Here is a 288,358-nt window from a genome sequence, read left to right on the forward strand (position 1 = left end):
TGGCAGAGATTGTAGGCATCGAAGAATGGTAAGTGTTGTGCATGGTCTGTCATCCACAGTGTATTTTCATCATTTCCTGTTTGGTATAGGTATCATTCTGGCATGTCATTTTGTATTTTTTTATGAGTAAACTAAGCCTTTAACTTTATTTATTGTATGCATTTCCCTGTGTGAAGGTGATACACTTGCTCTTTGCCAACACAAATGTTTGCTTTTGTCAGCAAAGCACTTGGAATCGGTGTGGCTTTCAGCAAAATGTGCCTCGGTGGTCTGGCACAGAAAGGGCCAACACTGACCTAGAAATTCCAACGTCCCTTAAAGGAGTAAAGCACCGCAATAGTGAAAGAGCAGTGGAACGACCAGCAGCAAAAAAACAATTTGCTGCAGAAACACAGTGGTTCGGGGAGCATCTGTTTATAAAGCGTGGGGCGGGGGGCAGCAAAAAGATTGTCAAGGCTTTGGGACAAGACATTATATCAGGAGGGGGAAGATAGCTGGCATGAAGAGGAGAGGAGAAGAAGTGAGACAGGGGTTGGTGACTGATATATGTGGAACAGAGGACCAAGGGATGATGGGACAGCTGTCATTTGGTCAAAAAACATCTGAGATGACAATAAAAAGCCTTGATGGTAAATCACTGGTTTCATGTTGGGTGCAGGAGCCGCTCAGAGAAGAGTCTAAGCTTCCTCACAACATGCTGGAGGAACACAACAGGTCGGGCAGCATCCGTGGAAACGATCAGTCAACATTTCGGGCTGGAACCCTTCGTCAGGACTGAAGAGGGAAGGGGCAGAGGCCCTATAAAGAAGGTGGGAGGAGGGTGGGAGGAGAAGTCTGGTAGGTTCCAGGTGAAAAACCAGTACGGGGAAAGATAAAGGGGTGGGGGAGTGGAAGCAGGGAGGTGATAGGCAGAAAAGGTGAAGAAGGAATAGGGGAAAACACAATGGGTAGCAGAGTATTTTGAGTCTAAGCTTCCTGTCATGTGCTTCAAACATCACATAGAGTTCATAATGGAAAATCATGAAAGAAAGGAAGGGCCTTGTTAAATTTTAGGACTGGTATGATTTATCATTGAAAATAAAACTTGGGAATTTACAACTCTCAGATCAAATGAAGTTTAACCATCATTCAACCATACATTGGCTACAGCTGAACAAAACAGTATTCCTCTGGGGCCAAGGTGCAAAACATACACAGCACATACATAATCGTGAGCAAAAAATCATTGTTGCACAAGTTGGTCAACAAGGTGTGAATACATGCAGTTCATGCTAATATGTTGATGTGGCTGACAACTGAATAAAGCAAAATGTGATGAAAAGAAATTGAGCTTTCTCAGACCTGCATGCTGTGACCAGTGGGATATGTAGTATGATTTTATACAGAGCAATTTCACTGGGCTGGTTTCAGTTTGTAGCAAAATGTGAGTCTGCGTCTTCTCAGCCTGTCTTCCATAGAATTTAGAAGAATGGACGGTGATCTCACTGAAACTCACGAAGTTCTTACAGTGCTTCACAGTGCAGATAGACAGCTGATCATTTCCACCAAATAAGGAAATTTAGAACCAGGTCACAGTCACACAATAAGGAACATGCCATTAAGTACTGAGATAAGGAATCTGTGGGATCTCAATCCACAAGTTCAGTTACAAGAAAAGTTTAATTGATTTCTGTGTATTCAAATTAATCACTGGATATGGGAAGATTGCAGTAAAAAGTAGATAATTAGCAAAAATTATGTTGAATATCAGAGAAGGATTGAGGAGCTTACTTTTATTTCTATTTCTTTGTACAAAACAATTGAAGACTGCTTTGATTTTAGCATGATGACTGAAAAAAATTGTCACTTGGGCTGAAACCATTGATATATTCTTTCCTGTAATGCAGTTTTAAAATTCAGTTCCATTTGCCTCATTCAGTGTCTTTTGTGGCAGTTTACATGAGGGATGTGAATCCTGGCCAACTTTTTCCCTCCAAAATTGGAGAACTGCAAAGACATTTAAAACACTCCCATCGGAAAGAAGTAAGGTGCAATATCTTCTTTCTCTAAACACATCACTAGGTTACAGTGTAACTTAGTGAATGAGTATGATATGCACTCAAGCTGAATAGCCAATTTTGAGGTCTCATTAAACAGGCAAATGCTTGTATTAATAGTATAGGCTACACCCCTGGACCACAAGCCTGTTTTGGTGTTCAGTAAAATAGGGAATAATCTAAGTGTAACTTCAACTCTTATGTTCTTGTTTACCAAACAAACTTCCATCCTCTTGCTCATCAAGAATTGAGCTACCTTTGCCTTAAAAATTGTCTAAAATGATTTAATAAATGGAGTTCCAAAGGCCTAAAGAAAAGAATAACCTTATCTTTGACTGAAGTATCTGACTACTCATTACTTTGAAACAACTGTCACAAATATAGCAAATAGAGATTAGGCAACTTTAGTAATGTTGTTTGAATAATTGCTCTCGACCAGAAGGGATTCCAATCATTTCCATTGAAATACTGTGATTAGCAATCTTATCAGATAGGGATCAGGCACCTATTTAACATCTATAACAGTATAAGAGTTACACAAATTCAGGGGACACTCAGCAGGTAAAACAGTGTTGGATTAGGGTTTAAGTTGCTAGTGTTATTTTTCCTTTCACTCAACTTTCTTTATGTTTACTTACGTGTTTCTTTAATCACCTGTTTGCAAACTTACAGGGGATTTTCAGTAATTTTCATTTTGTTGGCTCTGTACTTACATTATTCCTATATCTGCAAGCCTGAGATGTCACGCCAAATGCAAATGAAGCCTACCTATCATTGGAGACTCCCCTACCTAATCATGTTAAAACTAGTTTTCAGTATAAAGAGGGACTGTAACAGAGTTTTAACATTGTAAACCAGTGAGTTGTTTGTTATGTCTCCCTGCTCACTGGGAAAACGGGGACACCTCTTTCTCCCTTATTAGGGAGAGAGAGAGAGAGTCTGTGGTATGTTGTACACCGGGTGAAACGCGAAGTCTTTGGGGCAACTGCAAGTCTGTGTCTTTGCTATTGCTTTGCTCATGCTTGAGTGCTCGGTGGTGGGTGCCGATGCTTTTTCTTCTGGTGGGGGCAGGGGTTATTGTTGCTTGCTGCTGCTTAAGCTCGGGAGAGAGGGGAGCTGCAGGGGAGGTTCTTTGAGGTTCTAACATGTAACTGTCGTTCATTCTTTGGGACATTCCTCTGCTTTCGTGGATGGTTGCGAAGAAAAAGCATTTCAGGATATATATTGTATACATTTCTCTGACATTAAATTAGACCTTCGACCCTTGACTTTGAAATATCTTTCCCAAAAGCATTTAAAGTGAGGGTTCCAAAGCTTGTGATGAAAGAGTTGAGAACACAACCTCTGGTGATTAAAATCTGGAGTCTGCTGCAAGCCCAGAAAAAAAGAGAACCATAAAGACCAAAAGTGATAGAATTCTACAGGATAGAAATGTGCCGTTTGGCCTATCTGTTTGTCCCATTGCTGTGCACTTCGACCAGAACCCTCCACGCCCCTCCCATCCACGGACCTCTCCAAATTTCTCTTGAATGTTGAAAATGAACTAGCATCTATCATTTCTGCTGGTAACCCATTCTACACTCTCATTACCACCGACTGAAGAAATACTCCCTTATGCTCCTCTTGAACATTTCAACTTTCACTCTTAACCAATAACCTCTTGTTCCAGTATCTCCTCCCACTCTCAATGGAAAAAAATTTGTTTACATTTACCCCAAGTACACCCCACATGATTTTGTAACCTTTATCAAATCCCCCCCCGCCTCATTCTTTAACACTGTATGTAATAAAGTTCTAATCTATTCAAACCTACCATTTAACTCAGGCGCTCAATTCCTGGGAGCATCCTTGTAAATTTTCACTGCACTCTCCCATTTTATTGACACCTTTCCTGTTGGTAGGGGATCGAAACTGCACACAATACTCCAAATTATGCCTCACCAACGTCTGATCCATTTGCATCATAAAATCCCAACTTTTGTACTACCCAGGTTGATCCTCCTCAAGTGCGCACCTCACACCTGTCTGCATTAAATTCTATTTCCCCTCTTTCAGCCCATTTTTCCAGCTGGTCCAGATCCTGCAACAAGTTCTGATGGCATTCCACATTGTCCAATACACCCACAATCTTGGCATGATCCGCAGATTTGCTGATTGTTTTCCTCATTATGATCCTGATTGTTGATATAGATGGCAAATAGCAATGGATCCATCACCGATCAATGCGCCACACCACTAGCCACAGGCCTCCAGTAAGAGAGGCAAGCTTCTACTACCACTCTCTGGCTTCTGCCATAATGCCAATTTACCACCTCATCTTGAATGCCATCATCCCATGATGGAATTGCCAAAGGCATTGCTAAAGTCCACGTCGAAACAGCCACTGCCTTGCCTTCATCAACTATCCTGGTAACTTCCTCAAAAAGCTCAATAATGCAGGTTAGACATGACTCACCACACACAAAGCCATGTTCACTGTCCCTAATCAGTCCGTGTCTATCCAAATACTGATATATCCAGCCCTTTAGTATACCTTCCAATAATTCTTATAGCCCTTCTTAAACAATGGAACATTAGCTATCCTCCAATCCTCCAGTACCTCACCTGTGGCTAAGGATATTTTAACTATCTTTGCTAGGGCCCCAGCAATTTATGCTACTAGGTGGATCATAGAACCAGAAATATTTATGAAGATAGGTGATTTGAACAGGGTTCCACAGGGGAGATGCTGAGAGGTTATTTCCATTCATAAAGGTATCCAGAACTTCACCGGGAGTTTGAGATTAGGTAAATCACCAAAGACAAATTGGTGTAAACGTATGACAGAAAGCATTTTAGCCAGTTGTATGCCGTCCTGCATGGAGCTTCCATTATCAGGATCACAAGAAGCCTTAGAAGGTTGTAGATTCAGCCAGCTTCATCACAGCACAACCCTCCCATCAAGGACGTCTTAAGGAGGCTTTGCCTCAAGAAGGCAACAACTATCAGTAATGATCCTCACCATCTGGAACACGTTCTCTTCCTGTTACTAGCATCAGGGAAGAGGTGCAGGAACCTGAAGCCTTCGAGCCTGCACCGCCATTCAGTACGATCATGGCTGATCATCCAACTCAGAACCCTGTACCTGCCTCTCCTCCAAACCCACTGATCCCTTTAGCCACAAGGGCCATATCTAACTCCCTCTTAAATATAGCCAATGAACTGGCCTCAACTGTTTCCTGTGGCAGAGAATTCTACAGATTCACCACTCTTTGTGTGAAGAAGTTTTTCCTCATCTCGGTCCTAAAAGGCTTCCCCTTTATCCTCAAACTGTGTCCTCTCGTTCTGGACTTCCCCAACACCAGGAACAATCTTCCTGCATCTAGCCTGTCCAATCCCTTTAGGATTTTATACGTTTCAATAAGATCCCCCCTCAATCTTCTAAATTCCAATGAGTATAAGCCTAGTCGATCCAGTCTTTCATCATATGAAAGTCCTGCCATCCCAGGAATCAATCTGGTGAACCTTCTTTGTACTCCCTCTATGGCAAGGATGTCTTTCCTCAGATTAGCGGACCAAAACTGCACACAATACTCCAGGTGTGGTCTCACCAAGGCCTTGTACAATTGCAGTAGTACCTCCCTGCTCCTGTACTCGAATCCTCTTGCTATGAATGCCAGCATACCATTCGCCTCCTTCACCGCCTGCTGTACCTGCATGCCCACTTTCAATGACTGGTGTATAATGACACCCAGGTCTCATTGCACCTCCCATTTTCCTAATCGGCCACCATTCAGATAATAATCTGTTTTCCTGGTTTTGCCACCAAAGTGGATAACCTCACATTTATCCACATTAAATTGCATCTGCCATGAATTTGCCCACTCACCTAACCTATCCAAGTCACCCTGCATCCTCTTAGCATCCTCCTCACAGCTAACACTGCCGCCCAGCTTTGTGTCATCCGTAAACTTGGAGATGCTGCATTTAATTCCCTCATCTAAGTCATTAATATATATTGTAAACAACTGGGGTCCCAGCACTGAGCCTTGCAGTACCCCACTAGTCACTGCCTGCCATTTTGAAAAGGTCCCGTTTATTCCCACAAGACATGGATTCACAATAAAACAATGGTTTAAAAATCCATGCCTTGCTGGAATGGGTGCAAAGACTACTTAGCTGAGGAGCAAGGCTACTTTATTAGGTACACCTGCTTTATAATGCATATAACAGATCAGCCAAATATGTGGCAGCATGACAATGCATAAATGTATGTAAACATAGTCAAGAGGTTGGTTTGTTGATCAGATGCGATATCAGAATGAGGAGGAAATGTGATCTAAGTGACTTTGACGGTGGAAGGGTTGTTGTTTAAAGTTTAAATATCTCAGAAGCTGCCGATCCCTTTGGAATTTCATGTACAACAGGCTCTAACATTTACAGGGGATTGGTTGAGAAGCAAATAAACACCTCATGAATGTCAGTTGATGGGTAAAAATGTCTTGTTAATGAGAGAGATCAGAGGAAAATAGCCAGACTGGTTCAAGCTGACAGGAAGATGACAGCAGCTCAAGTATTACACAGTGGTGTGCAAAAGACCATCTCTGAATGCACAACACATCAAACCTTGAACTGGCTGGGCTATCATAGCAGAGGACTACAGACTCAGTGGCCACTTTAATTAGACCACTAAATGTGAAAATGCAATGACTGTTTTGGAACTCTGGATGATTTAATATTGTAATAAAACAAATATTACTATTGTTCTGAAATACATTTCATCAATCACATCTAGGGGAGCAAAAAGCAGACCAGAGTATCATATAACAATGATTTGGGCCCTTTGGCCCGACTGCCAACAGCAACCAAGATACATGAGAAAGATCACAGTAATGAAAGGGTTAATATATGCGGAGCATTTAAGATGGCTCAGGGCCTGTACTCACTCGAATTCAGAAGAATGAGGTGGTGAGGGGATCTCTTTGAAACCTAACAAATATTGAAATGACTAGATAGATTTGATGTGGAGATGGTCCACTTGACCATCTCCATAGTGAGAGAATCTAGGACCAGAGGGCATAGATCCAAAATATAATGAAGTCCCTCAGAATGGAGATGGGAAGGAATTTCTTTAGCCAGACAGTAGTGGTGAATCTCTGGAATTCATTGCCATAGAAGGCTGTGGAGATCAGGTCATTGGGTATGTATTGTATAAAGCATAGATTGATAGGCTCTGGATAAGTAAGGACATCAAAAGTTATGGGGAGAAGGCAGTTAAATGGGTTTGAGGGGGGAATAATAAATCAGCCATGATGGAATGGCGGAGCAATCACAATGGGCCTAATTCTGCTCCTTTGCCTTATTGTCTATGCTCTAAATCTGCTGCCATGTCTTATGCCCCATTTAAGGTCGTTCCAGTTTTCAAAGCTTGGCCCATAATCTTTTAAACTTTTCCAATCCATGCACCTGTCCAAACTCTCTTAAAAGTTATTATTGTACGTGTCTCAACCATTTCCTCTCACAGCTTATTTTACATGCACAGCACTTTTTCTGTAAAAAAATTGCATATCAAGTTTCTATCTAATCGTTCCTCTCTCACCTTAAGTATATGCCCTCCAGTTCTTGACTCCCCAGCCTTGGGAAAGAGACTGACAGCATTCACCCTATCAAAGACCCACTTGATTTTAAGCGTCTCTATATGATCACCTCACAGTGTCCTGTACTCCAAGGAATAAAATCCTAGAATGCCAAAACTCTCTCCAAAGTCAACTAATCCTTTATTAGACTGTGGGCACACAACTGCTCACAATACTCCAAGTAAAGACCCATCAGTCCCTTATAAAGCCTTATCATCGCATCCTTGTTCTTATTTGCATAAGGACTCCCAAGTCCTCTTGCATCTCTGATTTTTCAATTTAGAAAATAATCTTTGGTTTTATTCCATCTGCCAAAGTGCATGACCAGGTATTTCCTGGCACTACTTCTTTGCCCATTCTCCAAATCTGTCTATGTCCTTGTGCAGCCTCAATGCTTTCTGAACACTAAATGTTCCTCCACCTATCTTCGTAACATCTGCAAACTTGGCCAGAAAACCTCCAATTTCACCATCCAAATAAATCATTGAAATAATAATAATCCTAATCATCGACATAATAATAATAATGTAGGTTGCATCCGGAATTTTTCCGGGTAGAGGACAACTTCCTCCCACGCCATTATGATGCAGTTGGAATTCACGTACGAGGCAAGTTCCAACAGTGGTTTGCCATTGCCTTCTGCCAAAGCAACGTAAAAAAAAAGCTATCCCAATACCAACTCCTACCATTCTTGATAAATCAGTACATGAAAGGTTACTGCAAGAAAGCAGGAGAATGGGGTTAAGAGAGAAATGCCACAGCCAGGATCAGATGGTGGTGCATACTGCAGCGTTTTCTTATGATCTCATGCTATGGAGCATGTCTAGTCAGAAATCAAGGAATACTGGAAACACACTGCATACTATTCCATGACTGGGTAAATGAAATATTTATGATGTTTGTCATTAGATTCATAAAAAGCTATTAAAATGGGAAAAAATGCCATTTTTATAACATTGTTTCATTTATATTTGATCTACTGCTAACGAGAGATGCATCCTCCCATGCACCATTATACAGTACCAGCATTCGCAGCAAATAACTGATTTGATTAAATGTCACAAAAGTCCTTTGTGCCTTAACTACAAAATTTTTAAGTGAATTCTATGTACTGGAATTATCTTGATAAATTTGATACAATTCTTATGGGTGAAATTCAACTCAACATGAAGTTTGCACCAGAATGGCACTTGGAGTGAGAGCTCAAGGGCAGGGAAATTGATCCTTTGTCATGCACAAGGCACATGAACTTATTTAAATAAAGAGCCTCAAACTGTTTACATCCATGGGTCAATATATTCAGCAGTGTTACCATAGTATTTTAAACATCAAACCATTGCTACTCATGTGGCCCCCTGATACAACATTTCAGTGTTGTACTCAGCCCCTCCATGTACAGCAGTGGAAGCACCCTGTACTGTGGTCCGTACCCCTGCAGCATTTGCATTGGCATTGGCAGCACCGAGCTTCAGTGCATCCCTCATCACATACTTCTGCATCCTGAAGATTGCCAGCCTGTAGCGTTCCCTTACAGAGATCTTGCTTTGCTGGAAGACCAACAATTTTTGGGCAGGCAAAGGTCTTCTTTCTCCAAGTTGAAGAGCTTTTAGCAGCACTTTATATCCATCTTTCCAACACAATGCTAAGACACTGAATGAGAGTCCCTTTTAAGTAATCATAGAATGTGGGAAATATGTGCCAGGCACAATTATCTGGACAAGGTTAAACCAAAAGCACAAGGGCTCAATGGCTCTACTTATGACTATGGTTGGTTACTACAGGCGCTCAAGAATCCTTGAAGCTCAACGCTCTACAGCGAACCATGGGTCTCAGGGCAATACCACGCACTCCCCAACCCCCCCCCCAAACACACACACACACACACACACACCGCACCAAACGGCCCAGGCTACTTTCCAGGCAGGCCTGAAAAGTACAAGGTAGACCTGGAGCTTAAGGTAGTGCTGCAAAATTTCAAACAGCTTTGATGCTCCTGAGGCAGGTCTGAAAGAAAAACCAGAAAGCACACCTACTTGAGGCAGCACTGGGACCCGGGAGCGCAGCATGACATGAGAGACCATACAAACCTTGTTGACCCCTCGAGGTTTGGAAAAAAAAATCTTAAACATCGACTCCAGAAACTAGGAGTCTCCGCTGGGTCGACAGTTAGAGGAGTCTTTCTGTCACGATGGTATACTTAGCAAATTGCCACCGCGTAATCTGTAAACGCGGGTGAGCTAGACCTTTTTTCACATGTCCGAAGTTCTGTCCTTGACAAGACAAAATGACATGTTCACATACTGCCGACATGGTCAAATATCGGGCTAGGCCCAGTAGGCCGACTACCATGCTTCATCGTTTTGAAATCTTTATTTGTTATTTACTGTCAATGCTTAGTGACTCACGTTTCTTCTTCTTAATCGTTGCGCCTTTTTCAGGCGCAGCCGGCGCTGCAGAAGGCAATCCGAGTTTGCCACGTGTTCCATGAATCCACTCCACTTTCAACGCCGTTCTAGTGGTCAGTAGAACTTGATATGGACCTTTCCATATGGGAGATAGAGAGTTTTTATCTAGTGATTTAATAAGCACAAAATCTCCTGGTTTTAAGGGGTGAGTATTGCTTTCCCCGAGCCTGAGCAATTCCTGCGCAACCTGCGCATGTTTTGTTTTACAGCTCCACAGAGAGTTTAGGCATATTGTAAACTATTTTCATCCATCCAGATAAGGTCGGCCTGTGCAGCAGGTCAGTGGAGGCCGTGCTCCTGTTGGCATGTGCGACCCCTTAGTACTTCAAAAGGGGTTATGCCAGTGGTTCGGTTTACCTGATTTCGCAGCGTATACAATGTCAACACCTCGGACCACTTTATTCCTGCTTCTTGGCAAACCTTTTGCAGATGTGTTTTAAAATATCCTATTCATGCGTTTTTACCAATCCAGGTGTCTGGGGCTGATACGGAATATTCAGTTGCCAGTTAAATCCCAACGCCTTGCTAAACTCCTTAGTGATTTGACTGTGAAATGAGTTCCCCTATCACTATTAATATTAGTGGTAAACCTTGGGATTATATCTCTAATGAGACACTTTACCACAGTGCGAGCGTCATCCGTTTTTGCAGCAAACGCTTCGATCCATTTGGAAAACATGTTTACAATCACCGGCATATACTTGTATCCATTTTGTGCAGACATATGCACATAATCTATTTGTAAGCAATTGAAGAGTTCTCTGGGTATTGATAAAGGATCGAACTTTGCTGTTGTTTTACCTCTATTGTTTTGCAAACAAATCACGCAGGTTTCATATACTCTCGGGGGTGAAGGGGGGGGGGGGGTGTTGATATTCCCGTGTAAAACATTGTTGTGTGATCGTATGTGTGTTCCTTCCTTTTCCTGCATGACATTGCCCAGTCGCTAGCTTAGCGAGGGCACGCAGGAATCCCTTGGGACATACTACGGGCCCGTCTGGGTGTGCGCATAAACCAGACTCTGTGTGTCGCCAGGAGAACTCCATCGAGCCTGTACCGCTGCGTCGACCCGCGCTTGTGCTGTTCGGATGTCGTCAGGCGGAAGGCTGAGTGAATACTGATGGTGACGGAACATAACTTTAACCTTTCTCCGGTGCAGAAACGACCGTGAAAATGAGCTCACCTTTCCTGGATAATTCTTTGGCTTAAAGCTCGTCCCTCTCCTGCTCGTCGGCTTTGGTTGCCGAGCATTATAAATCGGGGTCAGGCTCTTTGATTCTGTCGTCTAGCTTCTGTTAACATTAAAACGTCGTACAGAAGATTTAATGTTAAGAGAATCCGGGATAGGCTTGGGCTGTTTTAGACTACCCAACGGGGCTAACCCTTGAGACACCTCCCTTTTCTTTTGTTTGGAAGTCGTTTGGTCTTTTTTTTGTTTCGGAGATTGATGTCGCTTGGCTACCTCCAGCCACATATTCGTATCAAGTCCACTGTCATTCAACTACACACATGCGCACTGCCAAACGAAACAACTCCTCCCCGAACCAAGGTGCAAAACACAGAGGCATACTCAACACTCACAACATGCAACAGCATATTAAAGTAAGAATAAAATCTACCAATGAATTGCGCACAAGTAAACAAAGCAAAGTGCATAAATTAAAACACGTCATCGTATAATCATACTCTCAGGTAGTATCTCCGTCACAATCAGCAGTTTCTTGTTTAAAATGTTAAATTTTCCTTCAATCAAAAGAGCACCAATAGGCCACCGTCCTTGTGTCCAACCATAAAAGTCACTAGTAAAAGGAATCACATGCCTGGTATGTCCTGTTTCCAGCCACAACTTATCTCCAGCGAGCTTCGTGGCACTAAGATCTCTCCCAGCGATTTCTTCACGCGTTCAACATGGTGTTCTTTCTCGTTCTCTTCTTTATCTTTACAGGGAAACTCTTTCACCGCATTCCTCTATCAATATTACCAGACATCCCACCTCTCCCGAAAGTTTCTTCCGGGAGTCTCCTGCATATTAATAGCAGCTCCCTGACGCCCGCAAATTATATACAATATCCCGGCAATGAGAGGGAGAGGGAGAGCGGGAGCGGGAGCGGGAGCGGGAGCGAGAGCGAGCATCCTGATTGGTCTCTCTTTATGCTAAGTAGACCTATCAGTTTTCTCTGTGGGCGGGCTTTACAGTCGACCTGTGTCTCTCCATCAGTTCAGTCTCGTGTCGCGCAAAAAAAAGAAAATATAAAACGCACTTCAGCCCAGACTACACTAAAGTGCACCCCTGCCTAATAGGGGTCAAAAATAATGACAGTGTTGCTCGCTGCACTGTTTGCAACAGTGACTTTTCTATTGCCCATGGTGGGTTAGGACTGTAAAAGACATGTTGAGGTGAGTTTAACAGGTGTCATTCGTTCATTAGCATAGCTAACGTTATTTAAACCAGCTGGGTAGCTGCTAAGGAGCTACTCTATTGATATCCTACGAGATGAGGCCAAACTTCCTGTAGACGTGCTTAAAGTTGTAATAGAATTAAAAAGCGACTCCATGATAATATTTTAATGTCACAGTTTCTCCATATACCCGGTTTACAGATTACAGATTGGTTTACAGATTAGGTAAAATCGCTAAACAAAGTATTACATAAGACAATATAATAAGGATACACATGCTTTTATTTCTTTTAGGGACCACAACATATTAGGGAGGCTAATCGCAGGGAAGGCTGCTCAAGTATTTCACAGTTCTTTTCAGCAGAACCACATCACAGTACAAGGAAAGTTTGCAAAAGAACTAGAAAAGCTATTTGCATTCGCATTGAGATTGCCAACAAAATGCTCAACAAGGAATATATATACAATATATATACTCATATTGTGTGTGTGTAAATACTTTCAATATGCGTCAAATAAATTGTTGTGTTCTTTCATAGTTAAATGTCTCGTATACATGCACCCTTGGAAGTCGACGGGGGGGGCGGTTGGATATGGGGTTGCGGGGGGCGGGGGTGCTACCTCCCTGAAATGGTGGTGCTATCTCCCTGAAATGAGTTTTTGCAGGGTGGGATGTCTGTATTACTACTTCAAATCTACTTACCTGCTCTCGCAAAAATAAGTCATTCGCAAGTGCAAGCGCGAACGAAATTTCATTCAGTTTGCTCCTTGAAGTCTTATTTATATAATTCTTTGAATGTATTAAATGCGGGGGCCAGGATCAGAGGAACTCAAAGCGGATCAGGCAATGAAAGTGCTAACTCGAAATTGCCTTTCAGAAGTTGTCCACAAGGTTACAAAACTCTGTCAAAGAAGGAAACATAAGAAACTCAGCAATTAACCAAGCACGATTAAGAAGCAAATCACAGATCCATAAACATTTATTATTCTGTCGCTGGTGTCCTTGAAGTTATTTCGATTTTATTGTACCATTTTAATTGTTTTTGATTATTTTTATGGACTCCAAATGCATTTTGACTGGTGTGTCCGCGTTTGTGAATCGTTGCTTTAAACCAAGAGATGAAATGGATCATTGCAAGCGATTGGGAAACTGCCGCTCTTTGGAAAGTTCAGAAAGCCCGGGTTTGTTAACCTGGTTCGTCCACAGACCGGACGAATGGGAAGGCGAGAATCCTAACGAAAAAATACAGTTTTTTAAATTTCAAAATATACATTATTCAAAAATAAAATTGTATACAGTAAACCATTCAATAACTTTCCATCCTTTACATACGTTTCCATTATGGTCTGTATATATCCATACTTTTGGCCACCCACGTGGCACTCCAGTTGTTCACCCTACCACAACACTGTTGAGGGGTATACTCCCTGCCACCCGACCCCTCCCACTCCCGCGGGTGATGAACCCTACACCGTGGTCCTTTCCCACCGGGCCCTTGCGGTGGCTGCACCGAGTTTCAGTGCGTCCCTCAGCACGTACTCCTGCAGCCGAGAGTGTGCCAGTCGGCAGCGTTCTCCCACGGACATCTCCATGTGCTGGTAGATCATCAAGTTTCGGGCCGACCAAAGAGCGTCTTTCACCGAGTTGATGATCTGCCAGCAGCACCGGATGTTGGTCTCCGTGTGCGTCCCCGGGAACAGCCCGTAGATCAGAGAGTCCTCTTTTACGCAGCTGCTGGGGATAAAACGTGACACTAGCCCGTCCATCCTCCTCCACACCCTCTCTGCGAACTGACAGTGTGCAAGGAGGTGGGTCACAGACTCCTCCTCACTGCAGTCCTCCCGTGGGCAGCGGGGTGTGGCGGCGACATTCCGGGCGTACAGGAGGGATCTGACTGGGAGGGCCCCTCTCACCGCCAGCCAGGCGAGGTCCTAGTGCCTGTTGGTGAGATTTGGCAATGAGGCAGTTTGCCAGATGTACTGGACGGTCTGCTCAGGGAACCACCCCACTGTGCCCATCACGTCCTTCTCCTGCAGTGCCTGGAGGGCATTATGTGCCGACCATTGCCTGATGGCCCTGTGGTCAAAGGCGTTCTCCTGGAAGAACTTTTCTACGAAGGACAGATATGGTGGCAACGACCAGCTGACTGGGGCGTTGCGCGGGAGTGGGGCCAGACCCATCCTTCGTAGCCAGGGCGACAGGTAGAACCTGGGCACATAGTGGTACTTGGTGCCTACATGCCTGAGTTCTACACACAACCTGATACAGCCACACACGAAGCTGGCCATTAGAGTGAGGGCGACGTTGGGGACGTTCTTGCCCCCATTGTCCAGGGACTTGTGCATGACGGTCCGTCTGACCCGCTCCATCAGTTCAGGCGACAGACCAAACGCTGAAGGAAATCAGTGGGTCAGGAAACATTTGTGAACAGAAATGGATATTCGATGTTTCAGGTACACTTTCCATTTATCGTGAACTGCTGAGTTCCTCCAGCGATTTGTCTGTCGATTCACATTCCAGCATTTGTAGTCTCATTACAAAGGCTGGGCACTGATAGATGAGGAAAGGCGTGAGCTGTTCCACGTAAATGTTGGCATGGATATTGATGAGCTGGGCCATGTGTTACAGCCTGTCAAACATTTTCTGGGCATACTAGTTACAGATGAATCACAAGCTGAGCTGTAAGAGTGTGGGCTGATCCGTTGGTAAAATTAATGCACAAAAAGTTATGCAAGTGAGGGAGGTACGGCGCGGTGTTCAGGCTGGAGTCAGTGCTGCCCCCCAGTGTTCGCTCGGCAGAAGACAAAGGGTTTTGTGTGACTGCAGATTTCTGTAGATCAGGGTGGCTCGAGTTTGGACTTTTTTATTGCGTGGCTGTATCTTATTGACACTTTTATGTACTTGCTATCTTATACGTGCTATGTGTGTTTTGTGCTGTGTGTGACTGTTAGTATTGTGTTTTGCACCTTGGCACCCGAGTAACGCTGTCTCGTTTGGCTGTATTCACGAGTACTCAGATATGGTTGAATTGTATTGAACTGAATTGAAAAAAGTAGTTTAACTTTATTAACAGCGGATACTTACTTACTTATTTACCGAACCCATCGCCGCTACTGGGACAGAGGCCGCGGACAGCAGTTCGCCAGAGTCCTCTGTCCTGTGCCTGGTTTTCAGGTTATCCCTTGGCGTAATCCATCTTCGAAAATTCTTCTTATCCCAGGGATGAGATCTTTGGGGCATCATTCACGTTTCAGTAGCTCTGGGCATTTACAGGATGGGATTGCTAGCCACATTCCCAACTCTCCTCCTTTCACAACCGGTCTTGGGACCATCCATGCTGGAGTTAAACAGTGTATAAATGCTATGAAATCTGGCTTTTTGTAGCTGCAGGACAGCTCTTTACAAAACATCAGTTAACATAAACGCAAATTAATATAAATTATGCACGAACCACGAAAGACTACATTATTTTACTTCAATTTACTCCTTATAATCGAATGTTTCTTTTTGTGTCACACTAACACACACCACTGGTGCCTGTTGGTGAGATTTGGCGATGAGGCATTTTGCCAGATGTACTGGACGGTCTGCTCAGGGAACCACCCGACTGTGCCCATCACGTCCTTCTCCTGCAGTGCCTGGAGGGCATTATGTGCCGACCATTGCCTGATGGCCCTGTGGTCAAAGGCGTTCTCCTGGAAGAACTTTTCTACGAAGGACAGGTATGGCGGCAACTACCAGCTAACTGGGGCGTTGCGCGGGAGTGGGGCCAGACCCATCCTTCGTAGCCAGGGCGACAGGTAGAACCTGGGCACATAGTGGTACTTGGTGCCTACATACCTGGGTTCTACACACAGCCTGATACAGCCACACACGATGTTGTGATGGATCACACGATGGATCAGTTGATTCTTGATCGTTCGTCCTTGATAAACATAGCAGCTACTGCAAGAATGAGAGAGAGGGAAAAAAACATGCTAATTTTATTACAATTCCTGCATGTATGTCATGTAAAATCTGTTTTTGATTAGTGGGCCAATTATAAAATATATTTAAAGATATGCTTTATATTATATGTATTGAATGTACAGGGGAAATGGAAACCGTCATGAACTTGACAAAGGGAAGTGTCGTGTTTAGTAGTTGAAACCCTCAAAAGATTGCAGAGTGAAATATTGGTCAAGGAATATTAATCTGTTTTCAGGCGTATGTGCGTTCGTTCGTGGTCTTGAATTCCACCTTCTTCTTAGTTTCGCTAATAAACCACTAAAAGTAAAGCGAAAGAAACGTCTGACTGCTGCTTAATTGTAACTTAAATCCATTGTTCATCATTTGCATCTTTGAATGCAGTCTTATATCGCCGATACAGTGCGACCTCTGGTGAAGCGCAATACTGTAACTCAACCTAACTTCTGAATGGAATAGAAAATGCCCGATTTCACTGTAATCTGTTATTTTGCAATCTGAATTCATTATTCATATTCGAAACTTGTAAATGAAAATCTCAAGTCTCTGATCGGAGTCTGATCCCGTTTAATTACAATGTAAAATAGTAAGTTTCAATTTGAACTCCTTTATTGCGGTGCAATGTTATCGGTTAAATGCAACCCAGAATAATTGATGATGAATTAATCCCTGTCGCGTGCACTTTATAATTATTTTATCTTGCAAATACGTCATCTTTTTTTTGTATACCTCTGTTATTTCAACCAGACTTAGTAAGTTATAGGAGCAGAATTAGACCATTCAGGCCATCGAGCCTCTTTGCCATTCAATCATGGCTGATGCCGGATCCCAATCAACCCCATACACCTGCCTTCTCGCCATAGCCTTTAATGCCTTGACCAATCAGGAAACAATCAGCTTCCACCTTAAATACACCCACGGACGTGGCCTCCGCCACAATCTGTGGCAGAGCATTCCACAGATTCATTACTCTCGTGCTAAAAAAAATCTTTCTTACCCAGTCCTATAAATTCGCCCATCAATTTTGAGGTTGTGCCCTCTAGTTTTGGATACCCCCACATCCACCTTATCTAGTCCTTTCAACATTCGGTAGGTTTCAATGAAATCCCCACGCATTCTTCTAAATTCTAGTACATTCAGGCCCAAAGTTGCCAAACACTCCTCGTATGTTAACCCCTAATTCCCGGAATCATCTTCGTGATCGTCCTCTGAAATCTCTCCAACGACAACACATCTTTTCTTAGATATAGGGCCCAAAACTGTTGACAATACTCCAAGTCGTTGGAAAAGGTTTGTAGCAAGGGTTGAGGATGCCGCACCTTAGACTGGCTCCTTAATGAACCAATCGCGGATTACACAATCAGTAACGAATAGAAATGGCGGGCGCGCGCGCGCGCGCGCACACACACACACACACACACACACACACACACACACACACACACACACACTAATCACAGGACCCATAAAGGACGTACAATGTAGATCACCTACATTGCATTCGAGGTAGCACTGATGATGTTGCCTAGCTGGGTAACGAAACGTCTGCAAGCTAACAAGCCTGCTCAGCGAGCTACTCAATAACAAATACTCCAAGTGCAGCCTGACTTGTGTCTTATAAAGCCTCAACCCTTGCTTTTATATTCTATTCCCCTTGAAATAAATGGTAACATTGCATTTGTCCTGTTTACCACAGACTCAACCTGTAAATTAACACTCTGAGAGTCTTACACAGGGACTCTGAAGTCCTTCTGTACCTCTGATGTTCGAATTTTCTCCCAATTTAGACAATAATCTGCACTACTGTTCCTTTTACCAAAATGCATTATCATACCCATCACTCCATTCTATCTGCCACTTTTTTGCCCATTTTTTCAATTTATCTAAGTCCAGCTGTAATTGTATTGCTTCCTCAGTACCACCTACCCCTCTGCCTATCTTAGTGTCATCCACAAACCTTGCCACAAAGCCATCAATTCCATTAGCTAAATCATTGCAAAACAATGTAAAAAGTAGCGGTCTCAATACTGACCTCCGGGGAACACCACGAGTCACTGGCAGCCACTCACTGCCTTCTGCCTGTCTGCCATTATTCTGTCATTGCCAGTATCTTTCCTGTAATGCCACAGGAGTTTATTTTGCTGAGCAGACTCATGTGTGGCACCTTATCAAATGCCTTCTGAAAATCTAAGGAACTGACATCACTGACTCTCCTTTGTCCACTCTGCTTGTTACCTCCTCGATAAACTATAGCAGATTTGTCAGGCAAGAATTCCCACCACAGAAACCATACAGACTTCCACTTATTTTATCATTAGTCTCCAAGTACCCTGAAAACTCATCCTTAATAATATACTCCAACACTTTCCCAACCACTGAGGTTATTTCTTTTGCCTTCCTCCCTTCTTAAAGAGTGGAGTAACATTTGCAATTTTCCAGTACTACATGACCCCACCAGAATCAAGTAATTCTTGAAAGATCATGACCAATGCATCCGTTATCTCTTCAGCAACCTCTCTCAGGTCTCTGGTGTGTAGTCCACCTGATCGAGCTGACATCGACCTTTAGACCTTTAAGTTTGCCTTGCACATATTCCTTTGTAATCGCAATGGCACACACTCCCGCTCCCTGACACTCATGACCTCTGGCACACTGCTAGTGTCTTCCACAATGAAGACTGATGCAAAGTACTCAATAAGTTCATCTGTCATTTCTTTGTCCACCTTTACTACCTCATCAGCATCATTTTCCAGTGGATCAATATCAACTCTCACCTCCCTTTTAACTGAAAAACCTTCATATTATTGGCCCTCATATTTCACCTTTTCCCTTTTTATAGCTTTTTAAGGTGCCTTTTGTTGGATTCTAAAAACTTCCCAATTATCCAACTTCCCACTCACTTTTGCTACCTTATTTGCTGTTTCTTTCACTTTTATGCAGTCCTTAACTTCCCTTGCCAGCTACGGTTGCCTACTTCTGCCATTTGAGAACTTCTTCCTCGGTGGGACATATCTATCCTGCATCTTGTGAAATATTTCCAGAAACGTCAGCCATCTCTACTCTGCCCTGATTCCCACCAGTATCCTGCTCCAATCCGCCTTAGCAAGCTTCTCTCTCATGGCTCTGTAACTTCCTTTATTCCATTGTGATACTGATACATGAGACTTATGCTTCTTCCTTTCGAATTGTACTGTAGTGTGATTTCAATCATATTATCATCACTGCTCCTTAGGCTTCCTTCACGTTAGGCTCCCAAATAAGATCTGGGTTATTATACAGCACCCAATCTTAAATAGCCTTTACCCGAGTAGGCTTATAGAATAGTACAGCACAATACAGGCCCTTCGGCCCACAATGTTGTGCCAACCCTCAAACCCAGCCTCCCATAGAAGACCCCACCTTAGATTCCTCCATATACCTGTCTAATAGTCTCTTAAACTTCACTAGTGTATCTGCCTCCACCACTGACTCAGGCAGTGCATTCCACGCACCAACCACTCTCTGAGTAAAAAACCTTCCTCTAATATCCCCCTTGAACTTCCCACCCCTTACCTTAAAGCCATGTCCTCTTGTATTGAGCAGTGGTGCCCTGGGGAAGAGGCGCTGGCTATCCACTCTATCTATTCCTCTTATTATCTTGTACACCTCTATCATGTCTCCTCTCATCCTCCTTCTCTCCAAAGAATAAAGCCCTAGCTCCCTTAATCTCTGATCATAATGCATACTCCCTAAACCAGGCAGCATCCTGGTAAATCTCCTCTGTATCCTTTCCAATGCTTCCACATCCTTCCTATAGTGAGGTGATCAGAACTGGACACAGTACTCCAAGTGTGGCCTAACCAGAGTTTTATAGAGCTGCATCATTACATCACGACTCTTAAACTCTATCCCTCGACTTATGAAAGCTAACACCCCATAAGCTTTCTTAACTACCCTATCCACCTGTGAGGCAACTTTCAGGGATCTGTGGACATATACCCCAAGATCCCTCTGCTCCTCCACATTACCAAGTATCAGCCATTTACTTTGTACTCTGCCTTGGAGTTTGTCTTTCCAAAGTGTACCACCTCACACTTCTCCGGGTTGAACTCCATCTGCCACTTCTCAGCCCACTTCTGCATCCTATCAATGTCTTTATGCAATCTTTGACAATCCTCTACACTATCTACAACACCACCAACCTTTGTGTCATCTGCAAACTTGCCAACCCACCCTTCTACCCGCACATCCAGTTCGTTAATAAAAATCACGAAAAGTAGAGGTCCCAGAACAGATCCTTGTGGGACACCACTAGTCACAATCCTCCAATCTGAATGTACTCCCTCCACCACGACCCTCTGCCTTCTGCAGGCGAGCCAATTCTGAATCCACCTGGCCAAACTTCCCTGGATCCCATGCCTTCTAACTTTCTGAATAAGCCTACCGTGTGGAATCTTGTCAAATGCCTTACTAAAATCAATATAGATCACATCCACTGCACTACCCTCATCTATATGCCTGGTCACCTCCTCAAAGAAATCTATCAGGCTTGTTAGACACGATCTGCCCTTCACAAAGCCATGCTGACTGTCCCTGATCAGACCATGATTCTCTAAATGCCTATAGATCCTATCTCTAAGAATCTTTTCCAACAGCTTTCCCACCACAGATGTAAGGCTCACTGGTCTATAATTACCCGACCTATCCCTACTACCTTTTTTGAATAAGGGAACAACATTCGCCTCCCTCCAATCCTCCGGTACCATTCCTGTGGACAACGAGGACATAAAGATCCTAGCCAGAGGCTCAGAAGTCTCTTCTCTCGCCTCGTGGAGCAGCCTGGGGAATATTCCATCAGGCCCTGGGGACTTATCTGTCCTAATGTATTTTAACAACTCCAACACCTCCTCTCCCTTAATATCAACATGCTCCAGAACATCAGCCTCACTCATATTGTCCTCACCATCATCAAGTTCCCTCTCATTGGTGAATACCAAAGAGAAGTATTCATTGAGGACCTCGTTCACTTCCACAGCCTCCAGGCACATCTTCCAACCTTTATCTCTAATCGGTCCTACCTTCACTCCTGTCATCCTTTTTTGCTTCACATAACTGAAGAATGCCTTGGGGTTTTCCTTTACCCTACTCGCCAAGGCCTTCTCATGCCCCCTTCTTGCTCTTCTCAGCCCCTTCTTAAGCTCCTTTTTTGCTTCCCTATATTCCTCAATAGACCCATCTGATCCTTGCTTCCTAAACCTCATGTATGCTGCCTTCTTCCACCTGACTAGATTTTCCACCTCACTTGTCACCGATGGTTCCTTCACCCTACCATTCTTTATCTTCCTCACCGGGACAAATTTTTCCCTTACATCCCGCAAGAGATCTCTAAACATCGACCACATGTCCATAGTACATTTCCCTGCAAAAACATCATCCCAATTCACACCCGCAAGTTCTAGCCTTATAGCCTCATAATTTGCCCTTCCCCTATTAAAAATTTTCCTGTCTACTTTGATTCTATCCTTTTCCATGATAGTTATAAAGGCCAGGGAGCGGTGGTCACTGTCCCCCAGATGCTCACCCACTGAGAGATCTGTGACCTGCCCCAGTTCATTACCTAGTACTAGATCTAGTATGGCATTCCTCCTGGTCGGCCTGTCCACATACTGTGACAGGAATCCATCCTGGACACACTTAACAAATTCTGCCCCATCTAAACCCTTGGAACTAATCAGGTGCCAATCAATATTAGGGAAGTTAAAGTCACCCATGATAACAACCCTGTTATTTTTGCACCTTTCCAAAATCTGCCTCCCAATCTTCTCCTCTGTATCTCTGCTGCTACCAGGGGGCCTATAGAATACCTCAGTAGAGTAACTGCTCCCTTCCTGTTCCTAACTTCCACCCATATTGACTCAAAAGAGGATCCTGCTACATTACCCACCCTTTCTGTAGCTGTAATAGTATCCCTGACCAGTAATGCCACCCCTCCTCCCCTTTTTCTGCCCTCTCTATCCCTTTTAAAGCACTGAAATCCAGGGATATTGAGAATCCATTCCTGCCCTGGTGCCAGCCAAGTCTCTGTAATGGCCACTACATCATAATTCTATGTATGTATCCAAGCTCTCAGTTCATCACCTTTATTTCTGATGCTTCTTGCATTGAGGTACACACATTTCAGCCCTTCTACCTTACTGTCTTTACACCGTTTATTCTGCTTCTCTTTCCTCAAAGCCTCTCTGTATGTTAGATCTGGCTTTACTCCATGGACTTCTTTCACTGCTGTATCACTCTTTATCCCATCCCCCTCGCAAATTAGTTTAAACCCTCCCGAACCATGCTAGCAAACTTACCTGCAAGGATATTGCTCCCCCTCGAGTTCAGGTGTAACCCATCCAATCTGTACAGTTCCCACCTTCCCCAGAAGAGATCCCAATGATCTAAAAATCTAAAACCCTGCTCCCTGCACCAACTCCTCAGCCACGCATTCAACTGCCATCTCCTCCAACTCTTACCATCTCTGTCATGTAGCACTGGCAGCAATCCTGAGAACGTCACCCTTGAGGTCCTGTTCTTCAGCCTTCTGCCTAATTCCCGAAACTCACACTTCAGGACCTCATCCCTCTTGCTGCCTATGTCGTTGGTCCCAACATGTATCACGACTTCTGGTTGCCTTCCCTCTCATACCAGGATGTCGTGCACCCAGTCAGAGACATCCCCGACCCTGGCACCCGAGAGGCAACAAACCATGCGGGTGTCCTTCTCACGTCCACAAAATCTCCTGTCTGCTCCCCTGACTATAGATTCTCCAATGACGACAGCTCTCCTCTTCTCATGTCCCACCCCTCTGCACCACAGGGTCAGAATCAGTGCCGGAGGCCCTGCCACCGTGGCTCACACCTGGTTGGTCGTCCCCGCCAACAGTATCCAGGATGGTAAACTTATTATTCAGGGGAATGGCTACAGGGGTGCTCTGCACTACCTGTCTGCTCACCTTCGCTTTCCCCACTCTGACACAAGCTGCTCTTAAGCACAAACTGCTCTAAAAAGCCATCTCACAGGCATTCAACAAATTCCCTCTCTTATCATCTGACACCAACCCAATTTTCCCAATCCCCTGGCATATTGAAGTTCCCCATTATCATTGTGACATTACCCTTATTACATGCCTTTTCCAGCTTCCTTTGCAATCTCAGCCCCACAGTTGGAGGACCACATATGTTTCCCATAATGTTTTTTTAACCCTTGAATTTTGTAACCCCATCCATGAAGATTCAACATTCTCCGACCGTATGTTACCTCTTTCTAAAGATGTAATTCCATCTCTTACCAACAGAACGACACCACCGCCTCTGCCTTCCTGCCTGTCCTTTTGATACAAATATATCCTTTGATGTTAATCTCCCAACTATGATCTATGCACAGCCCTCCGATGAAAAATGATATCGTATCTGTTAAATAGGGGCCGTGGACAATTCTGATTTGATGGAGAATGGACATTAAAGCACAGAGGAACATCTGGAGGAAACGACCATTTGCTGCTGTCGTTACTCTGTGGTCAGGAATCTTTCAGAGGGTAGGCCTCAAAATCCCTGGCCTTGCCTGCTTTTGGCGACCGAGAAAGAGTTCGAATCGTTCAGACAGAGATGGCGCTCAGTACTCGGTGTCGGAGAGCTCGAAGTTTTCGGATGACTCAGAGTCGGATTGTGGTCGGCATGGCAGGGAGAGTTTTTCTTCCTTCTCCCGTCTGCATGAGATGTGGGGCATTTGAGAAACTTTGAACTTTACTGTGCTCACGGGCTTCTTCATCAAGTTATGGTATTGTTACACTGTTTGTAACTATATGTTATAATTATGTGGTTTTGTCAGTTTTTTCAGTCATGGTCTGTCTTGTGTTTTGTGATATCACACCGGAGGAAATAATGTATCATTTCTTAATGCATGCATTACTAACTGACAATAAAAGAGGACTACGTGTCTTCATAATCATAATCATAATCTTTCAGCCATGACACAGTGACTTACACCATTTGAACTGTGCTCTGTCACTTGGGTCTATATTGATAGATTATCATAGTCTATAATTATCAACTCGAAGCCGTTTTGTGAAATATATTTTGCAGTTGAATACTTATTCACAAATGCTTTGTATTTAACATGAATAAGGTTAATGAGTCCGCATGTGTGGTACATCTCAATGCCATTTTGACTTTCCATTTTCAGGCGCCTGTAGGGATTTTATCTGCATTGTTGGGATTCCTGAGTTTACTCCTCCACAGATCATCAAGGTAAATTCTCGTTTTCCTGATGCAGGCTGGTCTGAGCTGAATCTACTGGAAAGAAACGTGACTCAGTACCAAACTAAAACTATTGACATTACTGCATCACATTGGAATGTCCCCTTCTTTCTGAAGCATGTTGACTACATGGGTCAGCAAATGATGAGCGGGTCTATGAACGAACCCTGTGCAACAGTGTGGAGGCGAAGACATAAAGGTTCACATCAGCTTTGAAAACAGCAGAAATTATATGCGGCTTATATTTCTTAAAGGTTGTGGGTTGTAAAGTGTTCAGTCAATGAATGAAGGTGGTGCCAACAGTTGTGCAGATAATTATAACTAACATTTGTTGATCCTAACCCTATTCTTTAATGGTAACACGAGGAGCCTGCGTAGGAGTGAGTGAAAAGATCTGTCAATGGATGGGCATGTGAAATTTCAATCTTGTGGTCAACCCACGTTGCCTAAAATTTCTCAAACTTATAGAACTGGCTTGTTATGTGAAAGCTTAGGGTTGAAACCTGCTGTGTCCAAAACACTGTGATGAGAATATTGAGGATTAAATATTTATTCGTGGTGTCAAAGGGGTTCTGTTCGAACAATGGCGACACAAGAGACTGCAGATCTTGGAATCTGGAGGAACAGTTAATTTACTGGTAAAATTCAAACAGTGAACAGCAGCTATGCAGGTAAGAGAAATGCAAATAGTTCAGACAGAAATCTTGCATCAGAACATCGTAACAACTACTGTTCATCGTTTGCTGATTCATTTCATCAACGTGCTTCATACTTTGTAGGCTAGTACCCAAGATGGAGCCGACTAAATTTACAACCCTCTGCAGCTTCATTCTGTCCTCTGCAGTAGCCCCACTATACCAGACAGTGATGAAGCCAATCAGAATGGTCTCCACGGTACATCTATAGAAGTTTTTGAGTGTATTTGTTAACATACCAAATCTCTTCAAACTCCTAATGAAGTATAGTCATTGTCTTGCCTTCTTTATAACTGCATCGGTATGTTGGGACCAGGTTAGGTCCACAGAGATCTTGAAACCCAGGAACTTGAAACTGCTCACTCTCTCCACTTCTTATCCCTCTATGAGGATTGGTATGTGTTCCCTCATCTTACTCTTCCTGAGATTCACAATCAGCTCTTTCATCTTACTGACATTTTGAATGCAAGGTTGTTGCTGCGACACCACTCCACTAGTTGGCATATCTCGTTCCAGTACACCCTCTCGTCACCACCTGAGATTCTTCCAACAATGGACGAATGATCAGTAAATTTATTGACAGTATTTGAGCTGTGCCTAGCCACACAGTCATGGGTGTAGAGAGAGTAGAGCATGGGCTAGGCACACACCCCTGAGGTGCACCAGTGTAAATTGTGAGCGAGGAGGAGATGTTATCACCAATCCGCGCAGATTGTGACCTTCCAGTTAGGAATCTGAGGATCCAATTGCAGAGGGAGGTAAAGAGGCCCAGGTTCTGTAACTTCTCAATGAGGATTGTGGGAATGATGGTATTAAATGTTGAGTTATATTCGATGAACAGCATCATGACATAGATGTTTGTGTTGTCCAGGTGGTCTAAGGCCATGTGAAGAGCCATTGAGATTGCATCTGCCATTGACCTATTGTGGCGATAGGCAAATTACAATGGGTCCAGGTCCTTGCTGAGGCAGGAGTTCAGTCTGGTCATGATCAACCACTCAAAGCGCTTCATCACTATAGATATGAGTGCTACCAAGTAATAGTCTTTAAGGCAGTTCACATCATTTTTCTTAGGCACTGGTATAATTGTTGCCTTTTTGAGGCAAGTGGGAACTTTTGCCCACAGCAGTGAGAGGTTGAAAATGTCTTTGAGTACTCCCACTAGTTACTTCTGTTCTTTGGCATTACTTATTATATTAACTGTTTCTGGTTAATATATATTTTCAGTTTTTTTCCTATATTATCAGGTATTGCATTCTACTGCTTCTACAAAGTTAACAAGTTTCAAGATGTATGTTGGTAATATTAAACATAATTCTGATTCTTATTCTGTTCTAATGAAGGGCGGCCTTGTATTGTTGTAGGCTTTCAACCGACAATTTCTTCCTACACACACACACACACACACACACACACACACACAGACACACACACACACACACACACACACACACACACACACACACACACACACACACACACACTGATCCTTTTCCACCCATTGCAGACACATAAACGGGCAGAGGACAAAGAGTTTCAGAACAAGTATGGGTGGATGGGATTGGTTTAATTTAACATCAAGATTGGTACAGAGGTGTGTGTCAAAGGGATAGTTTCAGTGGGTTTCTGATGAAGGGTCTCGGCCCGAAACATCAACTGTTTACTCATTTCCATTGATGCTGCCTGGCCTTCTGAGTTCCTCCAGCTTTTCATGTGTTGCTTTAGCTGCCCAGAATCTGCAGATATTTCCATATTTGTTTCTGTGGGGTACTATTGTATGTTCTATATTCAGTCTTACGAGTTTTACAACCACTCCCCATTTGGAAATTATACTACATTAAGGCCTCATTAAGGAGCTGCTGCTGGAGTTGGATCATCTGGGAGGCAGAGAAATTGATAGAGAAGACTTTTGAGCAAGTGGTTACACCCAGAGTGCAGAATTCAGGGAGTAGATGGGTGAACACCTTGAAAGGTAAAGGGAGAAAAAAGTCAGTGCATGGTCCCACTATGGCCATTCCCCTCAGCAACAGGTTACCCCTTCAGATACTAATGAGGGGGATGACCTACCTGGACAAGGCAGCAGCAGCCAAACCAATAGGACTGTAGTCGGATGTGAATCTCAGAAGGGTAGGGTGAAGTCAAGCGGAGCAATAGTCACAGGGGTCTCAATAGTTAGGGGGACAGACAGGCGATTCTGCGGCAGCAAAAGAGATGCCAGGGTAATGTGTTGCCTCCCTGGTGCTAGGTTCCAGGATGTCTCTTAGAGGCTGCAGAATATTCTTGAAGGAGAGGGTGAGCAGCAAAAGGTCATGGTACATATTCGTACCAATGACATAGGCAGGAGAGGGGTAGAGTTCCTGTGCAGTAAGTTTAGGGAGTTAAGAAGGAGACTGAAGAGCAGGACCTCCAAGGTGGTAACCTCCGGATTACTCCCAGTGCCACGAGCTGGGAAAGGTCAGAACAGGAAGATAGTGCAGATGAATGATTGACAGAGGAGATGGCGCAGGGGCAGGGTTTCGTGTTCTTGGATCAGTGGAAACTTTCCTGGGGAAGGGGTGACCTGTACAAGTGGGACAGGTTGCACCTGAACTGGAGAGGAATCAATATCCTGGGAGGGAGGATTGCTAATGCTATTGGGGTGGGTGTTTAAACTAGATGGTGGTCGGAACCAAATTGGAGGCAGAGAATGGGGTATTCAGGCACAAGTAAAGACTGCTTGTAGGGAATTTATGAGGAAGTATAGGCAGATGATAGAGCAAAGATGCACTCAGCCAGATGCTTTGAGATATGTCTATTTTAATGCAAGGGGTATCATAAACAAAGCAGATGAACTTATTGTGTGGATCAATACGTGCAACTATGACATTGTGGCTTGGATGTCTCAGGGGCAGGAACGGCTGCTGAGTGTGCCAGGCTTAAGGTGTTTCAAAAAAGATGGAGGGAGTTAAAAGAGGGGACAAGACATTGCTAATCAGGGATAGTATCATGGCTGCAGAAAATGAGCATGTCACGGAGGAATTCTCGACTAAGTCAGTGTGGGTGGAAGTCAGAAACAGGAAGGGGGCCATAACTACTGGGTGCTATTATAGACCCCACAATAGTAACAGAGACATTGAGGAGCAAATAAGGAGGCAGGTTCAGGAATTGTGCAATAATAATAGGGTTGTAGTGATGGGTGATAACAGAAGTTGGGAGACAGAGGAAGGGGCGATTTGCTCAGAAAGCTTGGAGACAGTGTGAGAGGGAGGATAGGCAGGTGATACAGAAGGGATACACTCAGAACAATGGTTTGAGATGTGTCTGTTTTAATGTAAGAAGCATCATGAGCAAAGTGGATGAGCTTAGAGCATGGATCAGTACTTGGAGATATGATGTGGCCATTGCAGAGACTTGGATGGCTCAGGGGCAGGAGTGGTTACTTGGAGTGCCAGGCTTTCGATGTTTCAGAAAGGACAGGGAGGGAGTCAAGAAAGGTGAGGGCAGAGCACTGCTGATCAGAGATAGTGTCACGGCTACAGAAAAGGAGGAAGCTGTGCCGAACGTGTCCTTACCTTAGAAATTACCTAGGGTTACCCATAGCCCTCTGTTTTTCTGAGCTCCATGTACCTGGCTAGGAGTCTCTTAAAAACCCTACCGTATCCGCCTTCACCACCGCCGCTGGCAGCCCATTCCACGCACTCACCACTCTCTGCGCAAAAAAACTTACCCCTGACATCTCCTCTGTACCTGCTTCCAAGCACCTTCAAACTGTGCCCTCTCGTGTTAGCCATTTCAGCCCTGGAAAAAAGCCTCTGACTATCCACATGATCAAGGCCTCTCATCATCTTATACACCTTTCACTCCCTTAGGGAAATCCAGAATAACACACACAAGATGCCAGAGGAACTCAGCAGTTTCAGGCAGAATCTATGGTCGACATTTCCGGCCGTGATTCTTCATCAGTCATTTACCCCTTTCCAGAGATGTTTCCTTACCTACCAAGTTCCTTCCATATCTTGCGTGTGTACATCTGGTTTGTGAAGGCCTACGCTCTTAAATTTTGCGCACGGTGAATTATGATCAGCACAAGTTATTCGTGTGATGAAGTGAATCCCAAAGTGTGCAAAGGGACTCCCAGACATCTGGGCAAAGATTTTCAGTAGGGGTGGACTTCACCGGCTCAAATTCTACTTTATTGCAGAAGCCTGATGAAGGAAGTTTCGACATGTGCCTGAATCTGGAGCCAGAGCAGATACACAGAGAGTCCCTGGAAAGCTAGTGCAGACAGCTAGGGAGTTCCCGGGAGACCCTGTAGAAGCACGTGAGGTCACTGGAGACCTGGCATTGCTGCAAGGTATTATGCAAACCCACCCAGAGCTCTCAGATGAGACTCTTCTGATGTACATTTCCACCAGATGGTGATGAGTGCATCCCAAATTCCATCTGGCAATGAGTAGCTTTGAGAAAGTGGGTGTGATTGCCAGGATGGTTTTGAGTTTGGGTTACTTCCAGGATTCAGTTCCATGTTTGGTATGGCAGTTTTATCCTGTGTATCGACTCCAACAGAAGTGTCATTGTCGTGTTCTGGTCGACCTCCTGCTCGCTTCCACAGGGGACGATTTGTTTGTTTTTGTGCTACAAGCTGGAATTTTATAATTAATTTGCAATGCATTTAAAGGATGTTCCTGATTTCCAAAATTCACTTCAACAAATGTTCAACTCATACTTTCCCACCCAATTTTGGCCCTTCCCCTGCAAACCTGGGAGGTTTAACATTTGCCCATACACCTCCTCCATCATCATCTAGGCACCTGAACAGCACTTCGACGTAAGGAAGAGCTTCACTTCCACATCCTCCATCATGGTAAATTAAATTTGGTGCTTGCAATCTGGCCTCCTCTGCACTGGTGAAACCAAGCATTGACAAGGACGCCCTTTTGCAGAGCAACTGCACACTTTCCGTTACTATCATCTTGAGATTTCGCATGCACAGCACTTTATAACCTTCCTGTTCAGTCCCACGCCGAACTCTCATCTCCATCCTTCTTCCCTACCACCCTGCCAAACACAAAACTAGAAGAATGACTCCACATATTCAGCTTTTATCCAATGGGATGAACGTTGAATTTTCAAATTTTAAGTAACCCACTTCCCCTGTATTCCTTTCCCACTTCCTTGGTCCGCTGGGATTATCTCTCTCCTGTTCTTCTGATTTTCTACCTCTCTCCTCCTCATCATCCCTCCACTCTGTCCCATCAACCTATCGCCTACGTACAGATCTACCCGTATTTAGTTATCCTTGCTTCACCTTTCCGCTACTCTGCTTACCTACTTTCTCATTCCCATCATCCCTCCTTCACCTAGCTCCACCTATCACCTTCCCAGCCTTTGTCTCCACCAATCCACTCCTCTCCACCTCCTTCCCCCAGCTGTCTTGTTCATGCCTTCACCTATTATTTTCCAGTCTTCGTCCTAAAATTCCTTTCGCTATTCCCTCCTTGCTTCGTCCGTCCATTATCAGGCTTCCATCTCCCTGCCTTCACCCGGCTTCATCTATCTACAACAGAACTCGGTCTGATCCCTCGCTCTCATGTCTATCTTCTGTCGACTTTAAGGATGCTGCTCGACATGCTAAATTCTTGCAGCAGTTGTTTTTTGTCCAGACACCAGCATGAGCCGTCGTTGTCTCTGTAAATTATTCGTTTGCCTGCTGTTCTCAAAGAGGCAGCGCCAAATGACGTTTCTAACAGGGCATTCTGGACAAGTTTTCAAACTCTTCTCATCCTGTTAACTCATTAACTGGAATCGACAAGACTTCACAACCCTCGTTCAGCCGGCACCAACATCATTTGTGTTTCTCAGTCTTTTTCATGTGTACAATCGCAAGTAATTCCTTTGTTCTTTCCACGCGACTCTCTCTGCAACTTAATTGAAGTTTTTACTCTCCGGAAGTTTGCTAGAACATAGAACTCTGGTTTGTGTGCTCTGAGGGGACCGATGATGCCATTGTGGGAAATGCATTTTCGTCCGCTGGCGGAACAGGAACTGACCGATGGGGCTGATAGTATTTCGTGAAGTAGTGCGCGCTCTTTTGCACGAAAGCTCGTTCTTAAGTTTCGTAATATCACCTTGAATGCCCGTTCACACTATATGATCACGGGCCAGAGACTACCAGGAATCACTAGGGGTATCTTCGACGTCACCCTATAATATGTTTCTTAATCTGCTTGTTAATATCCTTCTATGTAAGAGTTTGTAACATTGTATTGTCGGGCTCTGGCCTCAGACAGCTGAATGATGCAATCAGTCTGCCATGGTTAACTGAAAGTAACCGGGACAAATACAGGGATGTCGGTCTCATCTTATCCACAGAGCAGTACGGCAGGCGATCAGGCCATTTGCCGACACATGAGGTCAAGTTAAATTAATTCCAGCTCCTGCACATGATCCATATCATCTATTCCCTGCCCAATTATTTCTTCTCTAAATGCCTCTTAAACATTACTATCACATCGGCTTCCATGACCGACCTGAACAGTATTTTCCGAGCACCTATAATTCATGTGCAAGAAAATGAAATATGCTTTATGCAACGCCTTTAATTTCTAACCCCTCCCACCTTGAAGCTACCTCCAAAATTATTGGACTCTGGCATGGTACCAGAGGACTGAAAAATTGCAGATGTAACTCAATTCTTTAAGAAAGGAGGAGGGCAGCAGAAAGGAAATTATAGACCATTTAGCCTGACCTCAGTGGTTGGAAAGATGTTTGAGTCAATTGCTAAGGATGAGGTGATGGAGTGCTTGGTGACACAGGACAAGATAGGACAAAGTCAACATGGTTTCCTTCAGGGAAAATTCTGCCTGAAGAACATATTGGAATTCTTTGAGGGCATTACAAGTAGGATAGATAAAGGGGATGCAGTGGATGTTGTATATTTGGACTTTCAGAAAGTGTCATAAGGTGGGTGTTGATGGCGGACCCAAATGCAAGACACAGACACTGAAGTACTAGGGACAGGACTAGGACGAGAGTAGGGTTGTGACTGGATGCAGACCAGGAGCTGGGACAAGAACACAGACTTGGGCTAGGACATTGGCGAGGCAAGCGGGACCAGGACAAGGAACTGGGAATTAGGAGCCTGGGCTTGGACTCCGAGTCAGAGACTGGACAAGGACCCAGAATCTGGGTCTTGACTTGGGCTCAGACCTCCGAACTAGGCGAGGACATGGCGTGGCTACAGGACTGGACATGGCTTGTGTTCCTCAAGGCTTGGGTTCTTCATGGCTTGGGTTCCTCGAGGCTTGGGTTCCTCGAGGCTTGGGTTCCTTGAGGCTTGTGTTCGGACTCTGGAACTAGGCAAAGACATGACGTGCTCTTGGGAGACAGGAATAGGCGAGGCTACAGGGCAGAACGAGAGACTCCAGGACAGGATGAAGGAACTCCAGGACAGGGCAAGGGAACTCCAGGACCGGACGAGGGACATGGACAGGATGAGGCTCATGGACAGGACAAGAACAGGAAGCCTTGACTTCGTACTCAGGAACAGCCAAGCCTTGGACTTGGGATGACAGGAACCTTGGAACTTTGGACTTGGGATGACAGGAACCTTGAAACTTTGGACTTGGAATGACGGGAACGCAGAACACAGAGCTTTGGTCTTGGGGAGGACGAGAGCACTGAGCCTTGCTCTAGAGCATGGGAACATGGAGCCTTGGGCTTGAGAGACAGGAACACAGAGACAGGACCCCTCCTTGGGAACAGGACTTAGGGCCGGGACTTGTACATGGAACACATAGCCAGGACCCCTCCTTGGGAACAGGACTTCGGGCCGGGGCTCTACGCAGATTGCTGAGCACGACGAGACGGTTCTCAACACTAGGTAGCAGCAAACAGCCAGACCTACCTAGCGAGGGCGTGGACACAGAGACAGTTCCCAACACTAGGTAGCGGGAAAGGGCCGGACCTACCTAGCGAAGGCGTGGACACAGAGACAGTTCCCAACACTAGGTAGTGGCAAACAGCCAGACCTACCTTGCAAAGGTGTGGAAACAGGGACAGTTCCAACTCAACGATAGACAGTTCCTTATCTTGATACAGTAAGGCTCCGGTCTAACTCTGGTGGTTGAACTTGACAAGGCTGCAGGCAAGGCTCCAGAAGGAAGGGGAAGGGAAGGGAACAGTCCAGCCTCAGGGTAATGGCAAAGATGGCCTGGCTTACCCAACAGAGGCAAGGACAGGATACTGATGAGACAACCAGTAACCACACGCGAACCCAGGGCCACTTATATTCCCAGCCCCAAGATGTTCATTAGGTGCCTATGATTAAGCCCAACTGAAACAAGGGACAGCCGGAAGACCTGGAGTCCGGACTCCACAGACCAGACCGTGAACCAGAACACGGACTTCACGGACTGGACCATGACAGAAAGTCTTTGACAAAGCGCCACACAGGAAGCTGCTTACCAAGTTAAGAGCCCATGGTATTACAGGAAGGTTACTAACATGGTTAGAGCATTAACAGTTTGGAAGAAGGCAGAGAATGGGAATAAAAGGATCCTTGTCTGGTTGGCTGCCAGTGATTAGTGGTGTTCTGCAGGGGTCAGTGTTCAGACTAATTCTTTTAATGCTGTACATAAATGATTTAGATGATGAAATAGATGGCTTTGTTGCCATGTTTGCAGATGATACGAAGATTGGTGGAGGGGCAGGTAGTGTTGAGGAAACAGGTAGGATGCAGAATGTCTTAGACAGATTAGGAGAATGGACAAGAAAATGGCAAATGAAATATAATGTTGGAAAATGCATGGTCATGCATTTTGGTGGTAGAAATAAATGTGCGGACTATTTTCTAAATGTGGAGAAAATCCAAAAATCAGAGATGCAAAGGGACTTGAGAGTCTTTGTGCAGAATACTCTAAAGGTTAACTTATAGGTTGAGTCGGTGGTGAGGAAGGCAAATGCCATGTTAGCGTTCATTTTAAGAGGTCTGAAATACAAGAGCAAGGTTGTGATGCTGAGGCTTTATAAGGGAATGGTGAGGCTTCACCTTCAGTATTGTGAACAGTTTTGGGCCCCTCATCTTAGAAGAAATGTGTTGGCATTGGAAGGGGGCCAGAGGAGGTTCACAAGATTCCAGGAATGAAAGGGTTATCATATGAAGAATGTTTGATGGCTTTGGGTCTATACGCGCTGGAATTTAGAAGGATTGGGGTGGGGGGGGAGAGGATATTGAAAGGCCTAGACAGAGCAGATGTGGAACGGATGTTTCCCATCGTGGAAGAGTCTCGGACAAGATAGCACAGCCTCAGGATGGAGGGATGTCCATTCAAAACAGGGATGCAGAGAAATTTCTTTAGCCAGAGTGTAGTGAATTTGTGGAATTTGTTTCCACATGTAACTGTGGAGGCCAGGTCATTGAGTGTACTTAAAACAGAGATTGATAGGTTCTTGGTTGGACATGGCATCAAAGGTTATGGGGAGAAGGCCGGGAAATTGGGATGAGGAAGAGAGAGAAAAAGGATCAGCCATGATTGAATGGTGGAGCAGACTTGATGGGCCAAATGGCCTAATTCTGCTCCTGTGCCTTATGGTCTTATGGTTTAACTCAACAAAGTTTTAGGGTTCCACATGAGTGGGTGTAGCAGAGGTTTGAGATCAGAGTTTTCCTGCTCCTCGATAAGATGCCAGCAAAGGCTGACGAAACCCATCGGCCCAAAGCGACTGGTTTTAAGTTGCCAGCAACCCACCTGCCCCTTCTCCTGTCAGTAGATCTGGTTCTGCTGGGCTTAGTAGCTAAGCCACACATGAAGGTCAGGAGTTAGACATGGTTGTCAGAGGCTGTTTGAGGTGCACGTCATTGGGAACATTTAATAGTGGGAGCTTATGCCCGCTACCTCCTCCAGCTATGACAATGTTAAGGAATCAAACAACAAGGTAGGAAACAGTACACACAAAAGATGCAGCAAATGCTCACATATAAGAAGTACCTGTGCAGTGAGGAACATTGTTAATGATTCTGGTAAAATTACTTTCCACCTAATCTGACCATGATTGCCAAATTCACCTTCCAATTTCAGCCTCACTATGCCCCCGCAGATCTATGGGATATAAAGAGATGAAGTGGTCTTGGCTGAGGTTCATCCCAATCCATCACCTAACAAGGAACTTGTTTTATAGGCTGTCCCTACGGACACATACTGAAACAGAGATGGATGTTTCTCACTAGCCTCCCCACCATCAAGAACATCTTGATGCCTCAAGAAGGCAGCTTTAACGACCCCCATCACCCAGGACACGCCCTCTTCTCATCTCTACCAACAAGGAAGAGGTACAAGGGCAACACATACAAAATGCTGGAGGAACTCTGCCAGTCAGGCAGCATCAGTGGGCTGACACACTTCTCCAGGACTGGAAAGGAATGGGGAATGCACTAGAATAAAAAGATGGGGGAGAAATTAAGGAGGACTATCTAGAAGGTGATATGCGAAGGTAGATGGCAAAGGTAAAGGACTGGAGAAGAAGGAATCTGATAGGAAAAGACAGTGGACCATAGGAAAAAGAGAAGAAGAGGGGGTACCAGGGTGGGTGCAGTGAAGAAAAGAGTTGAGAGATGAGAGTGGGGAATAGAAGAAGAGGGAAGGGGGAGGGAAAATTTTACTGGAAACAGAAATTGATCTTCATGCCGTTGGAAGCTTCCTGGATGGAATATGAGGTGTTGTTCCTCCACCCTAAAAGTGGCCTCATCGTGGCAAAAGATTAGGCCATGCACCAACATGTCAGAATGGGAATGGGGATAAAAATCAAATGGTTGGCAATCAGGAAATCCTGCTTTTGGCAGATGGAGTGCAGGTGTTCAACAAATCTGTCCCCCAATTTACATTGGGTCTTACCAGCGTAGGGGACACCACATTTGGAGCACCAGATACAATAGATGAACCCAACGTATTCACAAATGAGGTGTCGCCTCACCAGAAGGACTGTTCGTGGCCCTGAATGGAGGTAAGGGAGGAGGTGAATGGACAGATGTAGTATTTCTTTCTCTTGCATAGAGATGCAGCATTTATGGAAATGAATATAGAGTCAATATTTCAGGATGAGATCCTTCTTCGGGACTGGAAAGCAAGGGAGGAGACATCAGAATGAAAGATGGTCAAGGTAAAGGAGGACCAGCTAGAAGGTGATGGGTGGTCAAGTGGGTGGGAAAGGAAGATGGTTGGAGAAAAAGGATTCTGGTAGGAAAAGAGAGAGAGCCATGGGAGAAAGGGAAGAAGGAGGCACACCAGGAGAGATGATAGGCAGAGTAGGAGAAGTGATAAGAGGCCAGAGTGAGGAATATAAGAAGAAAAAAGGGGAAGGAAAAATACTGAAAGGAGAAATCAATATTTACAAGAAGAGGGAAGAGGAAGGGGAAAGTTACCAGACGGAGATACAAGAAGAGAACGGAGACACAAACTCAATGTTTCAGAACAGCTTCTTCTCCTCCAACATGGACAATAAACCCTTGTACACTACCTCACTTTTTTTCTTTCTTGACTTTACTCTCTTTTGCACTACTTATTTATTTGTTTATAGTTTTTATTGAAATATATCACTTTAAGTGATTATGTATTGCAATGTACTGCTGCCACAAACCAACAAATTTTATGACATATTCCAGTGATATTAAAGCTGATTCTACTTATGATTACACTCTTATTTCCTGTTGTTGCTGTCCTCAGCCAAGCCACAGGATGGAGTACCACCCAGATAAGGGGAAACCCGCAGAAGTTTATAAAATTGAAACACAAATAAACAATCGACAATGTCTGTTCCAAACTGGAGGGTTTAAACTAGATTACTGCATTGTATTGCATTGTCTGTAGTCAGTTCTGTGATTTCTTGAGCCAATCTGTAACAAGTTTTCCTTTACAAACAGTTGTCTGCAACGAATTTCAGTTCAACCTCTTAATTTCTGCTCTTACTTTAGTTACAGTATATTGTGTGTCAGAAAAGCTGACTCCCCCTTCTGAAGTACAGCAGTGCTCTGATCCACTGGAACACTCCTGAACTTGTCTAATTAAACACAAGGTTAACCTTAACCATGCAATACACTGCTCTACTGTCAAATTAAAATTTTCCCTCCAGCTGTTCTGTTTTGAATCTAACATCAGTTCCTGTCCAGGTAAAATCAGACTTATCCTAAAGTTTGAACTTTGAATTATATGTCTTCATTGTTTTTCTCATTGTTATGATAACCTCAAAAGAATTAAGATTGCAGCTTCCACAATGCTCCCCACTTCTACCCTTTTCACCTAGTCAAGATAACTTGCAGACTGTGCAGGCATTTTGAGGCAATATCGGGTACCTCCCCATTCTCTCCACCCATCTCCAGTTGTCTGGCTTTGATTTGTGCACGTAACCCATTGGACACCCAGTCTCAGCATCTGGTGCCTGACACAGCGGAGAAGCAGGGTCGGGGCCACACCCACATCAAGTAGCAATATAGAGCACCTCACATATGATCACCAGAATTGTGTCCACCACAGAAAAGGAGTCCCAGTTTTTCTCACACCTTACTTAATTTGACATAATTCTTGCTCCTTCAAGTAGGCTTGCAACTTACTTAGAAACGATTTCCATGATTTCCTGCGAGGAATTTCTCTCCCCATATAACTACTCTGTTATGGTGAGATCCTCTGTAATTACTGCTCTTCTTTCAGGATCTTGCATTTTCCTAATGTATTTGTGGGTGTCTGGACTTTGTATTTTGAGACAGGAGACTGCAGATGCTTGAATATGGATGAACACATAAAGTGCTTGAGGAATTCAGTGTGCAAGGCAGCATATATGGAGGAGAATGGACAGGTGAGGCGCCTCGACCTGGAACGTCAACTGTGCATTTCCCTCCATAAATGTTGCTGAGTCGTTAAGCTGTTCCAGCATTTTGTCTGAGGCTACGTCCTCACTCCGCCGGATAATTTTGAAAACGCCGGTTTCGATAAAAAAAAAAAGATAGGCGTACACACTGAGTGTTTTTCAAAATATCTCTGCCTACATTAGAACGGATATTTCGGCGAATCTCCTCCTACTGGGCATGCGCAGGACACAGGAAAAACAAGCGAAGAGGAAACGATATACTTGGTGCGCGTTTGTCCAGTTACAGAGTAGAAAAACATAAAAGGAATTGCTCTTGGCTCTCGCGCAGGAGGACTTAAAACTAAAAGAAACAAATACTGGAGCGTATGGAGGCAACCGACAGGGAGTTCACGGACAGTACGACCCGGCTGACGACGACCATTGAAAAACTGACTAACTCTGTTGCATTAATAAAGCACCTTGTTAAATGTACGAAACATGTCTGCATCAGTGTTATCTTGTATTTCCATACAACGTTACATTAGGCTGTTACACATCTATTGTCAGAGAAGTACTTGCATAAATAGGTAAACCACCTTCATACAAGCAAGGACAGAAAACAGGGCAAAGTGAGTATACATTTATTCAGTAAGCTATGGGTCAAAGTACTTGGTGAGTATATTTCGAACTCTTCTGGCTTCAGTCTCGTTGCCGTCTGTTCTGAAATTGTTAGGTTCTGCCAAGCGCAGAATCAAGTATCGCTGTGATTATTGTACGCTCTAGTATCAATTCTTTGGCAGCAATAAAGTAGTAATAAGAAGGAGAAAACAATGAAATGCCGCGCTGTCCCTGTCTGTTTCGGCACGTCATGACAGCGGTTTCAAGGAGCTCCGGTTACCCCGTATACACTGCAACGGATATTACGCGTTTTCAGATTTATTCACTCTGGAGACCGTTTCTGAAAATCTCCGTTTTCGGGGGCTGAAAGCGCCGTTTCAGTGTGGGCGGAAGGTCGAAACGAAGAGAAAAAGCTTCGTTTTCAAAAGTATCCGGCGTAGTGTGGATGTAGCTTGAGAGTCACAGAACACAAAGGCACAGAAGCAGGCTGTTCGGCCCATCTAGTCCATGCCGAACTGCCTAGTCCCATTGATCCGTATTTGGTCCATCGACCTTAATATGCCACCCATCAAAGTACTTATCCGATCTTCTCCTAAATAATGCAATCGAACCCCCATCAACCACTTCCACTTCCATGTTTTTCCTAGTTTCTTCCTAATTTGAGGAGCATTTGTTGAACATTGTCTCCCCCCGCCCAACTAATTTTGCTGTAGCCAGTCGTAGCCTGTCCGCAACTTCTGAGGGTGGCCTCACAGCTCTGGGAACTCGGGTTCGATCCCGAACTCCTGTCTGTCTGTCTGGTGTTTGGACGTTGTACCAGTGACTGCGTGGGTTTCCTCCGGGAACTCCGGTTTCCTCCCAGCTCCCAGAGGCGCGGTAGGTTAACTTGCCGTGAGAAAGGTGAGGAAAATTAAGTTGTAGAGGTAGAGGTATAAGGGGAGACGATAGATCAGTGAAGAGCTGACTTCGTCGTACCTCGGTTTTTCCGTTTCCCCGCCTCTCGACGTGTTCATCCGCCCACCAAAGCGAGTTAACAGTACTGTACCACATTTAAATGTCAGTCCTAGTTTCACAGAAGACATGTTGAAGAAAAGTTCCTGGATCGTCTCCGGCATCGCGATTATTTGCCTGCTGTTGAGCAATTCGGGAGGTGGGTTCACGCCTTAAACTGGTGGTGGGAGTGGTGGGGGTGGCGGGAGGTAGTGGAGGGACTACACGCTGGGGTGAACGCAGGAAGCTGAAGCAAGTGTTTTTGTTTTCTGGCTTTGTCTTTGCTTCGAATTTATTCTCGATTACTTTGCGCAGCCTTTTTCTGTCCAGTTCTTTTAAACTAGTCTATATCTTGTGAAGGTGAGTTTCTTTATGCCTTTCCCTGAGCCACGTTTGCCGTTGCAGATCGGGGGTGGTGGGGAGGCTTTCTGTAAAGACTCTCGGATCTGCCTCTCAGGCGATCGCGACCACGTAGCGGTACTCGGAATAAAGCGAGAACCCCGTTTTAAAATCGAAATGCGTAAAAAAAACAAATTCGAGGTTGTGTTATACATTAAAGTTGCTGGTGAACACAGCAGGCCAGGCAGCATCTCTAGGAAGAGGTACAGTCGACGTTTCAGGCCGAGACCCTTCGTCATGACTGATGTGTGTTGCTTGAATTTCCAGCATCTGCAGAATTCCTGTTGTTTGTCGAGGTTGTGTTATGACGTGTTAGAAATGACCAGGTTTATATTTGGTCTGGGATTTGTGGAAATAACTGTCCAGAATGGAGTAGCAAACTAGACATTTAAAGAGTTATACCTTATACTTTAAACTTTATACTTTATTGTTACCAAACAATTGATACTAGAATGTACAATCATCATAGCGATATTTGATTTTGCACTCCCCGCTCCCTGGATTACAAATCAATAGTAAATATTTAAAATTTAAATTATAAATCATAAATAGAAAAATAGAAAAATGGAAAGTAGGGTAGTGCAAAAAAACCACATCCAGGTCCTGATATTTTGAGGGCACAGCCCAGATCCGGGTCAGGATCCATTGAACAGTCTTATCACAGTTGGAAAGAAGCTGTTCCCTAATCTGGCCGTACGAGTCTTCAAGCTCCTGAGCCTTCTCCCGGAGGGAAGAGGAACAAAAAGTGTGTTGGCTGGGTGGGTCAAGTCCTTGATTATCCTGGCAGCACTGCTCCGACAGCGTGCGGTGTAAAGTGAGTCTAAGGACTGAAGATTGGTTTGTGTGATGTGCTGCGCCGTGTTCACAATCTTCTGCAGCTTCCTTCGGTCTTGGACAGGACAACTTCCATACCAGGTTGTGATGCACCCTAGAGGAATGCTTTCTACAGTGCATCTATAAAAATTAGTGAGGATTTTAGGGGACAGGTCAAATTTCTTTAGTTTTTTCAGGAAGTAAAGGTGCTGGTGGGCCTTCTTGGCAGTGGACTCTGCTTGATTGTACAAAGTCAGGTCATTTGTGATATTGACCCCGAGGAACTTAAAGCTTTTGACCTGTTCCACTTGCGCACCACCGATGTAAATTGGGTCGTGCGGTCCGCTACTCCTTCTGAAGTCAACAACCAATTCCTTCGTCTTGCTGATGTTGAGAGTTAGGTTATTGTCTTTGCACCATGCCACCAGATTCTTAATTTCCTCTCTGTACTCAAACCCATGATACGGCCTACAATTGTTGTGTCATCAGCAAACTTATATATTGAGTTCAATTGAAACTTGGCTACACAATCACGGGTGTACAGTGAGTACAGCAGGGGGCTGAGTACACAGCCTTGTGGGTCACCAGTGCTCACAGTGATTGTAGAGGAGAGCTTGTCCCCTATTTTTACAGCCTGGGTCCTGTCTGTGAGGAAGTTGAAGATCCAGCTGCAGATCTGAGTGCTAAGGCCCAGGTTCCAGAGCTTAGGAATCAGTTTATTTGGAATGATGGTATTAAAGGCAGAGCTGTAGTCAATGAAAAGGAGCCTTACGTATGCATCTTTATTCTCCAGGTGTTCTAAGGAGGAATGTAGGGCCAGAGATGTGGCATCTGCCATTGACCTGTTGCTCCAGTAGGCAAATTGTGAAACGTCGAGGTTGACGGGTAGGCTGTGGTTGATGTGTGCCATAACCAATCGCTCGAAGCACTTCATAGTAATTGATGTCAGAGCCACAGGTCAATAGTCATTCAGGCATGCCACCTTGCTCTTCTTCGGTACTGGGATTATCATTGCCTTCTTAAAACATGAGGGGGTCTTAGACTGAAGCAAGGAGCAGTTGAAGATGTCAGCAAACACTCCAGCTAGCTCGCTTGCACAGGCCCGGAGAACCCATCCCGGGATGCCATCTGGGCCCATCGCCTTCCTTGGATTTATCTTCAGGAAGGCCCTTCTAACATCCTCCTCGGTGATGATGAATCTCAATGCCACCAGGTCCGGTTCATCCAGAGGGAGCGGGACGCTCCTCTTCTGTTCGAATCTTGTGTAGAATATGTTAAGTTCGTCAGGAAGAGAAGCGCCACAGTTATTGATATTTCCAGCCTTTTCTTTGTGCCCAGTGATCTCACTTAGACCCTGCCATAGTCTACCAGCATCCCTCTGGTTAGCCTGGGCTTCCAACTTGGTTTGATATTGCCTCTTGGTGCCCTTAATGGCTTTCCGGAGTTCACGCCTGGATTCCGTGTAGTGACTGGTATCCCCGGACCCAAAAGCTGCAGCTTTTACCTCACAGGAATAAATTTAACTTTTACATTATTCATTTACAACTTGTATTGCAACCGGTCTCTGGAGCTTCAGGGCAGATGTCAATCTATTTATGTGCCTGACCATTAGTGCTGGTGCAGGTTGCAGATCAAGAAGATTTATTTCATGTTATTAATGGTTACCTAGCTGCAGCAGGTGTTTGGAAATTGCCCATGTCTAATACACCTGCATCTCTTCCCAAACCTGTCGAACATTCACCAAGGATATTGACAATTGCCATAGTCATAGTCATACTTTATTGATCCCAGGGGAAATTGGTTTTCGTTACAGTTGCACCATAAATAATAAATAGTAACAGAACCATAAATAGTTAAATAGTAATATGTAATTTATGCCAGTAAATTATGAAATGTCCAGGACCAGCTTATTGGCTCAGGGTGTCTGACCCTCCAAGGGAGGAGTTGTAAAGTTTGATGGCCACAGGCAGGGACCAGCATGTTGTCTGAAGGGGGTTCTCTCCCTACAAGCCAAACAAAGTAACATATAACATCCCCTTTTACTGCATGTTATAATGGGAAAACCCAGGGTAATCTTACACTGACATTAGGTACGGCAACAGCTTACACTCCTTGATACAATGGCAAATTTACTTGTTGGGGTGGGGCGGTGTGGTGGCATGTTAAACAGTAAGAACATAATGCATGTCCTGTTGCTATTATTGCTGTGGAAATGAGATGGAAATAAGCAGTGGTGGTTTGGATCTGAGTTTAGATAATAATTAAAATACAGAGGGATGTGTCATAGAACAGGAAAGCATACAAACAAGCCCTTAGGCCCATCTAGTCCATGCCAAAGTATTAATTGACCCTGACCTGATCCACAGCCCAGCATACCCCTCTCATCCACATATTTATTCAAATTTCTCTTCACTGTTGAAACTGAACCTACATGAACAATGTCCCCAGGCTCTTTCCACAATCTTACCATCCTCTGAGTAAAGAAGGTTCCTCCTCATGTTCCCCTTAAATATTTCACCTTTCATCCTTAACCTAAGACTTCTAGTTCTAGTCTCAGCAACATGTGGAAAATACCTGCTTCTATTTACCCTATCTATAACTCTCATAATTTTGTGTTTGCTTATTGGTTCATATTTTATAAGTTGATTTTGGATAGAGTATTTACCTGTAACTTGGAAGTCCAATGTGGGGGCTCTTTGTTGAGAAGCTCCAGAGAATAGTTTGAAGATGAACCTCTGTTCTCCTGCATGCAATGTTTTCATTATACCTCTACCTCACTGTACTTGAGCACATGGCAAAAAACCTGACTGACAAACTCCAAAGCAGAGCAGTCAACAGTTAAAGCCTCAAGAATGACCCCAGCACCACTAGAGCATTAACACAGACATGAACTGTCGGAGGAGCACCTCACTCCCTGACACAGCTGGTAGTGCTGCTGCCTCACAGTTCCCGTGAGCCAGGTTCAAAAAAAAGTTCAAAGGTTTATTTATCAAAGAATACAACTCTGGAATTATTCTTCTCCAGGTAGTCATGAAACCGAGTAAGAAAAGAAAGGCAGCACCATCATCAACCCCCAGACCCCACCTTCCTGCTCAAAGAAAACAAACAAAATGGAACATCGACCCCCAAATCCCCTTTCCCCACACAAAAAAAATGAGAAAGATCAGGCGAAAAATGCAGTATATAAAAAATTATGAGATGGAAAATAAGTCTGCAGTCCAAGTCCATATCCAAAACACAGAAAACCTGGGTGTCATTCTCCGAGCACAGCAGCAGGCTCTCCCTTCTCTGGTAGAAGAGCGATCAAAAGGCAGGCAGGTGGCCCTCACCTTCCACATTCACCTTGATGTTTCAATCTCCCTTGTTGCTTCAATCGGTGCACAATGGTATCTTTAATCAGCTTCAATCATGACTGCCGGTGCTGTCTGTGTGGAATCCTTCCTGTGACATAGGTTTCCTCCCACATTCTAGAGGTGTGTGTTGGTGGATTAACCGGCGACTGTGAATCACCCTCCCTCTTGTGTGATTGAGTGACAGAACTAAAATGGGGTTGGTGTTGCATTAGTGCCAATGTCTGGGACAAACCTGATGGGCTGAAGGGTCTTTTCCTACTAGATGAATTCTCCTTCGTGTGGAATATAGAGTCATTATCAGTGACCTTTTGTCATTTTGCCTTCCCATCTCCTTTGATCCTCTGTCAAGGATCCGCAGTGCAAGAGTGTGCAAGAGAGCAGAAGTTGTGTTAGCTAAACAACCCATAGGCATCGATTGATAGCAGAGAGGAAGGGGTGGGATGGCTGTACTGCAGGAAGAAGATCTTATCCAAATAGTACCCACCTACACACTTTGGTTGTCATGATCACATCTGTTCTCGGCTTTACTTAGTCACACAGAGCCCCTAACATCAAGATCACTTCATAGAACTGTGGATTCCAATTAATTGGAACATGTCAGGACCAGTACATTTTGGACCAATCAAGTGGATACTCCAATTAGCTGAAATTTCATGGAAATAGTTAAAAAGGTATAAAGTAAGACATTTACCACTTAAACAAACTATGCATTGAAATGAATAACAGAGCAAAGCAGAACACTATCAATACTTCCGGTAAGACAGCAGCATGTTCGGAGGGGGGCAACCAAAGGTACTTTTTCAGAAACAAGAGAAAATCTGCAGATGCTGGAAATCAAAGTAACACATGCAAAATGCTGAAGGAACTCAGCAGGCCAGGCAGCATCTGTGGAAAAGAGTAAGCAGTCGACGTTTTGTGCTGAGACTCTTCATCAGGACTGGAAAAAATGAGATTAAGAAGGGTAGAGGGAGGAGAAGGAGAAGTACAGAGTAGTAGGCGATAGGTGAAACTGGGAGAGGGGGAGGGATGAAGTAAAGAGCAGGGAAGTTGATTGATGAAAGAGATATAGGGCTAGAGAAGGGGAAGTCCGATAGAAGGGAACAGAAGGCCATGGAAGAAAGGGAAGGGGGTGGAGCACCAGGAGGAAATAATGGGCAGGTAATGAGATAATATGAGAGAGGGAATTGGGAATGGAGAATGGTGAAGGAGGAGTGGGGCAGAGCACAATTACTGGAAACTGGAGAAATTGTTCATGCCATCAGATTGGAGGCTAACTGAACAGAATATAAGGTGTTGCTCCTCAAACCTGAGTGTGACCTCATCGCGGCAGTAGAGGAGCCCATAGACTGATATATCAGAATGGGAATGGAAAGTGGAATTGAAATGAGTGGCACCAGAAGATCCCACATTTTCTGGTGGAATTGATGGTCAGTGAAGTGGTCTCCCAACCGACACCAAGTCCTGCACATGATTCTCTGTACCTCCGTGTCCAACACAGAATTCTTTGCACCTCTGCATGTAGCACATAATTCTCTCTACCTTCTGCCATCTCCAATGGGATCCCACCACCAGGCACATCTTTCCCTTCCCCCTACCTTTCACTTTCCACAGGGATTGCTCCCTACGCGACTCCCTTGTCGATTCATCCCTCCCAGCTGATCTCCCTCCTGGCACTTATCTTTCCAAACAGAAGAAGTGCGACACCTGCCCTACTCCTCCTCCTTCAAGGCCCAGGTTCTTCCAGGTGAGGTGACACTTCACCTCTGAGTCTGTCAGGGTCATCTATTGTATCTAGTGCTCCTGGTGTGGCCGCTTGTGTATCAGTGAGACCCAATATGTTTCTCTCTATCACCTTATCTCCTTACCTGCCCATCACCTCCCTCTGGTGCTCCTCCTCCTTCCCTTTATTCCATGGCCATCTGTCCTCTCCTATTAGATTCCCCCTTTGCCAACCCTTTCACCAATCAACTTCCCAGCTCTTTATTTCACATGCTCTCCCTCTCTCAGTTTCACCTATTACCCACGACCTTGTAATTCTTCCTCTCCTCCCCTCACCCTTCTTACTCTAACTTCTCATCTTTTTTGCTCAGTCCAGACGAAGGGTCTGGGCCCAAAAGCATCGACTGTTTACTTTTTTCCTTCGATGCTGCCTGACCTGCTAAGTTCCTTCAGCAATTTCTGTAAAATACTAAGGTGCTTTTTCCATGGTTAGATACCTTTTTTATGATCACAAGATAATGCAGGACTGCAAGAACTTTGGGTCCTGCAGGTCTACCCCATCAGCAAGCTGCTCATTGGTGAAGGTGCTGGACTAGGTGCAGACTGTGTTGCTGCCTGCTGCCGGAAAGCATCAGAGGCATCGGAATTGGTACACGAAGGCAGCATGCAGCGTTGCCGCGGGTGATTGCCTTGCACGTTTCTCTTGCAATCGCAAGACCCTGTTGGACATTGATACTGTAAGATCCCACAGGCCTAATTCCCTTGTTTGGTGGTGGCAGCAGATGTCGGGGGAGCTGTGTGGCCTTGGTTGTAGTGAGGACCCGAAATCATTTTATTTTCATTCCCGTCCCTTTCTGGCCTCTCTAACCTGAATGCTTGAAACTGCAATGAGCAAAGCAGGTCTGAATTGTCTAATGGTTTATTTCTCAACAGCTATCAATGACAAAAAGACACAGAACTGCAGCTATTTAGCAGGGTGCAGTGTCTAACAACATACAAAGGCACATGACTGATGATAGTCAGGAAATGAATGGCAGCACTCCCGCCCCAATTAAGCAGCATAGTGTCCCAAATAAATGAAGGAAATTCCTGCTATTTTCTCAATTAGTTTTTGTTCTTTAATGGTTGGCCAATTAACCAAAGGTCCAATTAACCTCAATTCACCATGAATGTTGCCTGGATTGGAGGGTGTACCTTATGAGAATAGGTTGAGTATACTTGGCCTTTTCTCCAAAAGAGGTGACCTGATAGAGGTGTATAAGATGATGAGGGGCATTGATCGTGTGGGTATCCAGAGTCATTTTCCCAGGGTTGAAATGGCTAACACCAGGGAGCATAGTTTTAAGGTGCTTTGAAATACGTACCGAGGGGATGTCAGGGGTAAGTTTTGCACACAGAAAGTGGAATGCACTGCCAGTGGCGGCGGTGGAAGCAGATACAATAGGTTCTTTTGTATCTTTGGAAAAGGAGCTTAGAAAAATAGAGGGCTATGTGCTAGGAAAATTCTAGGCACTCTCTGGAGTAGGTTACATGGTCAGCACAACATTGCGGGCTGAAGGGCCGGTAATGTGCTGTAGATTTCTATATTCCATGTTCTATGTTCTAACACATAATTTTACTATCTGTTCTTTATTTAACAGTTAATCCTTTACTGTTATCAGTAAACAATGGATATGTAAACAGATAAACAGGGCTTTGTATATGTTAATTATTAACTGAAACTGTAAAATGGACAGCTGGTTCTCAGCATGCAGGTTGCTATTAAGGGCAGCTCTGGCAGCATCTGTATAGTTTCAGGATGTAGTGCACAATAAGGTGTCACCTACTGCTCCAGGGAGATGGGATCGAGTGTGCTGGGCTGTGATAAGGGAAAGAGGAGTACCTTACATTGAGCATGCTGTGAAGGGGAGGAGGGTGGGGGAAACTAGCTGATTACTATAGCATCTTGAGCACTTTGGATGTGATTGCTACCCCAGTGTAGTCACAATACAGGCCAGTAGTATCTGGTGTGTGCGTGCCAAGAACCCAGTACAACCCATTTCTGACCAGGAGAAAGGACTGGCCCAGACAATGGGGAGAAACACCATGCACATTACTGTTATCTGGTATCTATCTTTTGTCCATCTTACAGAGAGGGAGAATGAAACCAATCTAATCGATAATACATAAAGCAGTCCTATAATGCTCTTCACTTATTCATCCACTTGCAGATAGTATTAGTTGGTTCTAGGACTTAGACAAATTGGGAAAATGAGCAACAAAGTGGCAGATGGAATACAGTGTTGGGAAATGTACAATAATGCATTTTGGTAAAAGGAACAATAGTGCAGACCATTATCCAAATGGGGAGAAGGTTCAAACATAAAAGGTGCAGAGGACTTGGGAATCCTCATGCAAGGCTCTCAGAAGGCGAATTTACAGGCTGAGACTGTGGTAAAGAAGGCAAATACAATGTTGCCATTTATTTCAAGAAGAATATAAGATAAAAGCAAAGGGATAATGCTGAGCTTTTATAAGACACTAGTCAGGCCACACTTGGAGTGTTGTCAACAGTTTTGGGCCCCATTTTTCAGAAAGGATGTGCTGTCATTGGAGAGGGTCCAGAGGAGGTTCATGAGGATGATTCTGGGAATAAAGGGGTTAAAATATGAGGAGTGTTTGGCAGCTGTACTCACTGGAATTTAGAAGAATGTGTGGGGATCTCATTGAAACCTACCAGATGTTGAAATGACTAGATAGGGTGGATGTGGAGAGGATGTTTCCTGTGGTGGGGGTATCCAGAACTAAAGGACACAGCCTCAAAACTCAGGACAAAACCATTTAGAACAGATGTAAGGAGGAATTTTTTTAAGAGTAGTGAATCAGTGAAATGCTCTGCCACAGACTGTGGCGGAGGCCAAGTCCGTTGGTAAACTTAAGGCGGAAGTTGATCGTTTCCTGATCAGTCAGGACATCAAAGGATATTGTGTGAAGGCAGGTGTATGTGATTGAGTGGGATCAGCCATGATGGAATGGCAGAGCAGACTGAATGGGCTGAGCAGCTGAATTCTGCTCCTGTGTCTTACGGTTTCAATCCAAGTTCAAATTTATTGCTATTCTACATTATACGTGCATACCACAAAACGAAACAAAGTTGATCCAGACCGAGGTGTAAAACACAGTACATACAACTCAAACATAGCACATAAAATAATGTTACCACAAATAAATTAAGAAATATTAAAATGTGTCCCAGAAAACTGACATGTTGATTCTCACATGGGTTGCTCTGTGACTGGATCAGTAATATGAAGAGAGGGGGAGTTGCATTTACTACCAGTACACTGTTCTCCTGATATCTGAAGCCCCTTAGTTGCTTCAATGACTACAGACTGGTGGCATTGACCTCCCACACCATGAAGACCCTGGAGAGACTTGTTCTGGAGCTGCTCCGGCCTATGGTCAGGCCACACTTAGATCCCTTCCAGTTCGCCTACCAGACCCGACTAGGAGTTGAGAATGCCATCGTCTACCTGCTGAACCGTGTCTACGCCCACCTGGACAAGCCAGCGAGCACTATGAGCGTCATGTTTTTTGACTTCTCCAGTGCGTTCAACACCATCCACCCTGCTCTGCTGGGGGAGAAGCTGACAGCGATGCAGGTGGATGCTTTCCTGCTGTCATGGATTCTTGATTACCTGACTGGCAGACCACAGTACGTGTGCTTGCAACACTGTGTGTCCGACAGAGTGACCAGCATCACTGGGGCTCCACAGGGTACTGTCTTGTCTCCCTTTCTGTTCACCATTTACACCTCGGACTTCAACTACTGCACAGAGTCTTGTCATCTTCAGAAGTTTTCGGATGACTGTGCCATAGTTGGATGCATCAGGAAGGAGATGAGGCTGAGTACAGGGCTACGGTAGGAAACTTTGTCACATGGTGTGAGCAGAATTATCTGCAGCTTAATGTGAAAAAGACTAAGGAGCTGGTGGTAGACCTGAGGAGAGCTAAGGCACCAGTGACCCCTGTTTCCATCCAGGGGGTCAGTGTGGACATGTTGGAGGATTACAAATACCTGGGGATATGAATTGACAATAAACTGGACTGGTCAAAGAACACTGAGGCTGTCTACAAGAAGGGTCAGAGCCGTCTCTATTTCCTGAGGAGACTGAGGTCCTTTAACATCTGTCGGACGATGCTGAGGATGTTCTACGAGTCTGTGGTGGCCAGTGCGATCATGATTGTGTTGTGTGCTGGGGCAGCAGGCTGAGTGTAGCAGACACCAACAGAATCAACAAACTCACTTGTAAGGCCAGTGATGTTGTGGGGATAGAACTGGACTCTCTCACGGTGGTGTCTGAAAAGAGGATGCTGTCCAAGTTGCATGCCATCTTGGACAATATCTCCCATCCACTACATAATGTACTGGTTGGGCACAGGAGTACATTCAGCCAGAGACTCATTCCACCGAGATGCAGCACAGAGCGTCATAGGAAGTCATTCCTGCCTGTGGCCATCAAACTTTACAATCCCTCCCTTGGAGGATCAGACACCCTGAGCCAATAGGCTGGTCCTGGACATTTCTTGGCATAATTTACATATTACTATTTAATTATTTATGGTTTTATTACTATTCAATTATTTATGGTGCAACTATAATGAAAATCTATTTCCCCCGGGATCAATAAAGTATGACTATGACTACGACTATGACTTTCCCCTTTTCCTGGTATCCTAGCATTACTACAGTTGTTACAGCCTGTATTAGTTCCCAGCTTGTGTAACTTCATTCATTGCCTGGTGATGACAGGCTAAAGCAACTGCTAAGCAAAGCGTAGTTTTACTCAGATGTAACTGAAACCACACAGATGCAGTATTGTCCACATCCATTAAAAATACCAGAGTATTTTGGTATATTTGCATTCTTTTTACTCAATTGAAAACCTCTTTTATGTCTTCTGTCTTTAGAGGCAGTGGAACTAATATCCATCCCACTGAAAGTTAACAAAGAGTGTTCTATTCTCCACACAAGTAATGTAACATAATGCTCTTTCTGATGAAAGGCTCAATTTTATCCAGCGTGGAGGTTATTGATGTGAAGTTAAAGAGATGAAAGCATAAAGGGTGCAGAACGTCAATGTAGAAATCAGCTGTGGGAACAAAGCTGAGTTTACTGGTAAAAGGTACATGTCTGCAGAGGTGCAATCGAAAACCTGCAGCTGCATCACAGGTCCACAGCATCAGAGAGACAACAATCACAAGTGAAAGTAAATATTAAAGCAATTACACAAAATTAGAGAAAGAAGACTATTAGAACAAAAAAAAGTCCATTGTTAGAGCAAAGTGTTCATTGTGTTTATTGTGCTGCTCCCTGTATTACATAATCAAGGACTTCCTCACCCAGGACATTCTCCCATCTCCCCCTTCCTATCAGGCAGAAAACACAAAGGTCTGACAGCACACGAGGCCAGGCTCAAGGACAGCTGCCATGCTGCTGTTTTGAGACAATTGAATGGTCCCATTCTATGGTGGGATGGGTTCCTGTCCTCACAATGCACTTCCTCATGGATGCACCTGAGGGTCTGTCTGTAACTGTAACACTTGATTATGATTCATCTTAATGCTTCTCCCTCGTACTACCTTCATGTACTGATGTGATGAAATGATCTGTATGGATGACAGAGTGAAATGTTTCACTTTACCTCAGTACATGTGGCAATGATAAATCAATTTACTGATACTGAATTGTGATTAGAATTATGCAGATTGGTTCAAGATCTGAATAGCTGAGGTAAGAAGCCATTCTAAAACCTGGGTGTATGAGACATGACTTTTGGCAGCTGCAAGAAGATTGTGGAGCTATTTGACAGTAAATATTGCCTTCTTGGGGCTGCACCTCCTGTAGTTACTAACAATGACGCAAATGGGTGGGCAAGTGAAGTATTGGGATGAATGTAACACTCTTTTACTTTCCTGCAAATTTCAATTGTCCTACCAGATCATGATGCAATGGTTCAGGAGGAGTATACCCCTCAACAATGAGATGCTAAGCTGAACTACTGGAGTGCCACATGGGTGGCTATAAACACGGATATTTTACTGAGTATAATGGAAACGTATGTAAAGGATGAAAAGTTATTGAATGGTTTATTGTATATATTTATTTTTGAATAAAGTATATTTTGAAATTAAAAAAAAATGGTTCAGGATATTTTCCACAGTACATCTGTTGAAGTTTTATAGAGTGCTGAGTAGAGAGGGTCCAGACGAGGGCTACAAGAGTGGTCCTGAGAATGAAAGAGTTAATGTGTGAGGTGTGTTTGACAGCTCTGGGCCTCTGCTCACTGTTTAGAAGAATGAAGGTGTGGTGTCTCATTGAAAGACACCAAATATTGAAGAGTGGACATGGAGAGGATGTCTCCAGTAATGGAAGAGCCTAGACCCAGAAGGCACAGCCTCAGAATTGAAGGATGCTGCTTTAGAACTGAGGTGAGGAGGGAACTCTTCAGCTGGAGGCTGATGAACCTGTGGAATTCATTGCCTCAGATGGCTGTGGAGGCCAAGTCATTGGGTATATTTAAAGTGGAAGTTGATAGGTTCTTGATTAGTAGGGCATCAAAAGTTACTGGGAGAAGATTGGAGCATGGTGTTAAGAGGTAAATAAATCATCCATGATCAAGTGGAAGCAGATTCGATGTAGGGCCTAATTCTGCTCCCATGTCTAAGAATGTAGTGACGTTAGAGTACTTTCCATGGGAACTATCTGTACAAATTAGAATTACTGCTCATGGAGCTGAGTTAGATGTGAAAGTAACAAAGTAATGCAATGCTGGAGTGAACCCTGGAATTATGCAGGCTCAAAGGATTTCTCTGGCCGGAAGAGGGTCTGAATGAAGCTCCGTGTCCACAAGATTGAAAGCCTTGCCAAACTGTCGGAGTTATGACCTTTGAGGTTAAACCTCGGCACCAGTGGGAGGCAAAAGCTGATAATCTTCCCACATTGAAAGGCTGACACTGGCCTCTGTTGTAAGATGCACTGCATTCATGTGTGGTGACCAAATGAAGCTTAACGAGAATTTGTGGTATGCTTCATTTTAGTAAGCTTTGTAATTGTTTCCAGTTTAAACCAACCTTAAGGCCTGCATTCATGGTAGAAACTCAGACAGCATATGACTTAATGAAACATTAATTTTATCCTTTAGCATGACAGTTCCCAACCTGGGATCCACGGACCCTTGCTTAATGGTATTGCTCCATGGCATTAAAAAATTTGAGAGCCCCCGCTTCAGTGGTCTTTTAACAGAATCCTGTATTCACTGCAGATACTCTAGTTTGTGCATGCCCTCCTTAAATAGTAATCCATGCAGATGTTTTGGATTGTCTGAGGTATTTATCAGGCAGTTGAATTTTTTTCCATTAATTCACACTTTCCTGCCTTTCTTCTTTGCTTTTTTTCTTCCAATTTGGAAACAGCTTTGCCTTAAACCCAATCAAAACATTTTCAGTACCTTAGTCACATCTCCTCAAGCTTCTCCACTCCACCAACAAGCAACATAATGACAGATGTTCATTGCAACTCCGAAATCATTGCTAAATGGCCACATCCACCACACACAGGGTGGGAAGTGAGAAGCTTTGCAAATATTCAGCAGTGAATACTCAGCCCATCAATTCCATTGCAGCTCGAAGAGAAATCCCATCAGTCATAATCCTACACTGTTTTTCCTGTGACTTGTTTTGTCTCACAGGCTCATGGACACTGTTGCTTCTCTAACCATCCACCCACACTCTGGAGGTAATGTACAGCAGTTAGTGACCAGAGGACAGGACCAAACTTGAATGGCTGAAACTGTGAGGCAGCTCTGCAACCCACTACATCAGCACACCGCTCACATGAAACCAGAGATCGTGAAGTCCCTTGAGCATGTCTGATTTCTCCAAGGTCTTTTGTGCCTGTGCTTGCACCTCTTAAAAATTTCTATCACTTTGTTCATATCACCATGGCCACCGTTTCCTTTCTAAATGTAGCACTTGGTTCCTGTATGTGTTTGACCACATCACTACTCAATCTATGTGTGAAATCTGTTACCATCAGCTTTAAGTTTTGTGCTAAGAGAAGGTGTTATTTCCCTCTACCTTCTTATGACCAGCATGAAGTGATGTGATCCTACTGCAGAACCCAGTTCTAATGCAGGGTCATTGATCAGAACCTTTAAGTCTGTTTGACTCTTTGCAGGAGCTGCCTGACCTACCAACTATTTTCTGCTTTCCTTGTATTTATATAGCCTCACCTGCAGTCATCTGTATATTATTGCAGCCTGTGATCGTGCTGCCACTTTCTCTTCTATCCCAAAGGCCTTAACTTGGTTGACAAGACAATTTTGTCTTGTAAAATGCCAGTCAAAAGTCCATTCATGCATCATTTCGAAGTACAATAGAGGAGGAGAAAGAGGTTATGAGTTATCTTTATCTCGCACCCAATGCTTCTTCATCAAAGAAGTTAATCATTCTAATTTTCCTTATAACAAACACAGGCTGACTTTTCTCTTACCTTAACACGAGGAAATCTGCAGATGCTGGAATTTCAAGCAACACACATAAAAGTTGCTGGTGAAAGCAGCAGGCTAGGCAGCATCTCTAGGAAGAGGTACAGTCGACGTTTCAGGCCAAGATCCTTCATCAGGACTAACCAGCTGATTACCAAAACATCCCTGACCGCTTTGGACGTAATTGCTACCAAAGTGTAGTCACAATGTATGCCACACAATATCTTGAGGCGCGCATGGCAAGAGCCTAATATGACCCATTTCTGACCATGAGAAAGGATTGGCCCAGGCAATGGGAAGAAACACCACATCTGCATATGACTGCTATCTGTTACCATGTGTCCTGCCTACAGAGAGGGAAAATGAAAAAGATCATATCCATGATCTGTAAAGCAGTTGTATAAGTACCCCTCATTGATGCTTCCACTTGCAGGTGGTTCAATTTCAATTTCAAGTTTATTGTTATTTAATTGTATGGCTAACACGAGATTGACAGTTTGATTCTCACATGGGTAGCTCCGCATTGGAATCAGTAATATGAAGAGGTGGAAATGCATTTACTGCGCCTGTACGAGTTTCCAGATTTTTTACCTCATGTTCACTGGCTAAAACGACTCCACATGTTCTCTCACTAAGCAAGGCGTGGTTTGACTCAGATGTAACTGAAATATTCACTACTGGGCACAACATCCACATCCGTTAAAATCTCCAGTATATTTCAGTTTATTTGCACCTGGTAACCTTTGTCTTTTTAGTCAATTGAAAGCCTATCTTGTGTGTTCTCTCATGGAGGCAGTGGATCTAATATCCATCCCATTGAAAGTCAAGAGAGAAAGAGTGTACAGTACTGTTCTCATCACAAGTAATGTAACAAGACACTGACTGGATTGGTGATAGCATGACCTTGAACTTCCTTAATTTCAACACTGGTTTTGATCCATTTAATGTGTAAAAATGTGCAAGGCTATATCTTGTTTGTTTATGGGCAGAATTTGGGAAGGGGGCAAGGTACTGTTCCTTATTGACAATCCACTACTCGATATCTGATGGGACAATGTCAGGTATCAGATTGATGCTGCTCATGCATGGATGTCTCTGTGTGAGCTGTAGCCATGTAGAATGCACAGAGGGGGTCAGTTTGCAGGCAACGTGGCTATATCCCCTCTTGTATTTGTAATCCTGCCACTGACACGAGGGAGTGAGTTGGAAAGTAGAACTGACATCTGAGTCACTCGTCAATGCAAAAATGCCAGTGCAGCGGACAATGTGCTTATTTTAGTCTGATTTTTTGGTGCCTGGGTGACTCTGGTGGAGTTCCCAAACTAACAAGGTTCTGCAGAATCTCGTTAGCTTGGGAACAACATCTTGAAAGCTAAAGAGGATGAGAGTGAAGGTGAGAGAGGCTCCATCAGAATTGGATGTGATGTGCTCACAGACTGGGGAGAATGTCACAGGGTGGGGAGCAAGGGTGGACCCAAATGCAAGACACAAACATGTCTTGTGAAGTTAACTAAATTGACTTTATTGCTCGTTACAAGGAGAGCAAAGCAGAAGCGGGAATAGCATAATGGACAAGGACTCAGGCCCTGGACTGGGCTGGGACTTAGGGTCTGCGCCAGGACTTGGAACACGGACCTCAGAGCCAGGACTCGGAACACGGACCTCAGTGTCAGGACTCGGAACATGGACCTCGGAGTCAGGACTCAGAACACGGACCTCGGAGCCAGGATTCAGAACACGGACCTTGGAGCCAGGACTCAGAATATGGACCTCGGAGTCAGGACTCGGAACACGGACCTCGGAGCCAGGACTCAGAACACGGACCTCGGAGCCAGGACTTGATACTTGGAACTCAAACACAGGACATAGAACACTGAGCCGGAAATCCTCCTTTGACACAGGATATGGAGCCAGGACTCTTCTTGTTCATTGGACAGGCTCAGACACAGGACATAAAACACTGAGCCGGGAATCCTCCTTAGACACAGGAAGGAGCCAGGACTCTTCTTGACTACAGGGTCAGGACCCTTGTAAGGTACAGGGCCGGGACCCTTTTCAGACACAGGACATGGATACGGAGACCACACAATGATGGACGGTACTATAACTGGGCACAAGTACTCTCCAAGCAGCGGCGAGCTCTTGACTCACTCGGTGGGTTAACTTTGACGGACCCGCTCTGGCAAGGGAAGGCGGCTTGCTGGCACTTGCTTTGGGAGGAGACTAGGCTTGCTCTGGCAAGAAACTTAGTTGGCTCTGGCCAGGTGACAGTAGCTCGCACTAACTTTGGAGACTTCATTAACGCTCCATAACGCTCTCGCGCCGAACGGCTGAAAGCCGGAGACTTATAAACTGCTGGTTCAGCTGAGAGTAAATTGCCTCTAATCACCAAGCCCGAGGGACACAGGAAAACAGGGAACCAAAGGGAAACAGGGAGTCAACGGTCTGGATCATAACACAAACAAAGTAAATTTAAAGGGAAATCGATCCAGACCATGACAGAAAAGCAGTCAGAGAAAGGAAACCACTTTATAATTTGCCATAGTCAATGAAACTTGGGCAACAGGTAAACTGTTATTGGTCTCATGCTTCCCACCACTTCCTTTCCTTCCTGCCTTCATCTCATTTCCAACCCCTGCACTGGATATCAGACTAGAGACATGAGTAGTTGAATTGGGATGTTGTATCCAGTACTCCAATCCATTGTTGTTACCATGAATGAGTCTGGTTTCATGATGGTAATGATGGAACATCCACTCTGTATTTCTGGCTGAACAAGGTTGCTTCATCCTTGTTTCTGCCACTTATGAGTCGGATAACCCAGTGGCGACGATGGGAGTGTACTTGCTGTTCTCTGGGTGCTGCAAAAAGTATGTGACCAGACAACATCGCAGATGAACTTGTCATATCTGTCATCTGGTTCGGATATGGCCCACGTGCGGAGTGAGAGACATTGAAGCAGGTCGGTAGTTCACAGACTTTAATGCGAACGGCGTTAAAGGGAAAATAAAACAATAAACGCTAGGTCATACAACACCACTAACTAAAACTCTCAAATGGAAAATTAAGCCTACACTGCAGCTGAAAAAGAAGAATTAAGAATAAAACAAATACTGCTAGCCTTCAGAGTCAGTTAACTCGACAGTCCAATTTCTCAGGGAAGGCGGAATGCAGGCCGCAAAGCGTTGCTGTGTCCAAGTCTTGACAAATACTACGATGGAACGAATACATATGCATATTCACAAGCTCAATTGCCGAATCTGCTGCACTGCTGAATTCCTGCTTGTGACAATATACCCAAAGTTATTCAGCACAGCTGCAACAGTGTCCTCAACCTCAATATCTGGGAAGTTGATTCCACCACCAATGTACAGGAATGGCAGTATGTACCATTAACAAAATGGTCCACACTTCCTCGCCCTATTCACTCTAACACCCCTGAATCACCAAGAAGGACAAGTGCAACAGGAGCGTGGAATCACTACCTTCTGTGGGTTTCCCCTCCTTCATCCCTCCCAATCACTCCCAGGCCCTCAGTCTCTGCAAAAGAGCAGCCACAACAATTATGATTCACTCTGCTAACTCTCTTGAGCAAGTACTGTTGGCTGTGTGACAGTGCTGGCCAGATGCCAAGAACATGAGTTGTAAACAATCCTTTTCCAAGGATGTGATGGGGATGAAAGACACGGGGATTGGTTGGTGTTCGGACGTCGGGGCATTGGTGAACCTGGAAATGCCTGTTCTCTATGAAGTTCCTGACACCCCACCCCTTACCCCAGGCATTTTGTGCAGGAGAAGTGCTTGGTTTGACAAGTGCCAGCTGAGGGGGTCGATGGGTCAGAAGCTGAGAGTAATTACATTCTGGAGAGATCCAGCACTATGGAGATAGGAGGACACTTTTGGAATTAGTGTTTTCTCATTAAACTGATGATGGAGGGGAGGAGCATCTTCTGACACAGGATGAAAGTGTCTCCTGGGGCCAGACTGATAGAAGTGGCGTCAGTGAATCCAAGCCAGACAGTACAACCACTCTCAAGGGTTATGTGAGTCAGGCATGAGTGCTGTGATCAGATTACCCTCATAATTACTGAATTATGAAGCAGAAATATAATGTCTGCTTTTTATGTTCTGACTAATATAAAGACATTATTGACTCAAGAACCACATGAGACTCTCTCCCGGTACAAATAACCTCGGCTTGGTTTTATGCACCACTTACTGAGCTGTAATGTCAGAGCTTTTTCTGTTTGTGCATTTAGGGCAAATCTTCCTGTGGCAGCAGCCCTTTCATGGGTATCTATCATTCTGTGAAACATGCCATTTAGTAGCTGTGAGAAGATTGTGGGGATCTTTGATAGTAAATATTGGCTTTCCTGGCCTGCGTCTACTGTGGATACTAACAATGTTGTGGATCGACATGCAAGTGATGTATTGGGCTGAATTTAAAACTCTGCAGATTCTTATATTCCTGCAAAATTGAATTGTCCTACCAGACCATGATGCAATGGGTGAGGATACTTTCAAAAGTACATTTGATGAAGTTTTACAGTGTTCAGGGGAGAGGGTCAGAGGAAACTTATGAGAGCGGTCCCAGGAAAGAACTAACTTATGAGGAGTGTTTGATGCCTGTAGGCCTCTACGCACTGGAGTTTAGAAAAATGAAGATGGGGTATCTCATTGAAATACACCAAATATTGAAAGGTTTCTGTAGAGTGGACATAGAGAGGATTGTTCCAAAGATGGGAGAGCCTCAGATCTGAAGGACCCCCCATTTAGAACAGAGGTGAGGTGGAATTTCTTTACCCAGAGGGTGTTGAACCTGTGGAATTCATTGCCACAGATGGATGTTTAGGCCAAAGCATTGCGTGTATTTAAAGTGGAAGTTGATAGGTTTTTGACTAATAAGGGCATCAAAGGTTACAGGGAGAAGATAGGAGTGTGGGGTTTACAAAGTAAATAAATCATCCCTGATCAAATGGAGGAGCAGACTTGATGGGCTGAATTATGCTCCTATATCTTACAGTTCTGAAGACATGCAATCCTCATTAAACTTCTAAGAAAGTAGTAATGTTAGCACATCTTCCGTGGAAATGACCTTCACTGTATCAATTAGAATTAGTGCTCACAAAGCTGGGTTAGATGTGGAATTAACTGGTTAATGCAACGCTGGAGTGAACCTGGAAATAATGCAAGCATAAAGGATTTCTCTGGGGCTGAATGAACTTCCATGTCCACAAGATTGAAAGTCTTGCCAAACTGTGGGAGCTATGACATTTGAGTTTAAACCTCTGCATTAGCAGGTGTTAAAAGCTGACAGTCTTGTTACACTGGAAGGCTGACACGGGCCCCTGTTGCAATCTTCTGTGGAGACCACACGAAGATTAAGGAGAATTTATGGTTTTGTTTATATTAGTAAGCTTTGCAAATGTTTCTAGTTTAAACCAACCTCTTGATCTGCATTCATGATTGAAACACAGACAGCATAAGACATAATAAGGCATTTATTTTATCTTTTAGGGCAGGGGTCCCCAACCTGGAATCCCTGTTTACTGGGACCCCTCGCTTAATGCTATTGGTCCATGGCGTTAAAAAGGGCTGGCAGTCCCTACTTCAGTGGATTTTTAACAGAATTCTGTATTTACTGCAGATATTTTGGCTTGTGCAAGCCTTCCTTAAAATAGTGATCCATGCACACCTGTTGGATTGTCTTAGCTTATCTATCAGGGGCCCTGAATTTTTTATTTTAATTCACACCTTCCTGCCTTTTTTCTTTGTTTTAAATCAGACTTTCTTCATCGATTTTTCAGTATTGGAAATGGATTTGTCTTAAACCCAAGCAAAACATGTCCAGTGCCTCAGTCACATCTTGAGCTTCTCCATTCCAAAGACAACCTGTGTAATGGAAGTGCTTTATCACAGATCCCAGATGACCTTTTGCACTCGGAAATCTTTGCTAAATGGACACATCCACTGCACTCCTGCCAGGATGTAACTTGCACGTTGCATTATACATTAGCTTTTGTGTCCCAATTCATTTTTCATATTTTGAAATGACTGAGAAAGAAAGCCAATTCAGACCATCCAGCCCATGCCAGCTCTAAGAGAAATCCCATCAGTCACGATCCTGCATGATTTTTCCCTGTGACTTATAGGCTTATGAACACTCTTGCTTCTCTAAGCAGCCACCCACACACTGAAGGTAATATACGGCAGTCAGTGCCCAAACTTGGGTGGCTGCAGCTATGAGGCAACTGTACTACCCACTGCACCACCACACTACCCATATGAGATCTTGTCCAGAGATCTTGCAGGCCCCCGGAGCAGCCCTCTGAACATGTCTGCTCTCTCTAAGGGTGTGTAGATTTGTCCCCAGTATGTCTGTGTTTGCACCTCTTTTAAAGTTCTATGATTTTGTTCATATCGCCATGGCCATCGTTTCCTTCTAAATGTAGCACTTGGTTCCTGCATGTGTTTGACCACATCACTACTCAATCTATGTGTGAAATCTGTTACCTTCAGCTTTAAGCTTGTGCTAATAGAGAAGATGTAATCTCCCTCTATCTACTCATGAGCAACATGAAGGGATCTGATACTAAAGAAGAACCCAATTCTCATGCAGGGACATTGACCAGAACCCTTAATTCTATTTGTCTCTTTACAGATGCTGCCTGATCTACCAACTATTTTCAGCCTTCCTTGTATTTCTATAGACTCACCTCCAGTCGTCTGTACATTATTGCAGCCTGTGACTGTGCTGACACTTTCTCTTCTATCCCATTGGCCTTAACTTGGCTGACAAGGCAATTCAGGGATGTCTTGTAGAATTGTAGAATGCTTTTCAAATGTCCATCCATGCAACATTTGGAAGTATAATAAAGGAGGAGGAAGAGGTAATGGTTTGTCTTGATTTTGTCCCCTATGATTCGTCATCAACTAAGTTAATCAATCTAATCTTCCTTCAACAAATGCGGGCTGACTTTTGTTTTTGGTGGATTGAGCTAAATCCTAATTAATATTGTGTTTGATTATTTTCTGCTGTACCATCCCTGCCGTTAACCCGAGGCTTCTCTCTCATTCTCACCATATATTTTCAAATTTACGTTTACTCCAAGAAGAGCTTCATAAAAATGACCCCAGGATTGTAAGAGTTAACGTATGAGGAGTGTTGGATGGCTCTGGACCTGTACACACAGGAGTTCAGAAGAATTAAGGGGATCTCAATGAAATTATTGAAAGGCCCGGATAGACTGGATGTGATGAGAATGCCTCCTGGAGTGACAGAGTCTAGGACCATGAGGCACAGCCTCAGAATAGAAGGATGTTGCTTTAGAACAGAAATGAGGAGGAATTTCTCTAGCCTAAGGGTAGTGAATCTGTGAAATTCAATGCTGTAAAGGTAGAGTAATCGTGTATGGTTCTTAATTAGTAAGGGCATCAAGGTTATGGGGAGAAGGCTGAAGAGAGGGGTTGAGAGAGTTAATAAATAAGCCAAGATGGAATGGCAGAACAAACTACTTGGGATGAATGGTCTAATTCTACTCCTATGTCATATGATCTTATTACATCAGGAACATAGTTTTTGCAACCTCCCTGTTTACTGGGACCACCTTTAAACATAATTGGAAGATTGCAGCTGAAGACTCCATGATTTCCATCGTTCGGTGACCTGGGTCTATCCCAGCTGGAGTGAGTGACTCTTTTCACATTGAGGTCTAGTATAAGATTCCCCACATACTTTGTTCCCTGCTTGTAACTCTGGGATGAACAATGCTAATTGGTAAAGAAATCGGCATCAGGTTAATTCAATAAGACATGAACCCTGGAATTGAATATTGTAATGAACGCCCAACAAACTCAGGCATCAGTACCTCATACCACTCTTCTTAATGCACAGCAGGAGGTAAACTTGTTTCTTCAACCCAATTTGTGCAGAAAAAGTTTGCAGATAAATGAGGCCCTATGACAACTCTTTGAAGGCTTTGAAAAACAATTTAGTCTAAAGTCCATCCTGCAGAGGCATTATTCGTGTTCGCATTTGCATGTGTGTGTCTGTGTCTGAAGGAAGTCAGAGGTTTTGCAGTGAGTTGTGAGTTATCTCAGCTTACTTTCCTGCACTAACCAACCCAACACCACTCCGATCTATTAATATCTGTCTTGCATGCTCTTAACGACTCAACCCCCACAATCCTCAAGATTTTCAAAACCAACCACCCACTGAAGTCAATAAGTTTCTTCTCATTCTTGTGTAGGATGGTCCAGTCTTTATCCTGGAAATTGTGATACCTTGCTTCTATCCAAATACTTGTAGATCCTATCCCTTTGTACTCCCAATAATTTACCTACTACCGACGTCAAATTTACTGGCTTATAATTTCCCTGATTACTTTTAAAGCCTTTTTTAAACAACGGAACAAGATGAGCTATCCTCCAATCCTCTGGCACCTCACCCGTAGACACCAACATTTTAAATATATCTGCCAGGGCCGCTGCAATTTCAACACCAGTCTCCTTCAAGGTCTGAGGGAATACCCTGTCCGGTCCTGGGGATAAATCTACTCTGATTTGCCTCAAGATAGCAAGCACCTCCTCCTCTTCAATCTGTATAGGTTCAGTGACCTCACTACTTGTTTGCCTTATTTCCATTGACTCCATGCCAATTTCCTTAGTAAATACAGATGCAAAAAACCCATTTAAGATCTGCCCCATTTCTTTTGGTTCCATACATAGCTGACCACTCTGATCTTCAAGAGGGCCAATTTTATCCCTTTCTATCCTTTTGCTTTTAATATACCTGTAGAAGATCTTTGGATTATCCTTCAACTTGACTGCCAAAGCAACCTCATGTCTTCTTTTCGTCCTCCTGATTTCTTTCTTAAGTTTTTTTTTGCACTTTTTATACTCCTCAAGCACCTGATTTACTCCCTGTTTCCTGTACATGTCATACATCTTTCTCTTCTTCTTTATCAGAGTTCCAATATCCTTTGAGAACAAAGGTTCCTTATTCTTATTCACTTTGCCTTTAATCCTGACAGGAACATACGAACTCTGCACTCTCAAAATTTCTCCTTTGAAGGCCTCCCTCTTACCAGAGAACAATTTGTCCCAATACACGCTTTTTAGATCCTTTCTCATTTCTTCAAATTGTGACTTTTTCCAGTTTAGAACCTCAACCCAAGGACCAGATCTATCTTTATCCATGATCAAGTTGAAACTAATGGTGTTAAAATCACTGGAACCAAAGTGTTCCCCGACACACTCTTCTGTCACCTGTCCTAACTCGTTTCCTAATAGGAGATCTAATATTGCAGCCTCTCTAGTTGGTGCCGCTATATATTGATTTAGAAAACTTTCCTGAACACATTTTACAAACTCTAACCCATCTAGACCTTTAACAGTATGGAAGTCCCAATCAATATGTGGAAAATTAAAATCCCCTACAATTACAACTTTATGTTTCCTGCAGTTGTCTGCTATCTCTCTGCAGATTTGCTCCTCCAATTCTCGCTGTCTATCGGGTGGTCTTTAATACAACCCCATTAATGTGGTCATACCTTTCCTGTTTCTCAGCTCCACCCATATGACCTCGGTAGACAAGTCCTTTAATCTGTCCTGCCTGAGCACTGCTGTAACATTTTCCCTGACTAGCAATGCCACCACCACCCCCCTCCCCGACCTTTCATTCCTCTGCCTCTTTCATGTCTGAAACATCGGAACCCTGGAACATTAAGCTGCCAGTCCTGCCCCTCCTGTAGCCAAGTTTTACTAATGGCTATAATGTCGTAATCCCTTGTGTCTATCCATGCCCACAGCTCGTCAGCCTTCCCCGCAATACTCCTTGCATTGAAATAGACACACCTCAGAAGATTATTACCACCACACCCAACCCTTCTGTATGTGAATTTGCATGAACTTTTAACATCATTTATTTTCACCCCTGCTCCACTATCTGCTCTGACACTCTGGTTCCCATCCCCCTGCAAATCTAGTTTTACCCTAATAACAAAAATAACAGATGGTAAAAGCTTCTGTGGACAGAAACCCAAGACACTTGAAATTAGTGTTGTGCGATTGACTTTCAGTAAACAAATACCGATTATTGATTGTGTCACAGAACATGTCCGAAGCTGTTTTGATGCAGGCAAATTACCACAACCCTGTAATTTGGCAGATGCACATGAGACTGAAACATGGTTGCCAGTATTAACAGCTATGCTTCTACATCATAAACTACATACTTTGATTAACGCAAACAGGAATTCTGCAGATGCTGGAAATTCAAGCAACACACATCAAAGTTGCTGGTGAACGCAGCAGGCCAAGCAGCATCTCTAGGAAGAGGTACAGTCGACGTTTCAGGCCGAGACCCTTCGTCAGGACCTGACGAAGGGTCTCGGCCTGAAACGTCGACTGCACCTCTTCCTACAGATGCTGCTTGGCCTGCTGCGTTCACCAGCAACTTTGATGTGTGTTACTTTGATTAACAGCTGCTTTGCCCTAACAGATCCCACTGTTGATGCCCTGAATGGAAATTTCAGGTCGAGCTCTGGGGAGGGAGGTGGGAATTCAAAAGGCGTTCACAAAAAACTGATCCCTATTTGGAACTACACCTATACATAGTCATAGTCATAGTCATACTTTATTGATCCCGGGGGAAATTGGTTTTCGTTGCAGTTGCACCATAAATACTAAATAGTAATAGAACTATAAATAGTTAAATAGTAATATGTAAATTATGACAGTAAATTATGAAATAAGTCCAGGACCAGCCTATTGGCTCAGGGTGTCTGACCCTCCAAGGGAGGAGTTGTAAAGTTTGATGGCCACAGACTGGAATGACTTCCTATGACACTCAGTGCTGCATCTCAGTGGAATGAGTCTCTGGCTGAATGTACTCCTGTGCCCACCCAGTACGTTATGTAGTGGATGGGAGACATTGACCAAGATGGCATGCAACTTAGACAGCATCCTCTTTTCAGACACCACTGTGAGAGAGGTGGTGTCTATTATCTATTACCTCTAACTGACTGTTTAAAAGAATATAGGGGAATAGCTCAAAGCTAACTGTATTACCATATTGTTCCAGCTGTCTGATCACATCCTCTTTTGTAGCTGCTATCTGAATATTAGATCCTTTTGATATTTTCATCTACCCTTTTGTGCTCATGCTTCAGGCACTGTCTATTTCCGCCGGGAGATCGATAGGTCACGCATGGCATGTCAGAGAGTTGCAGAGTTATACAGCATAAAAACAGGCCCTACAGCCCAACTCCACTGTGGGACTATTCGGACATGTCAGTCCATGGCCTCCCCTTGTGTCATGATGAGAATAATCTTAGAGGAGGAGCAACACCTTATATTCCGTCTGGGTAGCTTCCAACCTGATGGCATGAATATGGAGCAACACACACAAAATGCTGGTGGAACGCAGCAGGCCAGGCAGCATCTATTGGAAGAGGTACAGTCAACGTTTCGGGCCGAGACCCTTCGTCAGGACAAACTGAAAGAAGAGATAGTAGGAGATTTGAAAGTGGGAGGGGGAAGGGGAGATCGGAAATGATAGGACAAAACAGGAGGGGGAGGGATGGAGCTAAGAGCTGGAAAGTTGATTGGCAAAAGGGATACAAGGCTGGAGAAGGGAGAGGATCATGGGACGGGAGGCCTAGGGAGAAAGAAAGGGGGAGGGGAGCATCAGAGGAAGATATAGGGAGAGGGACAGAGGGAGAAAAAAGATAGATAAGGGATGGGGTAAGAAGGGGAGGTGGCGCATTAACAGAAGTTGGAGAAGTCAATGTTCATGCCATCAGGTTGGAGGCTACCCGGATGGAATATAAGGTGTTGTTCCTCCAACCTGAGTGTGGCTTCATCTTGACAGTAGAGGAGGCCATGGATAGACATATCAGAATGGGAATGGGACGTGGAATTAAAATGTGTGGCCACTGGGAGATCCTGCTTTCTCTGGTGGACAGAGCGTAGGTGTTCAGCAAAATGATCTCCCAGTCTGCGTCGGGTCTCGCCAATATATAGAAGGCCACATCGGGAGCACCGGACGCAGTATATCACCCCAACCGACTCACAGGTGAAGTGTCGCCTCACCTGGAAGGACTGTCTGGGCCCTGAATGGTGGTGAGGGAGGAAGTGTAAGGGCATGTGTAGCATTTGTTCCGCTTACAAGGATAAGTGCCAGGAGGGAGATCAGTGGGAAGGGGACGAATAGACAAGGAAGTCGCGTAGGGAGCAATCCCTACGGAAAGCAGGAAGGGGGGAGGGAAAGATGTGCTTGGTGGTGGGATCCTGTTGGAGATGGCGGAAGTTACAGAGAATTATATGTTGGACCCGGAGGCTAGTGGGGTAGTAGGTGAGGACAAGGAGAACCCTATCCCTATTTATGTATTATTATTATTATTTTTTTTTTCTTTTCCCTTTTTTTCTCTCTTTTTTCTCCCTCTGTCCCTCTCACTATAACTCCTTGCCCATCCTCTGGGCTTCACCCCCTCCCCCTTTCTTTCTCCCTAGGCCTCCCGTCCCATGATCCTCTCCCTTCTTCCACCTTGTATCCCTTTTGCCAATCAACTTTCCAGCACTTAGCGCCATCCCTCCCCCTCTTGTTTTCTCTAATCATTTCCGATCTCCCCCTCCCCCTCCCACTTTCAAATCTCCTACTATCTCTTCTTTCAGTTAGTCCTGACAAAGGTTCTCGGCCTGAAACGTCGACTGTACCTCTTCCTATAGATGCTGCCTGGCCTGCTGCGTTCACCAGCATTTTTTGTTCATGTTGCTTGAATTTCCAGCATCTGCAGATTTCCTTGTGTTTGCAGGCATAAGTATTGATTTCTCCTACCAGTAAAAAAACTTCCCTCCCCGTCCCCTATTCCTCACTCTGACATCTTACCTTGGCTGACGTGCCTATCACTTTCCCTGTGTCCCCTCCTTCTTCCCCTTCTCCTATGGTCCACTCTCCTCTCCTGTCTGATTCCTTCCTCTCCAGCTCTTTCCTCTTCCTCCCCACCTGGCGTCACCTATCACCTTTCAGTTACGGCACCTTCCTTTCCCTCTCCCAACATTTTTATTCTGTCATCCTTCTCCTTCCTTTTCAGTCCTGAAGAAGGGTCTCAGGCTGAAACATCGATTGTTTGCTCTTTTCCATAGATGCTGCCTGACCCGCTGAGCTCCCCCAGCATTTTGTGCGTGTTGCTTTGATTCCCAGCATCTGCAGCAAGGCTGGCAGTACACTGACTGGGTCTCCATTTTCCTCTTTGTTCTCTCTCTCTCATTCTCTGGTTCTTTTCTGTTTGACAGATAACAACATTTGGCTTCAGTTGGTTTCCCTCAAACTGCAAATATGCAAATATTTGCACAGTTGGAACAGGTGCAGAAGAGATCTTTGTATATGGCTACAATTATACTTCCCCCTTTGCATAAAGAGGAACCGTCTTAACACAGTGCTTCACAGGAACTTTCAGAGAATGCCAATATGGATACCCTCGTTCAGGGTTCCCCAAATTAATTCAACTCACACGAAGCAGCAACAGGGGCAATGAATCCGCCCCGCACTCTGGAGTGGGAAATGTCACCCTGGATTTCTGCCCCTGGCCCCAGTGTTCCCTGCGGAAAAGTGCACACGCTTTGCAAAGGTTAGATTTTCCTGCATTGCAAGCACCCATGCTGGTTGTTACTTCTGACTGTGGCACTGGCAAGCTGCAGCTTCCCAGGTGGAAAGTAACCTAAAACCCACAGGTTTTAGGTGCAGGTCGAAAGCCGTCAAACGGGCTTTGCAGAACCAGAGAGCATTGGTTTCGGGTGAAATATTTAGGGGGATTCTGATGGAGAATTACTTTGCTGAGAGGAAGTTTGAGTGTGGATTGAGCTGCCAATGGAATTGGTGGATGCAGGTTCAACAATAATATTTCAGAGAAGTTTGGTTAGGTACAAGGTCGGGTGAGTCCTCAGGTGGATGTCCTAAGGAAGGTGAAGTGTCTCTCATAGTCTCTCCTTTCCAGGTGTAGTGATCGCCGCAGGATGTTTGGTTTGGCTTGCCATGCAGGGGTCTCTTCTACACTACTGTGCCCATAGCAACGCCTTCATATGGCGACCCTGTTCTTGTGGAGTTTGGTCTGTCATGGAGCAACCAGTGGTATAACTGGGTAGGCAGCCAGCCTAGGAGAAGGACAACTCCGATTCCAAACCTGGGAAGCTGGGGCTCGCCCGCCTTGGCAGGCAGTCTGTCTAAGAGGAGGAAAACTCCGACACTCAACCTACAGCCTTGCGGTCGCCGCAGTCGTCGCAGCTCGCTGTGCCATTGTAGAACATCCCCAGGTTTAAAGAGTGGAATCGGTTCACGCGCACCGATCCTCACTATAAACCTATGCGGTGCAGGTGGGAAGAAAAGTCCTGCAGTGATGGTGAAGGGGTGATCTTCTTCCATCCTGATCTTCACCATCGGATAGTTACAAGGATGACAAAGGCATGGCGGGTTACAGTCTGGGGGCAGGTTGATGAGACTGGGTAATAAACTGGGCCAGCATAAAGTAGATAGAGCAAAGGGCCTGTTTCTGTGTTGTGGTGACTTATGACTCTATTCCAAGTCTCGCAAAATCAGAAAACACCCTCCTTAGATAGATGTCAGCCTTAATACGGAGTGATACAGCATAGAAACAGTCTATTCAGCCCATCAAGTCTTCACTGACCATCGATCATCCATTTGCAGTAACCCTGTGCTAATCCCATATTTTATTCTCTTCATAACATCATCAGCGTCTCCGAGATGCTGCCACTCACTACACTCTATGGGCAATCTACAGTGGCTTTTTAACCTACCCATCTTCGGGATGTGAAACAAAACTGGAACACTCCAGGGGAAAAATGTGAGGTTATGCTGAAGTGTAAATTTCAGCATCTGAGGTCAGGAAACCAAGGTCTCTGGCGTGGATCTGTAGCTGTGATTCTGTGGCAAACATCTACTCTGTGCCATCCCTCTTCCTCTGAAAGTGCTTTGTTTTCTTTTCCCAATGCCTGTGGTCCCTCCAAAATCCTGCAACCCCTGATGCCTCTTCGACTGATTAATCTAATATTTTGTAACTCCACATTCACACAGTTCCTGCCCTGTGGCGTGCCAGGTGAGCAGCTGACATTGAAAGGATACCCGATGAGGTGTGGAAAAGGGGTTTAACAGCTGTCATGCTGAGTGCCTATTAAAAGATAATCGGTAGATGCAGCTGTAAATGTGACAATAGCTTTAAAGGCTTGTAAAGGTGGTGAACACCTGCACAAGGAGTACTGCTGAGTGGGCGATGTGATGTGGTGCTGAATGGGAGCAGATACAGTTTTAAGCTCATTGTTTCCTGAACAATGAACCTCATTGGAGGTTTTGGCAGGTGTGCTCCAGAACTGACACTGTGTGGATGGCAGAGTGACTCAGATCGTAGAACTGCTGCCTCACGGCGCCAGACCTGGATCCAATCCTCACCTGTCTGTGTGGAATCTGCATGTTACCCCTTTGTACGAGTTTGCTGTGGACACTGTGGTTTAAAATCATAGAGCTATACTGCATGGAAATTGGCCCTTCAGCTCGTCTCATCCATGCAGGTGAAGTAGCCTACCTGAGTTAATCCCATTTGCCCGTGTTTGGCCGGTATCTGTCTAAACCTTTCTTGCACATCTACACCTCTTAAATATTGTAATTTTACCCTGGCAATACACAGTCTCAGCAGGTCAGGCATCACCTATGGATGGGGATAAACAGTTGACATTTTGGTACAAGACCCCTAAACACAACTGGAAAGGAAGGGGGGAGAGGTCAGAATAAGAAGGGGTGGGGGAGGTTGGGAAAACAAGGTGGCAGGTGAAACTGGGAGAGTGGGGTAGGGTAGAGTAAAGAGCTGGAAAGTTGATTGGTGAAAGGAGGAATTGGACAGGAGAGGACAGAAGATCATGGAAGAAAGGGAAGGGGGAGGAGCACCAGAGGGAGGGGATGGGCAGGTAAGAAGAAAAGATGTAAGAGGGAAACAAGAACAGGGAATGACAAGCAATGCCACTAAAATCAGCTCTTTCAATGATGCTCCCTCCTGTCTCCCTTCCACTTGATTCTTCCCTCCCTGTTCCCTTCCCACTCTCAGTCCACAATAGAGACCCTTATCAGAATTGGGTTTATCATAAGACCATAAGATATAGGAGCAGAAGTAGGCCATTTGGCCCATTCAGTCTGCTCTGCCATTCAATCATGGGCTGATCCAATTCTTCCAGTCATCCCAACTCCCCTGCCTTCTCCCCAGACCCTTTGATAACCTGGCTAATGAAGAGCCTATCTATCTCTACCTTAAATACACCCAATGACAAGTCCTCCACGGTGCTCTTGGAAACAAATTCCACAGATTTACCACCTCTGACTAAGGTAATTCACCTCTCACATACTGTATGTCATAAAATCTGTTCTTCTTTTGCAGTAGCAGTACAATGCAATACATAAAATTATGACAGATCTGTGCAAAAACATTAGACACCCTAGCTATATATATATGTGTGTGTGTGTGTGTGTGTGTGTGTGTGTGTGTGTGTGTGTGTGTGTGCTTAAGAAATTTGTACTGCACTGTACAAGCCCTAGTTCTAGTCTCATCTAACCTGAGAGGGAAAAGCCAGCATGCATTCGCTCTATCTATACCCGTCATCATTTTGTACACCGCGCTGAGTTCCTTTCATTTTCCCGTGCTCCAGGGAATAAAGTATCTGCCCCCCACTTTTCCTTCGCTACATTGATGACTGCATTGGCGCTGCTTCCTGCACGCATGCTGAGCTCGTTGACTTCATTAACTTTGCCTCCAGCTTTCACCCTGCCCTCAAGTTTACCTGGTCCATTTCCAACACCTCCCCCACCTTTCTAGATCTTTCTGTCTCTACCTCTGGAGACAGCTTATCTACTGAAGTCTACGATAAGCCTACTGACTCTCACAGCTATCTGAACTATTCTTCTTCTCACCCTGTCTTTTGCAAAAATGCCATCCCCTTCTCGCAATTCCTTTGTCTCCTCCGCGTCTGCTTTCAGGACAAGGCTTTTCATTCCAGGATGAGGGAGATGTCCTCCTTTTTTAAAGAAAAGGGCTTCCCTTCCTCCACCATCAACTCTGCTCTCAAATGCATCTCCCCCATTTCACTCACATCTGCTCTCACTCCATCCTCCCGCCACCCCACTAGGAATAGGGTTCCCCTTGTCCTCACCTACCACCCCACCAGCCTCCGGGTCCAATATATAATTCTCCGTAACTTCCGCCACCTCCAACGGGATCCCACCACTAAGCACATCTTTCCATACCCCCCTCTCTCTGCTTTCCGCAGGGATTGCTCCCTACGCAACCCCCTTGTCCATTCATCCCCCACATCCCTCCCCACCAATCTCCCTCCTGGCACTTATCCTTGTAAGCGGAACAAGTGCTACACATGCCCTTACATTTCCTCCCTTACCACTATTCAGGGCCCCAAACAGTCCTTCCAGGTGAGGCGACACTTCACCTGTGAGTTGGCTGGGGTGATATACTGCGTCCGGTGCTCCCGGTGCGGCCTTCTATATATTGGCAAGACCTGATGCAGACTGGGAGATCGTTTCACTGAACACCTACGCTCTGTCCGCCAGAGAAAGCAGGATCTCCCAGTGGCCACACATTTTAATTCCACATCCCATTCCCATTCTGACATGTCTATCCACGGCCTCCTCTACTGTAAAGATGAAGCCACACTCAGGTTGGAGGAACAACACCTTATATTCCATCTGGGTAGCCTCCAACCTGATGGCATGAACACTGATCTCTCAAACTTCTGCTAATGCCCCACCTCCCCCTCGTACCCTATCTGTTATTTATTTATTTATATACACACATTCTTTTTCTCTCTCTCCTTTTTCTCCCTCTGTCCCTCTCACTATACCCCTTGCCCATCCTCTGAGCTTCCCCCCCTCCCCCTTTTCTTTCTCCCTGGGCCTCCTGTCCCATGATCCTCTCATATCCCTTTTGCCAATCACCTGTCCAGCTCTTGGCTCCATCCGTCCCCCTCCTGTCTTCTCCTATCATTTCGGATCTCCCCCTCCCCCTCCCCCTCTCAAATCTCTTACTCACTCTTCCTTCAGTTAGTCCTGACGGAGGGTCTCGGCCCGAAATGTCGACTGTACCTCTTCCTAGAGATGCTGCCTGGCCTGCTGCGTTTGCCAGCAACTTTGATGTGTGTTGCTCCTAATCTATTCAATCTTTCCCTCTAATTCAGGCCCTCCAGCAGTGGCAGTTTTCACTCTGTTCTTTCAAGAATGTTTTCCATCTGTTTCCTGACTTGTGCCTCATTGATGGTGACAGAAACCTTGACGTACTGCAGAGTGAGTCACTCACTGAGGGGCACCCAGCAGGGTACCTGAAACAGAGGGGGTGGTGAACAGTGTAGGTGAATGTATTTACCACACAGGACTGAGGAAACTTCTGATGCCGCTGAGTGTTTTCAACTGCAGGAAACTTGCAGAAAATGCTGAAAAGACAGCATCAATGGAAAAAACAGTTTCATTTTTCAGACTTCAAATGGTTAAGGAGTCCTGGACATGAAACATAAACTGTTTCACTTTAATTCAAGGCGTGCAGCCTCTGCCTAGCCCTTGTTTGCGCTGTCATTACGAGGCCAAAGTAAACGCCATATACTACTGCTGCTCTGAGTGAATTAAATTACTGGAAGTTGAAGGCAATCAATGGAACAGATGTCAATGTGTGCTTGTGATCTCACTGCAGTCTTATTTTGTTGAACATGTATACTGACCTGATATTACTAAGGTAGAGTAACAGTCTCTAGTTATAATACAAGATTCTGCAGATTTTGAAAATCTAAAGTAATACATACAAAATGCTGGAGCAGCTCAGCAGGTCAATGGCAATGGTAATAAATTAGCAGTCGACATTTCAGGCCAAGGCCGTTCATCAGGACTGGAAAGGAAGGGGGAAGAAGCCAGAAAAAAGTATATGGGTGGAGCAGATGGAGCACAAGCTGGAAGGTGATAGGTGAAGCCACGTGGCTGGGGGAGGAGGAATGAAGTCAGAATCTGGGAGGTGATAGGTGGAAAAGACAAAGGGCCAAAGAAGAAGGATCTGATAGCAGGGGAGAGTGGACCACAGGGGAAAGGGAAAGAGGAAGGACACCAGGGGGGAGGTGTAAGGCGGGTGAAGAGAAAAATAACAGGGGAGTGAGGAATTGAAAAAGAGGGAAGGGGGGGAGAGAAAAAAAACTACTGTAAGTTGGAGAAATCGATATTGATGCCACGGGGCAGAGGCTGCACAGATGGAATATGAGATTTTGCTCCTCCAACCTCAGAGTGGCCTCACCAGTGTTTCAGTCCATCCAGGTGAGGTAATACTTCACTTGTGAGTCTATTGGGGTTGTCCGCTGTGTCCGGTACTTCCAAAGTGACATGCTGTACGTTGGTGAGACCCGACATAGGTTGGGAGACTGCTTTCTCGAGCACCTTCACTCCTTCCTCAACAAGCAGGATTTCCCAGAGGCCAACCATTAATATTCCAATCCCCAATCCTATTCTGATATGTCGATCCATAGCCTCCTCTTCTGCCATGATTAGGCCACTCTCAGGCTGGAGGACAAACACTGTAAGACCACAAGATATAGCAGCAGAATTAGGCCATTTGGCCCATTGAGTCTGCTCTGCCATTTCATCATGATGATCCTGTTTTCCTCTCGGCCCTAATTTCCTGCCTTCTCCCCATGTCTGTTCATGCCCCGACCAATCAAGAATCTATCAACCTCTGCCTCGAATATACAGAAAGACTTGGCCTCCACAGCTACCTGTGGCAAAGAATTCCACAGATTCACCACTCTCTGACAAAAGAAATTCCTCCTGATCTCTGTTCTAAAAGGACACCCCTCTATTCTGAGGCTGTGCTCTCTGGTCTTAGACTCTCCCACCACAGGAAACATCAACTCCATGTCCACTCTATCATGGCCTTTCACCACTTGATAGGTTTCAATGAAGTTACCTCTCATTCTTCTGAATTCCAGAGAAAACAGACCCAGAGCCATCAACCTCTCCTCATATGAGAAGTCATTCAATCCTGGAAACATTTTAGTGATCTTCCTTTGAACCCTCTCCAGTTTCAGCACATGCTTTCTAAGATGAGGACCCTAAACTGCTCACAGTACTCCATGAGACTGTGCCAGTCCTTTATAAAGTCTCAGCATTACATCCACTTCACCTGGCTTCACTTATCACCTACCAGCTTGTACTCCTTCCCCTCTCTCCCACCTTCTGGCTTCTTCCCCCTTCCTTTTCAGTCATGATGAAGGGTTCGGCTCAAAATGTCAACTGTTTATTCATTTTGAAAGATGTCGTCTGACCTGCTGAGTTCCTCCAGCATTTTGTAACAGTCTCCAGTTTATAGCTGGAGTTAGATGAGGAGAAATGTCTCTGTGCATTTCCAAGTGTACCAGACTCACTGCAATCAATACCTTTTTCAAAAACACTTTAAAATTAGTAAATGGACTCTCTTGTCCACCAGAATGGACAAGAGAGGGTGCAGTGTAAGGGTGTGAGATCTCTACTCAGGACAGAAAAAATCTTAAGAAGACATCAAGTAATTTGCAGAACAGACAAGTTGTTATAAAGCAGCCTTCAATAAGCAGGACACTCACAAACAACAGAGAATCTGCAGATGCTAGAAATCCAAGCAATACTCATAAAATGCTGGAGGAACTCAGCAGACCAGGCAGCATCTATGGAAAAGCCTACAGTCAACCTTTCAAGCCAAGACCTTTCATCAGGACAAAAGAGTCTTGGCCCGAAATGTCAACTACACTCTTTCATCAATCAACTTCCTAGCTGTTTGCTTCATCCCTCCCCCTCCAAGTTTCACCTGTCACCTGGCGTTTCTCTCTCCCCTCTCCCCACCTTTCAAATCTATTCCACAGCGTTTTTGTCTCCAGTCTTGCTGAAGGGTTTTGGCCCGAAATGTTGACTGTACTTCTTCTTATAGATGCCGCCTGGCCTGCTGTGTTCCACCAGCATCTTGTGTGTGCTGCTGGTTTCAGGTTCATTGTTTTCACAACAATTCATGTTTTTTGTCCTTCAAGTTCTTGTTTACACACAATGGCAGAGGGCCCTTGCAGCAGCAGTAGTCAGCTTCCACTATCATTCAACATGTGCTCTTGACCTTGGAGAGTGTTTATTGTAGCACTCAGTCTTTGCTGTGAGTCCTTACTCAATACACGAAGTAATACTACCACAAATAAATTAACATATAATAAGGTGCATTTATGACACATGAAAAATAAACAGTACAGTATATGCTATCGACAATTTATATGTGATGAAACCTGGGTGGTGGCAGCCTCAAAGCCTGGGGGAGGAAACTGTTTACCATCCTAACAGTTCTTGTCCTAATGTTGCAGTACCTCCTACCTGATGGTAGGGGATCAAAAAGGTTGGATGGGAGGAATCACTGTCAATGCTAAACAGTCCTGATAAATATCTCGGATGAGTGGAAGAGAGACCCCAGTAATCCTCTGAGTAATCTTGCAATCATTTGTAGGGACCTGCGGTCAGATACATTACAATTCCTGCGCCAGATGGTAATGCAGCTGGTCGGGAAATTAGTCTCAGTATGCGATTCCAGGAACTGGTCATACATACTGGTCACCGTGCAGCTGTTTGGGATAAGCCTGTAAAATTAAAGATCAATGTTTGAAGTACATTTATTATCAAAATATACAACTTTGGGTTTCATCTTCTTACAGGCAGCCAAAAAACAAGAAATCTGAAAGAACCCATGAAAAAAAAGACTAACAAACCTGAGGAATGGAGACAGGCTAGCACCTATTGACATTATTGGATTTGGGGTTGAGAGGATGAACAGCATTAAGTTCCTTGGCATAAACATCATGGAGGATCTCATGTGGTCTTTACATACTGGCTGTGTAGTAAAAAAAGGCACAACAGCACCTCTTTTACCTCAGATGGTTGAGGAAATTTGGTATGGGCCCCCAGATCCTAAGAGGCACAGTTGAGAGCATCCTGACTGGCTGCATCACTCTCTGGTATGGGGACTATAATTCTCTCAATCGCAGGACTCTGCAGAGAGTGGTGCAGAAAGCCCAGCGCATCTGTGGATGTGAACTTCCCACTATTCAGGACATTCAGGTGTGTAAAAGGATCATTGGGGACCCAAGTCATCCCAACCACAAATGGTTCCTCCTGCTACCATCCTGAAAACGGTACCACAGCATAAAACCCAGGAGCAACAGACTACGGGACAGCTTCTTCCACCAGACCATCAAACTGATTAATTCATGCTGATACAATTGTATTTTCATATTATATTGACTGCCCTGTTGTAGCTACTATTTATTACAAATTACTATAAATTGCACATTGCATACTTAGACGGAGATGCAACGTTACGATTTTTACTCCTCATGCATATGAAGGAAGTAAGTAATAAAATCAATTCAATTCAAATCAATGCGCAGTGAGAGAGGAAAAGCACAAATCATGCAAACAGTAACAGCAAGCAACAGCATTCAGTACTAAAGTCAAAGGTTCAAAGTATGTCTGCAGAAAATAACCCTAAAATTTGTCTCTTTGCCAGGTAGCTACAGAATACAGAAAACTATATAAGTAGTTGAGAGAAAGACATCAATTCCACCCCCCACACGAAAAGAAAAAGAAACAAGAACTCACAGACCCCACAAATCCCCAACCCCTCCCTCACACAAAACTAACAGATCACTCAAACCCCCAGTCCATAGACACAAAGCCTGGAGCACCCAGACCAGGCCCACACTTCAGCCTCAGCTCAACACATAACAGGGCAAATTGTCACGAGGTGTGTAGACACAAACTGCAGAGCACCCGGGCCTCAGCCTCAGGGCCACAGAGAGCGGAGTAAACATCGCGGAGCAGCAACTAGAACCAGCTCGATCCTCACCTCCAAACCCAACACTCGGCATTTTCAATCTATCCAGCCCAGTGTTCAAATTGTCCAAGCACCAATTTAAATTGCCCCTGCATCTTGTCACAGATCCTATTTGTTAAAGGAGTAGTTACTAAGGAAATGGGCTACAGTATCCTTTCCAGTGTAGCTATCTGTGAAGGGAACAGAGCATTATATGGGCCATTTAATGTAGAACACTGTCTCACTCTTGCTGTGACTGACTCTGACCCCTGCGATCAGCTCAGTCTGATTGCAAATACTGATTAATATTTACACTCACTGGGGTCCGACCAACAGATGATGACTTTGTTCACATGCAGGGAAGCTGAGGTGTAAGTGCTTCCATTGTCTGTTTTGTCATCACCCCTCTTACGTCTTTCTCCTGTTGAGACCCAGCAAAAGGGTCCATCAGCACACAAACAAGGCAGAGGAGAGAGGACACCCATTCTCAACTCTATCTAGATTTAATTGGGAAGTTGCTTCCCAGCCATTAATTAGCACTACGATGTTTGTGCTGAGAGTCCCTCCCCGAACCCACTTTAGAAAACATAGTCACCATATATGTGTGTGATATTCTGTCAAAGGCTTTGTGCTGGCCAAGGAACCCGAGGACAAATATATGGTCCCGTGGAAATTGATGGATAATTGTTTGCAGCAAAGACAAATTCACTGACTCAGGGCCCCGAAAACACACACACACACACACACACACACACACACACACACACACATACTCGTGAAATTTGTTGACTTTGTGGCAGCAGTACAATACAATACATAATAGAAAATACCCTGAAAGTATGTGTGTGTGTGTATATATATATATATATAAAATAGTTAAATTAAATAAGTAGTGCAAAAATAGAAATAAAATAGTAGTGAGGTAGTGTTCATGGATTCAGTGTCCATTCAGAAACTGGATAGCAGATGGGAAGAAGCTCTCCCTGAATCGTTGAGCGTCTGCCTTTCATGCTTCTGTACCCCCTTCTCCTGCTACTATAGAGGCTAGTATCCATGATGGAGCTGACTAAGTTAACAACTCTCTGCAGCTTACTTCGATCGTGGGCAGTAGCACCCTTCCATACCAGACAGTGATGCGGCCACTTAGAATGCTCTCCACGGTGTAACTGTAGAAACTTAAGAGAGGTCACCTGAGGTATTGAGACCCGGAAACTTGAAATTGCTCACTCTTTCCACTTCTGATCCCTCTATGAGGACAAGAATGTGTTCTCTCACCTTACCCTTTCTGTTGTCCGAAATCAGTTCTTTGTTCTTAACGATGCTGAGTGCCAGGTTGTTGCTGCGACACTACTCAGTTAGTTGATATGTTTCGTTCCTGTACATCCTCTTGTACCGAAATTCTGCCAACAATGGTTGTATCATCAGCAAACTTATAGGTGGCATTTGAGCTATGGCCAGCCACACAATCATGGGTAAAGAGAGTAGAGCAGTGGGGTAAGCACATGTCCCTGAGGTGTGCCAGTATTGATTGTCAGCAGGGCAGAGTTATTATTTCCAATATGCACAGATTGTGGTCCCCTAGATAGGAAGTCGAGGACCCAGGGAGGTACAGACGCCCAGGACCTGGAGCTTTTCAGAGGCCCAGGGTTAGTGGCTGTTTTGGGTCACGATCGTGAGAAATCCTAGGGTCCATCACCCTTTTGAAAATGTCCTGTGGGTGATGGTACATGGATGACGACAAAGGAATATACTTCTAAACCTGTGGTTCGGCACCCGTCACTCTGGAAAGGAGTCAGAAAACCAGTTCTCTGTTTGCTTTTGTTTCACTGGTTAACTTGCAAATAACTTCCCAATTGTTAAGGGAGGAAGTGCACAGCAGAAAATCACTAAAAATTCCAGTTCAGAAATGCAGTTATGGCCTGTGTTTAGGAAGGTGTTGAATACATGATGACAGCAATATGGAAATGCTCACGACTGCTGTAAAGGCAACTTTAATTTGAGACTAATTCAAACCATTGTGACTCATGGCAACTTGACTCCTGAATGAGTATGGATTTAGAACTGCCATCAAGATTCAAAGCTAGATTTAGTTTCTACAAGTGACATTATTGAAGATTGTTGTGAACACTGGTACAGTATCAGCCCCTCACAACCACTCCATCAGTTAATTAGATTGTGGCTGATAAGTACACTGACTCAGCTGTTCCTGCCTGAACAAGATCATTTCATCTAATGATTTGTGCTGACTGAAAGGAGCAGTAGAATTACCACTTAGAGACAAGGGACTGAAGACTCATAACCTTCAGGGCCACCCACAAAGAGATGGGAAGTGGAATCAGCCTAAAATTCATTTATGGTCTGCAGTGACATGATAGGCTGAATGACTTACGTCTGTGCCTTCAGCTTGTGAGATCCTACAATTTATAATTAGTGATAATTGCTAAATTTATCAAGGCATTGCATGTTTGTGCTTTGTTCACAGCTCCCTGTAAAGTTCTTATTTTAATCTCTCAAGGTTGTAATTGGCCATGAATGGTTCAATGGTTCCATTTAATATACAGTATACAACCTGAAATTCTTACTCTTCGCATACATCCATGGAACAAAGGAAAACCCCAAAGAATGAATGACAGAAAAACATGAGAACCCCAAAGTCACCCTACCCCCTCACATGCACAAGCAACAGCAAAGCACCAACCCTCCCCCTATTTGTTGCATCAGGAAGTGTCAGCCCCTTCCCCCACAACCACTCACTGTGCAAACAACAGCAAAGCTCCGAAGTAGACCACGATCTAGAGCCCATTAAAGGCTACAGTTTATAACCCAGCACTTTGACATGTCACAGGCTCTCACTCACTAACGAGAGAGAGAGAGAGAGAGAGGCATCACTCCTTCCACAGCACGTGGGGAGACCAACAGCTCACTGATTCAGTGTTTAGGAATGGACAATAAACAACACACAAACTATCTCACTATTTTTCCTCTCTTTTTGTACTATTTATTTAACTTTTTCTAAGTATGCTGTATTTCTTATAGTGATTTATTGAATTTTCACCTGTAACTTCAGCTGTAATTATTTTACAGCTGCATGGACCAACCATTGCTCTGAGTAGGAAATTTTTACAACCAGGTGATGTGCATGGGAGCATCTCAGTTACATTGTAGTCACGCACCCGTACAGCTTAGAAGTAACAATGATTGCAGTGGACTGTTGTCATAAAGCAACAAAGTTCATAATGCTGATTCCGATGTCCTGCGTATAAAGTAACACATATTTCAAAAGTATCTGTCAACTAACTTCAAAGGAGACTTTAATTAAATGGAGGTGGGAGAGATGAAATAAGAACTTCAAACTCTTCCTTATTTAGGGGTTTGGAAGTAAATCAAAGATGAAAATAAATTTAATTAAAAAGTTTAAATACTGCATACAAAAAGGCATCCAGAAACAGGTATTAAACTACATCTGAGGCGCCCAGGGCCTGAAACATGATCTAGGATGTTCCTCTCATGTCTTATTGTTCGTGGAGCGGATTATGCTTCAGTAATTTCTCTATGTTCTAGGCTGCTGCCAGCCTGGAAGCCCTCTGCATTCATGGCCATCGGTCAGTCCTGAGGTTCAGGATCAGGCCCTGTCAGATAGAGCTGCTGCCTCAGAAGGCACCGTTCAGTTTTCCTCTAATTGCTCCTTTCCTCTCTCATCTCTGGTCCGGCCATGGCCAGGAAAGATCACTAATGCTTCTGAGTAATGATTTTCCAGTAAGATAACATAGACACTTGACCTCAAAATTGCCCTGATTATGATCTTGCACCATATTGTACTTTCTCTGTAGCTCTCCAGCATTTCCAGCATCTGCAGATTTTCTCTGTAGCTGTTACACTTTATTCTACATCTGTTATTGTTTTACTGTGTGTCTGCAGATGCTGGAAATGCTGGAGGAACTCAGAAGGGCAGGCAGCATCAGACATTTCGGGCCAAAACCCTCGAGTCCTGCCGAAGGTTCTCATCCCGAAACGCCAACTGTACGTTTTTCCATAGACGCTGCCTGGCCTGCTGACTTCCTCCAGCACTTTCTGTGCGTTGATCTGTAGAAGTCAAGATTCTCACTGTACCTTGGTACATGTAACAAGAATAAACCAATTCCAATTCGTCTGAAAGAAGGGCAGGACATAGGTTAATCAGCCACCATAAATTGGCCAAGTGTGCAGGCAAACGCGAATGTGCGAGCAGGGTGGGGGTGGGGGAGGGGTGGTGAACAGTTAATGCAATTAAGGAGAGAATAAAATAGGATGAGTATCAATAGCTAATTACAAACAAGAGAAAATCTGCAGATGCTGGAAATCCGAGGAACACACACAAAATGCTGAAGAAACTCGGCAGGCCAGACAGCATCTAGGAAAAGGGTACAGTCAACGTTTCAGGCCAAAACCCTTCAGCAGGACTGAATAAATAACTAATTGATGGTCATTCTTTGGGACAAAAGGGCCTGATTCTGTGCTTTATGACTTGAAGGCTTATATGATAACGGTGTTTAAGTGGATTGCCCGAAGTGTGCAGGTGAATGTTAGAATCAAGGGTGGGGGGAGGGCAGATAATGGGATTGTGGAGAGAACATAATAGGATTGTTATAAATAGATAATTGACGGTCATCACAGATTTAGTGAACTGAAGGCAGACACGAAAAACAGTGCTTTAAGTGGCTTTTAGATAGACCTGTGAATATGCAGGAATTGGAGAGATGTGTATTATGTGCAGGTGAAAGAGATTCAGCATTGTCTGTGTCAAACACAACGTCATGGATTAGTGTCAGTGAGCATGGATACAGGCTCCTCAGCCTAACTGGTCCATGAGGACCAAGGGGCCACATCCAAGCTCGTCCCATTTGCCAGTATTTGGTCCATAACCTTCTAAACATTTCCAATCCATGTACCCACCCAAATGTTTTTTTTTAAAGTTGTTACTGTTTCTGCCTTAACCACTTCCCCTAGTTGCTCCACATACTTACCACTCTTTGTAAAATAAAAATGTTGTCCCTTAATTTCCTATGGAATCTTTCCTCTCTCACCTTAAACCCATGCCTAGTTCTTGCTTCCCCAACCCTGGGGGAAAAAAATGAGTGCATTTACCAAATTTATACCCCTCAAGATTTTACACGCCTCTCAGTCTCCTACGTGCAACTACTGAAGTCCTAGTTCATGCCACCTCTTCTATAACCCAGTCTCTTGTGTCCTATAACAACCTCATTAATCTTTTCTGCATGCTTTTCGGCTTAATGGCAGCTTTCCTATAGCATGACAACCGAAACTGGTCACAGTGTAAGCTCGCCGGTGTACTGTACAACCTCACAATGACCTCCCAACTTTTATGTTCAATTCCCTGACATGAAGACCTGAATGCCAAAAGCCTTCTACACATGGTGAGCTTTAGAGCCAGTCCTTGTGCTGTAATGTTCAATGCTCTAAGGCTGAGTGTAAGTTCAATAAGTATAATTACTTCTGGAGCACAGAGTAACACATGGGAAGGGTTCCTGACAAAGGGTTCAGGCCCGAAACCTTGACTGACCATTTCCACGGATGCTGCCTGACCTGCTGAGTTCCTCCAGCGTGTTGTGAGTGATGCTTTGACCAAAGCATCTGCAGAGTATTTTGTGAACACAATGGGAATCTGGCTCTCAATCTGTATTGTTCAGGAACTCACAGCAGAGGAACAGGATATTTACTTTACCTTTAGGTCGTGAAAGCTCAGAAAGTCCCAAGCATATGTGCCAATTAGTGTCATGCTCCCAGGAGCTTTTCCAACACCAGAATGCAGTCAGCCAGCTTCAACTTCCAAGCATAGTGCCGAATAGCCGAGAGTGAAACTGTCCTTGGAGAACCCTCCTTGCTACAGTAAGGATGTGAGCTGCTTGGGATGGTGTAGAAATGACCTTAGGATAATGATGTGAGGCACTTAGCCACATCCTTTACAGACAGGGCTAGGTATCCTGTTGCTCAGTTATGAATTCCTGGAAAATAAGGGGTGGGTTATAAATAAGGAGTGATTACCATCACATTTATTTTCTGTTAGGAAATGAGGAACAATTAGTAAAAGGGTGGATCAAGAAGCTTATGACCTGCATCTAGATCTCGACCTGAAACATCCTCCCACAGATGCTACTCAGCCTGCTGAGTTCCTCCAGCAGAGTGCTTCTTTGCTCCAGATCCCAGCCTCGCAGCATTCCTGTATCCCCACTATCCTGGAAATCAGTCTCCTCTCCACAGCGAAGAATGAATCAAAAAACGCTGAAGAAAATAATTTTCAACAACACATGAGATTCTGTAAATGCTGAAAATCCAGAGAACAAACACAAAATGCTGGAGGAATCCAGCAAGTCAGGCACATCTATGGAGAGGAATGAACAGTTTAATGGTTTGGGCTGAGACTCTAGATCAGGATATTAAAAAAATTATATGGTATTTTATGTTTTTTAACTGGAAGACGAGAGGATAAGTAACTCACGTATTCCTGGGCTGTTATTCTGTATTCACTCCTGGGAAGTGGGAAAACCTTGGCCAAGCTAACTGCGCTGGAAGTGAGAGGCTTTCATGGACCTTTTCCGGAGCGTACTTTAAGAATTGTTTACGTTGTATTAGACATGGGCAAGGCTGGCAGATTTGCTGCTCTCAGAAACACTTGGATCACGATCACAAGTGGCACAGTGATCATGTGCTGATAAAGTTCCTGCAACCTGGTTTCAATCCTGACCCACTGGAGCTGTTCTCTCTTTCCGTTCTCATTTCTGTTCTCATGCCAAAGACATGCAGACTAGTAGGTTATATGCCCACTGCAAATTACCCCTTGAGTGTGGACTACACAGGGGGGAGTCGATGGGAATGTGAGGAGAATAAAATTTGTATAGGATTGATGTAAACAAGCGCTTGATGGGTGGTGTGGTCTTGGTTGGTGGAAGAATCTGCTTCTGACTGTATGACCCCTTGACCTTTTCTGATGGCAGATTTTCTCTCTTGATTTATCTAATAACTGAGTCTGGTTGTTCTTTAAATCAATCCTTAGTCCGGGCCTCTGGGCTACTGGTCCAGTAACATAAGCACCACACCACTGCTCCATGGCAGAACTTTCTTTCACAGCTGCCTGGTCTCCACTGTCCATCCCATGCTCTGTTCTTGCTCCTGCCATCAGAAAGGAGGTACAACAGTCTTAGATCCCACATCAACTATGTCTGGGAGCAAGTTAGTACAGTTAGGCTCCTGAACTAGTGTGGATAACTTCACTCAATTCAATACTGAACTGATTGCTGAACACAGCCTACAGTCTCACTCTCATGGGCTCAACAACTCATGTTCTCAGTATCATTTGTTTATTCATTCACTTAATCATTTTTTCTATTTCTTTTTCGATCTGCTTGTCTGTTATCTTTGCACAGTTTGTCTCCTTCTGCACATTGACTGCTTGTCGGTCTTTGTGTGTAGTTTTTCACTGATTCTATTGTATTTCTCTGCTCTACCTTGAATGCCTGCAAGAAAATGAATCTCAGAGTAGTATCGTGACATATGCACACCTTGATGATCTTTGAACTTTGACCTTCCACCCCACCTGTCACATGACACATGCAATGGGAAGAGAAATACTACATGTCTTTTCGCCTCTACTCTCATTATTCAGAATGTAGTCTTTTCCAGGTGAAGCAGCCATTCACTTGCTCTTCCTCCCATCTAGTATACCATTTCTGAGGTCTCTCTATAAAATAGAAAAACAAAAAGAAGATAGAGTGAATGCTTTGTGCAAAAATAACCCCGAACTTCCAGTTTCCTATGATTTTAATTCCCCACTGGACTGTCACTGCAGCCTTTCTGTCTGTGGCCTCTTGCACTGTAAAGAGGCCCAACATAAGGTTGAGGAAACAACTTCTCATCTGGGCACAGAGCAGCCTGTGCGACTCAGTATCAACCTCTTCAATTTTAGATAACTTGCTCTTTCTGTTTGTATGAGAACTAACCATTTCTTTCCTGAAGTCTTTTTTTCTCTCTCTCTGCTAATCCCAGGACAGACTACAATAAATAGACCTGTACAACATCATCAATATTTTACCCAGACAGTGAAGCTTTGTACTTTCTCAAAACATTCCCTCATTCCAGACGAACACCTTTTCGTTTTACAAGCTTCCATTTTGTGTTACACATTTTAGCATATACTAGTGTTACAGTGTAACTTCCATGTTTAGTCAGTAAATTTCACCTCCAACAGGATCCCACCACTAAGCACATCTCCCCTTCCCCGCCTCTCTGCTTTCCACAGGGATCGCTCCCTACGCGACTCCCTTGTCCATTCGTCCCCCCCATCCCTCCCCACTGATCTCCCTCCTGGCACTTGTAAGCGGAACAAATGCTACACATGCCCTTACACTTCCTCCCTTACCACCATTCAGGGCCCCAGACAGTCCTTCCAGGTGAGACGACACTTCACCTGTGAGTCAGCTAGGGTGATATACTGCGTCCGGTGCTCCCAATGTGGCCTTCTATATATTGGCGAGACCCGACACAGACTGGGAGATCGTTTTGCTGAACACCTACGCTCTGTCTGCCAGAGAAAGCAGGATCTCCCAGTGGCCACACATTTTAATTCCACATCCCATTCCCATTCTGACATGTCTATCCATGGCCTCCTCTACTGTAAAGATGAAGCCACACTCAGGTTGGAGGAACAACATCTAATATTCCGTCTGGGTAGCCTCCAACCTGATGGCATGAACATTGACTTCTCTAACTTCCGCTAATGCCCCACCTCCCCCTCGTACCCCATTCGTTATTTATTCATATATACACATTCTTTCTCTCTCTCCTTTTTCTCCCTCTGTCCCTCTCACTATACCCCTTACCCATCCTCTGGGTTCCCCCCTCCCCCTTTTCTTTCTCCCTGGGCCTCCTGTCCCATGATCCTCTCATATCCCTTTTGCCAATCACCTGTCCAGCTCTTGGCTCCATCCCTCCCCCTCCTGTCTTCTCCTATCATTTTGGATCTCCCCCTCCCCCTCCCACTTTCAAATCTTTTAGTCCTGACGAAGGGTCTCGGCCCGAAACATCGACTGTACCTCTTCCTAGAGATGCTGCCTGGCCTGCTGCGTTCACCAGCAATTTTGATGTGTGAGGGTTGTTATCATGGGTGACTTTAACTTCCCTAATATTGATTGGCACCTGATTAGTTCCATTGGTTTAGACGGTTTAGTTTGTTAAGTGTGTCCAGGATGGATTCCTGTCACAATATGTTGACAGGCCGACTAGGGGGAATGCCATACTAGATCTAGTATTAGGTAATGAACTGGGTCAAGTCACAGATCTCTCAGTGTTTGAGCATCTGGGGGACAGTGACCACCACTCCCTGGCCTTTATAATTATCATGGAAAAGGATAGAATCAGAGAAGACAGCAAAATTTTAATTGGGGAAGGGCAAATTATAAGGCTATAAGGCTAGAACTTGCGGTGTGAATTGGGAAGATGTTTTTGCAGGGAAATGTACTATGAACATGTGGTCGATGTTTAGGGATCTCTTGCAGGATGTTAGGGATAAATTTGTCCCAATGAGGAAGATAAAGAATGGTAGGGTGAAGGAACCATTGGTGACAGGTGAGGTGGAAAATCTAGTCAGGTGGAAGAAGGCAGCATACATCAGGTTCAGGAAGCAAGGATCAGATGGGTCTATTGAGGAATATAGGGAAGCAAGAAAGGAGCTTAAGAAGGGGCTGAGAAGAGCGTGAAGGGGGCATGAGAAGGCCTTGGTGAGTAGGGTAAAGGAAAACCCCAAGGCATTCTTCGATAATGTGAAGAACAAAAAGATGACAGGAGTGAAGATAGGACCCATTAGAGATAAAGGTGGAAAGATGTGCCTGGAGGCTGTGGAAGTGAGCGAGGTCCTCAATGAATACTTCTCCTCGATATTCACCAATGAGAAGGAAGTTGATGATGGTGAGGACAATATGAGTGAGGTTGATGTTCTGGAGCATGTTGATATTAAGGGAGAGGAGGTGTTGGAGTTGTTAAAATACATTAGGACGGATAAGTCCCTGGGGTCTGACGGAATATTCCCCAGGCTGCTCCACGAGGCGAGGGTAGAGATTGCTGAGCCTCTGGCTAGGATCTTCATGTCCTTGTTGTCCACAGGAATGGTACCGGAGGATTGGAGGGAGGCGAATGTTGTCCCCTTGTTCAAAAAAAGTAGTAGGGATAGTCCAGGTAATTATAGACCAGTGAGCCTTACGTCTGTGGTGGGAAAGCTGTTGGAAAAGATTCTTAGAGATAGGATCTATGGGCACTTAGAGAATCATGGTCTGATCAGGGACAGTCAGCATGGCTTTGTGAAGGGCAGATCGTGTCTAACAAGCCTGATAGAGTTCTTTGAGGAGGTGACTAGGCATATAGATGAGGGTAGTGCAGTGGATGCGATCTACATGGATTTTAGTAAGGCATTTGACAAGGATCCAGGGAGGTTTGGCCAGGTGGATTCAGAATTGGCTTGCCTGCAGAAAGCAGAGGGTCATGGTGGAGGGAGTACATTCGGATTGGAGGGATGTGACTAGAGGTGTCCCACAAGGATCGGTTCTGGGACCACTGCTTTTTGTGATTTTTATTAACGACGTGGATGTGGGGGTAGAAGGGTGGGTTGGCAAGTTTGCAGATGACACAAAGGTTGGTGGTGTTGTGGATAGTGTAGAGGATTGTTGAAGATTGCAGAGAGATATTGATAGGATGCAGAAGTGGGCTGAGAAGTGGCAGATGGAGTTCAACCCGGAGAAGTGTGAGGTGGTACACTTTGGAAGAACAAACTCCAAGGCAGAGTACAAAGTAAATGGCAGGATACTTGGTAGTGTGGAGGAGCAGAGGGATCTGGGGTACATGTCCATAGATCCCTGAAAGTTGCCTCACAGGTAGATAGGGTAGTTAAGAAAGCTTATGGGGTGTTAGCTTTCATAAGTCGAGGGATAGAGTTTAAGAGTCACGAGGTAATGATGCAGCTCTATGAAACTCTGGTTAGGCCACAATTGGAGTACTGTGTCCAGTTCTGGTCACCTCACTATAGGAAGGATGTGGAAGCATTGGAAAGGGTACAGAGGAGATTTACCAGGATGCTGCCTGGTTTAGAGAGTGTGGATTATGATGAGAGATTAAGGGAGCTAGGGCTTTACTCTTTAGAGAGAAGGAGGATGAGAGGAGACATGATAGAGGTATACAAGATATTAAGAGGAATAAATAGAGTGGACAGCCAGTGGCTCTTCCCCAGGGCACCACTGCTCAATACAAGAGGACATGGCTTTAAGGTAAGGGGTGGGAAGTTCAAGGGGGATATTAGAGGAAGGTTTTTTACTCAGAGAGTGGTTGGTGTGTGGAATGCACTGCCTGAGTCAGTGGTGGAGGCAGATACACTACTGAAATTTAAGAGACTGCTAGACTGGTATATGGAGGACTTTAAGGTGGGTGGTTATATGGGAGGTAGTGTTTAAGGGTCAGCACCATATTGTCGGCCAAGGGGCCTGTACTGTGCTGTACTATTCTATGTTCTATGTCCTATAAGGCTGTGTACTTAGATTCTTGTTCTACTCACTTTATACTTATCATTGTGAGGCTAAGCACAGCTCCAATGCCATACTTAAGTTGACTGTTGACACCATTATCATGGACCAAATCAAAAGTGGTGCTGAATCCATATAGGAATCAAAAGACCAAAGAGTTGATTATTGACAACAAGAGGAGGAAAACAGAGATCCATGAGCTAGTCCTCACTGTGCTGGTGTCAGATGTGGAGAGGGTCAACAACTTTAAATTCCTCAGTGTTATCCTTTCAAAGGATCTGTCCTACGTCCTTAGTGCCATTAGGAAGAAAATGCAGCAGCACCTCTACTTTCTTAGAAGTTTGTGAAGATTTGGCATGTCAACTAAAACTTCGATAAAGTTCTATAGGTGTGCATTGGAGAGTATATTGGCTGGTTGCATCATAGCTTGGTATGGAAACACCAATGTCCTTGAATAGAAATGCCAACAAAAAGTACTGGATACAGCCCAGTCCATGATAGGTAAAACCCTCCCGATCATTGAACACATCTATACTGAGCAGTATTGCAGGAAAGCGGAATCCATCATCAAGAAGTCCCACCATCCAGGCCATGCTCTCTTCTTGATGCTGCCATCAGGAAGAAGGCACAGGAGCTTCAGGACTCACACCACCAGGATCGGGAACAGTTATTAGCCCTCAGCCATGAGGCTCTTGAACCAGCGGGGATAACTTCATTCGCCCCATCATTGACCCATTCCCACAACCTATGGACTCACTTTCAAGGACTCTTCATCTTGTGTTCTCAATATGTATTGTTTGTTTGTTTGTTTATTTACTTATTTATTTATTTATTGTTATTATTATTTCTTTTTTTTTCTTTTTGCATTGGCATTTTTTTGCACATTGTTGTCCATCCTGTTGGACACAGTCTTTCATTGATTCCCTTGTGTTTCTTGTATTTACTATGAACACCCACAAGAAAATGAATCTCAGGATTGCATGTGATGTCATACATGTACTCTGATAATAAATTTACTTTGAACTTGAACTATGGCTCACTGGATGTTTTTTGTTTCTTATACCATTCTCTGTAAACTCTCAAGATTGTTGTGCGTGAAGAACCCAGATCAACAGTTTCTGAGATACAGAAAGCACCCCACTTGGCATCAGCAATCATTCCACAGTCAAAGTCATTGAGATCACATCCTTTTCCCATTCTGATGTTTGATCTGAACAACTGAACCCGTTGACCATGTCTGCATGCATTTATGACTCGAGTTGCTGCCACGTGATTGCCACCTGTACAAGAGGGACAGGTTACACCTGAACTACAAAGGGACCAATATCCTTGCAGGGAGGTTTGTTCGTACTTTTGGGGAGGGTTTAACTGAATTTGCAGGGGGATGGGAACTAGAGTGCCAGAACAGATAGTGGAGCGGGGGTCAAAATAAATGATGTTAAAAGTTCATGCCAAGTCACAATTAGAAGCGTTGTGTGTGGTGGTAATAATCTTCTGAGGTGTGTCTATTTCAATGCAAGGAGTATTGTGGGGAAGGCTGATGAGCTGAGGGTGTGGATAGACACAAGGTATTACGACATTATAGCCATCAGTAAACTTGGCTATAGGAGGGGCAGGACTGGCAGCTTAATGTTCCAGGATTCCAATGTTTCAGACATGATAGAGGCAGAGGAATGAAGGCTGGGCGGGAGGGGCGGGAGGGGCGGGTGGGGAGGCGTGGCGGCATTGCTAGTCAGGGAAAATGCTACAGCAGTGCTCAGACAGGACAGATTAGAGGGCTTGTCTACCAAGGCCAAATGGGTGGAGCTGAGAAACAGGAAAGGTATGACCACATTAATGGGGTTGTATTATAGACCACCCAATAGTCAACGAGAATTGGAGGAGCAAATCTGCAGAGAGATAGCAGACAACTACAGGAAACATAAAGTTGTGATAGTAGGGGATTTTAATTTTCCACAAATTGATTGGGACTCCCATACTGTTAAAGGTCTAGACAGGTTAGAGTTTGTAAAATGTGTTCAGGAAAGTTTTCTAAATCAATATATAGAGGTACCAACTAGAGAATATGCAATATTAGATCTCTTGTTAGGAAACGAGTTAGGACAGGTGACGGAAGTGTGTGTAGGGGAGAACTTTGGTTCCAGTGATCATAACACCATTAGTTTCAACTTGATCACGGATAAAGATAGATCTAGTCCTCGGGTTAAGGTTCTAAACTAGAAAAAGGCCAAATTTGAAGAAATGAGAAAGGATCTAAAAAGCGTGGATTGGGACAGGTTGTTCTCTGGCAAGGATGTGATTGGTAAGTGGGAGGCCTTCAAAGGAGAAATTTTGAGAGCGCAGAGTTTGTATGTTCCTGTCAGGATTAAAGGCAAAGTGAATTAAGAATAAGGAATCTTGGTTCTCAAGGGATATTGGAACTCTGATAAAGAAGAAGAGAGAGATGTATGACGTGCTTGAGGAGTATAAAAAGTGCGTAAAATACTTAAGAAAGAAATCAGGAGGGCTAAAAGAAGACATGAGGTTGCTTTGGCAGTCAAGGTGAAGGATAATCCAAAGAGCTTCCACAGGTATATTAAGAGCAAAAGGATGGTAAGGGATAAAATTGGTCCTCCTGAAGATCAGAGTGGAACCAAAAGAAACAGGGGAGGTCTTGAATGGATTTTTTGCCTCTGTATTTACTAGGGAAATTGGCACGGAACCTATACAGATTGAAGAGGAGGAGGTGCTTGCTACCTTGAGGCAAGTCAGAGTAGATAAATCCCCAACACCTGACAGGGTATTCCCTCGGACCTTGAAGGAGAATGGTGTTGAAATTGCAGGGGCCTTGGCAGATATATTTAAAATGTCAGTATCTACGGGTGAGGTGCCGGAGGATTGGTGGATAGCTCATGTTCTTCCATTGTTTACAAAGTCTCTAAATGTGATCCAGGAAATTGGCCGGTAAGTTTGACGTCGGTAGTAGGTAAATTATTGGAAGGAGTACTAAGAGATAGGATCTACAAGTAATTAAATAGACAGGGACTTATTAGGGAGAGTGAACATGGTTTTGTGCGTGGTAGGTCATGTTTAACAAATCTATTGGAGTTTTTCAAGGAGGTTACCAGGAAAGTGGATGAAGGGAAGGCAGTGGATGTTGTCGACATGGACTTCAGTAAGGCCTTTGACAAGGTCCCGCATGGGACATTAGTTAGGAAGATTCAGTTGCAAGGTATACATGGAGAGGTAGTAAATTGGAATAGACATTGGTTCAATGGAAGAAGCCAGAGAGTGGTAGTAGAGGAGTGCTTCTCTGAGTGGAGGCCTGTGACTAGTGGTGTGCCACAGGGGTCAGTGCTGGGTCCATTGTTATTTGTCATCTATATCAATGATCTCGATGATAATGTGGTAAATTGAATCAGCAAATTTGCTGATGATTCAAAGATTGGAGGTGTAGTGGATAGTGAGGAAGGTTTTCAAAGCTTGCAGAGGGACTTGGACCAGCTGGAAAACTGCGCTGAACAATGGCAGATGGAGTTTAATACAGACAAGTGTGAGTTTTTGCACTTTGGAAGGACAAAGCAAGGTAGACCTTACAAAGTAAATGGTAAGGCACTGAGGAATGCAGTAGAACAGAGGGATCTGGGAATACAGATACAAAATTCCCTAAAAGTGGCGTCATAGGTAGATAGGGTCGTAAAGAGAGCTTTTGGTACATTGGCCTTTATAAATCAAAGTATTGAGTATAAGAGTTGGAATGTTATGATGAGGTTGTATTGGTGAGGCCGAATCTGGAGTATTGTGTGCAGTTTTGGTCACCAAATTACAGGAAGAATATTAATAAGGTTGGAAGAGTGCAGAGAAGGTTTACAAGGACGTTGCCAGGACTTGAGAAACTGAGTTACAGAGAAAGGTTGAATAGGTTAGGACTTTATTCCCTGCAGTGTAGAAGAATGAGGGGTGATTTGATAGAGGTATATAAAATTATGATGGGTATAGATAGAGTGAATGCAAGCAGGCTTTTTCCACTGAGGCAAGGGGAGAAAAAAAACCAGAGGACATGGGTTAAGGGTGAAGGGGGAAAAGTTCAAAGGGAACATTAGTGGGGGAACTTCTTCACATAGAGAGTGGTGGGAGTGTGGAATGAGCTGCCAGATGAAGTGGTAAATGCGGGCTGACTTTTAACATTTAAGAAAAACTTGGACAGGTATATGGATGAGAGGTGTATGGAGGGATATGGTCCAGGTGCAGATCAGTGGGACTAGGCAGAAAAAAGGTTCGGCACAGCCAAGAATGGCCAAAAGGCCTATTTCTGTGCTGTAATATTCTATGGGGCTATGGTTCTATGGTTCTATGAACTGAATAAAGTGATGACTGAGTGTGCCTATTGTAGTTTATGGGACCTGATTTTTCTCCCACCATTTCTCTTCTCCACCCTGTACTTTGCTGTCAAGGTCACCATTACTGGTCATCACAAACTGCCCTTGAGAAGTACTGGTAAGCTGCCTTCTGGAACAGTTTTAGTGGTTCTGGGGAAGATGCCCCCACAGTGGTGTTGGGGAGGGAGTTCTAGGGTTTAGAGCCAGCAATGATAAATGTTGTGCCAATGCAATTAAACTGTGGCAAAAAAAACATAAACTGCTGGAGGAACTCAGCAGGTCAGGCAGCATCTGTGAGGGTAAGTAATGATGCAGGATTTCTACCCAAAACATTAATCGACCCCCCCCACCACCATAGAAGCAGTTTGAAATGCTGATCTCCTCCAGCAGATTATTTCTATGTACCAACAACTGCAGTCTCCCATGTCACAAACAAAAATGCACTGTGTATTCACAGCCTTGTGTGGAGCATAGCTGTTCTATCAGAAACCACTTTTGTGTTTTAATTGTTTTCCTCCATGGTCATTAGATAGCACGTGTGCCACTGAGGTAAAAGGGCATCGCCCCAACATGTGGTGGTGTTCTCATGTGCCTGCTGACCCTTGTCCCTCAGATTTGGGACCCTGCTAGAGTTGCCCTGCTGTGGAAATGTGGACACCAACACACTGAGACTAATGACTCTAATGATTTGTCCTTCTGTTTCATTTCTGGCAGAGACTGATGGGAATCTGGCTACTCGTCATGTGGTGAATGGGACACTGGGACAGTCAGTCGTTTTGCCAGGAAATCTGCCTGGACAAAACATTTCAGGCATTGCTTGGGACTATACAAATTCATCTCATCAAAAAAAGATTCAATTATGTGTGAAATATACAAACAGCCCAGCAACTTGTAACAGAAAGAGGATAACATTAAACCTGAAGGACTATAGCCTGGAAATATGGAACCTAACAGACAGTGATGAAGGTCTGTACGAAATAAATGCAAGGACTGATACAGACCTCCATCAGAGAGTGACGGAACTGCAAATTTATGGTAATATTATTTTCATTATAATATATATTCTGGTCTGACATTTTTAGAGTAATTAAAGATGAAAGGGGAGATGTTTGTGGTCTGAGCTGAAGCCTGTGGGATACACAAGGCAGAGGGAACACTGAAACACTGCTCAGATGCAGCACTTGCTTTTGTGAAGGACCCGGTCTGAAGCACTGTCTGTTCAGTTCACTGTACATACTGCCTGCAAAAAAGTAGGATGGTTCCTTTCTGGGAGGGAACACTAAGCCATCGGACAGTATGATCTCTTAAAATAAATACTTGCTGCCACCTGCGTACACATCCTATTGTCCCAGAAACCACAATGTTCAGTGGTGAGAGGGTACGTCAGCAGCATTTACCTCTCCTCCTTACTATTTGGAAGGAGAATTGTACAGTGCAGAAGTGATGTGAAAGTGAAGAACAGGAGAGAAAGGTGCTGGTCTATTGAGCTTGCTAACTGAAAATCCACGTGGAACAGAGATAATATGGACAACAAATGTTCCTAGTACTCACAGAGCTGTAAATAAGGAGTTCCTAGTACTCAGAGCTGTAAATAAGGAGTTCCATTTTGGTCTCCTTATTTAAAACGTGACATACATGGGAGTTCTAACTAAATGTCAGCAGTACAGTTCCTGGGATGGATGGGTTTCCATTCAAGAGACTGAGTAGTGTGCACCTGTATTCCTAAAGGTTCAGAAGAATGAAAGGTAATCTCACCAAAACTTAAGAAACGAATCTCATAGCTCTTAATAGAGTGGATGCTTGGTGGATATCTGCCCAGCCTGAGAGGCTAGATTAAGGAGTAGGACTACTCTAGAAGACTGGGGAGACTTAATTATTAAGGTCAATCAATACTAAAGTAGATAGATTTTTTGTATATAAAAGGAATTTAGGATAGGATAAAAATGAGATTGATGAATGGCAGAGCAGGCTTCTCCTAGCCCTTCTCAAAGTTCTTGTGAGAGGCTCATGGCTAATACCTAGTTGTTGATAACCATTATCTTCATTTGTGTTTTTCTTATAAACAGAATCTGTATCAACACCAGTAATAAACAGCAGTAAGTTCAACTCAGGTGAGGTATGTAACATTAGTTTGCACTGTTTATTGGAGCGTGGCACGGAGCCAGTTTACTCTTGGTGGACAGAAGATGATGAAGTCATGGCCGATGAGTCACATGTACTGACTGATGGACGGAGAAGGCTGGAATTGTCCTTAAGGCTGAGTGATAACAACACAGTGTACAACTGCACAGTGACAAACCCTGTCAGTGAGGCAACTATGAGTGTGGATCTCAGAAAGCTCTGTCTTGTCACTGAAGGTTGGTGCATTACTTCTTTAACACCCGTAAACCTTTGTCAAATAGTGACAGTTATTTATTTCCTTTCTGTTCTAGTTTCAATACCCAAACAATGGATCAGGTCAGGTCTGAAATAGATCAATGATTTTTAGAAGTATGCAAACTGAGTATAAAACTCCAGATTTAACTTTGCTGCCTATTCATTCTGGCCCGATCTATGGGTGAGTCAGAGCTTGACAGCAGCATGTTCCTGTTCTTGGAGCTTGCCAATCGGCCGCATTTTCAATATCTCCAGGAGAGGCTTGGAAGATAGCGCCTTCGGGTTGTGACCTTCCGTGGACTTGATTTGTTGACCTGATTTCTTGCCGATGTCAAACACTGAAGCATCATTGGGAACTGAAACATCGAGACAACGGGTGCGACTGTCAGAGGTGTCTGCACTCGGATGATCACTCTCTCTCTGTCTCGATGGTGAGTGAGTGAGTGCTGCTGGTTCCTGAGTTGGGGGAAACTCAAATAAAAGTGGTATTAACATCAAAACAGCAACTGTGTGTCCCTCTACTACAGTAGAAGGAGTGATATCTGTCTCTGCCTAGGTGAGAGAGAGAGCCTGAGGGATGTAGAACAGTTTTCTTTTATGGACTGTAGACCATGGTCTTTCTTTGGGGCTCTGCTGTTTCTTGCATCACAACTGGTGGGAGTGTTGATGCTCTCTGCTGGAAAAAGTGGGGAGAGGGTTGAAGCTGCTTGCTGTTGCTTGTGTGTGGGAGGGGACAAGGGGCTTTGGGGTTCTTACATCTTTTCTGTCATTCATTCCTTGGGATTTTTCTTCTGTTTTGAGGTCATCTGCAGAGGGTAAAACTTTCAGGATGTATACTGCAGACATTCTTTGGAACTATTGAACGCTCTGTACTATTCTCCAATCACTATATAATTATGCCCTCTTATATTAGCCATTTCCGAATGGCTGTCCATTCTTATCATTTTATACATCTTGATGTATCCTTAATATTTTTCCATTAGCAGATGTTTCCATGGCTACAAGCCACAGATACTGGGTGGAAAGGCACGAGCAGTGGGAGGGAACAAGGAGTGGTTGTGCTTTATAGTCATAGTCATACTTTATTGATCCCAGGGGAAATTGGTTTTCGTTACAGTTGCACCATAAATAATTAAATAGTAATAAAAACCATAAATAGTTAAATAGTAATATGTAAATTATGCCAGGAAATAAGTCCAGGACCAGCCTATTGGCTCAGGGTGTCTGACCCTCCAAGGGAAGAGTTGTAAAGTTTGATGGCCACAGGCAGGAATGACTTCCTATGACGCTCTGTGTTGCATCTCGGTGGAATGAGTCTCTGGCTGAATGTACTCCTGTGCCCAACCAGTACATTATGTAGTGGATGGGAGACATTGTCCAAGATGGCATGCAACTTGGACAGCATCCTCTTTTCAGACACCACCGTCAGAGAGTCCAGTTCCATCCCCACAACATCACTGGTCTTACGAATGAGTTTGTTGATTCTTTTGGTGTCTGCTACCCTCAGCCTGCTGCCCCAGCACACAACAGCAAACATGATCGCATTGGCCACCACAGACTCATAGAACATCCTCAGCATCGTCCGGCAGATGTTAAAGGACCTCAGTCTCCTCAGAAAATAGAGATGGCTCTAACCCTTCTTGTAGACAGCCTCAGTGTTCTTTGAGCAGTCCAGTTTATTGTCAATTCGTATCCCCAGGTATTTGTAATCCTCCATCATGTCCACACAGACCCCCTGGATGGAAACAGGGGTCACCGGTACCTTAGCTCTCCTCAGGTCTACTACCAGCTCCTTAGTCTTTTTCACATTAAGCTGCAGATAATTCTGCTCACACCATGTGACAAAGTTTCCTACCGTAGCCCTGTACTCAGCCTCATCTCCCTTGCTGATGCATCCAACTATGGCAGAGTCATCAGAAAACTTCTGAAGATGACAAGACTCTGTGCAGTAGTTGAAGTCCGAGGTGTAAATGGTGATGAGAAAGAGAGACAAGACAGTCCCCTGTGGAGCCCCAGTGCTGCTGATCACTCTGTCAGACACACAGCGTTGCAAGCACATGTACTGTGGTCTGCCAGTCAGGTAATCAAGAATCCATGACAGCAGGAAAGCATCCACCTGCATCGCTGTCAGCTTCTCCCACAGCAGAGCAGGGCAGATGGTGTTGAACGCACCAGAGAAGTCAAAAAACATGACTGTCACAGTGCTTTGCAATCAACTATGTGTAGGATTGGAGGAAACAGTTAATTTCGGTTTCCAAAAGAGAAAATGATTTTCTTGGGCTGTGCGGAAAAAACAAGGGAGTGGGAATGCTGGGATTGGTGGCCCTAATTTGACAGTTGGCTAGCTTCCTTCTGTAGTGTAGGGATTCTGTGCACTGTAGTTTCATGCATGTGTCATCACAAGTATGTTGCAGGAAATAACTGACACACAAAATTTTTTTGTTCCTTTACTGAATGTTAGTGTCACTGAAAAGGCCAGCATTTATTGACCTCCCACTGAATGGGCTGTTGGACTCTCTTCAGGGAACAATTAGTTGTTGATTACACTGCCTTTTCAGTACCCAATCAGGCCTGGAGAGCTGGTAATGAGGATGTGTCACACTAGCTCACGGGAGAGCCTCTTCGTTAAGCCGCTTATCTAAAACTGCTTTTTGTTGACTTTCTGCTTTCAAATTAGTGGTTTTATTTTCCTTTGGGCTTCTTCCTGGGTTCAAATAAAATATTTATAATTAATCTATTGACACTTTCCAATACTTAAACCTTCAGATTCAGCATTTTAGTTCTGATTTCCTTGAATTTGGCAGAAATATATATGTCATAGTCATAGTCATAGTCATACTTTATTGGTCCCGGGGGGAAATTGGTTTTCGTTACAGTTGCACCATAAATAATAAATAGTAATAAAAACTATAAATAGTTAAATAGTAATACATAAATTATGCCAGGAAATAAGTCCAGGACCAGCCTATTGGCTCAGGGTGTCTCACCCTCCAAGGGAGGAGTTGTAAAGTTTGATGGCCACAGGCAGGAATGACTTCCTATGACGCTCTGTGTTGCATCTTGGTGGAATGAGAATCTAGCTGAATGTACTCCTGTGCCCACCCAGTACATTATGTAGTGGATGGGAGACATTGACCAAGATGGCATGCAACTTAGACAGCATCCTCTTTTCAGACGCCACCGTGAGAGAGTCCAGTTTCATCCCCACAACATCACTAGCCTTACGAATGAGTTTGTTGATTCTTTTGGTGTCTGCTACCCTCAGCCTGCTGCCCCAGCACACAGCAGCAAACATGATAGCACTGGCCACCACAGACTCGTAGAACATCCTCAGCATCGTCCAGCAGATGTTAAAGGACCTCAGTCTCCTCAGGAAATAGAGATGGCTCTGGCCCTTATTGTAGACAGCCTCAGTGTTCTTTGACCAGTCCAGTTTATTGTCAATTCATATCCCCAGGTATTTGTAATCCTCCACCATGTCCACACAGACCCCCTGGATGGAAACAGGGGTCACCGGTACCTTAGCTCTCCTCAGGTCTACTACCAGCTCCTTAGTCTTCACATTAAGCTGCAGATAATTCTGCTCACACCATGTGACAAAGTTTCCTACCGTAGCCCTGTACTCAGCCTCATCTCCCTTGCTGATGCATCCAACTATGGCAGAGTCATCAGAAAACTTCTGAAGATGACAAGACTCTGTGCAGTAGTTGAAGTCCGAGGTGCAAATGGTGAAGAGAAAGGGAGACAAGACAGTCCCGTATGGAGCCCCAGTGCTGTTGATCACTCTGTCGGACACACAGTGTTGAAAGCACACGTACTGTGGTCTGCTAGTCAGGTAATCAAGAATCCATGACAGCAGGAAAGCATCCACCTGCATCGCTGTCAGCTTCTCCCCCAGCAGAGCAGGGCAGATGGTGTTGAACACACTGGAGAAGTCAAAAAACATGACCCTCACAGTGCTCGCTGGCTTGTCCAGGTGGGCATAGACACGGTTCAGCAGGTAGACGGTGGCATACTCAACTCCTAGTCGGGGCTGGTAGGTGAACTGGAGGGGTTCTAAGTGTGGCCTGACCATAGGCTGGAGCAGCTCCAGAACAAGTCTCTCCAGGGTCTTCATGATGTGGGAGGTCAATGCCTCTGGTCTGTAGTCATTGAGGCCGCTGGGTCGCGGCGTCTTCGGCACAGGGACGAGGCAGGACGTCTTCCACAATACAGGAACCCTCCAGAGCCTCAGGCTCAGGTTGAAGACATGGCGAAGTGCTCCACATAGCTGAGGGGCACAGGCTTTGAGCACCCTGGTACTGACACCATCTGGTCCTGCAGCCTTGCTTGGGTGAGGTTACGTGAGGTTAATTACTAGTAATAGGAAACATTTAAGATTTATATTTATTTAGAGATACAGCAGGGTAACAGGCCATTCCGGTGTAAATGAGCCTGCGCTGTTCAGTTACACCCATGGGACCAATTATCCTACAAACTATGCATTTTCGGAATGCGAGTGGAAACTAGGGCACCCCAGAGGAAACACATGCAGTCATGTGGAAAACGTACAAACTCTTTACAGACAGCATTGGAGAATGAACCTAGGTTGCTGCCACTCTAAAAGCATTAACACTAAACCCTTCGGTATCACACAGCCCCTCAAATTCAATAAATGAGAATAAGTTACAAAATTGTCAAAAATTTAAGCCGTGATAAAGCTGAGCACTAAATGAGGGTGGTGAATCTGTGCAATGAACACCCAGCCATTAGATATATTTATAAAGGAGGTCGATAGGTCCTTGACTAGTAAAGCATCAAAGTACACATACGAATATAGGAGAATGGAATTGAAAGGGAAAATTTAAAAAGCCATGATGGAATAATGGAGCAGACTCGATGGGCCAAATGGCCCGTTTCTGCCCCTATGTCCTTTGGTCTAATCCTTTGCCGGAATGGTGTTGTATGCCACCACCCACATGATCTTTGAACAGTACAATTTTCTTTCTTTCAGGAATACTTTCATTGATGATTAATCTGGTTTAATGATTATTTTGAATATATCAGTGAAATGAGGAAGGAATTGGCTGGATAATTTTTATTCTGAAAGGCTCCTTCCAAGGACAGGGCCATGATGTAGAAAGTTGAGACCTCCAGTTTGTTCTTTTTGTGTTTTCATCTTCTCTGCAATGACAAAACTTTATTGGAGGTCATTTTGCTTAATGATTCTAGTACTGTATTCAGGTCGGTCCAATTGTCCCTTCTCCCTCAGTGATGGATAATTTTTTTTTTAATGCTAGGTTATTTCTATTGTTCTTTTAAAAGCTCTGATTGATTCTCACATCAATCACCACCCATACTATAGTGAGCTGCAGATCATAGCCACCCTCTAATCAGTCCCATCTTCCAGCCCCTTCCCATTTTGACGCTTTGCCCCTGTAAACTCAGATTCTTGAACCATCTGCTCATAGGACCAGCATCCCTCCCTTTACCATGGTTAATCCAGTTGTCATCTTGCAAATCTCTATCAGCTCTTCTCTTGATCTCAGCTTCTCCATTCTGTTGTATTTCCTATTTTAAACCAAGTGTAATTAATTTTCCTGTGTACTAACATGTTGAGAAAATCACAGATGAATGTCATTCCTTTTTAGGTGAGAAGCTACTGAGGCCACTCCACATTGGTTTAATTATCGCTGCTGTTCTGATATTTTTCCTCGTGGCTATCCTTTTCGTGCTGTATTGGAACAGAGAACCCAAGGTCAATGAAGGCAGGTACTCTTGAATATTCCTATTAAGTCACACAAGTGTATTCCATTGTAATAGCCCTTCACAATAGTTGGGTTCAAGCTAGTCTTTGTTAATGGAGTCTCTGACTTTAGTTCCAATCAGTCAACTAGTGACTGTCGCCTGGCAATCATTAGTAGAGTGAGACTATACCATCTCCTGAGCAGGAATTCAAAACAAGTCATTGAACTGAGGGATAACTGCCCATAAGCTCCAACATGTGTGCTATGTGTATCATGGAATTCAGCGACAATAAAATGTGGTGCTTTCCAATGTGTATGACATGGGTTCAGGTTCCTTTTGTGGCTTGTCACAGAGCATCCCAGGTAGGCACAGTGGTGCTCAACCCCCACACTCCCTGGGGTTTTACTTCAGTTCAGAATGGTGAGCACCATTTCTCAGCCTGTCTCTGCAAAAGAAATCTTTTCGGTGCCTGTCATTCCTTCTTCTGAACCACTTAGGGTACCTTCCTGCATAAATTCCAACATGGTGGTTCTATTTCAGGCATTGGCATTGTGTCCCTTCTTCATACCTTGCACCACACACCCTTTATTGCCATGGTTGAAACCCACAACATTAAACAAGATCTCGGCCTTCACCTGACTGGAGTTACCAACCTGATCAGAAACATTTGTCCACCACCAGCACAACTGACCCCAGCTTCCTCTTTGTTGTGCACCACAAAAAGGAACGGAATTCCTTGTATATTCTGCAATGCCTGGGGTGTGGATCTTATGGGATCTAAGAATATGCACGGTCAAAGTCTGAACCACAAATTGGAACTATTTTACAACAGCAAGATCTGAGTTGAAAGGATCCAAGTTACCTCACTCCTAACAGCAGTACATTGCAGAACAGTGATGCCTCTTGCTGCGAAGGGCCATGTGATGCAATCTGATCTTAAAGGTTTAACTGATATTCATATATCTGCATTCTATCTAAACTAGATCACATACAATGTAACCTCTTAACTGAATTGCATGGGTTTCATTATTAACTGCAAATATTTCTTGGATGCTGTACATTAAGGGAGGAGTTGAGGTAACAAAGCGAGTACTGCATGCAATCATTATTTTAGAATGTGCTGAGGACATAAAGAATCTATTCTCAGAATCTTTCAATGGAGATTAAAGGTAATTAAAATGCTTATGACTTGGACGTCTGAAGAACCAGTGAGACAGGTAGAATGGCAGGAATGCTTTATGTTGGAAAAGTAAGGTCAATGGGGGGAACTTGTTTGGATTCCTGCTCCTTCCCCATACTGTCTGCTCCTGTCTGTAATTCAGTGGCTTCACCGGATTTGAATATGTCTGAAGGAAAGGATAAGGGAAACCAGGAACAGCCAAGCTTTGGGAACATTGCCCATAGGTTAAACTGGTCTAACCTCTGGTCTATTCCCTTGTGGCACCTTAGGCAGAACTGTACAAATGCAAGGCTATTATTCTTTACCCGCTTGAGCAATTCCTTCATATTTCCTCGTCTTCTTGCATTCTACCACACTGGTGACATGAACAAAATATAACATTTAGAACTGATCAAATCAGTTCATTGTATTGTGGAAACTGGAGATGATCAACAAGAGGGATGATTCAGGGGTTCAATATCACGATGTAAATGTCAATTCACCTAGACTGGGCACAGATACTGCATTTTCTTAAATTGTTTTGGCAATGAAGAGGACTCTCAATTCAGTTTACCATGAAGAATGGAACACCACCAGAGTTTTGTTTTTCATCTGAGGACAAGTTTGCGATTTTCCCTTGACCGAAGTCTACTATACAGCTTTAATACCAACGAGAAATAACTGGATACTTCATTCCTAGTGAAAGTTCCTAATGGGGCTGGATGGCAGCTGGGTAGGTCAGTGAAAGGGAATGCCCACAATGTGCCCGTTAAGAATAAGGTCAGACTCCTCTGAGATGTCCTTGTGGTTGTGTAGTCAGTCAGGGTTTTGAATAGAGAAGTTATGGCTGGTGGAAGAATTCAGCACAGATAACCTTTAAGGGGAAAGATATTTAGAGAAAATGTTTTCTGAAATCAAAACAGAAGGAGCATCCAGACATGATTCCAACAGCAACTGTTTTTTATTTAAAGCTGTTAACACTGAAGGGAGAAGTGAATCAGTGCTGTATGCTGTGATCAGGAGAGCAAACCTTGCCAGGGACCAGGTCAGTACAAGCTGTAAACGTCTACTGGGTCTACTCTCTCCCATTCTCTCCACTTTCCTCTGTTTCAATAACAAATATCTAGTGATACTTTCAACAACAGCAAAGCTGTTCACGCCCTTCCTTCTCTGCTTCAACTCTTGTCTTCTATGTGATGGTGTGGGGAGGTTCCATTTGATAAAGGCTTCTTGCTTTGCACGAGGATTGCAATTTGATTATGTCACAAAATATTACCGTACATCTCATTCAGCCCATTGTATCCATATCATCCAAGCAGAGCTAACAATACTAATTCCTCTCCAGCTCTGCTTGTAACATTGTAGGATGCAGCACATCAGATGTGGTGAGGGTTTCTGCCTCCTCCCCTTTCATGTGCTGCCAAATCTCAAACAGCCATGAAAATTTTCAATTTTCTCCCAACCTCATTATTGTAAGATCACTCCTTCACTGAATTACTAGCTTGTAAATGGATATGGCTCCTTCCTTTTCATCAACACTACTGCTGAACAATATCCTCGGCGTCTGCAGAACTGGATAGGGCAGCTGTGTCCATTAGTTACTTTGCTGAGGGGTGTCTCAGCCATCTGGAAGCAACACTGCACCCACCTGCCACAATACTTCCTTGCCCTTTAATTGTGGGATGTGGTGTTTACTGGAAAGGCCAGCAATTATTCCCTATCCTTAAATACCCTTGAGGTAGTGGAGATCTGCTTTACACAGCCAGACTCTATTTGGAGGACTGCTGGGTAATGTATTACAGGGGTTAGACTCACCAAAGGTAAACAAACAGATACAAACTCAGTGCCCACTTTATTAGGTACCAAATATTGAGTTGGTGGTAGAGAGGTTACTAAACAAACTGTTATCCATTATGGACAATGTGGCACATCCTCTACTCCCATGACCTACTGAATAAGTAGCAGAACACCCTTTTGAACAGGCTCATTCAGCTCTGCTGTCACAAGGATTGTTAAAGAAAATCTTTCCTAACTGATGAAATATGCTTTTACAACAGTTCATCTCTGTGTGACAGGAGAACACACATCACAGTATAATAGTCTCTGTTTTATTATTTCGTACATTATAATTGCACATTGGTAAATTATTATTGTGTATGCTATTATTCTGTACTTTATTATTAGTTAAGTCTGCATATTGCTAAGTATGAAAGGATTTCCCACTCAGGATCAGTTAAGCGTTTATTATTATTATTAGTAATAACACCTTGTATTCTGTCTGGATAGCCTCCAATGTAATGACATATCAATTTCTCCTTTCAGTAAATTCCCCCCCCCACTCTCCCCTTCTTCTATTCCCCACTCTGGCCTATCACCTACCCCTAGATCCCCTCTTCCTTCCTAGGGTCTACTCTCCTCTCCCAGAAGATTCCTTCCTTTCCAGCTCTTTCCCTTTCTGATCAGGTTGGCTTCACCTAACACCTTTTTACTATCCTCCTACTTTTTTATTCTGGCGTCGTCCCCCTTCCTTTCCAGTTACTGAAGAAGGGTCTCAGCACAAAACATCGACTGTTTATTTCCCTCCATAGATGCTGCCTGACCAGCTGAATTCCTCCAGCATTTTGTATGCTTCTTTCGCTTTCCAGCATCCTTCCAGAATTTCTTGCGTTTATGTGTTCCTTCACCTTCTCAAGGACAATTAGGGATGGGTAACAAACACTGACGTTCTCAGAGATGGCCAGATCCAGAAAAAAGAATAAAAACAAAATTACAACATGAGCCCAGAAACCAGTCATGGGATTGGGTGAGGTGCCTTTTTTTGAGATGAGGTCAGTTCAAGGATTGTTTCATCCCTATCACATGAACAGTCTCCTCTGGTGATTTCAACGTAGCCTGGAATTCATATCAGATAGGATGCAAGAACAGTCTTATACTTATACTTAAACACACAAGAACAAAGATTACATGCAAGCTCAATAAATTGGAAAAAGTGCTGAGAGAAATGCATGAGATTATGGCAGGAGTTAAACAGCAGATGTGAGAATAAGAGAGAAAGCTATAATTATATGCTTGAGTCTCATGGAACCATCTGATACCATGAGACCCCAGCATATAATTATAGCTTTCTCTCTTATTCTCACATCTGCTGTTTAACTCCTGCCATAATCTCATGCATTTCTCTCGGCACTTTTTTGCTAATTTATCGAGGTTGCATGTAATCTTTGTTCTTGTGTGTTTTCTCTCACACCCTCATATTGCATCTATTGCTACCAACAAGGTTTCTCTTCTAACAATTTCCTTGCATTTATGTATTGCCTTTTATGTAGTAAAATAAAATTCATGGGAATGATCTAAAATTGGCACTATGTTGGTTAACATAAACTGTAAGCAGACAGCCAGAAGTTAGTTTTACAAAGGGCAGAAAAATACTGTAGGGTTAGGGAAGGATTCCATTGTTTCAGGATTTGACAATTGATGGGCTGCAGCAATTGTGGTGTGATTAAATTGCGAGTATTCCAGAGACGAGGTGAAGGTCTTTAGAGGATTATACAATTAAGATTACAATTGAGAAGGGGAAAGTCCATGGGGAAACAAAACCGTAATTTTAAAAAATAAATCACCCCAACAAACTTTGTCCCATTGGTGAGGCAATGTAGAGATTATGCAGCTCAATGTGGTTTTCACGTTGACTGCAGAAACTGCAGCACTAACCCGTCACTGTGGTCTACACCATGGGTCTGAATAAAGATAAAAATGAGTGATCAGAAAACAAGTACAACTGGAACAAGAACCAGCAGAGTGAGAGGGCAGTTAGTGCTAGAAGTACCAACCACATATTTAAAGCAGTCCTGATAAGCTGATAACCTTCATGGTTACATCCGCTAATGAGTCATGGAGGGATGGTCTACTGAGTCAGTGTGGGTGGAAGTCAGAAACAGAAAAGGGGCAATATCTCTATACCGGGTGTTTTTTATAGACCCGCAGTGATATTGGGGAGCAGATAGGGAGGCAGATTCTGGAACAGTGCAATAACAATAGGATTGCTGTGATGGGAGATTTTAACTTTCCTAATATTGACTGGCATCTCCTTAGCGCAAGGGGTTTAGATGGGGTGGAGTTTGTAGGGTGTGTTCAGGAAGGTTTCCTGACACAATATGTAGATAAGTCAACCAGAGGAAAGGCTGTTCTTGATCTGGTATTGGGAAATGAACTGGTCGAGTGTCAGATCGCTCGGTGGGAGAGCATTTTGGAGATAGTGATCACAATATCTCCTTCACCAAAGCACTGGAGACAGATCGGAGCAGACAATTTGGGAAAACATTTAATTGGGGTAGGAGGAAATATGATGCTTTTCGGCAGGAACTTGGGAGCAGATGTTCTCAGGGAACTGCATGGCAGAAATGTGGTAAATGTTCAGAGAACACTTGCATGGATTTCTGCATTGGTATGTTCCATTAAGGCAGGGAAAGGATGGCAGGGTTAAGGAATGTAGAAAGTCTACTGAAGAAAAGTTTACGAAAGGATCAAGAAACTAGGTGCTGTTACAGCTCTAGAAAATTACAAGGTTGATAGGAAGGAGCTTAAGAATGGAATTAAGAGAGCCAGAAGGGTCATGAGAAGGCCTTGGTGAGCAGGATTAAGGAAAACCCTAAGGCATTCTACAAGTATGTGAAGAGCAAAAGGATGAGCCGTGCAAGAATAGGACCAATCAGGTGTAATAGTGGAAACGTGTGCATGGAGTCGAAGGAGGTAACGGAGGTACTTAATGAAAACTTTGCTTCAGTATTCACCAGGGAAAAAAGACCTCGGCAGTTGTGGGGATAGCTTATAGCAGACTGAAAAGTTTGAGCATATAGACATTAAGGAAGAGGATGTGCTGGATGTTTTGAAAAGCATTAAGTCACTGGGACTGGATGAGATATAATCCAGGCTACTGTGAGAAGCGAGGGAGGAGATTGCTGAGCCTCTTGCAATGATCTTTGCATCATCAACAGGGACGGGAGGAGTACCGGAGGATTGAAGGATTGCATATGTTGTTTGCTTGTTCAAGAAAGGGAGTAGAGATAATCCAGGAAATTATAGACCAGTGAGCCTGTCTTCAGTAGTGGGCAAGAGTTGGAGAAGATTCTGAGAGGCAGGATTTATGAGCATTTGGAGAGATATAATCTGATTAGGGATAGTCTGCATGGCTTTGACAAGGCAAGTCATGCCTTATGAGTCTGATTGAATTCTTTGAGGATGTAACAAAACACAATGATGAAGGTAGAGCCCTGGATGTAGTATATATGGATTTCAGTAAACATTTGCTAAGGTTCCCCATTCAAAGTTCCTTCAGAAAGTAAGGAGGCATGGGATCCAAGGAGACCTTGCTTTGTGGATCCAGAATTGACTTGTACACAGAAGGCAAAGGGTAGTTGTAGATGGTTCGTATTCTGCACTCTTGCCAGTGTGGAGGATCTGGGAGATCTTGCAGTCTGTGTCTATAGGACACTCAAAGCTGCTGCGCAGGTTGACAGTGTTGTCAAGAAGGCATATGGGTTGTTCGCATTATTCAACTGTGGGATTGAGTTCAAGAGCCATGAGGTAATGTTGCAGCTATATGATCTTGGTCAGACCCCACTTGGAGTATTGTGTTCAGGTCTGGTCACCTCACTACAGGAAGGAAGTAGATACTATAGGGAGAGTGCAGAGGAGATTTACAAGGATGATGCCTAGATTGGGGAGCATGCCTTCTGAGAATAGGCTGAGTGAACTTGGCTTTTTCACCTTGGAGCGATGAAGGATAAGAGGTGACCTGATAGAGGTGTATAAGATGATGAGGGGCATTGATCGTGTGAATAGCCAGAGGCTTTCTCACAGGGCTGAAATGGCTAACACTAGGAGGCATAGTTTTAAGGTGCTTGAAAATAGGTACAGATGGGATGTCAGGGGTAAGGTTTCCACACAGAGAGTGGTGGGTGTGTGGAATGCACTGCCGGCGGTGATAGTGGAGGGGCAGAATCAACAGCGTCTTTTAAGAGACTCTTAGATAGGTACATGGAGCTTAGAAAAGTAGAGGGCTATGCACTACGGAAATTCTAGGCAGTTCCTAGAGTAGGTTACATGGTTGAAACAACAATGTGGGCTGCAGGGCCTGTAATTTGCTGTAAATTTCTATGTTCTATGTTCTTCATTGGGATTACCCTGACAGTCCGTATTTCCTTCTATAATACAGATATTTTAGAAATTTGTCTCCTTACAACACAAAGCCCCAGTATGTGACTCCATGCAGAGATATTACTGCATTATCCCACCAGGCATTGTGAAAGCTCCTCTTTCGCCGGACAATGTAGCCCCTCTCTTTGTCTTATAGAATTAAGCTTCCTCCATGGGTAAAACCTCCACACTAGTGCAAAAGTGCTCCCTCTTCAGAGGTAGATGGATGAAGATTATCATAAAACTGTTTCTTGCATGTCCCATAGTACAAAGTTCTCTAACAATTGGAAAACACTTTTGACATTACTTTATAACACAAAACCTCTCTGTTTCACCCTCTACTTTAAACTGTATACAGATCTTTTCAAATCCTTGATCTTCTAGTACTGAATTCTGAAACTATCTTGTATTCCATTCCCTTTAAACAATCTTCTGCGTTATATCCTTGGACTATGTGTTTCAGGAGTGACTCAGATAACCACACGATCTAAACACATGCTCATTGAAATTACTTTCTTTCAAGCCACAGGGACATTTACATCAACTGGATGCCAATGAAGGACATCAAAATCCAAGGGCACAGCTCACAACGATATACGATGAGATAAAATACAATCCTGATTTGAACACATTGTTGGCAGCAACGAGCATGGAACAGAAGTTCAACACTGAAAGCTGATCATCCACCACATGAAACATAAACATGGCATTGAAATGTCCTTTAATCCCAGCAATTTTTATGCTCAGCAACTTTCGGCGCTGCCTACAGCTGACACAACTGGCTTGCACACCGGGACAGCAGACCAGGCATTGGAACAGGCTTGCAAGGAGAATCCAATTTGGAAGGACTGGGAGAAGCTGGACAGATTTAAGTAAGAAATGTTGGAAATACACAGCAAGGTGATGAGTTCTAAGGTGCAGGCATGGTTTATACCTCACAGATGAGTTAGGAATAAGTGTGATGGATGGATAGCTTTCACTGAAGGAAGATCAGGGAAGACTCACTAGGTTCATTCATGGAATCAAAGGGTTACCTTATAAGGAAAGATTGGGTGGGTTGAATCTAAGCTGATCGGAGGTTATACAGTAAATCCCTGACTGTACTGATGATCAAGATTCTGCATAAATTTGACAAGATCGATGATGAGGTGATGTTTCTCCTCATGGTGAATCTAGTTTGAGGAAATATCACAGTTTAAGGTGGCAATGAAGTGGAGTTTCTCCTCAAGAGATTGTAAGCATTTGGACTTTGTGGAAGCTGAATCATTGCGTATTGCAAGGCTGCAAAATCCAGATTTTTAGTCTACAGTTAGTCAAGGGTTACGCAGGAAACTTGAGCTAAGCCAAAGCCTGATCAGACATGATCTTTGGCAGAGGAGCTTGAGGATTTTTAAGTAAACCACTGCCTCTACATATGTATACTCAGGTAGAATTGCTGTGCATGAGCTGTCAGCCACAGTGTATTTCCAACATTTCCTATTTGTTATGGTTATCGTTCGGCCATGACATTCTGTATTTTATTTAATTAACTTTTTTTACTCATGCATTTCCCTGTATGATGGTGATATGTTTGCTCTTTTCCAACACAAATATATTCTCATTTTGTTAACAAAGCATTTGGAATTGGTATGGCTTTAAACAAAGGTGCTCGGTGGTGTGGCTTAGAAAGGGCCCAGTGACAACACTGACCTAGAAATTCCAGCGTGCCTTGAAGGATTAATGCACTGGAATGGTGAAAAAGCAGTGGAGCTACTACCAGCAAAAAGACAAGTTGCTGCAGGATCTCAGCAGTTCAAGGAGCATCTGATTGTAAGGGTGAAGTAGGGGAGAGGGAGGCAAAGAGATTGTCAAAGCTCTGGAACAAGACTCTGCATCAGGACTGAGAGTGGACGGGGTAGACAGCATGAAGAGGAGTGAGACACAGAGACAGGGGTTGGTGGGTGATATAGGTAGGCCAGAGGGCCAAGGGACGATAGATCAACTACTATTTGGTCAAAACCACATCGGAGATTGAGATCAAAAGCTTTGCTCGTAAGTCACTGGTTTCAGGTTCAGTGAAGGAGGTTCTCAGAGAACAGTCTAAGATTCCTGTCAAGTGCTTCAAACATCACATTGGGTTTAGAAAGGAAAATCATGAAAGGAAGGCCCTGTTAAATTTCAGGTTTGGTATGATTTAACATTAACAAAAAACTTGCAAATGTAAAACCCTCCAACATAAATTTGTCACGTAGCGTTGGATAAAAACAGTGTAGCACTACGGAAATGTTTGACAACCACATCATTAATTTTAGCTTTAAATACTGAGGCCCATACTGAGTTTTCTTCTGACTTCTACTCTCGCCTAAAGGGAAAATAGAGCAGGCAGGGTTTTTTTTGCACAGGCAGAGTGGAGAATTTGTGATGTAAACAGGGAAATGGCAGTAACCATCAGCTGTCAGAAATACGAGAGAATTTCCCTTGTGGGAAAGAGACCTGAAGGAAATTAAGTGTTGGTAAAAACAGGAGAATCTACACCAGTTTTAAAACAGGCTGTGGCTGAGCCAAGAAATGCTGTCTTACTGTCTTCTATTTCTCTATAGACTCCGGAGTTGTTCTGCAGAGTGGAATCCTAGTGACTGCAAACCACTTTTTAGAAAAGTGGAGAGAGATGAAGCAGAGATCTACTGACACATTTGCTTAACATTAATGGCAGAAAAATTGCTAGAATTTACAATGTGTGAATGCATGCAAATGAGGGTAATATATCGATGCGGCTGGCAACTGAATAATGCATAGAAAACTGAGTGACAAAAGTAAATTGATCTTTCTCAGACCGGCATACTGTGACAGAGGGATATGTAGAGATCAGTGTTATACAGAGACATTTCACTAGACTGATTTCAGTTTGTGGTATAATGAGAGTCTGCGTAGCCTAAACCTGAATTCTGTAGAATTTAGAAGAATGAGTGGCGATCTCATTGAAGTTCACAAAATTCTCCACCGTGTGGAAACACATCTGATATTTCCACCAAATAAGGACATTTAGAACTGGGTGACAAGCATTAAAAATAACTTGTGTTTGGTCGCCTTACAGGGGCTGAAAAGGAAATGCCTATCCTTTGTTTTGGGCGGCCGGTATTTTTCACGTTTGCATAAGCAGTCTGTTAGCGCTAGCAGTAATAGAGGCGCTTAGCGTGATTTTGATGAAAAAGCGAGCTGATAATTAGATAGCGGTGAAGTTATTGTAGGCCTGACAAGGCAGGACCAAAAGTTGCTTTGCGATACAGTTTACCAGCAGAGAAAGCAAATTGATCAGGGAACGCAAATCTAGAAAGTCCGGAGAAGGTCCAAGCACACATTAGGCATTAGGTGCTATCTGGTACATCAGGAGCAAAGTAGGAACAGCAGTATAAATAGTAGTTTACTTTAAAAAATTTAAATAAATACAGTCACTTAATCTTCAGTAGTTCTTCCCCTGTAAAAGTATAATAATGCAGCCTCTGCAATGTCAGTCTTGCCTTATGTTCAGATTCATGTAATAATGCTCCCCTGGATGGTTCATATGCTAGAAATGTCAGCTGAACCAACTACTTGTAACAAGGTGGCTGAACCTGAGGAGGAGGTAGCTGACATGCAATGTTGTAGAGATTGGCAGATGTGCTCCAGATGTCCCATAGAGATACTGTGCACATGAAGAGAGCCACAGATTGAAACTCCAGACCAGAAGGAAAGAGACAGGTGTGTGACCATGGGAAAGAAGTGCAGGGTAAAAGGTACACACTGTCCGGGGTATCAACTTCAGAGATGGAAGTGACCAACCATTTTGAACATCTGACGATACTCGTCGACAGCCATGAAACCTCTGAAATAGTAGGCAGGACAGAGGGGTCCCACACGACCCTCTCTAATCCTAAACCTAAACCTCGTAAAAAGGAAACAGTGATGGTAGGGGACTCAATTGTGGGTGGGGGTGTTGAGAATCGGGTGCGTACTGACAAGGAGTCCTGTATGGTTGGTTGCCTACCAGGAGCACATTTAGGAAATCTCCCTAGATGAGTAGATAAGCTTCTGGCCAAAGGTGGGGTGGATCCATTTGTCATTGTCCACATCAGAACAAATGACATAGGTAAGGGCAGGCTGTCAGTTCCGCAATACAGGTTTAAAGAGTTTGGTGGGAAGCTTAGGGACAAAACTGAAAAGGTGGTCTTCTTGGAAGTTCTGCTTCTACCAAGCACCAGTCCAGCTAGGATGGAGGAGATCAGAGGATTTAACGCATGGCTCAAATCATGGTCAGAGGGGCATAGGTTTATGGGACATTGGAGTACCTTCTGGGGGAGATGGAACCCGTACCACCAGGACAGGTTGCATTTGAACTAGAGGGGCACTAATGTACTGGGCAGGTGTATGCTTCGGTTAGTTAAGGACTGATTAAACTTGGAAATGGGGGGTGGGGGCAGGGAAATGGTGAGAGCATCATTTTCACACCTAGAAGGTATTAAAACTGGGGTTCCACAGGGATCAGTTTTGGGAGCACTGCTGTTTCTAATTTACATTAATGATTTAGATAGGCACTTAACAAGTAAACTAGTAAAGTTTGCAGATGACATAAAATTAGGGAAATGGACTGATTCAGGCAGCAGAATCCATACAGTTAGATCTAAACAAAATTCAGATGTGCGTAGATAAATGCAGATGAAATTTAATGTAAGTGAATGTAATTTATTACATATAGGAAGTAGAAATATTAGATATAAATATACATTGTGGGTCTTGTTAGAAAGTGCACTGTATCAGAATCTGTATGAGAAGGATTTGCGTGTCCTGGTAGACTCATCACTATCAAAATCTAGACAATGCATGGAAGCGATCAGGAAGGCTCATAGAAAGCTGGGCTATATAATGCGCTCAGTGGAGTTCACGCCTACAGATCTTAAGCTGTATAATGCACTTGTGAGGCCACACCTTGAGTACTCTGTACAATTTTGGTCTCTATGTTTGGTCTCTAACTTTGAAGGTATGAGACGTGAATTAGCTAAGATAGACTGGCAAATGACACTTAAAGGATTGACGGTGGCAAGCATTTAAAGGTTGCATGGATGAACTGCAACAAATGTTCATCCCAGTTTGGCAAAAGAATAAATCAAGGAAGGTAGTGCACCCGTGGCTGACAAGAGAAATTAGGGATAGTATCAATTCCAAAGAAGAAGCATACAAATTAGCCAGAGAAAGTGGCTCACCTGAGGACTGGGAGAAATTCAGAGTTCAGCAGAGGAGGACAAAGGGCTTAATTAGGAAGGGGAAAAAAGATTATGAGAGAAAACTGGCAGGCAACATAAAAATGGACTGTAAAAGCTTTTATAGATATGTAAAAAGGAAAAGACTGGTAAAGACAAATGTAGGTCCCCTGCAGACAGAAACAGGTGAATTGATTATGGGGAGCAAGGACATGGCAGACCAACTGAATAATTACTTTGGTTCTGTCTTCACTAAGGAGGACATAAATAATCTTCCAGAAATAGTAGGGGACAGAGGGTCCAGTGAGATGGAGGAACTGAGCGAAATACATGTTAGTAGGGAAGTGGTGTTAGGTAAATTGAAGGGATTGAAGGCAGATAAATCCCCAGGGCCAGATGGTCTGCATCCCAGGGTGCTTAAGGAAGTAGCCCAAGAAATAGTGGATGCATTAGTGATAATTTTTCAAAACTCGTTAGATTCTGGACTAGTTCCTGAGGATTGGAGGGTGGCTAATGTAACCCCACTTTTTAAAAAAGGAGGGAGAGAGAAACCGGGGAATTATAGACCGGTTAGCCTAACGTCGGTGGTGGGGAAACTGCTGGAGTCAGTTATCAAGGATGTGATAACAGCACATTTGGAAAGCGGTGAAATGATCGGACAAAGTCAGCATGGATTTGTGAAAGGAAAATCGTGTCTGACGAATCTCATAGAATTTTTTGAGGATGTAACTACTAGAGTGGATGGGGGAGAACCAGTGGATGTGGTATATTTGGATTTTCAGAAGGCTTTTGACAAGGTCCCACATAGGAGATTAGTGTGCAAACTTAAAGCACACGGTATTGGGGGTAAAGTATTGGTGTGGGTGGAGAGTTGGTTAGCAGACAGGAAGCAAAGAGTGGGAATAAACGGGACCTTTTCAGAATGGCAGGCGGTGACTAGTGGGGTACCGCAAGGCTCAGTGCTGGGACCCCAGTTGTTTACAATATATATTAATGACTTGGATGAGGGAATTAAATGCAGCATCTCCAAGTTTGCGGATGACACGAAGCTGGGTGGCAGTGTTAGCTGTGAGGAGGATGCTGAGAGGATGCAGGGTGACTTGGATAGGTTGGGTGAGTGGGCAAATTCATGGCAGATGCAATTTAATGTGGATAAATGTGAAGTTATCCACTTTGGTGGCAAAAATAGGAAAACAGATTATTATCTGAATGGTGGCCGATTAGGAAAAGGGGAGGTGCAACGAGACCTGGGTGTCATTATACACCAGTCATTGAAAGTGGGCATGCAGGTACAGCAGGCGGTGAAAAAGGCGAATGGTATGCTGGCATTTATAGCGAGAGGATTTGAGTACAGGAGCAGGGAGGTACTACTGCAGTTATACAAGGCCTTGGTGAGACCACACCTGGAGTATTGTGTGCAGTTTTGGTCCCCTAATCTGAGGAAAGACATCCTTGCCATAGAGGGAGTACAGAGAAGGTTCACCAGATTGATTCCTGGGATGGCAGGACTTTCATATGAAGAAAGACTGGATGAACTGGATGAACTTGTACTTGTTGGAATTTAGAAGATTGAGGGGGGATCTGATTGAAACGTATAAGATCCTAAAGGGATTGGACAGGCTAGATGCAGGAAGATTGTTCCCGATGTTGGGGAAGTCCAGAACGAGGGGTCACAGTTTGAGGATAGAGGGGAAGCCTTTTAGGACCGAGATTAGGAAAAACTTCTTCACACAAAGAGTGGTGAATCTGTGGAATTCTCTGCCACAGGAAACAGTTGAGGCCAGTTCATTGGCTATATTTAAGAGGGAGTTAGACATGGCCCTTGTGGCTACGGGGGTCAGGGGGTATGGAGGGAAGGCTGGGGCGGTGTTCTGAGTTGGATGATCAGCCATGATCATAATAAATGGCGGTGCAGGCTCGAAGGGCCAAATGGCCTACTCCTGCACCTATTTTTCTATGTTTCTATGTTTTCTATGTTTTGTGAGGGACGTGACGGCACTGGAAAGAGTTCATAGAAGGATGACTAGACTCATTCTAGGGTCTGCAGGGTATGAGCTATGAAGAAAGATCGAAAGAATTAAATATGTTTTAGCCTAAGTAGATGTAGAATGAGAGGAGACATGATAGAAGTGTTCAAAATCATTAAGGTGGATTTGAGGTTTGAAGTAGCCAGTGGTTACTAATAAAACAGCTGTAGCCATCAGATTGCGCTCGTTCTTAACTTCCAAAGAACCTTCTGGACCAGATAACCTCCAGCTCCAACAGCAGCATCTGTGGGAAGGGAAACAGAGTTAATGTTGCAGATGAAGATCCTGCTTTGTGTCAGTTCCAGAGAGGGAAGGGTAAGGATGAGGGGATGGAAGGAAAATCTCTAACAAAAAATAAGTTACCTTAAACAGTCTTACAGGAGGAGGTCATCACTTCCCTGTCTATAGGTGACTCGTTATAGAGCCTTATGGCTGAGGATGTTTAACGCCTGTGAAAATAGCAATCAGAGGCTCAGAAAGTGCCGAGATCAAGTACTGCCAATAAGAGAAAAAATGATTACTATCATAGAGCTTCCTCCATTAACGTCAATCAGCAAATGAGACATGTCCTATTCTCCTTACTACCTTCTAGGAGGTGGTACTAGAGCATGAAGGCACATGCTCAATGTTTTAGGAACAGTTTCTTCCTTCTGAAATCAGATTTGACTCATTTCATGAACTCATGAACACCACCCCACTATTCCTCTTTTGCACCATTTGTTTTTAATTATAAAGCTATTTTTTCACTGTCCTGCTGCCACAACACAACAACTTCCACAAAATGTGTCAGACAATGAACCTCTGATTCTAAGACGGATAATATCTCTATCCATCTCCACACTTAATTTAGGTAAAGTCTGCTCTTTCAAAGAAAATAAATCAATAGAGTTCATTACTTCTCTTTTGACGATTTTGTTCTTGTTTTGAATTCCCAGTTCTGTTTTTTTTTCCATAACAATAAAACTGATGTTTATTGTTATGAAGGCATCTAGATTTCTGCTTTCACAAATTGTCCTTCTGCATTTGTGAAAAATGACTTCAAATAAACTTGCCCACTGACAAAAGGCATTTATACATTTCCCAAAAGCATAAACCACTGTAAAATTTATATATCAAGGTTAGAAAAAATCTGCAGGCAACGATCACATCAGAATTAGCAAGGTTGAGGTAAATAGTGGCATTGCAAATTATCTGAAGGACATCTCAATGCTACCTGGTGACACCTCAGTGTGATGCCACAATCATGTGAGAACAGACGTTTTTGCCCTTGTGATTGTTGATACATAAACCAATGCACTGACTGTACTGCTGTCTCAAAACAGCAACTTTCCCATCATGGGTCAGTGATAATAAATCTGATTCTGAACTGAAAGTTATAGTTCCATCATAAGAGTTTGCCCATTTAAGGTAGAGCTGGGGAAGGATTTCTGCGTTCAGAGTCTTGTTGCTCTGTGGAATTCAGAAAGTCGAGAGCTGCAGGGGCTGACTTCTTGCGGAAATGTACACATTTATATTGGCTTCAGAGAAGTTGAAGCAAGTGGGGAGTAGGCTTGGAAATGGAATTGCCAAAATCAGGTCAGCAATGATCCTGTTGAATGATCGAACAGGTTTGACAGACCACATTGATTGGTCTACACTATACTGATTGGCCTGACCTCAAATAATAATAAGGCAGCCTACAGAACGGAAGTCATCACCCTGACAGTGGTGTCAAGGAAACAATCTCTCCCTCAATGTCACAAAAACAAAGGAGCTGATTGTGGACTACAGGAGGAATGGAGACAGGCTATGGATCTGGGGTTGAGAGGGTGAACAGCTTTAAGTTCCTCGGCATAAACATCACCGAGGATCTCGTGTTGTCTGTACATACTAGCTGTGTGGTGAAAAAGGCACAACAGCGTACCTTTCACCTCAGATGGTTGAAGAAGTTTAGTATGGTCCCCCAAACTCTAAGAACTTTCTACAGGGGCACGATTGAGAGCATCCTGACTGGCTGCATCACTGACTGGTATGGGAACGGTACTTCCCTCAATCACAGGACTCTGCAGAGAGTGGTGTGGACAGCCCAGAAGTGAACTTCCCACTATTCAGGACATTTACAGACAGGTGTGTAAAAAGAGCCTGAAGGATCATTGGGGACCTAAGTCACCCCAACCACAAACTGTTCCAGCTGCTACCATCCAGGAAACAGTACCGCAGCCAGGACCAGTTTTTTCCACCAGGCCATCAGACTGCTTAATTCATGCTGACGCAACTGTATTTCTATGTTATATTGACTATCCTGTTGTACATAATATTTATTATAAATTACTATAATTGTATATTGCACATTTAGACAGATAATGTAAAGACTTTTAATTTTCATGTACATGAAGGATGTAAGTAATAAATTCAATTCAGTTCAATTCATGGATTCCTTCTCAAGTCAAGTCACTTTTTATTGTCATTTCAACCATATCTGCTGGTACAGTACACAGTAAAAACGAGACAATGTTTTTCAGGACCATGGTGCTACATGAAACCGTACAAAAACTACACTGAACTACGTAAAAAACAACACAAAACTACACTAGACTACAGACCTGCCCAGGACTGCATAAAGTGCACAAAAGAGTGCAGGCATTACAATAAATAATAGATAAGACAATATGCACAGTAGAGGGCAGTAGGTTGGTGTCAGTCCAGGTTTTGGGTATTCAGGAGTCTGATGGCTTGGGGGAAGAAACTGTTACATAGTCTGGTCGTGAGAGCCTGAATGCTTCAGTGTCTTTTGCCAGGTGGCAGGAGGGAGAAGAGTTTGTATGAGGGGTGCGTGGGGTCCTTCATAATGCTGTTTGCTTTACGGATGCAGCGTGTGGTGTAAGTGTCTCTAATGGTGGGAAGAGAGACCCCGACGATCTTCTCAGCTAACCTCACTATCCGCTGCAGGGTCTTGCAATCCGAGATGGTGCAATTTCTGAACCAGGCAGTGATGCAGCTGCACCAAGAAATTTGGTGTTCTGCACTTATTACTTGTGTATAAAGTTACATAATGGAATGAAGTCATGGTATCACTAAAAAAAGACAATGATTTAAGATTCCGTGCCTTGCTGGAACGGATACAAACATTACTTAGCTAAAATGCAAGTCCAGCTATTAATGCTTGTAATGATAATGCAAAGGAATATGGCCATATACGCTCATTAGGTAAGCCTGCTTGTCAATGCAAATATCTAATCGGGCAATCATGTGGCAGCAATTCAATGCATAAGTGCAGCAGACATGGTCAAGATGTTCAGTTGTTGTTCAATTAAACATCAGAATGCGGAAGGAATGTGAGCTACGTGACTGCCCATGGAATGATTGGAGGTTATTGTTTGAATTTCTCAGAAATTGCTATCTCCTGAGGTTTTCTTTTAAAGTTTACAGAGAATGGTGTTAGAAACAAAAAAAAAACATCTAGTGAATTGCAGTTCGTGAACAAAAACACTTTGTTAATGAGAGGTCAAAGAATAGCCAGACCAGATCGAGCTGACAGGAAGGCCACAGCGACTCAATAACCACACACTACAACAGTGGTGTGCAAAAGATCATTGCTGAATGCACAAAACGCCAAACCTTGAAGTGGATGGGCTACAACAGCAGAAGACCACAAACGTACACTCAGTGGCCACTTTATAAGTACACTGAGTATAGAAGTGCTGTGACTAGACAGGAACTATCCAGTTCAGCATAACGTGATGAAAAAAATGTTGTGCTTAACTTTAATAACCAAGTCTGGGAGCACAATGCAGAACAGAGGGCCATACAGCAAGGACAAGGACCCATTGGCTTGAATGGTCAACGCTAATCAAGATGCATGAGAAAGATCTCAGGAATGAGGTTAATGTATGAGGAGCATTTGAGATGGCTCTGGGACTTGAGATGTACTCGCTACAGTTTAGAAGAATGAGGGGGGCTTCTGACTGAAACTTAACAAATATTGAAAGGCCTAGATAGAGTGGACGTGGAGAGGATATTTCCAACAGTGAGAGAGTCTTGGACCAGAGGGCATAGACTCAGAATACAACAACCTCCCCCTAGAATGGAGATGAGGAATTTCTTTAGTCAGAGGGAGGAATTCTTTAGTCAGAGGGTGGAATTCATTGCCACAGATGGCCATGGAGGCCTAGTCATTAGCTATACTTATATTAATAAGTTTTGATTTGTAAGGGCATCAAAGGTTATGGGGAGAAGGCAGGAGAGGGGATAATATATGAGCCATAATGAAACGGTGGAGTAAACCCAATGGGCCTAATTCTGCTCCTCTTCCTTATGGTTATACCCAAATTCTGATGCTATGTCTTATGCCCCATTCAAGGTTGTTTCAGTTTCCAATGTTTCCCGCATAACCTTGTAAACTTCTCCAATCCATGTACCTGTCCAAAAAGTTATTATTGTACCTGCCTCAACCAGTTCCTCTGGCAGCTCATTTTACATACAAAGCATGCTTTGAATAAAAGTTTGCCTATCAGGTTTTTGTTTAATCCTTCCTCTCTTCTCTTAAACATATGTCCTTTATTTCTTGATTTCCCCAGCTCTGGGAAAGAGACTGTGGGCATTCAACCTATCAAGGCCCCACTTGATTTTAAACACCTCGGAACGATCACCTCTCAGTCTCTTCTGCTCTATAAATAAAATCCTAATTTTTAAAAAATCTGTCCAAATTTACCCTATAATCCAGTCCCTCAAGTATTAACATTCTTCTAAATAATTTCTCTACACTTTACAGCATAGTAACATCTCTCCATTAGCAGAATCAGAATTAGGTTTAATATCACTGATATAGGTATGATGTTTGTTGTTTTGTAGCAGTAAAACAAAACTACATATTGCATAAAGAAATATATGCAAATAGAGAGCAAAATTGGTGAGGTACTGTTTATTAATTGTTCACCGTCTGTTCAGGAATCTGATGGTGGAGAGGAAGAAGCTGTTCCTAACATGTTGACCATGTATCTTCAGGCTCCCGTACCTCCTCCATGATGGTAGTAATAAGAAAGCAGGTCTGGGTGATGGGTGACCAAAGCTGAACACAATATAATTGCAGTCTTACCAGCAACCTGTACAACCACAGCATGGTCTTTCAACTTCTAACCTAATATCCTGAAGATCAGCATGCCTAAACTCCTCTTCAGCATTCTGTCTACCCGTCAGTGAAACATGTACATGCATTCCAAGATCCTTCTGTTCTAGAACGTCTCGCTGGTTTCTGCTGGTCACTGTGAAAGTCCTACTTAGATTTTGTTTTCCAAAATGCAACATCTCGCACTTCTCTAATGTCAGCCAAAATGTCAGTGAAACTATTGGGTGGCCTATTAAAAACCTCAACTGTTTTACTAAAGCCTTTTAAGGAAAAGAAATTCACTGTTGCATTCAGTCTAACCATCCTGTGACAGCAGCATTCAGATCCATATAATTGTGGTTGATTCAAAACTCCACAAAGTGACCAGGAAGACACTTGGTTTGTACAATTAGGAATAAGAAAGGGATGTTGGTCTTGCTAGGGAATTTGGCATGGTGAGAATGGTTATGAACTGCAGAAAATTCCAAATACAGGATCTGACAGTTTCATGCTGATTAAAATACTGACTTCACTGGTGTTAACAACCTACCTTCGGAATGATAGGACTCGCAAACTCCTTGCCAGGTCAGAAAAATAAACTAGCAAGAAACCATCAAAGTGAAAACATATCCCGTACCGCAATAGCTACAGGTAAAGCATGTCACAGAATCAGAGCTGGCCTCTTCTACACTTGTATGGACGTATAAAATATGAATATGGACACATCTCGGCATCCACATCTCGGCTGACCTCACCTCGACTGCCCATATCTTTTATCAGGTGGGGAAGGCCCAACAGAGGCTCTACTTCCTAAGGAAGCTAAAGCACGCTCTCCTCCCTCATCACCTGCTGATCAACTTCTATCAGACAACTATAGAGAGCCTCCTGACGTATTGCTGTGCAGTGTGGTTTGCCAGCTGCACAGAACAGAACAGGAAGGACTTGCAGCGGGTGGTGAGGGTAGCAGAGCGGGTTATTGGCACAACATAACCCTCCCTCAGAGTCATTTATACGGGCAGACTCCAAAAGAAGGCTACTTGTATTTCAAAGGATCCTACTCATCCTGGACATCACCTGTTTTCCCCTCTACCTTCTGGGAAGAGGTACAGAGCATTAAGGACGAAAACAAAGAGACTCCTTAACAGCTTCTACCCACAAGCATTGAAATGTATAACACCCCCTTCCCTTCTCCTGCCCCCCTCCTAAGACGGCGGCAGCTAAATGCATCCCACTTCCAGGAATGGCAGGTGTACAATAGTCCTACCCCCCCACCCCATCCATATATTATTAATTTTGGACTGCACTCCTGAGGTCTTAGAGTTTATTTTATGTATATATTCTTTGTCATGCTGCAAAACGTTGAGCTGCTAAACTGTGTTTCATTGCTCCACAACAATGACAATAAAGATATTCTAAATTAGAAATTCTAATTCTAAATCTCTGCAAGGAGTTTTCAGTGCTGACTACCCACCAATTCTGGATGAATCAATTATATTGTCTCCATTAAGTACCTTTGAATGCATAATGACATGCCAGATGAGATAGCCGTATGGCATGTTGCAAGGTCCAGAGATGTCCTGGATTGGTTGAGCCCCTTAGGGGATCGGCTACTGTGGACTGGATGTTGTGTGATGAGCCCATTTGAACAGGGAGCTAACAGATCAGGAACCCTGAGGAGGCTGTGGCCGTAATATGATAGAATTCACCCTGCACTCTGAGAGGAAGAAGCTGAAGTTACATGTATCAGAATTACAGTGGAGAAAAAGGAGTTACAGAGGTACGAGAGAGGAGCTAGTCAAAGTTGATTGGAAAGAGACAGTAGTAGGGATTACGACAGATCAGTAATTTGTAAGCCGCAAAATAGATAACATCCCAAAGAAGTAGTATTGCAAAGGCAGAATGACACAACTGTGGCTGACAAGGGAAGTCAAAGCCAACATAAAAGCAAAAAAATATAAGAGAGCAAAAATTGGTGGGAAATTAGAGGATTAGTAAGCTTTTAAAAACCTACAGAAGGCAACTAAAAAAGCCGTAAGGAGAGAAAAGATGAAATATGAGGGTAAACTAGCCAATAATAGGCTACCAAAAGTTTTTTCAGATATATAGAGAGGAAGAGAGGCGAGTGTAGATATCGGACCAGTGGAAAATTACGCTGCAGACAAGGAAATGGCAGATGAATAAGTACGAGGGGTGATTGATAAGTTTGTGGCCTAAGCTAGACGGAGTCAATTTTAGAAAACCTAGCACATTTATTTTTCAACATAGTCCCCTCCTACATGTACACACTTAGTCCAACAGTCGTGGAGCATACAGATCCCTTCTTTGTAGAAGTGGTCCTCAGCAGGGGTGATTGATAAGTTCATGGCCTAATGTAGAAGGAGATGAGTTATTAACTTCAAACTTTCTGCATTATCACTCAAAGAGTTGAACTGCATGTGCATGTAACGAGAGCGTCTTGGACCTCCAGGTGGTCCACAGCTGGGATGATTGATAAATTCGTGGCCTAAGGTAGAAGGAGATGCAGCTCTCGTTAGATGCACGTGCAGTTCTACTCTTTGAGTGAAAACGCAGAAAGTTTGAAGTTAATAACTCATCTCCTTCTACCTTAGGCCACAAACTTATCAATCACTCCTGCTGTGGACCACTTCTGGAGGTCCAGGATGCCGACTTCTACAAAGAAGGGATCTGTATGCTCCATGACCGCTGGACTAAGTGTGCAAATGTAGGAGGAGACTATGTTGAAAAATAAATGTGCTAGGTTTTCTAAAATTGACTCCTTCTACCTTAGGCCATGAACTTATCAATCACCCCTCGTACTTGGCACCAACTGTCTTTGTAGAAGACACTAGCAGTATGCCGGATGTTCAAGAATGTCAGAGAGCAGAAGTGATTAAAGTTGTTATTACTAGGGAAAAGGTGCTTAGGAATCTGAAAGGCCTGAAGATAAAGCGTTCTGAAAGAGGTAGCTGAAGATATTGTGGAGGCAATAGTAATGATCTTTCATGCATCTCTAGATTCTATCATGGTTCCAGAAGGCTGGAAAATTACAGATACCACTCCACTATTCAAGAAGAGAGGGAGGCAGAAGAAAGGATATTATCGGAGAGTTAGCCTGACCTCAGTGGGTGGGAAGATGTTGGAGTTGATTGATAGGGATTGAAGTTTCAGGGTACTTGGAGGCACAATGTAAAATAGGCCAAAGTCTGCATGGTTTCCTGAAAGGAAAATTTTGCCTGACAAATCTGTTAGAATTCCTTGAGGAAATAACAGGCAGGACAAAGTCATATTGGTGAATGTTGTGTGCTTGGATTTTTAGAAGGGCTTTAACAAGCTGCTGCACACAAGGTTGCTTAGCAAGATAAGAGACCATCATGGATAGAGCATTGGCTGATTGGCAGAAGGCGAAGAGTGGGGCAAAAGGGAGTGTTTTCTGATCGGCTGCCAGTGCCTATTGCTCTTCCACAGATGACATGGCGATAGGTAGAGGTAGTGTTGAGGAAGCAGAGAGGCTGCAGGAGGACTTACAGATTAAGAGAATGGGCAAAGAAGTGGCTGATGGAAGAGAGTTTTGGGAAATGTATGGTCATGCACTTTGGTAGAAGGAATAAAAGCACAGACTATTTTCTAAACAGGGAATTAAAAAATCAGAGGTGCAAAGGGGCTTCAGAATCCTAGTGCAGGATTCCATGAAGGTTAACTTGCAGGTTGAGTCAGTGGTGATGAAGCAAATGCAATGCAAGCATTCATTTCAACAGGACTAGAATATAAAAACAAACATGCAATGCTGAGGCTTTATAAGTGAGGACTCACTTGGAGTACAGTGGGCAGTTTTCAGCCCCTTATCTAAGAAGAGATGTGCTAACATTAGACAGGGTTCAAAGGAGGTTGACAAAATGATTCTATGAATGAAAGGCTTATTTGAGGAAAGTTTGATGGCTCTGGGCCTGTATTTGCTAGAATTTAGAAGGGGTGGGGGGAGTCTCATTGAAACCTTTCTGAATGTTGAACGGCCTAGAGTGAATGTGGACAGAATGTTTTCTGTAGTGGGGGAGTCTAGGACCAGTGGGCAGAGCCTCTGAATAGAGGGACATTCAATTAGAACAGAGATGAGGAGGAATTTCTTTAGCCAGAGAATGGTGAATCTGTGGAATTAATTGCCGAAGGCAGCTATGGAGGCCAAGTTATTGGGTGTATTTAAGAAAAGAGGCTGATAGATTCTTGATAAGTCAGGGCATGTAAGGTTACACGGAGAAGGCGGGAGAAATACGTTGAGAGGAAAATAAAGCAGCTATGATCAAATGCCAGAGCATATTCGATGAGTTGATTCGGCTGCCATGTCTTATGCCATGAAGCAAGTCTTTTGGGGACTAAAGGAACACTGGAAACACATTGCACATTATTCTGTGAGTGGGTTAAAAATATTTTAAGATATGACTATGGTCAAATTCAGAAAATGCCAGCAAAATATAAAACATGGTGCCGAGTTATATTATTATAGTTTCATTTATATTTTATCTAGTGCCACTGAGAGATGCATCCTACCATGCACCAGTATACCAGCATTTGGAGCAAGTAACTGATTTGAATAAATGTTTAAACTTCATGTCACAGAAGACCTTTGTGCCTTAATTACAAGTGAACTCTATGTATAGCAAATAATATCATTCCTATGGATAGAAATTCAACTATGCTTGCAATATGCACCAAAATGACATTATTTGCAGTGGGAGTTCAGGGCAGGGAAATTGAGCCTTTGTCCTCATGCACAAGACATTTGTGCATGGTATTTATTTTATATTTCAAAAATAAACTTTTATTCATTTGCACTTGTATTTTTTAAATTAACATCTCAAAACTGTTTACATTCATGGTCAATACATTCAATAGTATTACCTTAGTTTTTTACAACATAAAACCATTGCTGCTCATGTGGCCCTCTGGAGTGATACACCATTTCAAAGTTTCACGGGGCTTGCTCACGTGGACTCAGCCCCTCAATGTACAGTAGTGTAAGGGCCCCATACTATGGTCCTTCCCACTGAGCCTTAGCATTGTCTGCATCATGTTTCAATGCATCCTTCAGCACATACTCCTTCATCCTGGAGGATGCATTCTGCAGCATTCCTTTAGGAACATCTCACTGTGCTGGAACACTAACAACTTTTGGGCAGAACTTTTGAGTTGATGAGCTTCTTGATTTCCATCTGCTGGTGTGTCCTGGGAGCAGCCCATGGATCAGAGACCTCTGTTACACAACTGCTTGGGAGGAACCAAGACAAGGATTCTTGCATCATTCTCCACACCCACATGATAAATCCACTGTCTGCAAAGAAATGGGAGACCGTCTCTTCTCTGCCACAGCCATCCTGAGGGCAGCATGCATTGGAACAATATCATCATCTGTACAGGAAGGATCTGACTGCGAGGGGCCCCCCCTCTGTCCACCAAGCAAAGTCTGGTGCTTGTTGATGAGTACTGGCCATGAGGCATCCTGCTAGATGATTTGGATAGCTTGCTTGATGAACCACACCTCAGACTCCCTGGAGTCCTGTCCTGCAGAGTCCAAAGAAGCGTCCCTGCTGACCATTGCCTGACTGACTTGTGGCAAAGGTGTTTCCTTGGAAGAAGTTTTCCATGAGACCATAAGATATAGTAGCAGAATTAGGATATTTGGCTCATCAAGTCTGCTCTGCCATTTCATCATGGCTGACATTCCCTCCTCAGCCACAATCTCCCACCTTCTTCCCACATCCCTTCAGCCCTGACTAAGAGTCTATGAATGTCTGCCTTAAATATACCCAATGATTTGGCTTCCACAGCTGCCTGTGGCAATGAATTCCACAGAATCACCACTTGCTGGCTAAAGAAATTCCTAATCTCTGTTCTAAATGGCCGTCCTTCCATTCTGAGGCAGTGTCCTTTGGTCTTAGACTCTCTCACCATAGGAAATATCCACTCCATGTCCACTCTATCGAGGCCTTTTCAACATTTGATAGGTTTCAATGAGATCTTACCCCATTCTTCCAAATTCCAGTGAGTACAGGCTCAGAGTCATTCCACATTTGATAAGCCTTTCAATTCCAGAATCATTTTCGTGAACTTATTTCGGTCCCTCTCCAAAGTCAGCACATCCTTTCTTAGATAAGAGGCCCTAAACTGCTCACAATACTCCAAGTGAGGCCTCAGCAGTGCCTTATGAAGCCTCAACATTACATGCTTGCTTTAATATTCTAGTCCTCTTGAAATGAAAGCTAACACTGCATTTCATGAAGGCCAGGCAGTGAAGCAGTATCCAGCTGAGCGGGATGTTGCACAACAATGCGACCAGATGCTTCCTTTGCCAATTCATTAATTGTAAACTCTTTTCTAAGTACATGGATAGGAGAGGCATGGTCCAGGTGTGGTCAATGGGACTAGGCACAGTAACAGTCCTGCATGAATTAGATGGGCCATTTCAGTGTTATAGTGCTTAAACTCTATAACCAGGTCCAGGTAGAAGCTGAGCACCTGGATAACCATGTACTTTGGTTCCACATATAGCCTGATGCAGCCCCACACACAAAGATATTCATGTAGGCAACATTGGGTAACATTTTGTCTCCATTATCTGACAGTGGAGGGAACATTGGAACAGTCAGGCCAGTTACCAGAAAGGAATAGCCTTGCTCCTTATGTGATTGACTCTAACCCCCAATGTAAGCTCAGAATGACCATCGATACGAGCGGAAGATGGCAGCATTGTCCATGTACAAGGAAACTTGACCTGGTGCCTTTACTGCCTGGAAACATTGCCTCTCTTATGCTCTCATCGTTCCTGAAGGATTCAGCAGCGTTCTAAGCAACGAGCAAAAAAGAGAGGGGAGAGTAGACAGCTCTGGCTGACTAAAGACTTGTGACGGGAAAGCTATCCATCTTCCACTAATTGATTTGAAATGAGCAGTGTCGAACAGCTGGATCCAATATACCTCCCGAAAACCGATCTTGGAGGACACATGCGTAATATGCATGTACAATATCCTGTTGGAGGTTTTCCCTGATATTCATAGAGAACTACAGCACAGAAACAGGTCAACACACACGAATGCTGGAGGAACTCAGCAAGTCAGCTGGCATCTATGAAAATTAATAACAGTCGACGTTTCAGAGCGGCCCCCTCCTTCAGGACTGGAAAGTAAGGGGGAAGGTGCTAGAATGAAAAGATGGGGGTGAGGAGAAGTATGCCTAGCTAGAAGATGATCGGTAGCCATGTGGGTGGAAAGAAGGAATCTGATAGGAAAGGCGAGTGAATCACAGGAAAAAAGGAAGGAGGGTCATGAGGGGGAGGTGATAGGCAGGTAAAGCGAACAGGTAAGAGGCTAGAGTGGAGAATAGAAAAGGGGGGGAGAAAAAATTACTGGAAGATAAAATTGATACTCATGTCATCAGGTTAGAGGCTGCCTAGACGGAATATGAGGTGTTGCTCCTCCACCCTGAGAAATGCCTCCAGAAACAGGCCCTTAGGCCTACGTACTGTACTATTATTCTGCCTAGTCCAATTGACCTTGATCCAAGCTGGCTAGGCAGGAATCCACCATTTTGTCCCGCACATAAATGATTCTATCCCTGAGCAGTGAAAGGCTGTCAAGTACTTCTTGCCAGTTACAGAAAAAGTCTGTACAGCCCCAGTCATGACCCTTTCCACGTAGCATACAGTAACTTCAGGAGCCACACAGGCTGCAGGTAAAGTTGATCAGTTATAATTGACATCACTTCGCAAAGGGAAGTGGGCACTGACTTTGACCGTTGCCCCTTTTGAACAGCGAGAAGAATGGAGGGTGAGTAGGGTTGATGGGATATTCAATGATTTCACTGCACAAGGAGGTCCAATTAACTTAGATGAGCAACTTCTTACAACAGCACAGCTCCACACTGACCCTGCTAGAAGTTTCAGCTTTTGATAAAATCTTATTTCAGAAATCAGGCTGTACTGGATAGGGCATTTAGCGCATCAATGCCAATTTATAATGCAGCCCCCTCACTGGGTTCATGTGGAAACTTGGCCCTGCCAGTCCCGCTAAACAGCCATGGGACTCAGTGGTGAGAAGGCCACCTTTCATAAACAATAGACATCTAAGGTCAGTATGATTTGGGGTTCAACCAAACAGGAACATCATGATGCTCTGACTAAAGAAACCTTGATTTGAGCGAATGCTGCATAAATACTGCCTACACACAATTGTCGGTCAGCAAGAAAAAACAAATCGTACACTGCATAAAATTATAAAGAATAATTATAAGAATAATTATAAAAAAATATATATTTACAAATTTCAGCTTTATCAAAGTTAGTAGGAGAAAAAAATAAGAGGGGCCCATTACAATTAAAACTAGTCTAAATCATTGGAGCTCATGTTGAAGTTGCATAAGCCCAATGGTCTGCATGAAAGCAGACACCACATTCCAAACTTCGCTCGAAATCCATCTTGAACAAACTGGCTCTCTCTCGGGAGTATTGGCCCTTCCTCCTTGGAGCCATTCATCTGTACAAGGCACTTTGTGCAACAGGGATGCTCCTTCCCACAGCATCCTCAGCCAACTTCCTCTTTGTCCTCTCCGCAGCTCCCGCCAAAAAGACCACAAACTCCACCAGTGTCCACCACAAGTCTTTCTCCATCCAGCTTTCCCTAGAATCTTCTCTTGATTCCACCATCCTGGTTGGTTGACCCAGCAGGCCTAAGTTGAATGTCACAGCCCGTTATCTTTAGCCAAAAACCAAAACATGCTAAAAGCAAAATACACTGCCTTTACGGAACTGCTAAAATAAGAAACCTACAGCATAGCAGTAAAATTCTCAACCAAGGCATTATGATAATAAATGTCCTCCTCCTGCATAGCATCCATATTTCTCCATTTCTTTCCTATTCATGTGCTTTTCCAAAATCCACCAAACTGCTGCTTCCACTGCTAACCTCTAATAGCCAATTCCAGGAACCTAGACTCTGGGGGAAAAATTACCCTCACTAACCTTAAAAGCATGTCCTTTTATAGTTGAAATTTCTAACTTGGGGAATACCGTCACTATCTCTCAAATTCTAAGCAACCCCTTCTCCCCCGCCAGCCTACAACACTCTAGGGAGAACTATCTAAGTGTGCCCAACTTTTCATTACAGCTCATGCCCTTTAATTTAGACAGCTTGATGGCAAACCATTTCTGCACTCCCTCCACATCCTTCTTATATCAGTCAACCAGAAGTACATGCAATGCTCCAAGTGCACTCTAACTAAAATTTTGTGTAGGTACGATACGGAATGACTTCTTTACTCTTATACTCAGCATCCCTGCCAATGAAGGCAAGCTTGCCATATGCCTTCTTCACCAACCTATCCCTTTGTGCAGCCACTTCCAATGAACTATGGACCTGGACCCCAAGATCCCATATTTTGGTCCTTTCATTGGACCCCAAGATCCCATTAACAGCACACTTATGCTTTACATTTGACCACCAAAAGATCAGTGCCTCAGACTTGCTTGGATTTAGCCCCATATGCAACTTCTCTGACCCTATTCGTTTCATTTGAAAATAGGTGGTCCCACACAGTATCAGCATTTCTCTTCTAGTCCCCTTAACACAGGTAGTCTAACAGACCTAAGCACGAGTCTGGATTAAAAAAAACAATCTGCAGAATACCAATGACTGTAAACCCAGCAGCCAAGAACCAATTGTACAATACATCTGCTAATTATTAGCATTACACAACACACTTCTGCACAAATTTTGTGTTCTACATCAAGGCCAATGTCACATTCTGTTTGCTCATTAGGCCAAAAATGGGAAAGCACTTTCAGGAAAGTAGTACAATTGTGGCTGAATTCAAATGACAGAAGGTCCTGTCTGAGAAGTAGTATTCCTAATTGGGACAGAAGTTATAAATACAGTGAGCCATATAGGAGCTGGTTGTTCATGAAACTTTCGCAGTAGCTGTTTCCCACAATAGGCCAACCCCCAAATGTCAAGAGAGGGGTTTTTCAATGCAGTGGGGTGTTTCTGCCTCTGACCTCATTGTGGTTCCACTTCAGGCTGCAAATTAAGTCTGTTGAGGGAAATCAGGATTGAGGAAGGTAAAATGTGCCAATACATACCTGCATAAAGAATCACAAAAAAAAAGCCCAATGGGAATTTTGGTGAGAGCCTCAGCTATGCAATGCAGGGGATTTCAGTGTCATTAGCATTACCATATTCTGTTTGCTCTTCCTTTCATTCTTCTCAACATTATTTTCCTGCTCTATCCCTAAACCCCTTGAATTTCTCTAATATCCAGAAATCTATCTGTTTTGAATGAAATCAATGGTTGATCACTTACATTCACTAGTTACGTGACAGACATGTCTTTTAGATGTGGGAGGAAACTGCAGCAGTCACAGGGAAAAATGACAAACTCCACACTGATAGCTCCTGAAGACATGTTTGAATGTGGTCATTGGAGTTCTATGGCTTCAGCCTTATTGAGTCATGCGAAGCTCGTAATTAGATTCCCTACATAACAACTAGTAACATAATATCTACCGATTATCTAGTAACATGAGGAAATGAATTGTAGCAGCAGAGATGTGGTTTTTGAGGAGGATGCCAATAATATCATGGACGAAACGAATATCTAACCAGGATGTCACGGACAGAGCAAACACAAAAAGAGAAATAATGTATGAAATCATGAAAAGACAACGTAACTTCATTGGACATGTGATTAGGAAAGAGGAGTCAGAATGCACAGTAATTATGGGAAAGATTGAAGGGAAGAAAGCAAGAGGAAGACAAAGGCAAATGATGATGGAGACAGCAGCTGGAGAACTGGAAATGAATACCAATGAACTGATCCACTTGACCTGAAACAGGAGTGTGTGGGCCATGGCAGTAAAGCTCAAACTGGGCACGGCACCTGATGATGATGATGATGTTGATGATGATGACGATGACAAAATAACTGCAACTGTATTCAAAAATACTCTTGACTCACTGAACAGAAAGATGCTGGAATGATCACAATGTTTAAGTTGGGTAATAGTATACAGCAAAAAGACAAACAGGTATGTGCAATCCAACTGTGACAGTGTGATTCAGTACCTGCATGTCTCAAAATTGTCTATAGATGCTGATTGATCTGCGGAGTTCATGCACCATTTTGTGTGTTAGAATATGAAGGGCTTTGCTAAACATCAGCTTGACCATGTCTGGAGAGCTGTGATGATATTTCGAGACAGCGACATTCAAAAAATTCTTTCTGGTTCTCCTAAATGTTAACATTATGAATAGGGATTTCATATGTAATACCCTGGTTTAAGGCTATGCTTATGCTGTTGGGTATTTTATTTTCAGCAGATTTTCTCAAAATGCAGTAAGTGTTCCGTTAATTACTTTATATAATCAAATATTTCAATTTTACTGTTTAAAATAAAACTTCAGTTGATTGATGAGTTAGGCTTGCTGAATTAGCCAATTGGATTTGTCTTGGGAACTTTCTAGAGAGAGCGTGGAAATGGAAGTGGGACGGCCATTTTCTACAGACAGCGCAGGATAGAAGGAGGAGAATGAAAATGGACAACGTACATCCGAGAAGAACATTGTGAAATGCTCACAGAACCCATTTGGAAGGACAGATACCACTGTCAGAAAATCCTCATACAGACAATGGTCTCATGGAAAATGTGCAGGTAAACTTTTAGTTAGCTAGTTAGTACTTGAATTGCAGAAAGTTCAACGGCATTTCCTTGGATGTGGCGTGGATAAAATGGTTTACAGGCAAAACCATTTCAGTACCATGAGCACACAAAGTGATGGAAACTGGATTGATTATGCAACAATGAGAACCAAGACATGTATACATTGTAGACTAATATGTATGTAATGGGTCATTTTCTTTATTTTGTTCATTAGAGTTTTAAAATATTTTGTCCGTACAATTTCAACCTAAGTTTCTACTGGTGTCAGTTAAATTGTTTTCTAGTGAATGGTAAATTTGCATGGGTGTGTCAGTATTCATATATGAAATAGTCCTACTCTCCCTTAAAAGGACATTCAAACTTTTATGTTTGCACTTACCCAAATCATATTTATGCTAGACCTGTTTATTTATGTAATGGAAATGGCCCTTTCATTGTTATTCCCATGCATTGTCAAGTTATGTTGCTGTTAGCTTTTATTCACAGTAATAGCCAATACAGTATGAGCTTACAGTAAGAGGGCTACACATGGATCAGCCATGATAAAATGGCGGAGCAGACATAATGGGCCAAATGGCCTAATTCTGCTCCCGTGTCTCATGGTCTTAAAAATTAATTTCATAATCACTGCTGCACAGAAGATTAATGCATGTGCGTGGGGAAAATCCACAGTTAAGGAAAACAAAAAAAGCAACTTAGGTCAGTGGTGCCCAAACACTGGACCGCACGGAAACGATATGATTTGGCGACATGAAACGATACGAGTCAGCTGCAACTTTCCTCATTCCCTGTCATGCACTGTTGATCTTGAACACCCCCCCCCCCCCCCCCCCACCCGGGCCGGTCCACAAAAATATCGTCAATATTAAACCAGTCCGCGGTGCGCAAAATGTTGGGGAACCCTGACTTAGGTTAATGATTGATTGAGGCTGTTAAGATTTTAAAACAGAAGCTTTTTCTGCTGCTTAGAGATGTGACCTAAGATTAGAGAGAAATCATGTTTGTGCAAGAGACGATACAAAAAGTAAAACTGCCCTCCATAAAATAGTGACCGAGGTTAGATCAATTGCAGAGTGCTGAGATTGGTAGACTAAAGGTACTAAGGAAAATGACAAACACAAGAAAATCTGCAGATGCTGGAGATCCAAGGCAACACACACAACACCGTAGAGGAACTCAGCAGCCAGGCAGCATCTACGGAAAAGAGTAATCAGTTGATGTTTTGGGCCAAGACCCTTCATCAGGACTGGAAATGAAAGGGGAAGAGAGGGGAGGAAGAATTGCAAGGTGGTAGGTGATAAGTGAAATTGGGAGAGGGAGAGGATGTGAAATAAAGAGCTCGGATGTTGATGGGTGAAAGAGATAAAGGGCTGGAGAAGTGGGGTATCTGATAGGAGAAGACAGAAGACCATAATAGAAAGAGGAAGGGAAGAAGTACCAGAAGGAGGTGATGGGCAGGTAAGACGGTGTGAGGGAAACAAGAATGGGGGATGGTGAAGAAGGGGACGGGAGGCAATTACTGGAAGTTTGAGAAATTGATGATCATGCCATCAGGTTGGAGACTACCCATATGGAATATAAAGTGCTGCTCCTCCAACCTGAGTGTGGCCTCATCATGGAGGACATGGACTGACACATCAGAATAGGAATGGGAGGCCGAGTTGGCTGGCCATTGTAGTCATCAGGGACTCCAGATGTCTCTCTGCCTTTCCACATCCCGCAAGAGCATTCCACTATCCGGCCTGGTATCTCTACTGTCCTATCTGAACAGATATAAACGGAATTTTAAAAAACAGATCACTGAGAGCTTTCCTTTTCTTTTGCTTTCTCTCAATGAAGCCTCTCTTTGCTGAAACCTCGAAGAGCTAAAACCTCAAGATCACCACTCTGACTGTGTCCAGACAATAGCTGCTATGCTTAGCCCTGCCTTCCTTTAATTTGCTCTTCTTAATCAATCACAAACTCAGATTGCTCACGGATCAATGCTCTATTATGCTGCCGCAACCTGCTTGCTGCTGCCTTTTTCAACTCAGACAGTAGACCTGCTTGAAATCCCCTCCTCTCAATCTTCCGATGTCCGGATTGATCACTGGTTAATGCTGTTGTTCTCAGTTATCTCAGATGTTGTGGAATGAAAAGACTCATCTTGAGAGCATACATTGCAGAGACAGAGGAAATGAAAAAAGGGAATGGCATTTTTACAAATGACAGGGGAGGAAGTGGTATAGTCAAGATAGCTGCGGCAGTCAGTGGGTTTATAAAGAATACCAGTATATAGACTGTCTCCAGAGATGGAAGCAGAGATCGAGAAAGGTGACAGAGGTGTCAGAAGTGGACCATAAATTTGAGAACGGGTGTAAGTTGGTGAAATTGTTAAGCTCAGCTTGAGTGCAGAAAGCAGCACCAATGCAGTGCATAAGACATAGGTGCAGAATTGGGCCATCTGGCCCATCCAGTCTGCTCTGCCGTTCAATCAGGGCTGATCCTTTTTCCTTCTCCTCCTCAACCCCATACATGCATGTGACGACAAATTCACCACCCTTTGTCTAAAGAAATTGCTCCACATCTTTGTCTTGAAAGGGAGCCCCTCTATCCTGAGACTGTGCCCTCTTGTCCTAGACTCTCTCACCATCCTTTCCACATCTACTCTGTCCAGGCTTTTCAACATTCAAAAGGTTTCAATGAGATTCCCCGTCTGAGATCCAACATTCACTGCATCCCCTTTATCTATCCTACTTCTCAAAGAATTCCAACAAGTTAGTTAGGCAGGATTTTCCCTGAAGAAAATCATGCTGACTTTGCACTACCTTGTCCTGTGTCACCTCATTCTTAACAACTGACTCTAACATCTTCCCAACCACTGAAGTCAGGCTAGCTGGTCTACAACTTCCTTTCTGCTGCCTTCCTCCTTTCTCAAAGAGTAGAGTGATATTTGCAATTTTCCAGTCCTCTGGCACCATGCTAGAGTCCAATGATGTTTGAAAGATCATTTCTAATGCACCACAATCTCTAGTGCTACATCTTTCAGAACCTTAGGGTGCGGATCGTCTGGTCCGGGTGACTTATGTACCTTTAGATCTTTCAACTTTTTGAGCACCTTCTCTCGTAATAGTATCTGCACCTACTTCTCTTCCTTCACACACTACACCATCAGGCGTATTGCTAGTGTCTTCCACAGTGAAGACTGATGCAAAACACTTATTAGTTCATCAGACATATCCTTGTCCCTGTTATTATTTCTCCTGCCTCATTTTCTGGCAGTCCTATATCCACTCTCATTTCTCTTTTATTTATAACATACTTGAAAAAGCTTTTACTATCCACTTTGATATTATTTGCTAGCTTGCTTCCATATTTCATCTTTTCCATTCTAATTTTTTTTAGTTACTCTCTGTACGTTTTTAAAAACTTCCCAATCTTCCATCTTCCCACTAATTTTTGCTTTGTTGTATGCCCTTTCTTGTGCTTTTACAATAGCTTTGACTTCCCTTGTCAGTCATGGTTGTACTATTTAACCACTTGAGTATTTCTTCATTTTTGGAATACATGTCCAACGCCTTCCTCATTTTTCCCAGAAATGCACGCCATTGCTGCTCTGCTATCATCCCTGCCAGCAGCTCCTTCCAATTTACTTTGGCTAACTCCTCATACCACTGTAATTTCCCTTACTCCAATGAAATACTGCTACATCTGCCTTTACTTTCTCCTTATCAAATTTCAAGTTGAACTTAATTATATTATGATCACTGGTTCCTAAGGGTTCTTTTGCCTGAAGCTCCCTAATCGCCTTCAATTCATTACCCAACACCCAATCCAGTATAGCTGATCCCTTAGTAGGCTCAAGGGCAAACTGCTCTAAAAAGCCATCTCTTAGGCATTCAACACTCACTCTCTTGAAATCCATTCCCAACCTGACTTTCTCAATCAATCTGCATGTTAAATCTCCCATGACAGTCACCAGTGTAGCGTAGGAATAGTTGGGGAGTGATGCTGGTGTAGGCTTGGGGCATGAACTGTTCCACGTAGCTGACAAAAAGGCAGGCATGCGAGTGCCCATGGCTACAACTTGGGTTTGAAGGGAGGAGCCGAAGGAGAAATTGCTGACAATCAAGACTCCTCTTGAAAGCTGACACTATTGTACATTGGCCCAGAGTGCCCACTTTTGCTTTGAGTTCTCTGAAGTTATTTTTGTTCGTCCTGTGGATATTCATTGCCATCCCACTGTATCCTATCAGTGGTAGTCTCCGTGCTGTATTGTTCTATGGTATGGGATTTGAGATACCTTTCAAAAATTCGGATTTGATGTGACCAAGTTTTCATCTCCCGAAGCACCTGTGCCTAAGTGCAGTGAAGAGCATAGTGGTGGTCTGGTGAAAGTCCTCAGCCCTGGTGCAAATGCAGTAAAACTGGGTCAGCTATCCCTGACATTGCCTCCAAGAGTGTGTTTGGGATGGTGGCTACTTGCATGCAGGAAGGGGTGGGTGGCTGTGGTTCTGAAAGATACTTTGGTGGCAAGTTTCTGGCTGCCATTTTCCCATGCTAGTTTAAATAACTTAGTGTAGGAAATCAATTTTAGACCATAAGACATTGGAGCAGTTAAGCCACCTGGCCTATCAAGTCTGCTCCGCTATTCAATAATGGCTGATCCTTTTTTTCATCCTCCAGCCTTCTCCCTGTAACCCTTGATGCCATGTCCCGTCAACAACATATCAAGCTGTGCCTTAAGTACACCTAACGACCTCGCCGCCACAGCTGCATGTGGTCAAAAATAATCATGAGTACCACTTTCCTATAGAATTTAGCCGTGTTCCTCCCAATCTGTTCCTTATGGGGTTTTGCAGTCAGTACAATAGTGAGGCCCCTCTTCAGATCTTTCTTCCTGGGTTTCTGTGGGAATAACTGCACGGGAGGTTTACAATGATTTCTCCCAGTAGTAGACCCTGCCTCTATCGGCTTTGTCGCCACCCCAGTTTAAATACTGCTACTGCGTCCAGCTATTGACTACGGTTAGGGCCGTGTTCCCCATCCAATGGATCTGGTCTGTATCTACTCTAAACTGCCTGGCAGGGATTGCTGGGATATAATTCTTAGTTTGAATGAAATCATTTAGTTGCCTCAGAATTGGTTGTTCTGTCTCTGACAGTGCATGGCTGAAATTTAATTCTGGCATGGGGAAATTTAATGCTTGCCATTTTTAAGAGTTTCTGAAGCTGTTTAATCTCAGTCTTCGGTCTGTGTGATCTGTTGTTTATTCCAAAGGAGAGAATACCATTTTTAGTTTCTGGTTTTGGCTCTAGCTTTTCCAGGATAGTAGTGGCATGAATGAATTTGGCTCCAGTTGAAGATGATTAGGGTATTTTATAATCCTGGAAATATTAACATCCCCTGTAATTAATATAGGTTTAAGGGGCCTTAATACCCATATTATATTTTTCTGTTGAGAGTTAGGTTGCCTTGTTATTTAACCATCCTCCTGTCTATTGTTACTAAAGCCTGTTCTTGTCTGTCCCTTGTCCTGCAACTCAGCATGTCGGAGTTCAATTCCAGCAGCCTCTTGAAGTTTGTATGTCCTTCCTTTGGAAACATAGAAAACCTAGAGCACAATACAGGCCCTTCAGCCCACAAAGTTGTGCTGAACATATCCCTACCTTGGAAATTACCTAGGGTTACCCAGAGCCCTCTATTTTTCTAAGCTCCATGTACCTATCCAGGAGTCTCTTAAAAGACCCTATCGTATCCACCTCCACCACCATTGCCAGCAGCTCATTTCACGCACTCACCACTCTCTGCATAAAAAACTTACCCCTGTACCTACTCCCAAGCACCTTAAACCTGTGCCCTCTTGTGGCAACCATTTCAGCCCTGGGAACAAGCCGCTGACTACCCACATGATCAATGCCTCTCATCATCTTATACACCTCTATTAGGTCACCTTTCATCCTCTGTCACTCCAAGAAAAGGATGAGTTCACTCAACCTGTTTTCATAAGGCATGCTCCCCAACCCAGGCAACATCCTTGTAAATCTCCTCTGTACCCTTTCTATGGTTTCCACATCCTTCCTGTAGTGAGGCAACCAGAACTGAGCACAGTACTCCAAGTGGGGTATATAGCTACAACATTACCACTCAGCTCCTAAATTCAATTCCACAATTGATGAAGACCAATATACCATATGCCTTCTTAACCAGTCAACCTGCACAGCTGCTTTGAGCGTCCTAAGGACTCTGACCCCAAGATCCCTCTGATCCACGCTGCCAAGAGTCTTACCATTAATACTATATTCTGCCATCATATTTGACCCACCAAAGTGAACCACTTCACACTTATCTGGGTTGAACTCCATCTGCCACTTCTCAGCCCAGTTTTGCATCCAATCAATGTCCCGCTGTAACCTCTGACAGCCCTCCACACTATCTACAACACCCCCAACCTTTGTGTCATCAGCAAACTTACTAACCCATCCCTCTACTTCCTCATCCAGGTCAATTATAAAAATTGCAGAGAGTAGGAGTCCCAGAACAGATCCGACGCACACCATTGCTCACCGGCATCCATGCAGAACACGACCCGTCTACAACCAAGACAATTCTGGATCCACAAAGCAATGTCCCCTTGGATCCCCTGCCTCCTTACTTTCTCAATAAGCCTTTCATGGGGTACCTTACCAAATGCCTTGCTGAAAGCCATATACACTACATCTACTCCTCTTCCTTCATCAACGTGTTTAGTCACATCCTCAAAAAATTCAATCAGGCTCGTAAGGCACAACCTGCCCTTGACAAAGCTATGCTGACTATTCCTAATCATACCTCTCCAAATGTTCATAAATCCTGCCTCTCATGATCTTCTCCATCAACTTACCAACCACTGAAGTAAGACTCATTGGTCTATAATTTCCTGGGCTATCTCTACTCCCTTTCTTGAATAAGGGAACAACATCCACAACCCTCCAATCCTCCAGAACCTCTCCTGTCCCCATTGATGATGCAAAGAGCATCGCCAGAGGCTCAGAAATCTCCTCCCTCGCCTCCCACAGTAGACTGGGGTACATCTCATCCGGTCCCGGCAACTGATCCAACTTGATGCTTTCCAAAAGCTCCAGCACATCGTCGTCACTGCAATGACCAAGATCCTTTTCCACAATGAATACTGAAGTAAAGTATTAAGTACCTCTGCTATTTCCTCCGGTTCCATTCACACTTTCCCACTGTCACACTTCATAGGTCCTATTCTTTCATGTCTTATCCTCTTGCTCTTCACATACTTGTGGAATGCCTTGGGGTTTTCCTTAATCCCACCCACCAAGGCCTTCGCATGGCCCCTTCTGGTTCTCCTAATTTCCTTCTTAAGCTCCTTTGAGCGTATAGGTTTTCTCCAGGTTATTGGGTTAAAGACACTAAATTGTCCTGTGACAGGGTTCAATAGGTGAGATGCCCTGTGGTGCGCCTCACTGGGCGGGAAGTGTTTGTTCTGCACTGCATCTCTAAATAAGCTCCTTTGGTCCAATCTAACCATACAACTGAAATCCCTCATTCCATCTACAGAATTTATCTGTTAATATTATGTTAACATTTTATATACTGTATGTGATATATCTAGCGTTTTGCACCTCGGTTTCTGTGGAACTGTGTTTCATTTAGCTGTATACATGTGTAAGGATGAATGACAACAAACTTGAACTGCAAACTGTCAAAGACCACTGGAATGTTTTTGCTTGCAGCTCATCATCCATTCACCATATGTCATGCATTTTTAGACCTCTTCATTTGAAGTCCTTCTTAGTCTGCAAGTGAGACAGCGAAATAAATGAACGAGCAAATGGATCCACTAACACACACTACGTGTAAAGGAAACTGAAGGAAATTTTCAATACAAACACTGCAACACTTATTTATTAAGCACCATTAATACAGTAAGACATCAACGAACCACTTAGCATTATTAACAAAATATGTCTCTGCCATTAGGACATAAATGGGGAAAAATCAAAAGCTTAAAGGGAAATGGAAGTGGGTTGGTATACAGTGGAAAATTTCTGATTTAATGGAGCTTCAAATTGGGTAACAATAAAAGGGGAAGTACGTATCGCATAGCCAAAAGGGACTAATTAAAAATGTATGAAAGGAAATGGTATTTGAAAGTAATCCCCTTTGAACACCTGTCTGCAGAGATTCTTTTTGCAGATTTAAAAGTGACAAGGGAATTGGATATTTCCCCGAAAAGGTTAAGTGTCAGGAGAAAGATCAGTGGCGAGGGATGAATGGACAAGTTAATCACGTAGAGAGCGATCTCTCTGGAAAGCAGAAAGTGGGGGGGGGGGCAGAAGAGGGAAAGATGTGCTTGCACCTTGCAAGCAGAACAAGTGCTACACCTGCCCCTACACCTCCTCCCTCACTATCATCCAGGATGTTGAGCAGTCCTTCCAGCTGAGGCGACACTTCAAATGCGAGTCCGTTGGGGGTCATTTATTGTGTTCGGTGCTCCCAGTGTGGCCTCCTGTACATGGGCCAGACCCAACAAATTGGGAGACCCCTGCGCCAAGCATCTACTCTCCGTCCATCCGAACAAGCCAGATCTCCCAATGGCCACCCATTTTAATTTTACTTCCCTCTCACTCTGATATGTCCATCCATGGCCTCCTCCACTGTCGTGATGAGGCTACACTGAGGTTGGAGAAACGACACCTTACATTCCACTTGGGTAGCCTCCAAGCTGATGACATGAACGTAGATTTCTCAAACTCCCAGTAATGCCCCAACCCCCTACTTTGCCATTTCCCATCCCCTTTCCCCTCTCTCACCCACTCATCACCTCCCTCTGGTGCTCCTCCCCCAATTTTCTTTCTTCCATGGCCTTCTGTCTCTTTCACCAATCATCTTCTAGTTCTTTACTTCATCCCTCTCCCTCCATGTTTCACTTATCACCTGGTGGTTTTCTCTCCTCTCCCTCCACCTTTTAAATCTACTCAACTTTTTTCCCTTTAATTCCGCGGAAAGGTTTCAGCCCGAAACGTCAACTGTACTTTTTCCATAGATGCTACCTGGCCTACTGAGTTCCTCAGCATTTTGTGTGTGTTGTGCCGATTTCAAGCATCTGCAGATTTTCTCGTTTGTTAATGGTATCACTCACTTCAAAGAGCATTTGCACACAATGAAAGGCAGGGAGATATAAGCATATCTTATTTATTTTTAAGATTTTACAGAATATGACATTGACTGGAAAACACAGTTGGGTGGGGTGGGGGAGGGGGTTAACATACAGTATGAAATACAACAGAAGTTTTACACAATGTCCGGTATAGTTTGAAACAGCAATCAGATGCAATCAAAGTCCATACCATCGTCTGTAAAGTTCACATTTTGCCTAGGTTTAGGCCATTCATTCAGTATCCTGTAATGAATTACTCTCCTCTAGATGTTCTAAGATCTTTCCACCATCCATAAAACACCAATCAGCAGCATGGTGGAACTTTCCATTGGGACGGGTTTTATGCATTTCCATGAATACCTATAAACCCGAGAGAAAACAAAATTGTTTGCATGTCTGGCAGCACATCCACTCTCTTTATGCATTTAATGTCTACAATGTGCCGCATGCACAAAATGGCTATCCATCCCATAGGATGATGATGGTTCCTTTCAGTCAGTTAGTGGGCTTTGATATGTGCGTACCCCACTCCTCAGAAAGGAACAGTGTGTGCGTGAATGGATTTTAGGTGAGTAGGGGGTTGTACAGGTCCAGACCCACCCTCTCAACATCCCCTCCTGGATCCAGCGGCATGATGGGGTCCAAGACAGCTAGGGAAAGTTCTGTTGCAGTGACTTTCCGTGCTTCATGGCACGTGTTTACTAGATGGCTGTCGACCTTATGAGAGGGTTCATCCACCCTTTGACAGGTTTGGTTTTTCATCCTGCAGGATGTCTCGCCACCCTTCTCACCAGGCAAGCCTGGTGGGGGAGCCAGTTTAGTCCCAACCACCCGACCATGCGACAGGTCGTACTGGGTTACATGGTACCAGTAGCACTCAGAAGAGTGACCTGGCTGTACAAAATGTACTGCAGCACCCTCCAAACTTGAGAATTCCACCCCAAGAACAAAGCAGCAGGTATATGAAAACACCAACTGTGTTCTCAGACCAAACTTGACCTAGATTCACATCACCAAACCTTCACCTTCATTACCATTAAAGCAAAATATTCAAGCATGAAGAAATACCCTTAACAAAAGGATTACAGTGGTTCATATTGTACCACCATCATTCCTCTGACTCTCAACACAGGAGCCCTTCAGGGCTGCCCTAAGTCCCCTCCTTTACTCCCTATCCACCCATGACTGTGTCGCTACCCACAGCTCTAAGCTGCAATTAAATTTGCCAATGACACTACATTGATTGGCCTAAAGTCAAACAATAACGAGGTGGCCTACGGGGAAGAAGTCATCTCTCTGACACTGTGGTGTCAAGAAAACAACCTCTCCCTCAATATCTCAAATACAAAGGAGCTGGTTGTGGATTACAAGAGGAATGGAGATGAGCTAACCCCTATTGACATCAATGGATCTGGGGTTGAGAGGGTAAACAGCTGTAAATTCCTCGGAATCCACATCACTGAGGACCTGACGTGGTCTGTACTCACTAGCTGTCTGGTGAAAAAGGCATAACAGCGCCTTTCGCCTCAGACGGTTGAGGAAGTTTGGCATGGGCCCCAAATCCTAAGAACTTTCTACAGGGGCACAGTTGAGAGCATCTTGACTGGTTGCATTACTGCCTGGTATGGGAACTGTACCTCCCTTAATCGCAGGACTCTGCAGAGAGTGGTGCGGACAGCCTAGCGCATCTGTAGTTGTGAACTTCCCATGATTCAGGACATTTACAAAGGTGGGTGTGAAGGGCCCCGAGTGATCATTGGGGACCTGAGTCACCCCAACCGCAATCTATTCAAGCTGCTACCATCAGGGAAACAGTACCACAGCATAAAAGCCAGGACCAAACAGGCTCCATGACAGCATCTTCCACCAGGCCAACAGACTGATTAACTCATGCTGATTTGAGTGTATTTCTATGCTACATTAACTGTTCTATTTAAAATTATTACAAATTACTATGATTGCACACTGGACATTTAGACCGATGTAAAGAAGAGTTTTACTCCTCATGTATGTGAAGGATATATGACATAAACTCAATTCACGAACAATTAAGGTTAGACCATGTATACCGGTCTTACTGGCAATGTCCATTTGCCAAAAAAAAAATCCAGGACGTACCCTCTTCTCATTACTATCATCGGAGAGGAGGTACGGGAGCCTGAAGACCCACAAGCAACAAGTCCAAAATTGCTTCTTCCCCTCTGCCATCATTTTTCTGAACAGTCCACAAACACTGGTTATTTCCTTTTTGCACTATTTATTCAGTAATGCACAGAAAATTTTCATGTCTTTGCATTCTACTGCGGCCACAAAACAACAAACTTCACTTCATCCAAGTTAAGAGATACCAGAAAGAATCAGAAGTGATATTTTTGTTGAAGTGAGTCATTCTTTAAATCAGTGAGTGAGATAAGCATCATCACAAGTGGGAGCCATTTAAAAAGAACAAGTCTCATCGAGAGTGAGTTTTATTTGAGCCAATAAAAAAGGGGGGTATTAGCAGAGTAGCCATTGTTGGAGTGGACCATTGTTCGAGTGCTCAGGCCTTGGCTCAAAAGGAGTTGGTGAGAATAGGCGTAAACTAGAAATTAAGCTTGAGAAGTTAAGGTATAACAAGTGTAGGCAAGATGGTAATTAAGCAATGGAATACTCCTCATGTAATATGTGGGATTGCAGGGTACCCAATAATCTCGCTGATGACTACATCTGCAGGAAGTGCACTTAACTTCAACTCCTGACAAATTCAAGGAACTGGAGCTGAATGTATTCACGATCATCCAGAGTGCAAGCTTCGGATAGTAAATATGTGACCACCAAGTCAGGCAGGGAAGCAGTCGGTACAATTCCCCCGTGGCCATTCCCCTCATCTGTGGATACTGGTGAGGGGTGGGGTGGGGGGGAGGGAAACGACCTACTAGGGCACAGCAGTAGCAGCCAGGCCAGTGGCACTGTGGCTAGCTCTAAAGCTCAGCAGGGAAGGGCAAAGGCAGGTAAGCAACAGTGACCAGAGACTCGATAGGGGGATGGATAGAATATTCTGTGGCCGCAAAGAGACGAAAGGATTGTATGTTGCTCCCTGGTGCTCAGGTCCAGAATGTCTCAAGAGTGCCTGCAATGATCCTCAAGGAGGGTGAGCAGCCAGAGGTTATGGTGCACATTGGTACCAATGACATAGGTAGAACAGGTGGTGGTGTTAGGAAGTGAATATAGGGAGCTAGTAAAAAGGCTAAAGAATAGGACTTATAAGGTAGTAACCCATAGATTACTCCTCGTGCCATGTGCTAGTCATGGTAGGAACTGATCTAGGGAGCAGAGTTTCAGGTTCTAGGATAATTGGAACCTTCTGTGGGACAGAGGTGACTTGTAACAGAGGGATGGGTTGTACCTAAATTAGAGGGGAGCCGATATCTGGGAGATTTGCTTGCGCTACTCGGGATGGTTTAAACTAATTTGACAAAGGGAGGTGGGAACCAGAACACCAGGCCAGAAAATGGAGGGATGGACAGGAAGGTAGATGTGTGGTCCAGCCTGTTTTTACTGGCACTAAGTAATGGATACAATAAGAGAGGGAGGGATTGAAGCGTGTGTATTTTAATGCTATGACTACTATGGGTAAAGGTGATGAACTTAGTTCCATATACCAATCCATTCTCTATGATGTTGTGGCCACCAGAGATTTGGATAAGAGAGGGAAAGGAACTGAAGCTTAAAGGTTATGATGTTTTAGAAAAGATAGACAGACGTAAAAGAGGTGGGGGGTTGCACTACTAATCAGGGACGACATCACAGCTGCACTCAGAGGGGACATAATGGAGAGCTCACCACTGAGTCTGTACGGGTACAACTTAGAAATAGGAAGGGTACAATCACTCTGATGGGACTGTACTACAGGGCCCACAAACATCACCAACACATTGAGAAAGAGATATGTGAAGTGTAAAAACAATAGGGGTGGTGTTATGGGAGACTTATATTCTGACTATAAGAGGTTAAGATGGCACAGAATTTTTTTAGGCAATCCAAGAGGGCTTCATAAATCAATATGTAGATAGCCCAAGAGAAGGGGCTATACTGGACCTAGTGTTGGGTACTGAGCCTGGCCAGGTGACCAACCTTTCAGTGGGTGAACAATTAGGGAACAGTGACCACGAATCTGAGTTTTACAATAGCTACAGATAAGTTTAAGTATGGACCTTGCGGGAGAATATTAAATTGCAATGGGGCAAATTATAACAGCATTAGATAGCAACTAAGGAAAGTTAATTAGGAACAGTGTTTTTGGGCAAGTCCACATCTGACATGTGGAGGGTCTTTAAAGACCAGCTGCACAGAGTAGAGGACAGTATGTACCAATTGGAAGGAAGGGCAAAATGGCAAAGTAAGGGAACCTTGTATGTGAAAAGAAGTGATGATTTTAGTCAAGAAGGAAAAGGGAAACTATGTGAAGCTTTGTGAGCTAGAATCAAACAGAGCCCTTGAGGATTATAAATAAGCCAGAAAAAAATCTCGAGGGAATTAGAAAATACAGGAAGGGCCATGAAAAGTTCTTAGCAAGTAGGATTAAAGAGCATCCCAAGGCATTCTAAACATACCTACATCAAGAGCAAAAGGATAACAAGGAAGAAAGTAAGACAACTCAAGGATTTGGGCGGGGGGGGGCGCGGTGGGAGGATAGAGCATTTCCATGGATGCTGAGGTTGTTGGCAAGATCCTTAAGACTTTACATCAGTACTTATTGAGAAGGATGTGCAGGATAGAGAGATCAGTGCTGCGCATATTGATAGGCTAGGACATTTTGAGTAAAGGAAGAGGTAGGGTTAGGTCTCTTAAAGGACATTAAGGTGGATAGGTCTCCACAGCCTGATGGCATATACACCAGGTTATTAAGAGAGGCAAGTGAAGATATTGCTGTGGTCTTGGAGAACTGGCCAGTTGCTAATATTGTTCCATTATTCAAAAAGGGAACCAGGGATAATTCTGGAAACTATAGATCTGTAGTCTCATGAGAGAAGTAGGAAAGTTACTGGAGAGACTTCTTAAGGATAGGATTTATGAGCATTTGAAAAACCATGGCCTAATTAAGGAGAACCAGCATGGCTCTGGGCAGGGCAAATCATGTCTTACTAACTTGACTGAGCTTTTTGATGAGCTGACAAGGTGATTGATGGAAGCAGAGCCCTGGATGCTGCCTACATGAATTTTAGTAGGGTGTCTAACAAGGCCCCTCATGGGAGGCTCATCCAGAAGATTAAGATGTATGGAATCCATGGTGAATTAGCCCAGAACTGGCTTGCCCATAGAAAACAACATCTAATATGATAAGTCAGAGATTGTAAGGGTTTCGTTTGGCGGCAGATGTGAATGAAGATGCTAGTTGGTTTTGTTTATTGAAGTCTGTCATCTTGATTATGGTGGAAAAGTGGTAGACAGTATGCGTCGTCAAAGTGCACTGAAAAATTATGCCGAAGGTTCTTTCATATATCACACACCATCTAAGCACAGCAAGAAAATGCCTTTTAAAAGTAATACTCTGCCCAGGGATGGAAATGTATTGACAATATTTCATTATCACTTGTTTAATTCCTGGAAATCCTTACCTAATGACACAATGGGAGTACTTCCACCACAAGGACTGTAGTGATTCAAGAACATCTCCGCTTGAACAATTAGAGATGAGCTTTAATTTCTGGCTTTGCTAATGATACCCACATCCTGTGAGGGAAGTAAAAACTGCATTAAGCTCATAGGAACATGAAAAGAAAAATGCATCATGGTTGGGTTAATCATCACCCTGGTAAAGACAACAACTTAACAGATTACAAGCAGTTTGCCTTTTCCACAGATACTTGTCCACAGAGTTACCCAGCATAGAAACAGGCCCTCAGCTCATTGAATTCTCACTAAGCACCCATTTATACAAATCTTACAGTAATCCCACTTTTTTCCTGCAACCCCCACCCAACTTCAAAACAACAAGCCAATTACAATGGCCAATTAACCTACCTCTGACTTCCTATTACCATTTCCTCCAATCACAGTAAAATTATGTCCTCGTATGAGCTATTGCTGACTTGGAAAAGGTGCTGGCTGTCTGTCCACTCTATCTATGCCTCTTATCATGTTATGCACCTCTATCAAGTCACCTCTCATCCTCCTTTACTCCAAAGAACCAAATTCCATCACAACACACAAGGCTGGTTAGACTTCAAATGACTCTCTCATTCTTTGAGCCAAGATGCATACTCCCTGCAGCACAGGAGTGAAGGTTTCGTCAATTTTAACATCAAACTCATAAAATCTTTGACTTCCAAACTTCGTGAAGGAACAGTAGTTGACACAAGAGACTGCAAAGTCCAAGAGATGTTAGATTCATTCACTGGAAATAAATATTTACAGAATCACTTATACTTTCATTCTTTCCCCAACCCTCTTCATATTAGCAATTTGTTTTTAAACAAAATGTAGTTTTTAAATAGCTTTAGAGATTCTAAGTAGATATTCTCCCAGTGTCACTAATTATTTCCACCTAAGTTCCCTTAGATCAGGGCCACCAACATATCAGTTCAATGGTGGTAGCTTGCAGGAGACACTGTCCCATATAGATAATAATATGGATTTAATTAGTTTAGGGCTAGATTTAAGTTCAAGCAGAAAACTGCAATTACTGTATTCACCCCCTCCGCAACTGATTAGAAACACAAAGTCATTCAGAAAGGCAAAGAGTTTAGATACCAAATGGCAGAAAATGAAAGCCAGACAAGATCAAACTAGCAGATTTACAGACGCTTCAGAAAGGAAGTAATATCAGTATGGTTCAGTGCCGCAGACACAAAATACAGTACGGGAAAGCCTGAGATCAGCCCACAATTGTGAGAAACAGAACCAATAAACACAAATGAGGAAAATGGTGGAATTCAATGGAAAATCAAATAAAGAGATTGGCGAGCAATTGTGAAGGCAAGGCATGAAAGAAAGAGCAGACAGAAACAAAACATCCTGGCAACACACATCAAAATTGCTGGTGAATGCAGCAAGCCAGGCAGGCCCTGGGTCTCAGCCTGAAACGTCAACTGTACCTCTTCCTAGAGATGCTGCCTGGCCTGCTGCATTCACCAGCAACTTTGACATTGTGCTGCTGCAGACTCTGAAGTTTCCTTGGGAAGCAAAATTTTAAACCCATAGAATGCATTAAATAACTCTCACCGGAGTCAGATTTTAGCTGCAACTGCCAAATATCTCACAAAATGTAATAAGACTTGCAAGTATAATACTGGAAATTATCATACACTTTCCCCCATTTTGTTTGAAATGGCAAATTGCTTGAAACTTGAAATGCTAAACCAAAGCTTACATTATTAAAGGTTTAGCCTGTACTTGCATATTGAATCTTATGCAAGTTTCACGACTTTAGTCTGGACCACAGCACACAACAAATTTCCTCAAAGGATAGTTCGATCATGACCAGATATTCTGATTTTGTTTCAAAAGGTCATTTTGATTGGTAATAATTTGGGATGACTGATCATTCAGTGCAGCCAACTATCAAAGAGACAAGCAAACAAGTTGGCTCCCAGAAGTTCCAAATTAAACTAAAGGTATAAATAAACCCCCCTGACGTAAATTTGTCCTTCAGCCAAAACTTTTTACATACCAGAAAGCATTGCTTATTCCATAGTTCCCATGAAAAGCCAGCAGAAACCAGCTTTAACTCTATGTATGCTGCGACCAACAATAAAGGACTCCAACAGTAACCTTGAAAGAGATAATAATCCGTAATTAGGAATGGTTAATACTGATCACCAGGCTTCATTAATTGTTCCATCATTTCAGTCAGCTTGCTTGATTTCCTGAAAAATCACTGCAATTTGTAAAGGATCTATACTGTCATTATTTAATGTGAAAACACCTTTCGATTTTACTCTATCCCAAGTTTAGACTTCAAATGGCACTTAACGGGGTGAGAAAATAATTATTTTCCTACCCGGCCACGTTTCATTCAAGTTACATGCAACTGCAGTTTACTTTCTGGAGACATACGTCGATCTGCAAGAAATATTACAGCTTTAAGTTTTACTATTTTGAAATGGTTTACCATTACAAAAACTAGCAGATGAGGCTTGTGACGGAATAATTGCCACTTGTTTAAAGGTTGACAGTTGACCTTTAAATGTGTGGAGATATTTGAAATAGTGGGAGAGTCCAGAACCAGAAGGGACAACCTCAAAAAAGAAAGACATCCCATTAGGACAGAAAAGAGGAGGAATCTCTTCAGCCAGAGGGTAGCAAATCTGTGGGATTCATTGCCACAGACGGCTTTGGAGACCAAGTCATTGGGTATATTTAAAGCAGAAGTTGATGGGTTCTTGATTACAAGGGCAGCAAAGGTGATGGGGAGAAGACAGGAGAACGGGGCTGAGCGGAAAGTAAATCATTAAATGGCAGAACCAACTTGATAAGCAAAATGGCCAAATTCTGCACCTAAGGTCTTATGGCTGCAGAGAGAACATGCATGGTTTGCAATATCACAGGTCAGTACCATTTGCCCGACTTGCAAGTCATCCAGTAGTTCAACCAATCACCCATACCTCACCAGCACGCTGATCTGCTGTGTTTTCTGATGCACTGCAGCAATTTTCAGAAATAATATCTACAAAACACCTCCCAACCCTTGGTGGTCACCATCTGGCTTAGGAGAACACCCAACATATCCATGTTCATCTCCAGGTCACATACGACTCTGACATGGATCGACATTGCAATTTGCTTTCTCACTTCGACAAAGTGTGTGGAAATGCATTAATGCATAACTGGATTAATAGTTGGAAAAAGTAGAGATCAAATTTCACCATGGCAATTTATTGGAGTTTAATTATTAATTGAAAAGAATCTGGAGATCAATAGTAATGTCACTCAAGGTGTCAAGAAATTGGCAAGATTTTCAGAAAGAAATGTTATTGAGTCAGAAGCAGTGCGGAGCACACAACTGTCCTCAGCAAGCAGCCTGTTCTACAGCAAGCATTTTAATTTACTCAAAAAGCGATAACATAAAGTGCGAAGAGGCTGACAGATGACTGTTTTTAACAAGAAAAAGGTAATCTCCCCCAAAAAATTGCAGTGAGTGGGTTAACTATGGAGGTAGCAGTAATTAAATCTCAGTTAGTTGCACCAGTGCAGTCACTAGATTGACTAACACAGGGAATTACCCAAATCAAAGCTAACCTGGGTGCAAATTGTGTATTAACTATTGTAGCTTTTCATTGAGATAAGTAAAAGCACCATCCTTACCCAGCTTGGGCTAGATTGACTCCAATGCCGCAACGTGGTTGACTTCTAAATGCTTCCCGAAAAACCAAACAGAAGATCCGCAACCTACTCGGAGAGTCTCGGATTGGACATTAATGTTCAGCTTCACTAAGCAACACCGCATACAACGACAATAGTTTCCACAACATTGCAAGAGCACTTTCGCCCATCCATTGTAGCAGTTCCAACATGTGTTTCACCTGTTCCATTTCCAGGGGAATTTAGGCAGGTGGTATATGTGATTTTGCCCGCACGTTGAAAAAGATTTAAAGGTACTCATCAAATTGTATTTAAGAAAACAAAACAATTAATTTTTCTTATTCTTGAGCATTAAATCTCAAACATCATCCACAATATACCTCTGGTTCTGGTTATCTGAAGCCGAATTGATCACTTATTACTTTATTACTCAAAACCTGATAATTCTGTTCAGAACATGAAAAAGCTTTAAATACTGCTCTGCCTATATTATAACTTGTCTAACATCCAGTTAATCTATCAGCACTGTATTCCCTGGCCTACACTAGCTCCTTGGAAGCTAATGGCTTGGTTTAAAATTATAGGTTTTCAAAAACTAATAGGGCTGATATCATTTATTGGAGAGTGAATTTCATCAGAAATTCTAATTTTCAGTTGAGTACATAACAAGAGGGCACACTGGAAAACTGCAACGAAACTCATGACTGTCGATAATATTATGAAAGAGAAAAGCATATGGGGAAATGGAACACCCTTTGCCAATACACACTCTCTATTCCAGAGAAAAATAAATAACAGTACTGTGCTTTAATCGCTGAAATAAAGTTTATTGACCTAGAACATTATCTGTTTTCTGTGCTTAACTATCAATTTCCTATTTATGTTTCACCTTTTGATACTTTAGGAAGAAAGGGTTACCCAAACACAAAGTTCACAAGGGATGCACACAAGTATAGCAAAATAAAGTGCCAATTGTGACACTGTTGCCAGGAAAAGGGATATTCAACTGTCAGTTACAAAGCTGTTCAAGGCTGAAAGCAGTATGTGGATATTATCATCTAAGGACAGGTACTTGATGTGCAGTAGTTAAAATTACTTAAATTGATGGAAGGCAACTAAAATTTGGTAGACTCATGAGGGACGAAAACACCTTTCAGGCAACATAAAGTCAGTAATGCATGCCCTTCAAAATACACATTAACTATTCATACATCTCATTTCAAAGAAACTTTTCCAACTAAAAGGTTTTCTATAGATACATTGCTTACAAGTCCACGATGCGCCATTTTATGGAACTCAATTCAATGTCATGGCCATATATCATCATGGTGCCATGCCTAGTCTGAACTTTGCCATGGCCCACACAGTCCTACTTCAGGTCAAGTGGATCAATTCATTGGTATTCATTTTATATTTAATGAAAATAAGTGACGAAGACTTGGCTCAGGAGCACATATTGGAAATTCATATATGAACACCTCAAAGAGAACAGCATCACAAAATTTGGCCTCAACTCACCACAAGGAAATGCGTCAATTAAGAATGAAAGTGGCCGTTTGCTTCTCAATGTTCTTTTATTCATTAGAGTTGTTAATGTATCAGCTAAGATAATAGCAACAGGTTAATCATTCATTTTCCTTTTTCTCTTAAGTGCCGTTCCAGGACTAGCAGGCTTTCATCACCCACGTTCTGCAATATGCTGTGAATGAACTTTTAACTCAATGAGCTTTTACATGTTATCAATGAGAACATACAACATATTGAACCACAACTTCATGATGGAAGAAATGTAGCATCCTTTCCATAACTTTAGTCAGAAGGTGGTAAATCTGTGGAACTCTCTGCCACAGATGGCTATGGAAGCCAATTCATTAGATATATTTAAAGCAGATGTTGAGAGGTTCTGATTAGTAAGGGTGCCATAGGTTACAGGGGGAAGGCAGGAGAATACAGGCAAGAGGGACAACAAATCAGCCCAGATGAAATGGCTAAGCTGACACAATGGTTAATCAAATAACTTCACTACATACTGTTTTTTTAAAAAAAAAGTATTAAGGTTCCAGAACTCCTGAGGAGTTCTACTTCACCCCTGTCTGCTTCTAAACTGTGAAAGCTTATATTTTTGGGAAGTTTTATAAAGAATTTGTACAAGAATTGCAGGTATGCACTTACAATTACTAAAATACAATTCAGGTACCCGCCCCCCCCCACCCCGTACCGAATAAAGTGGCCACTGAATTTTATACTGCTGCAGCCCATCCACTTCAATGTTTGCTATGTTATTCAGAGCTGCTCTTTTACTGTGGTAACACATGATTATTTTAATTACTGTCTCCTTCCCGTCAGCTTGAACAAGTCTGAACATTTTCCTCATTAACAAAGCATTTTCAACCACCGAACTGTAGCTCATGAGATGTTTTTTTATGCACAGAGACTGCTGTGCGTGAAATCCCAGATCTTTTTTTTAAATATAGGTATCTGTTTGTCTCATGAGACCATGGATTTGCGCCTTGGAAGGTTTCCACAGCGCAGGCCTGGGCAAGGTTGTATGGAAGACCAGGAGTTGCCTATGCTGCAAGTCTCCCCTCTCCACGCCACCAATGTTGTCCAAGGGAAGGGCACTAGGCCCGATACAGCTTGGCACCAGTGTCATCGCAGAGCAATGTGTGGTTAAGTGCCTTGCTCAAGGACACAACACGTTACCTCAGCTGAGGTTCGAACTGGCAACCTTCAGATCACTAGTCCGACGCCTTATCCACTTGGCCACGCGCCAACGCCCAGGAGATCAGCAGTTTATGAAATAGTCAAATCACCCACCTGGCACCAACAATCAATCCATGATCTGTCACTTAGATCACATTTCTTTCTCATTCTGATGTCTGGTCTGAACAACGACTGAACGTCTTGACCACATTTGCATGCGTTTCTGCATTGAGTTGCTGCCACCTGAATGGCTGATTAGATATTAGCATTAACGAGGTGTAAAGGTGTGCCAAATAAAGTGGCCACTCAGGCTATGTCCACACTAGACCGGATAATTTTGAAAACGCTGGTTTCGCGTTAAAACAACAGGCGTCCACACTAGGCGTTTTTAAAAATACCTCTGCCCACATTAAAATGGATATTTGGCTGAATCCCCTCCTACTGGGCATGCGCAGGACACACAGAAAACAAGCGAAGAGGAAACGGTATACTTGGCACGTGTTTGTTCAGAAACATTTCCTACAGCCATAATCTCTTCATCGATGAAAGGGATGACAGCTACAACTAAATGCAATAAGGCTTGTTACTGGGCAAAAGTGAAATTTGCTGTTACCTCATTTGTTTGCCTTTACTTTTGACATGTCTTTGTGTATTATTTTGCTGTATTTAACGCGCAATAAAACGAGTTACTGGGCAAAAGTGACAATTGTATCCATTCAATGTTTGCACAAGCAATATATTAATAAAGCACCTTGTTAAATGTATAAAACATGTCTGCATCAGTGTTATCTTGTATTTCCATACAATGTTACAGTAGTTTGTTACACATCTATTGTCAGATATTGTTGTTGTGGTGTTGGAGGTTGCGTTCAAGAAAACAATGAAATGCCGCGCTGCGGCCACCATTTGTTCCGGCACGTCATGACAGTCGTTTTAAAAATAGCCGGTTACCCCGTACACACTATGACAGATATTAGGCGTTTTCAGATTTATTCACTCTGGAGAGCGTTTCTGAAAATCTCTGTTTTCGGGGGAGGAAAACACCGTTTGAGTGTGGACGGAGGGTCAAAAGGAAGAGAAAAAGCTTCGGTTACAGATTTATCCAGTCAAGTGTGGACGTAGCCTGAGTGCGTATGTAACCAGGAAAGACCAAAATACACACCTGGGGGGGGGGGTGGCGGGGGAGGTTGAAAAAGAAGATTTATACAACGGAAATGAAGTAAGAAATAATACTGATTCTTCCCTCTGAACGCTGTCTTTGGAACTTGCGCATTTGTAAACAAGTTAAAGTGATCCTTCTGCCTGATTTGATTCACTTCCAGCATGCTTATAACTATACTAAAAATATGCAGTAACTAAACTGTACTGTCTGATCCTCATAGTGTTTTTCTCCCCAGCAGGATTTCATGAATCGGAATAATCATTCTTCCTCCAGGTGCTGTATCTCAAGTAATCTGGCTCTTGCCAGACACTTTCAAGAAAAGATTGCACCCTAGTGTTAAGGAGTAGGTATTGCAACTAATATTTCCCTGATTTATTAAAGCAAGTGCTTGAATTACCGTAACATAGCAACATATGCAAATACTGGAGAAATTCAGGTCAGGTGGCATTTATGGAAATGAATAAGTCGCCAATGTTTCAGGCCGAGACCGAGACTAGAAAGAAGGGAGGGGGGTGGGGGAGAGAAGGCGCCAGAATAAGGTGGTGATGAGAAGGAAAGCAGTACCGGCTAGAAGGTGATAGTTGAAGCCACGTAAGTGGAGAGGGGAAGCTGGGTGGTGATAGGTGGAAAAAGTAAAGGGCTGGAGAAGGAGGAATTTGATAGGAGAGGAAAGTAGATCATGGGAGAAAAAGAAGGTGGAGAGGCAGGTCCAGGGGGATGTGAGAGGCACGTGAGAAGAGCCAAGAGGCCAGAGTGGAGAAGAGGGAAGGGAAAAAAAATGCTGGAAGTTGGAGAAATCAATGTTCATGCCATCAGGTAACTGAACAGAGGCTGATGACTCAAAATTACTGACTATAGATTGACATTAAAGCCTTCTACAAAGGCGAAGCACAGCACTATAGATTGACATTAAAGCCTTCTACAAAGGCGAAGTCCATATGTGCATACCATTGCAGCTGTGTATAAATAAACCTGACAGAGACTCCACAGAATACCTTTGCAGATCTGTTTTAAAGATTCACTTGGACGCAACACGCTCAGGCTGAATACTGATCGTTTATTGTAAATTGTATTACAGGAAATCCAAATGCTTCAAATTTAAATGGTTGAACATTTACACGAACCATTTCTGCTGAACACAAAAGAAACCCAAAATGAGAAATTAAACTAAAGAGATTTAAAAATACTTGGTCACAATTTGATGAGTATTTGAATTTGCAGCTAATTAACACCCATATTTAGATTTAATGTCTCGCTAACGTTTTCCACGCTAAAACCAACAAGCAAGACATATGACCCGAGTTTCTGCACGTACCAAGGGACCCGCGGCTCTCGTCACGATGCAAAGCAAACCTGCGAAAGAAGGGACAGTGCAGATTGATTAAAAACAGGCGTTTCAACACACCATCACGTAGGTGCATACCACTGAGCACGCAGCACCTGAGACCAGAGCTCTGATCCTGCTCTAGGCCAGACAACAAACCTATTCGGAACCATGTGAGAACCAAGCGGCGAGTGCATGTGGGACGCAACAAATTCTGATTACCAACATCAGGCTTCATCCTGCAGTATGCACACACCAGGGACATCCAAGAAAAATCAGAACACCCGTTATCCACAGCTCAAAATCCGTGACTACCTTCCCCATGTCAGAAAAAGGGAGAACACTTACTTTAAGAACAAGTCTGCCTCACTGTTTGGACCCTCTACAAAATGGTTCAGTAAATAGTTCAGAAAGGTGATGACCACAAATTTTTTTTTTGGTAAGACTAGGCAGAGGAAAGTGGGCACATTGTTACAAGGTAACAATGGCAGACAACATCCCTATTTACTAATATTTGACCACATTGGACACCTGTCAAAACAGCAAACTGAACAAAAAAATATAGCTAAGCTGAAGCAGGTCGTATTTATCCAGCAAAGTCACATTACATCCAAGGAAGGGTCTCATCTGCAAGTCGTTGCTAAATGTCACCTGCCTCTAGTACACATTAAATCCTTTGCACTGGTGTAGTAGCAGTACATCTATGCATCACTCAAAGCTGCACTAACTGTGGTGATGTGACACAGCTGCCGAAGTGTGAAATCAAAGCCCACTCTGAATCTGCAGACAGGATACCCAATGCATAATGTAGTATTTTATCACAATAAAGTAACACTCATTTGTTATCTGGTACAACTAGCCATCTTGAACTCACCACATGACCAAGTCCAAATCAGACAGATTTTACTACAGACAACGGAAGTATCTACAATACACTCAATGTGTTGAATAATAGCTTCAGTCTGTCAGGTTCACCACCCGGACTTATTCTGTGGCAACCATCACAATCTTTCTAAGCAGCAAAGTGGGATGACATTTGGCAGTGCACATGCCCTATGGCACAGTTTATGGGCACTGATCATTATTCACTCCCCAATCAGTTTTTCATGCACGAGTCTAAATATGCATATACTGATGTGGAACCTGAGCACAACATGCGCCAAACAGCCCACGTGTTGGCAAAACACGAATTAACAGCAAGTACTAGATTGGAGCAGAGACTGGGTAGGAGTTTTCCCTCACTGTGAGAAACGTTAAAACCAGTCAAGAGCACCTCCAAACATGACAACTACTCCCATCTCTTGATCTATATTATATGTTCCCTGTTCATATACCATAATCTATCAAAAACATTAATCTATTTTTTCTTTCAGACAACACTCTTTTCAAAAATTCCATTTTAAAGTTCCAAGACACCATGTTTGTGTCTTGAGCTGCAGTAACTCTATTCCTAGTGACTGTGATACACCCAGTTTTCTTAAGAATCTTAGGTCCGTTTGCTTCAGTAAAGTGCAGCTCTGTTTTAACTGCAGTAAATTGCCAAGGAAAACACTAGACAAACACGTCACTGCTTCATCCAACCTGTACCAAAATATTTCCTTAGCTTCTTCCTTGAACGTTCACACAGCTTACTAGCTATTTTACTGTGGTGTGGAATGGTACCGACATGGGAGGGTTCCACCAGTTATTCAATCTCAACCTGTGGAAATCAGGCATTGTAACTGGGCTTGCGACTCCTCTGCTAGTGAGGGAAGAAAAAACAAGTAAATAATAATAATATACCCAATTACAATCGTTGGAATATGAGTTTTGGCAGAGAGCACATTCAGTTTCAGTTGGCATAAAGACACACAAAACAAACTGGCTCTGCAGTCAGAGAAAGATACACTGAAACTCCCTGTTCAAGATTACTCACAGAAAGCATTCCATATCTATGAAGGATCAATGAATTTGCTGGAGTAGCAACAAACACGGAAATTCTGCTGCTCTTCCCTGGCACCAACTCTTAAGTTTTGCTTCCCCACTCCTATACTTTGAGCTACTCCTGTGCTCTCTCCAACTCTCACAGGCTTAAATCAGGCTGGATCCTGCCTGTCTGTCCCTCATCTCAGATCAATTCTAAAGCAGAGTTTTTGTTACCAATCCACTAGCACCAAATTTTCACTCTTCCAAGCTTACACTGGCTGCATGAGGAGTAAACGTCCTTTGCACAAAAATTTTCATCTCAAGGCAAAAATAAATAAATAGGTATGGATTTAAGACTGGACAATGAAGTGTCACTAAAGCAGTATAAATTACAATCCTCCCGGATGTATTAGGAATCAAAAAATTAGAACCCTTGGATTTCAGTGCTGCAGTCAACTGTGTTTGATTAATCCAGCCTGATTTAACTGATTAAGGCATCGAGTAGTTACCACGGCTAAGTGCAAAAAGGCAAGTCTATGGCCTATTAGAGAGGGAACCACAAAGAGACTAACACTGAGAAGAATATAATGTGGTAAGCTGCACAGCTGCAACCAAGGGCTCAGCAGGGCCTCTATGGACACATCGGATTTCAATGATCAATTCCTAACATTCTTCTTACGAGTTCTCCACTTGCAAAGAGGAGAGTGGGGACTCCATACCAGGCAACTCAAAACTGTAACTGTACATTTGTCATTAGTGTGCTTTGAAGCCCCCAAGCACAATAATGGCAGGCATTGCATGGGCCATAATAAACAAAACTGAAGGTCTGTGATATGGCAGCCTGGCAACATTCACGGTGCGTGAATGCATTGTAACTTATGTTCTTGGACTTCCACATAAGGCTGATGTTTCTATGGCTAATAACAGAGTGCATTATCAAAGATTAAACAATCCTCACCTTAAATTAGTATGCAGGGTACTGGGCGGCGACAGCAGAGGCAGAATACTGAGCAGCCGAGTACTGGGCGGCAGAATATTGAGAAGCTGAGTACTGAGCGGCAGAGTACCGGCCAGGCGAGTACTGGACAGCAGAGTACCGGCCAGGTGAGTACTGGGCAGCAGAGTACCGGTTAGGCGAGTACCGACCAGGCGAGTACTGGGCAGCAGAGTACCGACCAGGTGAGCACCGACCAGGCGAGTAACGGGCAGCAGGATACCGACCAGGCGAGCACCGACCAGGCGAGTAACGGGCAGCAGGGTACCGACCAGGTGAATACGGGGCGGTGGTATACGCATCCCTTGCTGTAACATCTGTATGGTCATACACAGCTGAAGAAACTGCACTGCGCTCAAACCCATATCCACTGCTCAAAGCAGACATGGGTGCTTGACGTCGTAAGGGGCTTCTGTCGCGGCTGTAATAGGTGGTGGGACTTGCTAGTGGCCGCCGCTCATATGGGGTTACCGCACCAGGGACATGATCTCGCAGGGAAGTGCCGAAAGATGTAAATGACACCGCCCGTCCATAAGGATCGCCCACCGCTCCATACGCTCCGGCCCGAATCTTCTCATAGTAACTGGCGACCCCGAATCGCTCATCATATAGAGGGTGCTCTCCGTACCCAGCTATGGCCCGCGCGGTCATCGAATAAGGATTTCGGTAATCGCGAGAGAAGCTGCCATCAAAAGTGCCATCGAGGCAGTGATCTTTGGGACACTCTTTAGACCAGTGGCCTTCTTTACCACACCGGAAACAGCCGTTTTTATCGCCCATCCCGGGTTGCATCCGCAGCCGACTCTTGGACAGTTCAACTTGCATCCGTTTGCCTTTAAAAGGAGATGCAATACAATATCAGTACGAAGTATATTAACCAGCCCCATAGGCCGACAGATCAGAATTAATGAGGACCTCTGCTTCGCTTGTCAAAACAATAGAAAGAAATCACAACTTAACTAACAGTTCAGAACAAAAGCATAATATATCTGAACCAGGCCTAGTAATTATAAGGCACATTACTTGAGCAGTGAAGTGTTAAAATGGTTTTCCTTAAAGCTGTCCCACAAAAACTACAGGCTGCCTTGATTGCTCCAAACTATGGAAATCAAACATCAGAATTAAAGTGTGAAGCGATACACTCGTTTAGTTGGAACTGAGGATGGAATTAATGATCCAAATGCAGTTGTGTTGAATTGTAAATGAACAGTGGATCTTGGGTTGACTCTTGTAGATTATAGCATAAAAGATACTGAATTACGAATTCAAAGCAGTACTGTAACTTAATAATCCAAGTTAGTCCATCACTTTTGCTAATCAACTGCAATAAAGTTTATTCCCATGCACGCCCAAGTTTCTGCCCAAACTACATTTTAGTTCACATACAGGATAATCCAGAATATCTTTAGCAGCTTTAATTCTGTTCCATCATGTTTTGGGGGTTTAACATGAACCCATACAAAACCTGTTAGCAGAGCTGCTGCTTCCCAGTGTCAGAATCTCAGATCCAATACTAAACTTGGATTCCATCTGTGTGCAGTATACCCACTTTACGTGACTGCATCTGTGTGCTGGAATTTCTTCTACACCTCAAAGACATGTTGAATGGCAAGTTATTTTGGGCACTGTAAATTGCCATTAGCGACGTGAAGTGTGGTCAAATCTGGAAGGACTTCGAGAAAGAGGGGAGAATTTTTTTTAAAAATGGGATTAATGCATGATTACCGCAAAAAGATAGTTGATGCTTGGCACGAGATCTGTGGAACAATGGGTGTTTCTGTGTTGCATTACTTCATAAATTCACTGTCTGGGAAGATAGCAGCTTCCTTACTTTGTCAAGTAAGTGCACCTGGCAAAGATTTTTCATTGTACATGACAGAATGATTTCAGTGAGGCAAGCGAAGGTTGAATATGTACCTGCGGGCTCTTCCTCATAGCAACTGTCATTCAGCTACTTGTCACAGCAGGATAAGTGCTGAACTAACATCCAAAGGGATGGACCAGTGATCAAGATGGGTAAGATCAAATCTCAATGTAGCACATGAATAAATTATAAATAAAATACTGAACTCATTTACGGCAATCACTAGACAATATAAAAAATGGTTGTTAGAATATGTGGTTCACAAATGTCGCTCAGCCATCATGAACAGATCACAATTCCAAGTATACAACAATCTATCTGATTTTAAGCTGTCTCATTACCCAAAAAGGCATTATATTCAGAAAACAAGAGGAATTCTGCAGATGCTGGAAATTCAAGCAACACACATCAAAGTTGCTGGTGAACGCAGCAGGCCAGGCAGCATCTCTAGGAAGAGGTACAGTCGACGTTTCGGGCCGAGACCCTTCGTCAGGACTAACTGAAGGAAGAGTTAGTAAGAGATTTGAAAGTGGGAGGGGGAGGGGGAGGGGGAGATCCAAAATGATAGAAGACAGGAGGGGGAGGGATGGAGCCAAGAGCTGGCCAGGTGATTGGCAAAGGGGATATGAGAGGATCATGGGACAGGAAGTCCGGGAAGAAAGACAAGGGGGGGGGCAAGGGGGGGGGACCCAGAGGATGGGCAAGAGGTATATTCAGAGGGACAGAGGGAGAAAAAGGAGAGTGAGAGAAAAAATGTGTGCATTAAAATAAATAACAGATGGGGTACGAGGGGGAGGTGGGGCCTAGCGGAAGTTAGAGAAGTCGATGTTCATGCCATCAGGTTGGAGGCTACCCAGACGGAATATAAGGTGTTGTTCCTCCAACCTGAGTGTGGCTTCATCTTTACAGTAGAGGAGGCCGTGGATAGACATGTCAGAATGGGAATGGGATGTGGAATTAAAATGTGTGACCACTGGGATATCCGGCTTTCTCTGGCGGACAGAGCGTAGATCTTCAGCAAAGCGGTCTCCCAGTCTGCGTCGGGTCTCGCCAATATATAAAAGGCCACATCGGGAGCACCGGACGCAGTATATCACCCCAGTTGACTCACAGGTGAAGTGTAAGGGCCTCACGTTTGTCCCCCTTCGCCCACACCTCAGCGAGTTCCGTGTTTGCCACGATGCGGAACTTTTCTTCCGCCGCCTCCGTCTCCGAGCCTACTTCTTCGGCAAGGACCCTTCCACCCCCACCGATGACCCCTTCTCCCGTCTTCAACCCTCCTCTTCTTCATGGACACCCCTGCTCTGGATCTCTTTATCGCTAACTGACAACGGGATATCAACCGTCTCGACTTTACCGCACCTTGTCCCCATTCCAACCTCACTCCTTCCGAACGCTCTGCTCTCCACTCCCTCCTCACTAATCCTAACCTTATTATTAAACCCGCCAATAAGCGGGGTGCTGTTGTAGTCTGGCGTACTGACCTCTACCTTGCCGAGGCACAGCGACAACTTGCGGATACCTCCTCTTATTTACCCCTCGATCGTGACCCCACTAAGGAGCACCAGGCCATTGTCTCCCACATCATCACCGACTTTATCCGCTCAGGGGATCTCCCATCCACTGCTACCAACCTTATAGTTCCCACACCCCGCACTTCCCGTTTCTACCTCCTACCCAAGATCCACAAACCTGCCTGTTCTGGCCGACCTATTGTCTCAGCTTGCTCCTGCCCCACCGAACTCATTTCTGCATACCTCGACACTGTTTTATCACCCCTTGTTCAATCCCTTCCGACCTATGTTCGTGACACTTCTCACGCTCTTAAACTTTTCGATGATTTTAAGTTCCCTGGCCCCCACCGCTTTATTTTCACCATGGATGTCCAGTCCTTATATACTTCCATCCCCCATCAGGAAGGTCTCAAAGCTCTACACTTCTTTTTGGATTCCAGACCTAATCAGTTCCCCTCTACCACCACTGTGCTCCGTCTAGCGGAATTAGTCCTTACTCTTAATAATTTCTCCTTTGGCTCCTCCCACCTCCTCCAAACTAAAGGTGTAGCTATGGGCACCCATATGGGTCCTAGCTATGCCTGCCTTTTTGTTGGGTTTGTGGAACAATCTATGTTCCGTGCCTATTCTGGTATCTGTCCCCCACTTTTCCTTCGCTACATCGACGACTGCATCGGCGCTGCTTCCTGCACACATGCAGAACTCGTTGACTTTATTAACTTTGCCTCCAACTTTCACCCTGCCCTCAAGTTTACCTGGTCCATTTCCGACACCTCCCTCCCCTTTCTAGATCTTTCTGTCTCTGTCTCTGGAGACAGCTTATCCACTGATGTCTACTATAAGCCTACTGACTCTCACAGCTATCTGGACTATTCCTCTTCTCACCCTGTCTCTTGCAAAAATGCCATCCCCTTCTCGCAATTCCTCCCTCTCCACCGCATCTGCTCTCAGGATGAGGCTTTTCATTCTAGGACGAGGGAGATGTCTTCATTTTTTAAAGAAAGAGGCTTCCCTTCCTCCACTATCAACTCTGCTCTTAAACGCATTTCCTCCATTTCACGTACATCTGCTTTCACTCCATCCTCCCGCCACCCCACTAGGAATAGGGTTCCCCTGGTCCTCACCTACCACCCCACCAGCCTCCAGGTCCAACATATTATTCTCCGTAACTTCCGCCACCTCCAACGGGATCCCACCACTAAGCACATCTTTCCCTCCCCCCCTCTCTCTGCATTCTGCAGGGATCGCTCCCTACACAACTCCCTTGTCCATTCGTCCCCCCCATCCCTCCCCACTGATCTCCCTCCTGGCACTTATCCGTATAAGCGGAACAAGTGCTACACATGCCCTTACACTTCCTCCCTTACCACCATTCAGGGCCCCAAACAGTCCTTCCAGGTGAGGCAACACTTCACCTGTGAGTCGACTGGGGTGACATACTGCGTCCGATGCTCCCGATGTGGCCTTTTATATATTGGCGAGACCCGACGCAGACTGGGAGACCACTTTGCTGAACATCTACGCTCTGTCCGCCAGAGAAGGCAGGATCTCCCGGTGGCCACACATTTTAATTCCACATCCCATTCCCATTCTGACATGTCTATCCACGGCCTCCTCTACTGTAAAGATGAAGCCACACTCAGGTTGGAGGAACAACACCTTATATTCCGTCTGGGTAGCCTCCAACCTGATGGCATGAACATCGACTTCTCTAACTTCCGCTAGGCCCCACCTCCCCCTCGTATCCCATCTGTTACTTATTTTTATGCACACATTCTTTCTCTCACTCTCCTTTTTCTCCCTCTGTCCCTCTGAATATACCTCTTGCCCATCCTCTGGGTCCCCCCCCCCTTGTCTTTCTTCCCAGACCTCCTGTCCCATGATCCTCTCGTATCCCCTTTTGCCAATCACCTGTCCAGCTCTTGGCTCCATCCCTCCCCCTCCTGTCTTCTCCTATCATTTTGGATCTCCCCCTCTCCCTCCAACTTTCAAATCCCTTACTCACTCTTCCTTCAGTTAGTCCTGACGAAGGGTCTCGGCCTGAAACGTGAACTGCACCTCTTCCTAGAGATGCTGCCTGGTCTGCTGCGTTCACCAGCAACTTTGATGTGTGTTGCTTATATTCAGAAGCTAATTAAGTGAATGGGTAACAGCAGCGAGAACCCATATGCACAAAAAGCCATACAGAACCAGTGCAGAGCTTCTGAGAAGCCATCAGCTGGAAATGCATCTGAAACTTCTAGGACAGCCCCTGGTAATCTATGGACACAACAGAAATATGGAGGAGATCTTACTTCAAAGTTGGATTCTACCACTGATACCTACAGCTATACTCATTAGTCTATGATGCCGATATTAGCCACATTGTTCAACTAATATAGGCACCCAAACCAGACTACAATGCAGGGGCATACTTAACATTCCACACAAATGACAAACTCTCTGGAAGGAATATCATGGCAATCAACACAACACTCCATAAATAGTGCCCAACTGCTACTTAAACATCTCGGACTATGACGAGCAGAGGGAAAATTTGGAAAATGCTACTTGTAGCATTGTTTATACTAGCGTGTAAACCAACAGTTTACACAGAAAAATGCAATAGGATAAGAGACATGTAACCACAGACATGTAAAAGTTACACAGCCTCTTAAAACATGGTTCTCTGTAATATGCACTTGTGCAAAAAGTCTGTACAAGATAAGCTCTAAAGATAAAAATCACCTCTATCACTAATACTCATGTACAGCGCCTATAAAAAGCATTCAGCGCCCTTGGAAGTTGTCATGTTTTATTGTTTTCCAACACTGAATCAGTGAATTTAATTTGGCTTTTTTAAAAAAAGCACTGATCAACAGAGAAAAAACATTTGTGCTCAAGTGAAAACAGATCTCTACAAAGTGATCTAAATTAATTACAAATATAACACACCAAATAATTGATTGCATAAATATTCAACTCCTTTAACATAACACACCAAATCATCACTGATGTAGCCAATTGGTTTTAGAAGTCACATAATTAGTTAAATGGAAGCAACACACATCAAAGTTGCTGGTGAACGCAGCAGGCCAAGCAGCATCTGTAGGAAGAGGTGCAGTCGACGTTTCAGGCCGAGACCCTTCGTCAGGACTAACTGAAGGAAGAGTGAGTAAGGGATTTGAAAGTTGGAGGGGGAGGGGGAGATCCAAAATGATAGGAGAAGACATGAGGGGGAGGGATAGAGCCAAGAGCTGGACAGGTGAATATACCTTGGAGTACAGTTAAGTCAATCAAGGAATGGAAAGAATATGGCACAGCTGTAAATCTGCCATATGCCACTATTGGAAAAAAAACTCATGAAATCTCAGCTAGAGTTTGCCAGAAGGCATGTGGGAGACTCTGAAGTCAGCTGCAAGAAAGTTCTATGGTCTGATGAAACTAAAGTTGTGCTTTTTGGCTTTATGTTTAGTGTAAGCCAAACCCACATTACATCAAAAACACATCCCTACAGTGAAGCATGATAGTGGCTGCATTATGCTGTGGGATTGATTCACTGCAGCAGATAGTTGAAGGCTTGTGAAGGTAAAGGGCAAAATGAGTGCAGCAAATTATAGGGAAATCCTGGTAGAAAACCTAATACAGTCTGCATGTGAAATGCAACTTGGGAGAAGATTTATTTTCCAGCAAGACAGTGACCCCAAGCATAAAGCCAAAGCTACAGAGGAATGGCTTAAAAACAAAATTTTGTCCTGGAGTGGCTAAGTCAGAGTCCAGATCTCAACGCACTGAGAATGTGTGTCTGGACTTAACAAGAGTTGTTCACTCATGATCCCCATGCAATCTGACAGAGCCTGAGCAGTTTTGTAAAGAAGAACGGGGAAATTTTGCAGTGTTCAGATGTGTAAAGTTGATAGAGACCTGTCCACACAGACTCAAGGCTGTAGTTGCTGCCAAAGGGGCACCTACTAAATACTGACTTGAAGGGGGTGAATACTTATACAATCAATTATTTTGTGTTTTATATTTGTAATTAATTTAGATCACTTTGTAAAGATCTGTTTTCATCTGACACGGAAGTGTCTTTTTCTGTTCATCAGTGTCAAAAAAGCACAATTAAATTCACTGTGATTCAATGTTGAAAAACAATAAACCATGAAAACTTCCAAGGGGGTCTGTGAATACATTTTATAGGCACTATACCTAACCCTGTATCCTGGTCCACTCTCTTATCAGATTCCTCCTTCTTCAGCCCTTCACCTTTACAGCCCCCACTCATTTACCTTCTTTCTCACCTGTCTTTACCTATCATCTCCCAGCTTTTACTTCTTTTCCTATCCCACCTTCTTATTCTGGCTTTATCCCCCCTTACTTTCAAGTCTTGAGGAAAGTTGTCGGTCCCAAAATGTCAATACTCTATTCCTTTCCATAGATGCCACCTGATCTATGTTTCTCCAGCCTGTTGTGCGTGTTACTCTGGATTTCCAGCAACTGCACAATCTCATGCATTTATCCTTGTTACCTCCTTCTGTCAGCCTTTCCCTTCATTTTCCAAATCAATAACAATTCAAGACCTAATCTCAGAAGCTTCTCAACTGTACTTCCACCAAGTTTATCTTCCACTTCTTTTATGTTTATCCCTTTCTCCCGCAAAATCTTTGGAAGATACTGCCAGCCCACATGTTCTCTAGCTTCAACTTCCTTTATTTCCTCATCTCTCAATTTACATCTATTCTAAAACTGAAAACATCCTTATACTTGCAGCAACACACAGAATAAAAAAAATGCTGTTGGGACTTTATAAATGGTCAGGCAGCATCAATGGAGAGAAATGAACCGTTGACATTTTGGACTGAGACTCTTCATTGGAACTAGAAAGAGGACACACGCCAGAATAAAGGGATGGAAGGGAAATACAAAGAACAGGAGCTGGTGAGTGATAGGGGAATCCAGGTGAGAGGGGGAGGATGGGGTGGAGGGGAAGAGAGAATGATGGTAATGATGTGAGAAGCTAGGACATGACTGGTAGAAGAGGCAACAGGCTTAAGATGAGAGAGGACTGTGAATGGGGCAGGTTTAAAGAGTGGATGAAGAGGTCAGCAGTGGAAAGAATGAGCAGCTTCAAGATTCAGGATCTCAGAAGGTCTAACCTGGGACCAACATACTGAAATAATCACGAAGAAGGCACACAAGTGTCTATACTTCATTTAGAAGTTTGAGAAGATTTGGCAATGTCAAAGACTCTAACAAGTTTCTATGGATGCACTGGTGAGAGTACGAGAGGGCATGACTTAAGGAATGAAGGGCACCCATTCAGAACAGAGGTGCGAAGAAATTTTTTTAGCCAGAGGGTGGTGAATCTATGGAATTTGTTGCCACGGGCGGCAGTGGAGGCCAAGTCATTGGGTGTATTTAAGGCAGAAATTGATAGGTATCTGAGTAGCCAGGGCATTAAAGGTTATGGTGAGAAGGCAGGGGAGTGGGATTAAATGGGAGAATGGATCAGCTCATAATAAAATGGCGGGGCAGACTCAATGGGCCGAATGGCCGACTTCTGTTCCCTTATCTTAAGGTCTTATACTGTGAAGAGCATTCTGACTGGCTGTACCACTGCCTGGTGTGGGGGCTCCAAGGCACAGGATGAAAAAAACAGAACTGCAGAGGGTGGTAGACTCAGCTAGCTCAATCATAGCCACTAGCTCCCTACTATGGAAGATATCTTCAAAAGATGGTGCTTCAAAAAGGTGATGTTGGCCAGAAAGAACTACAGTTCACGAATCAGTGAATTCAAATGAATCAAGGACAGTGGAAGCAGACAAACCCAACTGCCTTTATTCTTGCCATGAGGGAGAAGATGGATGCTGCTACTTTATGAAGAGACTCTCAATTTTTTTTTGAGTTAGTCACTTGGCTTGATCAGTGTTTTAAAGTCAACACAATGATGCCTCAGGTAATCTGCTGAACTAGGGATCATTTCCAAGTAATAAGTTATTTGTGAGGTGTTCTTAGCATGTATATAACATGCAGGTTTTTGACTGTGGGGTCTGAATTTGTTCTGTGTGATTCAAGCTGATTGAGAACAGCCATAAATTACCAACTGCCACTTGCTGAAAAGAGGGCAATAAATGGCTGCTGGCCTGCAGCAGAGCCAATAAAAAGGTGTAAAAGGTCAGACACATGACCTACAGCCATTGACACTGGAATGTAACATTTGAAATGGTAAGGAATAAATATAAAAGCAGACGCTTCAAGTGTGCTGGTGACGGTAACTCTGTACAGCAACAATTGTGGATGTGAGGCCAGCAGCAAAAACTTCTTTTTAAATGGTATTATATTTTCTGCTCTTTGACTGTTCATGGGAGGTCAGGAAAACTTAACTGGTGTGCACACAGGGATTTGTTGTTCTGTTGAGACAATAAAGGTACTTGTCGGTAAATGCAGATTCTCTCTCTGCCTCACTGATCAATATTACAAGGGGTGATCCTTACAACAGCAGCATCCGTCAATAAGGATCCTCAGCATCCAGAATATGTGCTTTTCTCATTACTACTATCAAGGAAAAGTTACAGGAGCATGAAGACACACATTTAATAATTTCAGCGGTGCTATGGCAGTTAGCACAACCCCATTACAGCTCAGGGCAGAGTTCAGAGTTCAATCCAGGAATTGCTCTGAGTGCTGCGGTTTCCTCCTACAGTCCAAACACTTAACAGTTAGAAGGTTAATTTGTCATTATACATTGTCCAACAGTTAGGCTAGGTTTAAATCAGGGGGTGCCAGCAGTGCAGCTTGAAGGGCCGGGTTTAAAGCAATTTAGCGGCAGATGGGATCAGGTGTGATAGCACTGAGGAAGGGGCAGATGTTATACAACTAGATGTAGGGTGCATTGAGACTGCCAGAAAGGACAGGCAGTGGACAGAGCAAAACTGCTGTCAGTGGAATGAGTTGCAGTAGTAACATGGACATAAAGTGACAAATACAGGACTGAAGGGGTTATATCTGGATGCACACAGTACATGCAAGAAGGTAGGTGACCTTGTAGCGCAGTTAGAGATTGGTTAGGTTAGCATGTTGTTGTGGACATCATTGATTTGTGACTAAAAGGATGTACATTGTATCAAAAGGGTAGGCAGGTGGGTAGAGGGGGTGGGGTGGCTCCATAGGTAAAAAATAAAATTAAATCCTTAGGAAGAAGTGACATGGATCAGAAGATATAGAATCCTTGTGGGTAGATCCAAGAAACTGCAATGGTAAAAAAAAGACACTGATAGGAGACCTCCAAACAATAGCCAGGACGTGGGCTGCAAATTACAACTGGAGATCGTATGTAGAATGCTGATGAGATAGCTTTTTAGAACAGGTAGAGGTTGAGCCCACTAGAGAAAAGGCTCTCCTGGATTGGGTGTTCATGTAATGATCAGATTTGATTAGGGAGCTAAGGAAAAGGAAGCCTTAGGAGGCAATGCTTATAGTATGATAGACTTCACCCTGGAATTTGAGAATAAGAAGCTAAAGTCAGAAGCATCAGTGTTACAGTGGATTAAAGGGAATTTTAGAGGCATCAGAGAGGAGCTGACCAAAGCTGTTTGGAAAAGCAGCGCAGACCAGCAATGGTTGGAGTTTCCGGGGGAAATTAGGAAGGCGCAGGATAGATACAACCCAAAGAAATAGTAGTATTCTAAAGGCGCAATGACACAGCTGTGGCTTGACAAGGGAGGTCAAAAACAACTAAAGCAAAAGAGAGGGCATCCAATACAGCAAAAATAGTAGGAAGAAAGATTAGAAAGCTTTTAAAAACCAACAGAAGGCAACTAAAAAAAGCCATAAGGAGGGGGAAGATTAAATATAAAAGTAAGCAAGCCATTAATATCAAAGAGGCTACCAAAATATTTTTCAGATATATAAAAAAGGCAAAAGTAGATATCGAACTACTGGAAAATGGCAGATGAACTAAAAATATTTTGCACCCATCTTCACTGTGGAAGACACTAGTAGCATGCTGGAAGTTAAACTGTCAGGAGACAGACGTGAGAGCAAATCCTTTCACAAGGGAGAAAGTATTAGAAAGCTAAAAGGTCTGAAATTATCCAAGTCACCTGAACTAGCTAGACTACACCCCAAGGTTCTGAAAAACTTAGCTGAACAGAATGAGGGGCATTATTAATGAGCTTTCAAGAATCACTACATCCTGTCATGGTTCCAGAGGACTAGTAATTGCACATGTCACTCCACTCTTCAAGGAGGGAGAGAGGCAGAAGAAAGGAAAGTATAGACCAGTTAGCCTGACCTCAGTGGTTGGGAAGATATTAGAGTCAACTGTTAGGGATGAGGCCTTGAGGTACTTGAGGCATATGATAAAATAGGCCCAAGTCAGCATGGTTTTCTCAAAGGGAAATCTTGCTTGACAAATTTATTGGAATTCTTTGAGAAAACAACTGGCAAGATAGACAAAGGAGAGTCAGTAGTTATTTTTTACTTGGACTTTTAGAAGACATTTGAAAAGATGCTGCACACAAGATAGATAAACAAGATAACAGCCCATGGTATTACATAGAAAATAATAACATGGCCACAAGATTAGCTGATTGGCAAAGGCAGAATGGGAATAAAGGTGGCTTTTTCTGCTTGGTTACTGGTTGTGACTTATGGTGTTCTGCAGGGGTTGGTGTTCGGTCCGTTACTTTTCATGGCATATGTTAATGAGTTGAAATGGGTGAATTGATGGCTTTGTGGCCAACTTTGTGAATAACACAAAATACAGCTGGGGGGGGGCAGGCAGGCAGTGTGGGGGGGCAAGAGTTTGCAGAAGAGCAGATGAGGAAAATGCACAAGGAAGTGGCAGATGGAATACAGTGTAGTGTGGAATACAGTGTAGTGTATGGACATGCACTTTGGTAGAAGGAATAAAAGCAGAGACTATTTTCTAAAGAGGGATTGAATTCAGAAATCAAGTGGAAAGGAACTTGGGAGTTCCTGTGCAGGATTCTTTAAAGATTAATGCACATGTTGAGTGGTGGGAAGGAAGGCATTCATTTTAAGAGGACTAGAATATAAAATCAAGGATATAATGTTGAGCCTTTATAAGGCATTGGTCAGACCACATTTGGAGTATTGTGATTAGTTTTGGGTCACATATCTATGAAAGGATGCAATGGCACTGCAGAGGGTCCACAGATGGCTTAGGAAAATTATCCTGGGAATGAAAGGGTTAACATGTGCTGGGTTAGATGGCCCTGTGCCTATACTCACTAGAGTTAAGAATGAAAAGCTACTGAATATTGAAAGCCTTGGCTAGATGTGCAGAGGAGGTTTCCAACAGTACAAAAATTCTTGGACCAGAGGCCAAAGCCTCAGAATAGAAGGATTTCTCTTTGGAACAGAGGTGAGGAAGAATTACTTCAGCCAGTAAGGATTTCAATGGCTTGGCCGCACAACCACTGATTGATACTCAAAAGGTGCAGACGCCAGTTTGAGTTTGAGGCAGGTAGTGATCATGCCCAGATGAGGAATAATGCTAGTTGAGCTTACTTTGTTAAGCTAACGGTGGCTGATCTGTTTATGATAGCATTGTTCGAAGGGGCAATTGAACAATTCTAGTGGAGACAGGAAGTTCCAATTTCATATGTGAGGATACCTTTGAATTGTGCTAAATAGTTGTGTTCCAGATTAGCTCTGGACATCCATGTAAACTAACACAACCTGTAAGTACATTACTTAGCATGGTTCGTTACCATCAAACCAGGGATAAAAATTTGTTCAATGAAGACTGCAGGCCACCAGCAGCAGCACTGGATGTTTGAAAATGAATTATTAACCCAAATAAGTTGCACAGGACTACAAGTTTGGAGACAAGCAACACAGCAAAGCAGTTTCACAATCAAGAGATAAATTCAAAGTTATGTAATCTTCCACATCTTGACATGACAAATTGAGCCCCAACATTAAGGAAAAAAAGAGCCTAATTCTTGACAGGAAATAAGACAAGATTGATTGCGCTTCACACTAAAACAGCACTTGATCAAGCCTGGTAAAAATTGGCCATTAAGGAGGAAAACAATATACAAAGCAAAACAGCCTATTTGATTGATACCTGTCCCACCACCCCAAGTATTTGTTCCTTCCACTGCAAGTGCACTGTAGCTTCAATGTGCCCAATCTAAAATCCTCACAGCAGTTACTTACTCACCTAGACAGTTCCAAAAAAAAATCTTGAACTCATGACTTTTACCAACACACTGCATATCATCCTGACAAGATACTGCAGATCCTGGAAACCTGAAGCAATGCACAAAGGAGCTAAGGAACTCAGGGGGCTTCAAGCAGCTCTATTTTCTGGTTGCTCCATTTTTATCCTGGCTATTTTTCCAGAGATTTTTGAATCACAGCAGTCTGGAGAAAATACACATTGAGTTGGACTGAAATAATGCCTTTTGATTTTGTGTTTTATATTTTGTTTCCGCTCATTTTTTTGCTGCTGTTTGCGCTTTTTTTTGCGCCTGTGGGGGGAGATGCTTTATGTTTTTCTTTGAACGGGTTCCATCGTTGCTCTTTGCTTCGTGGCTGTCTGTGGGGAAAAATGAATCTCATGGTTGTGTACTGCATATATACTTTAGTAATGGAAGTATTTTGAATCCTTTGAATCTTGGAGGGAGATGGTCTGCGGCTGTTTCAGGTTGAGACCGACAAAGGTCTTGGCCTGAAAACTAATCCCATCTCCCTCCATCGGTGCTGCCAGACCTGCTGAATTTCTCCAGCTCCTGTTCTGCTGAAAAAATAATTGCTGAGTTTAGTTCTAGAACTCCTTACAGCATGAAACTGCACCAGTACTTACTTTTGAAAGATTACATGGGTTTTAAGATATGGCACAGACAAGCAACTGGAAATGCACACTAAACGGTAACCAAAGGAGACATGCACATCCTGAAAAATGAATAAGTAGACATTACAGGACACAGTATACACTTTGGGTGGGAGACTTCAATGCATGACCGAAGATAGCTAGTCTGATACAGCTGTCCAAGTTCTGACAACCATAGTTGTCAGGCCCTGGATCAGTGATAGGCGATTACTGAATCAATACAAAAGGGAGCAGCTTACTTGATATTGACACATCCTTACCAATTTACCAGCTGTATCTCAGTTTACTCATGACCATGGCTGATGGAAGTGAGGACCAGTCCTTGCAAAGGTAAAGAGCCATCAACCTCTCCTTGTGTTGTTTTGCTCTACCATCATGATCCATAAAATAGTTTCAGAACATGACAATTATAAGCTGATAACCTTCAAAGTACAACGGCAGAAGCAGAACTGTATTACCATGCAACTGCTAACCTCCAACCCCAGCATATTTCTCAGCCTATTACTGGCCATCAATCAGAGAACCAATCCTGATTCCCCCGTGCAGAAGGGCACGAAAGGATCAAGCCAACATACTTACTAGGTACCAGTTAAGTTTTAAAAACAGGACGACACATGTTTAAGTATAAAAGCAATCTGCAAGAGGAAGAAACAGGTGACCTAACACCAAGCCAGTTTTTCTGCTTCACATTATTATCATCTGCTGTTGAATGGAAGCAAAGAATGCCAGGATCGCACCCATTCTCCACAATGGTGAAACCCAGCAACAAGTGCCAAATGCTCCAACACTGACCACTTTGTCACAAGCATGCAAAATTACACAAGTATACCCAGCTGGAAAAATACATTATTAGAATTAACTCAGCAGTACGGCATTAAGGTAATAGAGAATGGTTTCTATAGTGCTACGCAGGATCAGAACAAACCAATAACTTGCTCAGCAATGCAGTTTGCGTTCAGACAAACCCTTGGTCTGACATGGACACAAAATATAAAATAGTCATAGAAAAGTACAGCACGAAAACAGACCATTCAGACCTTCTAGTCTGTGCCGAACCATTTAAACTACCTACTCCTATCAACCTGCACAGGAACTACTTTTGATGGCTGGAATCATACCTTTAGATAGAAATGTGGTTGCTGTTGGAGCATCTCCTCAGCCCTAGCACATTGCAACTAGTGTTTCTCAGGGACTCCCTAGCTCCAACCACCTTCAGCTGCCTCAACAATGACGTTTCTTTTAGCTTGTCAGAATAGTGGATGTTCAAATATGATTTCATTCACAGTTCCTCAGTAATAAAGCTGCCATGCAGATATAAAGCGAGGCCTGTGATCTGCTATTGCTTTCCAAACCGCAGTGAGCAGCAATGCTCACACCAAGTCACGATGAAAATAGAGGTGAATAATGACCAGGACCAGGTAGAAGTCAAGGTGCAGAAAACTTCAAGCTTACACCGAGGCAGAATTAGTGGTGGCATGATTTAGTGATGACCATGTTCACTTTTGTAATTAAGCATCAGTAATGACCTTTCAAAAAAATCACTGGTCTCTGGCATGGTGCCACAACTTAAATTGCAAATGTCACTCCACTTTTATGTGCTATTTACACACGGTCTTTTGTTTGGTAAAAAAAATAGATGCATAACCACAATGGCCAGAGAGCTACAGAAGATGACTTTAGTCTTACTTATGTTTAGAGAAGATCCCTGTGTACTCTGACAAACAGATATTTCCAAATGACTATCAATAAAACAAGGCATAACTCCGCTTATGTTTGCTTAAGTTTAGAGTGAGCAAATTAACTGCCTGTTTCCTACAATGTATCAGACAATGCCTCAAGTTGCTTGCAGAGTATTTCTTTGCCCTGCAGTAAGAAACATTATTTTAACGTGAATCCTTTTATAATCCACAGTGTTATTTATGATTCAAGGCAATACCGAGAATATCTGACAAATGAACCATAGTTTACCCTGGGCAATTAAAACAAAGCAAGAAGTAACAGGGAATCTGACCACTCCATTTTTGAATCTCAGAGAAACGAAGTATCGGTGCCAGTGTTTTGGAGAAATACTAGAAAGTGCTGCAGTTTGAAAGGGAAGAACTGATAAAGTAATATAGGTCTTATATTTAACCACAGCAGAGGCCAAATGATTTAAATAATTGTAAGAAATGGAATTAATCATTTAAAGGGCACCTGTTATTCAGAAGACTGCAAATGCTGGAAATCTAGAGCAACACACACACACAAAATGCCAGAGGAACTCAACAAGCCAGCAGCAACTACAGAGGGAAATGAACAGGTCCATAATGGGTCCTGATATCTGAGTAAGGGTTCCAGCTTGAAGCGCTGAATATTCATTCTTTCTGCAACTTGTACGTGTTGCACCTTTTATTTAGCAACAGTCAGCATGCCTTTGTTAAGGAAATATTCCAAACAAGAAGTAACTGCTTTTTTAAAATCCCCCTTTGATTCCCATTGACAGACCAGTTGTTTTGAACCTGAACTGTTTGAAGTTTGATGGCCAGGCGATACCCCAGCAGGGGAATAAAAGGAACAGGTTCGCTAAGGCAAGACAGACACCACGAGATCACGAGACCCTGGAAATGCGGTGTGCCCCCACAAGTTGGTGGGAGTTTTGGAGGTCTGTTCGCGGGACCGACCATAGACGCACAGGGTGATAAGGTACGATCGGCGGGAACCTGGTGTGTGTGTCCGCCCTTGCCTGGGTGCCGGGTTCACCGCGGAAGAACGAATGTATCCGGAACAGAGGGGTCACAGGTCGGTGACCTCAGAAGACATTAAAAGGGCTCGCGCCGAAAGCTAACTGCAAGGAACATCAAAGGTCTGTGAATTGAAATTTGCATTCGCTCGCTCTCTCTCTCTCTCTATAACGGCACAACAGCGATTACTGCGAACTGTACTCAGCTGAACTGAACTCTGCGTCACTTGAGACTGATCATTTTACCCCTAGACTGCGATAGAGCTTGATTGATTCCTATTATCCTAGTTCTGTGTACATGTGTGTTTTATCATTGCTAACCTGTTACATTTATATCCTTACGATTAGAGTACTGGGTTACTTATTTCTTTAATAAAACTTTCTTAGTTCCAGTAATCCAGACTCCAACGGAGTGGTCCATTCCTGCTGGTTTGGCAACCCAGTTACGCACAGGGTACATAACACTACTCACTTTTGTATTGCAGATTTCTATGTTTCAAAGTGGCAAATGACATACAATGTTGGAAAGTAAATGTAAATTTAGTAGAAATAAATGCGCAGACTATTTTCTAAATGGGCTGAAAATCTGAGATGCAAAGGGAGTCCTTATGCAGAACACCCAAAAGATCAACTTCCAGGTTGAGTCAGTGGTGAGGAAGGCAAATGCAATGTTAGCATTCATTTCAAGAGGTCTAGAATTCAAGAGCAGGGATGCGATGCTGAGGCTTTAGGGCACTGGTGAGGCCTATTCAGTATTGTGAGTAGTTAAGAAAAGATGTGCTGACATTGGAGAGGGTTCAAAGGAGGTTCACAAGGATGATTCCAGGAATGAAAAGGTTATCATACAAAGAATGTTTGATGGCTCTGGGTCTGTATTCGCTGGAGTTTAAAAGGATGGGGGGAGACGGGGACCTCATTGAAACCTTTCAAGTGATGAAAGGCCCAGACAGATCAATGTTGAAAGGATGTTTCACCATGGTGGGGGAGCCTAGGACAAGAGGACACAGCCTCAGGATAGAGGAGCGTCCATTGAAATCAGATGTATAGCTAGAGGGTGGTCAATCTGTGGAACGCACTGTCACTGACAGCTATGGAGGCAGAGTCATTGGGTACACTTAAAGTGCAAGTTCAATAGGGAGAGGGGAGGAATAGGGGAGGGGAGGAGAAGATGGTGGCATGACGCAGTGCACGCAGCTGCTCCGAAATATCGTATTTGTAAGTAGGATGCCATGCACAATCCTGATTTGATGGAGACAGACGTGAGAAGCATGGAGGAATATCTGGAGAAATTCTGAAATGCCCACTTCGCTGCCACTGCTGCTGTGCAATCGAGAATCTCCGGAGGGGAAGGCCCCAAATCCTCGGCTTTGCCTATTGCCTGTTGCTGTGGCTGGGGTCGAAGCGCTCGGCAGAGATGGTGCTCGGTGTCGGAGGCTCGAAGTTTTTGGGCGGACTCAAGAGTCAGCTGCGGTCAGGTGCTTCCAGGGTGCTGCATCTGCAAGTTTGCGGCACTGGAAGCTCATGGCAGGGAGAATTTTTCTTCCTCCTATCGTCTGCGGGAGATGTTGAGACTTTCGAGAGAGTTTGAGACTTTTTTTTTTTAACCTTGCCCATGGTTTGTTCTTTATCAAATTATGGTATTGCTTTGCACTGTTGTAACTATATGTTATAATTATGTGGTTTTCGTCAGTTTTTTTAGTCTTGGTTTGTCTTGTGTTTCTGTGATATCACTCTGGAAGAACATTGTATCATTTCTTAATGCATGCATTACTAAATGACAATACAAGAGGACTGCGTGTCCTCATAATCTAATCTAATCAAAGGTTACAGGAAGACGAGTAAAGGGCTGAGGGGACATACAAAATAAGATCAGTCATGATGGAATGGCACAGCAGACTCAATGGGCCGAATGACAAAATTCTATTCCCGTAGTTTATGGAGTAAGCCACCTGTTTTTCTTTGTGGGAATATGTTTACCCCAAATCTTTTGGATTGTCTTCTCAAGTTTTTCAGTGCTCTGATAGGATTTTCAAAGCACTACAGAAAAATACTCGTGTTCCTTTACACCCTTCATGGATCACTTTTAGGAAAGGCACACAAATGCAAAGACTAGCCTACAGTTCACGTGTTGTACCAAAGTGTTGTTTCATTTTGGAATAGGGTCTCAAAATAGGTGCTAATTCCTCAGTGGTCTTGCACCTGATTTCAAGAAACAATCATATTGATTACCTTATCTCAGTGAGGTATGGGTGATGGAACTAGAATCAAGAGTTAGTATAGACTAGGAATTTAGCAGAGAAATGCCTGTCAATTTCTCTCTGAGTGAATTTAAATAAGTTTTGCTGAAAGTTGTCTGTGCCATGTCAAGCCTTTGGTGTTGGCACCTATGGCAGAAAGGCATTTTATTACAAACCATATCTGCAACAAAATTGACTCAGTGCTCTTTGGTGTTGATAAAGACTCGAAATATGAAGCGTTATATACTTTAACAATATTTCTTACGCTGACAAGCCCAAAAAAAATCCAATTGAATTTTGGTATCTGATGGGGGTTTTCAATGTAGTTCACGCTAAAGGGTACAGTCACATCTGTCTCTCACTCACATGACAAGAGATCCCAGATCTTCAGAACCTTAGACTGTCTTCAACTTGATGAAGGCTGTGTTGGTAGTATAGTGGCATCTGCACTGGACTTCAGAGCAAGAGGTCCCGGGTTCATATCTAGCCGGCTCCTTGTACAAGTTCCAACTGTGCTAAGTCGGCCTCATAAAACAAACGCTAAAGGAATGGCAAGGTTGCTGCCCGATGCGCCAAAGGGTGCAAGCAGGAACTTTCTAACTTAATAAAATAACTTTGTCAGTGCAATATCATGTGTCTTAAGGTGTCCTACTAGCAGCAGAGCTTCCCAATAAATCAAGTGTGTATGCAATTACAAACCGTCACCCAAACTATACAAGTCATCTTTTAAGGTGTTTACAGACATAAGTGAAGAGGGAAAAGGAAATAAAATATGTAAATCACTGAACAGAATTCAATATTTCACCGGTCAATAAGCTGACAGTAGAATTTAAGGAGCAAACTCACATCCAGGTGACAATGATAGGATGAATGGTATTGTGGCCAGCTGCAAAAATCTGTATAAAGAACTAGGAAAGAAAATTGAACATTCTTATCCCTTACAGTTGTATGAACACTACAAAAAAGAAAATCAACAGTCTATACCCTTTTGCTTTAAACTACATTGTCATGCTACAGATACTTAATAAACTTGGAAGAACAATAGTTCTAAATTATGCTTAATATCCATATACACACACAAGATAACAAACTTGTAGTTAAGTATGTAATATCCAATTAATACCGTAAACAAAGCTAACTAATACACAATGCAGAAATATTACACAAAGCTAATGTACAGCTGGGCATTTCAGGATCTATACCGCTATTAAAACAGCCCGGATACGAGTTGCAGTCCATTTTCCCCTGAACATCCTGACTCCGATGCTCGTTCATTTTGATGCTACTGAAACAAAGCTGGGTTATCAACCTTCCAACAAAGGGAGAAGAACTCGACATTATCAAAAATATTCCATCAGATATACTGGGGGCATTGCTTTGATCTAAATTAAGATTAAAAATTCAAATATTACCACTTGGTAAACATCTTCGCCCCCATATGTGACTGAAAATTAGTTTTATGAGAGAAAAGAAACTGAGCTTTAGTCAAGGCTTCAGTTTTGGCAGTAGCTGTTAAAAGGGGAACACAGCAGAGCTAAAAAAGAAATGCAACAGATATGATGTTGAGAATTTGGACCCAGAATTCCAGAAAGCGCAGGATTAAACAATGACTAAAGAACATAAACACATACATACAGTTATTACATCGCTACAAAACAAAATATCCAGAGATTTCACCTTTGAATTCTGTGCCATCTAGTCCCCTGATGGCTTCCATAGCATCTTCACTCCTCTCCATATGCACAAAAGCGTAATCTTTAACGATATCACACTCCAGGACCGTTCCATACTCTTCAAACTTGGCCTGCAGTTCCTGGCTGGTGCACCCAGTGCCCACATTACCCACGTGAAGTTTGGTGGAAGATTTGGCCCCGCTCCTGCTGGCTTCCACATTAATGCAAACCCCATGCAGCCTATAGTGGTGCAGTTTCTCAATCGCTTCCTTTGCCGCCTCCCTGTCCTTCATGTGCACAAAGCCATAGTTCTGTTAAAGGATATGGAGAAACTGACGTTAGATAAAGAAGCCCTTACATTATAACGCAAACAACAGGAATTCTGCAGATGCTGGAAATTCAAGCAACACACATCAAAGTTGCTGGTGAACGCAGCAGGCCAGGCAGCATCTCTAGGAAGAGGTACAGTCGACGTTGGGTCTCGGCCTGAAACGTCGACTGTACCTCTTCCTAGAGATGCCGCCTGGCCTGCTGCGTTCACCAGCAACTTTGATGTGTCCCTTACATTATAAGGTGGCTTAAAATCTCTTCCTGCCAAATACAAGCTAAAAATAGCACAAGCGTTTGTAATTCACATACATATCTTGGGAAAATGACAAATGGGGCCTGGAAAACCTTATCATGATTCAGACTCACAAGGTAAAAATGTCATTCAACAAACTCATAGGTAAATAGGTTAAAAGCACTTTTAACAAAGTAGAAATTTTCTGTTTTACATCAGGTATGCATAATAAACACTGAGGTCAAGTGAGGAAGTCAAGTAAGACAGATTATTTAAAAAAAGCAAAGTTTAAAGGTCTTGTGGAGAAGAAAGAGGCAAAAGGAAAGCTTGCAATAAACAATAGACTATAGGTGAAGTAGACATTTGGCCCTTCGAGCCTGCACCTGCATGATCAAAGACTTGCCTCATTCACTAGCTCCATATAACACTAGACAGAGCCCTGGCGTCTATCCACTTTCCACAGCAAACAACAACAAGGGCGTTTAAGATCACAAGACATAGGAGCAGATTTCAGCCACTCAGCCCTTTGAGTCTACTCCGCCATTCTATCATGGCTGATTTATTATCCCTCTCAACCCCATTCTCCTGCTTTCTCCCCAGAACCTTCGACACTCTTAGTAATGAAGAACATAAGCATTAACCTCCACCTTAAATATACCCAATGGTTTGGCCTTTCCAAGCCACTTGTGACAATGAATTCCACAAATTCACCACCGTCTGGCTGAAGATATTCCTCCTCATCTGATCTAAATTAACATCTCTCTATTCTAGGGCTGTGCCCTGATTCTGGGCTCTACAGGAAACATCCTCCAACAATCTCTTTGACCCCCTACCATCAGGCAGGAAATACCACAGTATCTACCACCATCTAGGTCTCATCTTGCAAGAAGCATCAGTAGTGTTTTACTGTTTACCTTTTAGCTTCTGATGCAACTACACATTATTATTTGTTAATTTACTAGTGATATTATTATTTTGTGTGTTGTGTCTGATGCACTGCGTTGTACACCTTGATCTGGAGGAAAGTTGTTGCATTTAACAGTATATCTGAGTACGACTCAATGACAATAATCATGAACTTGAAAGTTCACCACATTAGTTCCTGGGATGAAGATGGTTCATTTACGAAGTAAGCTGCAAATTCATTCATGTTCAGAAGATTGAGAAGTGATCCCATTAAAATACAAAATTCTGTTTTAGATTAAAAGACTGGCTGCTGAGAGATACTCGTTAGACAAAGCATCTAAAAATAGGGAGTATCCAGAACTGACAGACAGTTTCAGGATAAGGGATTATTCAAGTTCAGAAATATCTTTTTCCAAAAATTCTAACTCTTTCAAATTCTCTGTGCCAGAAAATTGTGAAGGTAGAGTCATCGATTATATTCAAGGTGAACAATGACAAACATTTGAACTGCAAGTGACAGGAGTTATGGGTAGAGAGCAAGAAAGTGGCATTCAGGCAAACATTAAATTAGCCATAATCCTACTATAAGGCAGGGCAGACCAATAGGGTTGACTGGCCCTTGCCTAATTCTTCCAACCTTATAAACCCTGTTACTACAGAATAGCTAAACTAGCCAGATTGAAAAACTTTTAAAGAAAAATTATCAGAATTGGTCACTTGAACAAGTGCGGACTGCTTCAAAAAAATGTAGCTGTCCAACTTTAAAAATAAAACTTTCCAATAAGGGAAACATTGCTTCCAAGGGTATTCGGTCAACTATACAACAGACTAATCGTGAAAACTAAAAGGCATGGAATTAAAGGGGCTATAAACACACAGAAGGAAAAGGAATAGGAAACAGTGGTATTGTACAGGCTTTTACCTCCAACACCACACCCAAGACGCAAGGAAGACATATTGTGTTCTCAATATTGATGCTTGGGTAATTTGTTTTCTGAGGATATAAATGATTTGGATTTTCAATTACAAGGCAAAATGTACAAAGCTCAGAGATATAATGATCTGTGAAGAAGATAGTGTCAGACTTCAGGAGGAGATACAAACAGACTGGTGGAACAGACAAATGTTATACAGATGTCCCCCACTTTTCGAACGTTCGCCTTACGAAACCTCACTGTTACGAAGGACCTACATTAGTTCCCTGTTTTCACTTTCAGAAGGTGTTTTCACTGTTACGAAGAAAGGCAGCGCACGAAAAAAAATCAGCGCGCGCCCCGAGCAGCCACTCTCCCCCGGATTCAGAACGGCATTCTCGCCGGCATTGCTTAAACACGTGCCTGTGAGCAGACGTTTGCAAGATGAGTTCCAAGGTGTCGGAAAAGCCTAAAAGAGTTTGTAAGGGTGTTACACTTAGCATAAAACTAGACATAATTAAGCATTTCAATCATGGTGATCGAAGTAAGAACAAAGTGAATTTGGCTTGTGGAAGCTGATGAACATGATGTTGAAGAGGTTTTGGCATCCCATGACCAGGATCTGATTGATGAAGAGCTGATGCAATTGGAAGAAGAAAGGATAACAATCGAAACAGAATGCAGTAGCAAACTGAACGTGAAGCAACTGCGTGAGATTTTCGCTGCAATGATAAAGCACGACTTTAATTTTGAAAGGGTACGTAGGCTTAGGGGATATTTGCAAGATGGTTTGAGTCCTTACAAAGAATTGTATGATCTAAAAATGCACGAGGCTCAGCAGTCAAGCAAGCCTTCCACATCAGCCACAGCAGACAACGAACCTCGACTTTTGACATCGAGACAGGCAGTCATAGAAGATGAACTGTCTGCTCTAATGGAAACAGACGACGAGATGACACCCCAGTGTCCCATCACCCCAACACCCAGGGCCCGGACAGATACCCATTTGCCGAGAATGCAGCGGTAGCTGGGAGGAACACAGCACACCTTTAAGAAAAAAGCCGAAATAAACATGTTAATTATTTAGGTGCCGCCCGACACGTAATTGTCGGCCCAGATCAGAGACGACGCAATTGGAAATCGGCACTGATCTGGGCCGACAATTACGTGCCGGGTGGCACCTAATTAATTGGCATGTCTATTTTGGCTTTTTTCTTAAAGATGTGCTGTGTGTCTCTCGGCTACTGCTGCACCCCTGCATGCTTCGCGGTTCGGTATCGGTCGGCGGCCTGGAGGGTGGAGGCCACTGCACTACCCAACCTGCGACAACTCAGTCTAACACACCACCATCAGTGTGCTCAGCGCTGAACCAATTCCAGTAAGTGATACTACACTGTACATACATTATTTCTACTTTATATAGGCTGTGTGTTTTTACATGTTATTTGGTATGATTTGGCAGCTTCATAGCTTAAAGGTTACTGGAGAGTGGTTGCGCCATATTTTTGCCAACAGTGCTTGCGTGAGATTTTCGGCCGACGGCGCTTGCGTGAGATTTTCGCTACGGAGAACAGTGCAGTAATGATTGTGGAAAAGTATTTCTACTTTATATAGGCTGTGTATTTATCATATCATTCCTGCTTTTACTATATGTTACTGTTATTTTAGGTTTTATGTGTTATTTGGCATGATTTGGTAGGTTATTTTCGGGTCTGCCAACGCTCACAAAACTTTCCCATATAAGTAAATGGTAATTGCTTCTTCGCTTTAGAACATTTCGGCTTATGAACCGTTTCATAGGAATGCTCTACCTTCGGATGGCAGGGGAAACCTGTATTTTGACCAACAGAGTGAAAAGGAACAATATCAATTTCATAGCAGAGATCTTAAAGGGCTACAGGCTGAGAAAATGATTAGTGAAAGATGATTTGCCTTCTTTTGTACATTGGCTGTTTGTCACCCTTCATTATTTATTGTATTTCTTTACTTGCCTATAAATGCCTGCAACAAAATAAATCTCAAGACAGTAGATGATGACATGTACATGTATGATGACTTTAAATCTTGAAATTCAAGTTTGTTTATCAACATTTCCTGTATGCTTTTTTTTGGATGTTTTTTAGCCTCCTCCCTGATGGGAATGGAACACAAGTAGGGTGAGTGGGATCCTTCATGATATTTGTGGAAGAACGTATCAAGGCCTTACACTGTAATGGACATTGAGGGGCTAATGATTTGTTTTAAAATGTGAATTCGAAGTCTACAATCATTTATCTGTAACTAATGTACTCTGACTGAAATGTGCCTCGCAACCGAGACAAAAATAACTGTATCTGTATTTCTTTGTTCTGAGAATTTTTATATGTCTGCGGTTGGGCCAGCTTGCCTGATATATTTTTTGAGAATTAACGCTTAAGTAAAATGTGTAGCTGCTCAAGGACACATTCGTTACCTCGCTATTCGGTAGCGTTGCTGGAGTTCCACGAAATACTAAGAAACTGATTTCTTAGCTTTGCCTTGAAGTCGTCGTGCAGGATGGGCAGACTAATTATACATTGTTCTCTAAAATGCTCGACAAAGGTTCAAATGAGGAGTTATCTGGTCATACAATGTCCTGAGGCACTTGACCTTTACTTCTGTAAAAAAATCCACCGAAGTGTCTCTTGCCACGTACCATTCATGTATAAATGTGACTGAGTTTTCTTATTTGACAGAGCTTCAGGATCCCGCTTTTAGGTGCTGGGTTCCCCATGATATCATGTGACAAATCAAGAATTTTCTACGGCACTCTCCCTCCGGGTCCAAGTATTCTTTTTCCATGACAATATTAGTTGCCCCTTTCAGATAGATATATATACACACACACACACACACAGTGATGTGTCAGGCAGTTTAGACTACAGATTATAGAGCTTTCTTGCCCTCAGTAGTACAGTTTCCATACCATGTAGTGAAGCAGCTTCTCAGGATACTCTCTACTGCACATCTGTAGAATGACAAGAGTATGAATGCGCTTTGACCAGCTTTCCTCAGCCTCCTCAATAAGAAGACGCTTGGTAAGCCTTCCTGACTATGCAGGATGTGTTCTACCATCATGACAGGTTGTGCGAGATGTGCACTCCCAGCAGTCTGAAACGGTTTGCAGTTTCAACTGCTGCACTACTAATGTAAATAAAAGGGGAGTGTGAGTGGTGCAAGTCTTCTGAAGTTGCTAACTATTGAGGAAGAGGTTATTTGGCTGGCATCAGGCCTCAAGCTCTTCCACCTCTTCTCATTCTTTATGGTAAACCCCACGACTGTCGTGTCATCAGCCAACTTGACAATGTGAATGCTTGTCAAAGTTGCTGGTGAACGCAGCAGGCCAGGCAGCATCTCTAGGAGGAGGTGCAGTCGACGTTTCAGTCCGAGACCTTTCGTCAGGACGAACTGAAGGAAGAGCTAGTAAGAGATTTGAAAGTGGGAGGGGGAGGGGGAGATCCACAATGATAGAAGACAGGATGGGGAGGGATGGAGCCAAGAACTGGACAGGCGATTGGCAAAAGGGATATGAGAGGATCATGAGACAGGAGGCCCAGGGAGAAGGAAAAGGGGGAGGGGGAGGAAAACCCAGAGGATGGGCAAGGGGTATAGTCAGAAGGACAGAGGGAGAAAAAGGAGAGTGAGAGAAAGAATGTGTGTATATAAATAACGGATGGGTACGAGGGGGAGGTGGGGCATTAGCGGAAGTTGGAGAAGTCAATGTTCATGCCATCAGGCTGGAGGCTACCCAGACAGAATATAAGGTGTTGTTCCTCCAACCTGAGTGTGGCTTCATCTTTACAGTAGAGGAGGCTGTGGATAGACATGTCAGAATGGGAATGGGATGTGGAATTAAAATGTGTGGTCACTGGGAGATCCTGTTTTCTCTGGCGGACAGAGCGTAGGTGTTCAGCAAAACGATCTTCCAGTCTGCGTCGGGTCTCGCCAATATAGAGAAGGCCGCATCGGGAGCACCAGATGCAGTATATCACCCCAGCCGACTCACAGGTGAAGTGTCGCCTCACCTGGAAGGACTGTTTGGGGCCCTGAATGGTGGTAAGGGAGGAAGTGTAAGGGCATGTGTAGCACTTGTTCTGCTTACACGGATAAGTGCCAGGAGGGAGATCAGTGGGGAGGGATGCGGGGGACGAATGGACAAGGGAGTCGCGTAGGGAGCGATCGCGGAAAGCGGGGGGGGGGGGAGGGAAAGATGTGCTTAGTGGTGGGATCCTGTTGGAGGTGGCGGAAGTTACAGAGAATAATATGTTGGACCCGGAGGCTGGTGGGGTGGTAGGTGAAGACCAGGGGAACCCTATTCCTAGTGGGGTGGCGGGAGGATGGAGTGAGAGCAGAGTTGATGGTGGAGGAAGGGAAGCCCCTTTCTTTAAAAAAAAAAAGAACATCTCCCTCGTCCTGGAATGAAAAGCCTCATCCTAAGAGCAGACGCGGCAGAGACCGAAGAATTCTCATATCCCTTTTGCCAATCACCTGTCCAGCTCTTGGCTCCATCCCTCCCCCTCCTGTCTTCTCCTATCATTTTGGATCTCCCCCTCCCCCTCTCAAATCTCTTACTAGCTCTTCCTTCAGTTAGTCCTGACGAAGGGTCTCGGCCTGAAACGTCAACTGTACCTCTTCCTAGAGATGCTGCCTGGCCTGCTGCGTTCACCAGCAACTTTGATGTGTGTTGCTTGAATTTCCAGAATCTGCATTAGTCCTCGTGTGAATGTGAATGCGAATGCTTGGGTGCTCAGCTGTGTAGTCACACAACGGGCTCAGCACACAGCTCTGGGGACACCCATGTTGAGGATAATGGGGTGGGAGAAGCAATTATGAATCCTGATTATGCAGTCTGTTCATTAGAAAGTCGAACACCCAGTTCGTTGGAGCTGACTTCACTTACTAGGACCCGGTGTGTCCCTATCTCACCAGGGTAAGAGTCCTGCTGGCTACCCTCACCTGGTTTAGCCCACTTGCCAAAGCAGTGGGTTGCTACTGTTACATGTAAATAGCTATTTGGAGATACAGCTAACAGCCAAGTGTCTGGTGGGGACCAAAGGTAACATTCATGACGGTTGTTGATACCTTCAAGTACCTCATAGTTCTCAACTTGTTGAAGTAGTTCAGTGGTCCCCAACCACTGGACTGTGGACTGGTACCAGGTCGCAAAGCATGTGCTACCGGGCCACAAGGAAACGATACGAGTCGGCTGCACCCTTCCTCATTCCCTGTCACGTCCACTGTTGGAACTTGAACGCATACGGGGTCATGTCAGCGTGGGAAGAAGATCAAATCCTCAAGCTTGCAAATTACAGAGAGCTGAAAAGTACGTTTGACATAACATCTCTGCCAGCATTCTGGATCCAAAGTCAAGGCTGAATATCCTGAGATAGCTACGAAAGCACTGAAAACGTTGCTTCCATTTCCAACTTCATACCTTTGCGAAGCAGGCTTTTCTGCAATGAATGCAACGAAAACTAAACTGCGGAATAGACTGGACACAAGGAACCCCCTTCGAGTATCGCTGGTCTCCCATCACCCCTCGATGGGACCGTCTTGTTGCAGGGAAACAAGCCCAGGGCTCCCACTGATTCAGCGATATTGGTGTGGTTGCAATGATTTTATATGTTCATACAGGGAAAATATGTGCTGTGAGTTTAATATTAAATTCGTTAGATAAACCCTTTTAGAAGTTAAGTTGAAACTAAAGTGACTTAGTTGACTTATCACCTAATATTCCCGTCGTGATTAACACCCACCCCCACCCACCGGTCAGCCGGTCCGCAAGAATATTGTTGACTTATCACCTATATTCCCGTCGTGATTAACACCCACCCCTGCCCAACCACCGATCGGCCGGTCCGCAAGAATATTGTTGACTTATCACCTATATTCCTGTCGTGATTAACACCCACCCCCACCCACCGATCGGCCAGTCCGCAAGAATATTGTTGACTTATCACCTATATTCCTGTCGTGACTAACACCCACCCCCACCCACCCACCGGTCAGCGGGTCCGCAAGAATATTGTCAATATTAAACTGGTCCGTGGTGCAAAAGAGGTTGGGGACCCCTAAAGTAGTAAATTCGTTTTATTTTCACTCTGAGCCATTTCTGGCATTTCCAAGTCCAAATGCTTAAAATTGCAGTGAGCAAAACAATTCTGCATTGTTTCACTGCTTAATTCTGAACAACTATCAGTGACAAAAATCACTGCTTTTTCAACACAAACACTCCATTGATGCAATTTAAAAATAAGCACAGTGTCCGACAACCACATGATGTGGACACAACTAGAAAATGTTCAGCAACAGTCTCCTGTCCCAATTAAACAAAGGGAATCCCAGTTACTTTCTTGATTAGTTTCTGTCCCAAATAAGTGGCTGCCCCAATACAACAGGAATCCACCCGAATCCTTTAGGCCCAAGACATTGACTGATCATTTCCACAGATGCTGCCCGACCTGCTGAGTTCCTCCAGCGTGTTTGAGTGTTGCTCTGACCCCAGCATCTGCAAAGTAGTTTGTGTTTAAGTAAACGAGAGCTGGAGCTAACTCAAGATGGCACTAAACTGCGACTCCTTTGCTTGCGTCTGTGGAAACAGCTCTACTATTTTTATTCCCTTTTCAAGATTCTTTTGAAGACCCTGACCTGCAGTTACACTCGGAGTTTGGTTCTTTGCGGGAATGGGACCAGATCTCAGGGCCTCGCGACCAGCCGTTCTTTGATATCCCAAGGACGCAGCCTGGAAGGTGAGCATGCCTTCAGGGTTCCGGATTTTCGTGGCTCTGGGGACGTGCTGGTTCTAGGCCGGTGCCCCTGACTGAAGCGTCACAGGAGAGCACAGAACATCAGGAGCAGCGGGTTAGCTGCCGGGGGTTGTATGTCCTGAGAGCTGCGCCCTTATGGTGCCAACCCTCTGAGCGTACAGCTCGGAAAAAGCAATGAATTAAACTTATCAGTGAGTTGCTAAGTTAGGCCTCCCCTCTCACTGTGAAACAGCGCACCTCTTTTTTCCTTATTAGAGAGAAAAAAAACCTGTGGTATGTTGAATTACCAGGTAAATGAGTGGTCTTTGGGGTACTGCAAGTCTGTGTCTTTATTGATGCTTGCTGCACATTTGAGTGCTCTGGTGGAGGGTGCTGATGTTTTTTGCTAGTGTGGGGGCTTTGGGGTTCTAACATGTTAACTGTCATTCATTCTTTGGGGCACTCCTTTGTTTTTGTGGATGATTGTGGAAAAAAAGAATTTCAGGATGTATACTGTATATATTTCTCTGACATTAAATGTACTTATTGAAACCTATTGAAGTAAACCACGGTATATGCAAAATTCTGGTCACCACACCATGGGAAGGTTGCAATTAAGCTACAAAGAATGCAGAAAAGATGATACCCTAGTGTTAGGATGAGAAACAGCTTCTCCCACCAGACTGTAAGACTACCGAGCTCCCTGCCAATACCCAGGTTTCATCACGCATGAAAAGACTGTAGTTTTATAAAGGATGTTGCCTGCATTGGAGGGACTGAGTCACAAGAAGAGACTGCATAGACAGGGTCTGTTTTCTCTTGAGTGAAATAGGCTAGGAGCTGACATTATAGAGGTGTATAAATTTACGAGCATCATGAATATGGCACACAGCAGGGTGCGTTACACATGACAGGGGTGTCTAGGCTAGATGGCACAGTTTACAGTGAGAGGGCAGATTCGAGGAGTAGATTTCTCATATGACAAGCAGTTGATAGCTGGAATGAGCTACCAAAGTAGGCGGTGGTGGCAGGAACTGACAACATTTAACAGGCATAAATATAAATAGGTACTTATACGACGAAAGCATAGAATTATGTCGAATGAATGCACAGAAGTGAAATCAGCCTATGCATGATGATTAGCATAAACAGTAGGCCAAAGGGTTGTCTTAAAACTGTACAACTCTATGACCCCATAGGGAATGACAGTGAATGGCTGAAAAACTAAAAATGGTGGCATAGTATTTTAATTTGAAAAACAAAGTCAATGAGATACAGGAGCAGAATTACGCCATTTGGCCCAACCAGTCCGCTCCACCATTTTATCATGGCTGATCCATCTTCCCTCTCACCTCCAATCACATTCACACCACACCACCACCCTTCATGTATCCCCTACGTGCCAAGAATCGATCAACCTCTGACTTAAATATACATGACTTGGCCTCTACAGCTGCCTGTGGCAACGAATTCCAGTTTTCACCACTCTGACAAAAGAAATTCTTCTTCATCTCTGTACTAAAAGGATGCCCCTCTATTCTGAGGCTATCTCCTCTGGTCTTAGATTCTCCCACCATAGGAAACATCCTCTCCACATCCACTCTTATCAAGGCCTTTCACTATTTGACAGGTATCAATTAGGTCACCCCTAATTCTTCATAATTCTAGTGAATACACACCAAGAGCTATCAAATACTCTTCATAAGACCACAGACCATAAGACATAGGAACAGAATTGGACCATCTGGTCCATCGAGTCTACTCTGCCATTCAATCATGGTTGATTCTTTTTTTCTATCTCCTCCTCAACCCCAGCTCCTGGCCTTCTCCCAGTAACCTTTGATGCCATGCCCAATCAAGAACCTATCAATCTCTGCCTTAAAAACACTTAACGACCTGGCCTCCATAGTTGCATGTGGCAACAAATTATACAAATTCATCACCCTTTGGCTAAAGAAATTTATCCGCACCTGTTTTGAAAGGGTACCTCTCTATCAAGGCAGTGTCCTGTTGTCCTTGACTCTCCCACCATGGGAAACATCCTTTCCACATCTACTCTGTCTAGTCCCCTTCAATGAAACCCCCTCCCCCATTCTTCTGAATTTCAGCAAGTGCAAACCCAGAGCCATCAAACATTCCTCGTATAACCCTTTCATTCCTGGAAACATCCTTGTGAACCTCCTCTGGACCCTCTGCAATGCTAGCACATCTTTTCTAAGTTGAGGGGCCCAAAACTGTTCACAATACTAAAGGCGAGGCTTCATCAGTGCCTTATAAAGCCTCTGCATCAGATCCTAGCTCTTATATTCTAGACCTCTTGAAATAAACCCTAACACGGCACTCCTCACCACCGACTCAACCTGCAAGTTAACCTTCAGGGTGTTCTGCACAAGGACTCCCAAGTCCCTCTGCATCTCAGATTCCTGGATTTTCTCCCCATTTAGAAAATAGTCTACACATTTATTTCTATTACCAGTGCATGACCATGCATTTACCAACACTGTACTTCATTTGCCACTTTCTTGCCCATTCTCCTAATCTGCCTAAGTCCTTCTGCACCCTACTTGTTTCGTCAACACTGCCTGCCCCTCCATAATCTTCATATCATCTGCAAACTTGGCAACGAAGCCAAACAGCTATTCGATCCTCAAATCAATTTCGTGAACTTTCTTTGAACCCTTTCCAGTTTCAAACATCCTTTCTAAGGGGCACAAACAGCTCACAATACTATATAAAGTCTCAACATTACATCCTAGCTTTTATTTCTAGTCCTCCTGAAATAAATGCTGACATCACTTTTGCCTTCCTCATCACAGACTCAACCTGCAAATTAACTCTTCTGGAGCCCTGCACAAGAACTCCCAAGTCCCTTTGCTCCTCAGCAAAGACTAGGGTACAGACTGAACTGCCAGGAGCAAAAATTAAGGCACATTTAATTGGCCTATTCAAAACAAAACTGAAAATATATCTCAACAGAAAAACAGATTGCAGACATATGGGGAAAATGACACTTCCTGCTGCCTCAGAAATAGCAACCAATATAATCAAAGACTCCTTCTACCCAGTCAATCTCTTCTCCGTGCTTCCAGCACAGCCACTAGAATCAGAATTCAGAATGTTTATCATCACCAGCATGTGTTGTGAAATTTGTTAGCATAGCAGCAGCAGTTCAATGCAATAATATAGAAGAAAATAATAATAGGTAAATCAATTACAAGTATATTGAATAGATTAAAAATCATGCAAAAACAGAAATAATATGAAAAAGTGAGGTAGTGTTCACAAGTTCAATGTCCATTCTGCTGATATAAGAGCAGAATGGACATTCTTCTGACAGGTCACTCATCTGAGTGCTACTGGTACCATGTAACCCAGTACTACCTGTCGCATGGTCGGGTGGTCAGTGACTAAACCAGCTCCCCCACCAGGCTTGCCTGGTGAGGAGGGTGGCTAGACACCCTGCAGGATGAAAAACAAGACCTGTCAAAGGGCAGATCAACCCTCTCATAGGGTCAACGGCCAACTAGCAAACACGTGCCGTGAAGCGCGGAAAGGGCATCCCTTGCATCGAAGCTTGGTCTGGCCATTCACTGCAATAGAACTTCCCCCAGCCGTCTTGGACCCCACCATGCTGCTGGATCCAGGAGGGAATGTTGAGAGGGTGGGTTTGGACCTGTGCAACCCCCTACTCACCTAAAATCCATTCATGCACATGCTGTTCCTTTCTGAGGAGTGGGGTATGTGCAAATCAAAGCCCATTAACTGACTGAAAGGAACCATCATCATCCTATGGGATGGATAGCCAGCGAGATACGACTCTTGAACAGACCTTGTGCACAATAAAGATGAACTCTTGATCTCCTAATCTACCTTGTCACCTTATTTGTCCATCTGCACTGTACTGTCTTTACAACATCAGAAGGAAACCTGAGCTTCATGTGCCAATCCTCACCAAGGATAAGATGTGTGAGCATCCTTCAAGACCCTGGAAAAGCATCTGGACCAGACAGGGTACCTGGCCAAGCACTAAAAACCTGCGCTGATCTACTGGCTGGGGTGATCTCGGAGATCTTTAACTTCTCACTTTAGCAGTCTGAAGTACCCACCTGCTTCAAGCAGGCTTCATTTACACCAGTGCCTAAAAAGAAAGTAGTAACCCTCCTCAAAGATTATTGTCCAGTAGCACATACATCCATGGTGATGAACTGTTTTGAGAGGTTGGTGATGAAACATATCGACTCCTGCCTGCAAAGTGACTTGAACCTGTTCTAATTTGCCTGCCAGCGCAATAGGTCCCCTGCAGATGCTATCTCATTGCTTCTTCACTCAATTCTGGAACATCTGGACAGTGAAGATGCATACAACAGGATACTCCTCATTGACTACTGCTCACCCTTCAACATTACCATCCCTTCGAAACTAATCACTCAGCTCCAAGACCTAACCCTCAATATCTCCTTGCACAACTGGATTCACACGTCTACTCTCATCCCGTCCTCCGACCACCCTGCCAGAGATAGGGTTCCTCTAGTCCTCATCTACCACCCCACCAACCTCCACCTCCAGCACATAATTCTTCGTGATTTCTGCAATCTTCAACTGGATTCCACCACCAAGCACATCTTTCCCTCCACCCCCACTTTCTACTTCCCACATGGATCGCTCCCTCCACATCTCCCTTGTCCATTTGCTCCTCCCCACTAATCTCCATCCTGACACTTATTCTTGCAAGCAGAACAAGTGCTATACATGCCCCTACACATCCTCCCTCAGTACCATTCAGGGCTCCAAAAGTGTCTTCCAGGTGAGGCGACACTTCACCTGTGAGTCTACTGGGGTCATATGCTGTGTCCAGTGCTCCCAGTGTGGCCTCCTTTATATCGGTGAGACCCAACAGATTGGGAAACCCACTTCATTGAGCAGCTACGCTCCGTCCACCAGAAGAAACGAGATCTCCCAGTAGCCACCCATTTTAATTCCACTTCCCATTCTGATATGTCAGTCCATGGCCTCCTCTATGTCGTGATGAAGCCACACTCGGGTAGGGGGAACTATTACCTTATATTCTGTCTGGAAAGTCTCCAATCTGACGGCATGAGCTTCGATTTCTTAAACTTACGGTAATGTCCAGACCCCACCCTCTTTCACCATTCCCCATCCCCTTTTCCCTCTCACCTTATCTCCTTGCCTGCCCATCACCTCCCTCTGGTAACACACATAAAAGTTGCTGGTGAACGCAGCAGCCAGGCAGCATCTCTAGGAAGAGGTACAGTCAACGTTTCCAGCTGAGACCCTTCGTCAGGACCAACTGAAAGAGCTAGTAAGAGATTTGAAAGTGGGAGGGGTAGGGGGAGATCCAAAATGACAGGAGGGGAAGGGATGGAGCCAAGAGCTGACAATTGATAGGCAAAAGGGATATGAGAGGATCACAGGACAGGAAGCCTAGGGAGAAAGAAAGGGGATGGTGGGGGGAGCCCAGAGGATGGGCAAGGAGTATAGTGAGAGGGACAGAGGGAGAAAAAGAATATATATATCTATCAATCATAATAAATAAATAAATAATGGATGGGGTACGAGGGGGAGGTGGGGCATTAACTGAAGTTAGAGAAGTCAAATATTCATGCCATCAGGTTGGAAGCTACCCAGACGGCATATAAGGTGTTGTTCCTCCAACGTGAGTGCGGCTTTATCTTTACAGTAGAGGTGGCTGTGGATAGACATATCAGAATGGGAATAGGATGTGGAATTAAAATGTGTGGTCACTGGGAGACCCTGCTTTCTCTGGCGGACAGAGCATAGGTGTTCAGCAAAATGATCTCCCAGTCTGTGTCAGGTCTCGCCAAAATATAGGCCACATCGCCAGCACCGAACGCAGTACATCACCCCAGCCAACTCACAGGTGAAGTGTCGCCTCACCTGGAAGGACTGTCTGGGGCACTGAATGGTAGTGAGGGAGGAAGTGTAAGGGCATGTGTAGCACTTGTTCCGCTTACAAGGATAAGTGCCAGGAGGGAGATCGGTGGGGAGGGATGGGGGAACGAATGGATGATGCTGGAAGTTACGGAGAATTGTATGCTGGACCCAGAGGCTGGTCGGGTGGTAGGTGAAGACAAGGGGAACCCTATTCCTAGTGGGGTGGTGGGAGGATGGGGTGAGAGCAGATGTGCGTGAAATGGGAGAGATACGTTTGAGAGCAGAGTTGATGGTGGAGGAAGGGAAGCCCCTTTCTTTAAAAAAGGACATCTCCCTTGTCCTGGAATGAAAAGCCTCATCCTGAGCGCAGATGCGGCGGAGACGGAGGTTCTCCCCCCTTTTCTTTCTTCCACGGTCTTCTTCCTCTCCTATTATATTCTCCCATCTCCAGCTCTGTATCCCTTTCACCAATCAACCTCCCAGCTCTTTACTTCACCTCTTCCCCTCCCAGTTTCACCTATCACTTTGCATTTCTCCCCCTCCACCACCTTTTAAATCTAGTGATCTTTTTTTCTCCAGTCCTGCTGAAGGGTCTCAGCCCGAAATATCGACTGTACTCTTCCACAGATGCTGCTTGCCCTGCTGAGTTCCTTCAGCATTTATGCGTGTTGCTTGGATTTCCAGCATTTGCAGGTTTTCTCTTGTTTGTGACCGGATCCTCAATTTCCTCACTTGCAGACTCCGTTCAGTTCGGGTTGGCCACAACATCTCTGACACAATCACCATCAACACAGGTGCACCACAAGGCTGTATGCTTCGCCCCCTGCTCTACTCGCTTTACACTCACGAACGTATGGCTGCTGATGACACCACTGTCATAAGCCGAAACTAAGGTGGTGATGGATCATATTGGAGGAAGATTGAAAATCTGACTGAGCGGTGCCACAACAACAACGTATTACACAAAGTCAGCAAGACCAACAAGCTGATTAACTTTAGGAAGGGAAAACAAGAGGTCCATAAGCCAGTCCTCATCGGAGGATCAAAGGTAGAGAAGGTCAGCAACATTAACTTTTTCAGTATTATTTCAAAGGATCTGTCCTGGATCCAGCATGTAAATGCTATTACAGAGTAAGCACAGCAGTACCTTTACTTTCGTAGAAGTTTGTGAAGATTTGGCATGTGATCTAAAACTTCGACAAAGTTCTATAGATTTCATTTTTTCTAAATTGAGATACAGCACAGAATAGATCCTTCAAGCCATGCCACTCAATCCCCCAATTTAACCCTAGAATGGGCACCAGCAAATGCTGGGGGTTAACCTCGCGATAGACTGACATCTTATCTGGGGGTGGGGGGGGGAGGAGCCTCGTACTCTCAGTTGCTTCACGCCACAGAAACCAGCATAAGCACCGGCCTGATGGGCCACAATGCTCGGGACAGAGTTTGACTTTGAATCGCAGGATAATAACTGATATGTCTTTGGACGGTGGGAAGAAACCGGAACACCCGGAGGAAACCCACATGGACGAGGAGAATGTACAAATTCTTTACAGGCAGTGGCATGAATTGAACCCTGGTCGCTGGTAATGTAAAGAGTTGTGCTAACCACATTACTGTGCTGCCCCATGTACAGTAGAGTATGGAAACACCAATGCCCTTGAATGTAAAATCCTCCAAAAAGTAGTGGATACAGCTCAGTCCATCACAGGAAAGCAGCATCTATCATCAAGGACCCCCATCATCCAGAGCATGCTCTCTTCATGATGCTGCCATCAGGAAGATGGTACAGGAGCCTCAGGACCCACACAATCAGGTTCAAGTACAGTTATTACCCCTCAACCATCAGGCTCTTGAACCAGCGAGGATAACTTCACTCACCCCAACAGTGAACTGTTCCCACAACATTTTTATGGACTCATTTTCAAGGACTCTTTATCTCATGTTCTCTATATTTATTGCTTATATTTTATTATTACTTTACTATTTTGTTTTTTATTTGTATTTACTGCAAAGGCACACAAGAAAATGAATCTTAGTTATTTATGGTGACATATGTACTTTTGATGATAGGTTTACTTTGAACAATAATTCTAACATTATATTCTACATTCTGTTATTGCCTTAACTTTTCCACTACCTCGATATACTTATGCTTTGGAGTGACATGTACGAAGGGCAAGCAAAATAAAGAATGTCGCGTATGTGTGAAAAGAGTAGAGACTAGAGTACTTACTAATAGAGTTACGGGCTAGGAACTAGTTCGATTGCTCTTGGATGGACTAAAATTTCCCCTTATTATGAATATATTGTTATTCTGTAATCGAAAATCCCCCACCCTTGCCCACGTTAGACACCCCAGTCCAGCAAGCTGACCTCAAACACCACAGCTTCGCCCAACCTCTGAACTCTCAGGTTGACCCTTGCCGGCACTCCACAGGCCGTCACTCATTCTTTAGGCCCCACCGCTCGCCTAATGGCTCAACCCCACTTAAACTTGGGACCTTGCCCTCCGATGGCCCGAATGCTCGCCCATCCCTACCTTGATAAGGTCGCAGTCGCTGACCACTCCGTACTTCTCAAAGAGGGCGCGGATCTCCTCAGCGGTGGTCGGCCGCGGTAGGTTGCCCACGAAAATTTTCACCATTTTCCCTCTTTGCTCGCTTGCTTAAGGTACAGCAGCTGGGTTCCTAATCGATAAAGAAAAACAAAAGGCAACGCAAGTTTAAAACAACAAACACCACACCGTACAACTCCAAAACACCTTCACACTTCACTCGAGCGAGGGGCACCACAGAAATGGCGGCACACTTTCTCTCCACCCGAAATCTCGACACCGCCCCCTGTTGCCAACGGCTCCTCTGATTAGTTGAAGTACCTGTCATTAGGGGCTCTAATGGTCGTTTGAATTGATTGGCTGCAGCGTGGCGTCGTCTTGCTGTTTTGATTGGACAACGCACTAGTCAATCATTGTGTCAGGTCCACACTCATGGAATGCTTTCCGCTGGGTTTATCTCCGGTCGAATTAAGATTGGTGCTGGAGCATGACAACAGGAAACAAAGGGGGTGTTAAACATGCTTGGGCTTGAATTTGGTCTTTAGTGTAACCAGTCTTTTGTATATTTTCATTCAAAATCAAATTTTACTTCTCCATCGGTCAGCGAAACTCGCGCATCATTCAAAGGAGCATGGGGCTGTATAAACGTGCTGCCAGTGTTTCACTCTGGGCAAAGTTTGCAACAGGAATTTATGGGACTGATCCAGTGCTACTGGAGACGAGTTGTAAACAGAAAATTATGGATCTGGCGCATCAATTCGGTGGACCATTTTAGCAAACATCAGTCTTTTGCATTCTTACGTCACTCTTAGACAGGGATAGCCAAAAACGTACTTTTGGGCTGGTGCACAGAACGGGAACTAAGAAAATGGCAAAGGTGTTTTAAGACATTGATTCTTAAAACTAACACCGTCACGCTGAGGATGAATAGATGTCGTGGGTTTTTAAAACAATCTTTCGAGGGTGTTTTGAGCGGTAAAGGGTAATGATATCTGCTTTCCGGATGTCATTAAACAAGCAGCGATTTTTTAAAAAGTTACTGCACAGGATAAGCACTCACATCAATGGGGATAAGATTAGCCTGAGCAGAGGATTGTCCAACCAACATTAAACGCTGAGGTTAACTGGGCCATTTTCATATTGCCAAATTTTAATGTCAGGCAGGTCACAGTGTCCAGTGCTGGGTTTACAATCTATGTTGGTAACTTAGTTGGTCAATAAGGGTATGTATATTTATTGATTGATTGATTGATGGAGATACAGCATGAAGTAGACCCTTCCACTTTTCGAGCCATTCTACCTAGCAGCCCCCAATTTAACCCAAGACTAATTATGGGACAAATTCAAATGACCAATTAAGTAGCAACCGGTACATCTTTGGACAGTGGGAGGAAACCCGAGCACATGGAGGAAACACATGTATTGTATCCAGGTTTGGTGATGATACTTGGATACACACAAAGAAATGGAAGAAGATAGGAGGGGTTTTCAGAATTTGACAGATGACATAATATGGGGAATTGTGAGCTCATCCACTTTGGTAGGAAGAATAGTAAGTCAGATATTAATATTATTTAAAGATAAATATCAAGCTTGTAAATAGCATACATACATTTATAATAATAAATTTACTTTGAACATTGAACTTTGAAATGGAGAACGACAGCAGAAAGAGGGATTGGGATGTCCGGATGAAGGATAGTCAACATAGAAATAGAGCTAGTAATTAGAAAGACAAAGGAAATGGAAAATAAAGGAAATAAAGTATTGCAGCAAATGTACAAAGATCTTTTGAGATCGGACTGGGTGCACTGCGTACAGTTTTGATCTCTATGTTTACAGTTTGGTCCAGCAGGTGGATTTCTGACATGAAGTGGTTGTACTCTGAGGAAAGTTTGAGTTCAGCAGAGTGAGAGGTGAACTTTTTGAACTACAAAGGATTCCAAGATGATGGGACAAGGTAGATGATGAGAGGATGTTTCCTCAATGTCATGGGTGCAGTTGGTTGAAATCCAAAACCTGGACCACAATTTCAGGATAAGGGATCATTCATTTATAAAATTAAGAGTATGTGATTTTTCAATATAATTCATATCATTCAACTGATATGATCAGGAATTTCTTTCATCAGAAGGCTGTGAATCTTGCACATTTCTAGGCTCCAGACAGTTGTGGACGCAGAATTATGAAATATATTCAAGAGTAATACACACAAAGTGCTGGTGGGGGGGGGGGGTGGAATCAGCAGGTCAGGTAACATCAACGGAGGGGAATAAACTGTCAATGTTCAGGTTGAAACCCTTCATCAGTCCTGAAACATTGACTGTTTATTCCTCTCCATAGAAACAGTCCGCCCTGCTGAGCTCCTTCATTGTTTTGCGTCTGTACCTCAGGATTTCTAGTATCTACAGGAAACTTTGTGTTTATATTCAAAGGCAAAATGGATTTTGATCTTTAGTTAATAGGGTAGACAATAGCTGGGGGGAATAAGCAAGAGAATGGTAGTGTGGCAGATCAAATTTGCTGTGAGCTTTTTGAATTTTTGACTATTGTCAAGAGATCTTAACGCCAAATGTTGCTCCAAATTCTTTCAATTTATTTTGCTCTTACATATGCTTGCTTTGAAGAGTTCTTGCAAATACTAAGCTCGGTTATCACTTCTATGTAAAGGTATTGCAAAACCACATCCCCAGGAACCTGTATTCCAGCAGTACTCCTGGGGATCAGGTTTGCAAACAACGATGTATGAATTGGTATAATCCTCCTGGGACAGAGTCTGAAGCAACATTGTGCAGGGCCAGGTGCATAACTCCTGGGAACAGGTGTTGAAAGCAGCAAACTATGGAACAGGTGCATTACTGCTAAATATGGGTTAAACTTGCTACAATGCAAACACAGGGATGTACACATTCTTCCTCTAGACAGTCCCTTGGGCAATGTTCCCTCTATTTTTTTTTTACAGCTGCATGGAACAACCATTATTCTCAGCAGGAAATTTTTACACAGCCTGAAAACTGTGCAATGCTTTAAATGTTTTTTTTGTGATACGTGCACTTCATATTTAGAATGAAAATTGAAAGAACATACATGAGAGTGTCATGGACATACATGGACGAAGGGTCTTGGCCTGAAACGTTGACTGTACCTCTTCCTAGAGATGCTGGCGTTCAGCAGCAAATTTGATGTGTGTTGTTTGAATTTCCAGCATCTGCAGAATTCCTGTTGTTTACATGAGAGTGTCTGCAGGTGCTGGAAATCCAAAGCCTGATGAAGGGTTTCAGCCCAAAACATTGGCTGTTTACTCTTTTCCATAGATGCTGCCTGCTCTGCTGAATTCCTCCAAAATTTTGAATGTTGCCTTGAAAACTTACGTAGTTTAAATTTTATTTATTAATTGAAGAGTGTAATGAAATACAATACAACAAAGAAAATCTTTCATGTTTCGTAAACTTTTTCTACCTGTGTCCAAGTCCATCTGTGTGACAACAAAGGCCATGTGTTACATTTCAGTTACTGCACGGCTGTACACCCACGCAGATTAGAGGGAGCAATGCCCTTGAGACTGAGGATTGCATTCCAGTTACATGGGTGCTGAGGTGACTAAAATGGACCATATTGTGAGTCCATTCTTTTTCATGGCCTAGGTGCCCCCTGTTGGAATGGATGGGAGGCCTAATCTTTCCAGTTCTTGTACAGGTTTCTGTGTGCTGACAACACTTAATCTCGATATTTTCAAATCTGTCCTGAATATTCCTTCTCCATTTTGAGCAGATATGAACAGAAATTTCCAGGAGTCATTGGGAATGTTGCAATTCTACAAAGAGCCTCTGAGCACATACTTGAATGTTTTCTTCAGTCTGCCTGGTAACATCTTTCCATGATGGAGGTTGGTACACAGTGTCCACTTCAGAAGTCTAATGTCATAAAAATACAAGAAAATAGGAGCAAATGTGGGCTTCCAGGTCCCTCAAGTCTGCTCGATAAACCTTAATCCCTCAATCTTTGAAATATTTATCTATCTCCAACTAAAATATTTCTAATGATCTGGTCTTCACCAAACCCTGAGGCAAAGAATTTCAGAGGTTCACTGTCAATGGAAAGAAGAAAGTTCTACACACCTCAGTTTCAACTGAAGGGCCTATTACCTTGTACCTATGTTCCCTTCTTGTTTATGGCTCCTCTAATAGTGAAAATGTTTGATTGCCAAGTGTCGTCACACATTCCAGCACTAACAAAGCATGCCTGTAATGTTCGGCAGAACAACACAGATCATAACGAAACAGAACACAACAATCAACAAAACATCAGCAAAACAAGCCCCTTTCCTCTCTCCCACCAGCCAAACACACAGGCAGTCCTCCAGTGCCAGGACAGGCCACCAAGTCTCCAGTCTCCAGTCTCCAGGCTTTCGGTATCATGCTTTGACTTCTGGACTTCCAACTGACCTTCAGGCTTTGGAACTCACCCTGGACTAGCCGATGTCGGGATCCTGAAATCTAGGCCTTGAACCCCAGGCTCACCAACTCACCAACCCTCCAACCCTCATGCCTCTTGCTTGCACAGATGTCTGATGTCAGGACCCAAGGACATGATACATTGACATCCATGGATGTCCCTCGTCCCATGTCCACATCATTGGTCTTCAAGTACAGAACTGAGTCCTGTACTCCACACGCATCCATGTTGCAGCCTCGAACTCCTCATCCCTGTCCCTAAACCCATAGCAAACCTCTAATTCCCACATATCCCCCTTGGTAAACCCCAACCTGACCCCTAACTTCTCTCTCTGACCTCAAAACTATCAACTTAGTTGGTAGTGGGAATCCACAGCCTGGCACTATCTTGTTACTGGATTTGTGGTATCTTTCCAATGGTTTCAGTTGCTTTGATCATGGATCCCAGCTATACCTGCCTTTTCTTCAGCTACATGGAACCGTCTGTGTTTCAAGCCTACACAGGAATCGTCCCCCAACTCTTACTATGCTAGATCGATGACGGCTTTGGTACTGCTTCCTGCACTCATGCTGAACTCACTGCCTTCAACTTCCACCCTGTCCTCAAATTTACTTGGTCCCTTTCTGACACCCCTCTGAAGACAATCTATTTACTTAATTTTTTTATAAGCACACTGACTCTCACAGTCATCTGGATTATTCCTCCCACCCTGTTGCTTCTAAAAATTCCATCACCTTCATCCACCTCCGCTGCATCTGCTTCCCCTCCTCCGCCATCAACGCTGCCCTCACCCGCATCTCTTCCATTTTATGGACATCTGTCTTCACCACAACCTCCCACCACCCTACCATGTTCCTCTTGTCCTCAACTACCAACACATTAGCCTCCATGTCCAGCATATAATTCCCCATAACTTCTGCCATCTCCAATGGGATCCCACCACCAGGCACATCTTTCACTCCCCACCACCTTCCGCTTTCTGCAGGGATCACTCCCTACATGGCTCCCTTGTTCATTCATCCCTCCCCACTGATCGTCCTCCTTGTACTTATCCTTGCAACCAGAACAAGTGCTACACCTGCCCCTACACCTCCTCCCTCACTACCATTCAGGACCCCAAACAGTCATTCCAGGTGAGGCGACACATCATCTGCGAGTCTGTTGGGATAATCTACTGCATTCAGCACTCCTAGTGTGGCCTCCTGCATATTGATGAGACCGACATAGATTGGGAGACCCACTTCAAAAGCCACACATTTCGATTCTACTTCCCAATCCCATTCTGACATGTCAGTCCATGGCCTCCTCTACTGCTATGATGAGGCCACATTCAGGTTGGAGGAGCAACACCTTATATTCCGTCTAGGTAGCCTCCAACCTGATGGCTTGAATATCAATTTCTTGAACCTCCAGTAATTGCCCCCTCTCTCTTTCACTATTCCCCATTCCTGTTTTCTTTTCTCACCTTATCTTTTTAACGGCCTACTACCTCCCTCTGGTGTGCTCTTCCCCCTTCCCCTTTTTTCCATGGTCTTCCTCTTCTATCTGGTTCACCCTTCTCCATCTCTTTATCTCTTTCACCAATCAACTTCCCAGCTCATACTTCACCCACTCCCCCTCTCCTGATCTCATCTGCCACCTTGCATATCTTCGTCCCTCCCTCCACTCTCTTACTCAGACTTTTCCTTTACAACTGTTTACTCTTTTCCATATTTCCTCCAGAATTTTGTGTGTGTTGCTTTGGATTTCCAGCATCTGCAGATTTTCTTGTGTCAGTGACAGTAGTCCATGTCTAAGAAGTATATGGAAGGACAAGAGCCACAGCTGTCTGGTAAATCATGAGAGTATTCCAATTCTGTGGCATTGACCGTCAAACACTCCTGACTTCAGTCAACCAAAATGTCTCGTGCATTGAAGAGAGTGGAGAATTTCATAATCGATGTCTGCCTTGGTTGGGAGTTAACTCTTGAGATAAAGGAAGAGGATCATGTAGGGATTCAATTTCTGACTAATTATAAAATAATTTCTATATTTGTTTACCAAGACACAAGAGGAGGCCATTGACCTCATCATGCTACTTAGATTAATACACAGATCTCTCCTTCTCAATTGTGGTGAAGGGACTTTAATCCAAAAGATTACCTGTCTTTCACCCTATTGATGCTGTGTGACTGCTGAGTTCAGAAATGAACTTGTGAACCCAGCGAGTTGAAGAGACCACCATGCCACCCTAGTCATAACTGCACTTCAAAAGCATTCTGATTATTATAAATCCCTTTATTGTCTTTGCACAGTGCAGTATAAACTTAAAATAGTATTCATATTAATTTTCTTTTTTGTTCTATTTAGGATTTCACCTTCCTTCTCAATGCAATTTTGTACAGTGTGATTACCTTGACCTGAGCCTAAATGGGCTAGAAAACTTGTGGTCTGGTACAGTGAGCTATAAGTGCAGTAAAGAGAGTATGTGATGAAGGTGAGCTCTTTTTCTGGTCCCACAGATGTGGTCTGACCTGCTCAGTGCATCCAAGAGTTTCTGTTGTTCAGAAAGGGAAGGTGACCGAGAAGGAAGATTGGTGGGAGTAAATCTGGAAAGGGATACGTAAGGAGTGTGGAGATATAAGAGACTGCAGATGCTGGAACCTGAAGTGGCATTCAAAACGCTGGAGGAACTGAGGCCAGGCAGCATCCATGGGTGGTGTCATGCCAAGACTCTTCATCCTAACTTTAATGTATTCCATGGTTTAGTGTATTGCTAAAAGAACGTGACACATGCTTAAGGGGATTGATTGGGGGAGTGAGGAGACTGAAGGAGATGGTTCATCACCCATTTTCAATTGACAGGCAACTGAGCTGCTCGAGCCAAGGAGCCACCAAAGTTTCCAACTGTCATCTATAAGATTATGAAGACAGCCAATCAAATGGAAAATGTTCAGCAGACAGCCAATCAACAGCAGTGTAGTTGGACAGCAGAACAATCACCTTGATGATTGCCGCATGTCTTTTTGAAGGGTGCGAAGGAGAATCCAAGCAAACACAGAAACAACTGACCATAACAGAAAATGCTGGAGGAACTCAGTAGGTCAGGCAGCATCTATGGAAATGAATAAATTGTCGCCATTTGTTGGTGATACTACATTGATTAGCCTAATATCAAATAATAATGAGGCAGCCTAAAGAGAAGGTGTCATCACCCAGACACAGTGGTGTCAAGGAAACAACTTCTCCCTCAATGTCGCAAAAACCAAGGAGCTGGTTGTGGACTACAGGAGGAATGGAGACAGACTAACCCCTATTGACATCAATGGATCTGGGGTTGAGAGGGTGAACAGCTTTAAGTTCTTCAGCATACACATCACCGAGCATCTCACATTGTCTGTGCATTCCGGCTGTGTGGTGAAAAAGCACAACAACGCCACTTTCACCTCAGAGGGTTGAAGAAGTTTGGTATGGGTCCCTAAATCTTAAGGACTTTCTACAGGAGCACAATTGAGAGCATCCTGACTGGCTGCATCACTGTCTGGTATGGGAACTGTACTTCCCTCAATCACAGGGCTCTGCAGAGAGTGGTGTGGACAGCCCAGTGCATCTGCAGATGTGAACTTCCCACTATTCCGGACACTTACAAAAACAGGTGTGTAAAAAGGGCCCGTAGGATCATTGGGGACCCGAGTTACCCAAACCACAAACTGTTTCAGCTGCTACCATCCGGGAAATGGTACCGCAGCATAAATGCCAGGACCAAAAGGCTCCGGGACAGCTTCTTCCACCAGGCCATCAGACTGATTAATTCATACTGATACAATTCTATTTTTATGCTATATTTACTGTCCTGTTGTACATACTATTTGTGATAAATGACTATAAATTGCACATTGCACATTTAGACGGAGACATAACGTAAAGATTTTTACTCCTCATGTATGTAAAGGATGTAAGCAATAAAGTCAATTCAATTCAATTCATTTCAGGCCAAGCCTGTTCTTTAAGATTGTGAAGCAAGGTGGAAGATGCCAGAATATATCATTATTTCTCTATTTCACTAACTGTTTGAGGACATTTGGTATGAACACTCGCAACAATATGAGAAGAGCTAGAAATGAGGGTTTTGCAGACCCAGGTGACTTCTTCCAGTTGTCCATGAAACAGTTTCTTCTTCTTTTCTCAATTTTCTCTTTTCTTTTCATTCTGGTGTCCTGTTGGTGACCATGATCTGAAGCTGCAGTTCAGACTAGGGTTCTTCACAGGCAGTGGGTTTTCGATTTCTGACTCACAGTGTGGCCTGGCATTTCAATATCTCCAGGTGTGGCCTGGACGACCCGGTTCCTTGTCGATGTCACCGACTGAAGCGCTGTGGGAGATTGAAACATCAAAACAGCAGGCGGTGTGCACTGCTGTCGAAAAACCCATGCACTCAAAAGATATTTCTCTCTTGATGGTGATTGAAGGTCTGTCAGTCTTTGAGTTAGGCTACTCAAACAAGCGACAAGGCAGACTTTAACATCGAAACAGTGAGTTGCTGGTCTTCCACTCTTCTTGGCTGCAGGAGCAACATTTCTCTATCCCTCACTAGGCAGCCTGAGTGAGATGTTGAACTGTAGGGATTATAGCAGTTTTTGATGGACTCCAGATCATGGTGCCTATGGGGCTTTGTTATTGCTTGCATGGTGGGGTGGGGGGAGGGGGGGTCAGTGTATTTGCTTTTGCAAGTGAGGTAGGGGGAGGTTTGTTGTTTTGCTGTTGCTTGTACGTGGGAAGGGGGGCCTTGGGCTCTGACATTTCAATCATTCATTCTTCAGGGGATTTTTCTGTTTTGTAGACGTCCGCGAAGAGCAAGAATTTCAGGTTGTATACTGTATAATTTCTCAGATATTAAATTGAACCATTAAATTTCTACTTATGTACTGTGGTGAGCATTCTATCTGAGTGCATCACTGTTTGGAATGGGGGGGGCATTGCTGCTGCACAGGATTGAAATAAACTGCAGAGGGTTATAAACTTAATCAGCTCCATCTTGGGTACTAGCCTCCGTAGTATCCAGGATACCTTCAAGGAGCGATGCCTTAAAAAGGCGGCATCCATCATTAAAGACCCCCATCACCCAGGACATGCCCTGTTCTCATTACTACCATCAGGAAGGAGGTACGGGTGGCTGAAGGCAAACTATCAACCATTCAGGAACAGCTTCTTCCCCTCTGCCATCCGATTTCTGAATGGACATTGAACCCATGAACACTATCTCAGTATTTCATGTTAGTTTTATTTTGCACTACTAATTTAACTTAACTAATATGCATATTTATATTTACGGTAATTCAGTTTTTCACGATTATTATGTATTGCATTGTACTGCTAACGCAAAGACATCAAGTTTCACGACTTATGCTGGTGATATTAAACCTGATTCAGATTGAGAATTTTCTCTCTTCCCGCAGTCGGATAAATGCGGGGCGAAGCGGCGGAGAACGGCCAATGGCAGAGTCGGGAAGGCGGGACTGCGGCCGCCATTTCGTGAATCAGGCTGTAGGGGCATTGCCACCGGCCCGGCATGGTTGAACTGCTCGGGAGGAGGGAATTGCCCGCGGAGGTGCGGCGGGACGAGGTGCCGCCGATGTTGGAGCAGTTTGGTTGGGTCAGCGAGTGCGACTTGTAGCTGAAACTGGGTAGGAGTGATGGTTAACGGAAGAGTGGGGCGGGAGGTGACTGGGAAAATGGTGACTGGATGGAAGCAGTTCATGGGAGGCGAGTGCGATGGAGTTGGGCCAGCAAAAGATGATATAATAAAATATAATAGATCTATGGGATTAAATGAGAAAAATGATAGATGGGGGATAAAAAGAGTTTAGATCAGTTTTGGGCAGAAGGGGAGGGAAGGAATGACAAATACTCTGGTGATAACGGAGGGAGAAGCCAAAATGATGTGTGCTCGCCGACACAAAAAATAACATTTGGCTGAAGTGACTTACGGCCAATATTTGGTTCAGGACTAAAATCAGATCCCTCTTATTGTAACTTATTAACTGGCTCTGACAGCGGTCTTCACGTGTATTGGGAACAATATAATCTTGTACTAAAAGTGAAAGTTGCATGCAGTAGTAAATATTCTGGGCAGATTATTGGGATTCTCAATCATTTTATTAATTTTATTGTTTGCAATATAGAGGACCTGACATTTTCCCGATATAAATAAATATTAAACGTCAGTCACCATGAGTGTTTTCGAAGAGTTACAGAACACCACAGCACGGAAACAGGCTGGTTAGCCGATATAGTCCGTAGTCTGCACCATGAAATAAAATTACTAAATGCAGGAAAGACTCACAGCATTCAGGACGCATGTGTGGAAAGAGGCAGAGCTAACAGTTCAAGAGCTCTCATCTGTCACTTGTCTGGTAGGATGATTGGGCGTAAGATTGAATCTCTGAGGGTTTCTATGCGGTCTCTAATCTCCCTCTTGCCGATTCCTAATGCATGTAAAAATGTATATGTCAAATAAAGTTGATCCTTGATGTACATGAAAGTTTGTGTGGGGAATCCATATAGTGCAGTCGGATTTTACTGGCTGTTGACGAGAAATTCGGACTGACACTTGACTGATTTGAAAGAAAATTGATGCAGGATTTTGACCCGAAATGTTGACTGCTCATTTCTCCCTACAGAAGCTACTGATCTGAGTTTTTCTAGCCAATTGTTTGTTCCTAGCTGATTTGAATGTCTGATAGCCTTTTGCCGTTTGCTATTTGACAGATTTAGAAATTAATTATGGAATTTGATTAAATTTGAACCTGAGAGTGCTTGCTAAAGAGCGCACTGCTCACCAATTCAGATTAGTCAGACTGCTAAATAGCTGCTCTACCTGACTCTGCTTTGGACACTTATAACTTGATTTTGACTGACATGTGGCTGTTGTGTTTTACTATTTATTGTTATGTTTATTATTTAGTGTTGCGTTTGTTATGTTATGATTGCACTGCTCCTGGGAAACGCTGTCTCATTCTGCCCTGCAGAGCTGATGTACGGTTAGAATGACAATAAAGAAGTTTTTTGAATCTTGAATTCGATGTTCTTGTTGCGTATCGTGTAGCGGGGAGGGGGTTTGGGGACCGATGTTCATGTTGCATTCTGTGCAGAGGGGGATGTTGAAGGTTTTGGGGGCCGATTTCTTGTTGTGTATGTGAGGGGGGGGGAGGAGGGTTTGGGGACCGCTGTTCTTGTTGCGTTTCATCTTGGGGAGGGAGGAAGGTTTGGAGACCGATGTTGTTCCGTTTCGTGCAAGGGGGTTTGAGGGAGTTGATGACCGTGTTGCCGTTGTGTGTGTGTGTGGGGGGGGGGAGGGGGTTGCTGTTTCTCTTTGAAGTGACTTCCACAGTTTTTCCTTGTTTCGTGGCTATCTGGAGAAGGAAAATCTCGAAGTTGTGTACTGTATATGTATTTTGATAAAAAACGAACCTTTGAATTATAGCAAACGTAAGTACTGGAATTATTCGAGTTTTGTTTACCCTACAATTCTTTCCCTTTCTCGGGTCCTTCTCTCAGCCTTTCCCTTTCAATTAATGTCTTTTGTTGCCATATACTTCAAAACACAGCAACTTTGTTTTAATTAATAATCCATGCCTTATAGTGAAAAGTAGTTCATTTGTACGTTTTATGTGCAAAGTGTTTACGAATGAAGCTTTGCATTTTCTATGGGGAACGTTACAAGTGAGGAGAGTGGTAACTAGTTTTCTTGTTTTGAAGGATTCTGGCTTCATACAGTGCGGAGGGCGATCTCCCACTTCAGTCATTACAAACTTCAGGAATTCTTTATCAGTGTTGCGTTCAGCAGAGCAAAGACTCCTCTGAGATTCATGTGGCCAACATTAGCTCCCACTTGAAAAAGCAAGAGCTGAGGACTGTTTCAGAAATAAGGACCTATTGTCAAATGCAGGATTGCAAAGAATGATACCTTTGTGGAGATGGAGAGAGGGAGGATGCCTAAGAAGCCATGAAAACCGTTAGTAACACAGATTTCAAAGGTGATCTAATGGGAGAGATTAATAGGGTGTATGGGTTTTCCAGTAATATGATCTGGATTGACAGGATGACATTAAAGGTCTGTTCTTCCTACTGATATTTTAATCTAAATTTCTACTTTTCTCGCCTTTCTCCTGTGGATGCTAGCTCCTGTTGAGACAATTCTAGGTATGCTGCCAGTACCACAACCATTTGGTAATTGTAAATATAAAATGAATGGCCACTTTATTGGGTACACCTCATGAATGCAAATATCTGATTAACCAATCATGTGGTAGCAACGTGGCGCATAAAAGCACACAGGCATAGTCAAGAGGTTCAGTTGTTGTTCAGACCAAACATCAAAATGGGGCAGAAGTGTGATCAAAGTGACTTTGACTGTGGCGTGATGTTGGTGCCAGCCGAGGTGGTTTGAATACCTCAGACTCTGCTGATCTGCTGGAATTTTCATGCACAATGATCTCTAGAGCTACCAGAGAATGGTGTGAGAAACAAATAAACATACAGTGAGCAGCAGTTCTGTGGGCAAAAATGCCTTGTTAATGAGAAGAAAGAGGAGAATGGGCAGACAAGTTTAAGCTGACAGGGAAGGTGACAATAACTCATATAGCCACATATTACAACAAAAAGAATCTCTGAATGCACAATACATAGAACCTTGAAGTGAATGGGCTATGGCAGTAGACAAGCACGAACACATGCTCAATGGCCATTTTATTAGCTACAGGAGGTACTTAATAAAGTGGCCACTGAGTGTATATGTATCAGTTGTTGGAACTGGAATTGCCTAACTTCAAATCCAGCCGAGCCCCATCTATATTCTTTCTATATTCTTAGTCAAGCACCTCCGCTCCGTCTGCCACAACAGACAGGATCTCCCGGTAGCCACCAACTCTGCTTCCCATTCCCATTCAGATATGCCCATATATGGCCTCCTCTACTGCCATGATGAGGCTAAACTCAGGTTGGAGGAGCAACACCTCATATACCGTCTAGGTAGTCTCCAGCCCCTTGGTATGAACATAGAATTCTCCAACTTCCGGTAATTCCCTCCCCCTCCCTTCCTCTATCCCTATGTCACTCTGCCCCCCTCCCCCAGCTGCCTATCACCTCCCTCATGATTCCACCTCCTACTACCCATTGTGTTTTCCCCTATTCCTTCTTCACCTTTCCTGCCTATCACCTCCCTGCTTCCCCTTCCCCACCCCTTTATCTTTCCCCTCACTGGTTTTTCACCTGGAATCTACCAGCCTTCTCCTTCCCACCCTTCCCCCCCCACCTTCTTTATAGGGCCCCTGCCCCTTCCCCCTTCAGTCCTGATGAAGGGTTCTGGCCCAAAACATTGATTGATCGTTTCCACGGATGCTGCCCGACCTGCTGAATTCCTCCAGCGTGTTATGAGTGTTGCTATATTCTTTCTTGCCTGACTTGTATTGTTTGCAAGGGACTGCTGGTGCCATCATGATGAGGAACTTAGTCTGGGGACCTTGCACTTCAATCCCTGGACTATGACGCAGAACAACACCAAATGATGCATTTCCAAGTAAGACACAGCAACAACATAGTCTACTTTGGAAGTCAAGCAATATGAACTTGCACAGGAAAGAAGCAGAAGGAAATTCAGTGTGAACAAACAAGAAAAACGCAATAGACATAATTCTGATATTTTTGAGAGCCAGGACAGGTGAAAATGATGGCAAATAACCTCAATAAAAATGTCAATGTTATGAGAGACACGAATGTATCACCTTTAGCCTTGTTAACAAGAATGGGAATTACCAATAGAAAACAAAGTGACTAATGCTGATCCTTTGCTTTACTTGATTAGAATAGCAATGTGACATCACAAAAATCATTTTAGTGTTAGGGGTTTACTAAGGTAGGTTTCAATATTAAATTTAAAGAGGGATATAGACATAAATTCTACATGATAACTTTACCTTCTTGGGTGGGGAACATTGTTTCTAGCATTAATGATATTAGGGCTCAGTCCCATGGGAATAAATAGATTGTAAGCTATGCATAGACCCAATCCAATGTCTAAAATGAATTTGAATTGAGAACTTTTCTTCCCCCCTCCTTTTTAAAGGAAAACCTATTTATGTTGAACTGTCTAAGAGCAAAGGGTGGTAAGATCCCAGGGACATTGCTTCCCTTCCTCCACCATCAACTCTGCTCTCAAATGCATCTCCCCCATTTCACGCACATCTGCTCTCACTCCATCCTCCCGCCACCCCACTAGGAATAGAGTTCCCCTGGTCTTCACCTACCACCCCACCAGCCTCTGGGTCCAACATATTATTCTCCGTAACTTCCACCACCTCCAACGGGATCCCACCACTAAGCACATCTTCCCTTGTCCATTCGTCCCCCCCCATCCCTCCCCACTGATCTCCCTCCTGGCACTTATCCTTGTAAGCAGAACAAGTGCTACACATGCCCTTACACTTCCTCCCTTACCACCATTCAGGGCCCCAGACAGTCCTTCCAGGTGAGGTGACACTTCACCTGTGAGTCGGCTGGGGTGATATACTGCGTCCGGTGCTCCCGATGTGGCTTTCTATATATTGGCGAGACCCGATGCAGACTGGGAGATCGTTTTGCTGAACACCTACGCTCTGTCCGCCAGAGAAAGCAGGATCTCCCAGTGGCCACACATTTTAATTCCATGTCCCATTCCCATTCTGACATGTCTATCCATGGCCTCCTCTACTGTAAAGATGAAGCCACACTCAGGTTGGAGGAACAATACCTTATATTCCGTCTGGGTAGCCTCCAACCTGATGGCATGAACATTGACTTCTCAAACTTTTGCTAATGCCCCACCTCCCCCTTGTACCCCATCTGTTATTTATTTATATACACACATTCTTTCTCATACATTTTTTGGAGCGACTGGGCTTGTATACTCTGGAAATTAGAAGGCTGAGAGGGGATCTTATTGAAACATATAAGATTTTTAAGAGATTGGACATGCTGGAGGCAGGAAGCATGTTCCCACTGATGGGTGAGTCCAGAACCAGAGGCCACAGTTTAAGAATAAGGGGTAGGCCATTTAGAACGGAGTTGAGGAAAAACTTTTTCACCCAGAGAGTGGTGTATATATGGAATGCTCTGCCCCAGAAGGCTGTGGAGGCCAAGTCTCTGGATGCTTTCAGGAAAGAGATGGATAGAGCTCTTAAAGTTAGCGGAATGAAAGGTTATGGGGATAAGGCAGGAACTGGATACTGATTGTGGATGATCAGCCGTGATCACAGTGAATGGCGGTGCTGGCTCGAAGGGCCGAATGGCCTACTCCTGCACCTATTGTCTCTTGTCTCTCTCTCTCCTTTTTCTCCCTCTGACTATACCCCTTGCCCATCCTCTGGGTTCCTCCCCCCTTTTCCTTCTCCCCGGGCCTCCTGTCCCATGATCCTCTCATATCCTTTTTGCCAATCACCTGTCCAGCTCTTGGCTCCATCCCTCCCCTTCTTGTCTTCTCCTATCATTTTGGATCTCCCCCTCCCCCTCCCACTTTCAAATCTCTTACTAGCTCTTCCTTCAGTTAGTCCTGACGAAGGGTCTTGGCCTGAAACGTCGACTGTACCTCTTCCTAGAGATGCTGCCTGGCCTGCTGTGTTCACCAGCAACTTTGATATGTGTTGATACAATTGACAACAGTGTTTTCAGGCTGGTGGCTGGGCAAGGAGTAATTAGTTCTTGATCTACTGCTTTTTAATAGCAAGTGTCTGAAAGTCAAGAAGACCACTAGAAGCGTTCCAAACTTTGCCATTGTGAAACCAGATCGCAGCATAGGGAGGATAGGGAGAAATAGAAGGGAAAAAATGCCCAACATTAGGCAGATTTGACAGAAGATTTGAGGGTTCCTCTGTTTTGAAATACTTTCGTCCAGGTTCCAATTTATTTATCACACGCACATTAAAACATACGGTGAATGTATCATTTGTATAAACAACTAAGGATGTGCTGGGGGCAGCCTGCAAGTGTCACATATTCGGGCACCAACGTAGCATGTCCACAATGCTCAGCAGAACAACACAGAATGCAACAAAACACAACAACGACATCAAAATAAACCCCATTACTCCCTCACTCCCTCCCACCTACACTCACATAAGTTGACTGAATATGCTTGGGAGATGGAAAACGGAATAGAGCTGGAATCTGGGGAAGCACTGGCATGGAATTGCAGTGTGCAAAGATCTATTTATTGGATGATGTGAATGGTGGTTTAATTTTTAAAAATGTGGCAGACTTTTCATTTAGTAGTCAGTTATGCCTTTTTAATATTAAGCTTCATGTTATATTGAAATAAATATTCAGGTACCAGATGAATGTCTTTTTTTTCCCCTTACCCACTATCCTTATTGTACACTAAATAGGTTTGTAAAACCTGCTAATGTAAGTACTTGTGTAGTCTGAAGAGTGAGGAATAAAAATGAAAAGTTTTCAGTTTTACACAGAAATAATTATATTAATGTGTGTTTTGCCAAATCTTTTACCCATTTCAAAAAACCCCGATGTCCTTCACCTCTTCTCCCATCCCCAGCCCAAAACAAATATTACACTACAATTTGTTGAAGATCCTGATTAGTCCTGCTAATCCCATGCACTCAAACATCGAATGTGCTGATGCCGTTCTTTGGCAGGTTCTTTATAGCAGGCAGCTGTCGATCCCAGAGGATCATGGATTTGCGCCGCTGGTGGACTGTGTCTTCTCCAGGGTGCAAGTCTGGGTGGGAAGATTTGAAGAACCGGCTATTGCCCGTGCAGTGGCTTTCCCCTCTCCATATCACCGATGTAGTCCAAGGGATGGGCAAGCACCGATACAGCTTGGAACCAGTGTCGTCGTAGAGGTTGCCAGAGTGAAGATGTAAACAACTTCAAACTCCCTTAGGGACCCCAGATCCGGATTTCTTCCTCAAGATTTACTCCCAAAGCCTTTCCCATGGATGGGTATGGCTGCAAGGCAGTGGACGTTTAAAATCAGAGTTTTCCTTCTCCTAGGTGGGCTGCCGTCCAAGGCTGATGAGCCTCACCTGCCAGGTTCTTTATAGTTCATAGTCATACTTTATTGATCACGTGGGAAATTACCCATGGAATGCGGAGTACAGACTGCAATCTACTGTATTGTGTCTAAGAACAACACTGGAATAATTACTTCCTACTGGATTGATTTTAGTTAATATTTAATTTCGTAGCCAGAAACGTTTGCTTAGCAATGGCACTCCCTTCACTTTAGAGTCTGAAGTTGTGAGTTCCAATAGTGAGGCAGTGCTGCACTTTATCTCATTTTTCTGATGAAACATCCAATCTTTATCACTGAACTAGCAACGAACGGATTCTGTGCTGATTAATATTTTACTCTGTGATATTATGACCTGTGAATCGATCACTGGCTTTCATTTTAACTTATTTATAAGACCATAAGACAAAGGTTAAGGATTAACCCAATTGGGCCATTGAGTATGCTCTGCCTTACCATTATGGCTGATTTATTATCCCTCTCAACTTCATTCTCCTGCCTTCTCCCCATAACCTTTGTCATCTTTACTGATCAAGAACCTATCATCTCCTGGTTTAAATATACCCATTAATTTGGCCTCCACTGCAGTTTGTGACAATGAATTTCACATATTCACCACTCTCTGGCGAAAGAAATTCATCATCTCTGTTCTAAATGGGTATCCTATTCTGAGGCTGTGCCCTCTGGTTCTAACTCCCCCACTATAGGAAATATCCTCTCCACATTCATCACTCAAGTGGTAGCACTTAGATTCTGTGTGGATCAGTATTTTTTGTCATGTTGTTACCTATATATTGGGCACTAGCTTTGGCAATATCTGATTATTTTTTTTAAAAAATAATTTGTTGCTAAGAAAATCCTTTGAATGAACCTGAGGTTATATTCAAGGTATTTCTTCTGTGCATTTGTACAGCTACTTTTCTACCCGACATGTCCACAATCCTTTTCCTCCCGCAGATACTGTTTGATCTGCTGAGTTCTTCCTCCTGATCGTTTGTTGCTCCAGATTCCAGCATCTGCTGTCTCTTGTGTCTCTACTTTCATAAGCATTTCAATATGTTCCCCAGCCAATGCTCCATGTTGAAGCATATTCTCTTTGAATGCGGGCAACATCAGCTGGATTGCACAGAGCAAACTGCATAAGCAGCCATATGGTGACAGTATGACAGTATAGTATGTTTTTGAGAATGGCAAATATTGGCCAGTCCTTAACTTCCTAGTAAATTTCACAGCATCCAATTTAAAAGATCTTCTGTGTGTTTTGCCTGTTTAGGTCAGAGACTTGTGAGAACGAGAACTCTTTGCTGTAAACTGATGCTCAGTTCCCCTGCGGTGATTGCGACCAAGCACCAAATGTCAGAGAGGGTTGGGTCTTTGTATACATGAAGCCACAATCACATGTGAGTCAAAGTGTATTAGATTGATATGAGCAATGTGCATGACAGAAATGTAAAACAAGTCAAAAAATATGTCACTGCTCATCACTGATACAATTGTTCCAGTTTGATGGTAATATTATGCTTGGGATGCTGTCTAGTATGATTGAAGATATTTTTCCTTTTTCCAATCACTGCAGCTGTAAACATGAGGAAATCTGCAGATGCTGGAATTTCAAGCAACACACATAAAAATTGCTGGTGAACGCAGCAGGCCAGGCAGCATTTATAGAAAGAGGTACAGTTGACGTTTCGGGCCGAGACCCTTCGTCAGGACTAACTGAAAGAAGAGCTAGTAAGAGATTTGAAAGGGGGAGGGGGAGGGGGAGAGGGAGATCCAAAATGATAGGAGAAGACAGGAGAGGGAGAGATGGAGTCAAGAGCTGGAAAGTTGATTGGCAAAAGGGATATGAGAGGATCATGGAACGGGAGGCCTCGGGAGAAAGAAAGGGGGAGGGAGGGGAGGCCCAGAGGATGGGCGAGGGAGAGGGAGAGGGAGAGAGAAAGAGAGAGAGAGAGAGGGGGGGGAGAGGGAGAGAGAGAGAGAGAGAGAGAGAGAGAGAGAATAGATAATGGATGGGGTACGAAGGGGAGGTGGGGCATTAACAGAAGTTAGAGAAGTCAATGTTCATGCCATCAGGTTGGAGGCTACCCAGACGGAATATAAGGTGTTGTTCCTCCAACCTGATGTGTGGCTTCATCTTGACAGTAGAGGAGGCCGTGGATAGACTTCTTTCAGTTAGTCCTGACGAAGGGTCTCGGCCCGAATTGTCAACTGTACCGCTTCCTATAGATGCTGCCTGGCCTGCTGTGTTCACCAGCAATTTGTACTGTAGCTGTAATGCAGGTATCAACACAATTTCTTGAGTTTGAATGCTTCTTGCCTTTCCACTATATTTTTTTACTGTAGAGATCCCACACCGCCAATTACACCCATGGGAGCAATTAACCTATGACCCCATGTGATATTCGGAATGTGGGAGTAAACTGGAACACCCAGAGGAAGCCACTGCAGTCATGAGGAGAATGTACAAACTGCTTACAGACAGTGGCTTCTGGCCCAACAAGCCTGTACTGCCCAGTTACAACTAATTCACCTCGTAATCTGTATGTCTTTGGAATGTAGGAGGAAACTGGAGCATCTGGAGGAAACCCCCTGTGGTAATAAGGAGAATATACAAATTTCTTACAGACGGTGGCAAGAATTGAATACAGCTGGTGCTGTAATACTATTGTGCTAACTGCATGCTCTCTGATTTTAGAGCATTGTTGGGAGTGATGCTTGTAGCCATGCATATAAAATCATGAGCTGATACTTTATTACAAAAATATTTATGGGTTGTGGAAAAAACAGACATTCCATGGGCTTCTGCAGACTTTTGCATGATACGTTCTCAAAAACCTCAAAGCTCTGACTCATTTCTGAAGTAAAGGTTTAAGTCAGTTGATAATTTGGCAATTGTTAAAATCAATGCAAGATACTAGTTGAAGACACCAACTTCTCAAACCATCACCTTGGACAAAGTCATTGCAATACAGCAATATCTCTTGCATATGACCAATACCTCTGGTTGACAGTTAAGCACAACTTTGAAACCATGTGGTACCATTTGGAATCATCTGACAAGATCCTAAAGTCTGACCTGCCATTTATTGTCATGTGTTTCCAGAACTACTGTCTGTGGTCTATTGTCAGTCTAGTTCTACCTATTGAACATGTGCATGGCTTGAATGGGTCTTGGAAAGGAGCATTTTGATTTTTTAAAATTTGTGTTTGCTTTAAGTTCCAAACTCACTTTTCTCTTCGTATCAGCAACTACAATAAAAATGTATGTTTTCTATACCTCGCACTGTATAACTGCCTTCATCCCTCTGAGTTCTAAGGTTTAGAATTCACTCCCCCCCACCCTTTCATTCCAAAACAAAACCTCTCTTTTATACCTCTGTAACATCATTTAATTTTTGATCATCCCAACCATCATCACGTGTTTAAATCAGACAATCACAATCTTTTTGATTACTTTAGAAAGGAACATGGGATCTACTGGATAGTAATTAACCCCCTTATCACCATTACTTGGGTTCATGGCTGATTAGTGACCAAATTATAAATGGCCTCCTTAATATACCCTTTAATACATTTATAGACTTTTATTAATTTCAGTGCAATTTAACAATTGGATGCAATGTCATTTGTTCTCAGATGAAGGTTTACAAGGCATCTTGATCTAATATTTTTTACTTGTAAAAAGAAATCTAAATTTACAGTTTAACAACTTGGATAATCTACAGTCCTAACCCAACCCCCCCTTTCCCCAACCCACTTCTTTCTGTCATTACTACACGGGTGCAGGTTGTTTTATTTTAAAGACAGTCAGTCTCCATCTTCAGTCATGTATTTTTAAATCTTGAAATTTTGCTTTTGAGTTATGAGTCAGTGAGGACTGATGCTGCTGATTTGCCTTGTGAAACATTGCCAGAAAATTGAGGTGATTTCTCACTGATGAAGAAGGATGTGTAACTATTGTGTTGTTATATCTAGTGAGGATGTCCTTTCTAAAGAAAATCAGGCTATCCTTGTAAGGTGGCAGCAACAATTGTTGTGGAAAACAAAAAATAAAGTCACAGATGATGAACGTCTGGAAGAACAGGAAACAGCAAATAATAGATACTCAGGTGGCAGCGGGACCTGGCAGTTATCAGTTTTTATGGAAATTCCCTAACCTGAAACATCAATTTCTCAGAGTTAGGAAAGAGACGAAAGAGCAGGACTTCCAAGGTAGTGATCTCTAGATTACTCCCAGTGCTAAGTGCTAGTCAGGGTAGGAATAGGATGATAGTACAGATGAATGAGTGGCTAAAGAACTGGCACAGGGGGCAGGGTTTCAGGTTCTTGGATCATTGGAACCTTTTCTAGGGCAACAGAGGTGGGTTGCACCTAAACTGGAGGGGAGCCAATATTCTGTTTGGGAGGTTCACTGGTGCTACCTGGCTGGGGGTGTTTAAAGTAGTTTGGCGGGGATAAGGGAATCAAAGCACTAGGTCAGAAAATGGATGCAGAGGAAGGTAGTTATCAGGGCCAGTAAACAAAAAAGGCAGGAGCAAGGTAATAGATATGATAGGACAGATAGTTTGAAGTGTGTGTATTTCAATGCTGGGAGTATTATGGGTAAAGGTGATGAACTGAGAGCATGGATCAGTACATGGAACTATGTTGTTTTGGCTATCACAGAGACTTGGTTGATAGAGGAACAGGAATGGGTGCTTAATATCTCAGGGTTTCAATGTTTTAAAAAAGGTAGAGAGGGAGGTAAAAGAGAAGGTGGAGTTGCACTACTATTCAGGGACAATATCACTGCTGTATTAGAGGGGACATAAGGAAGGCTCGTCCACTGAGTCTTTATGGGTAGAAGTCAGAAATAGGAAGCTTCACTCTGATGGGAATGTACTAAAGACTCCTACCCCCAACTGGCACTGGGAGGTTAAGGAACAGATATGCAAGCAGATTAAGGAAAGGTACGAAAAATAAGGATGTTGTCATTGTAGACTTTAACTTTCCAATATAACTGGGACCTTTTTAGTGCAAGTGTTTTAGATAGGGCAGAATTTGTTATGCATGTCCAGGTGGGTTTCTTAAGTCAATATGTAGATAGTCCAACAAGAGGAGGGCAGTATTGAATCTGATATTGGGTAACGTGCCTGGCCAGGTGACTGATCTTTAAGTTGGTTAGCAGTTAGGGAGCAGTTACCACAACTCCTTAAGTTTTAAAAAAGGTATAGATAAGGATAAGTATCACCTCGAGGGAGAGTACTAAACTGGAGCACCACAAATTATGAGAGCACCAGGCAGGAACTAGGGGGAGTTTAATGGGAACAACTGCTTTTGGGAAAGTCCACATGTGATATGTGGAGGGTGGTTAAAGATCAATTCCACAGAGTGTAGGACAGGCATGTTCGAGTCACAAGGATGGCAAAGTAAAAGAACTTTGGATGTAGAGGGAGGTGATGAATTTAGTCAAGAACAAAAAGGAAAAGTATGTAAAGCTTAGGACTAGGATCAAACAGGGCCTTGGGGGGATTATAAAGAGGTCAGAAAAGAACTCAAGTGGATTAGGGAAGTCAGAAATGACCATGAAACATCATTGACAAGTAGGATTAAAGAGAGTCTCAAGGCATTCTATACAAAAACTGGGAGCAAGAACAAGGGAGAGTTTGGGATCACTCAAGCATAAAGAGGGCAGCATTTGCTTAGATGAACAAGATGTGGCAGAGGTCCCTAATGAGTACTTCACATCAGTATTTACCAAGAAGGATGTGCAGGATAGGAAGATCAGTGCTGAGGCCATCAATATGCTAGGACTTTTTACGGTAAAAGAGGATGTAGTGCTGGGTAACTTAAAGAGCGTTAGTACCACAACTCTGTAAGACATAGGAGCAGAATTAGGCGATTTGGCCTATCAGGTCTGCTCCACCATTCAGTCATGGCTGATCCTTTTCTTCCTTCCTCAGCTCCAGTCCCCGGCCTTCTCCCTTTGCATCTCAGATTTGTTTTTTTCTCTCCCCATTTAGAATATAGTCTGCATATTTATTTCTACTACCTAAGTGCATAACCATGCATTTTCCAATATTGTATTTCATGTGGCACTCTCTTGCCCATTGTCCTAATCTGTTTTAAGTCCTTCTGCAGCCTAACTGTTAGCTCAAGACTACCTGCCCCTCCACCAATCTTCATATCATCTGCAAACTTGGCAACAAAGCTATCTATTGCATCATCTAAGTCATTGATACACAGCACAAAAAGAAGTGGTCCCTACACCGAACTCTGCGGAACACCACCAGTCACTAGCAGCCAACCAGAAAAAGATCCTTTTATTACCACTCGCTGCCTCCTACCAATCAGCCAATGACCTAATCATGCCAATAACTTTCCTGTAATACCATGGGCTCTTAACTTGATAAGCAGCCTCATGTGTGGCACCTTGACAAAGGCCTTCCGAAAGTCCAAATGTACAACATCCACTGCATCCTCTTTTTCTATACTACATGTAATCTCCTCAAAGAATTCCAACAGGTTAATCAAGCAAGACTTCCCCTTAAGGAAGCCATGCTGAGTTGGTCCTACCTTGTCCTGTGTCACCCAAGTACTTCATAATCTCATCCTTAACAATTGACTCCAACATCTTCCCAACCACTGAGGACAGGTTAACACATCTATAACTTCCTTCCTGCTGCCTCCCTCCTTTCTGAAAGAGTGGAGTGATATTTGCAATGCTCCAGTCCTCTGGCACCATGCCAAAGACCAATGATTTTTAAAGATCATTACTAATGCCTCCATCTCTATCGCTACCTCTTTTAGAACTCTAGAGTGTAGTTCATCTGGTCCAGTTGACTTATGTACCCTTAGGTGTTTCAGCTTTGAGCACCTTCTCCCTTGTAACAGTAACTGCTCTCACTTCTCTTCCCTCACTCCCTTCAACATCTAGTACATTTCTAGTGTCTTCCACAGTGAAGACTGATGCAAAATGCCCACTTTGTTCACCTGCCATCTCCTTGTCCCCATTATTATTTCTCTGGTCTCATTTTCTAGCAGTCCTATATCCACTCTCATCTCTCTTTTTTTTTATTATACATACTTGAAAAAGCTTTTACCATCTACTTTGATATTGTTTGCTAGCTTGCTTTCATATTTCATCTTTTCCCTCCTAATGATTCTTTTAGTTGCTCTCTGCAGGGTTTTAAAAACTTCCCAATCCTCTGTCTTCCCACTAATTTTTCCTTTGTTATGATCTCTCTTTTGCTTTTACATTAGCTTTCACTTCCCTTGTCAGCCACAGTTATACTATTTTGTCATTTGAATATGTCTTTATTTTTGGAATACATCTATCCTGCACCTTCTTTATTTTGCCCAGAAACTCATACATTGCTGATCTGCTGTCAACCCTGCCAGCATCTCCTTCCAATTTACTTTGGTCAACTCCTCTCTCCTACAATTGTAATTCCTTTATTCCACTGAAACACTGCTATGTCAGACTTTACTTTCTCCCTGTCAAATTACAAGTTGAACTCAATCATTTCGTGATCACTGCCTCCTCAGGGTTGTTTTACCTTAAGCTCCCTAATCACCTCAGATTCATTACATAACACCCAATCCATTATAGCTGATCCCCTAGTTGGCTCAATGACCAACTGCTCTAAAAAGGCATCTCATAGACATTCAACAAACTCACTTTCTTGAGATGCATTTCCAACCTGATTTTCCCATTTGACCTGCATGTTGTAATCTCCCATGACCATCATAACATTGCCCTTTTGACATACCTTTTCTATTTCCCATTGTAATTTGTGGTCCACATCCTATATACTGTTGGGAGGCCTGTGTATAACTGCCATCAAGGTCCTTTCATCCTTGCAGTTTCTTAACTCAACCCACAAGGATTCAACACCTTCTGATCCTATGTCACATCTTTCTACTGATTTGACACCACTCTTTACCAGCAGAGCCATGCCACCATGCCACCCCCTCTGCTTACTTTCCTATCCCTCCAATACTTGTAACCTTGGACATTTAGCTCCCAACTACACCTATCCTTCAGCCATGATTCAGTGATGGCCACATCATCAGCCCTGACAATCTGTAATAGTGCAACATGGTTATCCACCTTGTTTCTTATACTCTGCAATGAGAGAAAACACTGAGTACTGTATTTGCTACCCTTTTTGATTCTGCATTCCTAATGTACTGATACTCACCTTGCTGGCTACAATTATGTCCTATCAACAGTCTGTCCTTCCTAACAGTCTGAGTGCACACTAAAATTGTTTTGTTTTACCATCCTATCCGGAGTCTCTTCACTCTGGTTCCCACCCCCTGCCAAATTAGTTTAAATCCTTCCCAACAGCTCCAATAAGCCTGCCCATGAAAATACTGGTTTTCCTTGGGTTCAGGTGCAATTCATCACTTTTGAACAGGTCATACCACCCCCAGCAGAGATTCCAATGATCAAAGAACCCGCAGCCCTGCCCCCTGCACCAGCTTCTCAGCTATGCATTAATTTGCCACTGATGAGTATCAGTACATTAATTCTACACTCACTGGTGTGTGGCACATGCAGTAAACCAGAACTTACTACTTGGGTAGTCCTGCTTCTCAGCTTTCTACCTTGCTGCCCAAATTTTCTTTTCAGGACCTCTTTGCTTTTCTTTCCTATGTCATTGGTACTAATATGTACCAAGACATCTGGCTACTCTCCCTCCCGCTCCAAAATGTGATCCAAGACATCCCTGACCTGGCACCTGGGAGGCAACAACCATTCAAGTGCCCCATTCACATCCACAGAATCTCCTGTCAGTTCCCCTGACTATTGAGTCCCCTATCACTACCGCTCCCCTCTTCACACTCTTTCCATCTTTCATCACGGACCCATGCTCAGTGGCAGTAACCCAGTCTCCGTGGCATTCCCTGAGAGGTCATCCCCCACAAGAGTATCCAAAATTATACTTATTATTGAGGGGAATAGCCACAGGGGTGCTCTGCACTAACAGCCTATTCACATTTCCATTTCTCCTCACGGTCACCCACCTACTTGCCTCCTGCAACTTCAGGGTGACTACTTCCCTGTAACTCTGATCGATTATCTCCTCACTCTCCAATACAAGCCAAAGGTCATCCAGCTGCTGCTCCAGATCCTTAACACGGTCTTCAAGGAGCTGCAGCCAGATGCACTTCATGCAGATGTAGTTCCCTGGGAGACCCTGGGTCTCCCGGGATTCCAATATCTGGCATGAAGAACATAAGACATAGGAGTGGAATTAGGCCATCTGGCCCGTCCAGTCTGCTCTGCTATTCAATCATAGCTGATCCCCTTTCTTCCTCCTCAACCCCAGTTCCCAGCCTTCTCCCCATACCAATCAAGAACTGTCAAGCTCTGCCTTAAATACACCCAATGACCCAGCCTCCACAGCTGCATGTGGCAACAAATTCCCCACCCTTTGGCTAAGGAAATTTCTCCACAGCTCTATATTGAAAAGGTGCCCCTCTATCTTGAGATTGTGCCTTCTTGGTCTAGACTCTCCCACCATGGGAAATATCTTTTCCACATCTACCTTTTCTAGGCCCTTCAACATTCAAAATGTTTCAATGAGATCCCCCCCACCCACCCCCATTAGAGTGAGTTTTTGGGTAGATGATTCATTTACACTTAAGTGACTTTGGCCACCAATTTTTTGTTTGACAAAGTACTGTGGATTGAGTTCATAACAATAATTTCCTAAAAGCTGTGAATACCAGAATACTAGCCCAGACGCTGTGCATGGAAATGTGAGTTTACAGGTTGTTTCGAAGACAGCCTTATCTATAATTTATAAATATTAATTGTCCTCTATGTTAGCACGTAAATACCAAATAAATGTATTGTGGATTTAACTTGCACTCCTAAAGGCTCTGAGTACCCACCCAGACATATTGGCATTGTGAGGAAAGGATGAAGTCAGAAGGTGTGATGTTTTGTATGTAGCTTCAAGGAAGCATTGTCTATAACTTTGTAAATAGAGATTGCCCTTTGTGTTTAGCATATAAATATCGAGCCCACAGTGGGCTAGCAGCCTTTGTACCGAAAGCATCTCCATCCGCATGATGCCTGCTGTACCTTGTGTCGAACAAAGAAGCTGCTTTGTATCTACCAGTAACTCTATCTCTCCGTTGTTTTTATCCACCCCACAACACCGGTCATCCTTCTGAATTCCAGTGAGTACAGACCCAGAGCCATCAAACTTTCTGCATATGGTAACCCTTTCATTCCTGGAATCATCTTTGTGAACCTCCTATGGACCCATAGGATGCATAGAGTTGGGGATGATATATTAGCATAGTTAGAGGATTGGTTAACTAATAGAAAGCAGAGAGTTGGGATACATGGGTGTTACTCTGGTTGGCAATCTGTGGTGAGCGGTGTGCCACAGGAGTTGGTGCTGGGCCCACAACTGTTCACGATATACTTTAATGATCTGGAAGAGTGTAATATATCTAAATTTGCTGATGATACTAAATTGAGTGGAAAAGCAGATTGTGGAGAAGATGCAGAGAGTCGGCAGAGAGTTATAGATAGGTTAAGTGGGCAGGCAAAGATATGGCAGATGGAATACAATGTTGTTAAATGCGGGATTATTCACTTTGGAAGGAAAAATGGAAGAGTAGATTATTATTTAAATGGTAAAAATTCTTGCAGCATGCTGCTATACAGAGGGACTTGGAGTGCTTGTATATGAATCACCAAAGGCTTCTTTGCAGATGCAGCAGGCTAACAAAAGCAAATGGGATGTTGGCCTTAATTATGAGAGGGACTGAATTTAAAAGCAGGGAGGTTATGCTACAACTGCACAGGGTACTGGTGAGGCTGCATCTGGAGTACTGTGTGTGCAGTTCTGGTCTTCTTACTTGAGGAAGGATATACCAGCTTTGGAGGTGGTGCAGAGGAGGTTCACCAGGTTGATTACAGAGATGAACAGGTTAGACTATGAGATTTTAAATTGCCTGGGACTGTACTCACTGGAATTCTGAAGAATGAAAGGTGACCTTATAGAAACAAATAAAATTATGAAAAGGATAGATAAGATAAAGGCAGGAAAGTTGTTTCCACTGATAGGTGAGATAAGAACTAGGGATCATAGCCTCAAGATTTGGGGGAGTAGATTTAGTACAGATGAGGAGGAACTGCTTTTTTTGAGAATTGTGGAATTCTCTGCCCAATGAAGCAGTGGAGGCTACCTCAGTAAATATATTTAGGCAAAGTTGAATAGATCTTTGCATAATAGGGGAATTAAGAGTTAAGAGAAAAGGCAGGTAGGCAGAGATGAGTTCAGACCAGATCAGCATGGTCTTATTGAATGGTGGGACAGGCCAGATGGCCTCCTCCTATTTCTTATGTTCTAATGTGGGACCCAGGTAATATTGCCCTTAGATGTATTGAGTTTGAAAAAAGTGGTTTTTTAACTGATAAGTGCATTGGCTTGCTAGTGAGGGGCTAACAGCCATGTTTCTGGAGATGCCCAGTAAAAAGGGTTTCATGTGGATCTTAGTGGCAAGTTCCCTCATGGGAGTGGTGGGGGGGGGTGCTCATACAGAAGATTAAGATCAATGGTGAATTGGCCATTTGGATTTAGAACTGAATTGCCCATAAAAGATAAAGATGGGCAGTTGAAGGGACTCACTCCAGCTGGATATCTGTGATTAGTGGTGTTCTGCAGGGATCTATACTGGGACTGCAACTGGTTGTGATTTATAAATAACGTGAATGAAAATATAGACAGATATGTTAGTAAGTTCAGAAATGATATGAAGATAGTGGATAGCCTAAATAACTACCAAATCACACAGTGGGATTATAGATCAATTGCAAATGTGCAGAGAAATGTCAGATGGAGTTCAACTTGGCCAAATCTGCACCTTTGTAGGTCAAATGTAAAGAGATTGCACACTGATAACAGCAATACCTTCAAGTGTTGGTGAGTCCAGGTTCATATCTCTTGGGGTCTAAGTTCATATCTCACTGAAAATGGCTACACAGATTGATAGGGTGATTAGGAAGGCATGTAGCATAGTTGTCTTTATTAGTTGAGGCATTGAGTTCAAAAGACCACAAGATACTGGAGCAGATGTAGGCCATTCACCCCATCGAGTCTGCTCTGCAATTCAATCATGGGCTGATCCAATTCTTCCAGTCACCCTCACTCCCCTGCTTTCACCCTATACCCTTTGATGCCCTGGCTAATCAAGAACCTATCTATCTCTGCCTTAAATATGTCCAATGACTTGGCCTCCAAAGGCACTCATGGCAACAAATTCCACAGATTTACCACCCTCTGACTAAAGTAATTTCTCCACATCTCAGTTCTAAAAGGACGTCCCTTAATCCTGAAGTCATGCCCTCTTGTCCTGGAATCCCCTACCATGGGAAAAAACTTTGCCATATCTAATCTGTTCAGGCCTTTTAACATTCGGAATGTTTCTATGAGATCCTCCCTCATTCTCCTGAGCTCCAGGGAATACAGCCCAAGAGCTGCCAGACATTCCTCATACACTTTCATTTCTGGAATCATTCGAGAATCTTCTCTGAACCTGCTCCAATGTCAGTATATCCTTTCTAAAATAAGGAGACCAAAACTGCACACAATACTTCAATTGTGGTCTCACAAGTGTCTTATAGAGCCTCAACATCACACCCCTACTCTTATATCCTATACCTCTAGAAATGAATGCCAACATTACATTCGCCTTCTTCACAACCGACAAACTGGAGGTTAACCTTTAGGGTATCTTGCACAAGGACTCCCAAGTCCCTTTGCATCTTTGCATTTTGAATTCTTGCCCCATCTAAATAATAGTCTGCCATTTATTTCTTCCACCAAAATGCATGACCATACACTTTCCAACATTGTATTTTATTTGCCACTTCTTTACCCATTCCCCTAAACTATCCAAGACTCTCTGCAGATTCTCCATTCCCTCAACACTACCCGCTCCTTCAGCTATCTTAGTATCATTGGCAAATTTAGCTACAAATCCATTAATACCATAGTCCAAGTCATTGACATACATCGTAAAAAGCAGTGGTCCCAACACCGACCCCTGTGGAACTTCACTGGTAACCGGCAGCCAGCCAGAATAGGATCTCTTTATTCCCACTCTGTTTTCTGCCGACCAGCCAATACTCCACCCATGCCAGTAACTTCCCTGTAATTCCATGGGCTCTTATCTTGCTAAGCAGCCTCATGTGCGGCACCTTGTCAAAGGCCTTCTGAAAATCCAAGTACACCAGGTCTACTGCATCTTGTATGTCTGCCCTGCTCATAATTTCCTCAAAGAATTGCAAAAGGAGGATTTTTCTTTCAGGAAACCATGCCAGCTTTGGCCTATGGCCAAAAGTCAGGAAATTATGTTGCAGCTTTATAAAACAATAGTTAGGTTGCATCTGCATGCAGTTTTGCTCACCCCAGTATAGAATTTATGTCAGCATCACGATGTGTGCAGGCAATATTGGAACCTAAGGGCGGAGGACAACAGGCTCCGATGTAAAGACGATGACGGAAGTTTATTTATAATAATTTCAAAAGAATATCGGAGGGTCGGCCGAGTGACATAAGTAACTCGGAATTCCCGGGGCATCAAAATAAATTTAACAAGCTTAAACATATGGCACCAGGAGACCTCACTAAAAGAGCAAATCCGTCGAGAAAAGATACAATGAACTCTAAACTGTGATAAACAGCGATAAACTGTTGTTAAACAATAAAGCAATTCAGGTACTATAAACACCTCAGAGCCCAACGCTCTCTGGCGCCCGAGAGGGAGTTAAGGTGCACAATGGAGGGGAGGGCTGGTTGGCTGAACTGCTGGGCCTTGATGCGTGAATGTGGTTTAGAACTTGTTGAGGGAAAGAGAGTGAGGAAGGAACGGGAATTGCTGGGAGGGAGTCGTGTGGGTCCAGTAATGGCGGACAAGATGGGGGGGGGGGTTGAGGGAAAGAAAGTGGAGAAGGAGCGGGATAGGGATTTGGGATCAGAGGTAGGCAGTTGGGGAGAGATGAATTATTGTGAAGGGAGAAATAAAGGGAATGAGGAGATAGTGAGGGGATGGATGAATGAAAACCGAGACAAAGGGAATAAAAGAATAAGAAATGACAGTGGAGAAAGCTCTGAAAGTGAGGAAGATGAATAAGCTCAGAGAGGAGGTGTTGTCATAATTAGGTTTAGTGAGAAGGCTCAGGGACATATGAAGAAAATTAACCCGTTTGCGCTAACAACAACTCTGGCAAATAAGATAGGGGAAATAGTATTTGCAAAAGTCCTTAATGATGGCAACTTATTGGTAAGATGTGCAAATGAAGAACAACTTGAGAAAGCACTCAAGCTAAAAGAGATAGGAAAATGCAAGGTGGAATACACAGGGAGGGTGGGAGCACAAAATAGTGGTTGTAAAGGAGTGATCACGGGGGTACCAATAAGTATAAATATGGAGGAGTTAAAGAGGAATATCAAAGGAGGGAAAGTAATGAATGTTCAAAGACTGAAAACAACAAAGGAGGGAGTGAAAAAGGAAAGTGAATCAGTATTGATTGAATTTGAAGAAGAAAGAGTGCCAAGGAAGGTGTTCCTGGGTTTCAAGAGTTACCCAGTAAGGGTGTATGTGCCAAAGCCACTGAGGTGCTATAACTGTCAAAGGTTTGGACACATAGCTTCAAACTGTAAAAGGCATAGGAGATGTGCTAGATGTCGGGGTGATCATGAATATGGAAAGTGTGGAACAGGAGTTCAAACAAAATGCTGCAATTGTGGAGGAGCTCATAATGTGGCATATAGTGGGTGTGAGGTTATGAGACGGGAGAATAAAATTCAAGAAATAAGAGTGAAAAGAAAGATCACTTATGCAGAAGCTGTAAGAATGTCAAGAGAACAGAATAATACTCCGAAAGAACAGGGAGCAATAGGGATACGAGAGATGCAACAAAGAACAAATGACTAGATTTATGTAGACAAAAAGGCTCTAGTAACATTCATTGCAGGAATGATTAATAGTTCAGCTGAGGTAAAGTCAAAAAGTGACAAAATTCAGCTGGTGGTAAAAGCAGCAGTAAACCATTTAGGGTTAGTAGGACTGACATGGGAGGAAGTGAGGGAGAAGCTCACTAATCAGTCTAGCCAGGAAGTGTCATGTGTTGGTTAATACTAATTATGGTGATTCTTTTACAATGGAATGCAAGGAGCTTACTGGCCAATAGCCAGGAATTCAAGCACTTTAAAGAAATGGTTGTAAAACTGGGTGTAGTGCGTATTCAGGAAACTTGGTTGAAACCAACTTTAGACTTTGTGGTATACGGGTATACAATGATAAGGAAAGATAGAAATCTAGGGGGAGGAGGGGGTTGTGCTATGTTAATCAAGCAAGGTATACCATATAGGGTACTGGAAAAAGGAGATGATCAGGAATACATAGTGGTGGAAGTGTGGGAGAGAGGGGAGGGAGTGGTTATAATTAACTACTACAATCCATGTAAAAGGTTGGATTTGGACAGCCTATTAAGGATACAAGGACAAAACAGACAAAGTAGCATGGTGTGCAGATTTCAATGCTCATAGCACAATATGGGGGGGGGGATCAGATTACAGATCCAAATGGAAAGGTAGTTGAAGAGTTGATGGAAGAAAGGGATTTGGTGCGTATGAATGATGGTAGAGGCACAAGGATAGACATAACAACAGGAACTGAGTCAGTGTTAGATATTACGTTAGTGTCTAATACCTTGGCTGGCGTTAGTAACTGGGGAGTTTGGACTGCTTCAACAGTGGGCAGTGATCACTAACCAGTTTTACGTTCAGTGGGTGAAAGAGTTGAAGTAAGACCAGGTGGCGGAATCCCAAAGTGGGTGTTTGGAAAAGCAGATTGGGGTAAGTTCTGGAAGATGAGTGAAGAAGCATTGACAGAGATTGACATTTCTGGAAATATAGATGAATTAAACAGTCAGGTGACTTCAGCAATTATTATGGCAGCAGAAGAATCTATACCCAGGAATAAAAGTAGGATGAATAGGAAATTGGTACCATGGTGGACAGAGGAATGTTGTCAGGCTGTAAAAAACAGAAATAGAGCACTCAGGCTAGTTAAAACCCATAATATGCAGCAGTTGGTTCAATATAAGAAAGCACAGGCAGTGGTGAGAAGAACTATACGTCAAGCTAAAAGCGCAAGTTGGAGGAGTTTTTGCAACAAAATAGGAAGAACAACACCTGTGGGAGAGGTATGGGGAATGATTAAAAGGATGGGAGGAGATAGAAGAGAATGGGGATATCCAGTAATGATATCCGAGGAGGAAACGGCAGTCTCCAGTAGGGATAAGGCTGAGATCATGGCCAAGTCATTTGTACAGATACACAGTTCAGAAAATTTGTCTGAAGAAGGGAGAAGGAGAAGGGAAAGAACAATGAGTCAACATCCAGGTGTCTTAAACAGGAGGGAAGGAACAGATGGTATAATTGATGATCCATTTATGTTAGCAGAAATGGTGAGAGCAATAAAGAGATCGAGACCAACCTCCCCAGGGAAAGATCTGATATGCTCTGTGATGCTAAAAAATCTAGGAGAAGGAGCGCTCTTGAAGTTGCTGCATTTTTATAACAGAGTGTGGGAGGAGGGAAGATTACCAAGTGCATGGAAAGAAGCAGTAGTAATTCCAATAAGGAAGCCTGGCAAGGATCCATCAAAACCCACTAGCTACAGACCAATAGCATTAACATCAAATATATGTAAGATAATGGAAAGGATGATAACAGAAAGGTTGTCATATGAACTTAAGAGGGGAATGCTGGTAAGTTATCAGAGTGGTTTTAGAAAGGGAAGGAGTCCATGGACTCAGTGATAAGGTTAGAGACTGAAATAAGGAAGGCCCAGGCAAATAAAGAATCGGTAGTTACGGTGTTTTTTGACATTGAAAAAGCCGATGATATGATGTGGAAGGAAGGATTATTAATTAAACTGCACAAGCTGGGGGTTGGTGGGAGAGTTTTTAATTGGATTAAAGATTTTTTGTTTGGTAGAAAAATTCAAGTTCGGATTGGATCAGAATTATCAAAACAGTACATAGTGGGAAATGGCACACCTCAAGGTAGCGTGATTAGGCCGTTACTTTTCATCATTATGATCAATGATGTCTTCACAAAGGTACCAGTAGATATAGGTAGGTCACTGCTTGCGGATGATGGGGCCTTGTGGAAAAGAGGCAGGAACATGGAGCATATAATCAGGAAACTACAAGAAGCAATTGATGAAGTGGTGGAGTGGGGTTATGATTGGGGATGTAGATTTTCAGTAGAAAAAACTCAAACTGTATTTTTTACCAGGAAAAGAATTGAGGTAGGGAAGAAGTTAAGGATGTATGGGATTGAATTAGAAAGGGTTGGATCATTTAAATTTCTGGGAATTATGTTTGATTCACGATTAACATGGGCAGACCATAACAGGAAATTTGAGGAGAAATGTAAAAAAGTAATAAATGTGATGAGAGTTTGACTGGTAGGGAATGGGGAGCAAGTTGTTCAGCGTTGAAGAGAATGCATGTGGCTTTAGTGAGATCTGTGTTGGACTATGGAAATATAGCATATGGATCAGCATCCAGGTCTCTTATAAGGAAATTGGATGTGATTCAGGCTCAGGGTTTGAGAGTGTGCAGTGGGGCTTTTAAAACATCACCAGTGTCAGCCCTACAGGTAGAAATGGGAGTAATGCCCTTGGAACTAAGAAGGATGCAACTGATGGCAAACTACTGGGCTAACTTGCAGGGGCACAATGATTGTCACCCTGCTAAAGGAGTGTTGCAGGAGTGCTGGGAAAATGGGAGGTTTCAGAGGGATACCTTTAGTTGGGTAGGGAATGATATTGCTAAAGAATGTGGAGTGTTTGATCCAAGGATAAGTCCTTCAGTAGTTTATCCAGTTGTAGCTCCATGGAAGCTTGTATGGCCTGACACAGACTGGCATTTGTTAGAGGTAAAAAGGAAAGGAAGATAAAAAAATTAAAACTGATTTGGTAAATGCATTTAACTGTCATGTAATGGAAAAGTATAGTGATTATACTCACATTTATATGGATGGTGCAAAGGAACCTGAAACAGGAGTGACAGCGTTTGGGGTGGTTATACCAGCAAAAGAAATTGTAATCAGCAGAAGAACATATAATAAGTTAGTGGTGTTTACAGTGGAGATGCTGGCAGTGTTGGTTGTGTTGCAATGGGTGCAGAAAGCCAGACAAGTCAAAGCATTGATATGCTCAGATTCATCCTCAGTTCTAGCAAGTTTAAGGTCTTTTCACACAAACAGTCGGCAAGATGTACTTTATGAAGTCCTTCAGTCAGTCACAAGAATTGCAAATCAGGGAAGTCAGGTAAAATTTTTATGGGTTCCAGCATATGTAGGGGTGAAGGGGAATGAGAGGGTAGAAGAGTTGACAAAGAAAACATAGAAATGCACATTAGTATCAGTAAAGCAGAGGTTAAGTGTGTAATCTGGGAAAAAATATCAACCAAACGTGGCAAGAAAGATGGGACAGGGAGGGGAAAGGGAGGCATTTATATCAGATACAAAAAAAGTGTTGCAGTTACTAGGGTAGGTAATGGAAACAGAAGAGAGGAAACTGTGTGGACTAGGTTAAGGCTGGAGCATTGTGCAATAAACAAAACATTGAAAATGATAGGGAAACACCAGACAGGATTGTGAGAGGAATGTCAGGAAGAAGAGTCAGTAGAACATGTTGTTCTGAGTTGCAGCAAGTATGGGATACAGAGAGAGATGATGAGAATTAAACTAAGAGAATTGGGGGTGCAGGAATTCACATTAAAAGTGTTGCTGGGCATGGGTGAGAGTACAGGTTAAGGCATTTTTAGCTATCTTAAGGGGTACAGGGTTTTTATTTAATAGGATATGACAGGTAAACAGGAATAGGGTACTAGGATGGCCAAAGATGGGAGGATAAAATATAGGTTAGGGTGTGTGTGTGTGTGATGAAGGGATTTATAATGTACGTCTATTGCACACTCCGGAGCATAAGGTGGCGGTAATGCACCATTAAGCTGGGTGCCAACCGCCGTAAAACAAGATATAGACAAACAGACAGAGGCTCTCCGGCGCCCGCACAGGCCCGAGGCACTCGTTACAGGACCAACCCTCCCGTCTCCCTGGGCACCTGACCACCCAGGAAGACGGCAAAACTCGCGATCCAGGGACTACTCGCGATACCTGGGAGCTCCGACGGAGAGGCTTGGGATTCCTCCATACGGGAAGAATATCGAAGGGAAACTCGAGCGCTTAGGCTCGGAGAAAGTCGTGAGACTTTGTAAACATGAAACTCGAAATCCAAGGAAAGATGCTGGAGGGGTCTTGCTCAAACTGTTTTACTCTTCTAAAATTTACTCTAGTGACTTGAATGCTGATTTGTTGAATCAAACAAATTTTGTTGATGCTTGCTTGAAGCACTCAATTACTATGCAGACTTGAGTCACAGGACCCCAAAGTTAGGAACCTGGGTACTTATGGCTAGGAAAGCTCAGAACAGAAACCGAAGGAACTCGGAACTAGACTCCGGATATGCACTGAGAGTAGAAAGTATCCTCGCCGCCAGCCACTGATGTCAAAATGCTGCTGTTCAACCCCCACTGGGTCTATTACTTAGGTGGGTCCTTTTGTCACGATGTTTGCTGACAATATCAGAACCCAAGTGCAGAGGAAAGACAGATTCCGATGTAGAGACGGTAACGAAAGGTTATTCATAATAATTCCAAAAGAATATCACTGGCTTGGCCAAGCGACGCCTCAAGAAAGAACATTCTCAGAACTATAACTCAGCGATTAGCACTGCTAGGGTTTGGTTTAAATAATACAAGCGACACGGAGTCCGCGTGAATATTAAAATAAACTTAACATGTTTAAACAGAAGGCACCAAGGGACCACATTACAAAGAACAAATCACCCGGGAAATACGCAAGGATCTCTAAGCAATAAACTGTCGTTAAATAACAACAAACCAGTTCAGGTGCTACCTCGGAGCCCAACGCTCCCCGGCGCCCTGCAGAGGCCAGAATAAATCATTACAAGATGTGCTCTCCAGATTGGAAGTTTATGTTGTAACAACAGGTTGGACAAACCGAGATTGTTTTCTTTGGAGGGTCGCAGGTTGAGGTTTATGAGAAGTATAGATAGAGTAGCCAAACAGTATCCTTTTCCTCCAAGGCTGAAATGTCTAATATCAGAAGTCATGCATTTAAGATGAAAGAGGTTAATTTAATGGGGATATGAGAGGCAAGAGTTTTATACAGGGAGTAGTGGGTGCCTTGAATTGTGGTAGAGGCAGATACATTATAGACGTTTAGATAGGCGCATATTGTAAATATGAGGATAATAAAAGGATATGCACATTGTGTAGGCATAAGGAAATAGTTTAGTTGACCATTTGATTCCTAATTTATTTGGTTTGGCACAAGCTTGTGGATCGAAGAGTAAGTTCCTTTGATGCACTGTTCTGTGTTCTATTTCTGCCTTGCTTGAGTGCATCCCCAGCATTTTCTGTTCTTATTTTGAACAAGTACAGTGCTGATAACATCGCCAAATACCAGCCGGAGCTTCTATGAAATAATATTTATCATTAGACCAATTAATCTGTGCTAATGTAACAGAACATAAGCTTTATCAAAGTAGATGGGTTTAATTAGCGACAGTAGTTGATTTGGAATTAATTAAATAGTATTTATTTTTTAATGATTGGGGCGTGTCGTTGTTTTTTTAGTGCATGTGTTACTGTCTCTTAAATGGAGAAAGGGAAGAGACGCACAATTAAAGCAGCGAGGTTCTATCTGAGAAGGGAATGCTGGCAGCGGAGAGTGAAAGGCTGCACGCTCCTCTTGCCTACGGCCGGCGAGAGAGGCGGAAACGAGTAAGTAGCGCGACCATTCAGTGACAATTTGTTATCTTTTCGAGACGGGAAAAGATTGTCAGTAGAAAATTTGCAGAAACAGCACTTTCAGGATGTGCTCAATGCCTGATAAAATGTATCATTTTAACGAAACGATTCCAGTTTTTGCATAGATATAGTTGACTCTGAAGTCCCCTATGCAGAAATTTAACACAGTAAACAACCCCATTCTTGAATTCTTTTCGAAAATTGCCCGATCATTGTCGAAGTGGATTTCAATCATTAACTGCCAATATTTTTGAAAATCCGCCACAGGTAGGCTTGATTATTATTACTTTCTTGAAGTAGCGTTCACCAATTATAGTGTACATATTGAATATGACCTCTATTGTAGTAATGATTTATTCAAAAGAAATTTTGAAACAAGCCCCAAATCCTTCGTTGACACTTTTCTAGATTTCGATCGGCAGTCCTTGTCCCAAAATGCTGAGATTAACAATGTTCAGGGAATGGTAATCCGTTTCCTGTACCGCTGCATGGTAATAGTCAAGATCAAATCGAAAGCCCAGTTTGGAAGAGAGGGAAAAGAGAGGAAGAGACGGTGGAAAATGAAAAGGATTACAGAAGGAAGGGATTGAGCACATTAGAGCGAGAAATGTATACAAGGCGAATAATCTGAGGTCTAAGTTTTCATTACATGATTCTAAGAGGTCGAAGAGGCCAAAACCTACTTGTTGATATGCTCTGATGACTGCGCCGATTCAAAAATAATTTTGCAAGTTTCGAGGAAATGAAAAAGAATCGAAAAATGTAAGTTATTTGATATAACTCATCTATATCCTCTACGATGTTTCCAGTGAATGCAATATTTTTATAACACCAAGTTGAAACACCACTTCCTGTCATCTGACCTTGGTATTTCGTGATGTTGCGAACTTCTTTCCTAAAGGACGTTGCAAACTCGCCGACTGATTCCATGACGTAGGTTTAAGTCGTAGGGTTCATATCTATCAGTATGATGTAAATAGATTAGATTCTTTTTCGTTTACCAACGAAACAAATTCAGTGTGGAAAAAATCAAAGTGCTTGGTTCATGCCAAGCAATATTTATTTTCTTGCCACGAATTCAGGCGACGACACATGAAATGGAAAATTATTAGAGTGACACTTAGATGTCCAGCAGAAAATGCTTGCAACTTCTGAATGTAAATATTGGTTTTATGAAATCTTGGTGCTATCTTTGAGAATATATGTAATTCCAGCGGCTAGCAAGCCTTGCAGCATCTAACGCAGAAACAACGTCAAGTAAATTCGATCACCGTTACAGGAGCAGGTTATTCGACAGCACTGCTCTTTGTCGGATTAATGTACCTCGCTTTATGTACCGTCGTCAACTCAAAACCCTGTTTCGGTGGGTAGCGCAACACTTGCATTACATGCGACCCAAGTTCAATTCCCGTGCTCTACTCTTGCCTGTAAGGAAGGAGTCCTGCACGTTCTTCCCGTGACTTCTTGGGTCTCCTCCGGGTGCTCCGGTTTCCTCCCAAAATCCAAAGACCTACAGGCTTGCAGGTTAGTTGGTAATTTCAAATTTTCTCGTGTTTAGGCTAGGACCAAATTGGGATGTTGCTGGGTGGCGTGGGCTGGAGGGCCCTACTCCGCTGTATCTAAATAAATGAAGAAATTGCCTAATTAAATGTAGATTCGTTATAAACGTATTAATATTATTTCCAGCTGTGCACACGCTGATTTCCTTGGGAAAAGTTTCATTCGAATCATAATGATTCTATGTGAGTCCCGTCATGGGTGTTTTCCTGATATTTCTAGGATCTAAAAATGCGTATGGACTTGGGACTGGAGATGAACAAGATAGCATCCTGTGGCGTCACAGGAAAGATACTGGCATGGACAGCGGAATAGCTGACAGGCAGGAGGCAGCAAGTGGGAATAAAAGGTGCCTTTTCTGATTGGCTACTGGTGTTCCTCAGGGGTCAGTATTGGGACCGTTACTTTTACATTGTTTGTCAATGATTTAGATAATGGAATTGATGGCTTTGTGGCAAAGTTTGCGGATGATACAAAGATAGGTAGGGGTGGGTAGGTGGTAGGTAGTGCAGAGGAAGCAATGCAATTGCAGCAGGACTTGGACAAATTGAAGGAATGGGCAAAAAAAGTGGCAGATGGAATACAGTGTTGGGATAATGTATTTTTGACAATTAGAACAATAGTGTTGACTATTATCTAAATAGGGAGAAGGTTCAAACATCAGTGGTGCAGGGGGTCTTCGGAGTCTTCGTGCAAGACTCCCAGAAGGTTAATTTACAGACTGAATCTTTGGTAAAGAAGGCAAATGCAATGCTGGCATTTATTTCAAGGGGAGTAGAATATAAAAGCAAGGAGATAATTCTGAGCCTTTATATGACACTAGTCAGGCCACACTTGGAGTATTGCCAATAGTTTTGGGCCCCATATTTCAGAAAGGATGTGCTGTCATTGGAGAGAGTCCAGAGGAGATTCATGAGGATGATTCCGGAAGTGAAAGTGTTAACATATGAGGAGGGTTAGGCAGTTTTGGGCCTGTCCTCACTGGAATTTAGAATAATGTGGGGGTATCTCATTGATAGCTTCCGAATGTTGAAAGGACTAAATAGGGTGGATATGGAGAGGATGTTTCCTATCGTAGGGGTACCCAGAACTAGAGTGCACAACCTCAAAGTTGAGGGGTGACACTTTAGAACAGGGGTAAGGAGGAATTTTTTAAGCCAGAGAGTAGTGAATCTGTGGAATGCTCTGCAACAGTCAGTGGTGGAGGCCAAGTCCATGGGTCTATTTAAGGTGGCAGTTGACAGTTTCCTGGTCGGTCAGGGCATTAAAGGATATGGCGAGAAGGCAGGTGTATGGGATTGAGTGGGATCTGGGATCAGCCATAATGGAATGGTGGAGCAGACTCGTTGGGCTGAATTGCCTAATTCTGCTCCTATGTCTTATGGTTTTATGAATGCTGGTGAAAAAAAAAATCATGATTAATAGAAACCTATCAGTTGTATAATAATTGACAGGACTGTTTTAAATCATAGAACATAGAATAGCACAGTACAGTACAGGCCCTTCAGCCTACAATGCTGTGCCAACCCTTAAACACTGCCTCCCATATAACCCCCCCCCCCACCTTAAATTCCTCCATATATCTGTCTAGTAGTCTCTTAAATTTCACTAGTGTATCTGCCTCCACCACTGACTCAGGCAGTGCACCAATCATCTTCTGTTGTTTTTCTTTTGAAGTGGAGGCAGCATTTTGTCTTGACTGGATTTGCATCCATTTTGTAAAAGAGGATAACGGGATACTTGTGAGATTTTCGAGGTTGGTTCGACTGTTGTCGCTGTACTAGATTAGCTTGCCTCTGAGTTTCTCTGTTCAATGTGCTCAGCACTTTTTTTTTCCTTGTTTGAAGTGAAAACCAATACCAGTTCTGTTGCAGTGGAACATCTGACAAAAGGACAAAATTTAAATAACCTTTACTCGTACTTCTTGCCCTGCTTTTATTGGAGAGGGCGATATTGATGAAAACCACAACTTCCATTAATTCAGAATCATTTTATTGCCAGTATGTGAAATATACCAGAATAATTGTGTTTCAGTGCCAAGAATAAACTTAATGCACATTACGCCGCTGGCGTTTAGGGCAGCAATGAAGGTTTTCCATCTCTGTCTGTGTAGAAGGATTCTTCATTGTTGTTTCCATAACAATTGTTTTCCAGTCAGGGTTGTTAACCCTGAGCTAAACCCACAAACCTGGAGGACCAGTGGACCACTCTTAGTCTGATCTCTACCCTTTTCACCTGTTTGGCATAGGTGACCCTACCAAGAGACAAAGCTCAAGGCCCTGACTCCAGCCAATATAGCTCTCTGGGTCATTGAGCCATGCAGGCCTCCAAACCCTATGCAAGTTTGTAGTACTCCTGGAGCATCAAGTATAAAACAGAGGACAATATGATAATAGGCAGCACAATAGCAACCAAGAATTTACAAGACAATAGTGCAAACAGCCAAGAGCAATTAACAATTAACAGAATGGTCACGCATGTAAACTTCACTAATCAAACTTAAATGTGAACATATGTACAGACTAAATAATTACTAACAGAACAAGGACGGCAGGGAAGACCATTTAATGGATGTTGTGCAGGGAGAATTAGGGTATTACACCTGAGTAAGTCTTGCTGTGAAGCTGGATAGCTACGGGAAAGAAAGCTTTGGAGATGATGTGTAGATCTGGTGGTGACGGAACTTGTCAAGACTCATCGATGGAAATGTGGTGAATAGGTGACTGCTAGGCTGGGGGGGAGGTAGCAGTAGTTTGCTCACTCTATTCTTCGCTCTGGCAATGAACAGGTTTTTTTGATGTTGGTCGTTGACAGCCAGTGATCTTCTCCACTGAGTAGACATCTCACTGCAAGCTGGACTTGGAGAGGGAGGAGGTGGCAGGAAACCAAAACAAATAATGTCGATCTGTTCCCCTCTATCCACTGTGCTCAATGTAATCTCAAAGAACTCCAGTAGGTTTGGCGATAGAGGTGGTCACAACACCTTTAATGATGACTAAATAAATATTCATCAGGATACCTCCAAAGATGTTAAGTTTCTGGAGTAGGCGTAGGAAGAACAGTCTCTCCTGGGCTTTCCTAGTAATGAATGTAATGTGCTTGTCCCACTTCAATGCACTGGTAATGGTAACCCGCAGGAATTTGAAAGACTCACCGCAGACACAGCCTGACCATTAATTTCCGAGGGTGGGGGGTAGATAGGGGGTTATCAGCAGAAATCGATCCTCATTTCCACTGTCTTGATATCATTAAGTTCCAACTTTGAAAGAATACTGCCCAGAGGAGAATTTGTGCTTACAGAAATTGGATTGGACAAATAGGAGCCTAACTTTACACAATACTTCCTTCCTGTAAGGAAGAGTCATAATCCACTGACAGCTAGCTGGGTTAGCTTCTTGTGGAACATCTCCAGAACAACATGAATTCAGCAAAGTTTGACAAACCTACTGGAGTTCTTTGAGATTATAATGAGCACAGTGGACAGAGGGGAACAGATCGACATTATTTACTTGGATTTCCAGAAGCTGTTCGATAAGGTGCCACATAAAAGACTTATCCATAAGATAAGGGTGTATAGAGTTCAGGGTGATGTATTAGCATGGATAGAGGATTGGTTAACTAGTAGAAAGCAGCAAGTTGGGATACATGGGTGTTACTCTGGTTGGCTCTCAGTGGTGAGCAGTGTGCCATAGGGTTTGGTGCTGGGCCCACAACTGTTCATGATATATATAGTAATAATTGGGAAGAGGGGACCAAGTGTTGTGTACCTAAGTTTGCTGATGATACTAAATTGTGCAGAAGATATGGAGAGTATGCAAAGAGTTAAGTGAGTGGGCTGATAGATGGAGTACAATGTTCGTAAATGTGAGTTCGTGCACTTTGGAAGGAAAAATGGAAGCACAGATTATTATTTAAATAGAAAAAAAACACAGCACGATGCAATGCAGAGGGACTTGGGAGTGCTTGTACATGAATCACAAAAGGTTGGTTTGCAGGAACTGCAGGTTATCAAGAAAGCAAATGGACTGTTGGCCATTGCTAGAGGGATTGAATATAAGAGCAGGGAGGTTATGCTGCAGCTGTACAGGGTATTGATGAGGCTGCACTCAGAATACTGTGTGCAATTCTGGTCTTCTTACTTGAAGAAAGATATACTGGCTTCGGACTGGTGCAGATTACCTTCACCAGGATGATTCCAGAGATAAGGGGGTTAGACTATGAGGAGAGATTGAGTTCTCTGGGACTGTACTCACTGGAATTCAGAAGAGTGAGAGGAGAGCTTATAGAAACATATAAAATTATGAAAGTGATAGAGGCAGGAAAGTTGTTTCCACTGGTAGGTGATACCGGAACCAGGGGACATAGCATCAAGATTCAGGGGAGTAAATCTGAACGGAGATGAGGAAGAATTTCTAATCCTTTGGTGGTATTTGGGCAGATCATGCCTAATGTTACAATGGTTAAAATTCCCCATAATGAAAATGACAGTGTTGGGAAATTTATTTTTCAGATCTTGTAGCTTATCATCCAATAGCTGCTGTGCAGATTGAGAGTTTGCATGAAGGAGAATATAAATATTGGTCAGGATGACAGAGTGGAATTACTGGGTAGCTGAATGGTTAACAATGAATAAAAAGATCCTCTAAGTTAGCAGAGGAAAAGAAAGCATAATTAAGACTTCTCTGTGCCATCCGTTATTTATAAACATGCTCAAACCGCCTTCACGTGACTTGCCGCACAGTGTGTTATTATGATCCACTTTAAATAGCTGATATGCTGGCATTTGATTGTAGTTGTCTGGTATGTCTGAGTTAAACCACATTTCAACAAAATAAAAGGCATAAATAGGGGAATAATCCCTGTTAATCATGATAATTCTTTAAATAATTGTCACAATCTATGCTTCATACTGATCTCTCTCTTGGCTGTGTAGTGGCCCTAGTGTATATGTAGGGCTGTGTTTCTATTCTTTATGAGACAGCTGCTCTCTTAATTCAGCAGTTTGGTAGCTCATTATAAATGTATATTTAGGCATGTTCTTTAATACTCCCTAATTAACACATCTTGCTTTTGAGCCATTGTGTTCAAGTTCAAGTTTAATTGTCTTTCAACCATACACTAAATTATACAGCTAAATGAAACATAATTTCTCCCGGCCAAGGTGTATATAAAAAAGAAAGTGCACACAACATGTATAGTTACAATAGCATGTGGCCACAAAATGATATTAGCATAAGTTCCTGAATGACATAGCCTGAAAACTGTTGGTGCATGGGAGCCATATTTCTGCAAGAACAAACACACACAAGTTCCTCGTCTCATGATGAGTCAGCTACGGGTCAAGGCAATCCAGCTTGTCTTTCAGGGAGCAAACACTGGAGAGCAGCACCAAATTTACTAATTTTATTTGTTAGCAGATGATGACATGATGGTGAGTATGAGGAAAACATCTCAGCCAATACTGTGGGGTGATCACTTGAACAACACTCATGGGTTGATGCAGAAGGACCACTAGGTATATCAGCAGCTACGAGGACAGGTAGTATTACTGTCATCTTTCATCCATGCCGTATTTATCTACTTGACACGACCTTCAACCTGGGACAGATAATTTTGTCCCAAAGTCTTTGGGCATAACGGCAAGTATACCTCCATTTTATTTCTCAGTAAACCTCTAATTATGAACTCTATGAAGGTAACCCGCTTTTGATCTTTTGAGGATTTCTTGCTTCATATAATCATTTTATATTGTAATGAAGGTAACATGATGAAGAATACACTTAGTCCCTCAAAAGAGGCATTGGAATCCTTCACAGCACGAAGCTCATTACCCTCTAGTTTTCTTCCAAGTGATGTTCAGGATGGTCTGGATCCATTACATTATCTGAGGGAAGGAGGCGGGTGGAAACCAATCATGTGTTTCTTTGTCCAGATTTGATCTGATATTGTGATGCTTTATGATGGCTACCATCTATGTTGAGGATACCAAGAGCCTCCCCAATAGTATATCATGGATCCACAACTCCAGTGTTGCTGCCCTGCTGATGGTAAAGGTTATACTTGGAATGATAATGGAGGAATCTTGGATATAGACTGAACATGTGATTCAGTGTGTATGAGGAAACGAGGCACTATTGTAATGAAACCAAACAGAAAATTTTAGAAATACACAGAAAGTCAGATAAAATCCATACAGAGACCAGGCAATGTTTCAGGCTGATGACCTATTAACCAAACTTGGAAGAGTTAGAGATTAAAAAAGAGAATTTTTAATTACAGGAAAAAAAATGGAGAAAGTTGTAACAAGCAAAATGGAGGGCCTGGGATGTGGTGGAGTTTATGAGTGATTGAACTACACCAGCAGTGGTTGCACTGGCTGAAAAAGGGCAGTGCTAGTAAGACAGAAAATCCAGTATATCTGGAGAAAGATGTGCATACATGAAAAGTCAAACGTAAGTTCTATGGGAGAGAATGTTCTGAATATGAAATGTTGAAATGTAAAATTATTGAATTAATTGTTGAGCCTGGAAGGCTGTTATGCACCCAACTCCAGGAGCAAGTGCTTTTTCACAAGCCGATTAATGTGCAGACACATCAAATGGCATTTTGTGCTTGGTTACAAATGGCTTGGAGTACAGAAGTTTTCATGCTAAAATTGTACAGAGGCTTTTAGTGAGCCTGCATTCCAATTATTGTGTCCAAGTTTATTCCCACAACCTGTAGGGCATTCATTACATCATAATCATAGGCAGGTTCAGAGATGGAGAGAGGGAAGGGCATGATTGTCTTACGAGTTTGACTAGTAGTGGCTTGAATTCAGTTATGACTAAAAGAATGAAATAGAACCTCAGTAAGGCATATAAAATGGAATAACACGACTTGGAATAACATGCCAAGTACATTTTTGATTTATTTAGAGAGTATAGAACCATAAAAAAGGCCTGACATTTGAAACTAACACTAGAAAAATATTTTGTGTATAGAGGTGTAGAATTAACTTGTAGAATGTACCAAGGTTTTTACATTGAGCATCCAAAGATGTGCACATTCAGAGTGAAAAAAGGTGCGAATGCAGAACAACATCAATCCTGATGCGGTGAAATGAGCTCAATGAGACAAATAGCCTCATGTTCCTCTTCCATTATTACTTACTTAGTCAAAGATGAGCAATTGTATGACATCTATGTTGTAGTCTTAAGTCTTTAAATCCCTCCCACTGGACCATAATTGTGATCTCATTAGATGATGCTCATTACATTTACTGTGTATACATATTTATTTTCAGAACAAAAACAAAGACAGAATATGTCAGGTAAATCCTTTTGCCTGTTTTCCAGTGATTCACTAACATATTTAGATAATCAGGTGTCCAGTTTAATCGGAAAGCAGGCTGAACCAGGTGGATATAATATTCTCAGAAAGGGGTTCACTTTTGATCTAGATATTTAAGAAGATTTTGACTGGAGTTCAGTAAGTAGAATGTCACCTTTTATCACTGACACACAAATAGGTGGCGAATTAAATATGCTGATGACTTAAAAGAACTACTTACAGGATTGTGCAGGCAATAAAAGAGTGCAATTTTTGTATTGGGTTATGAGGACACTCAGTCCTCATTTATAGTCATTTAGAAATGCATGCATTAAAAAAATGATACAACGTTCCTCTAGAATGATATCACAAGAAAACAGGACAAACCAAGACTAAAACTGACAAAACCACATAATTATAACATATAGTTACAATAGTGCAAATCAATACCATAATTTGATAAAGAGCAGACCATGAGCATGGTTAAAAAAAAAGTCTCAAAGTCCCGATAGACTTATCATCTCATGCAGACGGTAGAAGGGAGAAACTCTCCCCCATGAACCTCCAAGCGCCGCCAACTTGCCGATGCAGCATCATTGGAAGCACCCGACCGCAGCGGACTCTGAGTCCATCCGAAAACTTCGAGCTTTCGACCAGCCCCCTCCGACACAGCCTCTCCGAGCACCATCCTCTGCTAAGCGCTTTGACTCCACCCCAGCTGCCGAGCAACAAGCAATGCCGAGGACTCGGGGCCTTCTCCTCCAGAGATTCTGGACCATACAGTAGCAGTAGCAGCGAAGCAGGAATTTCAGAAGTTTCACCAGATGTTCCTCCGTGCTCTCACGTAAGTCTCCATCAAATCAGGATTGTGCACGGCACCCTACTTGACAAATAACAGACATCATCACCGAAGTGGCCACTGCGAGATGCGTCATGCCACCATCTTCTCCTCTCATCTTTGTGACTTTCATTTGAGAGTCACAATTAATCATCTACTTCCCCAATCCTTATTTGTCTATTTATTTCATAAAGTAATAAAATAATTTTACCACGGTTGGGTGATATGCTTTGGCACTGTACTAAACATTTATAGGATGCCTGAAATGTTTGTTTCTTTCCATTGCAGCAGAGTCCCTCCGTGTGGAGTTGGGTAATGCATCAATTTGTGTCTTTTCCCATTAAATGCAATGACATGGTTTTGCTACATAATGCCACTTCTCTTCCATTCCATGAAAAATATGAATAACTCTCCTAGATAAGATCATAAGATATAGGAGGAAAGTTTGGCCATTTGAACATTGAGTTTGCTCTGCTATTCCTTCATAGCTGATCCAATTTTCCCCTCAGCCTCAATCTCCCACCTTCTCTCCACATCTCTTCATGCCCTGACCAATCAAACATCTATCAAACTCTGACCTAAATATACAGTGCCTATTAAAAGTATTCAACCCCCCTGCCCCCGGAAGTTTTCATGTTTTATTGTTTTACAACATTAATCACAGTAGATTTAATTTGGCTTTTTGATCAAGAGAAAAAGACATGTGAAAGTGAAAACAGATCTCTACAAGGTGTTCTAAACTAATTACAAACATAAAACACAAAATAATTGGTTGCATAAATATTCACCCCATTTAACATGACACACCAAATCATCACTGGCACACTTATTAGTTAAGTGAAATCACTTCATTAGTTAAGGTGTCCTAGCTATTTCTGCAGTCGAGGTTGTAGTAAAAATACACCTGTATCTGGAATGTCCAACTGCTGGTGAGTCAGTATCCTGGTAAAAACTATACCATGAAGACAAAAGAGCACTCTAAGCAACTCAGCAAAAGTGTTATTGAAAAGCACTAGTCAGGAGATGGATACAAGAAAATTTCCAAGTCACTGAATATCCCTTGGAGTACAGTTAAGTCAATCAAGAAATAAAAAGAATATGGTACAGCTATAAATCTGCCTAGAGCAGGCTATCCTCAAAAACTGAGTGAACGTACACGAAGGTTACTAGTGAGGAAGGCCACTAAGAGACCTATGAAAACTCTGGAGGAGTTGCACATTTCCATGGCTGAGATCCCTTCCCTTCTGAGTCACAGAGACAGATTCAGGGCCACTGTGACTTTCCTCTGTTCTGTTCAGTAACACCGCCCCCTACAGTATCCAAAGTGATATAGCTGTTGTTGAGGGGGGTGGCCAAAAGGGTACCCTGCACTGGTTCCTTAACCCTTTACCCTTCCTGACTGTCACCCAGTTTCCTATGTCCTGCAACTTAATTGTAACTACCTCCCTATCTATCCTGTCTATCACCCCCTCAGCCACCCCAATGATCCGAAGTTCCTCCAGTTGCTGCTCCAGCTCCTTAACATAGATTGTTGGAAGCTGTGGCTAGATGCACTTCTCGCAGTTGCAGTCATACTGCTTCCCCATCCCACAAAAGGAGCATTTAACAATCCTGTCTGGCATCTCTACTATCTTAGCTGAGTAGATACAAAGAAGGGAAAGGAAAAAAAAACTCTCATAATTAGCAAAATTTATATCTACTCATTGCAATGTCAAGAAGAATCCACAGAGATATTTGTAATATTTATAAATAAGTTCTCTAAATGTCCAACACGTCTGTGGTTGGAAGAACCACTAAAACATTGATGTCACTAAAATTCCAGCACAGAACCACTGGAAGCCCAATGCCTTGAAACATTGATTCTGTTTCTCTATTTCTGATTTGTTGACTGACCTGCCTGCTGAATACTTTCAACACAGCTCGATTTCAGACTTTCCCTCAGCTCGGTATTTTGTCATATTGAAATGACTGGGCTCGATACTCGGTACTGAACCCTTGGTCACTGCCTCACTTCAAAAAAATATACAGTATTTCTGTTTTTTGCACTTTTTTAATCTGTTCAATATACTGTAATTGATTCATGTATTATCATTATTTTCTTCTCTTCTATATTATGTATTGCATTGAACTGCTGCTGCTAAGTTAACAGGTTTCATGTCACATGCCGGTGATAAATAAATCTGATTCTGAGTACAAAGATTGAGCGAGCGATCAAGTCCACCGCTTTCTCTCTTCCAGCACATTCTACCCATCTATGTTGCAGTACCTATTTAAAAATCAGGACGTATTTCCAAAACCATATTGTTACATATTCTGACTTTAATTTACAACATTTAGAAAACTATTCGCCTGTTTTCTAACCTGTTATATTTCCAATTAGTCGAGAAGATTGCGAGAGTGAAAGGTAAACTGGCATTTGATGCTTTTACCGATTTTCATTTCAAATTACATTGTAGTCTTTGACTAATAGCTGATTTGAAAGCTGACAACAGAATTCGGAGTTCACTATGGTGTGAGTTCAATTAAATGCAAGAGAGCACATGTTTATCAATAACTAGCTACATTAATCTTTATTAGTTAATTATAGCATTGTTCCTGTTACGATTTCGACACTGTGGTTCATTCAGGTCGGGTATATGCCAACATATCTAAGTAATATCCAAGTAAAACCTTATCTTCTGGTATTTTAAAGGCCATGATTTCTGTTTCTCATGTTACCCCGGCAACAGAATTTTCAGAACGAGGTTTTGAAAACAGTGATTTTTTCCTTCAATAATTATGAACTGTTTTGAAATGTGATAATAAACTATTTATGCATCCTATGAATTTTAAGCATACTTAATGAAATCAATTTTGTTGACACTTTTTTTCTTTTAATTATCAGATATATGAAAATATAAGTTTATCTATACATTCCAATTGAATACAAATCTTAATCTTCTAGTATTTTTTTTCTTTCCTCAGAACTGGAGAAACAACTTAATACGACAAGTGAGTAACAGGAAGAAAATAATACGCCGGCACTATATCGGTCCTACTGCTCTTGCATGCCATCCTGCGGAAGTGCTGCGGTCTCAGCTTGCCACGAATCTCTTCATGTTGTGGAAGTCAAGGTCTGTCCCGAGCCTTTGTGGCCCATCAGGTTGGTGCTTATGCTGGTTTCTTCATGTTGTGGAAGTGTTTGGCCATTTCGATGCGAGAAGCTGGTGTGGTAGTGATTGGCCTCAGAGGATGCCGAACTGCTGCCACCCACCCCCAGAGCCTTGCTGGTTTCATGCTCAGAAGAGCTTTGCTACCATCCTATAATGCCCCTGATTATCACAGATTTCACAAGCAGCTGCAATAGAATTAACAGATCATTTTATATAGAATTTAATAGGGATATAACAGATTATTTAAAGAATGCATCATTTAAGTTAATAGAACATAGGATAGTGCAGCACAGTACAGGCCCTTTGGCCCACAATGTTGTGCCGACCCTCAAACCGTGCCTCCTATATAAGCCCCCACCTCAAATTCCTCCATATACCTGTCTAGTAGTCTCTTAAACTTCACTAGTGTATCTGCTTCCACCACAGACTCAGGCAGTGCATCCCACACACCAACCACTCTCTGAGTAAAAAAAACCTTCCTCTAATATCCCCCTTGAACTTCCCACCCCTTACCTTAAAGCTATGTCCTCTTGTATTGAGCAGTGGTGCCCTGGGGAAGAGGCACTGGCTATCTATACTATCTATTCCTCTTATTATCTTGTACACCTCTATCATGTCTCCTCTCATCCTCCTTCTCTCCAAAGAGTAAAGCCCTAGCTCCCTTAATCTCTGATCATAATGCATACTCTCTATACCAGGCAGCATCCTGGTAAATCTCCTCTGTACCCTTTCCAATGCTTCCACACCCTTCCTATAGTGAGGCGACCAGAACTGGACACAGTACTCCAAGTGTGACCTAACCAGAGTTTTATAGAGCTGCATCATTACATTGCGACTCTTAAACTCTATACCTCGACTTATGAAAGGTAATACCCCATAAGCTTTCTTAACTACCCTATCCACCTGTGAGGCAACTTTCAGGGATCTGTGGATATGTACCCCGAGATCCCTCTGCTCCTCCACACTACTCCACATTTACTTTGTACACTGCCTTGGAGTTTGTCCTTCCAAAGTGTACCACCTCACACTTCTCAGAGTTGAACTCCATCTGCCACTTCCCAGCCCACTTCTGCATCCCATCAATGTCTCTCTGCAATCTTCGACAATCCTCTACACTATCTACAACACCACCAACCTTTGTGTCATCTGCAAACTTGCCAATCCACCCTTCTACCCCCACATCCAGGTCGTTAATAAAAATCACGATAAGTAGGGGTCCCAGAACAGATCCTTGTGGGATACCACTCGTCACAATTCTCCAATCTGAATGTACTCTCTCCACCATGACCCTCTGCCTTCTGCAGGCAAGCCAATTCTGAATCCACCTGGCCAAACTTCCCTGGATCTCATGCCTTCTGACATTAAAATATGTGGAAATGTCCCCCAAACCTTTTTTTTCAGTGAACGTTAGTGGCTTCTCTCAAGTTAATAGGGGCGTGTTAGACCTTTTGATCCTGATGCAGGGGAACTCCAACCACCATTTTGCCTCCACAGATGCTGCTTGATCCATTGAGATCCACCAGCGGTTTCTTTATTTTTGCTTTAGATCTTTCACCTATTGTTGGCAAAAAGCAGAGGTCCAGAAACAATGCTTTTTCGACCGCCACAGCTCAGTTCTGCCAGGAACCACCACCGTGTTCCACACTTAGGAGCAAAAACAAAACTGCTGAAAGAACTCAGCGGGTCAAGCAACATCGATTGATTTAAAGAAAGTACCGGTACCAATGGACAAATGGTCCTGATGCATGGTATCGAATCGAAACCGCAATGCACCCCTTGACCCCTCACCTGACCCGCTTAGTTCTTCCAGCAGTTCTTTCTTGCTCCAGTCTCTGGTTTCATCTCTGAAGTTACAAGTCACTGCCGGCGAGCCTTCCGCGCGACAAGGCACAATATTCTTGTTCCCAATATTTACAAGCAAAGTTTTAAAAAGTATTAATCTTCCCATTAGTGTGTTTTGGATTCAGGCCCCCATTTTACAGTAACCTGACCCACTACACGTTAATTCAGATCGAAACTTAAAGTGGTTTGGGCTAAAAATGATCAGTAAATGGACAAGAGGAACTCAGAGAGTCAGGCGGGAAAGAAAAGGACAGTTGAAGTTCCGGCTTCAAATCCTTTATAACTCATTGCCTGGCAATTTCTCACGTAGAATAACACAGCGATTACCCACATTCTAGATGTTAAACAGTACTTTACACCTGAAATTCTCACCCAATTAAAATCACGCATGTAAGCATATCTTACATAAAATGTCAATTTGCCTCAGACTTGATTTATATTTCGACACTTTAATATTAGTGAAAACGGCCAATTGTTCCATAGACGATAGGATTAGAAGACAGAGGAGCAGGAATTAGGCGATTTGGTTTATCAAGTCTGCTCTGCCATTCAATCTTGGCTGATCCTTTTTTCCCATCCTCAGTACCACTCCTCAACCTTCTCCCCATAGCCTTTGATGCCGTGTCCAAACAAGGACCTATCAACCTCTGTCTTAAATACAGCAAATGACATGGCTTCCGCATTTTCTTTCCTCACCACAACCTACCTGCAAGTTAACTTTTAAAAAATAGTTTGCACATTTATTTCTACTACCAAAATGCATAATCGTGCATTTTCTGCAATTGTATTTCATTTGCCACTCTCTTGTCCATTCTCCGAATCTGTCTAAATCCTTTTGCAGTGCCTCTGTTTCTCTAACATTACCTGCCCCTCCACCAATCTTCGTATCATCTGCAGGTCTGGCAACAAAGCCATCTGTGCCATTATCTAAATCATTGATATACAACATAAAAATCGGTCCCAACATTGAGCCCTGCAGAACACCACTAGTCACGGGCAGCCAACCAGAAAAGGATCCTTGCATTCCCACTCCCTGCCTTCTGCAAATCACCCAGTGATTTAATCATGCCAGTAACTTTCCTGTAATGCCTTGGGCTCTTAACTTGGCAAGCAGCCTCATGTGTGGCACCTTGTCAAAGGCCTTCTTAAATTCCAAATATACAAAATCCATTGCATCCATTTTATCCTACATGTAATCTCCTCAAAGAATTTCAACAGGTTTGTCAGGCAAAATTTTCCCTTAAAGAAACCATGCAGACTTTGTCCTATCTTGTCCTGTGTCACCAAGTACTCCATCACTTAACAAATGACTCCAACACCTTCTCGACCACTGAGGTCAGGCTAACTAGTCTATAATTTCCTTTCTGCTGCTTTCCTCCTTTCTGAAAAAGTGGAGTGACAATTTCAATTTTCCAGTCCTCTGGCACCATGCCAGCGTCCAATAATTTTTGAAAGATCCTTACTGCCTCCACAATCTCTACCATTACTTCTTTTGGAAGCCTAGGGTGCAGTTCGTCTTGTGACTTTTGTAGCCTTGGGTCTTTTAGCTTTTTGAGCAACTTCTCCCTTGTAATAGTAACTACACTTGCTCCTCTTCCCTCACACCCTTCAATATTTGGCACACTGCTAGTGTCTTCCGGAGTGAAGACTAATTCAAAATACTCATTTAGTTCATCTGCCATCTCCTTGTCTCCCCATTATTATTTCTCCAGCCCCATTTTCCAGCAGTCCTATATCCACTGTCATCTCTTTTATTGTTTACACACTTGAAAAAGGTTTTACAATCAACTTTGATATTGCTTGACAGCTCATTTCATCTTTTCCCTCCTAATGGTTCTTTTAGTTTCTCTCTGTATGGTTTTAAAAGCTTCCCATTCCTCTGTCTTCCCACTAATTTTTGCTTTGTTGTATGCTTTCTTATTTGCTTTTACATTACCTTTGACTTCTCTTGTCAGCCACTGTTGTACTATTTTGCCATTTAAGTATTTCTTTGTTTTTGGATACATCTATCCTGCATCCTCCTCATTTCTCCTTGAAACTTACGCCATTGCTGTTCTGCTGTCATACTTGAAAGCATCTCCTTCCAATTTACATTGGCCAATTCCTCCTCAAACCACTGTAATTTCCTTTACTCTGCTGAAATATTGCTATGTCAGACTTTACTTTCTCCCTATCAAATTTCAAGTTGAACTCAATCATATTGTGATCACTGCCTTCTAAGGGGATGTTTTACCTTAAGCTTCCTAATCACTTCCGGTTCATGTATGAACCCTTAGAAGGCTCAACGAGAAACTGCTCTGAAAAGCCATCTCGGTATTCAACAAAAGCTCTCTGTTGAGGTCCATTGGAATTCCAGCTATTCCAAAATGGCACCCGAGATGCAGCATACCATCCGGGAATCTCGTTCCCTGCGGCATATAATGAGGCCATTCAATCCTTCGAGTCGATGAGAATTTTTTTTGAGCAATCCCTTCAATCTTGTACTCCACTTTATTCACCTGCAACCCAACCTCTTTCACACGGGCCAATTAACTCCGCATTAAATCTCCCGCTAACCCAGCAGTGCTAGTGCTCACTTACAATACACAATTAACTCACCAGCACATCATTAAGATGTAGGAGTAAGCCGCAACACAGGGAATCCCTAACCCTAGCCACGCTGTCACAGAAAGGACGATCAAATTCTATACCTAATAGATTTGTGAACAGAGCGAACACAGTACTTGTGTATATGCATATTAAAAACGCATTATTTTCGATTTCAGATGCACAGCTACAGGCCAAGGAGAAGGGTAAGATCAAAAACAGTTCATTCTCAGTCGCTGTGCAAAACCATCACTTTTATCAGGTGATTCATAATACCTTTTGATTTTCTGTTGGTATCCAAATAAAGCAACAACTATCTTCCACAGTTTGTAGCTAGTTCTGACTTTTTAGTTGTCTATCTAAATAGTGATGCCTCTGTTGATTTGTCAGTCTCTTCCGATGGCATGTTTACCTGTCCGCTCATGACTTGAGAGTGGAAAGGAGAACTTAATTTTCAGCGTGGTCTGCTGCGAAGAGACGGATAGGGAATGAGGTTGTAGGGCATGGGAGGAAGAGAACGTGCAGCATGAAGTAATGAAAGAAGGTAGAGCATATTAAAATACATTTGTTACAGAAAATATAGGGACATACATTTCCTAATTCACCACTTTCGGCATTCTGAAACATCTATCCCCTTTACGAATTTTAAAAATGAGGGGCGATCTAACTAGAATACAGTATATAAAATCCCGAGCGGGTATGTCGAGATGCTTCAACTACAGGGAAAATCATAAACGAGGCCATATCGCTGCAAGATTAATAGGCGGCCTTCTGGAACCGAGGTACACCGGAAGTAGTGATTCTTTGGCATTCCATAACCCTGTAAATTGTGGAGATGAGGTCTCACCGGGGATAGTTAAAAAAGAGGTAGTAAATGCATGTTTTTGAATGATCGAGGAATTGAGAGCTATAGAGTATTGGACAGAAGAAGAAATGAGGGGTGGGGCTTGTCAGCTGTGAATATATTGAATGATGTGGCATGCTTGTCTTTACTTATGCTCTTATGACCATACTTCACAAGGAATTCCACAGATCAGGTGACCGGCCAGTGCTGCAGTAAATCATTTATTTTCTCTTCCTCTTTCTATGTCTCGATCAGCACAACCTGACCTAGTGGGCATTTCTTACAGCTCTGTTTCACAGCTATCTCAATAAACCCAACCCCCTTTTTTTCGCTATTTTCCCGTTAGCTGCCCTCACTTTAAAGTTTTTTTTTAAAAAATGATCTTGTATTTAGAGTCCCCGCCCCGCATCTGGTCATCTTTAAACTGGATATCTTCATCTACATTGCCAAACTTGGCCTTAACCTACCTGAGATATTCCCTGTGTCCTATCCATGCCTTTCTCACCATCTTACAAAGTTAAATCTAACATTGTTTCCTTCCCTGTACTTCGGAAAGATCTCCAACCTATAAAATGAACTCTGTTTTTCTTCCCCTAAAACACACCATATAAAATCCTGAGCCGACTTGACTGGCCAAGTGTTTCCAGAATTTTTTGTCTTTTATTTAGATTCCCATCAACTGAAGTTTCTGTAGAGTTCCTATCTAAGTGCTTCTAAAGATAAAGAAAAACTTTCCCATTGAGAAGGAACGCTCATCTTCCATATCTTTTCTCCGATTTCTCGATGTTCCTGTACTTCATAAGTTAAAAGGCAACTCCATCCAGCCACCAACGTCAGCCGAACTTTCATGCAACCCGGCATCTGGTCTGGAGTTCTGGTACACAAGGCGAATCGGTTGGTGCGGGTATGTACGGGGATACCAGCACGCCCCCGGTACGTGCGCATGCGCGGAAGTGCTGATTCAATTAGAGTAGATTCTCACAATCAGTTTAGATGAGAACTCTAAAGAACAAGAGGATGTTGGAAATATACCATGCAGAGACGAGTTGGAGAGACTGTCCAACAGGCATTGCTTTTTATCAGAAGTAGAAAATGCTGACAGTGTGGGAGGAAGAGCTGGCCTATCACAGATGGCAAAATGAATATATATTAAATTTTAACCTGCATGAGCCTTTCTTGTGCTTTTCAGAGTTGCAATCAGTAACCAAACTGCTCCAATCATCAGGTAATGAGATAAGTAAATATGCAAGAGCTGAAAATGTTGCCGGTTGCTGGCTGTTGTGCTCATGTAACCTATTCCACACCTAACTTGATAATGCGATGTATATTCGTGAAAAGGAAGAGACCAAATGCTGAAAAGATGTATTTCAAAGTTCAAAGTGCTGAGTAAATATATTATCAAAATACGTATATGCCAGCTTATACTATCCTGCAATTCATCTTCTCGTGGTATTCACAGTAGAATCAAACAAAAACATGACAGAATCAATAAAAAATGATACAGAAAGACCGACAAACAACAAATGCGCAAAAGAGGACAAACTGTACAAAGACAAAATAAGAATAAACAAACAATCAACCAACCAACTAAATAACGCCGAGAAAAAGAGTTGAAATGCAAAATGAGTGAATTCGTTTTCCATTTTGAAACGTGTGAAATTAATTCACTGGAAATCACGGTTTTCTAAAACCAGCCCCATTTTCCATTAGCTGTACGACGTTGTAAATTAGCCACAGAGGTATCAGGACGATGTTTAAAAATGAAATTATCTACCAGAAGCTCAGAGCAGAAAATGTGTGACCAATAGCACGTTAAGCGTTAACGGAACTTTCCTTTCCAGTTTACTCCACGAAAAATGAGTCAAGCGTGGGAAAAAAATGCCTAGATTGAACACCCCTCTTTCAGTTGTGGTGCTTTGAACAGATCTGAAGTCAGCTTAAAATTATTTAATTTTAATGATGGCAAGACTACGGTTCACAATATTTCCAATGTTGTTCAAAGGAGGAGCGAGCTGCTAGCAGTGTGGGCTGTTCAGTATAACCTGTACCAACGTTTCAAATTATTAATGGAATCGTAAATATAAAGCAGGAGAGAGATGATAGTTAGCAGCTTTTGCTAAACACATTTTCTGCTGGCTGTCAATATGACAACAGACATTATCTCCCGGGTCTCAATGTCTCGTTCTTGGTAATGAATTCCTTTCTGCTTTTTCTCCTCTCCTCTTCGTCACTCCTCCCTATCCCAACTGGTTCTTTGCCGATTAAAAAAAAAAATTAAACAAAATTGTTTGTTTGTTTTCATAACAGATTTGATGTTAACTCGGAGAGAGAAAGGTAAACGCAGAAGCACTTTTAAACACTGTACTCAGGTTTGTTTTAATAAGGTTCGTTAAATGTTTTTTACAGTTCTGTTCTTAAGATGTCGATCTGAGCAATGGTTTAAAATATTGAAAATATGTTTCATGCTCAGAATTAGACGAGAAATGTAGAAGCTATGGTGAGTAAAACTTCGCTTTGTACACTTGGATAATGACATTTCTCGCTGTTCTGCAGATTAAGGGTTTTGATCGAGTAAGGCTTGATTTGCCATTTTGTTTCCAAATCTGAGTAAAGGTTGTTTGCTGTTGAGATCTTTGCAGCGTTGTTTCACTAGAGATGCTTGGGATAAGAGGAATGTGTATAAGGAGAGTTTGGGAAAGATTGACGGTGGATATGCAATGGCAAGCATTTAAAGGTTTCATGGATGAACTACAACAGTTGTAAAAGAATAAACAGTTTGGCAAAAGAATAAATCAAGGAAGGTAGTGCACCCGTGGCTGACAAGAGAAATTAGGGATAGTATCAATTCCAAAGAAGAAGCATACAAATTAGCCAGAGAAAGTGGCTCACCTGAGGACTGGGAGAAATTCAGAGTTCAGCAGAGGAGGACAAAGGGCTTAATTAGGAAGGGGAAAAAAGATTATGAGAGAAAACTGGCAGGGAACATAAAAACGGACTGTAAAAGCTTTTATAGATATGTAAAAAGGAAAAGACTGGTGAAGACAAATGTAGGTCCCCTGCAGACAGAAACAGGTGAATTGATTATGGGGAGCAAGGACATGGCAGACCAATTGAATAATTACTTTGGTTCTGTCTTCACTAAGGAGGACATAAATAATCTTCCAGAAATAGTAGGGGACAGAGGGTCCAGTGAGATGGAGGAACTGAGCGAAATACGTGTTAGTAGGGAAGTGGTGTTAGGTAAATTGAAGGGATTGAAGGCAGATAAATCCCCAGGGCCAGATGGTCTGCATCCCAGAGTGCTTAAGGAAGTAGCCCAAGAAATAGTGGATGCATTAGTGATAATTTTTCAAAACTCGTTAGATTCTGGACTAGTTCCTGAGGGTTGGAGGGTGGCTAATGTAACTCCACTTTTTAAAAAAGGAGGGAGAGAGAAACCGGGGAATTATAGACCGGTTAGCCAAACGTCGGTGGTGGGGAAACTGCTGGAGTCAGTTATTAAGGATGTGATAACAGCACATTTGGAAAGCGGTGAAATGATCGGACAAAGTCAGCATGGATTTGTGAAAGGAAAATCATGTCTGACGAATCTCATAGAATTTTTTGAGGGTGTAACTAGTAGAGTGGATAGGGGAGAACCAGTGGATGTGGTATATTTGGATTTTCAGAAGGCTTTTGACAAGGTCCCACACAGGAGATTAGTGTGCAAACTTAAAGCACACGGTATTGGGGGTAAGGTATTGGTGTGGGTGGAGAGTTGGTTAGCAGACAGGAAGCAAAGAGTGGGAATAAACGGGACCTTTTCAGAATGGCAGGCGGTGACTAGTGGGGTACCGCAAGGCTCAGTGCTGGGACCCCAGTTGTTTACAATATATATTAATGACTTGGATGAGGGAATTAAATGCAGCATCTCCAAGTTTGCGGATGACACGAAGCTGGGTGGCAGTGTTAGCTGTGAGGAGGATGCTAAGAGGATGCAGGGTGACTTGGATAGGTTGGGTGAGTGGGCAAATTCATGGCAGGTGCAATTTAATGTGGATAAATGTGAAGTTATCCACTTTGGTGGCAAAAATAGGAAAACAGATTATTATCTGAATGGTGGCCGATTAGGAAAAGGGGAGGTGCAACGAGACCTGGGTGTCATTATACACCAGTCATTGAAAGTGGGCTTGCAGGTACAGCAGGCGGTGAAAAAGGCGAATGGTATGCTGGCATTTATAGCGAGAGGATTTGAGTACAGGAGCAGGGAGGTACTACTGCAGTTGTACAAGGCCTTGGTGAGACCACACCTGGAGTATTGTGTGCAGTTTTGGTCCCCTAATCTGAGGAAAGACATCCTTACCATAGAGCGAGTACAAAGAAGGTTCACCAGATTGATTCCTGGGATGGCAGGACTTTCATATGAAGAAAGACTGGATGAACTGGGCTTGTACTCGTTGGAATTTAGAAGATTGAGGGGGGATCTGATTGAAACGTATAAGATCCTAAAGGGATTGGACAGGCTCGATGCAGGAAGATTGTTCCCGATGTTGGGAAAGTCCAGAACGAGGGGCCACAGTTTGAGGATAGAGGGGAAGCCTTTTAGGACCGAAATTAGGAAAAACTTCTTCACACAGAGAGTGGTGAATCGGTGGAATTCTCTGCCACAGGAAACAGTTGAGGCCAGTTCATTGGCTATATTTAAGAGGGAGTTAGATATGGCCCTTGTGGCTACGGGGGTCAGGGGGTATGGAGGGAAGGCTGGGGCGGGGTTCTGAGTTGGATGATCAGCCATGATCATAATAAATGGCGGTGCAGGCTCGAAGGGCCGAATGGCCTACTCCTGCACCTATTTTCTATGTTTATGTTTCTATATTACTGAAGTTTTGAGGCAGTTTTAATGTGCCTGGAAGTAGGTAAAGAGGAGATGTCGGGGTAAGTTTTTTACGCAGAGAGTGGTGAGAGCGTGGAATGGGCTGCCGGCGATGGTGATGGAGGAGGATACGATAGGGTCTTTTAAGAGATTCCTGGACAGATACATGGAGCTCAGAAAAATAGTGAGCTATGGGTAACCCTAAGTAATTTCTCGGGTAAGGACATGTTTGGCACAGCTTTGTGGGCTGAAGAGCCTGTATTGTGTTGTAGGCTTTCTATATTTCTATGTTTCAATGATCTTGTCAAGAGGTATGCCATTCCAATAAGCCTGCTATGGTGGATGGCTAGAGGATTTTGAAATGGAATAATCTTTTAAGATAATATGCTTCTCATATCGGGGTACAAGGACGGGAAATTTCGGAGGAATGTAAATCTTTGGAGTTGTCTAACTTCAGAGACTATGTACTTTGTTGTGTACATTACCAGCTCCTATCGATGGACCCAAGTACACCAAAGGCTCCAAAGGGAATTAGATGAGTTGTGAGCTCAGTGAATAGAGGGACAACCTCCAGAGACTGAACGCCCTATTGTTGTTTCAATTTTCTATACTCGTATGGGGAAAGAGTTCACAGATTTAAATGCACTTCCTCCTGTATGTACAATTACATTGCGAACCTTGATGTATTGTCTGGAATAACCTGAAAATAAACTCTAATCTTCTGGACGGAGTGACATCCGCCAGGAACCAAGGGGAAGGATGTTCATTGTAAATATCCAATTGTATACTGAGCATACCATGACAAACTATCTTAAATGTGTGGTGGGTAAAATACTTTTATATGTGGATCATTTGAAATATGTACATCAGTGCCAGAAATTCATAACGTGGCAAATCTATCTAAAACCTAGACAACTACAAACAATAAAATCCAGATGCATTTGCTAGTAGCGAGCAATATCTTGAATGGTCTCAATTTCCTACCTTTGCACGTTTTCAGTTTACTAGTTTCCACTTAACATTCAACCAAGAGTATCAAATAAAAGCATGACTATTAGGCATGGAGTATGTGTTTGATTTGGATATGTATTTCTATTTTTCGCAGATGAGAGATTGGCTGAGCTGAGAACGGGTATGAAAAGATGTTGTGGATCAAACCCTACAATATTCTAATGCATTATTTAAATTTGAAACATTAGACGATGTTCCTGTAACTAATACCTAATCTGAAGAAGCTTATTTTTAAACAACAGCAGCGATAATGATAATCTTACAATTTCAGAGCTCCAGGACATCCGCAGAACAACACGTGAGTAAAATAAGGCTTAGGTTTAAACACTTTGAATCACATCCGGCTTGGTTTCTTGAGACTGAGCAAACTTGTATTAATGATTATGCTAAAATTTCAGTTAATGCCTTGACAAATGGCATGGTTAAGGTATATCCAAATGATGTTCGCTATTGCCCAGAGCCTAAATTGTAGTATCTCGGGCCTGAGAAGGGATATAAACACATTGTACTTCATCAGCCGTGCTTTGTATATTGTTCCCGATATTCAACCTGTAAACGAACAAAAAACAACATAACCCCGGTCTCAGCAGACGAACAGGATCCATCAAAGCTGAGGCGCGACCACAGAGAGATGTCCGGAAGATGAGCGAATAGTTGTGGTAAAGGCATTTTGAAGGGGCTGGGAGAGACGCCAAGAGAAGAACAGGTTTGATCAGGCGATTTAGGAAGGTGAATTTAAACGTATGGAAACTGTAGATACGGTTTCCTGTGCTGAAGCGTTTACATTTGGGGCTAGAAAATGGGAGGAAAAAATAAACAGTCTTAGAAGTTCAAAGTTAAAACCGGCTTTTAAAATGCTGTTATTCCCTTTCATTCAGAAACACGGTTGGTACACTTAGTTCGCTGCGCGGATGGAAGAGAAAAGCTAAGGGGAACAATGGAGAAGAAATTCACAGCGCACTTTAATAACATTTTCTGAAGATAATAGAACCGTAATTGGCTACCCGATATTCTGTTGCCCCGTACTCACACTCTTTTGGAATACGTTCCATGTGTATCATACATTTTAATATGCCCCTTCTTAAAGTTACAATTTCCACATCTTACTTCAGCATTGATTCTCTGCCCACGCGTGGGCAAATAAGTATATCAACCGATGTCCGGTTCCAAATATTTTTGATGTTTTACTTATTAGAAACAAAGTGGAGAAGGGTTACTTCATTTGGAACAAACTGCGGATTTGAAATCATATTTCTCACCATGGGAAAATGATATTAGCGTATTTTATTGGGGTTTGCACCATAGAAAACTGAAGTTCCACGGTGCAAATAAGTTAACCTGTGATCTATAAACTCGGTTAACACTACATCTGCTTTCAAGAATGACTTTGCCGTTCCAGGGGACCAGATACTTGAGAAAGATAGAGGTATGTTTTATAACTCTATTTCCTTACTGTAGTTAGCCAGTCGAATTCGATTCCAGCTCCAAGGAGAACTCCAAATCTCACCACTTATTTTGCTTGCAAAATGAGGGAAAATGAATGTTAGAATATTGCCTATCTACATTGGGATAATTTATAGTAACCTACCAGCATATCAACCCGCACGTCTTTAGAATGGGTGAATATGTGGGTGTGTCGGGTTGCGGGGTGTGAGTGACATTGGAACCTAGAAAGAAATTGTTACTGACACAAAGAAAGCGAACAGGTTCCCGGCAGACAACATGAATAGTCAGGAGCCAACTCGGTTTCTGGAGCTATGAAATAGCAGCTCCATTTGTTTGCTATGTTGCCGTGTCACCCTATTATTTTGTTCTCTACGTGTCTTTCTGATCTAATGACGATCACCTCCAATCTGATATGAAGGAATGGTTAATCGTGCTCTTTATGAAATGTTTTAGAGGCAACATATGCAACATGCATTCACATTAACTTAGACAGTGAAACGTCAAAATGAAGACCATTTTTGGAGACCGCAATATTTTATCACAGTACATCCTGTAGACTTAACTGAAACCTGATCTGTTCTATTTACTTCCTTGATTTTGTTGAAACACAGGAATATGACACCAATGCGCTGAAGTTCCTGCTAGAGGACAGTTGAATGACATTTTTCCCTTTCTATAAATCCATAGAAAAATGTAAGATATATGATTCAGGGTAATTGAAGGTTTATGTTTATCTCGGTACGTCTATAAAACTGTCACAGGCTTTAGTCTCGGTGTAATTTTTGTTTTCAGAATTGCGTTCTGCGTTTCTAATTCAAAAAGAAAATGGTGAGTAGAATTTTAAATGAAAGTGATACTGAATTTTTTAAGGCCGCACAACTTCCGTTCAACTCACTGTCTGACAACAGTGGAGTGCAATACGCAGATGATATATAAAACTACAGTGGCATGCAAAAGTTTGGGCACCTCGGTCAAAATTTCTGTTTCTGTGAACAGTTAAGTGAGTAGAAGATGAACTGATCTCCAGAAGTCATAAAGTTAAAGATGAAACATTCTTTTCAACATTTTAAGCAAGATTAGTGTATTATTTTTGTTTTGTACAATTTTAGAGTGAAAAAAGAAAAGGAGCACCATGCAAAAGTTTGAGTACCCCAAGAGATTTGAGCTCTCAGATAACTTTTACGAAGGTGGCAGGCCTTAATTAGCTTGTTAGGGCTATGGCTTGTTCACAGTTATCATTAGGAAAGGCCAGGTGATACACATTTCAAAGCCTTATAAATACCCTGACTCCTCAAACCTTGTCCCAACAATCACCAGCCTTGAGCTCCTCTAAGCAGCTGCCTAGAACTCTGAAAATTAACATAATGATGCCCACAAAGCAGGAGAAGGATATAAGACGATAGCAAAGTGTTTTCAGGTAGCTCTTTCCTCAGTTCGTAATGAAATTAAGAAATGGCAGTTAACAGAAATGGTGGAGGTCAAGTTGAGGTCTCGAAGACCAAAAAAACTTTCCTAGAGAACTGCTCGTAGGATTGCTAGAAAGGCAAATCAAAACGCCCGTTTGACTACAAAAGATGTTCAGGAAAATTTAGCATACTCTGGAGTGGTGCTGCACTGTTCTGCTGTGCAGCGACACCTGCTCAAATATGACCTTCATGGAAGAGTCATCAGAAGAAAATCTTTTCTGCATCCTCACCACAAAATTCAGCGTCAGATGTTTGCAAAGGAACATCTAAACAAGCCTCAAACAACAGGAATTCTGCAGATGCTGGAAATTCAAGCTACACACATCAAAGTTGCTGGTGAACGCAGCAGGCCAGGCAGCATCTCTAGGAAGAGGTACAGTCGACGTTTCAGGCCGAGACCCTTCCTAGAGATGCTGCCTGGCCTGATGCGTTCACCAGCAACTTTGATGTGTGTTATCTAAACAAGCCCGATGCAGTTTGGAAACAAGTCCCGTGGACTGATAAGGTAAAATAGAATATTTTCGCCGCAATGAGCAAAGGTATGTTTGGAAAAAAAGGGTGCAGAATTTCATGAAAAGAACACCTCTCCAACTGTTAAGCACGGGGGTGGATCGATCATGCTTTGAGCTTGTGTTGCAGCCAGTGGCACGGGGAACGTTTCACTGGTCGCGGGAAGAACGAATTCAATTAAATACCAGCAAATTCTGGAAACAAACATCACACCGTCTGTGAAAAAGCTGAAGATGAAAGGAGGATGGCTTCTACAACAGGATAATGATCCTAAATACACCTCAATATCCAGAATGGACTACCTCAAGATGCGCAAGCTGAAGGTTTTGCCATGGCCCTCACAGTCCCCTGACCCAAACATCATCGAAAATCTGTGGATAGACCTCAAAAGAGCAGTGCATGCAAGACGGCCCAAGAATCTCACAGAACTAGAAGACTTTTGCAAGGAAGAATGGGCAAAAATCCCCCAAACAAGAATTGAAAGACTCTTAGCTGGCTACAGAAAGCGTATACAAGCTGTTATACTTGCCGAAGGGGGTATTACTAAGTACTGACCATGCAGGGTGCCCAAACTTTTGCTTCGGGCCCTTTTCCTTTTTTGTTATTTTGAAACTGTAAAAGATAGAAATAAAAAAGTAATCTTGGTTAAAATATTAAAGAAATGTGTCATCTTTAACTTTATGCCTTTTGGAAATCAGGTCATCTTTTACTCGCTTAGCTATTCACAGTAACAGAAATTTTGACCGGGGTGCCCAAACTTTTGCATGCCACTGTATATACAGTATTCATAGATTAGCACCCTCATCCCCGAGAATGCTGCACTTCTGTTATTGCTCTTGAGGCTTCGGATTGCATTACAACTGAACGAAACAGGAACGGAATTTAAATCGCAAATCATTATCGAGCGGTATTAATCTGAGACATCAAGATGCTTCTGCTAACAATTGCATTTAGGATACATATAAATTGTGAAACAGGCTTAATTAGTGAATAGTAATTAATTACACTCATTGCCAATATGTCTACTTAATGGCATGAGAGATGACACGCAGGGATTATTTCACGAAGTCAGCTTCAATATCATGCATTAGGGTTAGATCATGCTGCCTGTTCTAATATGTTTTTGTTATGGCTTTTAGAAAAGAAATTAAAAGAGAGTAAATCAGGTATTACCAAGGAAAGTTCGTGTTCATTGTTGATTCAATTTTGCGTAAATCATGCGACGTGGAACTCCCCCATTCACGTGCTCGCCACGAGAAGATGTTTATTTATCCAGACGTGAAATTGGAGTGCAGTCACATTTGCTATTTCTCATTGACAGCAAAATCAGCCATACGACATCTATGGAGGGTCGGCACCTAAATGTGTAGGCATTATATTTGTTCTGTCAGTTGTACGCAGGTCTTCACCTGTGTTAATTTTGGATTTTACATAGTGTGTATAGTAGATTTTCTGTCAGGTTGTGAGACGGCTCTGCCGAAAGGCAGGAAACTCTGGATATATAAATCTACAACTGATGCTATGAAATTTAAAGAGGATTCTGCTGTATGCAGTGTAACCCATCAGCCCTTACAAATCTCATATTGAAGTGCAGCAACGGATTCACAAGGTAAAAATTGACGGGTTAAAACATCAAACCTAAAATTGGACCTGGACGCTATTGGTTGCTTTTCTATAATTAAGTTCTTTCTTCATGAGGTATGGGGGCTCTCCCTTGAGCGGGGATAAGCGGGGGTCTAATCACTAGAATGTAGACATATGGAAGGTTTCCTCACAAGTCGTAACACTGCGAGCGGCTTCCTTCGGGTTGCACGCATGGTTCCATTGTGGAGAGGATCTGTCTTAGAATCTAGATTAGCCATTTAGAAGAAATGTGAGGATTAATTTTCTTACCCAAAGGGTTGTAACTAATTTTAAATGCTTTGCAGCAGGGAACTATAGATCCCCATTCATTAAGTCAGTGCAAGAATCCATAATATTACAGATGAAATAAAACCATCTCTGGCTCGAAGGATTACACAAGCAGATATGTCGTATTAGATGGAAGGTAGATTAGGAGCGACGCCCACAATGATCTCATTCAGGAGCCGTACTCCTCTTCCGCCCCCCACCATATTCTTGACTCCGTTGCATATATGCTTCGAGTTTGAAGATTTGCCCTAAAAACGATCTGGGGTATTGTTGAAGACATTTTGTAAATATATAAATTCTATTTCCTTGATTTGCTTGTGAAAATAGCAACTTCGTAAACATGGATCTTTCATTGCCAGAGCTGGAAAGGCTGAGGATTGCTGTAAATAACGAAGGTAAAATGGAAGTACAACACGGTTCTGATCTCTCCTTTACTTCAATGTTTACTTACGCTTCAGTGAATGCTCCAATACTTTCGTAAAATAATAGGAAACACAAGTAATCATTTCAGTAGCGTGGAGTGCCGGGAAGATATAACTATTAGTGAGCAAAAATCTGAACATTTATCTACCAGTGCGATATAGTCATACTGGTAGATAACTAGAGGACATGGCGCTCGTCCACAAAAAAAAAGGCACTACATTGAATTGAATTGAATTCATTGCTTACATCCTTCATATACATGAGGCATAAAATCTTTATGTTACGTCTCCATCTAAATGTGCAATTTATAGTAATTTCTAATACATAGTATGTACAACAGGACAGTCAACATAACAAAGAAATACAGTTGTATCAGCATGAATTAATCAGTCTGATTGAGTGGATCCAGAAATGTTAGTGAGAATTTGGCCTTATATAATCATTTAATTGTGAAAACAAATTGCAACAATGAAAAGAGGAATTGAACTTTTGAAAATAATTTTACATTCGCACTTTTACACCAAGGTCCAGCACGTTGTACACATTTTAAGCCAACAGCATGAAAGGCAGGTCAAAATAAGGAAGGATGAGATTATTTCCGTCTTTATGCCCTTCTACCCTTCTGATTGTCAGACTGTTTATCTATCTATCTATCGTTAAACATCTACATATATGTAATATCGATACATTGATTTTAAATTATCATAAATCGTGAACTGAAGCGAGTGGATGCCTGACCAGTTTGCATAGAATTGTTATGAGCTGCTTTTTATTCTTTTCGTTTATTGTTGAAGTTTGATGTATATTTTCATGTCAATGTTGCTGTGTTGTCATAATGACGGCAATTTGTGGAAAACGGGGCCGGCAGCCGTTGACACCACTGGTGAGTAAAGGAACATAATTAATGATACATTAGGACAAGTCGATCTGGAATCACATTCCAAGTGATGCTCCACTTCGGCATTTCGTTACTCAGAAGGTGCATCCAAAGTTTTCACCTATTTGTAGACACATATCATGACTTGACATCACACTTTTACTGAATCATTTTCCTATTCTGCTTTTTTTTTGCCTCCAATGCATTTCACTACATCATTGTTTCTTTCTTTACTCCCTTTTTCTGTATTTTATCTAATTTATTTTGTCTTTGTATTCTCTTCCACGTTCTCTGATCCGCATTACATTGGAAATAATGGGCAATCAAAGTGCTGCACTTCTACATTCTGTTATCTTCGACCAGATTGCTGTAGGGTTTAATCATAATTCTGCATTAAACCTACCGTCTTGACCATTTTCAGATTCTAATGGGGAAGAAATACATCTCTCTTTGCAAGTTCCATATGGTAGCAACAACTCGCCCCCCCCCCACTGGTTTATAACATCCTTTGACATTCATTCATGTTCGTCAACCTACATTAATACAACGACCTGCTGTATATCCTTGCAATGTGGAATAAATGGACAACAAACTTTTTTAAATGAAAGTTGTAGGCTTCATCTGTGCTACCCTGTATTAACTGTTTCACCAATACTGTCCCGCGGTATTTTGAAAGCGAACCTCATTAATATTTTCATTTTCTTTACCTAGAGTCCCTGACATGGATTGAACTTCTACCATTTTCTAATTTTATACCAGACATGGTCTTAACACGGGGAACATTTACTTTGTCACTTCCTAGCAAAAAAAGCTGGACAGCAAGGTTTTATAGTTGAAAGGTGTTGCACAATAAGTTTTATTATTATCCCTTTTCTTTCTATAAGTATTTATTTAGAAACCTGGTTTTGCTATGTGGAAGGCAATACGACTTCAATGAAATCTGCTGTGTTAATGGATGTCATAAACGATTAAAATAAGTTTGTCACCTTTTCAAAACAAATTAAATACTAATGATTTTTGTGTTGTATTTTAGAAACCGATGTACTTCGACTAAAATTGGGTAACACCTTCATTTGATTATTAATATTGTAAATGGATTCGACGTTTTCTCGTCTGTCTTTATTATATATTGAACACAAATAAAATAGTTGTTTACTGCAGAATTCATTGCTGAACTTATCACAGATTTGCACTGATACGTTCAGTCATTATGAGGATCCATTTTAAGCACGGGTTGATCTCTTTAGAGCTATGAAAGATTATATGAGTCGGCATACACTTCCGGGGTTTGATCAGAATCATGACATATTAGGTTAAGTTACAAAAAATAAACAGCTCAAAAGAGGAATAGTAACCAGATATCAGTCTCAGAGCATATTTCAACTACCCATACAGCATTGCCCTATTTCGTTAATGAAATGATACCTGATATCCATTGAAGGAAATGATCACATAATAATTCACCAAAATCTTGCTTTCAAATATGAACTCAAAAAAAAAATTAAACCTTACGAAACTAGCTACCACTAGAACAGTCCGAAAGTTTATAGCAAATGAGAAATGACCGTGCTTGGCTATGCCTGCACCTGCATGTTTTACCAGTTTGAGCTGAGAAACTTTATAGAATAAATAAAAATAGAAGAAAAGTTGATCAGTGGAAGAGCATGATCCTCCATGGAAGATATCCTCACGATCTGAGCAGACTAGATGTCGACAAAGAAGCGTCGAATGCCTGGCTCAAAGTTGGAGACTTCTTTCCAGAAACAGAAGGTTTCCTCTTAGCAATACGGAACCAGGTGGCTAACATAAACAATATTAAAATTACATAGTAACAGGTCAAAACATTCAAGACGATAAATGCAGAAAATGCCAAGAGAATCAGAAGCAATCCAACATAGTCCTGCGGCGAGCATCATTCACCAAAATCTTGCTTTAACATACAAGCTCATAAAAGATACCACACCTTTCTATGAATACAATCTGATCCAGTTTTAGAGGTAGAGTCCTACAAATTACATTATGACCCATCCACTATTACAGATAGGACAATCCATAATAACCGTCTGGAGAGAATGTTACAGGATAAGTATGAACAACTTACTTAACATCTTAACAGCAACTTAATAGTCATTCCAAACACACAAAACATTACAAAAATCAGTAAGAATTAAGCACCAGAAATACGCTAAATTAAGAGGAAATTAAAAGACGGTAGAACATGAAGAACGTGTACATTGTCCCAATAGTAATAATTACAACTGGTATCACTCAAAGTCACTACACAATAGCATTAACCAATTAGACTTACACAACACTACTTACGTAAGTCTCCAGAAAGCCGAAAATTAAGTAGTTGGTAAGTTCCTACCAATTGAAAAAATGTGTGTGCTTGGCTATGCCAACTAGATCTGAAAAAATTTTTACAAGAACAGCTAACTTGGGAAGGCCGGCGACATGGCCCAGATGATTTGTTATTTCAATTCAGTGCCAGCACAGCAGAGCAAATTTAGATTTATCAGAGCAAGCCACATAAATGTGCATTTTCTTTTGAGCTCTGAATGTGCACAAAACACATAAATCACACTGGTTTTATTTTGTCCACGAATCAGTGACTATGTGATCACTGATTACCGAGCGCTTATCATAGCTAAGTATAACATTTATATTTCATATTGATTTTCAGCTCATCTTTAAAAAAATGGAAACAGTTGTCATTTATTTTACAATAAGAATTTTTATCACTTTTTGAACTCATACTTTCAATCATGATATAACGGAATCGTTTGTTAGTCCTTATTTTGCAGAAGCCATTAAATTTGTTGAAGGAAAATTGTATAGATTTCACTAAAAAAGATTCTACCATTATAAAACAAATGGAAAATGGCACCAGATATCCTGTTTCAGAGCAAATTCACCGTGAATATCGTTCTCTCACTCATCTCCTAAATGTTTTGATTTAATAGTTGATATGATTGCGGAACTCCGAGGTAAGGTGCACTGAATGGTGTTGAGCATCCTCCCCACCCCAGAAAAATGCATTATCTGAAGCAGAAAGTATAACATTTTACTTGCTGAACCCATGCAGCCATGAATTTGATACAAATGATGATATGCTGTCCGTTGTTGTTACTATCAAGCTGGCATTGATTATTCATTTCCTCTGTATTTGATGCTAGTAGCTTACGATTATAAGTAATTTAATGGATAGAAACGAGACCTAATCAACCATTTCATGCAATGCTTATGCTCTGCTGAAAACTCCATTCATCCTTTCCTGCTAGCTCAATCTGAAAAACTTCTCCATCTCCTCTTCCATGTGCTTATCCAATCGTCCTTTACCATACGACATATGAGCAGAATTAGTCCGTTTGGCATCGAGTCTGCTCCACCGTTTAATCATGGCAAATCCTTTGTCCCCTCCTTAACCCCATTCCCCGGCCTTCTCTCCGTAACAATTGATGCCGTATCCAATCAACACTCTGTCAATTTCTGCCTCAAATATACCCAACGACCTGGCCTTGACTAAAGAAATTTCTCGATATCTCTGTTTTAAATGGACGCCCCTCTGTTCCGAGGCTGTGCCCTCTTGTCCAAGACTCCCCCACTGCGTGAAACATCCTTTCCACATCTACTCTGTCTACATCTTTCAACATTCGAAAGATTTCAATGAGATCCCTCGTCATCCTACAAAATTTCAGCGAGCACCGACCCAGAGCCATCAAGCGTCCCTGGCATGATAAACCTTTCATTCCCGTAATCATCCCCGTGAACATTCCCTGGACCCTCTCCAATGCCAGCACATTGTTTTGTAAGATGAAGAGCCCAAACTGTTCGCAATACTCAAGGGGAGGCCTCACCAGTGCATTATAAAGTCTCAGCATCACATTCCTGCCCTTGTATTCAAGACCTCTTGAAATGAATGCTAACATTGCATTTTCCTTCCTCACCAACGACTCAACCTGCAAATTAACCTTTAAGGTGTTCTGCACAGGGACTTCCGAGTCCCTTTGCATCTTCGATTTTTGGATTTTCTGCCTGCTTAGAAAATAGTCTGCACATTTATTTGTACTACATGCATTTTCCAACATTGTGTTTCATTTGCCCCCTCTTGTCCATTCCTAATCCATGTCCTTCTGCAGCCTACCTGCTTCCACAACACTAACTGCTCCTCCACCAATTATCGTATAATCTGCAAACTTGGCAACAAAGCCATCTATACCAGCATCTAAATCATTGATATACAACATAAAAAGAAGCGGTCCCAACACTGATACCTGCGGAACACCACTAGTCACAGGCAGCCAGCCAGACAAGGTTTCTTTCATTCCCACTCGCGGACTCCTACCAATCGGTAATGCTCTAAGCACGTTAGTAACTTTTCTGTGATACCATGGGCCGTTAGCTTAGCAAGAAGCTTCATATGTGGTACCTTGTCAAAGACCTTCTAAAAATCCAAATAAACAACATCCACTGCATCCCCTTGATCTATCCTACTTGTAATCTCCACAAAGTATTCCAACAGGCTCGTCAGGCAGGGTTTTCCCTGAAGGAAACTATGCTAACGTTGCCCTATCTTGTCCTGTGTCACCAAGTACTCCATCACCTCATCCTTAACAATTGAGTCCAACATCTTCTCAACCACTGAGGCCAGTCAAACTGATCTATAGTTTTCTTCCTGCTGCCGTCCTCCTTTCTTAAAGAGTCGAGTGACATTTGCAATTTTCCAGTCCTTTGGCACCATGTGGAGTCCAATGATTATTGAAAGAACATTGCTAATGCCTTTAACTCTACCGCTACATCTTTCAGAACCCTAGGGTGCAGTTTCTCTGGTTCGGGTGACTAATGTACCCTTAGGTGTTTCAGCTTTTTGAGCACCTTCTCCCTTGTAATTGTAACTGCACTCACATCTCTTCCTTCACACACTACAACATCTGGCACACTACTAGTGTCTTCCACAGTGAAGACTGATGCAGAATGCTGATTTAGTTCACCTGCTATCTCCTTGCTCCTGTTACTATTTCTCCGGCTTCATTTTCCAGCGGTCCTATATCCATTCTCATCTCTCTTTTATTTTTTACATATTTGAAAAAGCTTTTACTATACACTTTGATATTTTTTGCTAGCTTGCTTTCATATTTGATCTTTTCCCGTCTAATGATTCTTTTAGTTGGTTTCTGTAGAGTTTTGAAAGCTTCCCAATCCTATACCCACTAATTTTTGCTTTTTTGTATGCCCTCTTTCTTTTTGTTTTTACATTAGCATTGACTTCCCTTATCAGTCACGGTTGTACTATTTTGTGCAAACTGCTCCTAAAGCCATCTTTCAGGCATTCAACGAACTCACATTCTTAAGCTCCATTACCAACCTGAGTTTCCCAATCGACCTGCATGTTAGCATCTCCCATGACTATCATAACACTGCCCTTTTGACACGCCTTTTCTATTTCCTGTTGTAATCTGCGGTGGACATCCCAGCTGCTGTTGGGAGGCCTATATATAACTGCCATCAATGTCCTTTTACCCTTGCAGTTTCTTAACTCAACCCACAAGGATTCAACATCTTCCGATCCTATGTCACATATTTCTACTTATTTGATGCCAATCTTTATCAGCAGAGCCACTTCACCCCCTCTCCCTACCTTCTTATCCTCCTGGTGCGACGTGCATGTATACTCTTCATCTCAACCAATCCGTGTGGTAGCTCGTTCAAAGCTCCCACAACGCCTTCTGGGTAGAGGACTACCTGTTACATTCCTTATTTGATGTAATTGCGAGTAACAAAGATGGATGCTTATTTCTCTTTGCTGCTGCTCCCAAGTACGAATGCTCTCACTTTCAGTTTATATTAGTAAGACATGTCCTGGGTTTTCTAGTTTCGAGAAAAAAATAATACTCAACCCATTCATCCCTTCAGAAAATAGATAAACTCAAACTCTGCCACGATCCTTGTATACTTTAGCACTTTTTACTCGTGTCTCTATCACTTGTACAGCACACGGATATCGTTAACGTAATGCACTCTTTTGTACTTTTATTTCAAGTAACGCTTGATGTAGTTTACCTCCGAAAACAAAGTGCCTTACCTCAGTTATTGTAAACATGTATAGTTCTGCAAATTTTGACTACTTTCATACAGTTTTCGTGAATATTGCCTGCCTCCTTCACTCACTAAATTAGAAGCAGCGAAAATAAAAAACAAAAACAAGTAATCCACCTGGTAATACTTGAAGGAGCGCTAAGTTCAGCGTGTGAAGAAGGTATCATGCCCAGAGCCAAAGTTAACGTAATTGGACATTTAAAGAGCAAATGGTTAAAGTACAGGAAGAAAACGTTTCAATACAAGATGGGGTGCAGAGGATATGGTGGGGCAGGAAGAATTCATTTCCATGGACGGCCATAGATTTAGAGGACGGAGTGGGATCGAAACAGGTGTCTAGGACAAAAAAAATATAAACTTAATAACACAGCAGAGGACCGATCACAGAAGTTGCGACTGTGGACAAGATTTGAATAAAAAGAAGAAATGGAAGTTTCGGGACTAGGATATTGGCAGTCCTAGTGTGGTCTACAATATTTTTATAGAATATTGAAAGTAAGGTTGAGTGTTTTAGAAGCCGAAAATACAATGATTTGATAAGAGAGAGGAACTGAGATGACTGTCAAAGCAAAGCATGCAATGGGATTGAGATTCTTGATCTAATTAATGGTGAAATATAATTCAAGAGAATGTAAGTTTTTTCTAGAGCTAATTGGAGCAGCGCCATTTCTTTTGGTGCAATGAAGGGACGCAGCGGTGCTCAGTATCACGAAAGTACTGAAACATAAAACATAGAATAGTAAAACAGACTACAGGTCCTTCAGCCCACAATGTTGTACCGACTCTTTAACCTACCCTAAGACAAATTTAACCTTTCTCTCCCACATAGTCTTCCATTTTTTTCATCCATGTTGCCTATCTAAGAGCTTTTAAATTTTCCTTCATGTATCTGCCTCTACAAATCACCCTGGTAGTGCTTCCCAAGCACCTACCAGTCTGCGTAAAAAATTACCACCGACATGCTCCTTATACTTTCCTCCAAACAACTTAACGTCTTGGGACAAAATCTCTGACTACCCACCCTATCTAGACTTCATATCATCTGTCAAGTCACCTCTCATTCACCTTCTCTCCAAAGAGAAAAAAACCCAGCTCGCTCAACCTTTCCTCACAATACATGCACTCTGATCCACGTAGTATTCTGGTACTCTCTATGAAGCTTCCACAACCTTCTTACAGTGAAGAATTGAGAACAGAATTGAGCGCAAATTATTGGCCAAGTGCCTAATAACGTAAATGCGCTTGCTTTGCCCAGAATATCCCTACAGGCTCCACTCGCTTTTTAAATCTGGTGGTTAAATCCCAGAAGCAACTATCTTTGCGATCTCATTCTCAACAGGATGTCCCGAAAGGCTCGCCTGCTTTTTAAATCTGGCGTTTATACTGCACTAGTATCTGTCTCAGCAGTTGGGGCATAGTGCAGATGGAAGCTAGAGGATTTGAGGTAACAGAGTTGAAGAAGTAATCAGTCAAATGCCCGCAGGGAAGCAAATTACAACCTTAGCAGCGACAAAACAAAGAATAGCTGGACTGTCCACTAAGAGAGCTTTGTTGTATTTCATACGTTGACGACATGACTGTGTTCCATGTGAAAAAAAAATCTTTATTGTAGAATGCTAATGGTATATCTTTCAGAGGAAAAGAAAGTGCGGAAATCTTTAGGTAGGAATTTTATTTTGTCATTTCATAAATTCAGTGCCAGTAGACTTAATAAAGCGAAATCCCTAGCATTTGCTTCCCTGGTATCTATCGGTACCATGCTCCGTACCAGTGCTCCCTGGAAAGTAGTGGAAAACTTATATTGAGCTAATATTTGGCCTGCTGCTTCTTAGATTCCTCCACAACGACGCACTTGCCAAGTATCGTCACATTTTTTCCCACGGGAAAAGACTGAATGGAAAATATATAGTAACTACAGCTAATTTCCATAAATGGCAACGTTATAATTTTGAGATAATGTTTTTAAGGGAAAGTGTAAGATAATTTCGCTATTCTCCGGTTGGTTGGAGGGGTAAAGGTTTATCTGCATGGATGACTACACTAATGATTGCATCTAACATCTTCAGCTTAGGTTTTGTGCAGCTTACAATTTTTCTCAACAAGCGGTGCCCTGAATTGCAAACTACTGGAGAAATTAAATAACATGGAGAGCCATCCAATAAGGCGATTACCCTATTGAGATATATTGACCGTTTGTTAACTTCATGCAGGATCCCCCAGCAATTCAGAGAGCAACGATGTTCAGAAACAACATGCAGACTCATTCCGCTATCCCTTGAGCCAACTGCAGACCCGTTAAAATGAAGGTTATATTTTCTGCTTTGCTGTTTCTCGCAGAAGAACGATTGAAAGAAAAAACAGCAGGCAAGTGCTTAAGAAAAAGAAATATTTCCTTTTTAGTACATAGTAAGAGCGCACGGGAACTTTGGACGTCAGCTGAAGTTATTAATTAGGTCAAAATAACAGTGAGAACGAGGCAGGGACGAATGAACAGGCGATTTGCTCTTGCAATAAAGGAAGTAGAGTGTTTGAAATGTTGAGAAAATCGGGCATAATCTGTGGAGGAAACAATACACACAAAATGCTGAGGAACTCAGCAGGTCAAGCAACAACTACAGAGGGGAATTAAACAGTCGGCATTTCGGGACCAGACAGACTGATAAAGTCTTCATGAAAGGCTTCGACCCGAAACGTCGGCTATATATCCAATCCCCTTCGAACACGATGCCTTCTGACCTGCTGAGTTCCTTCAGCATTTTTTGTGTGTTGTTTCGGATTTCCATTATTTTCACACTATTTTCTGTTTTTGACTTGCGGAGTGAGAAACAGGATCATGAAACTTCTCAGAAATTTCATTCCAAATCATCAGCATGGATGCCACCAGATAGGGTGCGTTCCTGGTTCTTCACTCCACAGTCACTTTCACTATGGATCCCACCAAGCCATTGCTGAACGGAAGCGGCTGTCGTGAGTTCCATAACATAGAACATAGAATAGTACAGCATATTTCAGGCCCTTCGGCCCACAATGTTGTGCCGACCCTCAAACATTGTCTCCCATATAACCCCCCAATCTTAAATGCCTTCATATACCTGTCTAGTAGTCTCCTAAACTTCACGGCTGTATCTGCCTCCACCACTGACTCAGGCAGTGCATTCCACGCACCAACCACTCTCTGAGTAAAAAACCTTCCTCTAATATCCCCCTTGAACTTCCCACCCCTCACCTCTTGTATTGAGCAGTGTTGCCCTGGGGAAGAGGCGCTGGCTATCCACTCTATCTATTCCTCTTATTATCTTGTACACCTCTATCATGTCTCCTCTCATCCTCCTTCTCTCCAAAGAGTAAAGCCCTAGCTCCCTTAATCTCTGATTATAATGCATACTCTCTAAACCAGGCAGCATCCTGTTAAATCTCCTCTGTACCCTTTCCAATGCTTCCACATCCTTCCTATAGTGAGGCGACTATGTAACACCTAATACAACCCAAAAGCATCTGGTCTTTTTCAACAATGTGTTTAGGTTTTCTTCCACTAAGGTCAATGGAGCTAAACATGGAGTAATATACTGAAATCAACAATTGGGTTGACTCTGCATGTGTTGCACAGCATCTCAGCATCATTTATGTGAAAAAGACGGACGTACAGAGCAAATGATAAAGAAAATCTGCAGGTATATTAAGGCTCAATTTAATCCCACCCTTTGCTATCTGCCAGTCAGCCAATGCTCTATCCATACTAATATCTTTCCTGTAATACCATGGGCTCTTAACTTGTTAAGCAGCCTCATGTGTGTCACCTTGCCAAAGGTCTTCTGAAAACCCAATCATACAATATCCACTGATCCTCCTGTTTGTTATTTCTTCAAAAAATTCCGAAGATTTTTCAGGCAAGGTTTTCCCTTAAGGAAACTATGCTGACTTCGGTCTATCTTATCACGTGCCTCCAAGTACCCCGAAACCACATCCTTGACAATCGACTCCAACATCCTTCCAAACACTGAGGTCAGACTAACAGGCCAGTATTTTTCCTTTCTTCTGCCTCTCGCACTTCTTGAGGAGTGGAGTGACACTTGCAACTTTCCTTGCAGAAGTCATTGACTCTTGAAAGATCCCCACAAGCTCTTCAGCCACAACCTTCAGAAACCGGCGTGTAGGCCATCCGGTGCATGTGACTTTTCTACCTGCAGGCCTTTCAGTTTCCCAAACACCTTCTCCCTAGTAGTGGCAACTTTACTCGCCTCTGTCCCTTGACACTTCTGACATACTGCTATTGTCTTCTACAGCGAAGCCATGCAAAATACTTATTCATTTCTCCTCTATTTCTTTGTCCCACATTGCTACCTTTCCAGCTTTATTTTCCAGCGGTCTACTATTTACTATCACCTCTCTTTTACGCTTTATGTATCTGAAGAAAATTTCGGTAACCTCTTTAACATTATTGTATAATGTACATTGGTAGTCCATCTTTTCCTTCCTATAACTTTTTAGTTGCCTTTTATTGGAGTTTTTGGGACGTATCTGTCCTGTGCCTTCCAAATTGATCTCAGAAACTCCAGCCATTGCTGCGCTGCCGTCACCCCTGCTACTGCTCCCTTCCAATCAATTTTGGCCAGCTCCTCTCTTATGCCTCTGTAATTTCCTTTACTCCACTGTAGTATTGATACAATTGACTTTAGCTTCTCCTTCTCCAACTTCAGGGCTAATTCTATCATATTATGATCGCACTCTCCTAAAGGTTTCTTTACCTTAAGCTTTCTAATCAATCCCGGTTCACTGCACAGCACTAAAACCAGAATGGCTAATCTCCTAGTAGGCTGAACCAGGAGCTGCTCTAAAAAGCCATCACTTAGGCAATCTTCCCCTCTTGGGATCCCACACTAACCTGAATTTCAAAATTTACCTGCATATTGAAATCCCTTATGACTATAGTAATGCCCTTTTGACATTATTAAATCCGTGGAATGCTCTGCCACAGACTGTAGTGGAGGCCAAGACCGTGCGTATATGTAAGGCGGAGGTGTGATGTTTCCTGATCGGTCTGGACATCAAAAAATATGGCGAGAAGGCAGGTGTATGGGATTGAGTGGGAGTCGGGATCAGCCATGATGGAATGGCGGAGTAGACTCGATGGGCTGAATGGCCTAATTCTGCTCCTATGTCTTATGGTCTTGCATTTTGTATTTTCCGTTGAAATTTGTAGACCACATATTTGGTACTGCTCGGAGGTTTGTCTTTAACTCCCCATCAGGATCTTTTTCACCCTTGCAGTTTCTAACTTCTATCCAGAAGGATTCTATACCATCCGATGCTATGTCACCCCTTTTTAACGATTTGATTTCTTGTTTTTAAAGCAACAAAGCCCCCTGAACCCTTCTGCAGACCTGCCTGTCCTTTTGTGTATCCTTGGGCTTTAAGCTCCTACTTTACGCAGTAGGGCTTAATTTATTTTAAGCAGCTGAACTAGTAGAATATAAAACAGAGCAGCAGGATACAATACAACCCATGGATGAATATGAAGGATAGGTATCTCGGATATCAACAAGGAAAGAAAAGCGATCAGAATGCGATAAACATTCGACAGAATATACTTCAAGGTTCAACAAAATTTGCCAAAGTGAGCTCAATAGTCGAAATGTGACAAAGGCAATAAAAAAAAACGCTTTCTCTATACCTATTCTTTTGATTAATATGTTGGTCCGAAACTGATCAGGAAAATTTGCAAAGAAAAATAACTGAAGTGAAAATATTAGAAAACACTATGTAGACCCAAAAGAACTTCAATTCACACTACCTGGGATAGAAGGAGCAAGCGGAATAACAGACATAAAACAAATTACACAACAGTCAGATAAAACTTCGAGGGATGTATTTTCATCAATGAAAACAAGATTCAGCACTCCCCGAGAGCATATGCAATTCTGGTAAGAAGTACACACCAGTAAACTTAAAGTAAACACAACCCACTAAAATGAAAATATTTTCACGACAGCAGTATAAGTTAACCCTATATGGAAGTCATTCCCCAGGATCTGAACAGACTAGATTTCGACAAGGAGGCGGCGAACACTGGCTCAGAGTTGGAGGCCTCCACTCAGAAACAAAGGGATTCCTTGGTATAATATAGGACCAGATGGTTAATATAACGACTATCAAAAATACGTAATAAAAGACGAACAAATTCAGGACGATCAATGCAGAAGATCCAAAGAGAAAGCAGAAACAATCCAACAGATTACAGGATCCTGCAGCAGTTTAACTCAATCTGTTTTCGTACCTAGGCACAATCAAGTGGCAATCATCATTTACCGAAATCTTGCTTTAAAATACAAACTCAGAATAGACACCATACCTTACTATAACTACAAGGCTGATCTAGTTTTAGAGTCAGAATCCTACAATTACAATCGATCCATAATTACAGATCGGACAATCTATAATAATGTCCGGATATATTATTACAGGATAAACAAACAAGACCAACTTACTTAATAAATATACCCATTACAAGCACAGAGAACATACGGAAATTAATGTGAAAACACCAGTAATACGCTGAATTAAAAAGGAGAAATTAAAAGACGGTAGATATATAAGCTACGATGGGACACGAAGAAGAGAGAGCAGGTACTAAACACCACGGGCAACAAGGTAACTGAAGGGTAGGAACAACTGGCTGGTTCGATGAATGAACAAGGGCTATTGATGAGGGATGGATTTAAAAATGTCATGAGTTGTTAACGAGTGACAGGTGATTTCTGTTTGCTCGGTGGAGACTAAGACGTGCCCTCCTGTGAAACCCTGACATCGAACTGGTAAGACAATCACGCCTTAAGTATTTTATATTGCAGGGGATACCTCTCTATTTTCCCTACACCCTATTACTTCCTTATATTGGTTAACGAGTGCACAGCACTACAGCAATCACACCACCCCTGCTACTGTGTTCTTCACTAACTGTGGAAATAAGGTAACGTAGCAGATTACAGAGGTCTGAATATTCTTAGACGTTTGATTTGTACTGCCTTAAATATAAGTCAGAATGTTAGAAATTTATTCAGAAATAGTATAAGTATTTGAATGAAAATACGTATAATGAGGCAAAATACGTATAAAGACGGAGAAATGAAACGGACAATTAACTCATTGTCAGCCTGACGCCCTCACACAGTTACCCTGTTAATTACCTTATTTTTGTTATTTGTTACCTCTAATGTTTTTGGAATTAAAGACAGGACTGCGTTTCGCCTGCAAAACAGCCGTCATGTTCATCGAGGTCCAGAAAAGCTCAAGTTACGATTTGTACTTTCAGAACTAAATACTTTAAAACAAACATTGAATGACACTGGTAAGTTAACAAATAATTCATGCACAATGTGAACATATTGGACAACAAATGGCGACGACGAATTTTAGGCAATCGTAAGAAGTATCGGATAGAAAAAAATCTAGCTGCCATCTGGCTTACATATTAAAGGCATTTTTTGGTATTTTCCAGAATTTATATGCACCTGGGCACATGGCACGGATATACTGTTTTGTACGCCTTTACTGTTAGTATAATGATTTCAATAAATGAATCAACGTGTCATACTTCTAAACAAAGAGTAACGTAGTAATATGGTGGAAATAACAATCCGACCTTTCTGCAAGAGAAACACTTTATAGTAAGTAAACATTAAACACTACGGCTCCACATCCTGCAATGTAATCTGTCAAAAATTACATCAACACAGATGATGTCTGATAATTATTGCAGACAGAAAGGAGCAACATTTTCCAATATTCCAATCGTACCTGTAAATTATGTTCCTTCTTTTGATCGGAGGAAGGTCTGCAAGGGAAGGACTCAGGTACTTGTGCACCTTACGATATACTGTATGTTGCCAAATTGTAGAAGAATACAATAAAACAGGAGCAAGAGAACGCCACTAAACCTATCTAATCAATAGATAATGTCCATCTCTACAGTTCTCAACTCCCCTCCTTTGCCGGTCCTCTATAATCACTCAAACCTCTGTATTTCAGATATGTATATATCGTCTCTTAAAAATTGTTTTAACTTAGAGGCTACAACCTTCAGCGAAAGAGAATCCCAGCGATTCAGTCTTCGAGACAGTAAATTTTACGTTTAATATGGTAAAGGCTTATCTGCCCTCAGTCTCATCTCTGGGTCTTTTAGTTGTTTATCTACCTGATCTTTGAACACCACCAGAAATAGCAGGGCTGTTAATTTTAATCAGAAAGTGAAAAAGAAAAGCATGTCATAGCCATAACATGTACCGCAATGAGCGAAGGTTACGTGGTTGTCACATTATTGGGATACTGTATATGTCATTGTCATTGGTCGCAGCTGGATTATGGCCTTTGTTACCCAAATGCGCAAAGAAGGCGATAACTCTTCTCTGGGATTGTGAGCCTTTGAATGGAGTTGTCCTTCGCACGCGTGCTGTCCGACACAATTGCGGCAGACAACCTCAGCTTGAACACGAAGGGAGAAGTTACTGGATTTGCTACTCCATTTATACACCGCTCACCTTCTGCCTTCATAGACTCCATCTATTGACACGTACTTCCGCCACCTACACGAGTGGGTACTTCCACAACACTTATCAGCATAAGTGTGCAACTGTTTTTTATTGTTAACTGGCAAGTTACGATTGTAAACAAATACCTAATCATCGTTAATTTTCCTTCTTCTCCACAGATGTTTGGTTGTAGCATTCGTTACGTCGAGTTTCCTAACGTTGCAATTCAGTTGTAAGGTTATTGCCGTAGTTTTAGTCTGCTGTCGATAGGAATAGTTAACTGCCAACTCCCCTGCCTCTGTAAGATTGAAATAATCTTTTCAGGTTAGTTATTCTGAAGAAGAAAACCTACCTTTAGTCATGTTTTTTTTTTTTGCAATAGTCTTTACTTACAATAGAAGCTAAAAAATGAAATATATTTCTCCTGGGGCTGAGGTAAAATAGCGTTCGAGTGAAGCAGGAAAACACAATGGAGTGTTTCTTATTATCCTGGCTATCATATGGCAAAGATCGTTCCACACCACTTTTTATCCAGATTGCACGATATCTTATCACAGAGGCTGAAGGTTATTGTAGAGTTCGGAATACCGTTAGTTCATTTTTTTCTCTCCATTTTACTGAGAGCTACGATTAAATGTTTTCAGTTTTAGCTAGTTAAAATGAGCATTTGTGGAAGCTTGTGCGGTAGACATGGGTGAGGTTCAAAGATATTGATCATTGCCTATCTACGAAGGTAAAACTCCCATTTTACAAACTTCATCATCAAATTTTCGCGTGTATTGTGAAGAGTGTAAGATTTACAATAGCTACCAATGGATAACCAAGTTTAAAATTTCACCTTCTCTCCTCTGATTAAACAAAATCTGGGCTTGATTGCTATCCTTTTGCATATTAATTCTTCCCAATGTACGCACTTGTTCAGAACATTATTGGTTTGAAAAGCAGAATTCTTCCTAACGCTTTTTCACTGTCGAACGTTCCCTACTTCACAAATTATGGAAATAACTTCCCAACATAAAGTATCCTCTTCATTCCAAGAATCATTTCTTACATTTTGCAGATAATCAGTTGCCTGAAAGCTACGCAGGTATGATATTGGAATAACACAAATAAAATGCTGTAGGAATTCAGCAGGTTAAGTAATATCTGTAGAGAGGAGTAACAAGCCGACATTTCGGGCCGAGACTCTTCATCTGGACTGGCACGGAAGGGGGTAGAAGCCAGGATAAGAAGGTGAGAGAGTGAGGATAGAGTTTAAGCTTGCAAGTGGTAGGTAAAACTAGGTGAGGGGGAAAGTAGGTGGTGGGAGAGGGCTAGGAAGTGAAAAGCCGGGAGGTGATAGGTGGAAGAGTGAAAGGGCAGAATAAGAAAGAGAGGAGAGGAGGGGAACATACAGCATGGGAGAAATGGAAGGAGAGGGAAAAGAGGGGACTACTGGGATAGTGAGGAAAACAGAATCGGAGAGAAGGGAGCTTGAATGGGGAATGGAAAATAGAGAAGGGAGACGGCGAAGCAATTACTGGAAGTTAGAGGAATGTATGTTCATGGCGCCAGATTATAGAACATAGAACATAGAACATAGAAAGCCTACACCACAATACAGGCCCTTCGGCCCACACAGTTGTGCCGAACATATCCCTACCTTAGAAATTACTAAACTTCCATAGTCCTCTATATTTCTAAGCTCCATGTACCTATCCAAAAGTCTCTTAAAAGACCCTATCATATCCTCCTCCACCACCGTTGCCGGCAGCCCATTCCACGCACTCACCACTCTCTGAGTAAAAAACTTACCCCTGATATCTCCTCTGTACATACTCCCCAGCACCTTAAACCTGTGTCCTTATGTGGCAACCACTTCAGCCCTGGGAATAAACCTCTGACTATCCACACGATCAATGCCTCTCATCATCTTATACACATCTTTCAGGTCAGCTCTCACCCTCCGTCGCTTCAAAGAGAAAAGGCCGAGTTTGCTCCACCTGTTTTCATAAGGAAAGCTCCCCAATCCAGGCAATCTTCCTTCTAAATCTCCTCTGCACCCTTTCTTTGGCTTGCTCATCCTTCCTGTAGTGAGGCGACCAGAACTGAGCACAGTGCTCCAAGTGGGGTCTCACCAGGGTCCTATATAACTGCAACATTACCTCTCGGCTCCTAAATTCAATTCCACAATTGATGAAAGCCAATACACCATATGCCTCCTTAACCACAGGGTCAACTTGCGCAGCTGCTTTGAGCGTCCTATGGACTCGGACTCCAAGATCACTCTGATCCTTACCATTAATACTATATTCTGCCATCATATTTGACCTACCAAAATGAACTACTTCACGCTTATCTGTTTGAACTCTATCTGCCACTTCTCAGTCCAGTTTTGCATCCTATCAGTGTCCCGCTGTAACTTCTGACAGCCCTCCACACTATCCACAACGCCTCCAACCTTTGTGTCATCAGCAAATTTACTAACCCATCCCTCCACTTCCTCATCCAGGTCATTTATCAAAATCAGATTAGAGACTGCCTAGGCAGACTACGAGTTGCTGCCCCTCCATCTTGAGAGAGGCCTCATCGGGCCATGGACGAGGTGTCTGAATGGAAATTGAAAGTAGAGTTAAAGTGCTTGCCCACCAGGAAAGCACGGCTTTTGTGGTGGTTGGAGCGATGGTGCTCCACAAAATGGCTCCCAAGTCTACGTCTGTTTTTACCGATGTGGAGGAAGCCGCACTGGAACTCTGGATGCAGTAATCCACCACGACGGACTCGCAGGTGAAATGTTGCCTCACGTGGAAGGATTCCTAAGGCCCTGAATGGTCCTGAGATTTATGGGCAAGTGTCCTGCTTGCATGCGTAAATGCCAGTAGGGAGACCAGCGGGGAGAAGTGAGTGGATAAGGGAGTCACGCACAGAGCCATCCCTGGGGACAGTGGAATAAAGAGTTGACTCGCAAGGCAGAAGTTTAGTATGATGACTTCAGAATTACTTTACGATAAATGTCTTAGCATTTAATCTCCTTCTACTGTTCACAATGAGTGAACACGGCTAATCATCAGAACCAACTACATGGCTATATAATACTGTACATATTTTCATGTTACATTCTAATTGTATTCATGATTGAAGTTTGTTCTTTGCTCCTCATTTCAGAATGCAAAAAACTTAACATAGCTTGCAGTAAGTACAATTTGGCAGCTTGTGAGTATTTTTTGGGGCGTATTCAAATATATCTTAAGAACACTATAATCTTTAACTGATCAAAAATTTTAGCAATTGATAGGAAGTTACGTCACTCGCACTTCCTTCTGCTGAGTACATGGTATTGTACACAATAGGAGAAACTAATTTTTCATCAAATTATATGTTGATTATTGGTTCCGCCTAACACCATGATACCATATTTCTTCGGTTTGCCAAATGATTGTTACATGCACAGTATCAATTTTCTCACCTAGTTTGCAGATCTTATTCATTTGAGATATCGGTTTCAGGAGTCAAACATTTCCTGAAAACGATAACTCAATTGAATAAAATCTGCAAATTTCAAACTGATCTGAAGGAATTTGTTGCATAAAAATGTACAGTAGAGGCGTTCGTCGTGTGCTTGTCAGGGATTTGTATTTTCAAAATTGAGTTAAATTTTTTTTACATATGCGACCAGGAATTTGAATTGCACAGGTCACCCCGATATGCGGAGGAAGACGGTAATTATCAAACAGTGGTTGGTTTATCCATTACCTCATTTTAGAACATCTTTAGATTTTATTTGTTTTCTAGTAAGTAATGCGAGTCAGGAGTAACTTACCACTCAGCAGTTTCAAATCTCTTAAAATATCCAAATATATTTCAACTAAGTTTAACAACCTTTGATTTCAGCGACATGACAAACAATTACAAGAACTTTTAAAAGTGACGATCTGTGAAAAGGATTTAACAAAATATTTCCAGCGTTTTTTTTCTGAAATATAGCCACAACGAGCTGCTCAAGAAGGAATAATACAAAACACACACACACACGTTCACACGTTTCATGTAATAAATTGCTTCTTGTTCTCCAAGAGCAACATTGCTGTAAATCTTATCTTACAGTGAGACAACTTCTCATTAAGGACGCAGGTAAAGAAATGCCGGATCTATGAAGGTTCCTTTAAACGTCTTTTATTTTGAGCTTGTGCTCCATTTTAACACTAGTTTCGTAGCAGCTAACTTGCTGGAGAACAATCTCGCGGTCAATAATGACCAAAATTGTCGACCTGGTGGATTTCCATCTTTTCTAATTCAACGAGGATGTATTTTAGAGAGTCAATTTATAGATCAGTTCAGTGAACTTGTTCTTTTCTCCTTGGAGCGACGGAGGTTGAGAGGTTGACGGAGGTCCCCCGTTTCTGTTAATTGCCATTTCTTCATCACATTACGAACCGAGCAAAGGGCTACCTGAAAACGCTTTGCTATCTTCTTATAGCCTTCTCCTGCTTTGTGGGCATCATTTATTTTAATTTTCAGAGTGCTAGGCAGCTGCTTAGAGGAGCACATGGCTGCTGATTGTTGGGACAAGGTTTGAGGAGTCAGGGTATTTATAAAGCTTTGAAATGTGCATCAAATGGCCTTTCTTAACGATGATTGTGAACAAGCCATAGTCCTAACAAGCTAATTAAGTTCTGAGACTTTGGTAGAAGTTATCTGAGAGCTCAAATCTCTTAGGGTGCTCAAACTTTTGCATGGTGCTCCATTCCTTTTTTTCCAACTCTAAAATTGTACAAAACAAAAATAATATACTAATCTTGCTTAAAATGTTGAAAAGAATGTTTCACCTTTAATATTATGACTTTTGGAGATCAGTTCATCTTCTACTCACTTAACTATTCACAGTAACAGAAATTTTTACCAGCGGTGTCCCAAATTTTGCATGCCACTGTACTTATATCCCGCACAACACACAAAAACAAAATATTACCCCAAATAAGTTAACAAAACATAATTCAAAATGCATGTGAAATGCGAAGCACAGGTAGACATTGAACCGTAAATATTACAGTAAATCCTAAATAGCTCCCTGTCCTCGTGATGAAGCCTCGGTAAAGTATTCACAGCCTGGGTGAAAAAGTTGCTACCTAGTCTGGAAGACCTAGTTCTGATGATCCTGCACCTGCTTCCTGATGGCACTGGATCAAAGAGAATGTGGGATGGGTGGTAGGGATCCTGAACCATGTTCACTAACAGATGGAAGGGAGTCACCAGGAACCCTCTCAGGGGTTTTTACTATCCTCTGTAGTGTCTTGTGGTCTGATGCCTTGCTGGTTCGTTACCACACAATGGCACAGCAAGACAGGACACTCTCGATGGTGCTCCTGTAGAAAATTGTTAGAATTGGGACGAGGAGCCTTGCATATCTCAGTCTCCTCAGAAAGTTTAGACACTGCTGTGCCTTCTTCACTAATGAGGCGGTGTGTGGGTCCAGACTAGATCATCTGTTATGTGTGGGTTGTGCACACAGCCCCGGGGCGCACCGGTGCTCTGAGTGATGGAGCTCGAGATGTCACTGTCAAGTCGGAATGACAAGACACTTTCCGTCAAGAAGTCCAAGATCGATTAAGTTCCAATGAGGACAGTTTACCCAACATCCTCTGAGGGATGATCGTGTTAAACGTTGAGTTGAAGTCGATGAACAACATCCTAGTGTATGCGGAACACACACACACACAATAACGGAGGAACTTAGGCACGGTCCATGGAAATGAATAAACAGTTGATTTTTGAGGCCGATACCTTTCATCAGGACTGGAATGGAAGTGGGTAGAAGTCAGAAGAAGAAAGTGGGGGAAGGGATGTATGAATCGCATTACTGGTGCAAGAGGCATCGTTTTATGTGGGAGCATCATCAGTGAATCGGTTTAAGCGGTACGCGAACTGGAAGGCTTTCAAAGTAGTTGGAAGGTGTGATTTCATACCAGCTGCTCAAAACACTTCATGATTGTTGAGGTTAGTGCCACAGGGCAGTAATCATTTCGGTCACCTACTCTCGCTCTCTTGAAACAGAATGTGGTGGCTGCATTGCGGCCTGCAAGGTCAGTGGACTGTTGCAAAGAGATGTTAAAGAAGTCCATTAAGACATCTGATAGCTGGGGCACACAATCCCGGTACTTGACCAGGTACACTATCCGGCCCCACGGCTTTGCATGTGATTACCGTGGGTTGGATTCTCCTAACCTCGACTGCAGCCAGACAGGGTGCCTTTTCCCCAGTGAGAGAAGGGGCTTTCCTCGATGTCTTATCATTCATTGCGTCAAATCGTGCATTCAGTCTATCAGGAAGGGAGGTGTCGCTGTCGCTGAGACGTAAGGTGGACTTGTAATCTGTTATGGTTTGAATACCCTGCCACATGGGCCGCGTGCCCCTGGTGTCACAAAGTTGTCTGTGAATAAGCTCACTTTGCCTTCCTGCAGACACGGGAGACCGTGACTATTGATGACCTTAGAGTGGTCTTATCCCCGATCTGATGGCTGCGGCCCGATCCCTAAGAGGTGCACGAACCTTTTCGTTTAACCACGCAACACACACAAAATGCTGGAGGAACTCAGCAGGCCGGGCAGCATTTATGGAGAAGAGTACAGTCGACGTCCGAAACGTCGACGGTGCTCTTTTTCATAGATACTGCCTATCTTGCCGAGTTCCTCCAGCATTTTGTGTGTGTTGCTCCGATTTGCAGCATCTGCA

At 43.0% G+C, this 288,358-nt stretch overlaps 2 protein-coding genes across 10 annotated transcripts; one reads left to right on the plus strand and one right to left on the minus strand.

The window, feature by feature from the left end:
* The first annotated feature begins 39,889 nt into the window (after positions 1 to 39,889).
* Positions 39,890 to 110,588, plus strand: LOC140198159 (SLAM family member 9-like). Its single transcript, XM_072259144.1, has 6 exons — positions 39,890 to 40,037; positions 94,233 to 94,553; positions 95,585 to 95,875; positions 101,525 to 101,641; positions 103,752 to 103,825; positions 109,499 to 110,588. Exons 1-6 carry the CDS (start codon positions 39,968 to 39,970, stop codon positions 109,652 to 109,654), a joined length of 1,029 nt encoding a protein of 342 aa, XP_072115245.1. The 5' UTR covers positions 39,890 to 39,967; the 3' UTR covers positions 109,655 to 110,588.
* A 4,899-nt stretch (positions 110,589 to 115,487) lies between these two features.
* Positions 115,488 to 198,249, minus strand: LOC140198157 (RNA-binding protein 4B-like). Of its 9 annotated transcripts, none has more exons than XR_011886114.1 (5): positions 197,963 to 198,249; positions 180,366 to 180,672; positions 179,535 to 179,596; positions 116,579 to 116,664; positions 115,488 to 116,459 (listed from the first exon to the last, which is right to left on the minus strand). XR_011886114.1 is itself a non-coding variant. In XM_072259139.1 (5 exons), the coding sequence occupies exons 1-4, from the start codon at positions 198,065 to 198,067 to the stop codon at positions 150,146 to 150,148; spliced, it is 516 nt and encodes a 171-aa protein (XP_072115240.1). In that variant the 5' UTR covers positions 198,068 to 198,249; the 3' UTR covers positions 149,807 to 149,896; positions 150,126 to 150,145. The 9 variants fall into 9 exon arrangements, 7 of the variants coding, with proteins under 7 accessions (XP_072115240.1, XP_072115244.1, XP_072115238.1 ...); XR_011886113.1 differs by lacking the exons at positions 115,488 to 116,459; positions 116,579 to 116,664; positions 179,535 to 179,596 and adding exons at positions 142,173 to 142,504; positions 147,742 to 147,856; positions 149,796 to 149,896; XM_072259139.1 differs by lacking the exons at positions 115,488 to 116,459; positions 116,579 to 116,664 and adding exons at positions 149,807 to 149,896; positions 150,126 to 150,187.
* Between the last annotated feature and the right edge of the window lie 90,109 nt (positions 198,250 to 288,358).

Source organism: Mobula birostris, chromosome 5 (assembly GCF_030028105.1).
Source record: "Mobula birostris isolate sMobBir1 chromosome 5, sMobBir1.hap1, whole genome shotgun sequence".
Lineage (NCBI taxonomy): Eukaryota > Metazoa > Chordata > Chondrichthyes > Myliobatiformes > Myliobatidae > Mobula > Mobula birostris.

Bases quoted from the DNA above. Each gene is read 5' to 3' on its own strand.
- LOC140198159 (XM_072259144.1), top strand. From the start codon at position 39,968: ATGTTGAAGAAAAGTTCCTGGATCGTCTCCGGCATCGCGATTATTTGC. The intron at 95,876-101,524 runs GTTGGTGCATTA...ATTCCTTTTTAG, and splicing joins GCTCTGTCTTGTCACTGAAG to GTGAGAAGCTACTGAGGCCA. The intron at 101,642-103,751 runs GCAGGTACTCTT...TTTTATTTAAAG, and splicing joins AGAACCCAAGGTCAATGAAG to CTGTTAACACTGAAGGGAGA.
- LOC140198157 (XM_072259137.1), bottom strand. From the start codon at position 198,067: ATGGTGAAAATTTTCGTGGGCAACCTACCGCGGCCGACCACCGCTGAG. The intron at 180,673-197,962 runs GTAGGGATGGGC...ATCCTTTAACAG, and splicing joins GCGACTGCGACCTTATCAAG to AACTATGGCTTTGTGCACAT. The intron at 160,348-180,365 runs GTGAAATCTCTG...CTCCTTTTAAAG, and splicing joins AGATGGCACAGAATTCAAAG to GCAAACGGATGCAAGTTGAA.